This window comes from Acomys minous (genome assembly GCF_964271855.1).
Source record: "Acomys minous genome assembly, chromosome: 9".
NCBI lineage: Eukaryota > Metazoa > Chordata > Mammalia > Rodentia > Muridae > Acomys > Acomys minous.
In genome coordinates this window covers 112667678-112949004 of record NC_140490.1, presented here as the reverse complement: position 1 = coordinate 112949004, position 281327 = coordinate 112667678, and the positions used below count along the sequence as shown (strand labels likewise).

Here is a 281327-nt window from a genome sequence, read left to right as displayed (position 1 = left end):
TGCTTTGGGTGTCATAGATAGTATTTAATCAGATTTAAGTGTACCACCAGACTGGCTCTCATGCCAACTAAGAAGAGATGATCTCTTTGTCTTTCTAAAGATCAGGGTTTTTTTCTTATTAAGTAGTTAGAACATCATTTTTTTATTTTTTATTAATTTGTTCTTGTAACATCTCAATGGTTATCCCATCCCTTGTATCCTCCCATTCTTCCCTCCCTCCCATTTTCCCCTTATTCCCCTCCCCTATGACTGTGACTGAGGGGGATTACCTCCCCCTGCATATGCTCATAGGGTATCAAGTCTCTTCTTGGTAACCTGCTATCCTTCCTCTAGTTAGAACATCATTGAATGGCATATAATTTCAGTTATTCTTGCAGCACATTACCATAAAATGTTTATTTCTTATCAATTGTCATTTTTTTTTGAAAACTTGATTTTTCTAAGAACATCTTCTTGGATCTCTGAAAGGCCCCCAAAATACAGTCCAAGACAAAGGATATCCCTTCTTAATTATCCTAATAATGCCTAAGAAATGTATTACCAAACAATTCAATTTCCTCAGAAAAGTCTCTAATACTATGTTGTAGCTACTTAGTAGGAGAAGCCTGACAGAGGGAAGAAAGATGTGTTATCAGCCCTTCTGATGTAAGGGCAAAATTAACGCCATATCCTATATGTAATGTATATTCTACAATTAATGGCCGTGGTCTGTGAGAAGTTGTCCTCCAGGTGTTTTCACTACTTCCTGAGTTCCGGGAAAGACCACGCACTGCCATAAACTAGACCTGCCACTGGAACAATTAGATGCAATTAACACCCAATGATCTCTGAGATAAAACAACTTCCCTGGAGATTCAGCCTCCTGGATCCAACCTGCCTGAAGGTCCGCATTCCTGAGACTCAGGACCCCTGCTTACGGTTTTTCCCTTATTTCCCTGTGACCCCCACCCTTAATTACAGGTTTTCCTTATAAACTCATTACCCTCGAAGCGCCAGTGTCACTCTCCTATCCTGCTCTGTCAAGAAGGATTGTAAACCCAAGCTCTGCGCCCATAATACAGGACCCTGTGTATATTGCATCGGTATTGAGTCCTGTGGTCTTTTTGGGTGGTCTCATGGTCTGGGTAATCTTGGCAGAACATGAAAAGCTCCCTTGAGTAAGGTGTGTCTGTGTGTGTGTATGCGTGCACACACGTGCATGTGTCTGTATTTGTCAATATTTTTAAAGGATATATTGATTCAATCACTTAGGTTACTATGACATAAAGACACAGGAAGGCATGTAAAAACAAATTATTGGCAAACTGAAAAAAGTGGCTAAAGCCTGGAGCCTTATGTTCTGGCTATTTCTACTTGAGTTTACAAGCCAGCTCAAGAAGTCAGAGCTGGGTTTTGCCTCTGTGGAGGAAGTAGAATGCAAGACCAACCCTTGATGAAAACAGGCTCAGTGTATTTACATCCATTAAAACCATGACAAGCACACTTAGCATAATGTCAGTAAGCTTACTCTTCAACAACTCCAACCGGGAAGTATATTATTCTTAAAAGTTAGGCACAAATAAAAAATGTTATTTATGTATTCTTGCAAGTCTTATTTATTTTCTGGGCTTTGAAAATCCAAAGTATGGCAGCAAAGTTACCTTTTCACAGATATCTTAATTACATTGAAATTTTTAGCCTTAGCAGAGAAGTCTCTGCATTGATAACACCTGAGCACAGCAGGGCAGAAATGCTTGGCTTTGATAGCAGGAGACACTTGTCAACTGTCACTGAAGGCCACTGTGTGTCTTGGGTATTCATATCAAGAACCCCAGGCAGTTTTAAAGGGGGCAAGAACTGCCAAGTTGTGCCTCGACATTTGCTATCTCACAGTTCTGAGTTTCATGTTCTTTCAGTAATTAGCTCATTTAAATATATAAAATGTAAATTAGCACTGTAGTACTCCTAACCGATGAACCAACCTTGTGAATGACTAAGTAAGTGAATGACCCATTGACAGAAAGAGAACAAAATGTCTGACATGTTTTCTTTTTCCTGACAACTCTAGTTAATCTTCCATGGCAATAAGACCTGCTCAGTCAGAAAGACAATTTTTCACTGGCAAAAATAACATTGGCCTAAAATATCACCGGAACATTTTTGAACTGGGGAAAAGATGCCAAGTTGAAGAAACTTATTCAGTCAAATATTTGGTTAGGAGAAATGACAGAACTAGTTGATAATAAAATATCCACATTTTAAAAAACAGAATATATGTTTTGAATGTATAAAAGTATACAGGAGAGACTTGGAAACATCAATTACCTTTAATTATTATAAAACTAACCATTTCTATTAGAGCCAATCAGTCCAGTTAATAAAGGACATGTGCCCTATTGATAAGGCTTAGTGTTTCTTATACTTTGTAGTTAGTATTGAGCTGGGGTTTGAAAACATGAGAAATGTAGAGCACAGACTAGTGTATCTCTGGGGAGGGGTCAACTCATGAGCCTGGGCACTAAACAGTGTTCTCTTGTTGATGGTTTAAACACTTGCACCTGCTGGTTTTCACATAATAAGCATATATAGGGAATTTAATGTTGACTTTAACATAATCTCTGTCCTCCTACAATCTGTATTACAAAGATGGCGATACCCAAGTGATACCACAATTAGGAAACCCAAGTGACTTTACCTTAGCCCCAAGAGTGTAAGGAAAATGTAATGGTCTAAAATAACCATTGAAAACAAAACGTTATTAATAAACCTGCCTAACAAATCAATGCCAATAACCATTTAATTTCAAAGCGTGTTCAATACGGTAAGTATTGTATATTGTTATAACCACGGGTCCGTTTAAGGAAAACGGTCAGCAACCACATCCCCAAGCTGCAGTTTATGAGTGAAGGAAATTCACTTTCTCAGCTCTGGATGCTCTCTGATCCTGCCACGCACTTTAACATATATATCCTGAAATACAAAATGCAACCTTCTCGGTATGTAGAATGCTGCTTATGTGTGTATTTTTAGGGCTCACCACTTGGTGTTGGATAACCAGCATGACAGCCTAAACGTGAGCAGACACGCCAATGTGTTGAGGTGAGCGCAGCCCACCAACCTTCATCCTGCACAAAGCACTCCAGGCAACTCCGGAGTGTGGAGAGCAGAAAAAATACTTTTCTTCATGGAACGGCATATCATAATTTCCAAATGGAGTTACGTCACATAAGGTAATATCTCCCCCAAGAGCCATAGACTACTTAACAAAAATCCCAGTACGAGTTTGGAGAAATCTCCTTTCAAGGTGTTGGTCAGAGGAGTCGCAGAGACTTCCAAAATAACTATTTCCCTTGGTTGCCTCCCAGATATTGAAAAATAAGTCCCTACTGTTGAAGATATCTTTAACTTTGGACATACAACTTGGAAGGTTTGAGCTGGAATTGACCTGAGAGCCTTCTTCCTTAGAGCTTTCCTTGTACTAGAAGGCGACATACAAGCTGCTAAGGGACTAAAGCAATCAATGGTCCCACATAGCTTCGGTGTCTATGCCACAACAATGACATAAATATCAAAATATCCATGAAGGTACAATAGTGGCACTTGTATCTCGGTGCTAACCAACAGTTGTCTTAATTGGATTCATTGCCCATTTCACAGGAGGAAAACATGCCTGCCACTATAGACCACGTCAACCACATGTCATGTTATTAGAGGATACCCACTACTATCACTTTCATGCACAGTGTTATCCGCACCTGCATTTTAAATATTTTACCTTATCACTAAGCATAAGTGTGGATCTCATCCTTCAGCCAAGAAGCTTCTTTTTGCAGCAGAAGCAGACATTTACGGAAAGCTGCAAGTCAGAATGCAAAGAGGAGCTGCCCATCGGGTGTCCAGCCCCAAAAGACACAACACAACTCCTAGACCTGAGGCTTAAAGAGCATCACAGAAGAGGGGCGGAAAGATTGTAACACCCAGAGGACCGGGGAGTCTTCTGTGAGTTTGCGTCCTCAAACAGGACACAGAGGCTCCACCCATGAAATCATAACAACTGCCAAGACAATAGCTGCCAAAGCAAGACCTGAACTGGCCAATAACAGTTGACATCTCAATGCGGACGAGGACATTTCACTGGATCCCACCCCTAGATGGATAGCTATATGCAATTAGACTTTCCTGGAGATGAGCCCCCTGATAGGTTATCCAAAAACCAAGCAAGTGGCCAGAAACATACGCTTCCAGGCTTCACTGTAGAAACTCAAATAGGTTATATTTATATGTTGACTTGTTTTATGTATATGTAGCAATAATAGTTAAAGCAGAGGAGGCCTTGAATTTGGGAGGGATAGAAGGTAGGGGGAAATTATGTAGTTATAGTTTAATTAACTAAAAATGCTACTCTTTTAGAAGTAATTTCCTGGCCTAGTAACATACACCTTTAATCTCAATATTCCAGATGCAGAGGCAGGTAGATCTCTGTGAGTTCTAGAGCAGCTAGATTTACTTGGTGAGACCAAGTAAATATAAATCATGTAAATATTTACATATTTATGAAAATTTAAATAATAAGTAAGAATAAAATATGTGGATATTCAGCTGAATTTGAAAGGTTGCCTAGAAAATCCAAGAAAAACTATGCAGAGGAATACAGAAAATGTGAGTGACACCAAGCCTTAAAGGAGACAATAACAGCAGTAACAGCAGCAGAGTGTCTGGTGACTTCCAATTGAAAGTGGTGTCATCAACAATCACAGAGAGCAAGTATAGAGAAAGAGGAATGGCTTGGTGAAAATAAACCAAACCTTGAAATCACAAAAGAAGACAAAAATTTGTGGCTCCATGGTCGCTAGTTTAGGTCTAATGTTAGGTTTTATGTGACTCTCAGTCTAGCTTGCATTTTCTGAGTCTCTCCCCTCCTTTACTGCCAACCACAGCTGTTTTCTATTAAGGTAATCTGAGCAGATGCCTATCCCTTACAGTCACTAGATCTAACTGCAGCAGATGTTATCAGTCTCCGGTGTGATTATTTAGTGGCATCAGCTCAAACCCAGTGCCTGCTGCCAAGGAGCTGTGCTCTACCTAGACCTTTACAAGTCAGGCTAATGTTTCCAGATGCCAACATCTCTCAAACTGCCCTGGCAAGAACATTTCACAAAGGAAAGAAAAATAATTAAAGAAGTCTTAAATCAATAGAAATTGCAGGAAAGAGGAGGCTGGAGAAATGCTCAAGGGTTAAGAGCACTGTCTGCACTTCCAGAGGTCCAGAGTTTAATTCCCAGCAACCACGTGGTGGCCTACCACCATCCATGCTGGGATCTGATGCCCTCTTCTGGCCTGCAGATGTACATGAAAAGAGAGCACTCTCACACAAAATAAATCAATCTTTTAAAAACTTAAAAAAAAAAAAAAAGAGGAGTTGGGCTTGGTGGCACATGCCTTAAAAATATTTTGCAGCAAAGAAGCACACAACATATCCTAAGTGAAACTGAACATATCTGACTTTGCTAACATAAGAGAAAGGGAAGCCGATTTCATGTTAGTATCCCACTGCATACAGTGAAAGTTAAATGGGTTTAGAAAAGCCATCTGTCCACAACAGGCTCCAGATCACCAATCAAAACTACTGTGCATCTGTGCATCACTTCATAAAACAGTTCTACAAGGGTCTGGCCACCTTACACGGCATTGTTGTTATCCAGGGTGAGTGAACCACGGAGCAGATCTTTCCCCTAAATAATTTAGAGTCTTCACTGGGATTCTCAGTTAAGTAGACAGGCAAGAGAAGAGCGAAACAACTACTACTGCTGAGCTCTCTGTAAGGCATCTTAATATTGATGAAAGAGCTGTTTGAGAAGAGACTAGACAGTAATTCTGTATTGTAAAGTGATTTACGGCCAGGCATGGTGGCGCACAGCTTTAATCCTAACGCTCATGAAGCAGAGGGCTCCAGGCCAGTCTGGTCTACATAGTGAGTTGCATGACACCCAAGGCTATGGAGACAGACTGTGTTTCTAGACAAACAAACAAAATGGTTTGGGGAGTGCTTTGTTTTTATTTGTAAATTCTCACTTAAGAGATTGATGATCACATTTTCAGCCAATCCAATTTGAAAAATAGACAGTCACAGGTTTAAAAAAATGCATATATTACTTCTAAACATCCAGCCCTTTCCTTCTTTAACCCATCAGAGATAGAGAATAGGGTAGTTTTTCTCTTCTATGTTTCTAATTGTTAGTTACATGGACAATATTCATATGTTAATTTCTCATTATCTACAAGGTATGGGTAGGAAGGTACAACAAACCTTGAACTACATTGTACCTTAAAAATCTGTTGTCCAGTTAGGTATTGCACCCTAACAAAATACCCACAGTTCAGTGGCAGAACCACACCCATTCCACTAGACTCACAGTTCTGGTGACTGACTGTTGGGAAGAGATGCCACAAGGACTAAGCTTCCGTAGAGGCAGTACAGATGGCAGGGTATGGCCCAAACCCTTCCCTTTAAACTTTGCTTCTTTTTAGCTTCTGGGGTTAGAAATTCCAGGACGGCATTGCAGCTGTGGAACACCTAACAATTAGACAGTGTTGCTTTCTGTTTTTACACTTAGACATGGCTACTTTGGTTTCCCCACAACATAAGATATCAGATTCAGCTAGGTGGTGGTGGCACCGCCTAGCAATCAGGAGGCAGAGGTAGGAGGTCACTGAGTTCCAGGACAGCCAGGGCTAAGGAGAGAAGAGACAGACAGACAGACAGACACAGACAGACAGACAGAGACAGAGACAGAGAGACATAGAAAGGAAAGAAGGATGGAGGGAAGCATGGAGAAGAAAGAAAAAGAAAGAGGGGGGGAGGGAGGGAGAGAAAGAGAGCAACCAAGTAAATGATATCGGGACCAGCATGTTCAGTGTGGTATCTACCTTCTCCTATGCACAACAAAGAACAAAAAGTAAAGTTTAACCAATTTTTAAGGAATGACACTCGAAAATAGCAAGGTAGGCCTTCTGCCCTAACGTGACACCCAGGTAACCCAGACCGTGCTGCTCTGTGAGAAGTGTGCAACGTCTACCAGCACCCCACGATTCCTTCTCTCCTGCAGCTTCTCACTCTATTCTGCATGCTTCATTGTCACTGTGAGTCCCTGACCTCACTTCCCTAATCTGGCAGCTCATCTCTGCTCTAGCTCATCTTTACTTTCTATACTAAATATACCTCATGGGTGTATTTTGACAGTTGAATGAAGTGAGACAAGAAAATTGCCTGACACAGTACCTAGAACACAGTGAATAGTAAATAGCAACGCTCCCTTCCCTAAGTTAAGGATAATTACAGTTAATAAATGTGTGCACGTGTGTGTGTGTGTGTGTGTGTGTGTGTGTATGTGTGTGTTAGGGGAGGAGATAAAGGAAAAATAAAATTGCTCTCTGTCAACGCCGGTAGCATAACAGAAATAGAATCTTTTATGCTCCATTTCTGAGAAGCATAGAGTAGTGATGGATAGGTTTATTTCAGGACATTGTGAACGAGACAGTCTATAATCATTTCATAGGGGCATGGGAGAAGCTACTTGTGAAAACTCTTGCGTTAGTTAGCTTTTCTATTGCTGTCAAGAAACGCCATGACCACAGCAACTCTTCTGAAGGAAAATACTTAATTGGTGCTGGCTTATATGTTCAAAGGTCTCATGTATTATCATCATGGCAGGAAACATGGCAGTTCACAGGCAGAGACAGTGCTCGAGAAGGAGCTGAGAGCTCTACACCTGCATGCTCAGACATCAGGAAGAAAGAATCAGCCACTGAGCCTGGCTTGAGCTTCTGAAACTTGAGTGCCCACCCACAGTGACACACTTCCTCCAAAAGGCCACACCTGTTAATCCTTTCAAATAATGCAACTCATTATTTGTCCATGGAGGCCATTTTCAACTAAACCACCACATCTCTCAAACACCAACAGTGTAGTGGTCCTGATGCTACGCTTCGTCTTGTGCCTAGCTCTCTTTCCTGCTATGGAAATCTCTCTCAATTGTAGTGGTTAGTCTGTAGACGAGTGTAAACAATTTTATCCTACATTATAACCAACCGAAGGATAGGACATGTTTTAAATTTACATTTTATGCTATAGCAATAGTCAGCTCCCTGTTCATAGTGAATGCTTTATAAATAATGGCATAACAAAAAAACAGCAAATAATGACAATCACAAAGTAATCCAGGTTGTTTGTGGGGGTAGAACTTGTTAGGTGGGATGTTTATACCTCTTGTTAATTGGCACTACAGTGTAAACATTTTAACATATCCTAAAAGCTAGATATATAATAAATGTCTTCCTTAGAGAAAATAAAGAAATAAATCTAGGTATAGTTCAATATAGGTCACTGGAAAACTTATTGGGAATATTATAGTAATCTCTTTCACTATTGGACAAATAACTCTGTGATTCCCGGGGACATAGCACGGTATGCTACTGCTGTGAACCAAGAGGAACTTAGATAGGGTCACTACCCAACAGTTATCTGAAATAAATTACGCTTGCCTTTACTTAAGTAAAACATGCTTGGTTTACCCAGGAACAAGTTGGCAAAGCAAAAAAAGAAAATGCTAAGAGGCTTGAAATAGCAATGTTCCAATTACAGAAATGAGATTATGGATCTAAAATACAATTAGAATTCCTCAGAACCAAAGGATGCTATGGCAATGTTTTCTGTTTGAATCCAAGTGTTCAGAAATGAGGTCAGCGGCATCCACTGGCTTCTCCTCGGAGTCCAAAGGGACCTAGTTTAGCTGAATCTGTCACCACTAGCTTTTGCTGTTGAACGTTATGCTGGCATTTAGCTCTTCCCCGTCCCATTGCTCGCTCACCTCTACATGGAGTATTTAAATGCTGCCTAACAGAAGAATATTCATATCCCTAAAGAAGTGACTTGTCTACTCCTTTGGAATACAACAAATCTTAAACAAAAGAAAGGCCTCTGAAGTGTTTTCTGTACTGAGAGAATTCACACATCCAATATTGTACAGTGCAACTAACTCCACTCTTATTCACATCAGCTGCATTTCTATGGGTACATTAACCAAAGGCCACCCACTACCCTCCTTCCAGATATCAAGAAGAAAAATTATGTGAGTCTGGAAATGATTCCTGAAAAGCACGAGGGAGACCAAAGATATAATAATAATAATAATAATAATAATAATAATAATAATAATAATAATAATAGTTCTATAAGAGAATAGCTGAACTGTCTACTCGGTTGCTGAAATCCTATGTAGTATTTCTTCTTACAATTCAATCATGCCATCAACACACTTGATGACTGAAGGACAATAACAGAATGAGGTAAATAAGGTCTAACAAAGAAAAAAATGCCTGTGAGCTGCCCACAGAAAGGAGGCCAATATATGTAAAGCAATTAGAAAATGCAGAATATTTGTTGTGAGCTCTGAATTTTTTGTCAAATGACGGGTCTTTTGGAGTTCAGAAAAGGGAAAGATTAGTGTAGCATTATACGATTCAGCAAGATTGCAGAGGCAAGAAGTCTGAGTCTTTAACAATGACAACAGTTTGCAAAGAAAAAGAGGTTAAAGAGATGATATAAATTGCCTATGTTAAAATTCTATATTGTAGAACATAAAAGCAAATAATTTTATTATTAATGCTTTGGTTCTGCTATCAAAAATAGAAATAATAATTTTATAAAAATATTATGTGCATTTAAGGTAATATAATGATAATCCTGATGCCTAAGTCTAAAATTTTATCAAGAATACAATTGATAACAAATACTGGCTTTGGAAGTGGGAAACTGAAAACTTTATACACCATTGGTGGAAGTTTAACCTAGTGCAGGTGCACTGGAAATCAATCTAGAATTTTCTCAAGCAATTATAAATAGAGCTGCCATATATCCAAGTGTAACACCCCTGAGCATATACACAAAGGACTCCATATTCTACTACAGAGATACTTTAGTTTAGCTTTACTCACACTAATAGAAAATAGAATCAACCTAGATGTTCATTAATAAATTAATGTATGAGAAAATATGGTATATATACACTGGAATATTATTCAGCTATAAAGGAAAATAAAATAAAATTTGAAAATAAATAGGTACAGCTGGAAAAAAATTACTGAGATCAATGAGACCCAGTGAAACAAACATGGCATGTTCTTTCTCATATGGTACCCCTAGCCTAAAATACTGTTTCTTTAGCCAAGAAACTAGGAAGAGGCCCTCTGTGTGTGTGTGTGTGTGTGTGTGTGTGTGTGTGTGTGTGTGTTACATTAATGAGATGGGAAGGATGGAATATTTAAGGATAGTAGTAGATTATAAGTAGAACAAAAGTAGATATAGTTAGAATCCTGAAGTAGAAAGGGTTTAATCAGGTAAGGAGAAGGGGGTGGGGGGAGGGGCGCGGAATCAGGGTGTGGACGGAAGTGGACCTTAAGGAGTGATATAGGAAAAGCTGTAAACGTCTACAGTCCTGCGATCCAAATTTTTGAAATATAATTGGTTGAGATAGTAGAACATTTCAAAGAATGTCACTTCAAAGCAAAGAAAGGACACTGGAAGTTAACCGATTAGGCAGGGATGGGGTGTGTGTGTGGCGGGAATGGGGTGGGGGCAGGGGGGGTATGGGATTGGGGGGGCCTGTGGGGGCGGGAAGTTGGGGGTGTGGAATGCAGGAGAGCGGGCAGGAATAGGTGAGTTAACCAACAAGGACCTCTCGGAGACATGATGAAAACCCACTAGTGAGTATGGTAATTTCAAAATATAATTTTTAAAGCTAGTTTTAGTAGTGGTACCCTTGCATGAGTGGACAGCACCACTCTCACGAAGAAACAAGCTATTAAACACAACTCACAGTACAAAGCATGGGAAACCCACACTGGTCAGGAGTCCCCAGGGCAACATTGCCCCTGTCTTTGGTCTCTCACCATAACCACACGATAAGATGAGAGCCTTTTGCTGAAGTCAACACACGTTTTGGCCTCGGCTTGGGCTGTGCCGCTGCTGAGGGACATGAGTGGGTTGGTGGCCCTGATATGGCCTCCAGGTGTGCTGATGTCTACCTGTGGCCCGTGCTATCATCCAAGCCATTGCGGGCAAGGAGTGGGGGGCGCTGTGTTCGGGTCCGAGCTGTAGCCAGAAAGCGAGTGGAGGCCGGGGATCCGTGCTTCCACAGACTGTGAAGACTAATGAGGCTTCTATTGTTGTGACATTGAAGACGGCAGGCGCACAGTTGAGAGGGGGTGACATGGAAGGCTCTGTGGCAACCCCTATCCCCCCAAACGCCCCTCCAAAAGTAACAGCCTAGGTAGGAAGTAATCTAAGAGAGCTCTTCTGAAGTGTGACTGGGATGCTACAGTACAACTGACGGCTTCTGGTGGGGGAGCAGGAGGAGGACTAGGTTCTGTTCATGCGGCAGGCCACTGAGGTTGACTGACCATGCTCCCGTGAGTATAGAGATAACAGAAATTGGACGTTTGCCTTATTTTTTTAATTTTTTTCTATTTACTTATTATTATTTATTTTTATTCTCATTTTTATTTTTACTTTTTTGGAGGGAGGTCACAAGAGAATGGAAAGATTGAGAAGTGACAGTGATCGGCGTGCCAAATGTGAAATACACAGAGAACCAATGCAATGTTTTGTTGAAAAAAAAAATCTCAACTTTTTTTTTTTTAAAAAGATAGATTGAACTATGTCTGGACTCTGTTTTTCTTCTTACAGAATCTAATAACACATAGTTGTGGCTATGTAGATCAAGTGGTCTTCGCTGCAGCTACCAAACCCAGCCATAGCTGTCTATAGCAACCATATCGATAATGCAACAAACTCAAATAATACACAGGATGGATTTGACCCACAAACACGCGGGGCTGTGATAGGTTGGCAACTGAAAATATTTCATAAAAAACAATGGATCCTCAACATCACTGAGTGGTTTTCTCTTCAGGTATTTATAGACCAAGGCCTCCTGACTGGCTTCCTCTCCAACCTTGCTTACTAGACTTGGTTGCTTGGCTACACAGCAGAAACTTCTTTAGAAACTTGACTCTCACAAGGAGACACCACGGAGGTAGGAAAACACAGCTGCCTGGGATCCTGTGGCCTGCAGTCGGTGGGAAGGGTTAGTTAGTCTGTGAGGACAATAGGTTGCATTCAGTTCTACTCCTCTGACTTCACCCAGGGGACGCTGTTACCCTACAATGACAAAAACCAAGAATTGCTACATTGTGTTTTTGAGGATGATTTGGTTGATATAAATCAAATGCTTTATAACACACGCACACACACACACACACACACACACACTCAAAGATAAAAGTTTCTTTTCTCGGGGTTTATTTTCTTTTGAAAATCTCCGGCATTGCTGAGAAAACCATTGACCTCCCAGAGGACAGAGAAGGCTTTCCCAGTGTGAGGAGGTAGAATTTTTACCTGAACTAAACTAATGTCTCATTGAATTAAAAAGCCTTAACGGGGTAAAAAGAAAAAAAAATTCCTTGTGGAGAAGAGAAAACATCTTGAAGTTAGAAATGGTTTTTTGTTTGTTTGTTTGTTTGTTTGTTTGTTTAAAATTACACCTGCTGCATATTAGACTGGCTTGCTGTTGACACAGGTTGTCTCTGGTTATTTACTGTATTACTTGAGGGTAGAGCAGCTGTTTGTCAATCAGTACTTAACTGATGAGAACTATTCTGAAAAACAAGAACTAATATTTCGTAGTGTTTCAAAAACAAACAATTGGCAAATACAGAATTTTAATGTTTTAATTTTACCATTTTGATATGCAATTATACTTATTAAATGTTACTTTAGCCTGTTGGGGTGGCCAATACTGGTTAGCAGCTGCAGCAGACTGAGAAGTACCAAGGACAGCAGTGAAGAACGCCTCTGGACCTGTCTGTGAAAGAAACCTTAGAGACCATTATCTAAGACAGAAAGGCCTTCCCTGAATGTGGGTGACACCATATGTGGAGGACCAAATGGAACTGAAAGAAAAAAGAAAAAAATATATCACTACAGAAGACATTCTCCCTCTACTTTCTATCCACCACGAGGTGGACAGCCTCTGCCCACACCGCTGCTGCAATGAAGGCCTGCCTTTCTGTGGGTCCAGAAACATGGAGACAGTGGCCATGGGACTGAATCAACTGAACATAGAGCCTAAATAAACCTTTTCTTCTGTTAAGTTATTTTCCCAAGAAGGAAAGAAAGAAAGAAACAAACAAACAAAGGTATTTTCCCAAGTATTTGACACAGTAGCAAAGTCTGAATGGCATACCTATTTTGTATAAAAATTTTATTCAGTATACTTTTGCCATTTACATTTCTTTTTTATGCTATACAAGGGAATTTATTAAATTAGATTACATAGTAGGGTATAAAGTAGATTACATAGTAGAGTACATCATTCAACAGTGGCCATTTACACACTAGAGAGGCTGAGAACCCAGTATCTCTTTAGTCCAGGAAACTGGAAGCCTCAGCAGTCCTAATCTGGAAAACCCTGGAAGATTCTTGGAGTGTCACTGATCAAGGGTTCTAGCATTTACATTTCTTTAATTGAATATTTACTTTTGCAACCAATATTTGCCATCATTTATTTTTAGTAGAGACATCAGAAGTCCTTAACAGATACACAAGCATTACTCTCTAACCCTATTGCTATAGGCTGTATATAGATGGAAAGTAGTTGATACATCATTAAAACAATACAACAAATGAAAAAGGCAAAAAAAAAATCCCAAGGATAAAGAAGAAAGACACTAATCATGAGCAACTAATATAAAATATGTTTCAAATATTAATTCTATTAAGAATGAAGTTCTTAGAAATGGGCTGGTGAAATGGTTCGTACAACAAAGGCAACATTATGATATGAGGTTGACCCTTGGCACCAACATGGTGGAAGCAAAGAGCAGAACTTTGCAAGTTGTTCCTTTGACCTCTACATGTTCACTAACAAACAGGCATGACCACATGCATATACACCTATACAATAACTAAACAAATAATAAATAGATTTAAATTTATTTTATACAAATGTATATATATTAAATGTATTTATTTATTTAATCACTTTACAATCTGTTCCCATCCCCTTCCCTCCTCTCCTCCCAGTCCCATCCTCATCTTCCATTCCCACCTCTCCTTCTTCTCAGAGAAGGGGAGGAACTAAGGGGTACCAACCCACCCTGACACCTCAAGTTGCAGAAGGACTAAACACATCCTCTCCCACTGAGACTTGACAGGGCATCCCAGCCAGGGGAAAGGGATCCAGATGCAGGGAACAGGGTCAGACACAGCCTACACTCCCACTGTTAGAGGATCCATTTGTTGACCAAGCTACACATCTGCTATATCTGTGTAGAGGAGTCTAGGTCAAGCCCACGCATGCTTTTTGTTTGGTGGTTCAGTCTCTGTGAGCCCCCACAGGCTCGCGTTAGTTTACTCTGTGGTCTTCTTGTGGTGTCCATGAGCCCTTCAGCTCCCTCTATCCTTCCTCCCACTCTTCCACAAAACTCCCTGAGCTCAGCCTATTTTTTGGCTATGGGGCTCTGCATCTGTTTCCATCAGCTGCTGAATAAAGCCTCTCAGAAGACAGTTATCATTAATAGTGACAGGGAATAGATAAAGGTATCAAATATAGATGATAGTTATGCTGACTGGAATGAATTTGACCTAATGGGCCATGTGCAATAAATTGCTTAGTGCACAAATTAAAATCCAACTATTTAATTTGAATATGAATATTCATGCTGATAGAACTTAGGGATTAATACATTATAGTATTGTACAATAACAAGTTAAATCACTTGCTTATACTCTTATGTAACTGATATAATACGTGAACATGCCTGCACATTTATATTGTCTTAATGAATATTGATATCCCAATTATCCCAGGACTCTCATCCTGGTGAGAAATTCATCATTGTTGGTATGACAGAGTCACGATTGTCTTGTTTATCTATTAAAACAATTGAATCATCTACCTAACATAGCTGGGTACTAAGAATTAGAGCAAATAAATATTCCCTTTTCTCATGAAGCTTACTTCCCCGAAGAAACAGAAGATATGTGCTTAAGGATGTATACAGATGGACTATAACTTATTACTCTCAATTTATGAGGTTTTAATCATCCATGTTGGCTCTAAAATCAATTAAATGGTACAGGATTTTATGCTGAATTCCAGGTGGCAAAGTAGTATATGAAAGGCAATAAAAGGTCATAAGTCAAGAGCCCTTGTATAACAGAAACTCTAAAATAAATCTTAGACACACCTGAATCAAAGTACAGATCTTTATTCCCGTTCATTCCCCTTATACTGCCAATGTCACGGTCTATTATTTAAGCAAGGTTTGGTCCCTATTTAGAGCAAGCTCAGTATGGGTGTTTGTTTAAAATGTATGCTGGACATGTCAGAAGTCATCAGGTTTTGTCATGTGCTGGCTTTGTGACAGATCCAGGCCACAGACCCAGAGCTTGGCAAGTACCATATAAATTATAGCAGCGCTGAAGCCATCAGCAGTGGCACTCTATGCAGGCCCATCTTCCAAGCACTTCTGCAAAAATAAAAATGACACAGTTACCTAACACAAGGAAGCAAAATCCGATGCTTCCTAAAATTATGGGGCAAATATTCAACAAAACTCCGAGATTCTTTACAGTATCTCTTCTATTCTTTTCTTTCCTAACAAGCCTAAAACTGTCAGTCACATTATGCAATGCTTTTCTTCTTTCTTTTCACACACACACACACACACACACACACACACACACACACACACACACACAGATCAGTATACGTAAGGGTGAAAGGACAAGCTGCAGCAGTAGTGTTTTTTCCCTTCAGGCTTGGCAGCAAGTGTCTTTCCCAGCTAAATTCTCTGGGCAGCCCTGCAGAGCTTTTCTTGACAGTTCAAAAGGCCCTATTCTAGAGCCATGGAGCCACAACTCAGTTGCTAACAATCTCTCAGACAAAAAAAAAAAAAAAAAAAAAGACATGGCCATAATTTTGCTTGTTATTTTATATTGAGCATTGACTTGGCAAGTTTTCGATGTAGATGCAAATCTGTATTGTTTATATTCCGTTTTTTAAGAAGGAAGGGCAGAGGGAAGGTCATTATTTGAGCAACCAATCTACTTCTATAAACTCACTAATGCATAATAAATGACTGTTCCTTGCTCAATGTTCAGACCCCAGCATGACCCCCACCCCCATGTTTGATAACATAGATAGTAAAGAAGCCTGTGCTGGTTTGAACAGGAATGGCCACCACAGACTCGTGGTTTGAATGCTTGGCCCATCGTAAGTGGCATGATTAGGAGGTGTGGCCTTGTTGGAAGAAGTGTGTCACTGTGGAGGCAGGCTTTGAGGTCTCACATACTCAACATACACTCAACATGCATACATACATACATACATACATACATACATACATATATACATACAACATATGCTCAGCATGGCGCATAGTCTTCTGCTACCTTCTGATCAAGATATAGAACTCTCAGCTCCTTCTCCAGAACTATCTCTGCCTGAATGCTGCCATGTTTCCCACCATGGTGATAATGGACCGAGTCTCTCAAACTGTAAGCCATCCCCAGTTAAATGTTTTCCTTTATAAAAATCGCCATGGTCATGGTGTCTCGTCAAAGCAACGAAACCCTAAGACAATGCCAGTATGGGTATAAATTTAAAACTAAGAAAAAGCTTTTAAATGAGTTTAGCATTCATATTAAAGAATAAGAAATACAACCTGGCTCTTGCGGTCATCTTCCTGCAGCAGCCTCTGGGACTACATTCCATCCTTTTATTCTGAGACCAGTCCAGAAAGAAAACAAACAAACAAACAAACAAACAACAACAACAAACCCAAGAACAGACTCAGGCAAGAGGGCTTGGCAACAACATCATTTATCTGCTAAGCCATTTTGTTAACCTCCAGAGAACTCTACTTCTTGAAGTATTTATTCACAGTATTTATGTAGGGAGCCTATAAAATAATACGTATAATTCTGATATTCCAGCCTTATTCTCCCATTTTTCTCTGTTATTTTCAGGATATTGTTACCTCCCCTTACAGGAACAACCTCGTCTCCCAGATGACCTAACTTCCATCGTTATAAGGTTCTCTCACAAAGAGTGAAGAGATCAAATTATAAGTATGTTCTGAAACATTTTATTGCAAAACAACGGTAGTCTGATTTTACTGACTTTACTGAACACAATAATCATCAAAGAAGAAATACATCGACATAGCTTTCTTTCTCATATAAACATATAAACACAGTACTATGGAGAAAATAAATAATAATAAAGAAAATAACGGTCCTGTACTTCAGACCACGATAAGAAATCTGTGGGTTTTTTTTTTCTAGTGACAACCAGTAAACTGACAAAATGTGTGAAACAGCTCTTTAAAAATATGACAGATACACAACTCAGGGCACCAGTCCCTGAGGAAAGGGTGGGGGGGGGGCAGGGCAGGGAGTTAGGTGACATTCAGTAGGCAAAAGGAATAAAGGCAGAGCAGAGTTGCATTAGTTATTTTTGAAGGAAGAGGAAAAGTAGTGTGTGTCTTTTTCTCATGCACTGTAGAACAGTGGAGAAGAAAGGCATGTATGGAAGAGGTCCTGCAATTTCAGTAGGAAATACCACGAGTCTTTTGTTGAACACTCATGTGTGCATGCCCAAGGAAAGCTCCTTCAAAGGCCAACAGATAAGCATCCTGGGATTATGAACTGAACAACTTCCCAGATTCTCAGAGAGCTGCAAGATGTCTGATGTCCAGGTACCCAGGGTGGGACACCCCACTGAGTACACAGTCATTCAGCAGAACCCCAGGGAAAGCATGACTTAGGAAAATCCCTAAGAGCTGCGGCTTCTCCATCCTCAACAAAGCTTAAAGTCCTCACAATATTCAAGAGAAAATATTTAGATTAAAATGACTTAATCTTTACAACGTCATTAACACCTTTCCAAAGATGCCTGAAAGCAGGAAAATGTGAGTATTTATCAGGAGAATAATCAACCAATATAATCAACATTAGGTGACAAATACAACTAAATTACCAGAAAAGGACTTCTAACAGCTGCACTTGAGACTCTAAAGAGAAATATAAATACAAAGGGAAGAAAACTGAAAGGTATTTCAAAAACAAATAGAACTTCTAGAGGTGAAAAAAAACACAGTTAACTTTTAAAGATGCAGGATCAGGTGGCCAAAATCCTAAGACTCGCTAGGCCAGGAACCCATTCTGCTAAAGGAACAGAATAGCAAAATGACTCCTAATAACACACTGCTATCAGTGCCTTCCTCATCATCATCAGAGGAGCTTCCTCCTGCAGTTTACAGGAATTATACAGAGACATACAGCCAGACAACATACAGAGAATGAGAGGCCCTGGAACACTCATTTCTAAATGGAGTGTCTTCATCAATTTCCTCCCTTCACTACTCAGGGAATCCTGTGGAAGAGGAGAAGGAAAGACTGTAAGAGTCAGAAAGAATGGAGGTAACCAAGGAAACAAAGCTCAAAACATAGCAGGACTGATGCACATATGAACTCACAATGACTGTTGCAGTATGCATAGGGCCTGCGCAGGTCTGGGCCAGATGGACTCCTGGTGCTGGAAAGGGATGTGAACACACGCCCGTATCCTTAATCGAGAAGCTATCTCCAGCTGGTAACCACTGGCAAACAGAAAATTAGTTTTCTGCAATGGAGTCTCACTGAGTATAGGAACCACTCTTAAGGCAGGACCCATGTCAAGTAGTAGATGACCAACAAAAATGAGCTCAAGAGTATTTTGGGATGGAGTTATTGTTGCGTTTGGGGGGATGGTCTTAAAATACTTTATCTAGGCTTTTTTTTTCTTACCCTACAGGTCTCTTGCTTATATGTTATGGTTTTCAATTTTGTGTTTTATGGGATTTCTGTGCATACCAATGTGTGTGTATCTGTGCTTCTTCATTGGCTCTTTGTTTTTCTATTCATTTGCTTTGTCCTATTTTATGTTTTTATTTTATCTTATTTTATTTTTGTTGTGACTATAATATTTTAAATGTTTGTTTTCTAATGAGAGATCAAGAAAAAAATGTGGACTTGGGTGAGGAGGATATGGGAGGACTTGGAAAAGAGGCAACTTAAACAGAATAAATTGTATGAAAATCTATTTTAATAAAAAATAAAAATAATTAAATAAAATATGTAGATAGATTTAATATAAGATTAGACCCTGTAAAAATAAAACAAGAACATCCAAATATAAATAGATTTTATAGAAAAATGATCAGAAGCTCTGTGGCATGCAGATCTGGACGGCCTGAACTCCCTGTATTAAAGCTAGGAAGAGAAATACTTATAAAATAATAATGGCCAAAAAGTTTACATTTGCTGAACAGTGATTTAATTCTATTGACTTCAGAAACAAGTTTTTTTTAATACTGGGAGGATACATCAAATTAGAATTTTATATGTAGCAATAATATTCTTAAGAAAACGAAAGTGAAATGAAATTTTCAGAAAAGCAAAAAGCTGGGTGAGTCAATCCCTGGTTGAGCTGCATGATCAAACACATAAAAGGAAGTCATCTGTCTGAAGTAACTCTACAGAGAAAATGGTCTCTATGTAAAGGAATTAAGTGTTAAAATGAAACTTCCTGGAACCTATGAGGGTGACCCCAGGAAATACTCCTGGCAATAGAAAATATGCACCCTGAACAGGCCATCTTCTGAAACCAGTCAAGGCTTCCAGTGGTTGCTGTTCTGCCTGCAAAATTTGCTGGGTCATCAGTGGGTCAGAACCTGTGGAAGTGGCCAACCACTGGATGGTCCAACTTGAGTGCCAAGCCTTGAGAGGGAGCCCATTTTGACACTACCTAGATGGCCAGGAATTGGAACACAACCGACAAAAAAAGAAGTCAATGAAATTATTCCTAATAATATTCTGTTATACTCATTAGATCAGTGCCTAGGCCAATCATCATCAGAGAGGCATCTTCCAACAACTGATGGGAGCATATGCAGAGACCCACATCAAAACGTTAGGCACGGCTTGGGGAACCTCAAGGAAGAGGGGAGGAAGGATTTCAGGAGCCAGAGGGGTCAAGGACACACGGAGAACACCACCTATGGAATCAACTAAGTAGACCTCATAGGGCCTCACAGAGAATGAAGAGACAATCAAGGAGCTTGTGTGGGCCTCCACTAGGTCCTCTGTATACATGCTATGATTGTTTTGCTGCGGGGGGGGGGGGGGAGGTTTGTGGGACTCCTAACAACAGGAGTGGTGATGTCTCTGACTCTTCTGTCTGCTCTTGGAACCCTTTCCTCCCACTGGGTTGCCTTGTCCAGTCTTGACCGTGTATAGTCTTATTGCATCTTGTTATGCGATGTTTGTGTGACATCACTGGGAGGCCTGCTTTTTTCTGAATGGAAACAGAGAAGTAGTGGATCCACAAGAGAGGAGAGGTGTGTGTGTTGGAGGAGGGATTGCCAGAAGGAGAAAAGAGAAGAGAAACTGCATTTGAGATGCATTGTATGAGAGAGGAATACAATTTTTAAAAAATTATGTGTTAATTTTTAAAGACATTTCTTGCTTAAAATTTAGTTAAAGGTCAAAACATTTACCGTTCTTGTGTTTGCTACAAAATTCTATCTTCAGTGGAAACTGAAGATAGATTTTTTTTTTTGCAGACTCATTAGATTTTCATTTTCTAAAGGAAAAAAAATTGACTTCCTGGATGCCATTAGACATATTTTTTGAATACCCAGAAAAGGAATTAAGACATACAGATTTACAAAAAGCCTCAAGATACGTGATTTAAGCCTGTGTGCTTGCCAATGTACTTGCCTTGCATTCTATGGCTCATAATATACAAATATGGCACCTTGTATGCTCTGCTACCCACAGCACAGTCTTTATCAGTGATTACTTATTGCATGATAAAAGGAGAGGTCTCACTGCGTTGCACAAACCTACCAGAATAATAAATAATTCTATGACATAAAAGGCACACACATTCATACATGTGTGAGTATGTACATGAGGAAAATAAGAGAGATGGGGGGCCTTACTCTGCATCCCCAACTGACCTGGAACTCATGGTAATCTTCCTGTTTCTCAAGTGCTGAGATTATGTGCACCAGCAATCTAACCCAAGTCAAGTTGTATGCACAGTTCTTCAAATGTAATAGACAATTAACTTCGTCAAAATAATAAATAAAACTAGTATAATTTATATTAGTAAATGGCTGTTATTTAAAAAGAGAAAAAAGAAAGAAGTCAGGGATGAAGTGAATAAGTATTTGAAGTATAATTTTAAAGTATTTTAGAGGCCATTTTATATAGAAAAAAATATGTTGTCAATTCCAAAATCAATTTTGTAAATCTCTAAGCAAGAAAATATATTAATTTCAAATAGGGCAACTTTCATTAATATATGTTATATATGTATGAGATTAAATTATAGCCTAGGAATTAAAAATGATGAGACCATTCTTATTTGTATATTAATGATTAATGAAATGTCCCAATTGCTTGCAAAGGTGTCCATGTGTGAAACCTCAACAGATTTTAGACAGTATCAGTCAATTGCAGTGATTTTTATGATAAATAAGAGCATAGTTTTATTCCAGTGGACAAAATATATGGATTCTGATCATACACATTCATTCTCTCTCTCCTCCTCCCTCTCTTTCTCTTCTCCCTCTAAATCCAATTACAAACAATCCTTAAATCTTGTGACAAAAACAGCATAAAGATTTTGAATGTTTAAAGCATGCATCATTCTGAGTCTCCATTGAAATATGATGTGGCAAACATCATCTATCACAAAGGGTAGACTGATAATACACTCCTAACTTCATTTGGGTCACTTTACTTCACAGATGGGCAACATGCCCACATCTTGAAATTAATTGATATTATATGTTTTTAAACATACATAATCAGTATCTAAAAGATACATGTAGCTTATAAAATACATACTTAAGTGAATATCTACAAAATATAATATTCTTACCTATCTATAATGGTAGGATATTTGGATGTTTTAAAATAAGTATATTTACTAAAGCTTTCTCCTCAACATACTTCCCAAAATGCCTCATGATAACAATAATTAAAATTTAAAATAATGATAATCTTCAATAATAGGCTGCAATTATTGTGGTAATAATCTGTGGAAGATAACGTCAAGCAGCTAATAGCAAATGCAAAATTGTAGGAACTGAATAATGGGAGTAATCAAATGAACTATTTCCCTACTAAACGTGCATATTTGATAGAACCTGGTTAATTAATAGTATCAGCTGCAAATCAACTAGGAAATAAACAAACCAGATTACTTTTCAAAATAATTGAGAACACTGGGTCTAGGGACATGGTTCTATTGGCTGTGTATCAGCCAAACATGGGGACCTGAACTGGTATCCCCAATATCCATGTGAAAGAGCAGGCACAGCAGTGTTCATCTATAATTCTAGTTCTAAGGATGCGGAGACAGAGAACATTGCTGCTTGTTGAACAAACAGACTAGTTGAATTAGTGAGCCTTCAGTTCCGTGAGAGATCTAGTCTCAAAAAATAAGGTGGTAACAATTGAGGAAATCACCTAACGCCTACACACACACACACACACACACACACACACACACACACACTCACAAACATATACATACTCACAAACACATACGTACACACATGCACATACACATGTGCGTAATATAGCACACATATGTGTACATACCAACATGAACACACACATGCATACAATTGAGAAAATTATGCTTATACACACCATGGCACTGATATTAGTTATGGAAATATGCAAATAAAATTATAAAATTAAAGGTTCAATTATTATTAGCCATGGTGCTAACTGATGTAATCTGGACCCTTTAGCAAATATTACACATCGTGTCAATGCATGAGCTCCCAGACTTCATCTTGTCTACCTCTGCATCCCCAGACATAGCATGTGGTACAACTACAGGTGTTAAGTATTTGCTGAAGATGTGATTTGGTCTTTGAAACATTTCTAGGAATATCTTTCTCAGTGTGTGGATCTGTAGATGCTCTTTCAATACGAGGCCAGTTTCAAGGGTAAAGGGACTCAAAGTTTACTAAATTGCCAGCTAGGTGCACAGGGGATTACTCTTCTTAGACTTCATTGCGCTGAACATGTTGCCTAAGGGAGCTGGAAACTTAAGACCCAGGTTAGTGTGTCCTGTTGCTGTTCCACTGTGGTAAAGCACAGTTAAATTTTACAGGCTCCAGAGAAAACAAATGAAAGTAGTAATTCAGACTTGAGTCTGAATAGCTCTGTAATGACTACAGTTTGCTCTGCTTTGTGGCAAAGCCAGGGGAGCGCTCATATCCCAAAATTAAAATGCCACAGCCAACAGAGCAATGCAAATAGCAAAGACCTTCATCACATGACAGGCATTTCCAGGGCAGAGGTCAGCAAGGGGCAGAAACTTTCTCCAGTCCATCCTTAGAGTCTCAGGGCTCATCCACTCTGATGTCCATCACACTATTAGAACCAACTGTGACTTGTATATTAAAATGAGTCTTATCAGGCCCTAGACTCAGCCCTCCTACAATTACACTTTTACGAGAAATGTCTTTTCAGTGCTGTCATAACTTTAGCTGTAATTCATACGTACATGAGCAGTGTTAATATTATAGATTTAAAGACAGCATCAAAATTTAAAAAAATTTTTTTGATCCTTGTTGAAATTGTTCTTATAAAATAGAGTTTGTTTTTTTTAGCTTATTCCTTAACCTGACTATCACACAAATAATTGAGACTCTTATAATACAAGGCTTCGAAATACAATTTGTCTGTTCTTAACTCACTATGCTATTTTGTCTTACTCCCAGCAAACATCCCAGCTGTACTTGCACTTTTGTAGTTTTCCTTGGCTCCAGCTCCTTCCTCCTCTTCCTTCGACCTCTCCTGGTGGCCCACTCCTCTGGCTTCTCCCCCTGACTCCTCCTCCTTTGGCTGGCAGGAAGTCCAGCCCTATATTCTCTCCTACTCATTGATTGGTTGTAATCTGTTTTATTGACATATCAGGGGGACAATTGGGGAGCAGAGTTTACACAACATTTATACAGGAAACCAGAATTTAAGCCACACAATACTCTTATGCCTACAGATCCTATACAAAAAGGAAATGACAGATTCCAGTGACCGTAGGAAGGAACAGAATAAGTTACCAGGTAAGCTAAGACACATTCACAGCTGTGGGACAAAGTACAACACAAATCCAGTTTCTCATTTCTCGTCTTGTCTCTTGCTCTAGCTCATAAGTGGTAAAAAGCCCGCTGGAAAGGCCAACATAAAAGTAGTGACTTTTATGAGCTCAGTTCAAGAACTTTGCCCAGCATTTGGAGAAGTTAGTCACTTGTGGAGAATTACAAGTGCTATGTGGGCATCTAATTGGGACTGAATGAATAAATAAATGTTAAGATGTCAAGTAAAGTTCTTTAGATCTTGTGCCACTTTATTCTTGCCTTGAGTACTTTCACCTGAAATATTTTTGTTCGTATATTAGGATTTCCTCTTTATATCAATATTTTATGGCATGTGAAGTGAAATCAGCTTGAATTGACACCCTGATTTTCCTTTTATCGCTGAAAATGATGTGCTTGAACTATATGTTGGATCCTCTTTGGCTCACTATGAAAAAAAAAAAAGAATAATATAAGGAAAACAGCCTTCTGAGAACTAATGGATAAATAAAATCACCAAAGGAAACACTTCCAGAAAGGAGAATTGTGGGTTCCTGTCATCCTGGCAGAACAATAAACAGCCACGTATCACTCTGAGGTCACAGGAAGCAGCCTATGTCATCACATGATGGATTTAATAAACCCCACCTCACCCATGGGCAGAACAGAAACATATGCCAGTGTCTGGGTCAGTGCTGAATTAATCATGTGTGTTCCACTGGGTATTGTAAATTTTTTAAGGTTAGATTCAGAAGTCAATGCTCCTTACTTTTTCACAGCACTAGAATTAAAATCCCCACATTCACCTCAGGCACAAATACAAGAAAAAATGTGTATTGAGGTTTTTTTTTCTGTAGAACTTCTAAATACTATTTTAATTTTCAGCTACTTAAAATGAAGGAGTAACAGGTCAAAATATAGAAAACATCTAGACTTTGTCTGTTATTTAAAAATAAATAATAGTTAATCATAACAGATTGAAATTTGACCTATCTATAGAATTTATAAGTAAGACTGATTAAAATTTATTCCCCCTAAATAATCAGAATGATCTTGCTTCTCATTCTTAGAGCATTAAGAATTGGCCATAAAAGTTGAAAACAAAACATCCCAGAGGTACAGAAATTCTTTGTTGCTCTATTTTTCTTATTATACTGTGCAAAACATATACATCTTTGTCGTGTGTGTGTGTGTGTGTGTGTGTGTGTGTGTGTGAGAGAGAGAGAGAGAGAGAGAGAGAGAGAGAGAGAGAGAGAGAGAGAGAATTTCAATTGTCTCACACTCTATTGAATACTTCTTTAAAGTATGCAAATATATTTTAAAGTATTTTTATGTTTTGGCTCTTGACCAGAAAAGTCAAATGAATAATAATTATATCAGTCTTAATAAATGTACATGATTGTCTTGGTGAAGAAAATAAAACCTTGACTTTTATGTCATATTTGGTACCACTCACCTATAATTACAACATGGGAAGAGGGAGCTTATCAGGAAGATACTGAGTTCAGAGCCATGTAGACAACATAGGGAGTTCAAATCCAACCTAGGCTATTAGTGAGACTGTGTTTGAAAAAGAAAAGCAAAAGTATCTTGGCTTTTTAAAATGGTTTGAAGATTGGGTCAAGCCTATTTATTTTTATGAAATTGCTAATGGAAGGTGAGGGAGGGATTTTCAGGAGAAGAAAGATAGAACAAATCTGCAGAGTTAAAGAGAGAAAATGGAAAAAGAAGGGTTAAGAAAGGCAGAGGAGAGAGTGGAGTAGAGGAAGAGTATGAGAAGGATTAAATAACACTTAAGACATTTTGAAAAAGAAATGGAAAACTATTAGTAGAGGATCTTCATTCACAGAGAGAAAGGGAAAGGGAGAGAGAGAGACAGAGAGACAGAGATGGAGAAGTGGAGTTATCTTATAACGCTACCCCAGGGCATCAATGCCCCTAGGACACAACAGAGGCTAAATATTTTTTTTTTAATGCAGTACCAGAAATGAGTTGCTGATTTTGGAGTTACTGATCATTGAGTTTCCATAGATGTCCCCTCTCAAAATTAAAACGTATTGCCATTGCTGTTGGTTATCTTGCAGACAATGTTGCTGAAGGACCTACATACATTAATCGAAGAACACAGAGGGTTCAAGCTGGTAGGAAGCTGGAAGCTTCATCTGTACTGGGTCTATTTCATGGTGCTGGAAGTTGCTGCACAAACTGCTGGAGGAAGAAAACAATCATCTTATACCCAGATATGAACTCCATTATCCAAAATTAATGACTGGCTTGGCAAGAAATGAACGCTGGTGCAATAATGGTGCCAACGCTATGAGACTAACCAATCACTTTCAGAGATACATCTTTAGTGGTAACAATTAATACTTTTCTGCCCCAACCCCAAGCTAACTCAATGAACAAATTTCTCTAAGAATTATACAGTGTTTTGACAATTTTCTGCCATAGTGTGACTTTCCTCTTCCAGACATCAAGTTACTTGAGAATATAGATTAATAGTTAAATGATTAAAAAAATGATTAGATAGATAGATAGATAAGTGATAGCTGATAAAGATAAATACATGATAGATTTTTATTTATATGATACTGCCTAGTAGGTATCCAAAAGCTAAATTTTAATAAATATTAGTATCAAGTAAAATAAAGTTCTTTAGATCTTGTGCCATTTTATACTTGCTTAGTATATAGCCTTGAGCACTTTCACCTTAACAGAAATGTCCCACATGAAAATGACATATCAGAGACTAAGTTTCCTGAAGGGCAGGAAAGCAGAGAAGAAAAGTGTCATGGCTTACAAAGATCATAACACTATCATGATCTGGCTGGGTCACAACTCTCATCCAAGGCTCCTAACAACAAATGTAATAATACACTACAAAGCATTGACATTGCTAGGGGTTATCCTCCCGAATGTGATGGTAAGACTATATCGCTGAAGAACCTTGGCCCCCAATCCTTCATTTTCTATTCCAACCGTACTTTTTCCCGTACCAAGAGTTTCAACACAAAACCACTACTAGTTGAAGACAAAATGATTCAGTAAAAATCCCTAGGCAGCTAGTTTTATTGCACAGTCCCTTAAATCTACGATTATAATGTAAGTCCGTTCTGCCTTTTTTTTTCAGTTCCTCAGAAATAGCCCTTCCTACTCCCCATCATTGAGATTTATAGGTATCATTTCATTTACCAACTGCCCTTTTCATCTTTTATTAGTGCAGATGTTCAGTCTGGCATCATCCCCAGATGAAATCAATGTGCATAGTATTACAGCTTCTTGATTGCATTCAAAACATTGTTTCTGTCTACAAGTAGGAAGACAGTTGATGGTTCTGATGCACAATTCGGGTGAAGCTGGTTGTGTCATCTGCACTTCATGGTTGCTCCACACTGACTTTTAAAAAATAGGCTTCCTGAAGTTTTAACCTAAAAGGTGATCATTAAGAAAAAGACACTAAAACCATAGTTGCTACCAAATGTTGACCAAGAGAAGTTTGAAAGCCACTGGCAGATGACAAAAAAGTCCACCATGATTCCTGTTGACTTCCTATTCCACTTCTCTCAATAGGAAACAGAAATTTTCTTAGCAACACTTAAAAAATTATCTCCATTACTCTTTTTTTCCTTACATTTTTTTATTAATTTATTCATATTACATCTCGATTGTCAGCCCTTCACCTGTTTCCTCCCATTCTTCCCTCCCTCCCACTTCCCCCCTTCTCCCCTCCCCTATGTCTGTGATTGAGGGAAACATCCTCCTCCTATATATGCTCTTAGAATATCAAGTCTCTTCTTGGTAACTTGCTATCCTTCCTCTGAGTGCCGCCAGGCCTCCCCATCCAGGGGGCATGGTCAGAAAAGGGGCACCAGAGTTCGTGTGAAAGTCAGATCTCACTCTCCACTCAACGGTGGAGAATATCCTGTGTCGACTAGGTCTTGGTAGGGGTTCAAAGTTTACTGCCTACATTCTCCTTGGCTGGTGCCTTAGTTTGAGGAGGACCCCAGGACCCAGATCTGCCTGTCATAAAGTTCTTCTTGTAGGTTTCCAGGACACTGTGGGTCCTACTATTTCCCCATTTTTCCATGCTACTCTTGCCTAAAGTCTCACTAGGGTGTCCTCTCCTCTGACCCACTTTCTTGGTAAGTAAAGTTTTTCATGGGACGTATCCCTTGGACTAGTGTTTTGATATAAGTGAGTATATACCGTTTGTCTCTTTTTGCTTCTGGGTGAACTCACTCATGATAATTTCTAAATCAATCCATTTGTCCACAAATTTTGGGAATTCCTTGTTTTTACTAGCTGAGTAGTATTCCATAGTGTAAATGTACCACAGTTTCTTAGTTCAAATATTAAAAGCGGCAAGAAAAAGGCCTCCATTACTCTTTAAATTTTGTTTTTAAAATATTGAAGATGAGTATTTTCAAAATAGCTATCACATTATTTTTACATAATAAAGTAATGCACTTAAACTTGGTATAATGAATATTATTTGTCTAAACCTTTTTAAAAAGTCCCAGCAGTGTTTTATATGCATTAATTTAGGGCTGGAGAGATACATTGGTAATAAGAGGACTTGCTACGCAAGTTTAAGGACCTGAATTTCTAGTGATAGCACCTACCTAAAAGACCAGGAATGGATGGCTGTGCCTGTGAGCCCAGCATTGCAAGAGGCAAGAGTGACAGATCTCAAGAGTGGGCTGAACAGGCAGCCTTGCTAAAACAGTGATCTTGTTTTCCTTTAGTGAGAAACCTGCCTCAAGGCAATGAGGCAGAGGGCAATCAAGGAAGACACCTGGCATCTTCCTTTGGCCTCCACAGGTAAACTCTCATATGCACGCACCAAACATGCATTTCATACACACATACACACATGCTAGCACACACACACACACACACACCACGGCTAGATCACACACATACACAGAGTTTTAATTTATAATAAAATATATATCATTTTCTTTTTAAATTAATAATTAATTCACTTGCATCCCACTGTAGCCCCCTCCCTCATCTCCTCCTGGTCCCACCCTCCCTCCCTCTTCCCCCATCTCCATCTCCTATTCTTAGAAAAGAAGAGGCCCCCCCACACCAACCCAACCCGGCCCATCAAGTGGCTCATCCTTGCCCACTGTAGCCTGGCAAGATAGCCCTGCCAGGGGGAAGTAATTAAACAGTAGGCAACAAAATCCATGTCTGAGACATCCCCAGCTCACCTTACTAGGAACCCACATGAAGCCTGAGCTGCCCATGGCTACATCTGTGTAGGGATCCTAGGTTCAGTCTATGCATGGTCCTTGGTTTGTGAATCAGTCTCCAGAAGTCCCTCTGGGCCCTGGTTAGTTGGCTCTGTTGGTCCTCTGGTGGAGTTCTTGTCATCACCAGGTCCTTCTATCCTTTTCCCAACTTTTCCACAAGACTCCCTAGGCTTTGCCCAATGTTTGGCTGTGAGTCTCAGCATCTATTTCTAACCACTGCTGGGTGGAGCTTCTCAGAGGAAATCTATGCTAGGCTTCTGTCTGTGAGCATAGCACATAGCACATGCCGGCTAGAATGTGGAGAAAGCGGAACACTCCTCCACTGATGGTGGGAGTGTAAACTTCTACAACAACTTTGAAAATCAATCTGGAGCTTTCTCAGAAAATTGGGAATAGCTCTACCTCAAGACCCAGCTACACCACTCCTGGGCATATACCAAAAAGATGATCCACCATACAACAAGGACATTTGCTCAACTACGTTCATAGCAGCTTTATTCATAATAGCCAGAATATGGAAAAAAACTAGATGTCTGTCAACTGAAAATGGATAAACTGTTGTACATTTACACAATGGAATACTACTCAGCTATTTAAAATTATATACATTTTGACTACACTTTATCTCATATCGTTTCTATATGAATATCTTTTATTTTGACTTTACCATTTATTTGGAATCTATCAATTAAGTCTGTTTCATATGTCTTTGCCATGAAGTGTCTGGGTCCTAAACTTCTACAGCAAAATCACATTTAAAAAAAAAACTTTAAATGTAGTTGATTAGAAAATTCTGGGAGTGATTGACTTTTTAAAATGCATAAAAAATGCATATCAGGCATGTCAACTTACACTTGCCATCCCAAGACTTGAGAAGCAGATGCAGGAGGATGGCTGTGAGTGAGCTTCAGGCTATTGAGGCTACTCTTAAAAGGGGGTCTGAGCCCAGTGGGAAACTTTTCCTCAGTGTAAAAGTAGAGCGTGATCAAGGAAGGAAACCAGTGTCAACATTAGGCCTCCACATGGGCACACAAATGCACATGTGCAACCACACACAAGAACACATATACACACATGCATATGTTGGGGGGGGAAAGACGGAGAAAGAGGACAGGTAAGCACGCACTCACAGAAAATTCCCTTTACATTCTAATCTTGTGTTCACTTTGTTCCTTCTGACCATTTACATGTAGATTAAACTAGTAGAGGATCTAGTAGATGGACTCTTGCAGATTTCACTAATGTATTTTTAAAATGCCTAAATTTATTTAAAGCAGCGTTTGCACCAAATAGTATGTAACATAAGAAGGGAATGAGGCAACTGCTTCGGAAGTGACAGGTGCAAGTGACTAAGACAGAAAAAAGATGACTCATGTGTTCACCATATTGATTTGAATTCCTGGAGGACATAAATCCTAAGTCTGAAGGAGAAATGCAAATTGTTTCTGCAGACGGGCGGCTCCTAATTTTCTAAAGCGACTCAAGAAGTAGATGGAGCACAAAGGAGCTTGCTTTGTCTAAAAAAAAAACAACCTCACCTTCCATTTTGGTAGATTTCCAAGTTCCTGAGGCATCTTGACTCTCCTCTTAGATCAGAGTGTGTATTTAAGGGGCAAGGCAGGATTCAAGTGGAATCAGATGATTCACATTTGAGAATGAGCCTTGTTTTTTGCTAGCTTGTTGACTCTGAAGAAGTCATTGAAATTCCCTAAGCTTGAGTTATCTATCTAAGGCAGAATTTATTTTAAAATGTACAGAGATATCGGTGCCAGACAAGGCCCAACAGTGCTGTGCAGGTTCAGCCCAAAGCAGTTATTTCCTCGGATCCTTAGTCCATGTCTTACTGTGAGCCATCTAGTCATTCCTGAAGGTTCGGCTGATATATAGTACATTATGTTTCTGTATAACAAACCACTAAACATATATGTGAGAATATACTAAAAATCATAGTTTGTGTATTGCCAGAAGGAACTGGCAAGCACTCACATACATACATAAATTTCATCTTGGCCAAAAATAGTGTTTTGTCTTAGCCAAATCACCTTGGCCATCTCACTTAACTTCTCTAAACTTCATTTTTATTTAATTTCTATGAGGTATGGAGAACGATCTCTATTCCAATTATTCCAGTTATAAAGAAATAAAAACAACATCATACTATCTAGTAATAAGCTGTGCATAGGCAGCAGTTAGATATGTTTTATACGTAACAAATTGTTTTTCAGCCACGCTCAAAAAGGGGGAAATTTTTAGATGGAATTCATTAATTTCTTTACATACCCACACAAATTTGCTTCAGATGTGCACTCTACTGTAGGAAACTGAAATACATAGTTTCCTACACCGTTTGTTAATTTTAATAAATGTATGCTCCAGCAAAAGTTGTCAACTTGACTCCTTGTGGTCCACATACAGATGTTGTACACCAGTATAGTTTGAATTTTTAAGACCTTTAATACACTGTTGTTAGTTACATGATTAAATTCTTTTTATTTTATTTTTTTTAAGTTCTGTTAGCATATGCAGTGACGGATTTTATCAGAACATCTTTATATTTATTGTGGTGGTTTGAATGACAATGGCTCCAACAGGCTCCTATGTTTGAATACTTAATACTTTGTCCCCAGTAGGTGAAATTGTTTAGGAAGGCTTGGGAGGTGTGGCCTTGTGGGAGGAGGCATGTCACTGGGGTGGGATTGGAGGCTTCAAAAGCTCAGACCATTTCCAGTTAGCTCCCTTCGCCTCATGTTTGTGGAGCATACGTGAACCATCAGCTACTGCTCCAGCCCCATACCTATGGGCTTGCTACTATGCTCCGCTACCATGATGGTCACAGACTCTAACCCTCTGACACTTTAGTCTCCCACACAAACTATGGCTTTTGTAAGTTCCCTTGCCCGTGGTTATCTCCTCACCGCAACAGACAAGTGGCTATACACGTGTGCACCCTTAGTCTTTGTCCTCGCCCATCCCCTCCCCCTCCACTTCCCCCATCCATGCTCTCCTCACCCTGAATTGTTTCCTTCCTACTCCTAGGTATTCCCTGTTCTGCTTTCTTACATCTGAATTGGCCTGTTGACTCATAGTGTGGAAACCTGTTGCAAAAGACCATAAGCACAGGTAAACCTTCCCTTTGCCAAGTGAATGCTCTATTATCTACGCGGCTTGACTCCAAGGATGCACTCAAGGACTCTTAAAGCTACGGGAACAACCTTCACAACATGAAATTATTTGTATGTACTTTCTTCAAATCCCATTTCAGTTGTTTATCTTTCTTCCAGACCAACCAAGGCTGCTCAGCCTTTGACACTGTAATGTCACATAGTAAACACACAAATGTACTGTGCTGCAGTCAAAGCTATTCTGGGGCACCCACACGGTTATTTGTGTTGGTTGAATTTGCTTTGTTAGGCTACAGAGTCTTCAAGTACATCTCAGCCATTCGGGATGATATGCTTTTCTCAGATCACTCCAGAGCGCGGACCTTTCATCAGCCTTAACAATGGGACTGGTCTCCAGCAGGATACACTTGCTGAGTTCATCTTTTTAAAGTTATATAACATTCCTCATGCCTGTACCATTCATTGGCAAAAAAAGAACCATGCATGGAAGCATTTCCTTTTTTAAAAATTTTAGGTCAATGTATTTCTAAAACCATATTGCTTATTTTTGTTTAGGTCAGAAATTGGTCTCACATTCCCATCCTTCCAAATGTTTTCCCATTGAAATCTTAGTGAAATAAGCTGACAAATAAGTGATGCCTGCTTATGAGGCTTAGTCAGGTAGATTAAGTATTTGTATGTACAATAGTTAAGTATAAATACACACACACAGAGATATATAGATATATATAAATATATATATTTAAAGGACTTTATAATTTTCAGAATTGAAAAAACAATACAAAAAAGTAAGCAGAAAACCCTTATGTGTGGAAGTTCTTTGCTAGGAATCAATTTGATGAAACAGCACCGTCTACAGAGCCATATTGTGCGTCTCATCTCCTCTTGCGCTGTGTAGCTGCTTGATTTTTAATTCCTAAGACACTTCCTCGACGCACCGGGTTTTAGCGTGGCACCCATGAGTTCTCAGCTACTACACCGTGCCCACCTCCCACTGCCGCCATAACAGTCATAAACCCCAATGCTCTGAAACGGTAAAGTGCAACAATCAGCTCTTCTATGCATTGTTCAATTATGGGGTCTGATGACAGCGATAGAAATGTATTTTATCTTTTCATATTTTATCCTGTTAAGCTTTTCCTGTTTGTCTACATGTTCATTTCCCTTTCGTTGTCTTTAATGTTTCACTACATGCTATCCAGACATTCCTAAAATTATTTATAAACAAAAATAAATAAATATCCTGGGTGTTTTAAAACAATCCTATAGTGGTATCCTACATGTAAATTGAAAGAATTACCAATAAACAATGATTATAAACAAAAAAGGGTTAGGCTCCAAATCAGACAATCAAAGTTGAATTTTCCTTGTCAGTATATGACTCTGGTTATACTTGGAAATGCTTTTGTGTTTGTTTTGTGGCTCAAATAATGGGATAATAATAACCTACCATCTTTTAACTATATCTGCAAGGTTGAAATACTTTAAGGAAAGTTATTTGCAATTATTTAATCACTACAAAAATGTTCACAGAAATATAGGGATATAGCTCAGCTGTCAGGGACTTTTATAGCATGCAAGAGACCAAACGCTTGACCTGCAGCAGTGCAAAACATGATCATAGTATAAGTAACTAAATATAAGTAGCAATCACTAAGGCATTATATTTGTTGCCATCTATTATTTGACATCTATAGGACAAAAAGCATAAAATAAAGCAAAGGTCCTAACCAGATCCAGTGCTTACTAATAAAAACATAGGGGAAATTAAGTACTTAAAAACAAAACATAGAAAACTCTTATGTGTCAAAGTTCTTTGAAACTAAGTTCAGAATAAAAAATTTCCTTGCAGTGAAAGCAGTGGATGAGATGATACAATCGTTACTGTTTTAATTATGACATGAATATGCAATCAGTGTCCACATTGTAGAGAGTTTATTCAAACAGAAATGTAGAGATGACAAAAGAGCTGAGCATTTGCCAGCATTCAAATCAGGTAGCTAGGAGGCTAGCATTCCTTCAAGCTCTCAGGCTAGGATGGATGGAAGAAGGCGTAATCATTAAGCTGGTTGGTTAATCAATCACACACACACACACACACACACACACACACACACCAATGTATAAGGGATATTTCTTTTGTTTGTTTGTTTTTGTTTTGTTTTGTTTTGTTTTTCGAGACAGGGTTTCTCTGTGTAGCCTTGACTGTCCTGGACTCACTTTGTAGACCAGGCTGTCCTCGAACTCACAGCGATCCACCTGCCTCTGCCTCCCAAGTGCTGGGATAAAGGCGTGCGTCACCACCGCCCAGCTCAATAAGGGATATTTCTAAGGATTTGTTTCTACTTTCATTTAAGTGTGGATGTATATCTGTGTCTATATATTCTGTGTGTGTGCATGTACTTGTGGCAGCCAGAGGAGGGCATCTGATCCCCTGGAGCTGGATTACAAATGGTTGTGAGTGGCTCAGTGAAGGAGAGATAAACCTGCTTTTTAGGATCCCAAGTGCGGGATCAGAACAGTCTTGTGAGAGAACAGGTGAGGTTAATCCACTAGACGACCAACCACCTCGTGCAGGAGCTTGATTGTTGCCAGCTGAAAAGATCCTATGACCAGACACTAGAAGGAGATATATAAATGAGCCCAGAACTGGAGAAGGAGACCTGTGGAGACTTGGGATAGTTTTGCCTGTTCAGCGGTCCACTTCAAGATGCTCCTAGAGAGAACAACTCAAGGGAAGGCTTCGGGGCTCCGGCTCCTGCTGAGGTTCCGGGTTCTGGTTACTCCAAGTTCCAGCGGGAGAAATCCTGCTGGCAATGCCAGGAGAATCATTCCTCAGAACTGATATCCTTATTTATTCCTCTTTTCCTATTGTTTTGGTTAGTCTGGTTATAAGTGATGTACACTTGGTTAATAAGTTGTAATAAAATATATTCGTTAAGAATAAGAATAAGTTACAGTTTCCTTAAGAAACTGTAGTCTCAGTTTTCTTACTACAGGCTCAGTATGGGTGTTTGCAGCTCTACCCAGTTCCTCTGGACAAGCAGCACATGTCTCAAACCACTGAGCAATCTTTGTGTGTCTCTGTATTTCTTAAGGAAATACGACACAGAAATTAAAAGCACCAGTGACTGAAAAAAAAAAATAGAAGCAAAATCTCTGACTGAAGAAGCGTCTGTGTTTCCTGAGGAAATAATGATGCAGAAATTAAAAGTGCCAGGGACTGAAAAAAATACAAACAAATCAAAGGCAAATTCCGTGATTGGTTAGAAAATGCTGCAATAATGGTTCAAGAATCATTTTCATCCTTATTAACCACTTGAAATTTAGGACGGTACTTGCAGAATTTAAGATGATATTAAATACGGCAACTGTAGGCAAAGTTAGAAAGAAGAATTCCATTGATTCTTATCGCGGTCCTTGCCACTAGTAGGATTACTGTTTATTAGGTGGGAAATTAGTATGAGACATGTGTGAGGATGTAAAATTAAAACTGCCATAACCAAATGCCAAAAAGTGGCAACAGCATTAATCTTCCAAGTCAGGCATTTAGTTATCTGTCTCTACTGAAGACATTTTCCTGAAAATGTAATAATTGAACTGAACTGTGATGAAAGTTGTAAGTTAAATGGTGGAAAAAAATGAAATTAGGAGGAAGAAATCAAGAGGAAGCATAACACAGCGTCACTGGATTGTCTGTAAGTCTAGATGCAGAGGACACGAAGAGGGGAGAGAGAGCGGCAAAGATGAGTTGGGTCAGTTTAGAAGGCCTTGCTTGACTCTATCAAATGCTTTGTTCCCTTGAGCAGACACTTTTGAAGGTTTTAAGGTAAGAAAGACCATGTCTTATCTTACATCTCATAAACACTGGGCTGTGGCAGAAAAATGAGATTTAATGTTGTAATCTGAGCATGAGAATTAGTTGTGTATGACGGCAGCAGGCAAGAGAATACATGGTATGAAGTGAGCCCGTGAAGATAAAGATGATGAGACTGACCAGCCATGTATTTAGGGGGTACAATGTATTTACAATGTGGAGCTATAGGGATGAAATAGGACTGTGATGCCATAAGTGGTCTGTGCGTGTGTTCGTGATATGTGTGTGTGTGTTTGTGTCTGTACATGTGTGTTTTTGTATGTGTGAGTAAATGCATGTTCCTGTGTATGCGCATATGGAAGCCAGAGGAAGTCATAGGAGGAACTGGGATTTCCGGATCTACCCCTCCATACTGCATGCCATCGGGAACAACATTTCTCACTTGACAGGGAGTTGAGAATCCAAACTCAGGTCCTCATGTTTGCTCACTAAGCCTTATTCCCCACGGTGGTGGTGGGCGTGATACCCAGTGTGATAAATGCTACAAGAGACTCCGTTTGGGGCTGTAACGATGAGCTGAGAGATGTTAACTCATGGGTGTTCTTACAATATCCAGACAGAGAGATCAAAACTCTGGTTTGGATAAAGTTCTGGATTTGAGAAATTTCAAGCTTACAGATACAACAGAATTGTTGCGCATTCATACGGAACTTAACCTTGGTAATGCATGGCTGCACTTTGAGAATTTTTACAAAAGTGCTTTAAAAATAATAATAATAAGTTCATTCACTAAGAAGGCAAGAATTACTAACAGTTGAAGTTAGGCTGGATGAATGTGACAAAGTAACAAAAGAGATTGGTAACTCTGGTGGTCTGAATGAAAACTGCCCCCATGGGCTCACGTGTTGAATGATTATTCAACAGGGAAAGGACCTGTTTGAGAAGGATTAGAAAGATTAGGAGGTGTAGCCTTGTTGGAATTGATGGGACCTTCTCAGAGGAAGTGCGCCACTGGAGGTGGGCTCTGAAGTTTCACAGGCCCAGTGTCTCTCTTTTTCTGTGCCTGTTACCTACTGATCAGGATGTAAAGCTCTCAGCAAGTGCCTCAGTGACCACTTGTCTGCTTTCTTCCCTGATGAGCATGAACTGTCACCTTTTAAACTATAGGCAAGGCCCCAATTAAATGCTTAAAAAAAAAACAAACTAAGAAATGCCTTGGTCATAGCAATGTAATAGAGTCGTAGCTAAGATAGTGGCTGAAGTGTCAAAAGTATGTTGAAATATGATCAGTGCACCCTAGCTAGATGTGAATATATTTGAAAACAAAGGAGGAGAGATGGCCATGTGATTGATGACGCCACTAGGTGAGGTATAAAAGCAGCTACAACAGAAGTTTGAGTTGAGTCTTGCATGTGCGCCTTCATAACCGATCAAAGGTAGGACAAGGACCAAGGGCGGCAAGGTGATGGGATGGAAAAGAAACTCATTAACGCTGAGGTCAAGGAGGTGACCTTGCATGTCTGAGGATGGGTTCTCACATCAGTAGTGAAGAGGAAAACGAAGAACAGCAGAAATAAGAAGGTTTTGGATCTTAGCATCAGAGCCCAGCGTCTGTGAGTATTTCACATTTCAGTTGGTATTAACTTCATTTCTCCAGATAACACACACATGCACACACACACACACACACACACACACACACACACACACACTCACACACACACACACACACTGAAACGTGTAGGAGAGAACAGGGGAAAGTATTTTTGACAGTTTTGATCATTAAGAAGCAATACAGTCAGTCACAAGATGCTTTCTAGCAGGCTCTTGGACAGAGCAAGGACGCACAATTAAGATGTTGAATAATTTAGTGACGTAAATTCTCCAGAGCATATCTACTTTTACTGCTGTTGCTATTTCCAGATCCTATTTTCCAGCCGGTGATTTTTTTTTCCACGGGTTGTGTGATATTCATTTGAAACCTGAGTCATTCTCTGAGATTCGGCTCTAAAATGGGAAGTAGGGCTTTTCCCTGCACCCAGCACTCACTTGAAAGAACTAGAGCTGCTGTGTCAGTCGCTCTCAAGAACTCTGGAGGCCAAGGCAAAAATGCATGCTGAAGAATGATGTAATCAGCTTTTAAAAGCACTAGTTACCTGATTTACCCCGTAAGAAATTCAACGCTGGATTCCCAAGTCCCGGAGTAAAACGCTACTTAGAAGTACAAAGTGGCCTTGCTAACTATTTCTAATAAGCACCATGTGATCATAACATGACTCACTGGTAGGATCAAAAATAACATAACTGCAAATTAAATGTGAGGCAAAATATTTACAAATGAAATTCTAATTTGGAAAATTCTGCTAATTGCCTTATAATTTGCTTTTAATGTTGTCTTAATGTATTTGAGTGCCAGCTCCTATTTATCCCTAATCTTGTACCGTCTACTCACTTTACATTTGCCATTGATTTTAAAACGCAGCTCTTACTTGCTCCCTAAGTGTCTGCAACCTCATCTCTAACTTTAGCGGTTTCTTAGACTCATCATTTTCTTTCACTGCCTTTCTCTCGGGATAATCTCCAAAAATGCCTCCCAGTTTTTGTAAATACTCCCTGAATGATATAGCTAGGTTTTACATTACTGAGACAAAAATACCTGACAAAAATAACAAAAAGCCTTAAGGTTGAGAATACAGTCCTTGTGACAGGAACGTCTTGGTGGCAGAAGGATGTGGTGGCTACATACGTGTCCTCTGCAGGAAGCAGCCAGAATGGAACGCTGCTGCTGCTGTTATTTCTATCCTTTTTATTCAAAGAGCAACTTTAGCCTATTTAATGGTGTCCCTTATGTTCTGGGAAGACTGAGCCTCTGAGTTAAGCCATTCTGGAAACAACCTCATAAACGTAGTCAGGGATGTTATTCCATGGTGATTCTAAATACAGTCAATTTTACAATGAAAATTAACCATCTCACTTTCGCATTCTCAGAATTAGGTAAAAATAAAATGTTTGTTCTCATCTCGCCATTGATTTCCGAGCTATGGTAGGCAGACTGGTGGCCTCCTTCTTGCAAGAATCTGTATGACAATCCTAATCTATAAATTTCTAATATTTGGCAAAGGAGAATAAAGTTTGAAAATAGAATTAACCTTCCAACCAGATAATCTGAGCAGAGAGAGAGTGTCCAAGGATTATTAGTTGGGCTCAATATAATCACAAGAGTTCATAAAAGTGGAAGAGATGGGCAAGTGGGGCTTTAGATGTTAAATATTTACAATGTTCTGAGTATGGAGGAAGGACCTTTGAGCTAAATAATACAAGTGCGGTCTAAGACCCAGACAATGCTAGAAAAGATTCTTTTTGGATGCCTTAGAACAAAAACAGCTTTGCAGTATCTTGGTCTTAAATTATCAATGCATACTCAGAGCATTTTAGGTACAGAATGGTAATAAAATGAATCTATACTGGCAGAAGCCAATAAGTTTGTTGAAATATATCATACCAGTAATAGATTACCAGTAGGAATGCTTTGAAATATATATGGTCCACTGACAACTTTCCATTGCAGGATCCACATCCTCAGCATCTGCATGCCCCAGTTCTCTACCCATGTCAGTGAATAGCATTGTCAGCAAAGCCCACAGCGCCCAGTTTTCTGGGCCGTGATTGTGTTTTCATGTTGCCTTGTGGCAACATCATAACTTCAAAGAAGGAAAAGCTCTTCAGAAATGATAGGAGTTTTCTGAAATACTGAATAGAAGAATCAGTTTCCTCCAACTCTGCCCATAACATTGACTGTGCTGTGTCATGTGTGTGCTGCTGTTTCCCCCACCTCATACCTAGGTTTCCTTCTCTTATTGTTTGCCAGATCCCTTAATACCTTACATTAGTGCCCCCGTTTCTGTTTCTAGGATACACGTCAGAGTTGCGATATGCCTGATTTTTGCTGCTGCTTATTAAAACAATTCATGAAGTATCTCTTCTCCGAGTGCATACTCTGAATAATTTTAAGAAGCATGTCTAAATGAACGACATGCTCTTGTACATTTAACCAACAGCCAACAACACTATCTGAATATTTTCATAAAGTCTTCCTAATTAGTAATTCATCTGGTGAAAAGATACCACAAGCTAGAGAAAGAGAAAACTTGATTTATAACATGCTTCTACAATACAGAGTTGAATTTTGAATCACTCAAACAAATATATCTTGCTGTTGTCACATATGGAAGTTTTTTTTTCTAGAAGTAATGGCAAAGACAACAAAGAGACTGGAGCTCTATATGCTGTTACAGGTGTAAACTGTGAGGAAATGGGGACAGAGTTCAGTGTCCTGGAACACTGCTGCCCTGGATACCTTATCATTTATTTCTGAGAAAGTAGAAAGATTTTGTGCTCGGGGATAGTAATTTAGGGCTAAAGGAATAGTGACTTGTTGTGTCACTATTTAAGAAACAGGTATATTGTGAAAGTTTCACATCTTTGTGCAAAGCTGTAGATTTTCCTGTGGTAAAATATTGTAGTATATTCAAGAAGAATCTTTGAGTATGAAACATGTGTAGGGTTTGATGTGTACAGTAGGGACACATGATTCTTTTTTGTTTAAACATTCTTATTTATATAAACATGTTTATTTAAAATAGATGTCTCCGTGTAGGCAAATTTCACAGCAAATATTAACTATGTTGTAATTCTTTACACTCAGCTGGCTGGAGGCCTCAACCACAAATAAGAGTTCAGGGTGTCTTTCTATCCCATGTACACCATTATGAAAAAGAAATCTTACACTATTATTGAGAAAGGCAAATTAAAATTGTAATTGCAATTAATGACAATTACTTATTAATCACCGCCACCAATGATGGAATTTGTTCCTCATATTAATACTGAATTAGAAAAATTTAGGAAAAACCCCTCACAGAAAATTATGATATTTAAAGAATTTTTTCTTTTCTTCTCAGTTGATAGTCTTTGAAAGAATTTAACACATTGGTAAGTCAAAATGAAATAAACTCAGATTAAATTGAAGACAAAACTTAGCCAAAAAAAAAAAAAATCTGACTGTTTTCTCCTTTTATCCTTTTTTCTTCTGGGTATACAAGAAAATTCTCTCAGCTCTTTTAAAAGGAAACTATCTACTACTTCCAAAAATTAGATAAAAGTATTTTAAAAATAAGGTAACTAGCTTTTAATTACATTGAGTTAACAGTGCACTTTATTTTCAGTAGTCTTATCACTGTAGCTAAGGGTGAGAGGGAGTAAATAGAGGAAGGAAGGCAGAAAATATGAAGAAACTCATCTAAATATTATGGCAGAATGCAGGTGGGTTGCAACAGATTAGAAAAGTGTGGTATCTTTGCACATATAGAGATAAACTCATTGTGTCCAGCCAAATGCTTTGACAGGAATATTGATGATCGGTTATCTCAACTAAGCTTTTACATAAAACAACGTCTTTCACATATAAAAAATAAACACAAATAAGCCTCACATTGTCTCTTGCCATATTGAGTCATTAAGTGAAGTATGCTACTTTAAATAGATTTGGGGAAATAAACACTTTATCTCTATAACACAGCATCTTTATAGTTAGTATTCCTAACCTTTTGTATGAAGCCTATGTACATCACGCAATATAATCTATGTTCCATGATCACCCAAAGACTCTTAGTGTAATAAGAGTTGTGTATAAGATTATTTACACCCATTGTAAGAAAATTCAGCTCCACAAATGTTTACTCACATAGCTGAATGGCCACTAAATCTGTGAAATTAGAATAAACTTATTTATTTATTGGTATGTGTGTTGGGGGCATATATGCATGTTATGTTGTACATGTCAGGAACTGAAAACAAGTTTCAGTATCAGTGTTCACCTTCCAACTTGTTTGAGGTGTTGGTTGTGTTTTCTTGCTCACTGCCTTGAGTACGAGCCTACCTGGCAAGCAAGCTTTGGGAGCACTACCTAGCCTGGTTATTAAAGAGGGTTCTGAGAATTAAAACTCCAGTTTTCACGCATCCGTGATGTGAGATTTGCCCACCGAGCTATCTCCCTAGCCTTGAAATGTAAATAACCTTGATCACTGTAATATTAAATTGTGTTTGAAAGGTCACAAACTGGAAGAAGATTTCCAATGCTTAATATATTGCACAGTATGAAACAAATTTGACTGGATTACTTGTTTAACTATAAGCTTGTGGTGATTTGTTCTCTGGCATTTCTGTACATTTTCCATGGTCTCTAAGGCAGAAAATATCTAAAGAAGTGATAAGACAATGAAGAATAACGTTAATCTAAATTCCCTCACTAAGTGATAAATAAGAAAAGTGCTACTTCAGTTAACGTTACCGCAACAAGGTAAGTCTGAAAGGAGCCTCAAATACTATCTTCAAATATTTTATATCTTCCCTGGGCTCTCATCTCCTTCTTGCCTGAACAAGAGTTTGGAATGCTATTTTGGGTTTGTCTGTTGATTGCAATACAAAAGTCAACAATCTGGGAGATGAGCTCCCTGCTGGTTTCCCAAGCAAGCCAACTACAGAATTTCTTTCATTATCTTTTTCAGGTTATAAAACACTTAAGTAAGCTAAAGTATCAATTCTGTGAAGGAAGCATCTTTCTAATCTATCCTGTTCTCGGATACAGCCAGAGCACTGTTTGAAAGGTCATCTGTAAACCAGTGAGCAAAGCATAAACATTCTGCCTCGCTGCCCATTAAAACACTACACATCAGCTAAACCTTGCAGAAAACAGTACCTTGCCCTTTACATCTTTGGTCACCCACGTCCCGATGTAGACACATGCAATTCTATGACAATGAGAGTTGTCACTGATTTAAAATTATATTGACAATACAATGGGCATTTCAGGATAACTAGATGTGATGCGCTCCTGGAACTCCCAGTACTTAGAATTTGGAGGCAAGAGAATTGCATTAGAGGTCAGCCTGGGTTGTGGCAGAATACTATCTCAAAAAAGCACAACTGAAGTTGAGTGTGGTGCACACGGTTTTGTGTTCACACTTAGGAAACAGAGGCAGGTGGATCACTGTGAGTTTGAATCCAGCTTGGTCTACACAATGAATTTTAAGCAATCCAGGGCTACCTAGTGACATCCTTGTCTCAAAAGCAAAACCGAACAAAATACACACATACACAAACAGTCACACACATATGGTGTATGTATATATAACAGTTCCTGGAGTTTTTATAAATCTCCCTTTCAACATGTTTCCAGTATTTGAAATATAATATTTATAGTATTTAAACCAAGTCATATTTAATCATTTCTTTATTCTACCTTTAAGACGTTTTCATTTACAAAAGCAATAGCTTTGAACTTTTCTTTAGCACAGTTTGAATACAAGAGAAACTTTTAAATGTATTTCTTCCATCTTCCCTACACACCAATCCATCCATGCCAGAAAAGTGAAAGAGCCAATTCTTTAGTGCATATAGTTTTTCTAAACAAAATAACTTTGCTCAAAGCATCTGGCTCTTCATAATGTGTTCTGTCTCTGGATAAAGCTATTGGGACTTGAGAAAAATCTCAAACAGAAAAATTTTCCTTTGAAAACATTTGACTAGAAATTAGTATTTTTATAATTGTGTTTAATGCACAAGCTATAGCACTGTACAAAACCAGTAAATTCATATATTAGTATTTATAGCATGATCTGCCACCAAACATAAGAGAGAGGGAGCAGAAGTCAGGGAAGTTGTAATAGTGAATTCTCATCTCCTACTATATGAGTCCCAGGGATGGACTCACATCATCCAGCTTGGCAGAAGGCTCCACTGCCCCCTTCCCACTCCCAACCATCCACTCCTCTTCCCTTTCTCTTCTGAAAATGCCCTGCATCCCATAGATATCAACCGGCCTTGATATATCAAGTTGCAGTAAGACTAGGTACATCTTCTCCCACTGAAGTGAGAAGAGGCATCACAGTAGGAAGAAAGAGATCCAGAAGCAGGCAACAGAGTTAGAGACTGAGTTTGCTCCTGCTGTTAAGAATCCCACATGATGATCAAGCTATACAGCTGTTATATACATGCAGACACCCTAGGTGAGTCCCGTGCATGCTCCCTGGTTTGTGATTCAGTCTCTGTGGACTTCTATTAGGACAGGTTAATTGATTCTGTGAGTTTTATTGTGCTGTCCTTGATCCCTCTGGCTCCCACAGTCCTTTCTCCTCCTCTTCCACAGGATTACCCAAGCTCTGTATACTGTTTGGCTTTGGGTTTAAAAAAAAATGTACTTGACAAAATTGGGGGAAAAAATCTAAAAGAAACAGACAATTTTCTTGATAAATGCCACTTACCAAAGCTAAATCAAGATCAGGTAATCTATGCAAATAGACCTCTAGACTCATAAGGAAAAAGAAGCAGTCATTAAAAGTCCAATCCAAAAAAAAAAAAAAAAAGGCCCCAGGGTCAAGTGGTTTTATCACAGAATTTACCAGACTTTCAAAGAAGAGCTAATACCAACACTCCTCAAAATGTTCCACAAAGTAGAAACAGAAGGAATATTGCCAAACTAATTTTATGAGGCTAAGGTCACTCTGATACCAAAACCACACAAGGACTCAACAAAGAAAGTGAATTTCAGAACAATTTTCCTCATGAATATTGATGCAAAAACATTCAATAAAATACTCACAAACTCAATTGAAGAACATAAAAAAATAATCATCCACCATGATTGAGTAGGCTTCATCTCAGAGATGCAGGAATGGGTTGCTTCAACATACACAAACTAATAAATGTAATTCACCCTATAAACAAACTAAACATATACACACACACAATCATCTCACTAGATACTGGAAAAGCCTTTGACAAAAGTCCAGCACCCCTTCATGATAAAAGAGATCAGGATACAAGGCACATATCTCAACTTAATAAAGGCAATATACAGCAAGCCGATAGACAACACTAAATTAAATGGAGAGAAACGTAAAGCAATCCCATTAAAATAAGGGACAAGACAAGACTATCTACTCTTTCACTTATTTAATACAGCACTGGAAATTTTAGCTAGAGCAATAAGACAACTCAAGGAGATCAGGGAGATAGAAGTTAGAAAGGAGAAGTCAGAACAGCACTATTGGCAGATTCTATAATAGTATACATATGTGACTCCCAGGGAGTCACTTGTACCAGGGAACTCCTATAGCTGATAAACACCTTCAGTAAAGTGGGTGGACACAAAATTAACTCAAAAAAATTGGTGGATCTGGGCCCAGGGGTTCTGCTCAAACTACTGCACCAAACAAGGAGAATACAAGCAGTAAACATCGAACCCTGACTCTGATCTAGCCAAAGGATAGGGCATTCTCCACAAGTGTGTGGAGAACAGAGACTGACTCTGACATGAACTCTGGTTCCCCATATTTGACCACTTCCCTTTGGTGAGGAGGCCTGATGGCACTCAGAGAAAGAATAGGCAAGCTACCAAGATGAGACTTGATAGCCTATGACCATATAGTGGGGGAGGAGGTCCCCCTGAGTCATAGACCTAGGGGAGGGGAATCAGGTGAAAGCAAGAAGGAGGGAGGAATGGGAGGATACAAGTGATGGGATAACAATCGAGATGTAATCTGAATAAATTAACAAACAAAATCAGTAGTGTCCTATATACAAATGATAAACAGTCTAAGAAAGAAATCAGAGAAACAACACACTTCACAATAACCACAAATAAGTCAAAGACCTGTATGACAAGAACTTCAAGTCTCTGAAGAAAGAAAGTGAAGAAGGGATCAGAAGATGGAAAGATGACCCATGAGCATGAGTTGGTAGGATTAACATAGTAAAAATGTCCATCTTACCAAAAGGGATCTACAATCCCCATCAAAATACCAACATAATTCTTTACAGACCTTGAAAGAACAATCTTCAACTTCATATGAGAAAACAAAAGCCCACAATAGCTGAGATCCAGGTGTTGTCAGCTTCTGGGCAGAGGCAGATAAAACCTTCACAACTCCAGTTCAGCGTTTCTCAGAAGCAGCCAGAGCACTCAGAGTGAGGCCCATGCACAAGGCCCTGAGCTCAGATCTCACCAGGGGTATAGAAAAGAGTTTTCAACAGGGTCTTACAGTTAGCTCTTTTTAATCAGATTGTCAGTGTTTATATAATGTATATAGAAGGTAGATACAAGGTATAATAAGGTACTAGGAGGCAACAGATATTATATTATATGAGATTTATTAAGTGAGCATGGGGAGAGAAGGAAAGGGGGAAGGGGTATCCCAGAGAGAGAGAAGAAGAGAGGGAGAGAGAGAAAATAAGAGGATAGAGCAAGTGGAGGGGGGAGAGAGGGATAAGAGAGGGGGAGAGAGGAGAGAGAGAGAGAGAGAGAGAGAGAGAGAGAGAGAGAGAGAGAGGCCATGTGGAGGGTCTGTCCTTCTATATGGCCCTCTGCAGGGCCACGCCCCTGTAGCAGGTAAGCAATGACGTCACAGGTTGGCAGACTGAAGCAGAATCCAGTAGTATCAGACAGCAGGGGAAACTCGGGCTTTCAAAAGCCAGTGATGATACCATTTTTTGCATCCCTTAGGTTAAGCTGCTGAGAGAACAGCTGAAGATCTGGATGGACACCCATGCCTTGTCAGTTCACCTGGCTGGCTCACCTCCTCTTCAGTGGAGGCCAGCAGCCAAGCCCAGGGGGTCCACCAGTGAATTCTTCCAAGAGAAAGGGAGCCCGTCCTTCTCCAGAATAAGTGAGTCATGGTGGCCATGGTGGAGAAATGAGGTGATACAGCAAGTGAATGAGTGAGTGTTCATTTCATAATTCAGGGATATTATAAACCTTGAGCAGTGGGAGGAGTTTTGGGGGTGAGTCGTGTGATGTGCTGAGGCTAGGGATGCCATGGACGCTTCATTCGCATACAGTAGCACAGACCTAACGCAAGAAGGGGAAGACAGGGCTTAACTATCACATGGGTGGTGAAAGAACTCCAGGTATGGATTAAAGATCACTTGCTGAAAGCAAAGGTCCCACTTGCTTAGGGTGGGGTATTTTCTGGAATCCCCCAGGTGCTTCTTAACAGGTTCTATCTGGGAAAAAAAAGGACTGGAACCTGCTGTTTCCCTAAGGACTACATGACATTCCTCGGGTAGAGGATGTGGAGATTCAGGACCCCTGAGATCAGTCAGAGACGAGGGAGCCCTGCAGACAGAGGGAGTCCACCACTTTTATACCCAGCTCAGGAGCTATCCAGTAATGCCAGGCTTTGACCTTAACAGCAGGGTCCCGCAGGACTTCCCCTGTGGGGTGGGAATAGGGATGGGGACAGGAGGGTTCAGATGGAAGGAGGAGGGAGGGGGAAGAGAGTACTGGGAGACACAACTTCAATGTGGGGGGAGAGGGGAGAGGCAGCTCTGGGACAAGCTGGAAGTCTAATTTTTAAATGGACTATTTGGTTTTTTTTTCAATTTAGTTATAGACATTTCATTCATATTTTAAATATTTTTAAATATGATTACAAAAGATCCAAAATTAAATTATTTCATTCTTTACATTGGTGTATTTTAAAATTGATATTTATAATTTTTATTAATCTGTATATATGAATATCTTGGAAAGGTACTTAAAATTTGTGCAGATTTATTCTGCCACAGATCTGAAACCCTGATTTATCCTGTGTAGGGGAACTTCACGTAATAGGATATGATCACTATTCACATTTATTACTCGAGCTGATGGTGTCCAAAACTGAAGTGTATATACAGAAATTGGGTCAGGTAAGTCGTATTTTTAAAGCTGGCTGAATGTTATTTTTAAGCCAGTTATTTTGACATGCTATTTTGTTTTGTTTTTTTCCCTACCGAAGTTATTATTTAATGCTGAGACAATTGCCAAGAAGCTATTTTTGATCTGGGTTGTGATGACTATGTTTTGAGGGCATAGGAAGAGGAAAAAACAATCTTCTCCCCAAATACTTGCATTATCAATAACGATCACTCATGCTCTGATAGTGATGAGACTTTTTTCAGTTAGGCATAGAGCAAGGGACCAGATTAAACACACAGATATCACTAGGGAAATAGAATAGATGTTTACAGATAAATGGGAGGCATTTGGAATGGGAGGATCTAGTGGGAAAGGGAAAGGAAGAAAGGATAGTGGGAGGGACAGATAAAATTAAGAGGCATTTGAAGGGGAGTATGGAGACCTAACACATTAGAAACCACTTAAGACATATACATATATGAAAGAATCTAAATGAAACTGCCAAAGAATGGAGACAGAGACCCATGTAGCCATCCTTTGTTGTGGTGCCCGCGCCACCGTGGTACCTAGTCAAGGGTGAGGGACTGCGTATTTAACACACACACACACACACACACACACACACACACACACACACACACACTAACACAGCGGGCCCTTCATGCTAAGAGAGCAGTGGCAGCAGCGGTGGCAGCAGCCTTTATTCAGTGTTCAAAGAGCCTTCTTATAGGCAGCATAACAGGCATGCCACTCGGAGGTGAAATCCCTCAAGAGGTGATTGCACACAGGAGGAAAAGTCCCGAGGAGGGGAGAGGTGCATTCTCAGAGCAGTAAACATGACTAGCTAGCCAACATAAACACAGACACGACACGGAAGCTGCTAGAAACAGGACACATGAAACAACAAGACAGGCAGGCAGCCCAGTCGGGCCTGCTTCCTACACTTTGTCACCAAAGCTTCCAGTAGTGGTTTTGACTTACATCTAATTGACTTGTTGGTCAGAGAGGCATGGGGGTGGGGGTGGGGGCATCGATGGGAATCCCAAAACAACCCAGGCTGTTGCCAAAACAATAGGCTGCTCTCTGTAAACTGACATCAAGGTTCCATTGCTGAAGACCACACCTACTTAGTTTATTGAACATGGAGATGTCAAACTGGTGCCTACATGGAGACTTCAGCCTATTTTCCAGTGTCTTTATTACAGGAGCGTACTCTGCATGCTACCAAAAGAGAAATATAAACACCAAGACAGCCACAAACCCTTTACAATGGTGTACTACCTGCAAGGTATGCAAGGGCAACGGTGACAAACGCTTGTGAGAGTAACCAACCAATAACTGGTCTGACTTATCTCTCACTGCAAGAGATGGAACCCATAGTTGACACTGCTTAGGTGAACAAGAAAATGAGACCAGATAGACAAGAGGCATGGGGAAAGCTCCAATAATACTGGTTGAGAGAGAGAGAGAGAGAGAGAGAGAGAGAGAGAGAGAGAGAGAGATGACTCCTAGTGACATTCTGCTATATTTATAAGTATATGCCTTGTTAATAATAGCTCAGCCATTATTAGAGAAACTTCCTCCTACAGCAGACGGACACAAATATAGAGACCAACAGCTAGACATTATGCAGAGCGAAAGACCTTGAAATATTCATCCCTAAATGGAAATTCTCTATCAAATTCCTCTCCTTGGAGCTCAGGGAAACTAATGGAAGTGGAGGTTGGAAAAAATGTAAAAACCAGAACGGATACAGACACCAATTAAACAAGGCCCTCTAAATTAACATGATTGAAAAGCATATGAACAGATTTAGAATAAGATCACCACTGAGTATACAACTGAAAACAGAAGCTGTCCCTCACCCAGAACCCACTAGTAGACAATAGTTCCATAGGAAAAGGTAGGGCTTCATTAGCCCATCCTTGATCTATATAACTGACTGATGACAGGCTCAGCCTTCTGAGGACCCAGTGCAATAGAAACTCCTGTGAGACCATGTTTGTAATGGTTGTATCATACGCTAAAATAGAAACTCACAGCCCTTCCTCCTATCTTCCAACTCCTTCATTTTAAAATATGTTTTCATACCTACACATAACATCTTCTCCTCCCAACTCCATATGTTCTTGTTTTAATCCCACAGAGCTGACCCAGGGCTTACTGTATGCTGTGGGGTGTAGGATAATCTATCTGACCATGGATAGTCTCTCAGCAGCAGCAGCACTGAGGAAAACACTTGACACTGTCTTCCTCAACATCCATCAACTGCCAATAGCTCCTCAGCTGGAGGTAAAATTTCATGAATCTCCAACTCCTGTGTGCTGGAAGTTTGCGTGGTTGTATCTTGTACAGCTTTTGTGCATGTATTCATAGCCACTATGGAATCATGTGTGCAATGGCCCTACCATGTAGAGCAAGTACTATTTTGCCACAGTTGTCCACTATATTTTGCTCCTACAATTTTTACACCTCCTCTTCCCCAGCGATCACTGAACCTGAGGGGAAGGAGTGGGATATAAATGTGCTATTTAAAGTGGATTACTCCACGTTCTTGCATTTCATACCCATTGTCCAGTTGTGGGCACCAGTATTGATCCCTATTTGTATCAAGAAGATGCTAGATTTGGTGAAAGGGCAGGACAGACAGGAGAGTTAGGAGAGCGATAGCTAACACAATCGACCTTTGGGAAATCTTACTACTGTAGAACCTTCTTAAAATACATATGCACATACAAAAGGGATCTAAATGGAAATAAAAAGGAGGTGACAAGTGCCTCTTCTAGATATCATAGGCTATCAAATAAAAATCCAAATGCCAGATGTAGGTTTGTCTCTGTTGAGTTGTTTCTCAATGAGGACTCATAGGCTCTCCCCTCTAAACATGCTGCCTTGTGCTTGGTTAGTGCCCAGAACTTTCTAGTAGAAGCCTAATGCCCAATATACCACACTTGAGTCATAGGACATGGGGAAATCAATCTGGGTTTGACCTGGAAACTTTGTCCCTATGGACTAGCTGGAAGATTCTGCTTCCTCTTGCATGGTGTTTTCTGAACTGTAGAGAGAGTGGCCCAAAAGGTCCCATTTAAGGTTTAGCAGCCAACCCATTTTTTTATTCTAAGTACCTTGAGCAACCATGTATCTTTGCATTCATCATCATTACCTGCAAGGAAAAGCTTCTTTTGTTAAGGATTAAAATAGCAATTATCTATAGATACAACCGGGGCACAGTGAGAAAAAAAAATCACATGTTGTCTCTCATAAGTGGATTCCAGCTTTGAATTTTTATATGTGCGTATTTAACTTGGAGCACTTTTAAAACTAGGAAGAGACATTATGATGGATACTTTAAACCACAGGGGATTCCATTGACAATGTGAAACTAGAAAGCTATAATACTACATGTAGAAAGGGGTAAGAGACAGGATAAGAAGATGGAGGAATGGGTGGTCAGGGAAGAAAGATTAACCAAAGTAAAGTACCTATGATAAAACTGTATGGAAACCCACCACTTTGTAAGCCAATTAAAAGCATGAGTTAATTAGATAGATAGATAGATAGATAGATAGATAGATAGATAGATAGATAGATACCTTACATAGCTGGATAATGACACTCCTAAAAGTCACTGTTCATTAAAGTCCCAGGCCTTTCCTTTTGAGTTTTGGCCAAGGAGTCTATAGAGGCTCCTAAAATAATACAAATTATTTTCACTCCTCTTGGGTGTCCACCAGAACTCTGATGAGATCCTGCCCAATGCTTAAGACAACACACATCTTTGTTATATAGTTCAGAGAAACCATGCTGGATCTGAGCTGGAAACTTCCTCACTACTGGCTAGCTTTCATAATGCCGGAAGGTTCTATGCATCTATGTGGTCAAGATAGGGCATCAATGGTCTTACCTAGGGAGAAGCTCTGCTAGCTGTGTAAGCCTGCTAACCAGCATGAACCCATGAGTTCAATAGCGGCAAGACTGCATGGTGGGAACCAACCATTCTCAGCTTGTATTTGAGGCTGGCGCCATAGAGAGAATACATAGCAGTTACTGCAAATGCAGTCAAAATCCCATTGCCTAGGAGGTCATAGGCTACAGGAGATACCTAACTATTGTTTCGCTAAGATGGCATGAGCCAATTGTATTGTAAATATTTGTTGCACTCCCATTGTTCTATTTAGTTTTTCTGAAAAAAAAAAGCATTTTTAAGTGATTATTTCATTATAGACATCTATTTTCTCCTACGGTTCTTTGTTATAGAAAATTGACTTAGTCGTTCTGAAGTGTTCAACTGCTTTTTCATGTAATTTTATTTTATTTTTGCCAGGTTTTTAAACCTCTGAACCCTTAGATTTGTCTCACATATAAAATAGATAACCTAGATTATGTTGTATCTATAAAAATGCACGTACTTATGTTGTATTATAGACACAACACAAAAAATGCCTTCTTGCATTTTCCCTTAAGTCCCACTCATTGTGGGACTGTTGCTTCATAGTATCCTGCATTTTACTTTTCCATTGATGTAGAAATGAAACGTTACATTGCTTCCATCTCTGACACCAAAATACCTATCACATGGAAGCGTGAAACTTGTCCATCATGGTACACCTGTATTTTCTCTTTCGGTTCCCTAACTGGATGTGATTGCCAAGTCCCTGTACGTTTTCTCTCATTGAGTGAAATAAGCTCGAGCTGGAAAACATTTCTATTCATGTTCTCTCCTACATTATGCTCAGAACTGCCATAAAATGCATTAATTAGACAAAATAAATGGAATTGCATTTTCACTTTAGCTGCACTTTTCAGTGAAAATGTGAGACTCTCTTCATTTGCTTAATAACCATTCTTATTTGCCTGTCTGTAAATTTTTTGTGCTGACTAATATCCAATAAAGGTTTCTAAATGTGTAGTTTCATATTTCCTAGAAAGCAGAGTTTTCGACTTTAAAAGTGACTCTGTAGACTTCAGCTAGTGTCCTTTGTTAAACCTGACTCTCCTTTTTAAATCACGCTGCTAGTTGACACTTTTTTTTTTACTTGTTAAAGATTTCCCTTTGATAATGGGTCAAAATTTTGTTGGTTTCAATTTGAATTTGGTTGTGGCCAGAACATCTTTTTTATAAGTTGACCTAGCTTTCCCAATTCTGTACCCTACTAACAGCCCATCTTTACATGGAAATGTGGATCTATTTCTGAGTTTCCAATGGATGGTCTTTGTCTGTTTTTCTATAAATATCACATTGTACCTTTGGATTGCATCCTAGTTTGAAAATTCTCTTCCTTTTCAAAACTGGCATAGCTGCTTATGCTAAGCACAAACTAACCTCAGTGCCATGGCCCTTGGAGGTAAAGTTTTGTTTTTTGTTTTTTTGGTTTTTTGTTTTTTTGGTGTTTTGGTGTTTTTTGTTTTTGGTTTTTTTTTTTTTTGTTTTTTTTTTTTTTTGTTTTTTTTTTTGGTAGAAAATGGATCATTAAGACTCAGGCCTTTAACTACTGGAATTCATACCCTTTAACAAAGGCTACACTTCTGCTACATGAAGACTGAGCAGAAACGACTATCTGTCAGGCAGGAAAGGGGCCTTCACTAGATACAGATTCTCTCCATCTGGATCTTAGACTTCTGAACACACAAGACTGTGCAAAACCATAATCCACTGTTTTGATCCATCCATTGTATTGTATTCCGCCAAAGAAGCCCCAAAGGACTAAGATTTGTTTAAAGGTAAGTATTGTTTTATACAAGTTTTATCATACACTTAACGTATTAAAAACTTCAATTGTAGTTTGTTGGGATCAGGCTATGCCATACTCTTAATTAATAGATATTGTATTAAATAGGGTGTTGTTGTTGTTGTTGTTGTTCAGGCTGTCATTCCCTGGAACAATCCATTTTACAATCACCTTTTAACTAGATTTCTCTAGATGAAAGCAGAAACTACACCACCTTCCAAGTAGCAGTCATCCATCACAAGTTATTCCTGGACATAGAAAGGGAGTCAGTAAGCCTACATGTTTGTTGGGTGGATTGAAACTGTGAGTGTACCTTACACAAAGACATATTAAAATCGCATCACGGAAAAGGCCCAGGAACTTCTCAGACACGGCAGACCAAGGAAAGGATGTAACACCTTCACCTGGACCCCCAAACTCACAAGACACGTAACAGAACGGCCTCATACTAACCTATCATCTGATACCTTGTTTGTGGGGCAAGGACCAAGGACTTGTCACGGGTACCTGGAACATCAGCCTGACTCAAACTCCTACAGCTGACACAACCTGTTCTGCTGCCTGCCAGACCATATGTTCACCCACCTCATTGTGACCCACCATCTCGTACCTTGGATCCATTTCCAGCTCTCAATCCAATTCAGCTTTGCACCTTTCTGCTGAGCTTTTACAGCATCACCCTCAAACCTGAAGGCCCTGGCCTGACTCATTACCTTACACAGTTGTCCATCCTCTCAGCCTCTCAGCCCATTTCTGAACCCTCTCCAACTGTGACTGTGGGTATACTCACTGTGCACTGTGATGTGACAGTTGATATTACTAATTATGATGCAATAAAAGAGCCTTCATTTGCCTTGGCAAAGAAATCGAGGTAGATAGCACAAGTCATTCTCATTGAAAGCACTGAACTGAATGTTTATTGTTCAATAAATCATGGTGGTGTGGAAGGACTCAAATGTGTTTCACTGTGTTCCTGGTGTGATAACTACATGACAGACAGATATGAGTTATGAACTCATTTATGCACCATTATCCATATATTTATTATAAATTATTTCCTCCAAGGTTAGATTTACATTCTGAGCATAAAAGGATTTGCATTTATTGATGTGTTTATAGTGTTGAAATTTTTCCGTAGTGTCTTAGACTATTTCCTAACTCATATTGAGGTTTTACTAGTTCTACCAAGTTTATCTTTAGCTAGGAACTTTGCGACTTGTTTTGTTTGTTTGTTTGCTTGCTTTTTAACCTTTGATAGTATTTTGGGTGATTTTTCTGGGATTTATCAGGGCAAGCAATAAAATAATATTTTTTTGATCTTCTAATTCATATAGCCTTATTTCCTAGCGTCTTCTTTTAAACTGGCTAGGACAGAATGTTAAGAACTGCAGTGCCACACCTGGTGTTGTCAATCAGAGCATGATTGTGTATTTCTGAATATTGTGTCTTTGTTGCCATACCTTGAAGGACCTGTAGAGGTTTTCTCCTATAGCTTCCTACATTTCAAAATAAATCATAATTACATATTAATTTTATCACAGCCTTCTCATATAATAACGTGATTATTGATTTTATATAACAATCCAGAAAATAATTTAGTTTTCTGATACAACACAATAATTATATCCTTGTAATCAACTCCAGTTGACCAAGAAGAAGTATTTTAACATTTTTCTTCTTCCCTTCTTTCATGTTGGATTTAAATGAGCCTATCATTCTTTTACTTATTTTTTTTTCTTTGCTTGTACTTTATTTTGCCATTTCAAATTAAAGTTGCATTAACTTCAGAAAAAATAGTGGGAAACTTCCATTCTCTTTCTGTATTCTGCACCGGTTCCTTGACTGTTTGCAAGAACTTATCGATCAAATGTGCTTGGTCTGTGGCTTCTCTTTGTGCAACTGGAATGCATGCTAATTACCATTTGAACTTCATTAGCATGTTGTGGCCTGTTCTACCTTTCTATTTTGTGTTGCATTAGTTTTTTTTTTTTCTGGTTTTTCTTTTTTTTTAAATTTTGTTAACTTATTCATATTACATCTCAATTGTTAGCCCATCCCTTGTATCTTCCCATTCCTCCCTCCCTCCCGCTTCTCCCCACTCCTCTCACCTATGTCATAGTTTTGATATTTTACGTATCAAATTTCTGACATTTTTGAACACTCCTATTAGGTTTTTAAGATTTTATATCACATAGCTGCTAATAGTGTTCCTTTTTTTTTTTAAACTCTTAAAATCAGGATAGTATCAAAAGTCATTTATTTTTCTTCTAGATTTTATGTATCTCTAAATTGTATGTATTTTTGTGAACAGTTACCTGATAATTGTCTGTTTATTAGTAACTTCTTAGACTAGATTGTTGGGGAATGGTCTGATGTATTCTGATGCTAATTACTGCTTGCTGTCTCTGTGACCCTTTTGCTTAATAAAAAGCCATCCCACCTGGGCAGGGCAAAGAAGACAGGTGGGGCTGGGAAGAAAAAAGAGAGACTGCCAGGAGGACAAAGGAGAGAAACCTGAAGGGAAGAAAGGAAGGCTGCCATGGGTTAGATGGAGGAGAAGCACATGGCCGGCGTGGATGGAGAATCCAGCCCAGATGAAGAACATTAGCAAGTATTTGGGATTATGGATGGGAGGTAGCTTGATAGGAGTTATCAGAAGCAGGAGGCATGGGATTGAGGCAGGGATCTCATGCCTGCCCACCTATGGGAGGTAGTTTAAAAGATTGATATCTGCCCTGCCCCAGGTTAACTAAGGCTATTTTAAAATATAACAAGTGTCTGTGTCTTGATTGATTGCTAGCCAGGCCTACTGATAATACTAATAATACAGATAATTTAAAAACAATACTAGATGCTCTTTGATTCTGTGGCTCTTATTTTGCTATTTTGCTTTATTATTTTCCAGTTGTTTTCTTCCTTGCCTTATTTTGACTGAATTTGCCTTATTCTGTCAGTCATCACCTAGCCCTTTGAAATGAATGCCTACTTTCATGGTTTTCTTTTTAGTCTTTCTTCTATGATTAATGTGTTAAATGGTATAAACATCCCCTCAGAACTTTGTCTTCACACATGTTTTTGAGGTGTAGTGTTTTCATTGCTATGCAATTTTAAATAATTTTTTTAAGTTTTTCATGAGTTTTCCTTTTACGCGAGAGTATTTATTTAGTAATATACTTTCATATGTCCAGCTGTATTGAGCCTTAAGCAATTCTGGTCTGATTTATTTCATTTCACTGTGAGCTTCCTTTTATCATAGAGGTTAGTTTCTGATGTTGTTGGTCCATTTGTTAAAACCAAGCTACTCCCTGCTCTGAGGTACTCCATGATTTCTTAGCCCTATGAGGTTCCATTGGACAGTCTCTGACTTTGTTTTGAGATAGAAGGAAAACCGTGTCCCTGAGTGGAGTTGAAAACTCTTCCATCTGCACAGAGCTAGATAACTTATTCTTAGGAGAAAAAGGGTGCTACCCCATAACTTCATCAGGATGAGTTGCCGTTGAAGGACATGTGAGAGTTTTAAAATGTCAGGGAAACCAAACCCAAGAATGTCCTGATGCAGTAAAACAAGAGGAGTGTGTAACTCCCTCTGTTGGACTCCATAGCACTGGGATAGCAAGGACCCAGTGATCTGATGCTCAGTGTGCATCACAGGCAGGGAAGCCTCAACTGCTCCTGGAGTTTCTTCTCAGTCTTGTCCCCTGCTGCGGAGGCCTGCTCAACTGCCTACCAAGCCATGTAGCCACTTGTCTGGACTGGACAAGACACAATCTGCTCAGAACTGGGTTTGCTTTTTGGTCTCTGTTGTGACTCTCCTAGCATGAGAGTGACAGCACCTTCCCTGAGGATGTTTTTGCGTTCCTATCCATCAATATAGACACCGTTAACATTTCAGTCTGCTTGTGAAACTCCAAAGCATCCTCTTTTGAGGGGGTAGCTGCCGGTGTCAGACAGGGAAGCAAACCACTCTGAATAAAAACCTAGTGTAGATTGACTCCATCAACCAGGATCAGACTTTGGGGAGTCTAATTGCCGGTGTTTTATTCCCAATGTATTTAAGGCCAGAGTAATTTGGGAAAAAACGTTTCCTGGTATAATACTATAGCCAGGGCACAAGAAAGCCTAATTCCATCTCCACTCAACTCAGGGGAGTGTCGTTTGTTTCAAGAAGATGGGTTCTAGAGATGCATTACCAGTACTAGTGTGAGGACCTAGCCTGGTTTCGGTCACATAGATAGCATAGAACTCATGTTGGCTTTTAGCCACCTCTGGTCCTGGTTGCGGGAACGCCTGTGGCTATAAAACTCATTTACATTACTAGCCACCTATAGTCCCTTTACTCCCCTCCCTGACTGTGACTGAGGGGGACCTCCTCCCCCCCTCTTATATGCTCATAGGGTATCAGGTCTCTTCTTGGCAGCCTGCTATCCTTCCTCTGAGTGCCACCAAGCCTCCCCATCCAGGGAACATGTTTGATGGATTCTGTTGTCTGCTCTCTTGAAGGGTATTCAGATACACAACAGCAGCCTACAGTGCCTAGCTCAAGGGAACGCAGCATGTGGTAATTTTCAGCCCTGTGGCAAGGGTAGGGGAGAAATGTCTTTGAATCACAGTGTGTGGGAGTGGCAGGATTCTGCTTTAAGATGAGCTGAATCACACGGTGTGGGCAGCTCTGCCCACACTGCCCACTGGCAGGTTACAAAGCTCTGTGACTAGTCAACCTAAAGTCACAGGTATTTAGAGGCTGAAGACTGGAGCTCCGAAGATAAACAAGAGTCAGCACTTTAGGGACCCAGCTATAGATGCACACATTCCTTATACAACACAGATATGAAATCCAGTTTCATTCAAGACATTTTGGAGATGTCTTTAGCAATTCAATTTGGCCCCTGTTATGTATTTCATATTACATGAAAACAAGTAGGCCAACTCATTAGATAACTGGTTCAATTTTAAAGATTTAAAGATTTCAAATATGGGGCACCAAGTTCGTGTGAGAGTCACACCCCACTCTCCACTCAACTGTGAAGAACTGGGTATTGGTTTGAAGTTTAGTGCACGTATTGTCCTTGGCTGGTGCCATAGGCTGGGCCCAGATCCACCCGTCATAATGTTTTGCCCAACCATAAAGAAGGTGAATCCAGTCTTTCTTCTTGAAGCATTCTATTCACCCTTGATTCCTTTAGAAAAAGGAGGTAAATTCACAGAAAATAGTCTTCAAACCCTTAATTAAGATATTAGGGATAAAATATAGAAGAGGAGTAACTGGACAGGAGAAATAGATGGTGGTCCTTGGTTCGTTTTTGTATTGGCTTTCCTATTTACACTGTGATAACCCATCTTCTCTGGAAGTATGTAGTTAATTATAAATCAAAAAATTTATTTTTAATTCTGAAGCCTGTGTCTGCTACTACCAGTCAACTGCATTAAAAAAAAAAAAGAAACATACTCGATGCATTTATGTTTATAATGAGAAAGAACAAATTCCCACATTTCAAATGTTAAGCTGTACTTGAAAAGATAACCAAAGGCCACCGGAAATTTAGCTTGAAGAGCGATTTTATCAGAGCTCTATATGAGCCACTTGATGCTGCCCTTAATTCAGAGACTCTATACTATTTCACGTAAAGCAGTCTAAAGAAGTTGTTCCCTTTGTCCAGAAATAAGTGAAACATATTTGATTTTTAAAAAAAAAGTTGTAATACTGCCTTGTTTACTCCTTGCAAACATAATATTACTAAATTCAACTGCCAGAACTCACAACAAACCTTTGTTTACTTCCCGTTTTCAAGCTCCTGTATGCTCTCAGCTTCCTTTCTAACTGTTTGCTCTTAGTTCCCTAGGCACCTCCGACAGTCCCCTCTTCCTTGTCAGTGTAGAAGTGACCTAGGTAGCAGTCCCATGTCCCTTCTCTCTCATATCCATGCCCGACCTTATTTGGTGACTGCACCCAACGGGATGACTTTAAAGGTGTTCACTGTGCTAATAATATCAAATTGTATGTTCCAAATATAGAAATCTTAGCTAATGTGCAGGCTCATGTGTGTGTGTGTGTGTGTGTGTGTGTGTGTGTGTGTGTGTGTATAACTCCTGAAGCTACCATCTGGGTATTCAATGGGAGATGTTTGTACATGCTTCAGGAATATAGCAGTCTTATCAATTCTTTAAATACCCAAACAGATTCTGACCATTTCTATTCAAATAGATGGATAGATAGATAGATAGATAGATAGATAGATAGATAGATAGACCCACGTATATATATCATCATATATATATATGATTATTGCTGCTCATGGGACTTAGTCTACCAACAAGAAAAGATATTTGAATGTATACTCATGTTGAAAAGAGGATGAATTTAAAACAATTTATTATCTTTAAAGACATTTGGAAATGTGTTTAAGGATTCATCCTAAAATGTTGCTCCATAGCATACACCAGAAACAAAATCAATTGCAAGGAAAAATTACAACTTGCTAAGCTATAACAACTATTTGTAAAATAAAAATCAATAACAATGATAACATAATAATTACAATCACTTAAGTTCACATTTGTTGAGCAGAGTTGCTGAGCACACTACTGCACTAAATATATCACTTATAGCATCTTATTTAGAGCACATGACAAATTATATGGTATTATTAGTTTCACCAGCATACCAATTTTTATGAAATGTTTTCCCAAAGTCTTTGGCTACTAAATGATAGGGAAAAGAATCTCTAATTTCCTTTGACTCTAAAAACCATTTTCTTTGTCATGGTTAAATCTACAAGACAGAACAAGAAACAACTACTTGATTTTGCAGGAGGAGCCACTAGGGGAGACCAGAAAAGTGATTTTCAGCCCTAGGACCTAACTCTGCCAGTGCTGTAGAGAAATGTTAAAGACGTGTGTGAGATGTTTTAGTAAAAAAATAGTAGCTATAGAATCGGTGGCAAAATTAGTTACATTACACTGGAATTAACGGATGAGAGAGTCCATTCTAATATAGGAGGAAGATCAAGAGATGCAAAGATGGCAGAAAAAGCTCTGCTCACTATAGGCCAGGCATTTCACCAGGTTCTAGAGATAAGGAAAAAGAAATCAAGAATGTGTTCGCACTTGGCTCTAGAGAGTTAAAAAGGCAAATCATCAAATGCCTTGAATGGGTAAGGTTTAAAAAGTTTGTGGCTTTTCCCCCCCCTGAGATTTATAGATGAACTATTTGTAGGGGACAACACAGCTAGATATAAATATTAGAAAAATCAGTCTGAGGGTCTTACAGCTCAGTTAAACAAGTATTTATTAAACATCTTCTGTGACCTGGAAGAATGCCAAGCAGAGGAGATGGGGTGAGCAAAAACATGGGTAGTTAAATCATTTTATCAAGTTTGTTTCCTGACAGCAAAGTAAAGGAAATTTTAAAAAAGATGAGCTGCAACCATAATGGATTTAGAAACAGAGGGCAGAAACATTACAAAACAGAAAGCAACTGGGTTTTAGCAATTTTCTCATAATGTTTATGATATTATTAAAGGTTCCTAAAGATCTTTTTCACATTAAAGCAGCTTGAAAATTGGTTAGAATTCCTCTCTCTCTCTCTCTCTCTCTCTCTCTCTCTCTCTCTCTCTCTCTCTCTCTCTCTCTCTCTCTCTCCCTGTTCAGTCTCTTAAGATTCAGGACTTTGCACAACTTACATTGCCAAGGAGCTTCCAAAACCAGTGGCATCCAGTCAGCTTATCAGACAAGGAAGGCTTCCTACAAGATTATTATAAAACAGCACTTGGGAGGCAGAGGCAGGTGGATCTCTGTGAGTTCGAGGCCAGCCTGGTGTACAAAGTGAGTTCAGGATAGCTAAGGCCGCACAGAGAAACTCTGTCTCAGAAAAAAAAATTATTCCAAAAGAATTCAAACTAAAGCAATAGGGGGAAAGATGGGACTCTTCCAGAGAAGTAAGCCACACAGAGGTCATGGGAAGGGAGGGTGGAAAGCATTAGATAGCTATTTGAGATAGGTCAATGTCTTGGTTAATTTTTCTATTGCTGTGAAGAGACACCATGACCATGGCCACTCTTATGAGGAAAACATTCATTTTAGGGCTGCCTCACAGCTCAGTAGTTTAGGCCATTACCATCATAGTGGGAGGCACAAAGACAGACACAGTACTGGAGAGGTAGCTAAGGGTTTTACATCTGGATCAGCGGGCAGCAGGAAGAAAGGGTGGCACTCAGCCTAGCTTGAGCTTCTGAGACCCCAAGACCCAGCCCTGTGACATGCTTCCTCCAGCAAGGCCACACCTCCAATAGTGCCACTCCCTATGAGCCTATGGGGGCTACTTCCATTCAAACCACCACAGTCAATGGGAGAAACTGTCTGCTTTGGATAATTGGCTCTCTGAAGTTGGTTCCTATATTTCTCACAGAAATGAGAAGATCAGAGCTCTAAATTTCTAAATCACAACATGCAACACTGACTCTCAGACTGTCCAAGAAAAAGAAACTTGAGTTGTCAACATGGAAAGACATTGGAAGAAGATGTTTTTCCTAAAAGGCAGTAAAACTAATGATCTAAGAAAAAGAATGTTAAAGGCCTACAGTCAAAGAAGCCCATGATTTTCTCAAGGCGAGAAGAAAGATACAGCCATCTTCATAACAACTAGCATTTGGGGTCCCAGAGTTCTTTTGTCACATTTGTCATCATGGAACAATGTCACGGTTCATCTGGTCAAGATGAGGGATCTTGTGATGAGTTCAGTGTCCTATGTGTCTCGTGGACAACATGAGAGAGGATGCCTTCTAAGTATGGGTTCTGTGTTCCTTCCTCACCTATACATCAAACTCTGCGTCAGTCCTTAGACGTATATCTGTGTAGTGATTAGGCATCCACTGAGGGGAGCTGTCGTCAGAAGGGTTAGTCCTTCTCCAGCTTCAGGACTTCACCACTTAGTGATATGCATACAGTCATTGGCTCTAAATCATAAGTAAGAAGATGTTAACATAAGGACACATGATTTTGGAAAATTAACAGTACTCTCATAGATGTTCTAACTTAGACGAATACGCGTTTCAAAAGTTGATGGGCACAGACAACGATTTATCAACTCTGTATGATAAATGAATGCTGTTCAAGGTTAAGAAGAGACCACCAAGGACGCTTGTATATGGTGCTGATAGGAGCAAAGCAAAACATTTGATTGGTTAAAGGGAAATAACCCAGGTTTCAGATTGGTCCGGTCTACTTAGAGACTAGTGGTTAGTTTCTAACTACATTTCATCTTCCTGTGATATCACAATGTGCACTGAGTTCAGGTCTGGTTTGCGCATGTAGGAATTCACAACTGTAACAATGTTCTGTTTTCCTGGTTGATGATACCTACATGGATGATACCTACATGGATATCTACATGATAAATCCATGTAGACATATTTTAATCCTAAAAAAAAAAAACACAGCTATATTTTAAGTGTTTAGAGTCACTAGGTGATTTTTTAAGCACATAGCACATAAATGTAAAGAAAATTTACATGCAAAGAGTTAGCTTCTTTATCACAACCATTGAGGAACACCAAGTATTTAGATGAAATTTATCTAAATTTGCAATGCAGAGAATGTAAAAACCTGATGGTCCTTTCTCCTGTCTCTCTGTCAGATATTAAATCATTTCCCATAGAAAAGACCATCTCTAGAATTCAATGCTGAAGTGATCCTGAGGTTGTTCACCGAAGAGAATCATGGGAGTATTGTTTTGTTCTCAGTTTATCTTCCCTACCTCACCTTACAATGATGTGGCTTCATGCAGCATTGTGTCTGATGCTTAATTCAATATTTTCTGTTTCTGTATATCTCCCCTTCTTCTCCCTCATCCAAAAAATAGACTTCCAAAAACTGTAATTGTTGTATTAAATTTTTATATTCTGAGTCTAAACATCATTGATCAATCAATCATTACTGCCTAAGTATACAGCTCTGATATAGCATTTTATCACATACATAAAGGTACTCAAAGTAGAAGAGTTTTTTTTTCAAATTTTAGAAAATGCTAAGAAAGTTATGATAAAGTTAATTTTATGAATTACTAGTAAAATAATTGGTGTTACCGAATCTTTTAAGTATGATCATGAAGTTTTTCATAGTCCTTTAACTGATAGTTCCGTTCTTAGAGTAGATTTCAGAGGTAAGATAGCTATGCTTAAAAAAATATGTAAACATGTTTTTTGAAATGGCAAATGATAAAGTTATAGTTTTTTTATTAACTCCTATTACCATTTTACTATGTATTGATTAAAAAGATTATTTTTTAAAGAGAAACAGTCGGGTTGTGGCTAATAATATAATATATTTACAACTTCAACTCAAAGTGACATTTTAAAAGGTGGCCCACACTCCTTTGTTCTTAACTCCCACTGAAGACAATAAATTAAAGGGAGCTATAGTTGAGATAATATGGTAAGAGAATAATTTTTAGGGATTTTTGTCTGGAGATGCAAGTCAGTGGGAAAATACGCATCTAGTATGCAGAAATCCCTGAGTTTGTTCTTTGGCACCACACATGCACCTAAAAAGATGAAACCCCACCAACACTCATTGCATATGACCCAGCAGTTCTGCTCTTTGACAGTTACCCAAATAAGCACACACACACACACACACACACACACACACACACACACACCTGCACATAAAGGTATATAGACCCTTATTCATCATTGCTAACTCTTGGAATGAACAAATTCCAGGACAAAGCCAATGCCACTCTTCACCAGTCAAAGTAGGAGTTTATGGAAGTTGGCCAACTGATAGCTTTGGACCCCGTCTGTCTTCCAGTGGTTGCTGGGGCCTTCTCTTCTCATTTGGATAGATACATTCAGCAGCTAACAGAATTTCTGCACTCATTTCCTGACTTGTAAAGTGGGAACTATTGTGGGGAGAAAAATAAAGTGGAAGCCATTAGAACTGTTAGTAAAAATAAGTGACCATGTTTCTGGAGGGATTGTACTATTGCACTGATTGGTGTAATCATATATAATGTATCTGTGGTTATATATGTGTATGTATATACATATATATGAAACAATAGTTAAAAATAAATAGATTTAAAAGTGAGCAAGGGAGTGTACATTGGAAAGCTTGGAGGGAGGAAAAGAGGAAAATTATATAATTATAACCTCAAAAATAAAAACATAAGAAATAATGTGAAATAGTCTTACTGTATTTCCATTCAAATAGCCTTCTTACCTATGGAAAAAAATGGGTCTTGGAAAATGACAATGAATTCTTATAAACCTGATCATATAGGTATTTTAATTGAGGCTGCTCTCTCATATTTGCTTTTATTTTTGTTTGAGCAAATTAACATGTCTGGAATTCAGCTACTTTCTGACAAATGTCCACCCCTGTTCCCATTAAAAGCAGCTTGGCTTCACTTGGCAAGACCAGCAATACGTCTTCACATCAGGAGTGTTTCATATTCCAAGACTTTTGGCATAATTTTGTCATAAACTCAATCACCTTTTTCTTCTTCAAGATATCACTCTACTCATAATGTCAACAGCATTATTCTGATTTGCTCTAGTAAGCAGGACGCAGCTACTACCCTGGCATATTTGCTAAGGAATCTTGGAACATCAGCAAATAGGAACATTATCCAACAAAACTGAAGCAAATTCTAGATACTCGGTGTTATGGACTGTGTCAAGATATTCTTTCCAAAGTGAAGTATTTCCTGTTACATCTGTTCCCCAACTCACCCCCCAAAATGGGTTAGGCTCAGCACTAATAAACCTCTCTATAACTGAGAGGCAGCACATAACCGGTGTGGACGTCTTATTCTTCTGCATTTGCTACATGATCCACACACTTGAGAGTTTTATGTGGGACTCAGTGAAACAGAAGACATTGGGACAGGCCCAGGTTATTGTGCAAACTACAGTGACAAATAGGTCACTGTAATAGGACGGACATGATCACACTTGGTGTGTTAGCGACCTTTAGGAATTTTGTTTTTGGAACCTGGCAGTAACCCTGGGTGAATTATCACAAGAACTCTCGGTATTTTGGAGTAAAATATGTGCCATATTATATAGATCAGTACTCGACTTTTATGAAACACATCTTAGCCTCTTTTTGCAGCGTTCAGAAACTAAGTGCTCACCCACATACCACTTTTATGATAGTTAATTTCTAATAACCCAGGAGACGCACTTCAGGGTATGTCTTGAGAGAAATTCCAGAATCATTTCAGTGAAGAGGGAAGACCTAGCCTGGATGTCATAGGGGCATTTGTGTCTTAGCAAAGAGAAAAAAAGATTAATTATCCCCAAACTTAAATCTGCCCCCAGTGAATTATGACACCATCCCATATGCTACTGCTCCAAACTAAATAAAATGTTTTACTGAGACAGAAAGAGGGGGCCAGCAGTCACCTCCCTCTGTTTCCAACTGCTGGTGTAGTCTGGCAAGCTACCTTACATGTCTGTCCCATGCCTTCTCCACCATTTAAAAAAAACTGTATCTTCTCAAAACCATGTGCTGAAATAAACCTTTTCCTCCCTGAGTTAGTTTTCTCTGGCATTTTGCCACAGTAACAAGTGAAATCACTAATATAGCCACCACATCAATATACAACCTTACCTGCATGCATGAACTGCATGTCGGCACACCGAGGTGTTAATTTGGGAATGAACCATGCTTCACTAATGAGTGGAGGTTAGTGTATAAAATTTTGGACCAACAGTCCCTGAAAGCCAAGTATCACATGTAGTAGCACAAATGTCAGTGGACTGCTATAACGCCTTTTCCTCTAGGTGACACTTATGAGCGTTTTCCTACTATAAGTTGGCAAGGTGAGATAAGATTCTGGCACAGTTTATTGATTATTCAGCATCATGTATGTGTTGGCACAGCCTGAGAGTGGACAGATGTGGTACCTAGGCATTTTTTCCTAGGACATCTCTTAAATGAAGTAGTGAGTAAAAATCTTCTCAGTGTAAATACATTGCACAGTGAATATGCTATTTCTTCTCTCTTGGAACGAACTACACCCAGACATGTAATTGCAAGGTGATATGGTATATGGCAAATAACTTCATGAGACAGTAATAAACTTTGAAATAGTATGTTAGGAAAATTGGTGGTGAGAAAATTGGTAGACATCTGTGAGTGTACATTATACATTTTGAACAAGGAAAATGTGGATATTTGTACCCAGTATAAATGTTCACCACAAAGTAACCACAGGAAGAAAATAATTTTATTGTCAGTTCACAGAATGATCCATTAAGTCAGTATCAGTCTTTTCCTCCAGCTACCAGCCATTATTGTTATGGTGATAAAGTATTACATTATAAATCTACAACTTCAACAAGGCAGATTATTACTCACCAAGACTGACATGGTTGCAACCATTGCTGAAGGCTCGATCTTCCAGCGGCAGAGGGCAACACTTAACTGCTGACGCAGCATCATTTCATCAGAGGAGATGGTCAGACAGCTGTTTGGTGTTGATTTGAGTATCCTGGGCAACCCCCATCATCCTTGTTGCAGTATTTTATTTTTACTGAAACATGCAGGCACTTTGGACATGGATTTACCCCTTTTAAATGCAGTGTTCTTACCTAAACTACATCTGGGCACTGACAGAACGCCTATCCATGGATTCGTGTCACAGAACTCACTGTCCAGAAGCAACTGCCATATCATAGTTGTGAATGATATTTTGAATGCTCATTTTTAACATGGTTGGGGTGACAAGAAGTTGCAGGTCTTCCCAGAAGGCTCTATATACGCTGCCACTACACCAAATTTGTTTTATCTCAGGACCTTGACTCATAGATCCAGGAGTCAAGGGGAGAAATGTGGATAGCCACTCACTCCCACTACTAGTGACCCAATAAAAATTTTTATGTTTTCTTATCTCTCCTTACATTCTGCTTGAGGAAACACTAGGCATCTATGGAAGCCCCAGAGTACAAAACTACTGTTTCAGCCCTTTGATTTCTTCATTCTTATTAATGAAAAGGCAAAGACGAGCATTAGTATATTAGCAATGGTGACTTGTTTTGATTATCAAGGGAAGTTATCTGGAACATCTCATATGGCATCTCATTATTGTGTTTGATTACTAACTTTAAGGCCAAATACAATTCCCTCAGTCCTACAGGTCTGCAGACGTTTTAACTCTTTAAGAAATGAAGGTTTGGGGCTGGAGAGATGGCTCAGAGGTTTAGGGCACTGACTGATCCTCCAGAGGTCCTGAGTTCAATTCCCAGCAACCACATGGTGGCTCACAACCATCTATAATGTGATCTGATGCTTTCTTCTGGCCTGCAGGTATACATGCAGCCAGAACACTGTATACATAATAAATAAACAAATCTTTAAAAAAAAAAAAAAAAGAAAAAAGAAATGAAGGTTTGTGTCACCCTACAAGAAATCACAACTTGCAACTTGATGAAGGAATACAGAGTGAGTAATGGGAGAGGGCAGTTATAATGCCCAACACTGACTATATAGCTAGTCAGGACGCTTTCCTCACTTTTATGCATGTTCATACATATGAATATAAAGCATAACTTATTTCTTCTCATTTTACTCCCTCATAATTATTCATGACACATAATGGCTTTTTATCCAGTATTGAAATATTATTAATTTTATATCATAGCCTTTAAGTACTGTTAATTTTAGAGCATGGTATTTGAGTTGTTGAATAGTACAGAGAAAAATAATCAGCACTTAAGGATTTTATCACCTTTTCTGAAGAATGATTTAGTACATTTTTCAGATGAAAGTAGAATATATTAGTCAGTCACATAGGAATTCACAGGGTATCTGTGAGGAATTAGGGCCACAAAACCACCCCCCTGAGACAAAACCCATGTATGCTCTAATTTTTTCTATGTGTTAAATAACCTATAGATTATTTGTATAACTAATATAATGTAAATGATCTATACGTTGCTAGACTATTATTTAGTGAATCATTGCAAAAGAGTTGTTTGCACATTTAGCAATAAAACAATTACTTTCCTAAAAACTTTCCATCTGTAGTTGGTTGAATTTCCAGATGTGGAACAATGGGGAATACAAGGGCCAACGTCAGAATGTTAATCAGAATTACAACTTGTTATTATCCTTATGTGAAGGATAGGTATCACTTTAAGACTTACTTCTGGGTTAAAGGTGGTACGTTGAACATGGCGGGGGAGGGGGCTTGTTGCTGTTGGTTTTGGTTTGCTTTGGTTTCTAAGCATTGAGGAGCAAACCTCAGGCCTTGCCTGTTCTGGATAAGTGCTCTAGAGCACAGCAAGTTCCCACGCCCAAGCAGCAGACGTCTAGCTCCAGAATCCACGTGTCATTTCCCGGGACCAGTATTCTGACTAAACATTATTTCTGGATGTGTCTCTGATGGTATTTATGGAAGGGATTAACATTTACACCAGTAAGCTGAGGGGAGCAGATTGCCCTCCCCAGTGTGGGTGGGCATGATCCAATCTGTTGAGTGACTGGATAGAATAAAACAGTGGAGAAAGGGTAGACTGCCCTCCTGACTGAATGTTTGAGCTGCCACATGAGTCTTCTCGGGCCACAGGATCTGGACTTTATACTACCAGCTCTGAGGCCTTAGGACTACAGTTTCATTCTTCAGCGGTTAGGACTTCAGACTTAGACTAGAACTTAAACTGAGTTCTGCTTTCGGGCCTTCTGACTCACGGAGGAAATATACCACCACCTCCGGCATGTAAATACCAGACTCAGAATTCTGAACCCCCATAGTTTCATGAGCCAATATGCTAAAATAAATGTGTGTGTGTGTGTGTGTGTGTGTGTGTGTGTGTGTGTGTGTGTGTTCTTCTTGTACTGTTTCTCTAGAAATGGCAGCCTATTGCAAGTACCTCTAAATAAGTGAAGAACCTGTTGTACATATAAAGACTGGATATTAAAATCAAATGGGTTATCGTCTGTTCTAGGCTGCTTCTCTGCTGCTGTGATAAAACACTCACCAAAACCAACTTAAGAAGAAAGGATTTCATCTTAATGCTTTCAAATCACAGTCCAAATGGAAGGAAGAAACAGCAAGGACTCTAGACAGGAGCTGATGCAGAGGCCGTGGAGGGGTGCTGCTCACTGGCTTGCTCCCCATGGCTTGCTCAGCCTGCTTTCATATATTGTATACCTAGGGCCACCTTCCCAGGGGTGGTTTCTCCTCCAGTGGTCTGGTCCATCCTACATCAATCCTTTTTTAAATTTGTTCATCTTTTTTTTAATTAATTTATTCAGATTACATCTCAATTGTTGTCTCTTTGCTTGCCTCTTCCTGTTCCTCCTTCCCTCCCTCCCTCTTACACCCCATTCCCTTCCCCTAGGTCTGAGACAGAAGGGAGAATTCTCACCTGCCCCTACATCAATATTTAATCACGATATCATCCTCACAGATATGCCTGCAGCCCACTATGATGGATGCATTTCCTGGATTGAGGTTCCCTCTTTCCGAGTGACTCTAACGTACGTCGCAGGGACAAGAAGCTAAGAGGCATATCAAGACACGAAAATATGGTGGATTACATTGATGGATTTCCGTATATTAAACCATCCCTGCATGCATGACTGGAATGAAGCCTACCTGGTCATGGTGAATGATATCTTTGATGTGTTCTTGTATTCATTTTGCAAGTATTTTATTAAGTATTTTTGCATCCATATTCATAATAGAAATTGGTCTGAAATTCTCTTTCTTTGTTGGGTCTTTGTGAGGTTTAGGTATCAATATGACTATGGCCTCATAGAATGAATTTGGTAATGTTCCATCCATTTCTATCTTTTGGATAGCTTGAAGAGTATCGGTACTCAGAGGAAGGATAGCAGGCTACCAAGAAGAGACTTGATACCCTATGAGCATATACAGGGGGAAGGTCCCCCTCAGGAACAGTCATAGGGGAGGGGTGTAAGGGGAAAATGGGAGGGAGGGAGGAATGGGAGGATACAAGGGATGGGCTAACAATTGAAATGTAATATGAATAAATTAATAAAATATATTTTTTAAAAATTTTAAAAAGACATGAAAATATATAAAATTACCTTCAGCATATATTAGTGAATGAAAGGCTCTTCCTCTCAAAACTGAACTGAATTAACAAAGGATCTTTGTTCAGGCTATGAAATGGTTCTGTGTGGTACCATGAAGGAATATACATAGTTCTACATATTTTCATATGCATGAATATGATGCACATAGACAAATACAGAATGCACAGTACCTAGGGTGAACTCTACTGTGATCCTTGGACTTTGTGTGAAGATGTCACTGTGTGGACCTGGACTCCCCAGCTGAAGCACATTGGACTGTTCAGAGTGCTGGAGACCGCATGTGCATGCAAGTGATGAGCCAGAGGGGCTCTTCACCTTCTGCTATAGAGGAATAAACATTTTATTTTTTAAACAACACTTGCTAGGTTGTCTGGGATTCTGAGTGGAGGCGCCCCTGTACTTTGAAAATGTTGATGTCATGTTCAAATCTCATACTCCATCCTTAATCACTTTGACATGATAATGTAATGACAAAATTAATGTTATCCTACTAATTCTCCCAGTTAGTTTTAGAAAACAATAGAAATAGATATCTCAGCAAGTGTCATTTAAGAATGAATGAGATGGAATTTTATATCGATATTAATCTCACTGAACCCACAATAGAAATATTAATATAAATCTATCATTTAATATATTCAAATTTTAGAACTTTTATTTGGGCAGTGAAAATTGGAAAATTTCAAGTGACATATCTTAACCAACTTTAACTCCTAAGGATTTCAATATTTAAAATGATTCATAAGTGTAAATGTTTTCAAGCAGATTTTAAGTTCTCCAGAGTCTTTCTATGGTAAGTTCAGTAGAAGCTATCCTTCAGTCTGGCTGATGGTTTGTTTGCTTTTATATTTTATTTACAGTGTGCATATGAAAGTCAGTGAACACAGCATCAGAGTCACTTCTACTACTGCCGTGTAGGTCCTGGGGTTTCAACTCAGACTGTCAGTCTTGATGGCGAGGATCCTTACCCTCCGAGGCATCGCATTGGTCCCCACTTGTGATTTATTTTAAGAAGATGAATATCTCAGCAATTCACTTATAATGATTTATTCCCATTTTTTAAGATAAGAACCCTCATTCAGAAGGACAAATAGAATAGACACTGGAAGCAGTTAATGAGAGGGAACAGGATGGGAGCCTACAACAGTTGTCCTCTGACAGACTCCACCCAGAGGGGGATCAAAACGGAAGTTGAGTCTCTCAACCAAACTCTGGGCAGAATGCAGGGAGTCCTATGGATGAACGGGGGGGATAGAAGGACCCAGAGGTGACAGGAGCTCCATAAGAAGACCAACAAAGCCAACAAATCTGGGCAGGGTGGTGGTGGTGGTGGTGGTGGTGGTGGTGGTGGTGGTGGTGGAGGTCGTGGTTAAGACTGATGCACCAAACAAAGACCATGCATGGAGAGGACCTAGATGCCCTCCTCAGATGTAGCTGATAGGCAGCTCATTCTCCATATGGGTTTCCTATTAAGGGGACTAGGGGCTGTCCCTGACATGGACACTGTTGCCTACACTTTGATCACTTCTTCCTGGTGGGGTGCCTTACCATGCCACAAAGGAAAAGGTTGTAAGCAGTCCTGATAAGACTTGATAGGCCTGGGTCAGTTGGTAGGGGGGAAAGGCTCCCCTTCTCTGAGGATGAGGGGAAGGGTGTGCGGGAAGGTGGGGGTAGGAGAATCCAGGGAGTAATCTAAGGAGGGGGCTACCAATGGGATGTAAAGTGAATATATTTTTAAAAATAAATTTAAATTAAAAAAAGAATTTTTGGTGATAATTGCTTCCAATAGAAGTGTATGCTGTCACTTTATTACATAGTGTACTTTTCCACAGTAAATCTTTCCTCCGAACATCATTGTTAATAACATTTTGCATGTAATTTCTACCTGCAAATCCCCCTTTGCTAAACTCAACCTGTCTCTTAGTCATTAGCACTGAACAGCTTTAGACACAGAAAATCACATGCAGATACATTGTTTTAAAAAAAAAAAAAGGTTGGATTTGCCCACATTCTTTTCTGCCTGAAAAAAAAATTTAAATGTCTTTCCTTTTCTCTCCAGCCATTGGATAGTGTTATAGAAATGTGTATGGTAAGTTTATTCATATCGCTGCAGTATGACTGGGGTGCCAGCAATGTACATCATGTGGAGGAAGCAGCGATCCAAAGACAGAAGGCATGTTTTAAACCAGGATTTGCACCAAGAAGTTCAGTAAATATTTAAAATGTAGGAAACTACTGTGAGGACAATTGTGACTAAATGAACATTACACTGCTAATAAAATTAAATCAAAGGTTTCTGCTCCCAGAAATGGGACAAATCAGAAATGCAAAGTGACATTTAGCGTTAAACATAAAATTGCCTATAAGTATTGAGTACCATAGTAATAAGTAATTCTATACTTTTTTTATGAAAGAAATTTAGACAGAGAAAGCAAGAAACCAGAAAGAAATGGAAAATGTTAGCTGGGTTTCTAAGACTTAGGTGAGAACGAGAGCTTAAGTGTTTTAGAAGGACTTCGTTTCCAACTTCCTTGGGATGTATTAGTGTGTGTGGTAGACCCACGAAGCCCAATAGCAAAGCGCGCTGAAACAGCAACACACACAGGAAGGAGGCCAGAGAAGGAGACGAATCATTTAATCAGATCGGATACAAGTTTGTCCCCAGCTCATTTGCCTTTTATTCTTCAATTCAGTTAGTAACATGTCCATTGGCTTTATCACCAAGGTTAGGCATGCACCTTGAGATGGTCACCGAAGGTACACAACACAGGGGTTTATACTTAGGTTATACAGTATATTCAGAATCCCAGGGGAACTAGTAGAGTCTGGACATATTAATTAAGCGAGATGAAAAACTCTTATACAGTTTCAGCTACAGCAGGGCTAAAGAGTAATACACGCTTCATTAGCCACAAAGCTCACACAGAGAAGGAATTGATTGAAGAATATCTCTTTTATGCAAAATAGACATTTTAGGATATAATTTGATAATATTCTACTATATACTGACATCTTCTTTGATCATTTAATAAAAAAATATTCTCATTGCCAGAATTTATATTTTTTAATATTTATAATTGAGGTAACAAGGACAAAATACTTGAACTATGAATACTGCTGATGGATTTCTGTCAGATAGTAACAGCTTTCCAGAACTAAATGAATGCTTGACTAAAAAAAACAGTCAGATTTACATGTAGACACTAAAAGTTTACCACATGGCTGGCAAGCTGATAGATAAGGGGTTTGCAAGAGAGTGAGGCAATCAGTGCTTGTGGGTCCAACACGTAATGTACAAATAAGAGATATGAAAACACACCTATACTACATTGAATCCATGGTCTTCCGTAATTCGCAGCAAAACCGCATGAGGCCTATTCAGCCCCTCGTGGGCATCACTTGAAGCTTCTCGGATATTGATCACATATGTGGCTTCCTGTGCTTGGAGACTGTGAGAGGGCCTGACCCATGCACGCACGTTGGTATTTACAGTTGTTTCATGGACAGTGGTCAGTTGACAAGCAGACTATTTCCCGTGGCGAGCACCATTTCAGTTCCGGCCACTACTCCTTTATAAGCTTTAAATGCCTCCCGGAGATGCGGAATCTCTTCTGGGTACAAACTGGTCACATCGGGGCACGTTCAGTAGCAGAAGTTTCCAGTGTAATCCTTGGCATGGCTAAATCTCACTGTCCCTTTTTCAGCAGTCAAAAATCCATGATAAATTCTGTACAACACTGCAGTCAATAACAGCAGCACCAGACAGCATATTAATTCCTTTACCATAAATCTCTGAGTATTTATAGCATTCTATGAGTGGTGTTATCAAAAGAATCACAGTATCTCTAAATCTCGGATATTTACGTCTGGGTAAATGCATTGTTGTACAAGATCTGTGACATGCAGCTCATGCTCTAGGGCTTGGGAGTGGAGACTAGCACATGTCTGTAGCCAATAACAAAAGTGGCAATGGCCTTCTTATCAAACATAAACATGGGAGTTAGGAATTCATCAACAATCTTAAGGACCAATGCATCAAAAGTATTGCCTGTGCTGCAATTACATTATGGCATTTCTTTCTTCCCTCACATACCCAAACTATCAGACACACGTTCGCTATGGCATTTGGTAGGGATGTGTAAACAGACTATCCTCTCTTCCTACTGCAAAACCTCCCTAGGGACGTTTGCTGGACTGTAGTGATGAATGCTGGTTGCTAGGTAGTAGACACCACCACTGCAATAGGCAACCAAGAACTATGGTGAAATTGCTGCTTCCGTCCTGCTCATCAAAAAAAAAAAAAAAAAAAAAAAAAAGATTCACAGTGCCTATTAGTTTAGGTAGTCTACAGAGCATCATTAATTTTAGATACAGAGCAGAGAGGCTGCTCCAAGTAGCAAAGACGACAGGGGAGAGAGGAGATAGGGAGATCAGTACTAAGGTTAAAGAGCCTATCAGGGCACATCTACCCTCTATGGAGACAGATGGCAAATACGATTAACACAGGAGGCTAAGACAGACAGACAGACAGAAACAACACACAGGATGAAGCACCTGATTAAACACTGCCTGGAAAATCTGGTTAGTCCTTTGATGCAAATTTTAAGGCTAGTAGAAAAATAAAACCTTTAGTGAACATCGGTAACCTTTGATGTTCACACAAAAATAATAAATATAGATAAAGAGGCAAAAAAAATAAAAGGCAAGAGCTTTGGGTAATATTTGGCACTCTACCACTGAAAATAATAACAAATTCTAGGGTTTAGAGGGGGAAATGGCTATAGTACCAAGCAGCAATTCTCGGCTAAACAATGCAAGCCTGGCTAGCAGTTACCTTCTCTCATGTTTTGTGCCTTCCCCAAGTCATTAAGTAAGAGATCTGGCCTCGGCTTGCGTGTAACCAGTAATGACAACCTCTTTGCAGTTATCTGTGTGTACAAACAACCAAAAAACATTCAGAACACCAGTATAGCATTAAAAATAAATAAATCAATTGAGAAATTAAGGTATTTAAAGTAAATAATTCTATCAAAGAAGAGGGGAAAATACTGAGGAGAAAGGTGCCCCTCCCTGCCCCACAATTCGACATGCAGAACAGGCGACCAGTGCTTTCATATTGGCAGGATGGTTTGAAGTTGAGAACAAGAATCCTGAGCCATCCAGACCCAGGACTCTGCAACATTTTATTCCGGTGATACAGACAAGATGGTCCATGCAAATGAGCTGACCAGAGTCAAGTCGTTTGCGATCTAGATACGATCCCAGATATCTTCCGAATGGTTTGGAGTCACGAGAAATGAAGGTCCAGTGAAGTGGTTGGCAGTTATGAGCACACTATTTAAGTATATCTCCCTGAAAATACGGGTTATGCTTTAGTGTACTGGCCAATATCTGATGCTACTGGTCATTGTATTGCAAAAGGAAATTGGGGCAATTCATATTAAGTGGTAGCTCTACTTTAGATCATCTTTAAAGCCAGGATAAGATGTTCTAGCTCTCAAGTAGCACTTCTGACTTCAAATAGTAATGTCATGCAGGATCTATCTGGTATTAATGGAGCCTGGAGAAATTCTATATTTAATTGTTTCCATTACAGGGCAAACAGTACTTGTGTTGATAGAATTTAGCCGATTGATGCAGTTTGATTTTACAAGATAGATGGGATGGGAGATCGAGAACGCCTCAGCGGACACGGAGAGTTGTAGGGGGACGTTACTGGAGAGAGTCTCAGAGCATTGCCTGCCAAGCCCGCTATGTTGTTTAAGCTTCGGGATTTTTCATATCCTTTTATGAAAAAATGCATAGACATAAGTTGAGTTCACCAGAAGAAAATAGACAGAGACAAACAGTACCATGCAGAGTAATCCAAAGTGCTCTTTTTGAGCTATAAGCCATTTGCAAAGGATAACAATTCATACATCTAAAAAGCTATAAATCACTTTGTTTGACATTCTGAAAAGATTAGACCAGCTATCACAAATTATAACTACAGTATTCCAAAATATATTTATGTCAAGATTAGATTTGGTATTTATATACTTTGGGCGTAGACATTATGAGAACTTTTTAAAAATAGGAAAAAAAAACCATAAGTACAGTTAAAGACTCAACACTTTTAAATTTCAGGATGTGTTTCTGAAAATTAAAACTGTATGAGCTATTTTCTTTCTTAATCTTAGTACTAACTAATGAAGCACGCTTAACTTAAAGTGCACACTTGTTTCCAACATATGTATTTTTGAGGTTTACTAGTTTGTAAAGGAGTGATTCATATAATAATGGCATCTGATGCCATTATCAAGGTGATAGAGGATGGAAAGCACATTACCATTCCCTTAGGTAATGAAACAAAATTAAATAAAAAGGAAGCAAATGAAATGTAAACTGAGTCATAATTTCAGTGAAATAAATCTCAGTTTGATGTACGTGGATGACTTCATCTCTTTCCCTCACCTTCCAGGAATTGAGGCAAATTTTATTTTAGTCTAAAATTTTCAACCTGATCTCTTGTTGGTGCTAGCCATGTACTTAGCTAATAAAACAGGGTCTCAGGAGCATTAACTTGGTTGTTCTCCTTAATCAACCACCCAGCACCCCATCCTGCGACCATTGGAAGGAGTCACATGTTGTAGCATTTCCAGTAGGATGTTAGAAACAGCTGCATGAGCTGAGGGTGCTTCTCGCATAAAGTGTGATGTGAAGTGGGAAGCGAGACACATGTATGGAAATGGAGTCCTATCGCACAGCTTTGGGCAGAAACGTTTTGGTAGACTCCACGGAACAGTTACAGGATGGGAAACGAACTTCTTGTAGGGCAACCAAAATTGAGTAAGCGCACACAATTCCGGTGAGCTTCTTGCCTTGTGTCTCCTTTAGACTGTGAAGCAGTCTCCACGGGCTCTAGAGTGCTTGCTGATTGTGAAACGAAGAGAAAAAGAGAGAGTCCTTTGTAACTGCCTCTGCTTCTTTTTATTGGGATGGAGGTAATCTATCTACTTATCTGACATAGGAGAGGCCAAGACAGATATGCATCAAGACAGACTCCATAACAGCTTTGTAACAGGCTAAAACTGGATGAAACAGGACAAAAGAGTTGTGCTCACTCCCTGCCCACAAGTGCACACTACTGACTTCCAGTAGCCTGTCTTCTAATAGTTTTGCAAATAGACATTTCACCATCCACTAACTATAATAATATTTCGGGGGGCTTATTTTATGTAGAACAAGCATTTGCTTGCCTCTTTTCTGTTAGTATCCTTTATTATCAAACATGAGAGAGTGTGTGTTCTCATTCAAGGCTGTTTGATGATGTGCTAGGTCATGGGAGGATGCCTTCTTTTTTATTCTTAATTGCAAATAAATTATCCTAACATAGAAGCCATGTGCATAGTAACTTCATTCTTACTGATCTTCTGTCAAGCGACTGAAAATATAACTGAAAATAATAGAGAAAATGATTTTCCTATACACTTGATGTTGATTATGTGACCTAAAAATATAAACTAGATTGTAAACATCGATGAATGTTAATTGCTGGTGCGAATGCATCAAAAAAAGTAGTTTATACCCCAAACTCCTTATGCAACTCTCAGACAAGTAATGGTCTGCTAGATAATTTTATTTTAGGCACCCAGAGATACTTGAATCTTGATTGCTATTCTAAATGTTTATTATTCTTCTAAATCACAGATTTTAATGTATGTATCTCTTATTTTGTTTACAGATCTTTTTATTTTTAATATCATTAGTTTAATATCATTTGAAAAAGCTCTCTTCGTTTAGCAACAAGGAGTTAATTAGTAAAATTATGAGTTCTTTATATATATTTTAATTTTACCTATTCTAAATATTTTGATACTTTTTTCTTAATCAAGCTTTTCTGGTAATGACTGAAAATATCAATGAAGATTTAACATAAAGGCTAAGTTATTCATGAAAATAAACAACAGTAAGCCTACTTAGAACAAACACCTAAATAAAGAACTTGCATTTTGTTCAGTTAGTGGGAACCTGTGCTTGTTTGGGACAATGCCAACCCTGCCACACATGTAGTATGCAGGATGGCTCTAGTTTGATAATATGCTTCTCAAAAGGAGTCGTAAGGAAACGTTGAAGTTTTAAATGTTGGAAGATTACTCCTCAAGTGAGTTTTTGCATTCTTTTAATACATTATGGAATATTTTGATAATAATTAGTAAAATAAGAAATAGGAATCCAGTAATAATTTAAATTTATAATGAGAGAATTTTTAGTACTTTAAAATAAAAGTAATAGGAATATCAACTTGAAATAACTGGATAGATCCTATAGAAAGTAAGTGTTTGGGTAAGTAAAAGAACTCTATGGCCTATATAAAGGAAAGAGGAAGGGCAATGGGTTGTTTTCTGGTTGGTGTGACAATAGAAGACAAAACCCAAAATGGTTAACTGAATCCAGAGACGATACCCACCAAGAAAGAACATATAGCTACAAAAGAATTAAACAAGAATAAGGAAGAGTTTGTGTGGTATGGAAAGATGAAGCAGAAAAAGCTCATATGAGCTAATTGTTGAAAAAAATCTTCATTAAAATATAATTTTCACTTGTGAAATAAAACTGCCTATATCTTTTCATGCAGAGTAAGTATCTTATTAATTGCCTTGTTCATAAAGCATTGCAATGTTATAGTAAAATTACATATTGACCTACTATTTTATAATGTCCAAAGCTTTTCACAGATATTTTTAACAGTGTAAATTCAAAACAAAAATTATTTGACATGGAAGAAAATTTTTATCAAGATCTTTAAACGCATTACCTTTGTATAAGCACTACATATGATACTTTAGTAGGAGATGCAGAGAAATGAATGTATGTTTAGTCATATGTACAAATAAATGTGTGTACACATATATACATATAGAGACAAAGCTAGTTAAAATATATAAGCACACAGAAAAGTGTTTTGAACACTACTACTACCTAACACTACACTACACTGCTACTTAATATATGCTCATATATTTTGCTCAAATACGGTAAGATTTAAGCCGTCCTCACAAAACATTTAAACTCTCTACCACATGTATAGATTTAGAATCGTAAGCAAGCCCAGAGGGCAGAAATACATTTTAGCTCAAGGAACACATGTAAATGACGGAACGGACTGGAATGGAGAATTACTTGAAATATTTACTCAGCAAAAATAAAAATAAAAACAAAATGAGGATTCCTCTGTCTGCTTTCATGCCTCAAAGACATTGAAACAGAGAAAATAAAATAAAATCTTGAGAAGAAATGAGAGAGAACTGGAGTGTGAGTTATGAGATGAGATGAGATGAGGAAGACATCACAAAACCAACGTTTTAAGTTTAAAACACCAAAGCACCCGAAACAACATTTTATATAACAACTATGGACAGCAGTTATAGAATTCAGTGAAACAAAACATGAACGTTGCTGCTTATAGCTATCCAATTACAGATCTTCACCAATCCTGACACGTTCTTTAACAAAGACACTTGCCCAGCCATTTTTAATTTCTTTGACAAGTATTTGTTATCTCCTACATGTTAGATACTGTTTAGTGTCTACTGAAAATGTTAATGGACTTGAAATATTTCATTGGGCTAAAAGAAAAAAATTGTGTATTTTTAATCACGTATGTGACCTCTCAAGTAATTTTTTAAAATGCACATGGAACAGCCGAGGATCTTGCTCACTGAGGCAGTCAGAGAAGCTGTTGGAATTAACTGGCTGGGCTTTGGGAAAGCAACTTAAAGGTTATTTCATTTGAAAAAGAGAAGTGCCTTATCGTTGCTTAATGGCCAACAACACTTAACAAAGATAGTCAGAGAGCTATGTAGTGGGTATTATTGTGATAAATAAAGATGACTTTTAAAGACTGCTAAAAGCATCATGATAAAATAACTAATGACTGGCTTTATGTTGGCTGACTTGATGTTTACATATTCTATTAAAATTCTGTCCATAGACAGATGGTAATTGAAAATGTAAAAAAAAAAGTATAAAAAATAAAGGATAATGCTTTCTATATATAACAATAAAGTAGGCTATCATGATGGATATTATAAAGTGCTTATAATGAGAGAAGACATGATAGAGAGAATCAAAGAGCATCACCTGCTGTGTTCCCTGGAAAACGACAAATGAGCATTTTGCATCACTCTTATTTAATGGCTAAGTCACCCCATATGATTTGATTAAGTGCATGCCTACCTTTCCTGACGCCTCCATCAGAAGCACACGTGTAATCACCTGTCGTCAACAGGAAACACGTTTCTCCTCTTCTGTTTTTGTCTCTGGTACTAGAGCGTCTGATGGGGAGCCTTTCTGGAGGTGATAATGGCGGCTCACTTCCTGTACTGTCGTCACCTGATAACACTGGTCACAGCACCACGCCCATTGACAGACAGTGATGGATGAGGGAATGAGACAGTACAGAGAGTTTACAACAGAGGCCTGCAGTCCAGCCACTCAGTATACAAAACACCATAATCACATCACAGCGTTCACCACAATAAAGATAAACGTTAATGGAGTAAAATGGAAATGTATTTTAAAAGGGAGAAATGTTCCCTATGAAACTCTTATCATTCACTTTTGGATCTATCTAGTAGATAATTGGCTTTTACACAGGTGATGTGAACTCAAAATAAATGGGACAATGAATTAGCACAAATTTACTGTGTAATTTGTTACATGTTGTTCAGTTACTATGAGTGGAAATTGTTAAAAGTATAGTATCTTTAATGAATATTTCTCAAGTAGTACAGGTATTACTGGTTTCATAATTCTTTTTTGTTATTATCATGTATACAGTGCTCTGCCTGCATGCACACCTGCAGGTCAGAAGAGGACTTCGATCACTTTATAGATGGGTGTGAACCACCATGTGGTCACTGGGTATTGAACTCAGGACACCTAAAAGAGCAGTCAGTGCCCTTAACCGCTGAGCCATCTGAGACCCGCTTTTCCTAGTTTTCTGAAACTCAATTTCTCACCAAAATTCTTAATTAAAATAATCTCAAAGCACAAAAAGTACCACTCCAAGTTGGAAACTCAAACTTGTTCTGAGTAACGCATACAGCAAGATCCTCATGTTTACTGGTCTACTTCTGTGTGGTTGCTAAGGGCTTTCTACACATCTCCATTAGCCTGCACACTAGCTTGGCATTCCAGTGCGGACCAGAGATGACTGTGTTCTCTTTGCCCATGTCTTCCTTCAGGGCTCTCCATAAATACACTAGAGTAATGGAATGGGTATCAACCCTAGCTTAACTCCTCCTTTCAGGCAGATGTTCGTAACAACTGTCAGATACATGCTTGATGGAATTTACAGATGAATCCCTAAAAGCATGTAAGGACTGAGGATGGAAATTTTGAACAGCAGCTCATTTTTAGTTACACTTCGTTGAGTTGTCTGTTAGCTTCACAAATTTTTTTCAGAAGCTAAGAGGGAGGGGGAGCGAATCTTGTTTCTAAATGGGACATGAGATCACCAGCAGTCTTTTTTAACATATGAAATAGATAAATATATCTAATATATGTGTATATATGTACCTTAAATTTCAAAGTAAGCTATTTAAATGAATATTTTGTTAATTCTAAAAGGTTATATCTGATTTGGACATAATAGACAGGCAAGAAGTCCCTCTGCCTTGGGTTAGAATCAACCAGCTTCGGGTTACATCGAGTGCACAGGAAGCAGGAATCCAACAAATGTCAAACAGTAAAACATTCAAAATTCAGCTCTAGAAGGGAGCAGAGACCAAGGCACAAGACAATAAAAAATGATTGTCAGAAGGAAATGTGATTTTGTCAGTGGTAATCCGTTGCAGATTACCTGTGTCCTGAACAATGGCAGGTATGGGTTTTGTTGTTGTTGTTGTTTGGTTTTGGTTTTGGTTTGCATTATATGTAAGTTTGTACAGTGAGATGTGTTAAGTTGCAATACCCTATCTAATTTTCAAACAATGAAAATTTAGTCAGTTCTCTGGAATATTATTAATACTGAGCTTCTTGTTGAAGTATCTGCCTTCCACATCACCTCTTTGGGGTCAGGGGCTTTGATGTGCAGGCATCCGTTCTCCTTAAATAACTGCTTCCTGTGAATTAGGTTGAGATGCAGAGTACCATGTGGCAGAGGTAAAACTGAGACAAACACACCAAGCCAAATGATATGGAGGTGAACATGTTGAGAATGGAGAATGGAGAATGGTCAAGACCAGACCATCACATCATGCAAAGATACAAAGATACATTGGCACAGAAGCAACAAATGGGCAAAAGAGAATATTGGCACCATCAGCAGACGTCACTCCCGCCAATGTTCCTAAACCCCATGGACCTGCTCTGCAGATCTCTATGTGGAAAGGCCACACAGTCTTGTTGCCTACAAAGCTCACACAAACCACGTTTTAAATGAGGAGGTGAAACTGAAAACTCGTGTATATTTACAGAAAACAAGAGCAGCTACCTTCTGCCTATAGGATATACCGATTTATAAAGCATTTAGAGGTATGCATTTGAAATCGTGCCTTACCTGATCTGTTATGTTCCAGAAGCCGGTTTTCTTTGCCCAGACATGTGTCACTCTGGGTACTGTTGCAAGCCATATTTAATTCTGTCTTGCAGAACGTGGGTGAGCTTGCCAGAGGGGTAGGAGGGATGTGCTTCTTCCTTTTTCTCGGAAGTTTCTGCTTCGCCATTGCCAAGGAGTAGTACATCCCGAAATTGTTGACAATGACAGGCACAGGCATAGCTATTGTCAGCACTCCGGCCAGAGCACACAAGGCCCCCACCAGCATGCCTGACCATGTTTGGGGGTACATATCCCCGTACCCTAAGGTAGTCATGGTCACCACAGCCCACCAGAAACCAATGGGGATGTTTTTGAACTGTGTGTGCTCGCTGGCGGAAGGGTCGTTTGGCTGAGCTCCGACTCGCTCGGCATAGTAGATCATCGTGGCAAATATCAAAACTCCCAGAGCCAGGAAAATGATCAGGAGCAAAAATTCATTGGTACTCGCGCGAAGAGTGTGTCCGAGCACCCTCAGACCTACAAAATGGCGAGTGAGCTTAAAGATTCTCAGGATCCTCACAAACCTAACCACCCTGAGGAAGCCGAGCACATCCTTGGCTGCTTTGGAAGACAGCCCGCTGAGTCCCACCTCTAAGTAGAAGGGGAGGATGGCCACAAAGTCAATGATGTTCAAGAGGTTTTTGATGAATTCAAGTTTATTGGGTGAAAAAACAATACGGACTAAAAATTCAAAAGTAAACCACACCACACACACTCCTTCTACATACGTCAAGGCAGGATCCGTTTCAATTTCGTACTGGAGAACAGCGCCTGTGCCGTTGATGACTGGCTCTGTCTTGTTTTTAACAATATTGAAAGCTTCGTGTGTCTCCAGGCAAAAGGTTGTGATGGAGACCAAGATGAAGAATAAAGAAGCAAAAGCAATAAACTGCAGAGAGAAAGAAACAGAAATACAGAGTGACCTGAACCATCACATACTTATAGCTGACGCGGAAAGACACCGATCGCTGTCGACCAAAAGGGACAACAGGATATTGGAGGATTTCACTTCAGATGATTGTCACATATACGGAGAGACGCTCTGGCCAAGCTCGCCAGGCTAAGACCTGCAAGGTTCTCCAAAACACTGGTCTTCGCTCACATATGTACAAAGCTCTGCTTTGCCTTGTGTGAGGGAGGGAGAGACTACAAAGAGACCGTAAAAATTATTGCAGAACAATTTCTTTAATGGGCACAGCCTGAAAAGGAAACAACAAAATGTTGACAGTAGCTCCAATTTTGACAATTGCTTATGACCTGGAAATTTTTTAAACAAAATATATAACTGTACATATAAGGTAGATTACACTGGACTGTTGATTGCTCTTATCAATAACGTGCTCTGGGTTTCATGGGATATGAACATGAACAGAGTACTTGCAGCATTCAGTGGCACCTGAAGGCAGAGACTGCACAGTAAAACAAATCTTAGAGGTAGGGAGGCTACTCAAGGAACAAAAATTAAAGGAGAGAGACTAAGTTAGGGAGAAAATTAAAATATGGTTATCTTCCTATGATGAATAAAAAAGAACTTGAAGAGGTTTGGAGTAATAAGTTATAAAGCTATTTTCTTTTCAAAATTAATGATTCCATTTTTTTTAGTCAATATATATGAAAATTTACATACCTACAAATACAGGTGAATTCTAAGAATTCCTAGTCATTAAGTTCTAGCTAGAACCACACACTATTTTTTTTAATTTTTTATTTTAATTTTATTAATTTATTCAGGTTACAACTCAATTGTTATCCCATCATTTGTATCCTCCTGTTCCTCCCTCCCTCCTGATTTCACCCTAGGTCTGTGACCTAAGGGGACCTCCTCCCCCACTATATGGTCACAGGCTATCAAGTCTCATCTTGGTAGCCTGCTTATTCTTTCTTTGAGTGTCACCAGGCCTCCTCACCAAGGGGAGGTGGTCAAATATGGAACACCAGAGTTCATGTCAGTGTCAGTCCCCGCTCTCCATATAACTGTGCGGAATTTCCTGTCCATTGGGTAGATCACAGTAGGGGTTAGATGTTTACTACTGTATTGTCCTTGGTTAGTGCAATAGTTTGAGCCGACTCCCCTGGGCCCCTGATCTGCCCATCACACACTAATGAATTAGTTTCACATCAACCTGCATAACAACACTAATCCTATCTCCATTTTACAATTCAGGAATGCCAGTCAGGCCTCAGGCGGAGAGCATCCACATTCCTTTGTTCTAAGTCAGTTGATAGGTTCTGACAATAATCTGATGACTTCAGTCACTGCCTCCACCCCCTTAACTTATCAAACTCCAAAACGAAGACAACAGATTGTTGGAACCCCTTCCCTTAGACGGGAGTCACACACTTCTTAATACCACAGGTCTGGATATTCCAAATGCAGGTGTTTGAAGGAAGGGCACTGCTGTCGCTCACGTGAGGCGTTGCAGAGTGGCTGAGGCGCCAGCCTTGCAGAGTGAGCAGGCTGTTCCTTCCATAGATTAACAATGGACTCACAAGGAGAAATCCACTGTAGTCAAGTACGGGTCCCTTACTTGGGACCTCGTTGGAAATAACGAGGCCATTTTCAATATCCAACCTGTGCCCTGGCATGTGCTCCTCAAGCATGGCTGCCACTGAGAAGGTCTGAGCCGTGTCTCAGGGAAACAGGCTCCTCTTTTTGGCTCAATAAGCCTGGGAGGACATCACAAAATGACTAATTAGGACTGCCTTAGAGAACCACCCCAAATTAAGGACTTAGCAAAGTCGTGTCAACACATCCATCGTATAGCGTCATACAAGTGTCACCATGCACACCTCGCAAGCACCCTTTGGCATTATAGTTCAACTGCAAGGTTCTCCAGGAGCATCTGAGACACTGTCTCCATTCTGCTTTTTTCCATTTAATGGACAAATGAACACACAGCTTTGTTCAGTCAGCTGCCAAAACACTTGGTATCACGACGCTTTTACATACACTGGAAGATGGCGCGTTGCAGTTACTTGCGATAGCTAATCGATTCGGAACCGCATCTTTATTTTACCTCTAGATTTGAAAGTCATGTTTGTGTCTGATTAAATTTAAAACCCTTTGTAGTTAGAGCTTTGTGTATAAGGCCCTGCCCTTCTGCCCACCCACACTCCCCATGAGGCTAGTCTGTCTCCAGCATTTCAGATCAGGTGTGGCATGCAAAGCCGATGCGCTAGCAGTTAAGCTATAGTCTGATGTTCTGCTTGTAATGATTTCAGTCAACTCTGAAGTCTAGAATGGCACCGTCACATGAGACATCCTAACAGTTTCATCTTTCAGACAGTCCTAGTGCACCTGCCACATCCAAAGAAAAAAACAGTCTTGTAATACCCATTGTGAAAAAAAAATGGATAGTTTATACTTGGACATTTCTCTATCAGACATCATGCATGCATGCATACAGCATATTAGATGCTTTCCTTTTGCCTGGCCTCAGGTCAAGCTTTTAATTTAATAGCAGTTAATGAAACATAATGCATTGGGGAATTCACAGGGTACTGAGGGTGCAGACATAAACTTCATTAATCACACAAATTACCTCTAATTGTAGTTGTAACAACTGCAGTAAAGTAAAAGTATATGAAATCTTGAAAGGAAAAAAATGCGGGCTGTATTTGGGATGAAGGGTCATGAGACCAAAATGAGGTGTGAGCAGAAGTCATCTGCACAGAAAGGGAAGAGTTTTTAAATCATATATTACGAAGCTTTAAAAGAATCATTCTATGGGTGTTTGTTTTGAGAAAGGCTAGCATACGGCTCGGGCTGGCCTTCAGGTCTCTTTTTGGTTAAGGACAACTGTGAACCCCAGGTTCTCCAGTCTCCATCCCCCAAGTGCTGGGATTACAGGCTTGAACCACCAGGCTTGGTTTTTGCAGTAGTAGAGATCAAACTCCAGGCTTTAGGAATGATAGGGAGGAATTCTACCTACCGAGCTACATCTCCAGCCAGTTGTCTAAATTTTTTTTTCCTTTCTCAAGTGAAGCTGCAGGTTTTCTAGATCTGCCTATAGTGCACAAACTGTGACTTATAAACCCCATCTAACGTGCAAACTCTGCCTTGGTAGAGATTAATCCATTTCTCTGAGGAAACGTAATTAAGCTGAAATATTACCTGAGTTTTAAAATAAGGCTACAAGGTGACTTTAGAGCAGTGGTTCTTAACCACTCCAATGCTGCAACCTGTATTAGTAAAGTCCCTCGTGTTGTGGCGACCCCTAGCCATAAAACTATTTTTGTTGCTGACTCATAACTTTAATTGAGCTATTGTTATGAATTATAATGTAAATATCTGTGTTTTCTTATAGTCTTTGGAGCTCCTGTGAAAATATTGGAAAAACACCCTCAAGAGGGTCATGATTCATAAGTCGATAACCATGGCTTTGGAGTAATTTAATCACTGACAGTGCTGCTTGGATTTGCTGTTCCATATGCTCCACTTGCATGAAGCTACCACAGGAACTTGAGGCAATAGATAACACACACTAAAGTGATTTTAATTTTTATTTAAAGCATATACAGGGTTAATAGTCACCAAATGGGCATGTTTTAATAAACTTCCTAAAATACAATTATTATCTCAAAATGCTTGTCTAGAATCCAGGGTTTCTGCACACTGAAGCAGTTGTATTTGAAAACAATTTAAGTTAACTATCCTATTCTTAGGAGAGGGTGGAGCAAAGGTCCTTTCAACAAAATATCAATGAAGAGTGTTCAAAGGTATGAATTCCTTACTCCCACTAACAAGAGATATCAGCTTTTCTTATGCAGGGAGAGAAAAGATCTATGTTTAACAAGCTTCCTTGATAGCTAATATGCATTTAAAATTGAAAGCCAATTTCCTGTGTTTTCAGAAAATGTGTAAAACAAATTATCTACTGAGTTGGAAGAGTTTTCAAATATAGGCATTTATTCATACTCTGAGATAAAACTTCGTAGAGGCTTCCTAATAAACATTTGCCAGCTCTATTGAAGCATGCCTAGCTGTTTATGTCTACTTTGATGTAATTCTGGTTTCTTCAAAAAAAAAAGTTGTAAATAAGCAAACCTATAAATACAAAAAAAAAGTTTAAGACATAAAGCTTTAGAGACCATTTGCTGCATGTGTCACCCTTATTTTAATACCTGAAGCAAGAGAACTAGAGAGATGGATCAGCAGTTAAGAGAGCTGGGTGCTCTTCTAGAAGACATTGGTTCAATGCCCAGCACCTATGTGTCAGTCCACAATCTCCTCATAAGGAACCTAACAACCTTCTTCAGGCTTCTTTGGGCACCACAGGCAAGACGTACACAGGCATATATGCTCCCAAGACACCCACACACATAAAATAAATATAAACTATCTTTAAATTAAAGAACTATAATCAAAAGTTAAAAGCTGTTTATGCCAAAAAAAGCAGTCAATCTTCATTGAGCATCTGCAGATGCCCAATAAGTAACTGAGAACAAAAAGAAAGTTTGGTGTTTCTGCGTCATAACGCAATGGTCTCCCCGGCAGTCACCTTGGATTCCAGGAACAGCAGAACCTGTCTATAAAAATCTTGTGATCTCACAACGATCCGCCTGCCTCTGCCTCCCGAGTGCTCTACAAAACGAGTCCAGGACAGCCAAGGCTACACAGAGAAACCCTGTCTTGAAAAAAAAAATCTTGTGATAAATGGAAATTACTACCCAGACTCCATCAACTTTCTCTTCTCCTGGTAAGATCCACGTGCCAAATCCTGATGTGATACTGACCATCCAGATGACAGTTTGACCAAGACTGGTTGGATACATGTACTTCTTGACCCCCTCGCCCTTTGGATAACGGACCTTTTGATGCATACATTTAAAGCTCATTAATACCAACACAGGACTTTTCCCTCATCTCCCCTAAATTGCCATCCTGTTTAGAGTACCCATCCTGGTTTTCACAAACTCTCTTTCCATCTGACTTTTATGAGGGTGCTTCCACTAGGATCCTCAGAATTGAGTCTTTGGCGTAGTACCCAACAACTGAACCATAGTATGAGTTTGTATCTTGTACCGTGTTTTTTTTTAATTGTTCTATCATAGCTATGTGTAGCTTTCACTTTAAGGTACTTTATAGATCTGATGGAGGGTGGTATTACGAACATTGTAAAACAATGATTCCTAATGATATTCTGCTACACGCCTAGGTCCAGTGCCCCTTCAAGTCCTCTGTAGGTGCAGAGACCCACAGCCAGTCATTATGCAGAGAGAGAGTCTAAATTGGAGGTCTCCATTGGGTCCCCTTCCTCAGAGATCAGGAAACCCCCAAAGTCATGAGGGAGAAAAGACTGTAGGAGTCAGAGGGGATGAGGGATGGCAGGAGAGCATGGCCCACCAAACCAGCTAAGCAGGGCCCATATAGACTCACAGAGACTGAAGAAGCAAGCATGGAGCCTGCAGGGGTCGGCACCATATCCTCTGCATATATGTTATGGTTGTTAGCTTGATGTTTTTGTGGCACTCCTAACAGTGGGAATAGGTGTTTTTCACCCACTCTTAGGATTCTTTTCCTCCTATTTTATCATCTTGTCCACTTCAATATGAGGGCCATTGCCTTGTCTCATCATACCTTGTTCTGTCCTGTTTGACTTTCATTTCTTGGAGGCTTGCTCTTTTCTGAAGAGAAAAATGGAGAAGGAGTGAGTCTGGGGGAGAGAGGAAGTGGGAGAAGCTAGAGAGAGTGGAGGTAGAGGAAACTGTGGTTGGAATGTATTGGATGAAAGAATCTATGTTCAATTAAAAAATAATAAATAAAGTAATATTTAACACTTAAAGAAAGAGGCATCTATTTCATAAGTAGATAATTGTTATGTTTACATAAAATCAGAAGGATAAACAATTTTTTTAAAGAATGTTTAAAAGTTAAAGACTCCAGGCATCACACAGAAATGTGCCTTATGACATGGCAGGCGCTGGAGATGGTCTTCTGCCTGCTTGAGGGTAGAGAATTTGAGTAGAAATTGAAGTTTAAAAAGAAGAGGGCAAAGTAAATTTTCTAAGGAGGAACAGGAACTGATAATGTGAATCAAGCAAATACCTGCCCAGGCACACCAGCAGAGCTCTAGACAGGCAATGATAGTATCAAAGATTAAGATAACCCTTCCTCCGCTTACCACTAGGCAAAGCCTGTTAGTGCTGATTCAAATCACAAAGGCATCAGGCCATGTGGAGACAAAAGGGGAGGGGGTGGACTCTCGATATAAGACAAGATACCTAGAGAGGTTCAAACACAGGGGAGAGTACTAAGGGTGAAAAGTCATCAGAAGTTTGACATCAGTGAAAATCTTTGGAGACTTTGAATGAATATACTGTCTCCTGTGGGATGAAGAAAAGCTTAGTTTATTAGGAATTTAGTTTACATATCAAACGAATGAGCAATGCTAGGAGCTTTGAAGATTGGAATCACCCAGAGGCAAACACTGAATGCATTAGTAACGACTTGACGTGATTTCTGTGAACTTCGCTCTAAGCTCTTTGGGTACAAAAACCATTTTCTTCGCTGGCTCACCGAATAGAGATGAAATGGTCAAATAGGAAGTTAGAGTGAATATTAACAAAAAAATTAAAAGGAAAGAAACGTGGGAGATAATTTGTTTTTCTCCTTTGCTAAACTGGGTAGTCATTATAAGCTGAATTTATGTCGTATCCATTTTTTAAATCTCTTCCTCCTCCTCCTCCTCCTCCTCCTCCTCCTCCTCCTCCTCCTCCTCCTCCTGAACCATCATTGATTGGTACCTAGGTGGTCAGTAGGGATTAAAATAAGGGTGAAAGACTTAGTGAAAGAATAAATAAATGAGAAAAAAGGTATATATCTTTAGGAAGTAAAATGTTAATTTTTGAGAATTAACAGAAATTAAATAATGGAATAATTGAAGGAAATTGTCAAATTTACAACAGAATCTAATCTAATCAAACAGGTCCATTTTTTTTTCAAATGTTGCCAACAGTAACATCCTCCCACCCTATCAATATAATGTGCCTGGCGTGGGGTGTGAATCAAGAGGCATCATGTTGCCTTTTGCTTTTGCTTTTCCATTATGATGATACTGCAGACTCCCAAGGCATTGAATAAAAATAAAATGAAGCAAGTTAAATAATTAAAGTGTTAGAAAGCTTTGAGACAAGGTGTGCCATGGGGACTAAATTAAGAGAATTGACACATAATTCCAGGAAGTTGTCAGAACGGAAATACTCCTTTTAAAACTTGAATTGAGAGTATACTGGATCAGACATTTCTCCCTGAAGTCTGGTGTCTGTTGTCAGCCATAGAAAGTGCAAAGTACGTCTTGTTGTAAAGCTCCATCAGGAGCAAGACCTCCGAGTCGGGGAATTTCATAAATTTATATCAATACGAATTTCCAAATATCTAAATATGTATAAACACATTTAGAAAGAGATTGTTGAAAAGAGTTTTCTTTATTTTCAGCATTTTTTCCTTTGTAGGCACAAGGTTACCGGGCAGTTCAAAGGCTGATTTCTGCACCACCACCCCACACAGCTGCAAACCTTGTTCTGAGAACCTCCTGTCTCAATGTTGTATGAATTCTGCTCCCCAGTTGTCCCCTGGTGTGCCAAGAATGCAGCTTACAGCCAGTTTCTGAGCAGAGAAAAGAATAAGGCTGAACTTCCTGCCAGCCAGGGGAGGAGAAGGTAAGAACAGGAAGTAGCGGATTCAGCCACAGAAGAGGTCCAGCAGCAACATCAGGAGAAGAGATGGAACAAGAAAGTTACACAGTGCAAATATCTCTGGGATAAATGTTGGAAGGAAACCAGATTAGCTTAGAGGGTTAAGAATAAAATAACAACTGTTCAGTTATGTTGTGAAGCTTATTATTAAACAAATATAAAAGAGTCTCAGTTGTTTGTGTGATATCTGAGTTAAGAAAGAGATTGAGACAAACACAGTTTATATATATATATATATATATATATATATATATATATATATATATATATATATATATATATATACATATATATATATATCACTTTTTCCTGTGAGTATCAAAGTAAATAAAATTGGGGTCACAAATACCAAGTTTTCACATTGATTATGTCTCTTTTCTGTGCTCCTATAACTTATAATCATTGATGTGATTCCTTCACTTTTCCAAAATTTCACTTAGGTAAAACTTGCTCCATGTAAGGGATTTACACATTCTCTCTTGGGCAAAATCATAAAGTAGGTTTCAATTCCTGGTATTGACTCAATAAAAGAACATACTTTTAAATATGTTAATATAGTTTACCAGGGGCTCAATAGCCCCAAAGCAGAATCTACCACTTCATTCTCCAAAAAAATTTCATGATCAAAATAACTTGGCCAATAATACAAAACTTAAAGGCTGGACTTGTTATGGACAAAATAAAGTCACTCAGGCAAGTTAAGGCTTGGAAGATAACACAGGAGAGGATTTTATGTGACTTTAATATATAATGCAAAACTTCCAGTGCTAACTATAAGTGAAATGAATCCATTTTCAGTACATAATCTAAGGGCACTGTGTGTTTCGAATTAGGAATACCACATTTCTATCATGCTCTTGTTGCTTTCTTTCTTAAATAAATGAGATAGAGACAGGAGAACAGGAATAACATCCCGTGCTGAGGGATCAGGCACTCATGGAGCCCAAAGACAATATGTGCACTTTCAGAAACCTGTTGTGCTCACTCTTCCTATTAAATTGCAGGAGGAATGAATGCGTATGCAATAAGATAGCATATCTTACTTTGAAAAATGCACAGGGGCACGAATTCATCTCATGCTCATAACATACCATTAAATTATAACATACGCCAACATGTGTTTAAATAAGTTAAATAGTACCAAGTAGTCATGTTAAAATAAAAATGAATGGCAAATAATATACTGTCTAATTCTATTTCTTTATGTATACCTAAGGGAACAAATGAATACTGTGTTTTAGTAGTAGTTATATATGACTATAAGACAGTAGCATTTAGTCAGGTATTGCTAGTGGTGACTCAACTAAGTGTTAAGTCTTCATACATAAGTTTTAATCATGTGTCACAAGTTAATTTTTAAAATAATATTACAATAAAACAATAACTAAGAATTTTAACATTAGCTTTCAAAAATTTAGATTATTCTCAAAATTATGTTGGTTTTATTAGTCAAAGGTTATATAGCAGAAAATTTTTTTCTTTCCTCCTTCAGCATCTTTAACATAGCAGATGCTCTTGATTATAGGCATATTCTAGTCATAATGACTAGCTTTGCATTAATTAACAGGAGTGTTGTGCTGCTCACAGCCTATCCTCTCGAGGAAGACAAAGCGAATCTCCTTCATTAGTGAGCCTACCCTTACGAGTCATCCAGGCAGCAGTAGCTAGGGCCCACACTGCCTGTTCCCATGGAGAACAGAAAATGGCTTGAGCTGCTGCTCAGGCTGGAAACGTTAAGTTTGCATCATGCACATTTTCCCATTTAGAAACTGAGCCATGGGTGTTCTTGAATTCATATTACTGTATTAGAGAGATTAATTAGAGTAATACGTAGTACTGTATAGATTGAGGAAAGCTGATTGCACATTACGAGACACTCTGTACATGATTATCAAGTCCAGAAATCAGTGGAGATGAATTTCAGTCATCTATTTATAAGCATGGATATGACATGTGACATTTATATACACTCCTTTATATGCATGATACATATTATATATAATTACAGTTTATTTAAAGAAATTATTATATTATAAAGATAAGCTTGGAAATGAATATGACATAATTGAGCATCCATTCCTCAAATAAAATATTATCAAGTACTGACTTGACCATTAACATTCACATCTTTCCTGACAATATATTTTCCTCTTCTTTTTTAATATTTTTATCCAATATGAATATACAACATTACCTTTACATTTTTATTTCAAAGTAATTTTACGGGAATTGTCACTGTTTAATGTCTGTTCACACTTGAGTATAATTTAGTAAGATATAAGCAAGGAAATTTTCTATGATTTATTAGTGTTATTCCAGTAGATTCTAGCATAAAGTCATGTAGCTAGAATTCAGAATCATCAGTTATGACACACAGCACAATTTTAGTTTTGTAAATCTCATGATATGACTTAAATTATTTTCCTATCCACATATTTCATGAAACTAGTTTTTAATTGTTTACCTAGGCTAAGGTAAAATGGCCACTTCTCCCTTATAAGTGTGAGTTAAAGGCTGTATGCTGCAAATTCCCGACATCAGCCAGACTTTCCTTTCTAATTTAAGTGATTTAATTTGTCTTGGGATTGAATGGCCCACGATGTCACAATTTAGGATTTAAATCCAGGCTTATGCATCTCTTTGCGTACTCAGTACAGGTAGGGACCTCCACCCCATACTCATCCATCCCAGTGGGCATCCCTGCTTCTGCCTAGGGTTAGCTGACACTACACTCTCGTTTCATCCTCTGAATGAAGCCAGAAGATACAGGTGAGTTTGCATTATGCCACAAAGGGGGTGATAGGGCAGGCTGTGGAAATTACAACCGGATTACAAGAAGCACATTATTTAAAATCCACAAGGGATCAGTTGGTAGTGCAATGAGACAGCACCATGGGTGGGCCGTACTGCTGCTCTCCCTCGCAGGTTAACTAGAGCAACAGATCGTGAACTGCAGCCTGCAGACAGATAACAATCCTTAGACCTTTTCTGGGGTCCACAAGTAATAGTATTTGAAGTAGGCTAAGAAATTTCATTCAATTTTTCTCTCACTCTCTTAATTGTTTAAAGTGGGAAATTTTTTTTAGAAATTCAGGATATGATATCTCAACAGATTGACTGCAGAATCAGGCAAAAGAATCTTAAAATACTTATCTATCAAGTCAAACAGGAAATATATTTGAAAATGGAGAAAGCAATGCTATTCTTTTCAGTTTATTTTTACTCTTCTAGAATGAATTTTATTTTTAAGATCTTTATTTTTACTGAAAATATGTTTGCTTATATTACTTGTTAGCTTCTAGTTGGGGGAAACCCCTGTCTTCCAGGCCTTTCCTAAATCAGTAAGAAAATTGACTACGCTCTCTCCAAAGCCTCCAGGCCATATGTAACACAGATGTCACCTTTATTAGATTATAAGCAATATGGATCTACTACGCGAAGAACATTTCATAAACATGAATGATTTGGGTTCTCATCTAAAGAATTCTAAGACTCTCAAGAATTTTAAATAAACAACAAATAGTCTAGTCCCACTGCCCAAATACTGGGGTTTCTTGAAGTGAACTGATCTCACTGACTCCTGGGAGTCCAGCAACAATCAATGTACCAATGGTAACTAAAATGCCAACCTCCGCTGATGCTTTGTATGATGCACAATCTGTATTTTCAAATCAATAACAATATTTACTTTTAGCTAAGTCTCTAGCAGTACGAAGACCATCAAACCAGGTTGTCTACACATTTCCATTTGAAATTCTGATAAACATCAAAGTACACTTGCTAATATGTTGTTTAGGTTTAATTTTTCACCATAGGTTCCTCTTGTTTTGAATAATCTGTTTTCTATTAGGCAAAAAAAGGAACTACAGCTCATTTTCTCTCCTCAGTGTCTCCATCGACTGAATCACTGGTTCCTGAAAATCCTAACTCTAAATGTTGTGGCATAGTGATCCCTTTTCTACACTACTGGAGCCAAGAACTTAGCTTTTAATTTGCCTTTAATTGACTTCTCTTCATTATTTTAAGTAATGAAGCAAATGCGATTCTGTCCATCTGTTCAAAATAGTTTAATAGCTCCTAATTACATCCTAACATTCTTAACCCATTACTCAAAACACTTCTTCACATGGACCTTCTTGATGGACCCTTCCCACTGTTAATATCACCATCTCCCTGATGTACCAGTCATGCACATACAGTTCTTTTCATCTGAAATATTGATGTTTGCTTTGTATAGATAACAAAGAACTGCACCGTATTTAAGACTCAACTCAAAAGCCATGCGCTCTTTAAAAAGCTTCCTGTTCAGAGGCATAAAAAAGCTCATTTTTTTTTGTCAGCTCTTCATTCATTTCTCTACTGTAACACTTGTTTCTGTCATATTCTCTTTTCTTCTATAAAGAATATAGATGGGCTTTCAAGGTGATTTTAATTCACCTTTTATGCTGATTGCATTGGGGCTACTAAGTACTGAGAAGTGATGGGAAATAAAGGTCACGGTCGTGTCAGCCATAAAACTACATTTATTCTTGCTTCCTTTTTTGTTCACACCTAGCCACTTTCTCCAGGTAGATTTTTAAGAAACCTCATAAAAACAAAAGAAGCAATGTCATAGAAGAAGCGTAAAAGCTGTGCGCAGAAGAGCAGAGCAAAGCAGAGGAGAAGGGGAGGCTGTCAGTGTTCTGAGCTAGGCAAGGCCAGAGATGTGAAGGGAGGGCATACGCCACTTCCCTAGGGAAGGGGTGACAAAGTTGTATTATGTAGAGTCCAGAAAAAAGATAGGAAGAAGTTCGCTGAACGAGATGACTCACTGGTGGTTTCTATCAAAACTTTTTTTTTTTTGGTAAAGAAAAACAAAATACAGATTTCAAGGGATTAAAGACATACTTGATACTAAGACGTGTTAAGTGGTCAGTGCAAAAATACACACAGATTATGGTGCACACAAATGTACGCAGAGATCATCGCAAGTCATTGCAGCATCATTTTGTTCTTCCTTTAAAAATGAACATGTTTGAGCGGGACCCCTGGGCCCAAATCTGCCTATCATAATGTTCTTCTTGTAGGTTTCTAGGACCCTCTGGATCCTTCTACTTTGCCATTCTCCCATGCTTCTCTCATCTAGAGTCCCAATAGAATGTCCTCCCCCCTGTCTCAGTTTCCTGGTAAGTGAAGGCTTTCGTGGGACATGCCCCTTGGGCTAATATGCAGATATAAGTGACAATACAGGCCATAAAACTAGAAACCCCTACCCAGATCTAGCCAAGGGTCAGAACATTCTCCACAGTAGAGTGGAGAGTGGGATATGACTTTCTCATGTACTCTGGTGCCTCACCTTTGACCATGTCCCCTGGAGGGGGAGACCTGGTGGCACTCAGAGGAAGGACAGCAGGTTACCAAGGAGAGACTTGATACCCTATGAGCATATACAGGGGGAGGTAATCCCCCTCAGGCACAGTCATAGGGGAGGGGAATAAGGGGAAAATGAGAAAGAGGGAAGAATGGGAGGATACAAGGGATGGGATAACCATTGAGATGTAACAAGAATAAATTAATAAAAAAAGGGAAAAAATTTTAAAAAATGCTTTCAGGCTCATAAGAAAAAAAATGAACATGTTAATTCTAGCATAAAAGTGACACAGATGATGTCAGTGTCTGACCACATGCTTTTGGGGTCTAAACTTTAGAGGTTGGTTAGGAAACAATGTAAAGTTTCTGAATGCCATATGCTCCTGAGTACTATGACTAGAACTTTCTAAACACTAGTCTTTTGGATACATCCTCTCACAAAGGCGTAGTGTCTGTGTATTGTGTGTTACTGCTGTTGAGCAATTACTTCAAATATCAAACTGCCCATTGAACTAAGGGCATGAGGAAAGTGAGAAATTCCGGGCAGATGACACTGGTGAGGAGGATGCAAATGTGAAAAGCAAGCTAGCAGAAACTTGAAAGCTGATGGGTGGGCATCTCTGGGACGAGATGGAGACCTATGACAGGGGAGATTCCTGGAAGGATATGGGTTGACTTTAGCTGAGGCTCCTAGCAACAGGGGATATGGAGACTGAAGTAGTCCCTCTCTATAGCCGGGCATGATTTCCAGTGGAGGGAAGGGGGGACACCAAACCACCCACAAAACATTCGAGCAAAAATTTACCCTGCCTACAAGATGGGCAGGGATAAAGATGTAGCAGAGTTCGAAGAAATGGCCAATGACTGGCCCAACTTGAGACCCACCCCATGGGAGAGAGCCAACCCCTGTCACTATTAATGATACTCTGCTATGCTTGCAGACAGGAGCCAAGCTAATTGTCCTATGGGAGGCTCCATGCAGCAGCAGATCAAAACAGATGCTGAGACCCACAGCCAAACAATAGATGGAGATCTGGAAACTTGTGGAAGATTGGGGGAAGGATAGAGGGTCCTGAAGGAGACAAGAACTCCACAAGAACACTAACAGAGTCACCAACCTATGCCCATGGGGGTGTACAGAGACTGAACCTCCAAAGTAAGTGTTTGCCACACACTAGGTCCCCTACGTGTGTGGAGCTGAATGACAGCTTGGCCTTCATGTGGGTCCCTTAGAAACTGGACCCGGAGCTCACTCTGACATGGATGCAGTTGCCTGCTATTGGGTCACTTATCCCTAACTGGGAAGAAAGGAAGAGAAGGTAGGACTGGGAGGAGAGGAGTGAGAGGGCTGCAATATGGATGTAAAGTAAATAAAGAGAAAAAATAAGATGACAGTGGCAGTGCCACCCTGAAGTAATAATAATATTAATATTATTAATAATATTAAAGTAATAATATTAAAAAACCAATGTGCATTTTTAGATTCTAAAAATGATACTAATAACAATACCAATAGGAAAAACTCAATGAATACATCTATCTTAAGAATAAGTTTCTACTTCATTAAATCTTCTGGACAAATTGCATAGCAAATTGCATTAACCCCATTTTACAGAGAACCAGACTGAGGCTCAGAGAGTAGAATAAAAGTACATGCTTTATAACATGTATTTCATCTCTAATTGTGCCTTTTTAATGTAATAATTTTCAGCTCTACTGAACAGAAAGACTTAGACACAAATGCTAGAATATTACTATAAATAGTATTTTATTCACATATGCAAAGACACGGGTATTAAACTTTGTCTATTGACCACAATGTAATAAAACAAGAAGAAAGAAAATCCGAAGCTTTTCATCCTCATTGTCTTCTGGATTCTTCAAAATCCTTATAAAGTAAAGGTATAATAACTAAATGCTTATTTTCTATACATGGAGCACACTAAGAAAATAAGCATGTGGGTGATACAAAATACGTATTTGATACTAAAGATCAACAAATTGTATGTGCTGTGAATGGACCACCAAGAGCTGGATCATTTCTTTCACTTTATATTTACATTCTAACCCCTATGCTTTCTCTGGTGGAAGAAGTGATGTTTTCATAGATTATTCAGCTCAATTCAGAGCTTTCAGAGCAAGGTTTACAGGACTTGCCCTTGATACAGAGATAACAGAAGGAAAACTAGTAAATATTTAATAAGGCTAGAAAATACTACACTTAATATTCTCTTGAGCTTGCATGGAGCTGACTCTGAAGAAAACCAGTGTCTCTTTCCACATGAAGTCTTTCAAAAATAGAATCAGCAGACCGTTCTCTAAAATGACCCACAATGTGAACGGCAACAGTCTTAAAACCAAAGTGTTTCCTTTAAAAAAAATTGGTGTTGAATGCTCTCGGCTAACCAGAGAGCAAACGACTGTGAACTGTATACACTTTAGAGTTTCCTGCACACCCTTTTTAAAACAAACAAGCATTCATTTCTTCCTTTTCAAATTTCAGCTTTTTTTCTCGGGGGCCGGGGCGGGGCGGGGTGGGGCGGGGCGGGGGGGGGGGGCGGGGAGGGGCAGTGCGCAGAGGGTAATAGCCAGAATCTTACATAGGCTCTTTGGTGTATTATTTTGTTGTCATTTTTGTTTTCCTTTGCTTGAATTAAAGGTAAATTTTGGGGATGCCAGCTAAGCAAGTCAGTTATGCAAGATATTTAATTATTTATTACATATATGGCATGCTTTTTATTTTGGGTGTACAAATATAAATAATTTTTAAATGCAGTAAACTTATGAAAAGAGTAGGGTTGGATAAACAACCCTTATCCCCAAAGGTTGGAAAAGGCTACAGCCATTCATGGGATTGTTAAAATGTATTTCACGTGACTACATTTCTTTCTCTGTTCAGAAAACATCTGATTTTCCTTTATGATATTTTGGGGGCAGCGAATTGAGACAGGATTTCACTAAGAAGCCTAGGCCGGACTCACACTTATGATCATCCGTGTGCCCCCCTCCCAAGTCAGGGCATCAAAACATCTGCCACCATGCCAGAATTGTAAATATCACCATAGGTCATGCAAAAGTCTGGGATTCGATAAATATTTATTGTCCAACAAGTAAGTAAAGGTTTTCAGCTGTGAGGTTCTAGGAAGACCAAGATGAATCCCCAAGTGTGAGAAGCAACAGCAGGTAACGTATTCGGAGGGGAGGGAGTAAAGAATCAAATGTCTTTAAATGTGTACCTAAGGTAAGTTCAATGGAGGGGACAAAAAGCTGAAGGGATGATCAGACCAGCCCCGTCTCTGCCCGTGTTCCCACTTGCAGAACTGAAAGTTGGCTTTTGTCCTGATTATCCACTGCTGTGCTTTTGCTAGAGGACGAATAAGGTCAGTCTTTTATGTTCACACTCCCCAAACCAATAAATAGCTAAAGGTTCTGCCATCTTGAAGAGTCTCACTGATTGCTTTCCCACATACTGTATTCTCACACTTTTCCTCACTGATTTTTTTATTTTAATTTAAATTTTATTATTAGTATTTATTTGTTTGTTTGTTTGTTTTTGGCTTTTGTAGTTTGTCTGAATGAAAGTGTGCCCCACAGGCCCATGGGATTTGGCACTATTGGGAGGTGTGGGCCTTGTTGGAATAGGTGTGGCTTTGTTGGAGGAGGTGAGTCAGTATGGGTGGGCTTTGAGGTTTCAAATGCTAAGCCCAGGCTCAGAGCCACTCTCTTCCTGTTGCCTGAGACTTCAAATGTAGAACTCTCAGCCCCATGTCCAGCACCACGTCTGCCTGCGTGCCCACCTGCTTCTTCCCATGGGCTAAGCCTCTAAACTGTAAGCCAGCTCCAATTACGTGCTTCCCTTTCTAAGAGTTGTCATGGTCAAGGCAGCTTTCTTGTTTGTGGGTTTTTGTTGTTATTGTTTTGGTTGTTTTTACTGAAAAAATAGATATTTTTTATATGATGTATTCTGATTATGGTTTCCCATGCCCCAACCTGACCAACCCACCTCCCATCTGAATCAACGCCCTTTCTGTCTTGTGTGCTTCTCATGGTATCTATTTCCCTCTATTTCTTTCTTTTTTTTTTTTTTTTCTTCTGTTTGTTTTCTTAGTCTACCTAGTTCGGTTTCTGTTTTATGTTACTTTTTCTTACTATTATTCCTTAGATGTCTGTTTTTCTTCCTAATGACAGACAGAAAGGGTAGGAATCCAGATGGAAGAGGAGCTGGGAAGGAACTGGAAGGAGCTGACAAAGGGCAAACTGTAAGCAGAGTATATTTCATGAAAAATAAAACTATTTACAGTAGAATAAAAAAGGAAAAGAAACAAACATCTAATAAATAAGATAAACACAAAATACACAAACCAGAAGAGGACTAATCAAACAAACAAACAGAAGAAAAAAAGACAAAGAAAATGCATAAGAAACACATACAGGAGCATGGACACAGATGTTCCTACACATACAGGTGCATGGATACAGATGTTCCTACACATACAGCTGCATGGACACAGATGTTCCTACACATACAGGTGCATGGATACAGATGTTTCTACACATACAGGTGCATGGATACAGATGTTCCTACACATACAGGTGCATGGATACAGATGTTCCTACACATACAGCTGCATGGACACAGATGTTCCTACACATACAGGTGCATGGATACAGATGTTCCTACACATACAGGAGCATGGATACAGATGTTCCTACACATACAGGTGCATGGATACAGATGTTCCTACACATACAGGAGCATGGATACAGATGTTCCTACGAATAGAAGGATCATAAAAATGGTTTGTGGCATATGGGATGTTCTGACATTTTTATATAATATTTTACATACATTTTTATAGTTTGATTTTATATATGTATATGTGTGTGTATTCCCTTTTCCCTTTCCTTTCCTCCATCCAAGCCCTCCATGTGTATTGTGTGAATATTCTAAATATGTACAGCATAACTTTCTCAGTCTATATAACGTTATACATGCAGCTCAGACATCATTCTGTGGAGTTGAGGACTTTTAAGCCACTGCCTCTACCTTCCACATTGACATGCCTGTTGGTAACCTGCTTGTTCCGCTTATGTGTAGGCAGTCTTGTTGACAGAACTTTTATGTGTGTAGCTTCTGACATCCCTAGGAGGTAGAAAACTCCCCCTTCCTTTGTCTTTTACATTCTGTTAGCCCACTTCCACAGTGATCACTCAGTCTTCCGTTTGGAAGTTGTTCTAGTGAACTCACGGATCTTGGAGGCGAACCTACAACCACTTTACTAAGCCAGCATAATTCCTAACTCTAGTACAAAGACAAAATGAAAGAAATTACTTCACAATGCTGCTCTCTGACCTCGCTACATACACTATGGCATGCATGTACACACAAATACACAGGTTATACACACAATAATTAACATTTATAAAGTATATCAAGTTGACCACATGTAAGACATTTTTAAAGCTTTGAAGAGTATAAGAAGAAATAAGACTTAATTTTTTCATTACCAAACATATGTATTTAGAAAAACTAACTTACAAATTCATATTCATAGATAATATAGTTTAATAGGCAAAAGAACACCAAAAGCTAACGTCTTTCTCTCTAAATTTTTTTACTTCTTTTTTTCATTCATTTAAGTTTGTTCATTTTACATCCCAATTGCACCTCTACTGCCTCCCCTCCCCCCAGTCCCATGCATAATCCCCTCCAGTACCAACCCACCCTGACACATCAAGTCTCATCAGGACTAAGTGCCTTCTGAGGGAGGAAACAGAGTACAAGTCAGAGACAGCCTTTGCTCCACTTGTTACGGGACCCACTTGAGGACCAACCAGCCCATCAGCTGCGTATGTGTAGGGGGCCTAGAACCATTCCTTGCTTGGTGGTTCAATCTCTGTGAGCCCCCATTGGGTCAAGGTTAGTTTACTCCTTAGGTCTTCTTGTGGTGTCCTTGACCCCTCCAGATCCCTCAATACTTCCCCTAACTCTTCCACAAGGCTTCCTGAGGATTTCTGCATCTGTTTCTACTATCTGCTGGATGAAGCCTCTCAAATGAGAGTTATCTTAGGTCCCATGCCTGCAAGGATAGCAGAGTATCATTAGCACTGTCAGGGGTTGGGTCTTCTTTCCCGTGAGGTGGGTCTCAAGTTGGGCCAGTCATTGATTGGCCATTACCTCAACCTCGCCTCCATCTTTTACCCCTGTGCATCATGTGGGCGGGGCATCTTTTGGGTTGAGAGTTTTATGGGTGGGTGGTGTTGGTGTGCCCCTCCCTCCACTGGAAGTCCTGTCTGACTAACGGGATGTGGCCACTTCACTTCTTATTTCTGGAATTTCATACTTTTTTTTTTTTGTACTAGCAGTGATGGGAAAGCTGCTATGATGACATGACTCAGCCTGACTAGCTGATAACGTTCATCTAGTGGATTGGCTGCAGTCTGCACATTGAGGTTTCCCCAGACATCTATCTATATGGGTAATTGCAGCTCCCTTGGCATAGGCATCCGAGTGGCTGCTGACCTTGACAGGCAACCTTGGCTTTTTCCTGACCATTCTTTCTAGGTTACCTTTAATAGAAAGGGCCCCTCCTATGGACTAGTGGCTTAAAATCATGCTACATGTTCTGCCTCACTGATTGACTAACATGTTCCTCTACCCAATCATAATTCTTACCCAGTAGGATTGGAAGCCTGTGGCCAAACACCATAGAATCTCACCATAGCCTGGAAGAAAATAGAATCAAAAAAACAAAAAAATCAAAATGGAAAAGTCTATCACTAACAAACAAACAAACAAATGAAAACAATAAAGGAGACTGAGACATTCTTGAATAATTTCAGTAAGATGAAGGAACTTGAATTTATAGGGACAAATGTTACTTAAAATATCATTTGAAGCAAGGAAGTTTCCAAATGGTGACATGAACTTAACAGCAGACCATGAAGAAAAATTACCTCTTTTCCAGGAATGGTGACAGAAGGTAGGGCTGCTTAAAGGTAATCTCAAGAAAAAGTTGTTTTACTTGGGCCAAAAGACAAAGGGAAATAAGCTATAATCTGATATATTAATGTACTTAGGATGCCCTTGTAGAATATCAGTTTAAATAAAACCATAGGAGTTTATGATCTCATGGTTCTGAAGCTGATAGGAGTGATGAGAAGGGAAGCCACTTGCTAACTTGCAGATAGTTTTTTTCTCACTGACTCCTTATTTCAGTAGGTTGGTACTCCATAGTACTCTTTCCCTCGTGTTATGGAGACTAGGCTTATTAGATAGAAAGTCTCTTCCTTGTGACCCCATAAGTCTTAGCTCTGCCCTTAGAGGTCCTTTCTTCAAATACAGTAACTTCAAAATCTTAATTTTGTAGTAAGACATGATTTAAGACTAAGATAGTTATTAGTAATGAAATCAGACTATGGGTACCATGGATCTCAGGGAGAATAAGAGAATTCCATGTCTCTGGCTGTTCTATGAACTGAAAAGTAGCAGAAGGTAAAGAGACGAAAAATAGAATGACAGAGGAGATCTGAAAGAGTGGACAAGGACATAGGGTCAGAAGTGGAGTCCTTAGAAGTGGTGGAGTGTTGGCGTGCAACTTATAACAAATCACCAGCATTGGAGTGGTGAGTAGAATATTAGGAGCTAGGAAACATAATGTAATTAAACATTCAACTTATACATTATGACTTTGCTTCACTTGGAGCCAAATAAAAAGCCTTCTCATTCTCTCAGCCTGTTTTGTTTGACTCTAGAAAGGTGATTACTTCACATACAATAATGACCGTTAGTAGTGAGGGCTACACGCATGTGGTAGTAAGGAGCCAGAGATGATGGTGGGTCAGTGTGAGGCAGTCAAAACAGAAGACAGACAATGCATTGTCATTTGTGGGCTAAGGACAACAGAAATTCCATTCAAGAAACAATCATTTGTGGTATAGCCAATACAGAGTATTTGAGATCTTGAGGATCCTTATTATATCTTGGGCGGGACAGCAATCCAGTGGGCAAGATCTAAAACAAATACTTTCCTAATTTATAGTGGACATGTCTAAGCAGGTAAGAATGAGCAGAGAAAATGAAGTGATGAGGCAAGACTACTCACATACGCTTACACTTCGTCAGCTTGCTAATGAGTTCATTTTCACTTCCAATGACTACGTATTCCCTCATAAATTATTTCAATTGATTTGGATGAATTTCTAAACATTGCAACAAAGCTAGATAATTGAAAAATTCCTCAATATTATAAAAATGATTTTTGGCAATAGGTAGCCAAAATGAAAATATGAAGAATAACTGTCCATCTGGCTTGAAATTTTCGTCTGATTGCAAAAACAAGAGAGAGAAAATTAAAACTAAGAATCAAGGGTGATCCATATGTGCATCATCGCTACTGAGTTCTATTTTGAAACATTTTATTAACACCCCTTTATTGCCATTTCTTTGCTACATTGTTCTGAGGCACTATTGCACCAAGTCTTTTTGCTGCTTGGTTTTCGGCAGTTTGACACAAACCAAAACATACCTACAAAAAGGGAATCTCAATTAAGAAATTCTTTCCATCAGACTGGACTGTAGGCAAGTCTGTGGGAGCACATTCTTGATTTACAATTGATGTGGGAAAGTGTAGTTTCCTATATGGTGGGGCCAGTGCTGGCCAGTAGTCCTGAGTTATATACCAATTAGCTGAGCAAGCCAAGAGGAGCAAATCAATTAGTAGCATTCCTCTATGGCCGTAGCTTCAATTCCTGCCTCCAGGTTCCTACCTTGAGCCCCTGCATTGATTTTCCTCAGTGGGTTGAGACTTGGAGTATTTATGACAAATAAGCCCTTTACACTCCAAGTTGGGTTTGGTCATGATCTTTGTCACAGTAACAGAAACGAAACTGAGACAGCTCTCTGTCAGACTTTAACAGATGTTAACGCCATTATCTCTCACCTCACCTTTGACTTTTCATCTGTCAAGTCTATACCATAAATGTGACTAATTTAATAAAGCATTTCAGTTTACTTAGAATTGTACTTATGACTTTTCTCTTCTGTGGAAAAATGCATGAATACACTGAATTACATTTCTCAGAAAGTGTTTCTAGTAACTGCAGCGGAAGCTCCAATAAATGTTTCCTTAAATCATAAATATTATAGAGCTGATACAGCAATAGTCTTCCCTGTCGCAGACATGAGGATAAGTCATAGAGGTTTTCCTTGACAACGTTTCAGAGACCTCCAACTGTCCAGAATGATCTCCAGACATCCAGAGCAGTTGTCAAGGCTTTGCTGGACACAGTTCCAGAGAGCTCCGACTGTCCAGCACGATCTCTAGACATCCAGAGCAGCTGTTGAGGCTTTGCTGGACAAAGTTCCAAAGATCTCGGGCTGATCACCACTTCCCCTAAATATTATGTATAGTCCAGATGTAATGTTGTTTAGAAATATGCTATTTCTCCTAAAACTGTTTTTTCTCTTTATTTCTGAGCCCTAATGAAAATCATACGGGAAAACTTTTTCCCACAGAGAATATTGAAAGAGGGCATCTGGCCAAAGGCTTGAGACAATGATAGAGTTTTTTGTCCTGACTGTGAGCACCCAAGCAGAAACTGCATGTAAGAAAGTTAAGACCTAGACGTAACAGTACCTGGCTAGATGCTGTTACCTGTAGAAACGTTTCCTTAGAATCTGCTTTGAGAGCAATAGAAGGTGGGCTTGGAACACTATGCTTTACAGGTATTTTACAACAGAGGACCCCTTGACAGTGAGTCTAGGCTCGGATCGCACACCTGTTGGCCTGGGACTGGAAGTAGGTCAAGCTTTTTTCTTTAGAGAACATTTAGCTCAAGCTATGTTGCTATGGCCATCTTTGTAAACACATTGGCTTCATCCCAGGGGAATTTATAATTAAACCTTCCCATGTATCGTTTAAAAGATAACAAGCAGGTTATACTGATCAATGTTTGGAAACTAAATGATGTAATGTGTAACAAGAAAATTTGAACTTCATTTCGACAAAATACTGGGGTTGGCCCAGGGAGACAGTGAGTTGGACAAACAGACATCAAGCGAGAAGTCAGTTGGATAGAAGGCAGGGGCAAGCAAGTAACACTCATGAGAAAGAGGAGGAGAGGGAGATGGGGAACAGCAGGAGGAGAAACAGATAGATAGGGAACAAGCAAGATAGATAGATAGATAGACAGACAGACAGACAGACAGACAGTGAGACAGACAGACAGACAGACAGACAGACAGACAGACAGACAGACAGTAAGCGAGACAGAGATGGGAACAGATAGAGAGCCGAAAAGAAAAGTTCTCCTGGGCTTTAAGATCTTCATCTTGTACCATCTGAGTCTCCAAGTACTTCTTTTTCCTCTGTTCCTCAACCTCTCCTCAACAACTAGCTCCTCTAGCTAGCTGTTCAATCAAAGGGCGGTTTCCCTTAACCAGCTGTTCACTACCTGCTCGATTCTCCCTACCACGAATCCACCTCTCTTCTCTCCTGTTTGCCTTTCCTGGAGCTGGCCTTGCTGAGCAGTGCTTCCAGGCGATTAGAAGTTCTCACTGTAATTAAAAGATAACATAAGCATTGTTGGAAGAACCCTGCTGTTTGGCGTTGCAGTCCTCCCAGTCAGGATAGCCACTCTGAGCTCCACATTAGGTGCAGAACTCCCTTTCCCCAGCAGGGCCTCCGGCTCTCTGCCTGACTCCATCTGGACTGCGTCTTTAGACATAGATGCCTCTAACCGCATTTGATATCTGGCCCTTGACACAGCTCCCTGCTAGCTCTCCCCTCGCTGTGCCTATAGGATAATTATGTACCATGTTCCCCTTTCGTAGGATAGGAGTGTGCTGCCAAGTGCAAAACAAGCATCTTTAAAGGGCCTGATTTCAACAATGGATGAATGCCTGTCCTGGAAGCCCCATACCCTCTCCCCAAGGAGTACATAGCTTTGTTCTGTTGAACTATCTCCTGAAGTGGTTTCTGCAGTGTTCAGTCTCTGCTGTGCTTCCGGCCTTTCAGGCCCTGCGTCTTGTCTTCTGTTCCTTCTGCCTTGGTGGGCTGGTGGCCAACATCCCCCCAGGGAAGAGGAGACCCACAAGTATTTTCCCATTGAGACATTTTTCTTCTGTTACTGCAAATAGTGGTAAGCATTCAATTAAAATAGACGGTCTTAAAAGTGGTTGACAGTAGCACAAAAATATGGATCTGGAGTTGATATCTTGCAAAAAGTTTTGTCATCCTTTAATTTGGAAATTGACCCATCGAACTGATTTCTCCTCATTTTAAAGATTTCTTTAGCATTGAAATGCTTCTGTTTTTAAGGTATTTTTAAGTCAGCATACCAAGTACAGAATTTCTTTATGACATTTCAAGCATAACCTCTTGTTGTCAGCCTCCTTTTCCTCTCTTCTTCCTCATCCCCACATACTGGCATAGGCAAGAACTTTCTGAATAGCCAACAACACAAGAAACAGCCCAAAGAACTGGCAAACAGAATTGTATAAAATGACAGATCATAGGAAACCATCAGCAGAATAAACAGACAGGAGGAAATCCTCACCAGCTCTATTCCAGACAGGGGTCATTATCTAGATATGACGCAGAATTGTAAGAAGCAAGCCCCACAAAGCAAAATGACCAGCCAACAAGTAGATCAATAAAATGAAAAAGTTCACAGAACAACAAACACTAGTAGTTCAACAAATGATTTTAAAGGCTTTCAGTCTTAAAGCCTTATGCTTGGATTTTATGAGCTTAACTCTGTTAAAGCATATTAATTACTAGTTTTAATCTAGACAAAGGGTTTTTATGTATTATGGGCAATTTAGAATGTGAATATGAATATTCTATTTCACATATGTGTACACAGTACAGCAGCAACCCATACGGAATGTTCTAGAAAACACTGACAACACTCAATACATTGTATGTATTTCCACAAGACACAAACCAAACTATACAAAGAGATGCAAATACCACTAGGTTTCTTTGTTATCTGAACTTCTAGTGATCTCCATTCACTAACTTTAATTTTCATAAGGTAACACTGATGCTCCAAAACTCAAAATATGACATGTGGTTATCAGTCTTGGAAGAAATGAATGTTAATCATAAAATAAGACGGAATCACACAGACTCAAAGGATCCACAGTGAAGAGTCAAACAATCCAAAGATCAGTAATTACTATGGTGCATATGCAGTTTTAATGTATCCAGATTTAAGTTGTACCTTGTAACTTAATCAAGTTCTGCCGGCATTTTTCATTGATAATTTTTAATTTTTAAATTTTAATTAAAATAAAATTCCCTTTTCCATACCTCTTCCCTCCAAACCCTCTCGTGTCCCTTCCTTGTTCTTTCTTAAATTCCATGGCCTTTTCTCATTGATTATTATTGCTACGTATACATGAGTAAGCATATGAATACAACCTGCTGGATCTGTTTAGTGAAAGGAAATTTCCAATATTATCTGATTTTGAAGTAACTCTTAAAATTAATGGCATTTTCCTTTTGCATAGGATTAGTTTTGTATAAACATATTACAATTTTTTCACATACCCAGGAGGTTTAACACTCCGCTAAAATTATAATTTTATAATACTCAAAAGATAACACATAATACCAAGCTCCTCTCAAACTTGTTAAATAAATTTACATTCGTGGTTTTAATTGCTACATTCCCAGTTGCACTAATTTTTTTTTTAGGCAGACTTTGAAAACCTTGTACTGAAACATTCTTACTTCTATGATTGTTACCTGAGCCTTTGAGAGTTTGGTACAGACGTCCCATTTAGGGCCGAGGACTCACAGTCACAGTCTGAGCTTTTCAGTCAGTCACTAGTTGTCTGTACTAACTGCTACCCAGCACAAAATTCAAAAATAAATAAGTAAATAAGAAGCTTCTCTGACCCAGGTTGGTTACAGCACTAATCTGTGGCCACATACATAAATATTTAAAAAACAGTTTCCCATAAGCATTTAGAAAAATAATAGTAGTAGATTCTCCACAGATCCTATGACCTCCTCATCCACAGGCTTTTGGCCACATTTACAATATCAGATATAAATTCCCTCTTGTGGAGCAGGCTTCAAAAAGTTCAGATCAATGAGTCTTTGAATAAATAAGGCGTCATCTCCTGCATGCCTCTGGTGTTCCATTCCTGTTGTACAACATCTAGGAAGACCCAGTAGATTATTTAGGCTCACATAGACAGATTATGAGGCAGGAAAGTAAACTTAACTACCCCCATCATTAATAATAATAATAATAATAATAATAATAATAATAATAATAATAATAATAGAGCTGAAGAATGCCCCAGGGGTTAAAGTGGTTGTTGTTAAGGTATAATGAATGGAGTTTGATCCCAGAACTCACATTAAAAGTTGGTCAATGCATTACATGCCTATAACACCTGCATAGGGAGGACAAAACAGGGGAATCCTGGGGGAACTTTTGGCCAGCCAGTGTAGACATCTGATGAGCGCCAGAGTCAGTTAAAGAGCTTGCCTCAAGAACTAAGGTGGAGAGTGATAGAGGAAGACAGCTGACATTGACTCCTGACCTCCACGTGCATACGCCCAGTGTGCACAAGCACACAGCCCTGTCCATCAGTACACATCACACACAGTGACAGAGTTTAATAATGGCGATTGTTATGATAAACGAGAAGAACATGGCTGTCTCTTGGGGAGTAGGGGAGTTGATGTGTGAGTAGAAATGTGGAAACAATGATTAGCTAAGCTATGTGTCAAATAAACCTATATAATTAATGGTGAAATAAGAACACGCTAAGTAGCTAGATTTTTGCCAGTAAAAGACACATTTTGATATTGTATTTCTAGTGATAGATTAGTCACTCTAAACTCTAGGCAAGTTGCTAAGAACTATAGAATTAGACTCCTTGAAGACTTCAGTGTGCTGGGAAGAATGTCCCCATCCTGGTGTACACACTGTTACTTCATCTTGATTGTCAAGATGAGATATTCACCTAAGATTCAAAGCAAATCCTACACATATTCTCTTTTTTGGGTGTATATGGAGTTTGTTACAAGCCGTTTTTAATATACACTTAAACATGGGTGTCAAGAGACACTACATATAAGAAAAGGGTAGATACTGTGGGCTCCACTGGGCACATACTTCTCAATAGAGAGTCACCCCATATATATTCTCAAATGTCAGTACTAAAAAAACAGTGCATAGAATACAAATATATACAAACTATATACTAACTTTACAATGTGGATGTGCCTTAATTGAGTATAAAGAAAATAACTATAAAGTACAAATATAATTAAAACAGTATTATGAGAAATAAATAGAGTACAATTATTTTTTAAAAAGTAACTTTTTTAGATTAAGACACTGAAAGCACTTGGATAATATAATCGGGAGACTTGAATACACCTACACCAACTCAATATACATGCTTGCAGTAAAATTAATAGTTAAAATTCTAAGCTAATGACATGCTTTTTACAATAGCTCTTATTTTGCTCAGAACTTTATTTCACATTTGCATGATTTTCACGTGTTTAATTCACTTTCACGGTATAGAATAAAGCAAACTTTCAAGGCCTGGGCCTGAGTCATGTCTTTAATACTGTCCATTTGTGTAACTCTGGTCAATTTGCTTTGGGTGCTTGTGTCCCAGTTTAAAGGCACAGAAAACAGAGCTCTTTATATAGCTGCTGTTTGACCCTGAAAATGACCTGATGGCTGTAAAGGCATTACATAATGCCAGGCAGGGTATCTTCCAGCATAAAAGATGCCTTGATGGCACTTAAAAAAGAAAAAAAATCAAAATAAAAAACGGACATCATAGCCTTGGGCACTCATTGAAGTGGTGTTGAATAAACAGTTTCATCTCTCCTTCTTAGACTTAGCTGCTTCATGGACAAAGTCTGGCCTAGAAAACATTGTGTTATTTTTGTTGCACTTCTTAAGGCAAACAATCCAGGCAATAATTTACTTTCTTTTGTAATCTTAAATGGCTGCCTACATAATCTGAAATGGTTACGTACAGAGTTTATCCTCATTGAGAACTGTCCCATGAACTGATTGATGCATGATTGTGACCGTTCTCAAAGAACAGCCCAGCAAGAAGCTGTGTTCTCTACTGAAACTGTTTGCAACTCACTTAAACTCCAGTGGATGAGCAGATGCCTTCGAGTATTGTATACAGCACGCCCTTTAACATGAGCAATGACTGAACATCTTGGGAGGCAAAGGTTGGCTAATTGAATAGCAGCTGTGACACGCGAGCTCAGTGTTGGTATAAAACCTTGCTGGTGCGGAACACCTAAGGGAGGTGGCAGCTGTGAAGCTGAATGGAGAATGTATTCTTGGTTTTCCTGCTGCTCTGTCGCTGTCCACTGCAGCCGTTCCTGCCAGCAGTGACCAAACATCATTTGAGTGAAGTAAAGATCTCACAATGTTGACAGTGCTGAGCACTGTGGTAGGATGACTGTGCTAACTTGATTCAGCAACTAAGTTGAGTTAAGGAGGTTTCACAAGACACTAACCTCTACTACTAAATCCAAAATAAGTGGTATAAACCAATATTTCAAGAAGTAGTATGTAATGGTGGAAAGGGATTTTTTTTTCTCTAACTACAAATAAGAGTCAGATAAGAGATATACCTGAGGCCCTTCAGGAGTGCTGATACTTAATTGCAGGTGTTTTAGATACTTAAATTTCTGTGTGTTGCTGAGGTCTTGGGTATAGAGAATGTTGGAGAATTCAAAAGTTCTGAGATATTTAAATAATTAAAAAGGAAAACAGAGAGAAGAAATATGTATATGAAGGGTTGTTTATTATGAGCGTCTGAGGAACGTGTCTGCAGAACTTGAAGGTTTCCGGCCCACTCACCAAGTGCCTGGCAACAACCTTAACTTGAAATTTCCCTTCTTGGGGAATACTCCTCTATTACTGGAGGGAGTACAAACTTGTTCAACCACTTTGAAGATCAATCTGGTGCTTTATCAGAAAATTGGGAATAGGGCTACCTTAGGACTCAGCTATTCCACTCCTTGGAATATACCCAAAACATGCTCCACCATACAACAAGGACATTTGCTCAACTATATTCATAGCAGTTTTATTTGTAATAGTCAGAATCTGGAAACAACCTAGAAGTCCCTCAACCTGAGAATGGATAAAGAAACTGAGGTACATTTACACAATGGAATATTACTCAGCTATATTTTTTGGTGTTTTTTTTTTTTGAGACAGGGTTTCTCTGTGTAGTATTGGCTGTCCTGCACTCACTTTGTAGACCAAGCTGGCCTTGAATTCACAGCAATCCACCTGCCTCTGCCTCCCAAGTGCTGGGATTAAAGGCGTGCACCACATACCCAGCTACTCATCTATTAAAACAAGGAAATCTTGAAATTTGCAGGCAAATGGATGAAACTAGAAATGGTCATTCTGAGTGACATAACCTAAACCCAGAAAGACATGCATGGTCTATACTCATTTACAAGTGGATATTAACCCAACATGGATGTCGTCTGAGAGTGTCTACTCAGCAGGAGATCAGGAGAGATGCTGGGACTCGCTTCTGGACTCCAGGCGAGAATGGTATGGAAGAATGGAGAGATAGAAGGACCCAGAGGGCCCAGGAACCCCACTAGGAGACCATCAAGGCTGGCAGATCTGCACCCAAGGGGGTCTGCACAAACCGCTGTACCAACCGAGGTCAATGTATACCTAGTCTAGTAAACCTAGATCCCATGTTCAGATTACTCAATGGACAGCTAATTCTTCAACGGTTGTGGGGAGAGCGGGGACTGCCTCTGACATGAACTCTTGTGCCCCTGATTTGATCACTTCCCTTTGGCAGGGAGGCCCTGTGGGTACACAAAGGGAAGGGAAGCAGGCTATCTAGATGAGCCCTCATAGGCTGTGGTCATATGGTGGGGGAGGAGGGCCTCTTCTGTCAGCGGTCTAGAGAATGAAAATAAAGTGGAAGAGGGGAGAGGGAATGGGAAGATACAAGTGAGGGGATAACAATCAGGATGTATTCTGAATAAATTATTTTTTAAAAAAAAGAAATTTCCTTTCTCTTCTCAGTTTGAATCAGAACTTCAAAATCATTTCAGTGAAGATATTTGAACTATAGATCGTTGATATGGCCTAGTATTAAAACACAAACCTTTCACAATTGCCAAATAACTATAACGTGGAGACTACTGAGGGGTTTGGGATTTCTTAATGAGAGTTTCTGCTGAAGTAGGAAGAATGGCAACTTGAGCATCTGTCCCCAATGGGGAGCTGCTGCTGTTTCCTTCATTATCCACTCTGGGTGTGTAATGTCTGAAAGGTATGTGTAAACATGTTTAACTGCTGTGTGCTTCTCTAAGCTGCCACTGCACAAATGGCAAACATACCAACACTGACTGAAGTAAGAGTTTCTAATAATACATTTGTTTGTCAAATAAACTCGCAATTGAACTCGCGATTGTCTGAATTAGGCTGAGCATAAATTTTGACCGTTATTGATAAATGCATCCTTTAAAAGTAAAAGAAGAATTCTACATCAGTTTATGAGCCCAGATTTTTGTAATTGTGTGTGCATTCTCGTGTTTCTACTGAGGTGAGAATTGCATTTAGTTAACCTAAATAGCTCAATAGAAAAATGTCTCCACGTGTTTAATGAAAATTTTCTCTCAGTTGCAATGTTATATGAGTTTCAGATAGATACAGATGGCTTTATTTAGGATGTTTTGTGTTGGGGAGGTTCTCTTAAAATATTTTGCACATTTAGGAGGCTGTGAATTATTCATTCAAACTATGTGCAATTAAAAATCTTCTTAGAGAGGAAGACTATCATATTCCAAAAATACAGATAGATTTTTAATGTCTTTACTGAATAAGCCACAGAAGAGATGTAATATTCCACAGAGCATATTAATTTTGTTCTGTCTCAAGTCTGGATAATAATTATGCTTAAAATATTACTATGTCTTGCAATTTATATTCTTAACTCAATGGATCCAAATAAAACTAGATATATTTAACCTCATAAAAATGTTTGCTTTGTAATGAAGTAGTCCTTAAATCTATGTCAATTTAGCATAATGCAGACATTGACCACTAGTTAATCATTCTCTTTGTTAACTATGCATATTGGCTGCCTTTTGAAATGAGAAAGATTGGGTCATAAAAGAGCCAAAGACAAGAATTGGGTTGATTGCTAATTAAGATGCACTTTGGTTTTATGATTGCTTTATGGAACTATTTCATTAAAAAAAATAAGCACATACACATTATACTATAATACTAGTCACAGGGGAGATAGATAGGAAATCAACCAGGCCTGTTTACAGACTCTCAAAAGGTAAAATTCCTAATGGGATTCTTCCAAACTCATCAGTGCTTGTTCCCTGGATGGATGGTACAAAGGAACTGCATAGCCAGGTTTGGAACGTATAAGGAGGGGGAAGAATAATGTGGTATCAGGTTCTCTCCCTGGGATGCTCATCCTGATACTCAAACTCTTATGAAGGTTTCGCTATAGATCACTTCTACTTTTCCTTGTCTTTCTGGATATTCAGCAATAAATCAAGTTACTGCAAAGACAAACAACTTTTCCTCAGCTCACATGTTTTATCCTGACATGGAATTTGATCTGAGTCCCTTGTTGAAATTCGTTGGGTTCTATTTATAATTCAAAATAGGGACACAATCTTAGATATCACTTCCAAATTTAAAGCTGTAAGTCTTGGGGGAAAAAACCGAAGCATTGCTTATCTCTAATCTATTTAATGAACACTTACTGAACACTGAGGGTGCTCGGAACATTACAGGAGCCATTGAAGCTACATGGTCGTATGTAATACATCCTTTGTCCTCACAAAGTCTGTAATGCTAGTTGCAAAGACAGGTGCATCAGGACCACAGTAGGTGGTAAGTGTTGTGCAGATGAACACATTTTCCCTGTGGGGGTGTAGTAAGAGGCAAGTCTAACTCAGATGGAAAGACAAGGACTGCCAGAAAGGATCAAGCCTATTCCCAAGCAAAGAAAGGGGCAACAAGTAGAAAAACAAAACAGAAAGATGTAGTGTTGACTCCAAGGTTCATTTAAAAGATAAAAATGCAAATTAGAAGAAATTATTTATGATTCTGAACATGGATGCATCAATAAGATGAAACAGAAGTTAATGCATTTGTTGCTAAACCCAACCAACTATGCTTGCTCCTCAGAGGCCCTTGGTACAAGCAGAGTACCAGTCTCTGAATGATTTTCTCTGACTTCCACATGCGCATCATTGCATAAACACACATGCACACTTACACTCACGTACTTACACACATAAAACAAATAAACAAATGTAAAATAAGTGAATGAAAGATTTTCAATATTAATAAAAACATCAACAACTCTCAACCTTTTTTCCTAAAGCAAGATGAGAGTCCTCCTGGAAGAGGCTGATAGGATCAAACCTGTACCTGGGAACCCCAGGAAAATGTGAAATGACTGCAAACGTCTCTTCTTGTTTCATCCGTCTTTCTCAACTTATATCTGAGAAGGCCAAGCAGGTGCTTACATTTTGGTCCAACAAAGTGATGCTATGCTTCTGCCCATAGCCAGCTCAGCTCAGAGAAAACACCCCTTTGGCATTTGAACAGTCTCTTTCATTCTATGAGAGAAAAAGAGAATTCTCCCATTGTAACAACCACGTTCAAAAAGCTGCCAGCCTTATGATTGAAAATTAGCCAGAGCTGCTTTAAAAGACAATGACAGTTGTGTGATTTATATTCATCATGGACAATCTCTTGACCTGAACATTGACCCTCCAGACATGTAACCTGAATGCAACCTTAGCTAATCTCCTGTCTTAACTGAGAGGCCTGATACAAACATATTCAGGCTAGTTCTTAATAAGCACATCTGGGAAATCACAGTACAGGATCTTTTCAACATCCTTTCACAGTGGCCTCTTCATAGTGGACTGCAATAAGTGGATTAGTTCCTATCTAGTATTGCCTTAATAATCTTTCCTCTTCGCTTTTAAAAAGGACAAAATCTAGCAGGCTACCAAGAAGTGACTTGATACCCTATGAGCATATAAAGGAGATGGAAGTCCCCCTCAGTCACCGTCATAGGGGAGGAGAGTAAGGGGAAAATGGGAGGGAGGGAGGAATGGGAGGATACAAGGGATGGGATAGCAATTTAGATGTAATATGAATAAATTAATAAACTATATTTTTAAAAAAGAAAGAAAAGGACAAAATCTAACTACAAAAACATTAGCAAATAATCCAGGGCTCAGACTGCTGCTCAAAGGAGGTTTAGCTACCACTTTCTCATCTCATAACCGTCACTTTCTTATTTCTAATATTTATTATCATAAACTTACAAACACACACACATACACACACACACACACACACACACACACACACACACACACACACACACACAAGTTCTCTTACAAAGCCACACATTTAGAGGGCCTGGGATAAAAGAAAACATTTTTCCTCTTACCTACTTAAAACAGAATTGCAAATACTAATAGGCTCAAGCCACATGAAGCGGCCAGCTCCTATAATTCCAGCACTTGAGAGGAAAGGCAGAAAATTGCTGTCATTTCAAGACTAGCCTGGGCTACGTAGTGAACCACAAGTTGTCCTGGGCTACATAAGTGATCATGATTTAAAAAAAAAAAAACAGAAGAAGAATATCAGAGTGTGTAGCCAATGCCAGGGTTATTCTTGAACAGTGGCAGAGCTGGCTTTCAATCAACTATCACTCTGCAGCATAAAAGTAGCATTGCTGTTGTTGATAGTGATTATTATTATTATTATTATTATTATTATTATTATTATTATGATTATTATTATTATTATTATTATTATTATTAGCTACTACCAATATTTTTTGACTAACATCCAAAGTACATAATTCTTAACAAATAATCCTCTTTAATAATCCTGATACCTGTTTCTGCTTTTAGCAAGAAATATGTTGACTTGCTAATTGTTGGTTTTTAATTATTTTTCCAGTTAAATTTAACATATTGCTCTTGCTCATTTTACAAACATCACTTATTTTCTCTTATTAATGTTTGGGTGTGGTTTTTTTGTTTGGTTATTTTTTTGTTGTTTTTTGTTTTTTGGTTTTTTTTGTTTTTTTGTTGTTGTTTGTTTGTTTGTGGTTTTTTTTTTTTTTTTGGCTTTCCGAGACAGGGTTTCTCTGTGTAGCCCTGGCTGTCCTGGACTCACTTTGTAGACCAGGCTGGCCTCGAACTCACAGCGATCCGCCTGCCTCTGCCTCCCGAGTGCTGGGATTAAAGGCGTGCGCCACCACGTCCGGCATTGGGTGTGTTTTTATTCCTGGTTGAAAACAGCTTTAAAATTAATCTTATCAACAAAGATAAATTCACATATTTACAAAATTCTGTTTGGCCAACTTTCACTAACAGCTACATACGGTGAGAACGTGCCTGTTAGGCGGCGCTAGCAGCATTACTATTTTCTGGGAAAGAACCCACCCACTTGAGCTTCATTACGGAAGAACGTGAATGCATGATGGGACCACACTGAAATCAATCCGTGTCGTAAGGATTAACAGCTTCGTGCTTCTACAGGTTGCATGACACATGGTGATTGCGTTGTACACTTAGTCATTCCCGGTGGTGCCGTACCACAGTCTGGGGAGGGCTATTTTCCTTTCTGATGGGACATTCCATGCATCCCACTCAGCATAACTGAGAAACAAGGTAGAGTTTCTGATGCAACTCAGATCTTTGGCACTGCTCATTTGTTCTTTTAGTATTTTGCCCATGGCAACACTGAGGGACAAAAGTTTCATCTCTTCAAAAAGGAATCCAAAATACACCTTAATTTATAACAATGGATCTGTCACCCGTCTTAAAATAATCATGGTAATCATTGGGATCTTAGAAGGGCGGCTCAGGCAATTTAAGACCTACTCAATGGGTAGAGTTCTTTGTTAGAATATCCGAGTAATGATAGGATGAGGCCTTCAAAGTGCGTTACGAAAGATGTGTTTTCAGGGGAAAATGTACTGACTCCCACTTCTCCCACAGTGATGACATAAGGAAGAAGAAGAAGAAGAAGAGCAGAACATTGCGGACGACAGCACACAAGAGGCTCAAAGGAAGGCCGATGCTGGAGAAAGACTGAGGACCACATAGTCAGCTGGGCTCAGAGCGCCGCGGGACAGCCAGCCGTTACCGTCATACGCTCCAGCTCACAAGTCACATTGTCCGGCCACATTGCTTCTGCCCCTTGTTTCCAGGATTTGAGCCTTTATTCTTAAGCTTGTGTTATTATGTAGGTACCCTGAACGACATATAACACTCTCAGCCCCTTCTCATACCTTGTGTATAGTGTTCGTTACAGCGCTTGGTCGACAGACTCACAACACTAAGTGCACCTGCAAGAAGAAAGTATTCTAAACAAAGAGTAGAGAACCAAAGGGGTGTGTGTGTGTGTGCGTGTGCGTGTGTGTGTGTGTGTGTGTGTGTGTGTGTGTGTGTGTGTTGGTTTTTTGAGACAGGGTTTCTCTGTGTAGCCCTGGCTGTCCTGGACTCACTTTGTAGATCAGGCTAGCTTCGAACTCACAGTGATCTGCCTGCCTCTGCCTCCCAAGTGCTGGGATTAAAGGTGTGCGCCACCATGCCCAAAGGTGTGTGTGTGTGTGTGTGTGTGTGTGTGTGTGTGTGTGTGTGTGTGTGTGTGTGTGTAAGGTGGTATTTCCCTGAAGAAAACTAACTCTCAATCTCCCAGCAGCCAATAGCTTCTCATCTCGAGGTGAGACTTTTTTTAGTCTGCTTCTTTGTTGTGTGGTACAAGGAATTACTGGATGGCATTATAACAATTCTTTTGCAGTTACTCTCAACTTGAGGGCTGCAACCCCTTTGTGTCGGGAGGGGGGGGGCATCGAACGACCCTCTCACAGGGGTCATATTTCAGATCACTCTACATATCATATATTTACAATATGATTCATAACAGTAGCAAAATTACCATTATGAAATAGCAATGAAATGAGTTTATGCTTGGGGGTCACCGCAACATGAGGAACTGTATTAAAGGGTTGCAGCATTAGGAAGGTTGGGAACCCCACTACTTTAAAGTGAGATTTTCCTGTAAAAAGGCTTCAGTGTTTTTCCCCTAACTTAACTAATGGTTAGTGAGACAATATTTCCATTATGGCTGGATAATTTTCTATAAACTCTATACACATGGGATTTTAAAGTAAGGATCACATGTGATTTTTAAAGTATATCTCTACTTCAGTTACATAGGTAAGTATTAAAAACACAAACTATTTTAATATTAGAGGCTTAGGTTGGATTAGGATCTCATTTAAAAAAAAAAGAATTGCTCGTTTTTATCCAAACCCAGAATGTCACACCAAGTGGTAGGTAAAGTATATGGTAACATTTTTTATGTTGTGAATGCAAAACCATGGGGGTATGTCGAGTCATACGTACCTCTCCTTCAACAAAAACTGTAAGGCATGAAGTAAAAGTAACCTAGATTCTCTCCAACAAACCACCAACGTGAGGTGCCTGGACAATCTTTTCACTGGCCATGAAGGCTCCCCATCACTGACTGATGAGGGGCACAGAAACATTTTATTTTGGAAGGAAAAATTGCTATTTAAAATAATCTAAAATCTTAAGATTTGAAGAGGACAGCTTTAATTGGAACTGGTATATCTGTGAACTAAAGGAATAGATGGATGGATGAAAAAACTGCAAATAAATAGAATCATTCTGTAACAGGTCTGAGTATTCAAGATGACACACATCTGTACGTTCAGACACTGATAAACCACTGGACCGGCAGAGCTTCCCAGGTTCCAAATCGTAGCGCAGTACAAACCACCTGGATACAACTCGATTTCTTGGTAAAAATAAAACAAAAATTCAGTGACTGGGGATGAAAGCCTTGAAGATTTCTGAGCATCCAAATGGTGAGCTAGTGTCTGTCGTTCTTTGGGCTAAAATCCTAATGTAAACTAAGCAAATGGTCGGAATTCAGGCTAGCTTCTCTGAGCATTTGGAGGACAGAAGGAGACAGTGCGGCCTCCCTCCTTGGTTTACAAACATCCCATCATGCAGTTCTGCACAGGCAGTGCCTCCCTGCTCCTGTCACAACCTAGCCAGCCCCAGAGCATAGGCAGTGAGAATAAAGAGTGGCTGGGGAGGAGCCTGGGTCTGCACCTGCCCTGGTCCTGAAATGAAGCTGTCTTTCATCAAGTTTGACTTTTCAAGCAATGTGTTCATTTTAGCTTCAAGATATATTAACTTTGTTTTTCCAATTAACTTCTTTAGTCTCGAGATGATCTTTGTTGGGAAAAAAACCCTAAACTTTATTTTGCCAAAGTAATAAAAAAAATTTTACATTTAAAATATTTTTCTACCACAAATGTGGAAAAGGTGTGTTAAAAGCTCGCTGAAGTAAAGCAGATGCTACATCACAATAATCCTTGCTTGGGGACATTGTTAGATGAAAAAAATGATTATTGTATGCTTCGTTTGTGTGTGTGTGTGTGTGTGTGTGAGAGAGAGAGAGAGACAGAGAGAGAGAGAGAGAGAGAGAGAGAGAGAGAGAGAGAGAGAGAGAGAGAAAGGAGAGCACATATTAACAATTATTTATAAGCCCCCCCTTACAGTACTGAGTAAGAAAAAAGAATTTTGGGGAGTTAATTCAGGCTGTCTCTTATAAACTAAACAGTCATGAGTGAGGAGAACTCACAGTTCAATCCAACTCTACAGATTTTGCTTCCCAAGAGAAACAGCAACACATTTCCGTATGAGCACAACTTCTCCATCATGTCAATGCTGTCTGGCCTGCTTTCATGATCATTGCATTATCCTTTAATGCCAACCTAGGGCACATATCTGTTCTAAAGCCATCCCTTGCTCCATTGGCAGGTACAGTCCTCTATCACAACTTGAAACAGTGTGCCAATCATTTAGTGTTTTCCCACACAGGCACAGGCACACACACACATATGTGCGCATACACACACACACACACACATGTGTGCATACACACACACACACACACACACACACACACACACACACACACTCCTGTGTGCTCAGTTATATGATAGATCTGTATCAGCATTTAACTCAAGCATGGCTTCTTGAGTTGAGCAATTATTCGTTAATAGTGTAATGCTACGTGTGTTTTAGCAGCCATATGTATTGACAAAGATTGATTAATGTAATTATGTTTCTTTTATCTTCTCAATGCAAATTCCTTCTAAAAGTGGTAATATATGTTAGCATATAGCATATAGCTGTGATTTTCATAACATTGTCTTATTTTCTGAAATGTAAGTTAATATTCCTCTCATAAATCTGTGTGCTGACTGTGTTGTCAGCATTAGTGCTGTTGTATTTCACTCTTTTGTAATTTTCATTTGTGTCTACATGAACATATGTGCAGGTGTGTGTGCCTATGTACACACTTGCAGGAGTCAGAGTGGGACACTAAGTGCCCCGCTTTCTCATTTTTATGTATTCCTTTGACACAAGGTTGAGCCTGGAGCTAGGCTGGTGGCCATCAACTACCAGTGATCTTTCTGCCTCTTCTCCCTCATATACACTATGCTGGAATTGCAGGCAGGCATGCAACCATGCCCAGATTATTACATGGGCACTGAGGATTTGAACTCAGATCCTCATGCTTACACAGCAAGTGTTCTGAACTACAAAAACCACCAAACCCAAGCTGAGTGTGGTGGTGCACTCCTTTAATTCCAGCGCTCGGGAGGCAGAAGCAGGCAGATCGCTGTGAGTTCAAGGCCAGCCTGGTCTACAAAGCAAGTCCAGGACAGCAATGACTACACAGAGAAACTCTGTCTTGAAAAAAAAGAAAGAAAAGAAAAAAGAAAATCCAAAAACTACCAAACCAATCTCCCAGGCTCTCAGATTTTTTTTTCTTTAACAGGTTTTCTCCCAATAATCTCTCATTCCCAGAACTATACTCTTACATATCTTAGAAAAATTTATACAATAGATATACCAATATATTTAGTAGCTACTTTGTCACATTCAGTCTTCATGCTGTTTAGGTTTTCTAATCAATATGTTATTAAATTGGAATCATAATCTCCCCAGCAATGAATTTACTGTTATTTTTCATCATTTACGTTGACCTTAGAGGTCCCTTTGGCAGAGGCTGCCTTCAAAGACACAACAAAGCATTGTAAAGAAACCACCCTCAAAACCTTCGCTCTACAGATTTACAGCTCTTCCTTAAAATAATAATTTGGTTGCTGGGAGATAGTTTGCTAAATATTTTATCTACAAACAGTTCGATTCACATCTTGTAATATTTTTCAGCTCTCCTGGAAAATGTTAGCGATAAAATTTTCTGTCTCAGTTAACACTCATCCTTATGTTATTGTTTGATAATATATGCAGAATACAAGTACATTTTTGAATTCCAGAAAAAAGGAATATAGATGCTTCAGTGGAAACACACATAAACTGAAAGGGATAGTGTTCATCTGCTAAGTTTAGACAACCTTTATCAACAGGTATTATTATCTGGTAAAAGTCTCTTTAAAACACAAAGCCAATTTTATATGAGCATTTCTGTGGGCTTCTAGTATCAGATGTCTTTAAAACAAGTACTTACAAAACCTAAAGAGAAGCTCAGGTCCCTAGCTGTACGCACTCTTGAGCATCCCTTAATTTTGTTTCAGTTTGTATGAGTGTCCTTTGTGCTGGTTTTTGTTTTTGCTTTTGAGCATGAAAAACATGCAGCTACTTAATTCTCAGTATTATCTACAGCACAATGTGAAGAGCAATTAAAGGACCGAAAGTGACGTATAAATATAAAGTACTGCAATCTTGAGAGAGCAGAGTTATTCAAGATTTTCAATCCTGAAGGCTGAAGATGCATTCCGAGATCCTAAAATTGTCTGCAAACACCCAGGATTAAACTATTCTAATATCAAAACTTGCAATTTCATGAACTGCAATAGAACCCCAATGGAGGCGAGACTCTACACCTGATCTTGCAGCTACTCCCACTCCCAGTGTTTTGTGCTGAAAGGTGAGTCTTCCTTATACAAAAACCGCTAGAAAATATAATCAACAGTATATTTGACTAGTGTATTAAGGATTACAGACTGTGTTATATATCAAGCATTATACTATATGGCTGGTTTTTACAAGTTGTTTTTATACAATGATATCATCCTGGTTTTACAACCCTTTACAATCTAGTTACAAAGCACAAATGTAATTAGCTCAGGTGTAGAAACATCCCATCTCAGCTGCATTCAACAGTGTGCTGAAGTCAAGCAACACTTCCTAGAATTTCCATCCAGGCTTTCGGTTCTTGTACTTTAACATGTCATGAGTATGCAGTTTCTCATTGACATAAATATAACTATAAATACAACTAATGTTACCCTCATTAATGAGACCTGAAACCCCTGAAAAGGAAAAACATTGGCCATCCTCAAGGAAAGGCACATCCACCTGTGAGAAAGGATATCACCCATGTATGGGAAGAGAGTATCAGATGAGAGGGTAGATAAAGTTCACCATGGCCTTTGCTGAGGGGTAGGACAAATAAAATGGTTAATATTCCAAATAAAATAAAAACAAACACACTCAGGAGGGCTGGGAACACACCTCAGTCATAGAATGTTTGTCTTTACACATGCTTACCCAACTAGGAGTTCCTGTCTTAACCCAGCAGCCCTGACCTGCCTCCAGGGCAAGCTCCTGCAGCCTAGCACACTGCTCTAAGGAACTGCTCGCTCTCCAGTCTCCTGTTCCCCTTCTCCATGCTGCCACCATTTGCAAAGTCACATATCTCTCATTTCCCCTTCTCCCTCTCTTTGTTCTTCTCAATGAACCATCAATCAGGATGTGCTGACTGCAACCCAGTGCCAGACTGCCTGATAGAAGCACTGGTGCTTTATGTCTGCATCGATCAATAAGTAACTATCACCAAAGTATGTTTGTTGAACAAATCCAGTTTCACATTTTGAAATATTTCAGAACAATTTTATCTGGATAAATCATTAGTGTTTATGGGAAGTATGCAGCTAAAAGAAGACCCAACACTTGGCAATTTTATGCTTAACTGGTTCTATGCACCATGGAGGCACAGAGAAAGAGAGAGAGAGAGACAGAGGAGAGAGAGAGAGAGAGAGAGAGAGAGAGAGAGAGAGAGAGAGAGAGAGAGAGAGGGAGGGAGGGAGGGAGGGAAACATCTTTTCTTTATTCCGATCCTCACTGCGTCCTAGTTTATTAATCATTCTGTCACTGCAATGTCCCTTTCAAACAAAAGCAAAAACAGCCTTCCTTGAGAACAGATAAGATAGTAGATCTGGGTACAAAATGAAATGTCAACTAATTCACATAAGATTAAGAGACTAATCATTGTTTTCTTCTAACATCCAGTGTCCTTCCTGGTCCCTTTAAATATTGTGATGCTCTATGAACCCTTTTCAAAATACATAAATATCTTACATTTTAAGATCTTTAATCTTTATGATTGTTGATTCCTCGATCTATAAAAAAATTTTTTTTCTTTCAGGCATAACTCAAAGGCCAGAATTAAAGCCTATAACAAATTGTTACTGTTAATCTTTTGTTGCACTATTGAAGATAATGGATTGGACAATACACAATGCACTTGCCATGACCAATTATATCAAGGAAGAGCAGTTTTGTGTGGAGATAGCCTCCTCTTATAATAGTGCATGGTCATTGAACTCTCCTTACCTTTACAAGGCATATATGCCATGCAGGCCAGACTTCTCAGATACTTCACAATATTAACACTACCAATTGATAGCACTATTTCACGGACACTAAATAATAATTACTGGACCTGCACTTCTTACTTTCATTTGAAGTCTTTGGTTCCTCGGTTTTTGTTCAGATTACTACAGCAACAGTTTTGGAATGGTCTTCTGAAAAAGCAGTTCCCTTTGACTTAAAAAGAAAATATGAGGGCAAGATAGAGTGCAGATCCATGGTCACCATGGGGAGGAGCAGGGACGTGATGGGTAAGTACCTGAGAGTTCACATCTAATCCAACCATGGCAACCAGAGAGAAGGGGGAAGGGGAGAGGAGATTGGGGGTGAGGAGGAGGAGGAAGGGAAAGGGGGAAGGGAGGGGGAAAGAGAGGACAGAGAGAAAGGGAGGGAGGGAGAAAGGGAGAGAGAGAGAGAGAGAGAGAGAGAGAGAGAGAGAGAGAGAGAGAGAGAGAGAGAGAGGAGAAAGAGGGGGGAGATATTTAATGGGCTTTGAAACCTCAAAGAAGCCTGCCCCCAGTGACACACCTCCTCCAATAGGACCATGTCCAGCCTAAGAGGGCCACATCTCCTAACCCATCCCAAACAGTTCCTATAACTGGGGACCAAGCTGTCAAACATATGAGACTATGGGGGTCATTCTCATTCAAACAACCACAGCAGCCAACAGTTTATTTGTAAAAAAAAAAAAAATTATATATATATCTTAATCAGTGAAGCTCTGCCCTGGAAGAAGAAAAAAGAAAGCTTGTTTTTCATTCTCTTTCTAAAGTATACAAGAGAATTTTGACTCAAGTATTCACTGCAATTCACTGATGACAACATATAAATATCTTCAGGGCAAGTTGGATAAATTCATCACATTAACCTTCAGAGAATGAGACTCTCCCTTAAATGACGATTCTGGTAATGGAACAGAACTCTAAAGAATACACAAAATTGAAAGTATTATAACTAACAAGTTAATAATTATCTATTATTTCCTTTTCCCCATAGCTCCAAATATCATATTTGGGACAAAATATTATATTTGGTAACACATATGAAATAGTATATTTCAGTCCCAATGACATCATTTGCATAAAAGAAACATGTTAATAGCCTTGCTAAAAATTAACTCCATGTGTATACAAGCTTATAATATTCTAGTAAAAGTTATTCTTGTATCTGTTGCTCCATCAGTTCATCAAAAAATTTAATCATAAGTATTGCCATGACATGAAAAAGGTAGTGAAATCTAGTGCGTGAATGTAATTTAATTTTTTCATTTTTTAAACAGCTGGTTAAATATCTCTACATTCTTTTCTCTCATTAAAACCTCTCAAGGAAATTACTAACATGGAAAATGAAATGCTCAATCAACTGAAAATGACCCATTTTAAAGAATCACTTCATAATTCATAGAACTATAATCCCACTGCAGCCTTTGAGATCTGATGAAGGGATACCAATTTACGCATTAATTAAATTCAGCCAAGTCTTCTTTCCGAATATTTTCTTCATCTTGTCAATTATTCAACCAGTATCAACTCTGAATGAAAGGACTAGTTTGATGTAATGAGAGAGCGCAGAGAGAGATAGAGACAGAGACAGAGAACTCAATAAAATATGTTCCTAACCTCACACTCTTGCAAAAAAAATCCATCACTGTAAATAGCTAAGGGCCACACAAATCTGGATTCCCCAGATGCAATCTCTGGTGGAAATCAGACACATTGACCATTACCTGGACACTCATGAGTAGTGGGATATTCAAAATCTTGAAGCTCTCTTCCAGTTTACTAAGGAATCAAAACAGCAACACTTCTGGAGGCACATGCAGAAACATGTTAAAGAGGCAAGAAAGTTGCTCACATTGCTGACACTGAGTGTAGATTTAGAGGTCATGGCCTAAGGCTACACTTAGTAAAACTTATTGTAGTTTTTATGCCCACAGGCAAGTGGGCATAAGATATACAGTAGCTTACACATAAGATATTCAAGATTTTCCCAAAAAATTAATGTCGAATTCTTATTACTTAAAGTTCAAAACATGTAACTGTTGACAAGAAGAAAGAGAAAATGAAGGAGAAAGAGAAAAGAAGAAGAGGAAGGAGCGCTTTGGTCTCATGGTATTGTTTTGCTACAAAGTTCATGACTGTGAAGTTACATGTGATGAGTCATCATCCGTGTGGGTACAGTTTAGCTGCATGCTAAGCATAAAATTACACCATGTACTTTAAGTAATTTTTAGGTATTTACAGTTACTTAAAGAATCACAAAATACCCACAATATATGTTAAAGCCAAACCTCTACCATCACCCCTTCCTCTTCCACCACACCCACCTTTTCCACTGGTTAATTGTATAATTAAGGCACCTTAGAGCATTTCTCTAGCCAGATGGTACATGGTCAGTGAGTTGTCATTTTTCAAGAAGACAGTATGATAGCCTGATTTGTTTGTAGTATTATAAGAGATGCAAAATTATTTGGTTCCTGTATGCTTATAAATGTTAGCATCTTTTCTATTATTATATTCTCCTAGCTTAAAATGCAAACTTCAACATCACAATTTCTTCTCCGTTCCTTCAGAGTTATATCTAACAGTAATTTGTCTTCTTACTGGAAGCTACTGACAAACAAAACCCTTCTCACCCAGGAAATTGTCTGGGTTGTAAAGTCCTTGTTTCTCCTTAACAGGGTTTTAACCTTTCTAAAAAAAAAATTTCAAGGTTGCCAGCGGAAAATCCAAGCAGACATTGAAAAGTTTCCAGGAATTCTTAACTGAATCAGAAGTGATAAGGATTAATTAGCTACATCTGTCCACATGACAGTGCTGGTGTGGGAACAATAACAGAATGGAAGGTCTGTCAACAGAAATTGGCAGTGATGAAGACTTTTCTGCCTCTCTAACTCGAATTCTTGCTGCAAAGACATGACAGAAAAAGGTCTAACCATAATATGGAGAGTATATAACTCACCAGGCTTGGAAACAGACCAGATAAGTCCAGAACAGTATCCAAAATGGTTTTAGTGTTGCAAGAAGTAAAATCAGAAGCCAACACTGAGTGTTCCCCTGATATAAAAGAGAATGAACATCGCATTGTCCATTTCAAGGACAGAATGATATTTTCTTGTTGGTTCTGATTTTTATATAACCATCACGGGGATGGAGAAGTGCAAGGATAGAGGGAATGACTTATGATGATGATTAATATAAAAATTACGCAACTCACATTGCTTGCAATTTGTCATCCTAGTGCTCAGTACTAGCCACTCGCCTATATTCTGTCATTTAGATCAGGATCCATGGTTTGCTTGAGCAGCACCATGCTTATAAAGGCTTGGATTCGGCTTAGCACTCTTCTCTGTCAATCCTTGACATGTTATCAATTTTAACAAGAGCCTACATGTTGACATTTTCTTGAGTCTTCCCTATTCTTGCCAACACTTCCAGATTCTACCATTCCCCTCCATGGCTGTTTCCTGTGTTGTTTTCTTTCAAGCCCAAGAGTGCCTTCCTTCTTATTTCACATTATTGACTTGGGGTTATTATTTTCCTACATCTTACATGCAATGATTTACCCACCTATGCTTAACTATGCTTAAATAAACTCTGGCCTCCCATTAAATTGCATGGGTGGCTCTTTCTTTTTGTTTCTGAAATAGCCACCAAATCTTTGACCGATGGACTCCTATAACAGGTTGATCAATTTGTGTAATTCATGTACTTCAGCCCAGTATTCCAAGTTCCCTTCTGCCTTTTAACCCTGAACCACGTTTTCCATAGGTTATTAATATTATCATCCTTTGGTTTTCTTTTTTAGTATGAAACTAAGATGATATTATGGGTGCCCCTCTAAGGCTTTGAAAGTCATCACTTTGGAAGTAATAGCATCTTTGGGACTTGAGGAAATGGATGCAGGCATCTTGTTCTGTTCTTAAATGTGTTTCCTTAATCTACTAAATAACATTAAGTTGATCAATTTTCTTATCCTGACTCATTTACCATAATTATTATTGTTCATTCCTTTCATGAGAAAGCTAATGTAAACACTTGGCGATTCCACTTTCCAGAGACAGTTATTTCAAATGAGAAGATGGTGGCCCAAAGTGAAAACTCATCTGAGAACTTAATTTAGATTAGATTTGGTAAAATTATTAAGCAATGTACAGATTAGCTTTCACTCTTTCCTCTAACAGAAGCAATCTGCATCTTGATTGGCTTATTGCCACAAACACAATGGACACTCCCATTCCATTTACATATTGCTGGCCAATCAAGTCTATTGAATGCAATTCAAATTAACTCCCATTCACGAATAAAAGCTCAGGTCAATCTCCCACATCTATAGGATATTTAGTTTTCGTAAGAAAAATGAAGAACATAAAGTAGAAGAACATTTTCAAGTTGTAATTCTTGAAATTATTTTGAAATAGCTTTAGAGAAATGATGATATTAAGAAAAAATTGTCTGAGTATACACGGTCCACTCTTTCCCTCCTTCCTTACATTTTCTCATAGCACTGCATTTAACTATTATCTACGGTGGCTACAGTTCTAAGACCTAAAGCAAGTTGTGTGTTGAACAAGAGGAAAACCACACAGTCAATTTGTTACTCAAGGAATAAGCATGAAGAAAAAGACTGTGTTTGTTCACGAGGCTCTAGTGAACGTAAAATGCAACATATGGCAATAACTGAAGAAAAGGCTTGAATAGTAGGCAACAGAGAAATAAGCAATAAAGTGTAAAACACTCATTCATCTGTCCTTAGTCCTTATCTTAGCCTTCCGTTCTCATACAAACTCTTAACAAACGGGTTTACCCAAACTTAATGAGTTGAAAGAGCAAAACTGAAATTTATATTTTAAGGAAATTTTAAATCTGGCTTTAGTCATAATGTTTTGGTGCATAAAAACATTGCTGTTGCTTTTATACCTGAAGAAAAGTTTACTTTAATATTATGGGGAATAATTCATTTCTTGACATTCTTTTTCCCCTTAGGGCTGAGACTTAAAACGGGGAATTTATGATTACTAAGTACACACCCTTTCACCTTAGCCTCCAGCATGAAATATATATATATATATATATATATATATATATATATATATATATATATATATATATATCAGCTTCACTGAAAATTGCCAGATCTTGGAAATAACCAAACTCTTCATGGTGAATAGGTTAACAGACTGGGAACACCCTTCTAAGTCACAGTCACAAACTCCAGCTCTCAAAACACAAAAAGAAGTAGAGAAACTTAAATGCATATTGCCAAGTACTGCATGCCATCTCTCCTCCCAACCACCAGGGGTCACTGCCTCTTTCACTGTCTTCAGAGTCTTGTCTTCCATGATGTCATGGAGTTGTACTTCTCAATTTCCCAATATATAGTAAAACAAATTAACTTCTATTATTTAAAATCACATACAAAAATACAAAAAAAATGCAACCTGCCTTCTTAAGAAGCTAATTCTACTTAATAAAAATATGTAGAAACAATAGTTTGGTTTTGATGGCAAGGACTGAAGACAGGTGAAAAACCTCAATATAATAATAAGCTTTACTGCCTACCAGCTATGTCACCTTTGACCAAACAAATTTTAATTTTGACTTTTTTCACCTAAGTATAAATATTTAAACTTCATATATTTAAATATTTAAAATAGAGGTAATATTTGTAGCTATTTCCTGTATTCGTGTTTTCTGATATGAAGTGCTTAGGAGCCTAATAATCTTTTAATTTCTTCTTGTGGAAATAAGAACAGTACCGAGTTATGAGATAGTTCTGTTTGAGCCATTACTGTGAATTTACTACTTTCTACCTATGAGAATTCTGTAATAAGCAAGCGGGTTGTTTACAGTGATATGAATGTGCTTAATTAAAAAGTCTTGCTCATTTCCAACCTTAAAGAGACAGTCAATTTACAGTATTCAGCATCCAGTGCGAGCCTTTTGTAAGTACAAGCTGATCTTAGCTAGATATGATTAACTTTAAAATATGTTTATATTGTTGATTTGTTTTTTGTTTGGTTGGGTTTTTTTGTTTTTGTTTTTGTTTTTTGTTTTTTTGTTTTTGTCTATGGTTTTGGTTTTGGTTTCTTGTTTGTTGTTTGTTTGTTTGTTTGTTTGTTTTGAGACAGGGTCTCTCTGTGTTAGCCTTGCCTGTTGTGGACTCACTTTGTAGACCAGGCTGGCCTCGAACTCACAGAGATCCACCTGCTTCTGCCTCCTGAGTGCTGGGATTAAAGGCATGCGCCACCACGCTCGGCTATATTATGGAATATTTTATGTGACTAAACATTAGAAGCATTTTCTAGACATTGGCTCCTATTTTTCTTAGTAAGAAATGTAAGCAGCCCTTCAAGTGCCCCTGTGTCCTATTGGGCTCTCGCGTTGCTAAGCAATCTGTTGCTATTTGTAAAATATTTATTTCACATTACTTTGGTTGGCTGATTCAGGTTTCGTTTCCACAGGGAGCTGCAGTGAAGCTTCTCAAACATTCTAAATCTATCCCGAATCCCTTTTCTCTGTAGACTTCTTAGATTTTCATACTCTGGTAGGAGGAATTTTTTTTTTCAGCAACCTACCGGAAGAATTTCAAGGATGAATAAAGTCACGAGCAAAGGGTGGTCTGAAAAAAACATCACACAGGAGACCTGCTGATACACCGAGTAGGACTTTGCCTTGGGAGCTTGGATAGTACGTGCTCCGGTGTCCTGCTGACTCAGGGTTTGACCTTGGTCAAGGACTCCCCTCACTGCACGTGGCAAATGAGCAAAAAGTGTCAATATCTCCTCCATTCCTTAATGGTAGCTCCTATATTAATAACTTCTTTTAATGACAAATCTCACAAGGGGTGCTGCTAAGAAATGCAAAACATCACTATTATTTATGCAAAATAATATAACGAAATGCAAATGAAAGGCTAGAGTGTATTAATTTGGGGAAAAAAAAACACGAATAGGTTTCAGAGCACTGGCAGAATTGCAAGGAGCTATTCGCTCTGACATAAAATAAAATTCGAACTCAGAGATTCAGATGAAAGCAGGAAAATGATTATTGTACATGCCAACCCCCAACTGTACAATGCATTCGGGGGTCTTGGAGTTGAATTGCATTCACACTCAGACGCACTTCCGTTTGCTCACGTTTTTGTGTTGCCCGTGAAAAGCCCAGCTGCTCGCCCAGCTGTGTATCAGTCATTCTTGACCACAGCTTCATTAGTGGGTTTTTCCTACTGCTATTTCCTTCCATGCTAAAACTGATAGAGCCGCATTTCCTCCCTCTGAAGGTCATACAGAAAAGTTTCTGACTCTGCAAACACAAGGAGTCTAAAAGAGATACCATTCAGATAATCTCTTATAAACATATGGTGTTTATCGGAACCCAATCCTGAGTGCTTACAGCTTCGTAGCGTAGCTGCCAAATGATCAATTATCCGAAGATAAAAAGCTCAGCTTTTTTTTTGGGGGGGGGGGGGGAATCCTATATTCCTATTACTCCCATTGCAATTTCAAGTAACTACATACACAATATACTTTAAGGAAGGTTGTCACATTTCTATGACATTTGTCAGGAAGGAAGAGCCACTGTGATCTGTGGGACAATAGAACCAGTGTCGGCTTTCCCTAAGACCAAATCGTGGTTTGACCTTGGGGATAACACACAGTCCTCCTCCTCTTTGGCCTCCATTTACACACAAAGCTGAGGGATATTAAAACTGTGTCACAGAACTGGGTTCTATGACCATATTTTAGGGAAGGTTAAGACGGCAGGAAAGAAAGAAAAGAAACCAGTTGGATGGGGTTTGGGGTTTCTACACATTAGTCTAACTGTAGATAGTCTTATTCCTGGAGTTTAACTAAGGTTCTGTCTAACAGAAATGCTTCCACTTCTAAGTACGTTTGAAATAATAAGCTGATTTCTACAGCTTTTGCACTGGGATTGCAGAGCTAATGAAGAAACAGTTGATGAAATTATATTCAGTCTGTTCCTTAAGCAGAACTACATTGGAGCTTTGCTCCTGCTCAGATTAATCTTGTGTTAACACAGCATTATGCACTTAAATAGGCTTCTGAGTGCCTTCCGAGAAAACAGTCTGCCAGTTCATATGTGCACCAGGAAAATGTGGAAAGATACATACATATATTTTCCTAGTATTATATAATTGGGGTAGATATATACATTTGTGTATTGGTTATCCCTTCATTGTAGGCAAAACAATGCTTTTATAAAACATATAAGCAGATAATTTTAATTGTTGTTAAGCAATCTTTTACCTTTTGTCCCCTCAATCATTTTGCCAGTACCCTTTCATGATTTTCAATTTCTGGTAGTGGTCATGAGTTTAAAGAGTCTTAGTAAAGCATGTATTAAAAAATTCAAAATCTAGAATTATACCATATAATTTGACAACATACAGTTTTCAATACAATTTTGTCTCAGATACAAACACGACAAAGTACATCATAATCATATGCCTTTAATATTTTTATGTTATAAATGGTGATCTCTGTGCAAATATATTCTAATAAAGAAGAAATTAAAATTTTAATTATTCCTTTATCAAGAGATATGTGACACAAATCCCAATAAGACTGAAAAGCAGTAAAGGAGGTTTTTGTTTGGTTGGTTTGGTTTTTGTTTTTTATTGCTGTTTGTTTGTTTGTGTTTTGGTTTTCAAGACAGGGATTTTCTGTGTAGCCTTGGCTGCCCTGGACTCCTTTTGCAGACCAGACTGGCCTTGAACTCACAGCTATTCACCTTTCTCTGTCTCCTTGAATGCTGGGATTAAAGATGTGTGCCACCACGCCCAAGCTCAGCAAGTGAGTTTAAAAAATAAGACATCATGTGTAAAGGCAACAAATTAATTTGAAAAATAAGACCAATTAAACCACTAAAACTTTTTAACTGCCAGAAGAAAACAATGGAAAAATAACCTTGTGAAAATGGCTTAATCCTCTAGTCATAAACTCAAACCTTGGAAAACTGGAGGTCATAAAAAATGAACTATTCTCTTCTGTTTGTATCTTAACAACACAGAAAAAAACAGGCCAACACTCAGAGGTTACTTGCAAAGCATGTCTAGTGAAGGACTGCTGTCCACAATACATAAAGCTCTCAGAACTCAGCATGAAGAGAGTTGACAAATGTTGGAGAAGAGCTCTGAAGATATTAAAGAAAAGAACAGATGCAAAAATAAATAAATAAATAAATAAATATATAAATAAATAAATAAGAGAAAAGTGCAGATGCTAAGCAATACATAAAGATGAGTTCAGTATCATTAGTCAACAGAAATATCAATGAAATCCACCTGAAGCATTGCTATAAAACTAAGAGAAAGGCTATAAATGGAAAACTCTTCAGCAGAGTCACAAAGATACGGTGGTTAGAAATACATGAGGAAAGGTACATGGAATTTTTATCTACCTCAGGGCACATTCAATCCTTGTGTGATTATTCCAGGTTGGGTCATTTGGCTAATATGATCATGTGCATAAAAACATATTCTTATTAAGTGATTTGCAGAAAAAGACTCTCTCACAATTCAAGAATCAAGATAACTGAGGCTGCACGCTGTAGGCTCAATTTTCTTAACAAATGTATTTTATTAGGAACTTATTAGTTGAGAGTACCTCACTTACAACCCGACTAACCTAAACAGTAGGAAAAGATGATTAACGAATACAATAAGGAAGCCGTAAGGACATCAGTTCTGAGGAACGATTCTCCTGGCATAATCAGCAGGATTTCTTCTGCTGGAACCTAGAGCAACCAGAACCCAGAACCTCAGCAGCAGCCAGGAGCCCTGAAGCCTTCCCTCGAGCAGTTCCCTCTAGGAGCGTCTTGAAGTGGAGCGATAAACAGCCAAAACTATCCTAAGTCTCCAAAGGCCCCGCCTCTTGCTTTTGGCTCACATTTATATCTCCTCTCAGCATTTGTTCAAGGATGTTTTTCAGCTGCTTAATAACCAATCTCCCCCACATGGTGGTTTGACTTCTAAGGGGATAAACATCACCTGTTCTCTCACAAGTCTTTTTCTCATGCCCCACTTGTGATCTAAACAAAAAAACATGTTTATCTCTCTTTCAGCACGCTCATCACTCTAGTGTGTAATCTGGGGGGGGGGGGGAATCAACCGTTGAATGTCAGTTATCAAAACTCAACTAAGATTTACTTAACTTGGTTACTAGAGCATCCACACTTCCAATTAAAGCAGTAATAGCTCAGAGTTCGTTGTGTCTGGTCTCTGTCCATCTCTGATTTACAGGTTTTCCAATCCTACATTTAGTCACAAGTGGAAAATGATATGGAAAAATACTAACTGGGTGTCAGGAGATCTAATTTTTTATCCTCTATGACTGTGAAAAAAATCAATTGCTAAATTAAATGGTAAAATGTCTAATTCCATTGGATTACAAATTAAAATGAAAGAAAAGTAGCTCTCTGAGCCATTATATTACAGTATTGAATTTAAAGTGTACCATTAATAAGATGTTGAAAAATTAAAAACCTTTAACTCTTTCAAATTCTCTTCACATATTTTATTTATAACCCATAAAGTTATTATTTTATATCTTTTCAATTGTATTATATGTTGTACTTAAGTAAATATACATTTATCATGTATTGAGCACTATAACATACCTGAAAATATGCGAGTTGGTGGATTAAGAGCATTCTTTGTTTTTATTTATTTTGTCAATATGGTATGACTTGGCATTCTTAATATTTCTGGATAACATTAGTATCAATGTCTTAGAGCAGTGGTTCCCACTTTCCTAGTGCTGCAACCTGGTAAGACATTTCCACATGCTGTGCTGACCCCCCTGACCCCCCCCCCCCGTCATAAAATTATCTACTTGCTACCTCATAGCTGTAATTTTTCTACGGTCATGAGTCTTAATGTAAATATCTGTGTTTTCTGATGGTCCAAGGTGACCTCTATGAAAGGGTTGTTTCATTCCCCAAAGTGTTTGTGACCCAAAATTTGCGAACCACTCCCTTGAATGAATATTTAAACACATTCACACTATATGTTTAAAGGAACAATTGTCTAAACAGGAGCTGGTTGAAAGTTATAATACAGCCATGAATTATAAATATTAAGACTACATGTTTAAGGAAATTGGCCTCTAAGGAGGAGGTAGTTGAAGGCATGACACTGATATATATATATATATATATATATATATATATATATATATATATATATATATATCCCTAATATGCCAATACTCATAGTTTTCAAGCAATAAACTTCAATGCGGACTTGTTATTTTATTTTAGTGCTGAGTTGCTTTTCCTTTTGACATGAGATATGCTCACACACCTATGGGTGTCTTGTGCTGGGTGGAAGCTTCACTTATGATTTTAAAAACTGATAAGACAAATCTTTCTAATTATGGTGTTTTCTGATCCATTCACCTACTTTCAAAAAAAATGAAAACAAAATGTAACACAGTAGAGGAAGGTAACTAACTTAACTCTTTAGTGAGTATTTTAGTTTCATTTTTTTATGGTTACATGGATTAAAATGGTTACATTTTGGTCCTCAACATTTTGAGACCTGCTGTATCATTCTTTAGCAGTTTCCCATCATGGCCTGTTCTGGGGATCTCTGCAGGAAATTTTTAAATGGTTTACCAAGAAATCACGTCTTGTTTCGGAGTTAGCTGTTTGGTCTGTTATACACAATGGAGCAGCTTTGTGCTGAACTTGACAACAGGAAAGAAGGATTTGTTGACTCCATGTAAGAGTATAAGCAACCCCAATTTCTACTCAATAAACTTCTCTGAAAAAAAGAACATGTACTTCTTCGTCCAAAACTTGAAAGGACCAAGAACTGGCGCTCTATACTCACTGTCTCAGGCCAGATCAGGTACAGCCACACTGGTACTACAGTGTTCTTCCTCACTCTCAGCACCACAGGAAAATGATGAAAGTAGCAAGAGGAAAGTGAAACAAAGACTGAATTCATATTCCTCTGTGACCAAATTTAACAAGCCTTGAAATTGCTAGAAAATGAAATCTCATTTAAGAGGAAGGAATGCCTTTACATTACCCAATCATCAAGTTCAAACCACTTATCCTAGCAATGCAAACTGACAGCACAGGCACGTGCACACGTACCATCAAGTAGGAAGCAGTAATGGTGCATCTCAATGGAGAGTCTAACACAGAAAGTCCACAGCCCGAGGGACGTGCAAACAGCAACTTCATTGCGTGCACCGGCCTCATGCTGAGTCCTGTCACAGGGGCAATTTCATCAGTGGAGAGCGCGTGAAGCACACAAGCAACAACGGATCTTAATTCCCAGCAAGTTTCTTCTCTAGGGAAAAAGAAATCAGGTTTTCCCTTAGCAGAAGTGTTTGCTAAGTCTTTTTGTGTTCGCAGGAAAATTAGGAAAAGAGGAAAAAGAGCTGTTTTCCACATGTGAGGACAAAAAGAGAATGATGATGCAATGGGGGTGCATACTTCCACTTTCTTCCTTTCTTTTTCTAAGGAATATTCAATCACTTCAAACAGCTTTTAAAATATAATCATCAGCTATGCCTTAGATGACAAATGGCACCCGCATTGGTTACTTACTACTAACTTTGGAGGCCAGAAGCAAAAGATTAAGAAAGAAAGCACACTCAGGGGTCAAAACGGACTTCTGTAAGGATCCCTAACTATGTAAATATCTGAACATATTTTTCAGGAATACTTTAATGTTGCCTACCAGTGGTCAAAGGCATAAGGATCCTAATTATGTATGTATATATGCACATATCCATTATTTTTGTATTTTAAACTAAAAAAAAAAAAAGTTGTACCTTACTAGAGTTAATTAAAGGCTCAGCAGAGAAAGTACATTTTCACCAACCTGCTTTCAGAAGGTCTAGAAAAGTGACACTGCCCCAGGAATACAGTTTCCTTTACATGTTTATTGTTAATAGATCATTTAAAACAGTAAACAATGCATTCAGTACTATAATCATATAATTTGTTTTATGTTGGAATATGTGGGATGGGAATCTCTGTTTGAACATTTGTATTATTTAAAACAATTGTATGAATGATGCTCAGGGCAAGTCTACCAAGGAGGAGGAATGGCACTTGGCAATTAGCAGGGGTACACACACACAAAAACAGGATGTCACGATGGATACTGGCAACGAGGAGTGCAATTCTCAAGCCCCCCTAAGAGAGCACTGAGTAGCTTATAAAGTCCTCTCCAAAGACCAATCGCAGGCTCTGCAAATGCATATGATTAAAAGGGCAAAAATCCAGCTCACAAGAAAAACAAACAAGCACATAAATATAATTGAAAATATCCCACTATGAGTCAGATTTGGCACTCAGCCTATACGTATTTGCAAATATGTCTCTCAGATTTGTTAGGTTTCTCTCCCTCCTCATTTATCTATTTATTTATTAACAGAGTTTATTTTTAAGGAGATCACAAGGTGGATTCTTATCCATCACCTTGAAACCTGAAGACTAAATCGTGCATAAAATCTCCCCATGTTTAAGACATGGAAGCAAGATCAGTTGTAGCTCATGAAAAAAAAATTTTTTTGATATGCCCTAGGGAATTGATTCTTATGATCACTGCCATGATTGTTGGTGTTATTTCCTTATTTAGTATCAATGAGTCTTCTGGATATTCTGTCCTTAATTGGATTCCTTACTCTCTAGCCCCAGACGGTGCATCAAAGTGTGTAAATACCTTATGGTAAGGTGAGTGACTACGCTTTAGCATTAGTAATTTACAGTCATCTGTCCAACAGAGTTGATACTGCAAATGGATTACAAAACTTCGTGTTCATGGAGAAGCCGACAAGAATACATAAGGAAAAAAAAAAGAATACATACGGAATGGTACATTTGTTCCAAAACCAATAAGGCAGCGAAACAATATTAACTATTGAGCATTTTGCATTTTAGTAGCTGCCCATGAATTTGAAATCTGGCTAGTTCACACAGTGATTGATTCACCACCATAAACTTTTACTTAGAACTCACAGGCCTTGGATCTCCTTTGAAGTAGTTTCAAAATGTCAACTCACCTCTGCAAAATGAGTTAAAGTAGTTCCACATAAGAAAAAATGGGAGAGAAGTTAAGTAGTTAGCCAAATCAAAGAATCAGGACACAAACTCAGAAGTCTGCTTGAGACCCACAAACATGACCAGTGAGCACTTAGTCTCTATAAGCAATAAAAATCATTTTCTCCCATATTAATAATTTTAAGCTATTCTGTTAACAAACACATTTTCAACACCTACCATGTTTCTGACACTAAATCTGAGCACTTGAGACAGGAAAGGATCAAACAGTATGAAACTTTCTGACGAGAAGAAAGTTGTGTTAGTGCTCAAGTCAGAAGCAAAAGATGTTCATCGGTACGGTATACAAGATATCAGTTTTCTGAAGGGAAAAGAGGCAGATACGTAAAATAAGAATGGCTGGATTCACAGGGATGGACAATTTACTGCTTTCAATATCTTCATTGCAGAGATAGCATTTAAGAAATGGATGAAGCCAGAAATGGTCATCCTGAGTGAGTTGACCCAGACCCAGAAAGATACACATGGTATATACTCACTTGTAATTGGACACTAGCCCAAAAGGGATGTCTTCTGAGAGTCTCCACTCAGCGGAGGATTGGGACAGATGCTAGGACTTCCCATTGGGACTCCAGGTGATACAGGTATGAGAGAATGGGGAAATAGAAGGATCCAGAGGGTCCTGGAACCCTACAAGAAGAACATCAAGGCTGGGAGATCTGGACCCAGGAGGAGTCTGCTCAAACTACTGTGCCAACCAAGGACAATGCATGCAATAAACCTAGACTCTCTATTCAGATCTAGCCAATGAACAGTGCATTCTCCACAGTTGTGTGAAAAGAAGGGAAACCTGGTGGCACTTAGAGGAAGGATAAGTAGGCTATGAGGATGAGACCTGATAGGCTGTGATCATACGGTGGGGGATGGGGTCCCTTTCTGTCACAGGCCTAGGGGAGGGGAATAGGGTGAAAGAGGGAGGGGTGGGAGCGGGATATGGGAAGATACAAGTGAGGGGCTAACAGTTTATATGTAATATGAATAAATTATTTACATTACAAAATTTTTAAAGAAGTGGATAAAAGAAGATGAGGGTATAAATGTACAAATCTCAAAGAATTACATTCTAGCAAAGTGCACAAAATACTGGTGCCCAGAGGCTAAAGAATGTTTAATATATATGAGTAATACCAGGAGGGCCAGCATATCAGCAATAACAGGATTCAAGGGCAGGACACATAAAAAGTGATCTCAGAGAGAGATGGGGGTCTGGACACACACACACACACACACACACACACACACACACACACACACACACCAATGGAACAGCTTCAGCTCTCATTAAAAAATAATGGGAAACAAGTGCTAGATTTGTAGCAGCAGGCTGTTTTCATAACACACTAAAGGTGGTGGTAGATGTTATTACTAAAGCAAGTGATGGAGTCAGAAGGCAAATTAGCAGATGGAGTTCAGTTCTGAGCACATTCGCCTCAAAACAACTGTGAAGCAGTTAGCCAGTCTTTCATCCCTTAGACACTAAGACACAACTAGCCTCAGGGCTGGAATGTAGCACAAAGACAGACCTCTTCCTTGGCATGCTCAATGCCCTAGATTCCATCCCCAATGACACGGGGAACTGGCCATTATGGTGCACACCACAAGAGTTCAAGGTCATGCTCCGCTACACAGTGAGTTCTCACAGCTGTCTTGAATACATGACACTCTGTCTCAAGGAGAAAATAAAAGGACTGAAAGGAAATAAGTGAAGGTGCTGAGGTGCATTAGAAGGCTTCCCCCGTACAAATAAAGATAAGATGATTACTGGTCAACATTTGACAATGAGGCAAAAAGAAAGAAAAGCATCATGTTCTAGGTACTGACTAAAGACCTAGAGGAAAAGAAGCCATGAACTCCATTTGAAAGTTTGTTCCTCCCAAAACATGGATGGAGTTGCAGTACAGTTGAGACGGAGGAGGCTTTTGGAGACTAGCAGGAGCTCATTAGAAAACATGTTCACCCTGTGATTGGGCCTATAAGAATATTGGGGAGAAGACATCAAAGACTTTAACTAGACCAGATCCTGAGCTAAGGTGTACAGAGACAGAATTCAGGCTTCTTAGAATGGAGAATTCCTTGGGGGGGGGGGGGGGGGAGAGATGGTTTGATGAGTAGAGGAAGAAATGGCGCTGGGGAAAGAGCTTTGAGAACTAAGCTCCTGAACCAAACATTCGGATGCTGAAGACTAAAGACCAGTCAATAAAACTGGAAGTGGGCAGACAGAAGGAAAAGCAAATACAGGATGGAAAAATATTTCACGCAGAAAGCGACCTCCAGCTGGATCACAGGCCGTCAGTACATGTCTGTGTTCGGAAAGCCTGATGGTGCGGTCTCAGCTTCAGCAAATGGTGGCGAGCAACACATGAAAAGAGCCCCTCAGTGAATCTGGGAGCTGAGAGCCTGAGAGGGGCCAGACAAGCAAGACCGAGAAGACCGGAACTTTCAAAAGGGGAGAGGGGGTGAACAACTGTTTGGGGACACGTTCTCAATAAAAGAAAACAGAAATAAAGAAGTAAAGAGGAGAAAGTACAGTGTGTCACTCCTGTGCTTGTGAGAACTATCTCCGAGGTGAGAAAAGGACAACTCCCAGAAGAGCAGGCAGAATCATTGGAAGGATGCAGTGTCTCTGTGGGACGGAGAGGTATGGCTTCATTCAGAGGAGCTAGGAAGTGACGAGAATATGAGAGATGCCTCAAGGGAGCTGGAAGGAACTATAGCTTCCCTTCAGACTGAAAACAGTGCCTGGATAAAGCAGGAAACGAATGCCAGCAAAACGCCCCCATCACCGATACTAACTGAACATCAAGGGTGTAGCAGACATTGCTGGGGCAATTATTGTTGTTTTTAACATCTCTTTAAGATTTTACATATCCCTAAGTTACTATGAAAAATGTTGATGTCATCAACAGCACACCCATGTATTTCATTTCTTAAATTCTGCATGTCCTATTTAGAGAAACCCACCATTTCTCTAATGGTGTGTGTGTGTGTGTGTGTGTGTGTGTGTGTGTGTGCGCGCGCGCGCAGGGGTGGGCTGGGGAGGGGGGTGGGGTGGGTGTAAGGGTGGGTGGGATGTGGGTGTGGGGGGGTGTTTGTACAAATGAACAATATGTTTTTAGGTGTGGCTCCATTTTCTGTTAGAAAATAGTCATCAGTTTTATGTTTTATTAAGAGCAAACAAAACTAATGGCAGTAGAAAGTCTGCAATCACTACTCTTTATAATAAATTTATAATTCACTATAAAGTCAAATATAATTGAAGTAGTGACAGCAAATATTAGCAACTAAGTTTTATATTCTGTGCATTGATTGAAATATCTAGTTTATTTTGCTACCTTCTGTTGGAAGGAGAAAGAGTTCTCTAAGATTTATCTTTGATTAATGACAAGACCAATCGGTCTCAAACCTTTGCAGCAGTTACAGTTTAAGGAAATCAAGACATATATCTATTGGTTTGAATATAATTTGTAAGTACTTTCAATTACAACTTTTTGGTTTAAAAACTGAAGATAGTACGAGGAATTTGGTGATGACAGCCCCAAAATATATGATATTTTGAGTAATTGGAAAGGGCAAACAGAGAAAACTGGTTCCTGAGTCATCAATCTTACTCTTTCTGAAATATTCAGGAAGAGCTGCACAGCAATTACTTCTACCTGATGTATATTAAAGTGAAGAGCTCTCCAGACTCTCTTACTTCCTGGAAGTAGCAAGTAGAGGCCTGAGTGCAAGCCTACTTCAGCATTCACATCCCAAAAGAGATAAAGTAAATCAAAATTGAGAAACAACAATCCTAAAAATCCTAAAAGTAAAAGTCACCAGAATGGTCCCTGAGCCCCGCCCCTTCAGGAGCCAGGCACATCATTTCAATTGATATTTACAAAGAGGATGGGGTGAATCTATAAATGCTCACTGAGGAAATAGAAGGAACAAAGTTTGACATCCTTTTCTCCTCACTTCTCCAAAGTGACTCTCTTATGATAAATATGTATTAAAAACCAACTACTACCATGGATTTTTTTTGACCGAAAGGTAAATGTTTAAATAAGAAACACATAAGTCACTACTAACGCAACCTTCAGAAAGCTACCTACACTCTCAGACTTTTCATTTACACCACAGCCTTGAACTAAATGTCTGATTTAAGGAGATAGGATGTGTCTTGTCTGGCTGTAGGACAACGTAGTGGCATCCATAAAGCATTTAACTGGGCTCGGAAACACAGAGACCCACACAGCTGCTGTCATGATCACTCCCATCTTTGTTGTGATGATGTATTTGTCAATAGGTTCTGAAATATCCATGTCCTTTGTTTAGCCAGTCTGCATTTCCCGATGCTTAAATTCTTAATACGTTACCTATGGTTAGGACTTTAAGAAAAAATTATAATGAGGGAGAAAGAATGTGGTGATTATGATTTTGCTACCAATTGTAGCTTCAGAAATTATGCTGATCATTGCATATCTGTGTATTTTTCTTTTCCATGGTGAGGGAATTGGAGATTCTTTTAAAGGGGGAAAAAAGGAGAGTTGCTGGATTCCTCCGTTTTATCCCCTACAGTCTCTAGACCAGTTTTTCTGGCAGTGTTGTTGAAACATCCACCTTAGAAGAAATTATTTGAAAACTGCATTCAGAGTTAAGACTGTGTCTGGATGTGACTAAACTTTCAACTGCCACTTTCACTCCCAGAAGAGCTGTTGATTTCATAACCTTGGGAATTACTACTTTCTTCCCCTAACCCCTCAAATGTTCTTATGAATGGATTTTATTTGCTTTTATCCATTCCAACATAACGAGGGAACTGTCTTTTCATGACACAGTTGTGTTTTAAGACTAAGCTGGTTTTGTAGGGGCAGATATTTAAATATTTTAAAAGATTTTCAGGTGAAATTTATACTATTGCATAACAGTTCAGCCTTAATTCTTAGAAATTGCTTTCTTATATGTATATTTTATACAAATTTCCTATTGTTAAATTCTAGGTGAGCTGGGAACTAATTCAGTCACACATTAGAAAAAGTACAAAGTTTATAGTCTAGCCAAACAGAAATAATCATATTTACTCATTAATGTAAGTGTGAAAGGTTATCTTTTATCAAGGCTTCATTTGTTAATATAACTTCATTCATTTATATATTCATTAATATATAACTTCATTCATTATTATAATGAACAAAGTAGTCATTCATTAATGTAAGTGTGGAAGGTTATCTTTTACCAAAGCTTTAATTTCCTTACATAATGAAATATATCTTCCATACATGACTGATGGTCATCTAATAAGAAAACTGGGGAGATTCTAGGGAGACAACATGCCTGGACCTTGAATCTTAATGTCTCTAGAAAGGCAAAGTAGACACTCATTCTCTACATGAGAATCAAGAAACCAGATGACTAGAGTTATTCTTTGGACCATGGTGCTCTAGTAGATAACCTGTTTCTTGGAGGCCATGAGTTGTATTGGGGAGTTTATACTTAATAGTGTCTATAAGCTGTGAAGGACCTATACTAGGACCTACTTCACCACTAGACCTGAAAGGAAGACTGCACAGGGTTACATAGCCCCCAAGCATACATGGAAGCCTAGGGGAAGGTTTCCGTGTTCTTCCTCGGTTCTCAAGTACTCCTCAGGCAGAACAGAAAGAAAAGCTATTGAGCTTCTCTCCTTCTCTGATTTGTCAGCTCTTATGAGATCCTGGAAAGTTGGCATGATACCTACAAACAGACAAGGGGATCTAGCACCATATAGATGAAGATGATAGTTTTTGTTTTAAATAATTCATTCTTTAAAAGTCTGATAAAAGCCATTAAATAAAGCAAGAAGGACATTTAAAGATTTTATACAGATATTTTAACTAGAATTTTTTTTAATACAGTAGAGGAAAATGAAAAATATGGTTAAGACTTTTACAAGTTTGCAAAGATCTATGGACAAGAATATGTCTGAATACAAGAAAGGACAGATAAGAATATAAAAGACTCTAAGAGAAAAGTTTATTCTGAAGAAAAATACAGGAGGTTTGATATGCAAATAATGAGAATTTCAGATGAAGGAAAATGAACAGATGGAAGAGAGTGAATAATCAAGCCAACAATAGACAAAACGTTTTCTGAACTGAAGAAACACTTGAGTTGCAGATTGAACGGGTTCACTCCGTCCTAGAAAAGACTAATGGGAGGGAAAACACATCCTGAAATGTATACTGAGTTTCTAAGATGAGGTAAATTCTTTAAAATGATCAAATTAGCATTAAAAAATCTGAAATAACAGAGTATTTTTAATATTAAAGCCATTGAGGGATGACTGTGATTAAGAACTTATATCCAGGGCTAAAGATGTAGCCATTAAACTACATAGAACCACATAAAATCAGCCTACTGGTACATGCCTGAAATCCCACCATTAGGATGCTAAACTAGAGAATTTCAGACTTCAGGGTCATTCTCCTAGGTATATTGTGAGTTCATTCTTGGCTACATGAAAAAAATTATATATATATATATATATATAAAACATCATATGCATATTAGGGTATGCATATTAGATGGTATAAATAAGCCATATCTAGGTACCACTTATTACATGTGAAAATAAGAGGTAGACACCTCTAGAGGGCTATTATTTAAAAAGCTGCTATGAGCATAGTTGACCAAATGTCCTTGTTGTTTGGTGGAGGCTCTTTCAGGTATATGGCCAGGAGTGGTATAGCTGGGTCTTGAAGTAGCATTATTCCCAATTTTCTGCGAAAGTGCCAGATTGATTTCCAAATTAGTTGTACAAGTTCAGACTCCCACCAGCAATGGAGGAGTGTTCTCCTTTCTCCACATCCTCATTAGCATGTGCTGTCACTTGAGGTTTTTTGTTGTTTGTTTGTTTGTTTGTTTTGCCATTCTGATAGGTGTAAGATGGAATCTCAGGGTCCTTTTGATTTTCATTTCCCTGATGACTAGGGACATTGAACATTTTCTTAAGTGTTTCTCAGCCATTCAATATTTCTCTCTTGAGAATTCTCTCTTTAGCTCTGTACCCCATTTTTTAATTAGATAATTGGATTATTTGGTTTGGTGGTGTTTAGTTTCTTGAGTTCTTTATATATTTTGGATATTAGCCCTTTGTTAGATATAGGGTTGGTGAAAATCTTCTCTCAGTCTGTAGGCTGTTGCTTTGTTCTGTTGACAGTGTCCTTTGCCTTACAGAAGCATTTCAGTTTCATGAGGTCCTGTTAATTCATTGTTGATCTTAGAGCCTGGGCTTTGATGTTCTTTTCAGGAAGTTGTCTCCTGTGCCAATGTGTTCCAGGCTCTTCTCCACTTTTTCTTCTAACAGATTTAGTGTGTCTGGTTTTATGTTAAGATCTTTAATCCACTTGGACTTTAGTTTTCTTCAGGGTGATAAATATGAACTATTTGCATTTTTCTACATGTAGACATCCAGTTAGACCAACACCATTTGTTGAAGATGCTATCTTTTTTCCATTGTATGGTTTTGACACCTTCGTCAAAAATCAAGTGCCCATATGTATGTGGCTTTATTTCTACCATACCTCCTCTTAAGCCCCTTAAATGTACATTTTAATATCATGTGTTTATGCCTCTATATGAGATTTTCCTTGTTTCATATTTTAAAACATTCATAAAATTGACATTAGAACCTAAGTAGTTCCTGGCAACTAATTTTTATCCAATAATATCATGCCTCTTACATATTTTTCTAAATTTCATTTGCCTTTACTTTGCAGAAATGAAGCACTGTATAACCACCCCCTGTACAGTGAGTCCATCTTCCTGTTAGTGTAGTGGCACCAGTTACAAAGACCATTGCTGTGCATTGGATAATCTTGATGTATAAATATGAATGGTAGATGGTAGATAGATTAGATAGATAGATGATAAATACATACACACATACATATATACATATATGTATAGATATATATAGATATAAAACTTGATCAATTCTGTTCCTTTAGAAAGCCAATACATGCTGCATTTTCTTTAGTATATATTTCTTAGTAGAGAACTTTCTCAAGGGATGGCATCATCTATGTATTGCATACTAAGAAATGTGCCTTCTATAAAGCAACTCTAAATATTTCACTCTTTTTTTAATGAGTTAACACTAACGCTCACTACCATCTATAAAGTATGGGTTTCCATGGAAAGTTACCAACATTTGACATTATAATTCATGAAAATTCGCAAAAATCTTTTGAAACATTACAAAATAAGCTCAGTTAAGTCTGAGATTGATAATAATAATAGGATAAATATTTATGGATGGATAAGGGGCCTGGAATGGGAGAATACATGGAGAGAGGAAGGGAAGAGAGGGGTGAAGGAGGAAATATGAGGAAAGACAGCTAAAATTAGGAGGGGTAATATAGAAGCTTTCTAAAATATATACATATATAAAGGTAATCTAAGTAAAATTGCCAAATAATGGCGGCAACAGAGTCCCAAGTAGACATCTCTTGTCCCCAAATGAAGCTTCCAGTACCAGGATTGAGTGTTGGCCAAAGGGGTCCCATGAGAATCTCAAAACTGTCCAGGCTGCTGCCAAGATTTTAGATTGTTCTACACGATCTGATGGCAAGGCCCCATTGCTGAAGACAGCACCCACACAACTTATTGAACATGGAGAGCCTCCGCAGAGCCTCCACTGCTACCCGCTGATGTCTTTGGCACCGGAAGGTGCTCTGCAGGCTACAAAAGGGGAAACGTAAACACCAAGCCAGCCCTAAACCCTTTGATGTACAATGTTGTCTTTCCAGCAATATGTACTAGGGCAACGGTAATACCGAGCTTGTGGAAATAACCAACCAACGTCTGCTCTGACTGAAGGCCGCTCCATGAGAAGGAACCCATACGTTTCACTGATTGTGACTAAAACCCAAAGACTAGATAGCCCAGGGACCTAAGAGAAAACCAAATACTACTGTTCTAAAGAAAGGAAGGAGGAATAAGAGGAGGAAGAGGAAGAGGAAGGGGAGGGAAAAAAGCTGCAAAAAAATTAGTTCAAACGACCTTCTGCTTTACTTGTTCAGCTATAGTTAGAGAAGCTTGGTTTTACAGCAAATGCAGAGATCCACAGCCAGACATTAAGCAGGGAGCTGCAGATCCTGGGACACTCAGCCCTAAATGGGATAGCTCCATCAAATCTCAGAGAACCCTTCAGAAGAAGAGGCTGAAAGAGTGTAAGAGCCAAGGGGATGGAAAACACCAAGAAAACAAGGCCATTTTAACCAACATGATCAAATTTCAAACTCATGTGAACTCACAGATACTGAGAAGACCCGCACGGGTCTGCACCAGCTCCTCTGCGTACGTATTATGGCTTCCAGTTCAGTGTTGTTATGGGATTCCTGAGTCGGTGGATGAATGGGTCTCTGATTCTGATACCTTTTCTTGGGCTCTATTACTTATGTTTGTTTGTCTTCTACATCCCTTAAGTGTTAGTTTTAGCTTTTGTTTTTGTTTTTCAGAAAAAAAATAGTATTTTTGGTTTATTATACTTTTTAAAATAATTATTATAATTTTTCATATTACATCCCCTCACTCTTATCTTACCATTTGCATCATTCCTCCCTCTTCCACCTTATTCCCCTCCCCTAGAACTCTGACAAGGGGGGGCCCACCTCCCCCACCTTCCAACCACAGCCTATCAGGTCTCATCTGTATAGCCTACATCCCCTTCCTTTGTGTGCCTGCAGGGCCTTCCCACCAAGGAGAAGTGACCAAATCATGTAGTTTTTGTCTTATCTTGTCATTTTTTGTTTTCTTACTATGCCTTAGAAGCCTGTTTGTTTTCTGGAGAGAGACAGGAAGTGGGTGACTCTGAATGGGAGGGGCGGTACCAGAGGAACTGGGAAGGAATCGAGGTAGGAGACCCATAGTCAGGATACAATATGGAAGATTTACAAAAACAAAGCCAAAAACCAAAAAACAAAAGTTGCGGGGCAGTGGTAGTGCGTGCCTTTAATCCCAGCACTTGTGAGACAGAGGTAAGCAGTTCTCTGTGAGTTCAAGGACAGACAGCATTAATTCCTGGACAACCGGGGCTATTACACAGAGAAACACTGTCTTGAAACCACCCCATGCTGAAAAAAAAAATCTTATTTTCAATAAAAAGAAAAATAAATGAGCCAAAAAGCAGGTTATTTGCAGATGTGTATGTATTGTGAATATGTATGTGTCCATATATTGCCTTGGCTACTTGTCTATTGCTGTGGTAAAACATCATAAACAAGGTAAGAAACAGAAAGAGGATGTATTTGGGACCTGCAGCTCTAGAGGGAGAGGAGTGCAGTACCATCATGCCAGGGGCATGGCAGAGGGCATGACACTGGAGCAGCAGCTGAGAGCTCACTTTGCAGTTCCTAAACAGTAAGGTGACACTATGAAAATGGTAGGAGTATTTTAAAACCTCAAGTAGTCTTATAATGACAGGCTTTCTTCAACAAAGCCACACCTCCTAATCCTTCCCAAACAACTCTACCAATGGGGACAATGCATCCAAACACATGAGCATGGAGCCATACTCCCCCAAACCACCACATTCCATTTCTTGACTCACATAGGTTTGGGCCATATCATAACGCAAAAATGCAGTTAGCCTAAATTCAAAAATCCACATAGTCTCTCAGTATCAACACATTTTTTTTTAGTTCTTCCTTTTTATTCACTAGGCCTAAAGTTATTTCTCTGTCATTTTTAAATGTATGACAATCTTTTATTTATTTCCCAATTTTTGGAAATAGAATCTTTTCTCAGACAATAAAGTTGGACATGGCAACACAACAGGAGAAAAGGAATCCCAAGGGCAGGCACAAGAGTCACAGACCCACTTATTCTCAGTCAAGAGTCCCATAAAAATACTAACCTAACCGTTATACTATCTATGGAGAGGACCTGGGGCATGCAGACCCGTGTAGGCCCTGTGCTTGTTGCTTCAGTCTCTGTGAGTTCACATGCACCTTGCTTAGTTGGTTCAGACGGCCTTGTTCTCCTGGAGTGGCACATGAGGCTGTGACTGCCTCAGTAGAAACAGTGTTGAAGCATACATTTAGTTCTGTAAGACTTCTAAAAACTGGAATTTTTTTTAAGAATGTGACACAATTTTTTTTCTTGCTGCTTTGGGGAATAGGTCCACATACAGCCACCCTGTTGGTTGTTTTTTTTTGGGGGGGGGAGTGATGGGTTGCTATTGTTACTGCTTTTTTATTTCAAGATACTAATCCATTTTTTATTTCATCTAACTTTTCAAAAAAAATTCTCCTTATTTTCTCCCCTTACTCTTTCCCTTTTTCTCTCATAATTCTATATTTACTTTAAAACACCTCAGCTAGAAACATTCTACAAATGTCCCCATTTATCTACAAGACCAGAAGGCACCCGAAATCACAAGGGTAAGCCTCAATTTCCTTATGAAGTAACACTCCAGGTGTAAGCTGACACAACTGCATGAAACATTAACAAGCCATCCAAATAGGTAAGAGCCTAAAGGAATCTTAGGCAGAACTATTTTAAATAAATAGCAACCACTAAAAAAAAGAAGATTCTCATGAGTACCTAAATCAAAACTGAGAACGTAGAGGAAAGCAAGAAATAAATGACTTCATATGTGTGTGTGTGTGTGTGTGTGTGTGTGTGTGTTTGTGTGTGTGTGTGTTTGATCTTTTCTGAACATTTAACATTGTCTTCAGATTAGTAGAAAATTAGACACCCAAAGAATAGTCTCAAAATGATACAAGGCAGACTCAATATAATTTAAGAACTAGGTAAGCTGTACTCAACTCATAAGTAGCCAAATATACACTGTGGAATTTTTAATCTATGAAGAACATATTTATATTGCCTGAGAAAAAGAGATTTAACAGGAAATTGTTATGTTGAGTAAATTGAACCACTCTTGGAGAGACAAATGTTTTATGTTTTCTCTCATTACCAGTTCCTGTTTTATAATCACAAAGTAAAACCTACACATGCCATGAAAGTAGAAGTGAAAGTGTCTAGGAGAAGGCCCAGGTGTGTGTGTGTGTGTGTGTGTGTGTGTGTGTGTGTGTGTGTGTGTGTGTGTATGTGTGTGTGTATGTGTGTGTATGTGTGTGTGTATGTGTGTGTATGTATGTATGTGTATGTGTGTGTGTGTGTATATGTGTGTATGTGTGTGTATGTGTGTGCGTGTGTGTGCGTGTGTGTGTGTGTGTGTGTGTGTGTGTGTGTGTGTGTGTTGTATATAGATAGGTAAGAGACAACAACAAGTGTCATTCATTCTTCAGCCGTATTCCATCTTGTTTTGTGAGAAGAAGAATGTCACTGGCCAGGCCCTCACTGAGTAGTCTGTGCTGGCTGCTCAGAGCTTTGTCCCCAGCACTGGGACTACAAATCCACGCATCATACCTAGCTTCTCACATGGATCCTGGTGAGTCACACCAATGTCCTCATGCAGGCACAAGTCCCTGAAGCCTGAACTGCCACGCTGTTCTCCATCCATTCGCAAGTGTATGCTTTTATACAGGAAGATGTTTGCTCCACGTGTTGGACACAAGACTGAGAATTCCTCCCAGAATTCTGCTCCACTTCTCCTTTCCCATACAAAACTCTTCAAGGCCCAGTGGCCACACTTTGTCCTGACTAGCTCGGGTCACACTGACACTTCTCTGAGCACGTTGTCCTCTTGTACCAGAATTATATAGATTGTCACCTGGTCACTTCTCGGCTTTTGTGAGTGTTCATCACTTCTAAGCAAATGTGTTTAAAAACCTAGGGAGAATTCTAGCTACCCTCCACAGATACATAATGAATATAAGTATAACATTGTGCATACCCAAAACTATCCCTGCACTCTGCTTTTAAGTGTCCCAGGGAAATTATATATGCTCCTTGCAAGCAGCAGCTACAGTCTACTTTCTTTTGTGCTCACTGCTATGCCTGGCATGGTGACCCACTGTGCCAAAGAACCCAGTGCTTTAGGTACCTAAGAGCAGTAATAGGTTCCTAGGATAAACCCATCAAACTCCATTTGTCTATTAAAAAAAAATACTGTGTGCATTTTGCAGAAGCCAAAGTTAGGATGCTGTAACTTTACAAAGGCATCCAGTGCAGTTCATTACCTCTGTGTCATGGTCCCTGAAAAACAAACTCCAAAGCTGGCTGAGAGAAAACTCCATTTTCTTGTTCAAGGAATGTCTGAGAAACAACCGAAGGAGAGCTGTCACAATCCTGCCTCACAGGCATTAGCAGAAGGAAGCTCCCTCCTAGAGATGTGATTGGAATCCCTTAGTATAAAAATGATCATAGAATGACAAAAAGAACCATTACAGCCAGAAATTAAGGCAGCCTTTTAAAGACCGTCATTTATTCTTTAAGTCACGCACTGTCCTTTGTCATATTCAAATGAAGCAGACATTCTGCAGTACTTAGTAAAGTATGTGTACTGAAGAGAGACAGTCACTGTTAAGATAAAGACAGCAGCATTTTGAATGGCGAAAAAGAGTAATGAGAATAAACAATAAAAAAAAGGACATTTTAGTTTGAAATTCAGATTTTTAGATAACAGAAAAACACTTGAAAGTGGAACAAAAGGGAAATATAAAAACTGTGAGACTCTCAAAAGACCCTGTCCCTAACTGTCCACCCTAGCACTCACAGATCCACTGTCCTTAGAAGACAGTGTGTGCTGACCCACCAGACAAACACATGCAACCAGTGGTTAATACAACTTCCTTTTTACTTTATAGTTAGAATGGGTAGTTTGCCGTAACTGGGTAGCTTTGAAAGAGTGGGGTGCCGCCTATTCTAATAGTTTCCAGGCTAGATTTGAAAAACACTTCCCTTTCCAAATGTTCCTCTCTGTGATCCCATTCACACAGCAACACTTTTTTTTTCTTTTGTTTTGGGCACAGTTACTCCCTGACTCTCATTATCACCAGTAATTACCAGTAATTGGGAATTTTTTTTTTTGCATTGCTGTTAATTTTTTATTTTACGGAAGAGAAAACAAAAAAGGAAGGAAGAACTTCCAGATGTAATTATACATTTGTCTCCGTACACTGAGAAGTTTCTAGGTTCTAAGGCTTTGTGTTTCTTGTGCTTTGTGAGGCTGGAAGGAGGTTTTTCTTTTGAATCCATTTGCCTATTCATTTCAGAGTATACAAAGGGAAAAAATAGAAGCTGCTTCGTCAACAGGCTGGCCCTGTGTTGCTTTTATGATCTGGATGACAACCGCCAAACGACAATGAATATAACAACTTGTCCTCAGAAAAGACCAGAATGGTGACTTCTTACGGCCATTGTTAGGACCATGGGGGACGCCTTGCAGAATGCAAATGATTTCTAAAGTCAGATGCTATTTTCCTACATCCAAACCACTTTGCCACCATTTTTTATCATTATTCCTTAGCAGAGGTGACGCTGCAGTATTTAGGATATTGATTATAAAACAGAAATGACTAAGCCATGGGAGCAAGGTAAATAGAGTGCCTGTCCCTGGAGAGATGAACCTGGAAGGGCATCAAAGCTACAGAACGTACATCAATGCCTTCTACAAGCCCTTTACACAGAGTGATCTGTAAACACTGGAAATGAGAAGACCCCGCCACTTTTGAATGGCAATTGTGAGATGATATGGTAAAATGTTTATAATAGTGCACACTACAGTATAAAGATATTAAGCTTGAGCATCCCAAGGAATGGTACCGCTTTAGTTGTGCAACCCAGAGAGCCTGCATAGTGACTATCATCATCAAAGACAGATGTGTTTGTGAGACGACTACTTCCCTGCACAGCACTCATCACAACAAGAACGTCCATGGTCTCTGTGCCTCAGAGTCAATATTTAGTCTGTTAAAGTTAAAATGGGCCTTTAGAAAGCTTCATGAGACCCCAGGATGTTCAGCGGGCAGAATTTAGACAAGCAAAGCCGGTTTCCAGAGAGCAAGTGACTTCACCAAGACCTTTCACAATTACAGGATGGCTGGTCATTTCCTGAGGAGTACCATACATACAATGTGCCAACTTTCCAAGGCACTGGTAAGGACATCATTTACATGTCACTATGAAATTAAATTTCTAACTTCTGGTGGGAACAGTTGAATAATGAGAATGAAAACAAAAATAAAATGGACCAAGGCCTGTGGCCAGTTAAAATAACTGGTTGGAGAAAGCCTCATAGAAGGGTGCTCCTGAAATGCCTCCTTAATGAAAGAATGTGACAGTGAAAATCAAAAGAAAACAACAACAACAACAACAAAAACCTTTTAAGCAGGAGAACAGGCAAGACCTGATACAGCAAAGAGTGGCTAGGATACACTAAGAAAGCAGGGTAGATTGTGCATTAGACAGTGTGTTCAGAAGGGCAGGCTCCATTCTGTCCCACTGGAAGTTCGGGGAGATTTTAGAAGGAAATCGGGCACTGCAAAGTGGTTCCGTGATTAAATAAAGCACTTGCTGCCCCTGAAGCCAGGTAGCCAGAATTGGGCCTGGAATCAACAGGAAGTAGAAGAAGAATCAGCTCCACAAAGTTGTCCTTTGACATTTATGTGCTCATCATAGCACAGGAACTACATGAACATGCGCGTGCGCACACACACATACACACAGAGAGAGAGAGACAGACAGACAGACAGACAGACAGACAGACAGACAGAGTTTCAGTAGCAGGTCATTTTGACAGAACCTGGTCACTGCTAGAAAAATACATATTCTTCCTCTCCGGTGGACACAGAGTTCAGCTCCGCATGAATAACACTATGTTCTACTGTTTATTGTATTATGTTCTGTTTACAAAGTTAATGTCTCATATGTTCCTCAAAAGAACACTGTTGTGTAATATTATCACAATAATTATCCCCAACAAGTAAACAGGTTCAGGGAACTTGGCAACTTAATAAAAACAAACAAACAGCACACATACAAAAACAAACAAAAAGCCTGGGATGACAGATCATGTTGTTTCTCGGATCCCATGTTTCCTACATGTGAAAGGCTTCCCAGTGTCAGGGAGAATAGACTTTGAGATGGGCCACTCTGCTTCTTGAGAGCTGTCTGTAGCCAAAACTTCTCATTGTGCTCATGGGTGTAAAACTTTCTGAAATTTCTTCTATCGTTGATAATTAAAGCAATGCATAAAAGTTTGTCAAACGTCTTACGCAGCGGCACCTCATGAGGTGTTAGTTCAGAAAAGCAGCTTATCCATAGAAATGAATGAGGACTGTGCCCTGCTTGTCTGTGAGGTACAACCAGAAGACATATCAGGCAAGAGGTGAATCAAAGTGTTACCGTACTCTGCATAAAGCTTTCAGGGATTCCCAGGCCATCTTCTCTGTCTCACTTATAATTAATGGAAGACAGGAGATATAAATGTAATAAATACAGAATGAATAAAACAGAAGGAAAAGTCTCTCAAGAGCTTCAGCTTAATAATTCTAGTCATATGCACTTAAAGGGTATGCAGAACAGCTCACTCCCATTATCCCCAAAACACTCTATCACTTTAATAGCTGCGGAGATGCCATGGTATGGCAGCAGTTGGTTGTCAACACTCACAATTGATTCATGCTACAGCACAGACCATAGTTTCCTGGGTGTACTGGCAACGAGACTTGGCAGACAGCCTCCTGTCTGGCTTCCTACCAGAAGCTGTAACCTCCTCCTTCTGCTATCCCATAACCCAATCCTCTCAATCACGCCAGATTTATAGCTGGGAGTGCATGGAAGACTGTTCTTTATAATTCACTTTTCTTGGTCCTGCCAGTTGTTTATGGAACTGGAATGAATCCATATGATTCTCCCAAGTCCCAAGGACCAATCACTCTTGGGAACATCTGAGGCTGCATGTGTTAAGGCCACAAATGTGCCCAACACCCTTAGAAGGATATCTCGCTCCTGACACAGACGTGCTAAAGTTGATGAAAGACTCTGGCAAAAAGCAGAGACACTTGCAGAATACCCTTTGACATCTAGGTATTAATTAATCTGCCAAGCAAGACAGTGGCTGGTCCACAGATTTGAAGGTGCCGAGGTTCCACATATGTCTGTTCAGAAGACTTCAGGGTTATCTTCACAATTCTAGCAGCTGCTCACATCATATTGTTTCATTTCCTTTGGATCGACAAAATATTTCTCCTTAAACATTAGCTTGGAGCATTAGCCTGAAAAAAAACACTTAATCTAAACATTTTAAGACACTAATGGATGCTACATTCCATCTCCTTCCACATCTCTCTGCATTTATATATTAATACAGACAGTTCCTTCAAAGCTACCCTGTCTACGGTATCTTCTTTCTACATCCTCCAGTCCTCCATCGCCCATCCTAATGACTTCCTGACTGGGCTCTTTAAGGTGTACTTAGTTTCAGTGGCTTTCCTATTAATAATACCTGACTTGTTTCCAAACCTTTTCCTTTTGAGTCTCATGGAAAAAAGCAAACGTGCTGTCTACCAATTTCAGCTGACTTGCTAACAAATTCTCTTCTTCGTTCTTGAATTAGGAAAGACGGGGCTGTGAATGGAATGAAGTACTAAGGCCACAGCCATGGACAGTAGGCAATATCACTGCCCTTGGGAAGGAACAGATGCTAAGCAATTAGTCACACACATAAATGGAAAATATAAGTTGTCATGTGTGATAGGGAAAAAAATATACAGGGGTAGGAGGGAGTCTGCAAAGGCCCCCCCAAGGAACTGATTGCATTTCTCACAGGTCCGTAATCAGTCTTCTTTGTTTAATTATGCCCTTTGATTAGCTATTGAGTTTAGAACGTTGTATTAGTTTGGGTAGTATTCAGCCTGAGATTCAAATTCTCTCTGCAGCTGTGCAGGGTCCGGTTTCTTTTAGAATTCCCTATAGAACAGTGCAATGTTCCCCATGGGCGTATGTCGCAAATTAAAGCGGGTGTTAGTCACTTGTCAGCTCAGCTGTAATGCTAGAGCAAAGTTGTCTGCCCTCATGCTGGTGTTCAGCATGATGGCTGACTGCCTTTACTTCAACCAGCGGTGAGGTCTTTGTGTTAAGTTCACCCAACACTCTCTGAGGACACGGAGAGAAAAAGCTAGAACATGAAGCTCCAGGTTGGCAGCTTCCTGGTCGACCAGGTAGAGAGTCTTCTGAGAATTCACATGTAGGGACCACTGCAGACAAGACCCAGAGTTAACTCACATGACAACCCAACCAAAGTACTTAGAAGGATGGAAGAAGGGTGAGAGAGTCCTCAGCATTTGCCAACACCACCTTGGTTCCCAGATGAACTGAGACATTTCTGCCCTTCTGTAGACCAATGGACAATGAGATTCATGTGTTAGAGTTGATGGAGCAGGAAAATTAGACTTGTATTATATTATTGTATTATATCATTTTATCATATAATCAGACCACATTATATCATAACAGCAGCATCCAAATCTCACAATAACCTTATAGGCAGGTACTCTCATCCCTTTTCATAGATACTCACAGAGAATCATAGAAGCTAAGTCTCAGAGCCACTTAGATGGTAGAAAGAGCCCATTTTATACCGTGGAATAGAATGGAGCTTAAGAATGCTCATGTAATAAAAAGACCACATCTTAGAGGTCAAAAGGCCGACAAGCACTAACTAGTCTCATTTGTTGCTAAGCGGTCTTAGGTACTCATCTACAAATGACCACTCCTGTGTGTAAGATAAGAAAAACAATCTTTATCCCCTCCCTATGGTTTCAGTACCAAGGTGTTGGTATGGTATTGGGTATGTCAAGAAATACCAAAGCTACAAAGTCCCTTTTTAATAAGTAATAAAAATCTAAGAACAAACAGAATTTTCTTAGAGATATTAGGCAAATGAAAACTAATACAATTAAAAGATAACAAAGCAAATCAGAAAAATAAAAGCCTTTTGTGTTGATGCTCATCTATGGACCAGATAGCACTTGTGAAGGTGACATAAGGAAATGATAAACACTAGTCAAAAGCAGAAATCTGGAAAACTACACAGCAGTATTTTATCCATACTTTTATCATACCCCCTTAAAAGTTTATTCTTTGGAATGTATATTTATTTTAAACACAAGATATGCAAATGCAATTCTTTGGCCAATCTTCCTTGGTAATTTGCAAGCATCTTAGTGAGTCTGAACATTTTTAAATTGGGTCTATCAAATTCCAGGTACAAACTCTAACAGATCAAAGGATTATATAACATTAAGTGTAGTCTTTTGAAAAGCCAGTGCAAATTCGGTAAGAAAAAAAAAACTGAAGATTGATATATAAGCTTTGCTCATTGTCAAAAGATGAACGTTGAGAAACCTCCTAATCTTGGGAAAGAGTCGTTAGAGGTTACTTAGTACTAGATTCATGTGTCAGAATAACAGTAGTAGGCTCTCTCTCCAACAGGCTTTATGGCCTATTTAGCTACTGCTTCCTTGGCCTTCAAAATGGTGCCAAGTATGGCTTTTACCTTGTGGACTGAACCTTAAATCCAATTAAAAAGTGTTCGGTTATTTCCAAAACATTTGTGTCACTTTTGCAGTGGGCATTCGATTGCCATAGCTCTTCGTTATAGGCTAGAGCATGCCCAGTAATACCCTATTGCTGATGCACCACACACTTGACTCAAAGAACGTGGAGAAATCAAGCTTATACTGACCTTCAAGCTTTGTCCCTGGTGGCTCGGTTTCATTGTGCTAGAATTGCATTATGAATGCTGTCAGAGGAGAAACGCAATCACCATTCTTACCTTCCTGTGACCTCTGTGAACTATAATGACTGGTCTAGTAGGACATGCCTACCAGTGTTATGTAAGCCTTTGACAAGTTAGATTTTATATCTAGAATTTGATAGATGCAATTTAAAAATATTCATATTACATAATATTTTTTGCAAATTACCAAGAGGATTAACAAAAAGATACACAACTTGTCAACAACCAGAGAATAACAAACTCCATATTGTTCTGTCTCAAATGGGACATCTAATATGACACTCCTTCCCCCAGAGCCCAGGCTTCATCCCAGAAGATGGGAAGAAAAGATTGCAAGAGCCAGGGGTGGAAGAAGCAAACAGTTTTCCAGACATGACAAGGCAGATGCACATATGAACTCATAGTTGCAGCGACAGACTGCGCAAAACCCATGGAAATTAAAGCCAGACGAAATTCTAGCATGGAGAGAGGAGGCATTCGTGAAGCCACACCCTTAATGGAGGAGCTATTGGCAATCAATAGCTTCTGCAGATGTGACCCTTGGTGGGTCTACCATTTTCTAAGAGTTGTCCTCTGATGCAAAATATTTGCCAACACAGATTGGACACAAGGGCTTTATGAAAGGAGATATAAATTAGAGAGGGTAGAGAGATGGAACAGATCTCAGGGGGCTGGGAGAGGTGGCGTGTGCATGGAATTCTCAAAGAATTAGTAAAAATATCATTCCTAAAGGTAAAAGTCTTCCTAATATCATTATCTGATATTACAGTATGACTTTAACATAAAATAAAGCAATTTCATATATATATATATATATATACACACACACACACACATATATACATATTTGTTTTATTTTGGTTGGTTTAAAGCCAATGCTATGTAAACCTAGCTATGGTACTACTTGAAACCAATTCTATTCTTAATCGTATAAAAATAGATATAATGAAATACTTCTCTTCTAATTAAATGTTTTAAGACTACACTTAGAGAGAAGAGCAAAACAAACAGCTTGGCATCCACCCACCACCCTGAGCACCTACCTTTCCCAAAGGCCTCTTTCAGAGATGAACAGGCTGTTTGTAACCCTTGGTGCTGCTAAAGGCTCCTTTTCCTAATCATTCACTCTCATTCTGCCAAGAAACCAGTATAGCAGCTTTTTCTTCCACTTAAGGGAATACCCTAAATGTGTCTGAAAACAAGCTTGGAGACCTTGATTCTAGGCCAATAGAATTTAAGCCAGCACAGTCTGATAGTTGGGCCTCGGGGACTTGCACCAACCTCCTCTGTCCTCTAATCTTCCACATCACAGTGGATCCTCTGGGACCCTAGTAAGCATTGCTCAGAATCACCCAGAAAACAAGAATACCTTCACAATCAGCTAGAATTCAGGAAACTGACTATCAAGAAAACTATTCTGAGCAAGCTCCAAAACTTATTTGTACCAAACTAAAATGAACTATCATTTTCCTAACACAATGGAGTTATTTTTCAGTGAACACTACAATTTCTAATACCTTATATGGCCTCCATTTACCTAATCAAGCAAATACAATTTCAAAAAAGATGAGAGGAAGGTGGTGTGTAATTCCATAAGGTAATTCAAAGCTATCAAATTTAGCTCCATGAAAGTTCATCTTCTGATTCATGGATTGGTCCTAATACACTTAGTAATCACTTGTATCCCAAATCAATTTTTTACATCACATATAACTCCAAGGTAAAAAAGCAACCTGTCTTCCACTGATCAATTTTTATGCTTCAAGAGAGAACAGCGGTGGGATTAGTCCTATATCACAAACCATACCCAGGAAATTTATACACCCCTCAAAATACCCTCTGTGTTTATTGTCTCAGTTAAAAGACTTCGGGTTTATTTCAACATAATCTCCTATTATATGAAGGTTTACTACATAGCATGTACCCAACTGTTTTCTACCTTCACTAAGCCCATAATAAGAAATTTTAATCCCACAAGAGATATGCTATGGCATACTATGTAAATACAAACTGTCATCAGAAGACCCTTTTAAGATGTTTTGTGGGTTATTGGGGATTAACCTTCTAAGGTGATTTAAATATTCAATCACATAATAAGATAATGAGTTTGGCAGTCCCATAATTCAACAGACACAAACCATGACACAGATGAGTCTTTGATTATAAACATGCTTTCTTTTTATTAAAGAAGGGTTAACATGTAGAATTTCTGGGCATTATGAATCATTATCTCCTACCCAAAATATTTTGCTTGCTTGGTAGTGATTACAACCTTCTGTAGAAAAGAAATACATAATCCCCCACTGACATTTTTTTTAAAAAACCTATTCCTACTGAGTAGACCTTACTCAGAATGTGTCAATTATGGGCCGAAATGATTACCAAGATGACACAAAATATCAAAAAGATCCAGCTGATTGGTGGATGTTCTGCCCAATGGGGAGTACCATGCCAAGATGGATGTTTGTTCACAAATCATTCTCTTTTAACAATTGGATGCAAGCATAGGTATCAAATGACTCAAAAGAAAGTGCCATTCTAGGTTGAGTATTTTGGAAAATAAACTCTAAATCTTGAATTTAAGCCAAAATTAGTCGAAGCAATGTTGCCTGGTGCACCAAAATTAAGAACTGTTTGACCAAATTGGTCTTCTTAGTTGATACCTTTCTCTTTAAAAAAAAAAAAATAAAACAAAACAAAAAAAAGTGTGTTCATGCATGCATGTATGCATGACTGTATGTCAGATTTTTTGGAGGAGGAGTTACCGGCAGTTGTGAGCCACCCGATGTGGGTGCTGCAGTCAAGGTCCTCTGACTAAATAATAAACATTTTTTTCTTTCTTATTTATTAGCTACCTGTCAAGACTCTCGTATGTGAACGTTGTATTTGTGTCACGCTCCCTGCCCTCCTCCTTCCGACTCTTCCTGCAAGCTTCCCACTTCCTATCCGCTATGTTTCCTTGTTCATCGGTTATAATCGTTACATATATGTGCATGTGTTTATAAATTTTACTCTATGAGATCATTGTTGTCCGTATGTATTGATGCTGATCTCTTAGGATTGGCCAGCCTGTCAGGAAGGAGACAGATTGCCCTCTCCGCCAACAAGCATCAATTGCCACCAGTTCTTATGCCAGGCATGAGGCCTGTGAGAGTTCTCATACCCATTGTGGCATCCCCCCAATGTGTGTTTTCATGTCTGAGGTCTAGTTTAGGCAACTGTGTTTTGAGATGTCCTGGGTGCATCTTTCTTGCTGGTAATTGCTCTGAATCACTGAGCTTTCTCTTAAGTAATTGATACTTCTCAATGTACACATAATATGAAGTATTCAGGGGTTCCCCCAGAAGATCAGATCAAGCAGGGAAATGGGGTACCAGGTAGGTCTCTTTAATGCAGGGGTTCTTAACCTTCCTAATGCTGTGGCTCCTTAATACAGCTCCTCATGCTGTGACGACCCCCAGGCCATAAAAATATTTTTGTTGCTAACTTCACAACTGCAACTTTGATACTGATATGAATCACACCGTGCATATCTGTTTTCTAATGCTCTTAAATAACCCCTGTGAAAGGGTCATTCAACACCCCTCTCAATAAGGGGTCACAGCCCACAGGTTAAGAACCACTGCTTTAACTGCATTTTGAAATCTTTATGGAATGTGGAATATTTCACTAACTAAGTCTGAGCCATTTTATCTCCACATCAGTTTCAATATAGCTGTTATACACTATTTAGCCAGGACTAGATGTATATTCCTTTATAAGAATTGTGAAGTAAATTTCCTATATCATTTCATCAACAAAATTCCATTTTGGGCTTTCTTTTATCCTTTAATGTTCACCACTGCAAAAAGCTATGCACTCTCTGACTATTGGTCATGACCTTACAACAAAAATCAATATTTCTCCCTCATTCTTCATAAGAATTCTGGGCTTTTCCTTTTCTAGACTCATCCATTTGGAAATCAAATGTTCAGATATAAATTTCTATTTAAGTATTGCCCCCTTGGGTTTATAAAGTACTTTAATATATAAGATATCACTCTGATGCTCATAAAAACTAATGTCACATGATGGCTTGCTAGTGAGCTATAGAGTCAGTAGTAAAAGTTTAGTACCTCTTCTCTCAATATTGATGCCTCACTACTAGATAGAACAGTAAAAATTGTATCTTCATTTTGTTTTGTTTTGTTTTGTGTGACAGGGTCTCACTGTGTAGCCTCAGATGGCCTAGAACTTGCCAAATATCACAGGCTGGTCTCAAACTCATTGAGATCCATCTGCCTCTGCCTCCTGACTTCTGAGATTAAAGACTTGCCTTAGCACTCCAGAGAAGAAATATTTCTTTATAGCCTATCCTAGTGTGAAGCAAACTAGTTTTAATTGACTATGTGTTGTGTTGAGGATGCTAAAACGAATAGTGAGCCAAACCAGTTACCTCACTTACATTGTTTCTTTGTTTAGAAATATGCATTTGGAAGGCTAGGAATGTAACTCAATGGTATAAGTCTTAATTGGTATACACAAGGCTATGGGTCTGATTGGCAGTGCAGCATAAAAGTCCCTGAAATAAGTCAAAATGATAAATAAGAACACAGAAAATTGGCGCACGCCTTTAATCCCAGCACTCAGGGAGGCAGAGGCAGGTGGATCTCTGTGAGTTCAAAGGTTACACAGAGAAATCCCATCTCAAACAAACAAACAAAATATTTAGAAAACTGTTTCTCCTGAACAAGACAATAATTTCTAATACCGGAATAGCTTTGTCTAGCCATGCATTCTCTCAACAAACATTTGTGGAATACCTGACATGTCCTAAGCCCTGAACTAGGTGCTAAGAATAAAACTTGAAAGCAACATTATAACATTCCTAAGTACTTTATGAGCATCATTTATTAGGTTGGTAGAAACAGTTACAATTAATAATAGTATAGATATTAAGAGTATCTTCAGAGTCTTTGAGGTGGACAGAAGGATTTAAAAGTGCCATGTGTAATGTAACAAAATAAGCTGAGTTGGTAGACTGAGGAAGGTGTTTTAAGAGGTGCAGGACATCCCAGGACTGCACAAGAAACAGGAGAAATACCAGGAACCCAACACCATTAAAAAGAGCTGCGAGCAGTGTTCAGAACCCCAAAATGGGATTGAAAACAAAGAATCTCTAAATGTCTTGATAATATAGGGAGTCGCCACATGGTGACAAGCAAGAAAGCTCAGAACAACATTTTGTTGATAAAATAATACTCTCATCATAAGGAAAACTAGAAATTTTTCTTTGGAGATCCATTCAAAGAGGGAATCAAGACAGAAAGACTCAAAATGAATTTTTTTTAACAGTTCTGAGGACATTAATGTTGTTCACAGGACTTTATTATAAACACACTTTTTACTCACATTTCCTTAAAATAATCTAAGCTATTGGGCCAGGCTTACTAGGCCACTGATTGACAGATGTCAGACCGTTCTATTGGACCCAGTTGCTTTGAGCCTTTAGTGGTCTGTTTTTCAGAACTCCGTGAGACTAGCGTCACTGCCACTCTGTCGATGTGTACATTTATAGACACTTTGAGGAAACTTTACCCCTTCTCCAAGGAGACCACCGCTGTTGCTACTGATGAAACTCCCAAATTGCTGCTTGAGTAAGCCTTCCTCCTGTCACCTTTACTGCAGCCTACACTGTGCCACAGCGCCAGCCGCTGCTCCGGAGGCTCCCATCCCTGAAGATGGGCCTCTTCCGGGTCTAGGAGAAAATGCATCTCACCCAGATACACTAAAAAAAAAAAAAAAAAAAAAAAAAAAAACCTACGCATTTGTGAGACTTATAACTGGTCTTTATGCAAAGCTTATAGCTGGTTTCTGTGGGAGGCCTGTAATGGGCAGAGCTGGATGGTAGGCATATACTAAAGCTGTGATTGGTTCAATTACATTGGAGCACCAGTGCAAAGCCGCTGGATTCTGGTGATTTAAACACACTATATGCCGCTGTCTAGGGCTAGTCTGATAGTTTTATTTTTCTCTTGGATACTACTCCCGAAATCATTGCATTAGGTCTCAGGGTCCGTTCCACGAAACGATCTTTTGCCTGCTTGTTCTTTACAGATAAAGTAGTCTCGTCTGGTTGTCTCAGGAGCAAACAACAGCAAAGGAAAATTTGAGGCTTTCAGCCATAGCCATGGTAACAGCAACAACTTCAGGCAAGAAGACTCTGAGGAGCTCCGGAGACAAACTGGGGCAGCTAAAGATTCCGGGAGACTTCAGGAACCAACAGCCTAGTACTCAAAGCTCCTATCTGTAACAGACTCAGCTATGCATCCCAGAGAGGCAGGGCTCCCACACCTGGAGTCATAAAGATAAAAAGTGGAGAGCTAAAGGGTTCCAAGGAGCAAGAAGAAGGAATCTGATGACGTTAAGGACGGAGGTGTACTATGAAGCCAAGCCGTTGTGAAAACGCTGAGACTAAAATAATAATTAAAAAAGATAAGCAGCTATAAAAATAGCATCGAGGACGGGGGGGGGGGGGAGGCTGTAGCTATGAGGACCCCATGCCTCCGTTATTAGACTCAATGGAGAAAGCTGCAAAGGCTTAAAGAGCCAGGGTTTTAATGCCCAGGCTCAGGTTAGGTAACTCTGGCCACCATATGCTGACACACCAAGCCTGGAGCCTTACGCTTTTGTGATGAGCACCAATAACATTCAGTGTCTGAGTTTCAAAGCTTGGAGCCAAAAGCTTTTACTTCGCTGGATTACAGGCGACAGCCTCCGGGCTTGAAAAGCCAGCTGGTGAATTTCTGGACCTCACAGCCATACATGTTAAGGGAACTGCCCTTTTGCCAATCTGTAATTTCTACTCAGCAAGACTGAAAGAGCCCTGGCCAGACTTTTGGGACTGAGCAATTCCTTTGTATTCTTAAACCAGAGGGTAGAAAGCTAACATTTCCCCCTATAATTTCCACAGAATGACCCAGACAGCTTAAGAGGGAAAAAATTGTGTATAATAAACATTTCAACAACATTTTCATAATGTTCACAAAGGAATGCTGTGTTAGGCACGCCCTGCTTTAGGTAATGTACTATGCCTTGCTTTCTTCCTTGTTTGTCTCAGTTAGTGTTTGGGGTTTGGAACTTGTCACAGAGGTTTATGAATGGAGCCTCAACGGTGGAAATTACAGAAAGCAGGTAGTGGCAACCTCCATGTTCTGGCAAAAGGCACACTTTAACAAAGTGCGAATTAGTAGCTACATGACAGTATTAGTTGGAAACGTAGCTCAAATTAAATTCAAACAATATTGAAAATTACAGGATCTATCTCTTGCTTTCAGAAGAAAAGGCCAGTTCTCCAGCTATTGACAAGAGCACAGGAGCTGGCAATTTAAGGAACAGACGTTGCCTAAGGGCTCAGTGGCAGGTGGAGGAATTAATGGTTCCTGGTCTGTTTAATTTTAGTTCTGGTGCCCATTCAGAATTAATAATGGAACATTTCCATTGCAAAACATAAAGAGAAACAGTGCAGGTCTTCATCAGATCACCAAATCCTGTAGGGTGTCTCCCCCAAACTAAAAATCTTTATGGACGAGAAGTATAAAGATGAAACATGCAGAGAAGTAAATGTGGGGCATCACCGTAAAACAGTGGTTTTCAACTCCCCTAGTGCTGCAACTCCAATACAGTTCTTTTTCAGGGTGGTGACTCCCCAACCATAAAATTATTTTTGTTTCTACTTCACAACTGTAATTTTGGAACTGTTGTGAAGGCAAATGTGTTATATGCAAGATATCTGATATGCAACGCCTATGAAAGGGGTCGCAGCCCATATGTTAAGAACCATTGCTCTAAACCAAGCAGGTGGACGAAAAAGACAAATGTAACATCTTTAAAAATGATGCAAATGACTTGCTCTTTGGAAGAAAAAAATGCAATAAGAAAGGTAGTAGAGTCCATCGCAGAAGTTTGTGACTGGAATATTTTCGATCATGAGCCCAATGTAACTTCTCAAATAAGTTATTAATTGTAAAATTGCTCGTGAAATTCCTTTTTGTTTATTCCTTAAATAAAAAAGAATTCTTCCACAGTTACCCCAGGCAGACAACCAAAATATGTAAGCCATATATAAATATATGGCTAGTACTTTATCTAAGCTAACAGTAAAATATTAGTAAATGTCATAACCATAAATATATTTTTACTATGAAATGAAAGTGTCATAGCAAGAAAATATCAGGTGTTAGAGTAGGATGTTCGAGTTACGAACACATTCTTGTGGGAAATTCAGATTACAAAGCTACCTCTGCACTGTTTTCTCCTACTCTTATGTCTAATGAAATCCACTTTCATTACAATATTTAACATAAAAATATACGTTCTAGATTTTTTAAAGGTAGAAATTCATAGAGAAAGCCCTTCCATACAATAATCACAAAATTAAACGAAGAAGAAAAATAAACTGTATTTAATTATCTATGGCCTACAATACAAATCTACCCCTTCTACGAACTCAGTAATAGACATGCTTTCAGTATCAAATTGTATGTATGCATTGCTTAATGTCTATTAACTAATTAATTAATTAATTAATTAAAAGGCTGTAAGCAGAGTTAAAATGTAAAGAAGTAAATTATTGCCAGCCAACATTGTAGTTTTACAACTATGCCCTGGGAGAGCAGACAGTTGCATTGTTGTACTCGAACCCCTCAAAGTCTTCAAACTGCTGTGATCTCCAATGCCTAATTAAAAATAAGACAAGCAAGTATTTGGAGCACTAAAATCACTGTGGTTTAAAAATATAAGCATGCAGTAGAGGAAGGGGTTCAAAGAAAACATTATTTGTCAATAGGAAGAACCCCAGGAATGCTAGCCTTTCCCATTCATGGAAGCAATGTTCAACTTCTTTTGTTAACTAAAAGAAGAAAGAAAATCTTATCTAAAATTATGTCCTCCAATCTTACATAAGTGAAAAATAAAGATGCAAGCCTCAGAAGGATCTAAGCGCCCGAGTATGTCATTAAAAATGAAGCTAAACTTGAAACTCATTAATTGCGCATACGAGGCAAGAGGAAATGCATAAAATCAGATAAACATGAGTGGAGAGCACATTATGACTTATTTATTTCCGTGTTTTCTCAGGGGAAGATGCAATTAGGCACTCACCTGCTAATCAGATGTATGACTTCACGCCTCTCAGCATTTCAGCTGATATTGATTCATAGAGCTAAGGTCAGGTTGTCACAAAATAGGAAAACCTTCATCCACTTCTTTGGGCCAACCAAATTCCAGGACGGAGAAGTGGCTTGGATAGCTATTTCTGACCCAGTTTGCACTGAGTTTACCAAGATGACAACTTGCAGCTCTTGTAAACCACTTGTGCTTGCTACCTCCTGTGATGACGCAGCTCAACGCCCACCAAACTGCTGTCTTAACACCGCGGATCCTGAGGCTCAAGGGCAAATGAATAATCAATACCAATATGCATTTACATCATTTTTGTAGATGGCTACTCAAGCAACTGTGCAACTAGGGAACGGGGAGCAAGGGGGCAAGGCACTGCCAATGCTTCCAAGGACTTGTCTAGCCACAACCAGATCATCCATTATCCTAGAGGATAAAATAAAAAAATAAAAAATAAAAAATAAATGCCGAGTGACTTTCAATAGAAACAAAACAACACATATTGCGCTTGCCCTGCCCGACTCTGCAGACTAAGTATTAAAAATTTGTACATTCAGGACAGTGTATTGTACAGTGCTTGGCATACCAAAATTTCCTATGTGTATAATTTGGAATAGAAGAAAGTGGGAGAGAAATGCAGAAAAAGACTGGAGGGTGTCAGAAAATTATTCTTAAAAATCTATGCCCTGATATGAATATCATGCAGGGAGATGAGGATGAAAATATGCTTATTAGGGATAAAAAGTTTGAATGGCCATACTAATCAGCATATTTATAAATATTCAGAATATTTATAAAATGTGATTATGTTTAGTGTTTCACCGTACTGTAACAACTCAGAAGACATACTCATGGAAGATTAATAATAAAGGAATTTGTTGAGCTAGTTAAATGTATAAAAGTACAGGAAGAAGCAAATGTTATACATGGTTTGTTAAAAATCAGCAGGTCTGTACAACTCTTTGTAATAATCATGATGTGTCAACCGTTATTCCTGAGCTAATCTGCAAGGTACATCTTTGTCTGTTTATTCTTCAGGAACACTTGTTGTGTTTTAAATGTATGAAACTGGTCTAATTGGTTATGAAGTGTCATTACAAAACAGATGCTAAACACCACATAAGATAAATATTTATATATGTGAAATCAACTAATCACAGCAATATGTTTTATATATGATGTGTATGTATATAATTACGTGATGACATACATGTATTCATTTATATTTCAAGTCTCCAACCTTATTTTGGTCATGTTCCTTTAATACTGATAACAGTTAAAATTATGTAGCAGTAGCTCATATACACATTGTCCTTTTCAAGTAGGTCACATGTATCTTTAGGAATCGTCATCGGTTTTGTCTCTAGCCCTGACCTTTACTAGTACAAGATAGACCTAAAATATCTCTATGTAAGAGAAATGAATGGATGAAGGGATTAGTTAAATAAAAAAAAAATTTAAAAGAGTGCTCCTTTTGTGCCAGTAACAGATCTAGGAGATGAAAAGGCTTTAAAGATGAATGAAAATCTAAGTTATGGTTTAATGAGTATGCAGAAATCACTACAGCATAGCACAGAAGGTGATGAAAATAACAACAAACTAATGCATTCTCCCCAGTGTGCATGTTAAAAGCACATGTTAAATTTGGGAAAACACAAATTGTATTGGTCTTGGTATCTTTTTAAACCATACAATGGCAGCAGTATCTTATAAGAGATTTTTCATAATAATAAAAATTATTTGTGTTCTGGAGAAATGAGGCCAGAATCAAGTAAAGTGAAACACGAATACAAGAAAGCAATGATTTAATTCAGCCCACCCTTTAATCCAATAAGCTCACTGACAATGGTGAATGAATCTCCAGTATCTGCCATTCACAGGCAAATCCATCCCATCTGCTGGAGCTCCTTGGTGACTGCCATTTGGATGCACCAATGCACTCATGTGCGAAATGCCCTTCAGGATATTACTGGAATGAGCATATGCTGAGAGACGGCCTATGGCTTGAAGGCAACCAAGGTGCTTAAAATACTATCCACCAAAGTAAACAGTTATGTGAATATTTTCATATGCAGATGGGAAAAGATGATTTTGCTGCCTCAGATAAAGACACAGTGGTTCACTGTATAATGAATGAAAGAGAACTATGTTTTTCTTTTTTCATAATCAAATAAAATATAAAAAAGATAAAATTAAACCATCACATTGAAGTTGGGCAAGGGAAGCCAACAGAAAAGATCCCCAAGAGAAGGCACAAGAATCAGAGACACACTCATTTGCACACTCAGGAGTGGCACAAAAATACTCAACTGAAAGCTATAATATGTCCATAGAGGACCTGGTCCAGATCTGTGTCACCCCTGTGCTGTTGCTTCATTTCCTGTGAGTTCATATGAGCTTTGTTCAGTTGATTCTGAGGGCCTTGAAGAACTGTATTCTAGCATCTCAGTACATGGCCTTCAACATCAATTCAGACAGCAAAGAGTAAATATGAACTTTACTATAATTTCTTCCACAGCGCTCCTTCAAGTATCACATTCCATGTTTAATATGCATCCAAGAATCATTAGAGTACGTTGTTAAACAAGTACTGAAAGCGATGACATTTAATTGTGACTGTGACAGACATAATCATTCCTTAAATCACGTCTTCAGACTTGTCATGTTATATAACAAAGGGAACTTTGAAAATGTAATTAATATTCTCGTGCAGAAATTATCATACAGCCACAGGGGACTCAATTTGACCAATAGCTCAAAGGTTTTGGAGGTAGATTCCTCTGAGACACATAACCTAGTCAAGATGACACTTTGATCACCAACCTGAAAGGCCCTGGGCAAATGATTTAGTTGTGTCACACTCAACTATTGACTTCCTGCTCATAGAACTATAGGACAGTAAGTGGATGTTATTTTTCAATCACTAATATTGCAGTATGTGTAATGGCAGAAACAAAAGACTCTGGAATCTGTCTTCCCAAGTTTTAATCTCAGCCCTACTTCAGAAACATAACCTCAGAAAGAATACTAACACTAAACAAGTTGGCTGACCACTATAGGTGAGAATAGCTTTGGGAAGGCTTTGTTTCTGCTTTAAGCCTCTTTATTTTTATTTTCAAGATTGAATTAAAGCCAATGCCTTCCTTATAGCTCTGTTTGAGGAATGAGTAAGATACCACACATTGTAGACTTGGCAAAGGGCTGCGCATGAGATTGACACTAGATATAAACAAAATACTAGCTATTTCTATTCATTATCAAATGCACCTGTCAACATATTTACCTGGATTCCTGTTTGTATATGCAATATACTTTGAAATTTGCCAAGCATAAATGGGTTTATGAACAGAAAGAAGGTCTGATGAATAAGTGAGCAAGTAATAATAGACAATCCAGTCTGCATAGTAGACCGGGCATATAGACACTCTAGGTAAGATTGCTTAGACTTTTGATATACTTTAAACAAACCAAATTCTTGAATGTCAGGAGACAAATTCTACACTGAAGCAAAATCGTTTTTGTGCTATTAACACATGATTATTAATACTAATTAGCATATTAGTAACATTTTATCAGCAAAACCACAAGCCTTGAGCACCCTCTGTGGTTCTGTCTCAGGCCCCTCCTTCTGTGTAGTGACGCCCGTGTTCCTCTGAGACATTACTTCCTGAACTCACATCCCATTAATTCTCACATTGAAATCCACAGTTTGTAGCCAATGAATTGCCTTTTGAAGTAGCCTTGAGTAGTTAATCATGTAAATAAGAAAACAATTACTTAAAAAACTAAAGATCTTATTAAATGTGCTATGCACCTCTCTGTTGTTTGTAATCAAACGGTTTAATAGTTTTTTTTAAAAATAATTATCTACTTCTGATTGAAGCTTGATTGAAGTTTACTATGGGTTCTTGGTATTATGGATGCTGATATTGTACCATGGTCCTAAACAGTCAAGTTAAGAACATACATAAACATTCTACCACTTAGCAGTTGTATTTTATATAAATGAGTGCTATCGTGTGGATAAAATGGCAAGTTTAAATTAAGATTGACTAAATCCAATGAAAACTTTAAAATTTAGTATATAAAAAATATAGAAAATAGGATTTTGGAAAGAGTTCATATGTCTAACAACTGTGTCCGAACTACAAAATCCATTGTATATGATGTTCATCTTATATATTATAATTTACGATGAATAAGTGAGAATACCGAGACTGTAAAATCAACTATTATGAACCTTCATAAACACTGAAATTAATGTGCATCAGAATTCTACCAACAACCCTAGAATATCACCCAGAAGACCTAAGATTCATGGATGAGCATACCATTTATTTTGAAAAAATGTCAGAAAGGAGGTAGTTGGTAGTGATATGATCCCATGTTTTAAAGTTTAATTTGATGGTAATTATTTCATACTAAAGACTAGAAGAAAAGAAAAAGAACACTTTACTAAGGAAGAAACTACATAATTAGGACAAGTTAAGAATTCTAAATGACATCCACCTAAATTCACTGTGACATATTGTTTCTCTATGGTATGTGCACATGATATATTTGCTAGGCAGTTATAATATTATATAATGGAAAGAATTTACTTGATTTGGAAAACCGATGATGTCATTTTTTCCTTCTAAGTTTATCACGCCATCATTCATCAGCAAAGTCTTTGTCATTGGTCCCCTGTCCACACTGCGGCATTATCCCTCCAGTTCATCTGAAGCCACCAGAACAAGTACAGATCTGTCTCCTTCATCCCTTGAGTCCATCTGAGAACTTTTGGCGGAAGGGTTAGGATGCTTGAAAAGAATGCTCGCATTTTTTGCACACACAAAAAGACTGTGTTTTTTTTTTTCACTTCAGATACACTTAGAGCTAAAATAACATAAAATTTTAGAAAGTAGGTTTTCTGTTTTCTATTGCCAATGCGAAATTTTTTAAGAGAATTCTAAAAGAAAGAAAGAAAATAAGGAAGCAAAGACTAGGTGCTGGGGGATATCATGGAGCAGGGATAGGAAAGAGCCAGTCACACGGTTTTGTTTCCTAAATGATGGTGGCACAGGCTAAACCAATTTCTGCCCCCACATAAAGACTATAGCCTGGGTTGTCTCCATTTATGTTGTGTTCCTTTAGTGTGGGAAGTGAGCTCAACTGCCCTTTAAATTACATCATATGGACAAGAGTAATGAAATCTTTTCCTGATGAGTTGGTTGTTCCTTTCTGGTTGGGGAGGGTCTTTGGAGAGTTTGGAGCTTCTCTAAGTCCCTTAGCAGCTGCCATTTACAGACCATGACCTTAACAACACGTGCTGAGAGTTGCTACAGTACCTAGCTGTGACTACCCAGTAGCGACTTTGTTTTCCTGTTTGTTTAGCCTCCGTTTCACAACAAGAAACATTTTTCTTCCGACTACGAATATCTGACTTCATCCATTCGTGAATTGGATTTGTAATGGCAATTTAAACATTTTTAACCAAAATTTTATGTACAAAGGATATATAAGACACCGTGATTTTAAACCCAAATTTTATAGACAAGGAAAAGGGGATTTTCCAGTAGTAATGCTTCACATTTAAAAATACCTACAAAATCTGATGACCAAATATAGTCCAAATTTCAAAATGTGTCATTTACTTGCTTTAACTAGGTACTTGATAATGATGGAGCCATGTCTGTATGGGAGGTTTGCTAGGTTGTAGAGGCTAAATGGAAATTATTCCTCATCATTTATAATAAGTATGTTTTTACTGGATATACACTGTTTTTATAAAATGAAACATAAAAGAATCTCCTCAAGCCAGTTCTAAAATGTATGCTCAAATCTTTACTTCCATAAAAACCCTTCCTCAATGTTCCTTCCTATTCCTAATGCAAGAATTGCCCCAGTTCCTCAATTTCCACTCAGCAGAGATGACTAATGTATTTTTATTTTCTGCATAAGAATTCATTCACAATAAAATCTCCATGTTAAGTCCCGCTCCACTTTGAGGCACTCTCCCAAAGAGCTGAGCAATATGAAAATAGCCAAGTAAAAGAGAAAAGAAATCAGATATAAAATAAAAGAAGTGGGTTTGTTTCTGCTTGTGGATAAGCTTAAAAATCGATAACATGACTTTATTCATATTTGTATTTTTTTAGTTATTAGTTTATTCATTGATAAGAGTATGAATTTGTTCACCCAATGAGGATTATAAACAGCATATTATACACCCAGAACTTCTATCCAAATATTAGGTAAATCTGTGCTCTGTGAAACAAGACAAAACAGTGCCATGTAGAAAACATGATGTTGGAATTGGAGAAAAATAGGAATCGTTTGTGTTGCCTTAGAAGTGTTTAAATGGGTGCATTCAGGGCCAAAAGAAGTTTTATGCATGATTACACAAAATTCTAATGATATTTCTAGTCTCAGTGTGTCTGCAGAGCTGGAAAAGAAAAGAAATGTGCTTTTTTTCCTCTTTTCATAGAGTGATAAAATGTCAGATTTTCAAGCAATAAGGTTAGAAAAATCTTAAAACACCTACTGGCCTTTTTGGAAGTGTCGATTTACAAATAATTAACTGATGTTAATTTATATATATAGTCATGCTTCCTAAAGCATGTTCTTATGAAAAAATACAGATCATGATGCAGTCTCATTTGTTTTAAATACTCCAATGTAGGCTCCAACTTTTCCAAACCTACATTGTTTGGGCTTCTTTAAAGGCTTATACCTCCCTTCCAACCCACCTACCCTAGACAGGAAGGAGAGAAAGGAAATTTAGGGGCACAGAAGTAGACCTTGTTGAATTCAGTTCCTGGCAGCGAGTCCCCTGGCACGGTCAGCAGGATTTCAGCAGACCAGCATTCCACCAGAGTTGCTGCTGGAGCCCAGAGCCTAGAAGCCTTCACTGGAGCAGCTCTGTCTAGGAGCGTCTCGAAGTGCAGCAATGAACAGCCAAACAATACCAAGACCCAAAAAGCCTGTTTTGGCCTCAGATATATATATATACTCTCAGAGTCTGTACTAGGATGCTTTTCAGCTGGCAAAAACCAAGCCCCACATGAGGTGGTTTGACCTCCAAGTAGATAAACATCACCTGCCCTCTCACAAGGCTGTTCCCCATCTCACACTTGGGATCAAAACAACAACAACAAAAAAAAAACACGCTTATATCCACTACATTCCAAAATTCTGATTCAAACTGAAGTTTCCTTGGCTTGATTAGCCAGGTTATAAATTATTACAATCACTCTCACAGAAAGGAACTGCTTTCAGCAAATGCATTCATAAGCATTATTAGGTAACTTTATGACAAATAAATACAGTGTTTGTTTTCCTGTTGTTCTCTCAACATCATGTCACTCAGGCAACCAAGATAAGATAACATTGATTATTACACCCCACAGTTGAAAACTCTGGTTCCTTTTTAACATCCCCATCCACAGTTATATAGCAAATGGGAGTAAGTTCAGGGCAAAACAGATGGAGAATTGTTGAATTCATTAGGCAACATTCCAGGTGTTTGTTTCTGGCAAAAGTGTAAGGAAAGAATGTTCTTGAATCTCTGGCCATAATGCATGCACAGCTGTGTGCAAGTGATAATGATGGTAGTTACGTTAATGTGTCCCTCTTTACTACTACAGGGTCGGTCTCCATTATTTTAATCACACATTTAAAAATGTCCTACGGGAAGATCCAACGTACAACATTCTTAATATCAATTATTCTATTAAGTTCTTTCTGGAAAACTAAGAGCTAAATAATTATATGCTAATATCCAGATTCATACGCTTATGAAAGTGCTTTTAGTCCAAGAGGAAAGTTACAAGGTGATGTTTAATAACAATGTGATGACAACAGTCCTATAATTGGAGACATTCAAAAAAAGCTTATTGAAAGTCAGACAAAGAAAATCTAAGAACATCTTAGAAGGACTCAGGGACAGAGGACCTCTCTGTATATTCATCACATATTTGATGATTATCACAATGGACATGGTCTTGATCACTTATTCCTTTGTATTGGTGACACATACTACCTTTATAGAACAACAGATTCAGGCTCGGATGTTCTGGTCACCAACACTGCGCTATATGTGTCACCTTGCCTGCTCCTTGAGAATAACACATGCTAACTTAGCATACTCTTTCTCTGACACATTTGCAATCTATTGGGGAAGGACTCTTAATTCTTTTTTATGTGCATCACACTCGCCTTCAAGCCCCTTTCTGTGATGTTAGAGGAAAGGAATCTTTCATGTTTAAACTAATTTTCTATTTAATCACACAATACAAAGTGGCTGACATTACAGAAGACTAGGCTCCATCTATTTCTCTTGCTTTCTTCTGAGCGTTTACTATTATCTCAATTCTTCTGCAGCCTTCAGGAAAACCCAGGACGCTCTCATCCTTTACACTAAAACAGAATTGCTTTACTCTGAAATCTTCCATTGAAGCATCCCATGCTATTTCAACTTCATCCACTCTCTCTTCTCCATCAAATGTGTAATTACAGATAATCTGTCTGGCTTCCTGTTTTTCTCTCCCAACATTGCTTCAACTTTCTGGTATCATTCCCCCCCCCCCAAACTCCATTGTCATGGTCACCAGTGATCCACCCCCTTTTGAATTAATCAGTGTGTTGGGGCATTCTATTTTTCTTTGGTTCTCAAAACACAATCTCACCTAGCTCTCCCCTAACTAATTAAGCATTTTTCTGAACCATCTACCATTGGCTTTTCCTCCATTTATGTCCTATATATACCAATTTCTCAAAGATTCCATCTTCAATTCTTTTATGTACAATACTCTGAACACGCGTTTTGGAGAACTTCATATACTCTACTAGTTTTGGCAATATTATTAAAACCTTTTAGAAGTACATCTGTGGTGTGGTGTGTTCATCTGCCACAGCCTAACTCTACAGCAATTCAAGGAATAAATGGACTAAGTTTGTTTGGGTAAGTTGGGACAGATGAAAAAAAAAAAGACACAATGAAATTCATTAATAAGGAGAACAGTCACTGCATTCACATAAGTCTTAATGATGAAATGTCTCTGCCCAAATCTTTCACAGTGTTGTATGAGAAAAGCTTTATAGGCAATGCAGTCTTAAAGAACATCAGGAAAAGGATGGAAATCAAATGTTAAGACAGCTGAAATTCTATCCTCATCTGTTCACATTCCAATTAACCATTGTTTATTACTTTGAAACAGCACAGATTTCTTCAGCCTGGCTATGTACAAAATAAGTACCATAATCTCCGATTGAGTCTTTATATACAAAACATGAAGCTGGAAAGCAGATGGGGCCACGAGATGGGCAAAACGACGTCACCAGGCAAAGTGGAAGTGGGGAAATAGGTTCATAAAGGGCATGAAAATAAAATGGAGAACCGATAGTGTTTCAATGACAATATGCCCCCATATGCTGGCATGCTTAAATACTAGGTCCCCAGTGGGTGGAATTGTTCAGTAAAGATTAGGAAGAGTTGCTTTGTTGGTGTGTCACTAGGGAGCAGTTTCAAGGTTTCAAAAACCCAAGCCATTTCCAGTTATCTCTCTGCCTCGTAGTTGTGTCTCAAGATGTTAATTCTTATCCTGTGAAACTGTAAGCCCCAGTAAACTTTCTAATAAAAGTTGACTTGGTTATGACAATTTCTCATGGTGAGGGAAAATGACTATGACGAGGTCACAGGAAAAAGAGAGGGAACAAGCAGAGGAGGCAACAGGCAGGGGATAAGGAAAGGGAGCCTGAAACAAGGATCAACAAAAACGTAATATTATGAAAATGCGTACTGAAACCCATTACTTCAAATGGTAGCTTTTAAGTGTTCCTACTAGCAGTACATATTTATTATTATAGTCAACAACAATAAAAAGAAAATATCATTGATTTTATTTCCTAGAGGGAAAGTCTAATTAATCAAGATTATAAGCATTACTGAAAACCCACTAAGGGAATACAGTGCGCCTTGGAATGGGTTGCCATTAATCAGCTGTGCCCATGCTGTGTCCTCATGCTGATTGACTGGCTGCTATCAACATAAACAGTGTCCTGTTAATTCTTTCTTCTTTTCTCATTCTTGTTTTTAGAGGATCACGCATCCAAAACATTTCTTGTCCCTATTAGAAAACTACCTAAATGCTTTGTCATTGTGTCCCTGCTTCTAAGAGAAACAAACTCAACGTGTAAACCAAAGCATTTGTTTGTCACATGACCACAAAGGCACAGCTACTAGCACTTTTGTGTTTGTTACTGGTTTTAAAATATATAGAAATATATAAGGAAGATAGAACAAAAAGTAGACTAGTGAATCTCCTCCTCAACTTAATGCCTTAATTGCTACTCACAAGATTATTTTTAATTCACTGGTATAGAATTTTGTATATAGATGCAAAATAAGTTTAATTTTAGGGACATTGGTATAGAATTCAAATTTAAGATTATTCTTCATACATTATATATATATATATGTATATATATATATATATTTCTCTCTAATATGTGGTATTGTACTCACACAACTCAATTATAATACAAGGTTTACTTCCAATACTTTGAAAGTACTCAATTGCAGGCTGTTTAGGATAAGTAAGTTATGCAGGTTAATTGTTAGTTGATCAATTCATGGTCATATCAATTACTAGTCTATCTATATCACAAAAAATATACATCCTAGGTGTAACAGATAGATATGATTCTATAGAAAGGTAAGGTAAAGTAATTAGATAATGTCTTCCAAAACCTCAGAGACTTACAGAATATGGCATTTAATGATGTTTCTATTATTTCAAAGATACATCTAAAATGAGACAGGTTTACTCCTGGCAACACTCAGCCTACCTAAAAGAAGAGCATCAAAGAACCTCCGTATGGAGAAAGCTTCAAATGTGGCAAATAAGCAACTGGGCAAAATGTCCTCGCTTCTACCATGGACCTAATCTTGCCTAAAAATGGACAAGCTTGGATGCAAGTAGAGTTGAAGGCCAAATTTGGCCAAGACAGGGTAAGCAAGTCTTCAATAGTTCCTGCCTCACAAATATGTCTATCAGATATATTGGGCCAGAAGGCTGAAGATGATGTTCCAACATTATAGAGAATTGTGGGTGACTGTACAAGCAGCAAACCATCTCTGTCATCTTCTCATTTGGGAAGTTGCTAACATGAACTGCCTGTCTACTCAGGTAATTAATTTTATGCTTTCTTAAGTCTCTGATGGGGTTGAAGACCAGATAGTTTAGTTTTATAATTAAGCTTAGTTGTTTAGGGATTAAGATGTTTTTAGGTCTAGATAGATGTTTTAAGTTGATAATGATGATCTATGATAGATATTGATTTACATTCAGAATTTTAGACTCACCAAGATAGGAAAAATGTTTTAAGGTTGCCAAATACAAATAGCCAAAACACTATGAATGTAACATATATATAATTCTGGATTGTTTCATGGTTCTTCTTACTGTAGGTGTATTACTGTATATATGTGTAATAATATAAATGTATATGTAAAAAATATATAATAAAAAATGTGAAAAATGAAATCAATAAATTCACAGGGAAATGGGTAAAACTAAAATAAAATCATCTTATTGAGGTAACATAGACCCACCCAGAGATAGAACATTGCATGTATTTTCTTATTTGTGGATATTAGCTATTAGGTCAGTGATAACCAAGGTACCATCCACAGAGGTTAGTATAAAGTGAGTGATTAGCAGTGGTCAGAATAGAAAGAGGGAAGACCATAATCAGGGTATATTATGTGAGAAGAAAGCTATTTTCAATAAAATGAAAAAATAAAAAATTTGGTTAAGAGAACAGATTCAAGACATCTGCCAGGATTGCTCACCTAAGGAAAGATGAACCAATGAAGGCATTCTAGGATAAAACCCTGGAGACCTTGAGACCTAATAAATCATATTACTTACTGTCTACATCTTTAAGATCAGTGTGAGTGCCTCTGCTCCTTCAGAATTAAAATAACTAGCTCAGTCCACTTCATTCTGCTGCACAATAAAGCATTCTTTTCAAGCATCTAAGCTGGCCCAGATAGAAGAATAAGGCCATGCCTGGGAAAAATAATGAAAAAGAATAAAACATGAGCCAAAATTTTTACCTCATCCTCAACTGCAGCTGTGATTTATAGTTAGAGACAAGACAGTAAAACTTAGGTGGTGTTTTGCTTTGAAAACAACCAGACTACCAGGAGAAAGGAGGCAACATTTTCTTTAAAAGGAAGATCATATTTGAAGCCAAAATATTGTAACACACACAATAATTTTTGTGCAAATTCAGTTCATTTTCTCATTGCCTTTTCATAGCACAAATGTGATTCTCTGGCTCATTCTCCTTTTCTCAAAACACATTTTAAAATGGTGGCTATTATAATTTGGCCTGCATTGAAGGTATGTCTTAACAGAAATGTGTAAAAAAAAAAATTCTCTTTTCAGTTGTAAAATGGAGCAAATTTGACTTTGGATGTAATTCATATTTCACATTAAAATGTTTTGTAAATTCCCAAAGATTTGGTGACAATTATGAGAATTTGATTTCCTCCTAACCCATGTGAAGGAACTTTTTAAAAATACTGCACTGAAGGAAAAACTAAGAGCAACCCATACTTGGGCCAACAATAATGAGACAATGGACTCTTTCTTAAGTAACTGGTAGCTAGTTAGGTCAATGGTAATATCCAAGTCAATTATATATTGCTTATTTTTAAAAAAACTATGCTAACATGTAGAGGTCTCATTGGAACCACAGATGAACCCAGGAATCTGTTGTCTTGACCGCCTGTTGTTTAGATGGGCTCTGGCTGATCTCGACATGGCTACTCACAGAGGGAATCTCATGGGTTTGCATGCTTCAGAAAGGCCTCAGTTATGTACTGACAAGCTAACACGTGCTCCAATTCTGGGTCATTTCTCCTCTGCATGGCTTCCCCAGCGTGCTTTAACAGAGAAAGGCAGCAGACCAGTCTAGACCACCTTCCCTTGGTGGGGAGGCCTGGTGGCACTCAAAGGAAGACTAAGCAGGCTACCAAGATGAGACTTGATAGCCTATGACCATATAGTGGGGGAGGAGGTCGCCCTCGGTCATAGACCTAGGGGAGGGGAATAGGGTGAAAGTGGGAGGGAGGGAGAAATGGGAGTGATGGGATGGCAATTGAATTATAATCTGAATAAATGAATAAAAGTTTTTACAAAGAGAGAGAAAGGCACAGTACATACACATCTATGAAGCCTCTGTTTGTGACACACTGTAGCCACCACTTGGGTAAGCTCAGCCTTACAGAGGTCAAATGACATATCTAGAGCCGTTGATGCCTAAGCTCAAATTCCAGCTTGGGTTCCAGCTGAGTGACAACACGTAAACACACACACACACACACACACACACACACACACACACACACACACACACCCTTGACTGTCCTCTGGGAGAAACCCTCCAGCAGAAAAGGTTGAAAAGGTTTGCTGACGATCACACAAGGCATGGTAGATCTGAGACCTAAAACCAAGAAAATCTGGCGCCAAGGGAGAAAACTAGATAATTATATTTCCAGAGAGTGAAAATCTGTAAGTGTGCATCCCTTCTTAAACTATTTAGACAAGTCTGCCATCCATAACTTGGAAATTAGTTTCAAATAGACAATATTACAATGAAACCTACAGGCTGAGCAGTTTCTTCGATGTCTGGCTTCCGTGGTAACTCCTGCTCAAGCTAATAAGTGCTCTATCTGTGATATGGCAACTCACCTCCTATACTTAGTAAACAAAACTACCAGTCCTCATTTTGAGTCCCAGATATCAGTTAAAGGAGCCAGAGGTCATTTCTGTTCCGAAGCACCAGGTGTCGGGTGTTTGAAGCAGGGCTCCAGGCTCCACTTTCTAGTTGGTTCTCTTGTGTGGAAAAAAAGATTCAGGTTATCGTCTGAAGTCAGTTTGGGCTGGGCTAGGGCCTTTTGCTTCTCTCAGAAGCTGCACAACGGTTATGCAGGCAAAGAATTGTGGCAGGAGGTGCCACGTAAGAAGCAGGCATCCTAAGAAAACCACTACGCAGTGGCCTCATCTGTGACAGCCTAGTAGAGGGAGTCACAACACAACACTGCACGGTAGTCACAGTTGGACGGTCCTCGCTCAAAGGGAAGGAACCCAGGCTTGTCTTCCAGAGAGAAGTGACAAAAGATTAAATCATCACACCCAGTTAAAGTAACACTTTTGTGGGGAGTGGAGGTCAGAATCTCTGCAGCACTGGACCCATTTTTAATTCTTGGGTGAATCTGAGGGTTGCACAAAGCTCTGAGTAACCATATCGGTAGCTTTATGAGTCAGGGTTTTGCAGCCTATAGAGGCAGGGCTGCTATTAAAAGACTACCTCCCTGGAGGCCCAGATTTAAGGTCTAATTCCAAGAGACTGGTCAGACTTTGTATGTAATTGAGGCTTTGGTGCTTTGGTTCCCTCAACTTCCAAGTGAAAGAAAGGTCTAGGCAACTTCCAATGCCTCGACTCCTCTCCGGGACTCACATGCCATTCCTCACAACCTAGTGCCCCTCTCTAGTCTCAGCACAAGCATGTGTGCCAGCTGCTGTGCTCCTGGAGGACAGCCCGGCTTCCTAGATTTGCACCAACGGTGTCTCTTCCTTCAGCTGCAGCAGCTGACTAGACATGTGGGTGTTGAGTTGGTTACTAATCTGGATTTGATGCTAGCAGCCTGCCCTTGTGAAGGCTGAGTCATCTCCAACTCATCACTTGCTGTCTTTCTGGAGAAACAGCTCACCTGTTCTTGATCCTAAGTTTTCCTGAATCTTCACCTGAGCATTAGATTCCAATAGACCAGCCAAAGGGAAAGCTCTGTCAGTAAAGAACTTATAATGCAGGCACTAAGGTCTGAGTGCAGATTCCCCCAGCACTGACTTTTTGTAAAGAACAAGGTATTGTATCAGCTGAGGAGGCAGAGATGGGTAGATTCCCCAGGGCTTGTTGGCTACCCAGTCTGGTCTAATGAGTCAACTCTAGGACAGGAAGTGACCCTCTCAAAACACAAGGATGACAAATTCTGAGGATGACACCTGAGGTGGGATCTCTGTCTCCACACATGTTTATGTGCATATGGACATGTGCATACAGCCCCCCCCCCACACACACACACACAATAAATATCTATGATGTCTAGCCTCAAGGTCCCCACTGTCTTCTGGTCCTTTGCTTCCATGTTTATTTTCCACACCTTTCTTTTTCAGAGCCACTTCTTATAAAAAGCAACCACTTTTTCCACATTGATTTCTTTTGCTTTGTGTTCAAAATAATAGCAAAACCTTTCCCACAAATTCTTCTGCAAGTCGGCTTGAAAACTCCTACTATGTATGATATGTTTGGATGGAAGTTTCAATTAGACATTAAAAACTAAGTGTCAGCAGTATCTTTATGTACATGTAAGCATACTCTTCAACTGATAATAAAAATGACATACAGATGGCAAAGAATTATCACACAGGAGTGATGACTGCCTAAGAAAACGTTGGGACGCACAGTGAAAACCCATTTTTATATGGCTGATATTGTACTAGCAATTATAATGATTTCACTTGTCATTGAAAGCACATAAAAGCAGAATACAATTTTACTGTACAAAGATAAATGCATCAAATATACTGCCTGATACTTCTAATAATTACATTTAAAGTTTTTATCTGCGTTTCAAAATTACTATGTCAAAAGTGTCCACAGGGAATTAAACATTCTGAAGTAGAAGTTGGTAAGAGAAACGGATATTACACAGAAATATCTGTAAAACACGGTGCAGAGGGATTATTACCGTGTGTTAGTGTCGTGAGAGAGAGCAGAGATAATCCATGAACTGGCAGACACTGCCCACCAGATCATTAATGTCTTACCATTGATTACTCAACAGTGGGCTACACTGCTAAATGAGACCTACTAAACTAACAGATATGTTTTTATAACCCACCAGGAATATATTCCACAATTCCCTACCATTTTAACACTTACACACACACACACACACACACACACACACACCACACCACACACACACACACACACACACACACACACACAACTTTATAAATACTTTTTCCTTTCACATGCACTTGGGCCACCAAGATTCCACCTGATATACAATTGTGAATAATCTCTGGAGAATAGTCTCCTCCTTCGGACATAGATATTGTGCCTGTCATCCAGATGGCCCTAAGAGCTCATCACCAACTCAGTTCACTTAACCTTAAACTGCTGTCAATGGAAAAGTTACTTCCATAGAAGGAAGCTACAAACGCTTGCATGAAACAAAAAGGCTTCAGGCTTGCCAGTCCAGGTGCTTTTAATGGAATAAAAAAATGCTGAGCCAGAAAGCTCAAGCCCTGAAACTAATGTTTAAGTTATATATGCAGAAGGAAATTTTGTGCCTGCCCGCTTACCTTCAATCGCAGGCCTCACCTACGTCTGCACTTAGGAAGGCCTCCACACTCTCTCCACAGATATGCCCACCTGAAACCACCTATGGATACAATTTCAGGAACTTGTGCCTTAAAATGTCCCCAGAATGTTTCTATCAACTCTCTAATTCCCAATATGAAATGCCTAAGCCAAATGGTTTCTACCGTTATGGAAAGATTGGGTGACCGGATAGATTTTTGTGCTCGCTAATGATTCCTTACACAGTGGGCATGAACCTAATATGTTAAGCTCACAGTCTCCTTTTCTTTTTTCGGTAGAAAAACAACATGGAACATACAATATCCCGTATAAGCAGCCTGAAATAATGATACCCTAAGAGATTTCCCCAGTCACTGATTCACTTAGTATAGTTAGTATACAGTGTGTTCCTTCCTAGGTCAATATCTACAGTGAGTGAGGGTTTTTTTTCATGTCTATGACTGAAATGGAGACCAAAGATGAAGCAATAAATAAATAAATAAATAAATAAATAAATAAATTAATAAATTAAAAAAACCCTGAATCACTGTCAAGAATAAGAGAAATCAGAGGTAGCTGACAGACAGACAGCTCGTTGTCCACGTGGGAAAAGGGATGGAGGCAGGGAGAGCAGGGCACTGCCTCTGACGTGAACCCTGGTGCCCACGATTTGACCGCTGCCCTTTGGCAGAAAGGCCCTGTGGGAACACGGAGGACGGGGATGCAGGCTATACAGGTGAGACCTGACAGGCTGTGGTCAGAAGGTGAGGAAGGAGGACCCCACCTGTCAGAGGCCTAAGGGAGGGGAACAGGGGAAGGGGGAAGAGGGAGGGAGGAGATGGGAACAGGAAGGTAAGAGGTGATTACAAGTTGGATTTAACATGAATAAATTATAATAAAATAAAATTTAAAAACTGGGAAGAATAGAAGGATGGAAACTAAAATTGGGATATGTTATAAGAGAAGGAATCTGTTTTCAATACAAATGTAAATTTAAAAAATAAAAGAAAACCTTCATGATATTGCTTGTTTTCTGTCATGTTAAATGGTACAACAGACATAAATGGGGTGGGTGGGAAATGGTGTCTAACTATGAAATATGCCAAGAATATAGCAATATTCAGTATATTATAAATATCATCCAAATTTAGTGAATAATGATACCATATTATATCTGTTCCAAGTCTTTTTGCTATTGCTTTAAATTGGTTAATAAACTAAGTGTAACTTCTACAGATAGATCCTACAATAGCATTAACTTTCCCATCTTCATGAATAAGTGGCCATCACCCTTCTGTAGTTGGGGTACTTTATTTCTGTGCTAGGGTTTCTTATATAAAGCTATGTGCAAATAAGAGACAAAAATATATAATGTTTTATATGACAAGGAATTTAAGTATTTTAGTATTTTCCTATTCCCTAAAAAGTATTTTCCCCTGACTCAGTACAATTGTGCTGAGATCTAAGCAAAAGAAATGATAAAATAGTATAAATAGGACAATAAAATGGTCTGAAAGAAAAAAAAGAATAATCTTATTGTTTGTAGATATGAAGTTATGCTTAGAGAGTGTAAAATGGCCCACAAAATTTGAAATCGAGTAAGAAAGCTGTGTGAGTTTATATCACTGTTATGAATATTCAAAAATATTAGCAAATCTATAAAAATTAACTATTTTATTTTCTACATTAATATTTTAAATAAATATCATGAGTTTGTTGGCAACAATATCAAAGAAATCTCGTGCCTAATGATAAACAAAATGCATGCAAGAGACTAATGAAGAAAAAATATAAAACTTTACTCAGATCGTACAAATGACCAAGTAAGTAGAAATGTAAACACTGTTTATGTGAGCGCTGATAACCAATGTGATGATCACTGATATGGGAGAAACTTCTGGGCACTTCACATAGTTCACAACCTAAGCAATAAGAAAGAGCTACAAATGCTATACTCAAAACAATAAACATCTTTAAACACCAGAGTTAAGACTTTGAACTTCATTAAAAAGCAAAATTTAATAAAAAAATATTTTGTAGAATTTTTTGATGAAAAAATATATAGTACAGACTTGAAATCTGAAGGTCTTCAACAAAAGTAGCAGCATGCAAAGATTCTAACATAAGTTATGGAAATATTAAAAGTTTAACAAGAGAATTCAAATTACTCTGATTTCAATGAATAAACATAATTGTCAATTAGTAGAGGAAGACTCTACAATGTCTTAATAACTGAAATACCACAGATCATCTCGTCCTCCTCCATATACTCTCCTCCCACGAAGATATTGTGTACACAAATATGTACAGCTGCTATGTGTCCTTAAAATTGAGGATAAATTTTAATTAGAGAATAAAATAGCCTCCAAAGCTTAAAAACCTGCGGTTTACATTATAGGTACCCTTAACAAATTCTCAGTTTTACCATTTACAGGGTAATCTCTGTGATCTGGCAAAAGTTTAGGACCTTCCTCGGCTGACTCTGCGTCTGCAGCCGCCACTCTTTCAAGTGGGAGCCCCAGGGCTCTTGCTTGGCAGGCTCAAGGCTCTACGAACCATGCCAAGCACTTTAGTGGAAACTTGAGCTCTGGGAAGATGCTTTACCCTGGTTTGTTAAAGCATTAGGAGGTCGCTTGCTACTTGCTGCTTGCTGCAAGGGTCTGAATGACCTGTTCTGGGCTACTTTGTATCATTCCTGCTTTTGTTAAGTCATTTGAATGAAGCTATAACTTGGTGATTGTTGTATCAACATTTCCTTCTGGGAGATTAGAAGATGGATATGTGCTTTCTACTGAATTAAGGAAGTAGGTTTCTTTTCTTTTTTTTTTTTTCTGGAGGCACAAATGTGATATTCACTGACAGTCAGTTCTGGAGCTTTAAAATGTCTCCTCAAGATTTAGCCCAGTTTCTTCAAAGAGCATCCAGATTTCTGAATTTTCTTCCTGCATTAATATTCCCTAGAATGATAACATGTATCTGGGTCAGGTTCTCAGCCTCTGTCTTTCACTCTCCCTCCTTCCATTTTAGACTAACTTTTGATTCAATTTTTTTGTTTGTTTGTTTTTCAAGACAGGGTTTCTCTGTGTCGCCCTGGCTATCCTAGACTCATTTTGTAGACCAGGCTGGCCTCGAACTCACAGCGATCCGCCTGCCTCTGCCTCCCGAATGCTGGGATTAAAGGTGTGCGCCACCCCTGCCCGGCTTTGATTCAAATATTTAATTGTCCAACATAAAGACTTTTAAGTCCGCATTATTTATTTGTCTTATGTCACACTGTAATTACTAATATAGAGGAAGGTAAACCTCTTTTGATGACTAATACACAAAAATGAAAAACAGAGTCCTGGTAGAAACATAAGGTTGCTATCAAATTTTTAATATCTATCAGATAATTAAAATGTCAAGACAAATTTGAAAATATCCACTTTCCAGTGACTGGGCGAGTCTAGCTTGTGCTTCAAGAAACCCATAGCCTCTCTCTTACAGGGTAATGTCTGGAAAATGGGAAGGATTCTCTGTGTATATCTGTATGTGCTGCAAGTATACCATTTATTCTTGTGATTTCTGTGCTCACACTGCTTCTGATGTTAAAAAAAATCCTAAAATGCAGTAGTCAAGAGTCCTTTGCCCTCGGCTTCCACTCAGAAATCGGCACTGCTCATCAGTCATCACTCACAGTATCTCGGTGTTCTGAGCAAATAGGTTGTCTATTTGTCACCTCTCTAAAGCACCTCCAGTGACAGGACAGATGTCAGGATCATGTATATGGCTCTAACTGGGGATAATTCCTGCTTTTACTACAAGTTTCGTCTATGGAACAGAGTCCTTGCCAGGTTTCTAATTAGAGAACAATTGCTAAGTGTAGTATTGTCTTCCCGTGCACAGTCTAGGCCAATTCTCATGTTAGGCATCTGCAACCCTCAGTAGTGATCCACATTTATAAACTAAATGGCCAATATTTATTTCACTTATATTTTGAATAGCATCCCAGAATTTAAACTCTAACTGGGAAGCATTTTAATTACCTGCTTAGAAAAATTACTCGTATAATTATCTGATAATATGAAGAGGGGGATAATAAATCAAACTAAACATACACACATGGTTATTAAATTTAGACATAAAATACTCAACACTTCCTTTCTCAATCACATTTTTTTTCCTCAAGTCACTTTTCCTAAGGTCTGCAATAAAGGATTATTGAGGCAACTTCAGAAAGAATGTCAGTTCTGTTCAGCCAACAGACTCAGTACTTTTAAAACACTGTCCTTTTTAAAACATTATTAGTTTTATAATAGAGTTTTTATCTTCCAAAGTTCACAAAACACTGTGTCCTACTATGTTTGCCCTCTTTCCTCTCTGACCTCCATACTGTTTCTTAGCACAAGCCCTAACATGCTGATATTCTGCATCTACATCCAGGGGCTCCTAGGACTGACTAGCTCCCAAGGGAACTGTTGTATAACCTTTACTCAGAAAACACAAAACAATGACATTTATCACTAAAAATCCCCTTTAGTCCAGAGAACTGGAAATGACCTAGAAATACTGAAAGGATTGTTGACCTTTGCTTAACAGTTTCCTCTACTTTGCACTGTACTCTCCTTACTGCCGATATTAGCACACTTTTCTTTCATAAAAGGCAACATGCTGCTAAGCCTTTAGAGTGTCTGCTCTCTCAGTTAGAAGCATTGTCTTCACCACCTCAAATGTATCCACTCAGCGTCTACCTATGAGGTCCTTGATGTGATCGGTGGGCGGAATTTATCTTTCCTCGTAAGCATCAACGGTTCTTTGAGGTTGCATGATAGTTATCCAGTTATAGAGATATCCCTTTACTAGACTGTGAGCGCTCGTCGAAGAGCATCTAAATACATATCTTCATATGCTAAAATAGCTTTTAAAATAAAGTATGGTGTAACCATAGCCATATTTCATTCAAATATTACTATTTTACCTTTGACAATAACTTTATCATAATGAACTCATCACGCAGCTAACTTAATGTAGCCACTCAAACACACACTTACTCAGTGTGAAACTCTGCATCTCTCTGAACTTCTACACAGTTAGAGTGGCCATTCTGAAGCCATGGAGATTGGATTAGAGTTTTACACTTTCACACTTTTTTACAGGTTTACCTATCAAAAACAAAGAAAAAAAAAACTAGGACAGACTTTAGGAAAGCAATTCGTGTTGGAACCCCCTTCACGCCTCATAGAATTCAGCCCTTGCTCAGCAGCTAACAGCACCCTTTCTTTGTCTCTTTTCTCAATGTTACATTATAGCAACATTCTACCCAGCTATCCCGCTCCCAGGCGCAGAGTCAGAGGACTCCGTGTCCTACCCTACACACCATTTCACATTGCTTCTTTATGTATAAATAGTAAGGAAACAACCAACCTCAACATCAAAATGTGTACGGGTAATGAAATATGGTATACTCACAAAATGAAACTTAGTTCATCCGTAAAGAAATACAAAGTCAGGAAAATGAATGAATTTAGAATGTATAATACTCAGGTGATGCAAACTCAGAAAGAAATGATCCCAGAAGGCCTAGGAATAATCTCTAGCCCAAACCAAACGTGGAGCATTTGGAAGGACACCTCGGACCCCTTCTTGTTGTTGATGCTTAATGATTTGGTACAAATACCTTCCACACGTGTTGACCTAAGAGAAATGATGGTGCAAATATGTAATGGTATGTCTCAAGCAAACAAATTCATGGAATTGGCTTTTATAGAACAAGACTGCTGAGATCTGGGGCTCCTTGACTGTTCTTCCCAACAGGCATCACACCTGCTGTAGCAGCATCCAATTTCACTTTCCTCCCTGCCTGATGCCCTCATGGAAGTTGACCAGATCCCGTCCCATGCTGCCCTTACATCTTGGCATCTAGGACTCCTCATCGCTGGCATTTGTGACATGTGGACACTCAGCTACAACAAATCAGGCCGACTAAATCCCCCAAAGCCATCTGGTGTGCCTGGAGGCCTAGATAGAAGCCATCATGTTCTTTTTTTTATTAAAGAAACCTGACTGGCAAAGGTGTGTTTTGAGCTATGAGAATGCATGAGCCACTCACCCAAACAAGTAAAAGAGGAAAATCACATGAAATCTTCATAATTCTGTTTTCACTGTACGCCATAAATCATTTGACCTTCATGCTATAAAAACTAATGTATAGAGCATCAATAAACCAGAAAATAATCTCCTGATTCTTTCCAACACTGTAACGGTGACATAGGGTCTCATTCACACTGTAAGCATTTAGAAAAGCTGAGATTTGTCTGTTAATGTTTCTGTCTTTAAAGGCACGTTTTCTTTTTTTTTTCTCCTTTATTAATTTATTCTTGTTACATCTCAATGGTTATCCCATCCCTTGTATCCTCCCATTCTTCCCTCCCTCCCATTTTCCCCTTATTCCCCTGTCCTATGACTGTTCCTGAGGGGGATTACCTCCCCCTGTATATGTTCATAGGGTATCCAGTCTCTTCTTGGTAACCTTCTGTCCTTCCTCTGAGTGCCACCAGGTCTCCCCCTCCAGGGGACATGGTCAAAGGTGAGGCACCAGAGTATGTGAGAAAGTAATATCCCACTCTCCACTCTACTGTGGAGAGTGTTCTGTCCATTGTCTAGATCTGGGTAGGGGTTTAAGGTTTACCGCCTGTATTGTCCTTGGCTGGTGCCTTAGTTTGAGCGGGACCCCTGGGCCAAAATCAAGGCAGGTTTTCTTGGTGGGCGTGGTGGCGCACACCTTTAATCCCAGCACTCGGGAGGCAAAGGCAGGCGGATCGATGTGAGTTCAAGGCCAGCCTGATCTACAAAGCGAGTCTAGGACAGCCAAGGCTACACAGAGAAACCCTGTCTTGAAAAAAAAAAAAAAGACAGGTTTTCTTAAGAAGATCTTTCAAGTTTCAACACATGTTATCACTTATATATGTGTCTTTGGCTGCATATGAAAGCTTGGTGCTTACTCAGATCCAGGGTAAATAAGAATTGCTAGATTCACTCCTTTATCCCAATAAAAATCCTCATCTTTACTATGTCTTTGCAAGTTTCTGGTTCAATATTATAACAATACCTATCAGTGCCTCGATGTATTAGCTTTTTGTTTGTCCACTGGGGTAATTCTCTCCTCTGGCATGTAGAAGGAACTCAGTTTGTCCCATGTCCACATTATTTAACAGCTCATTTGGAGCCATTGAAAACACATTTAAAACTAGAAATGATCCAGGCTAAACTACACCAAGTTTTAAGTAACTATAACAGTCAAATAGCAGAAAAACAAATGCAGAACCACTCAGGGGAATGAAGTCAGTCTTAGAATGATTATACTAAGATGGAGTTCCAACCTGGGGAGATAATTTGACTTTCTGTAGGCAATGCCTTATACCTGCTCTTTATGTGTAAGCTTATGGGCTGTATTTCCCATCACTCACATAACATGAGAAAGCCTGTTGCATTTTTTAAATGAAAAAGATGGAGCTAATGACAATCATGGCCCAAGAAGCTGACGAGGGTCAGTCAGGACAGGGGTCAATATGAGGAAAAGGACGAGGAGAGACGGTCAGACATTGAACGAAGAACTTTAGATACATTTTATTATTTTATCTCCATAAATCTTCAAGATGGCTGCCACTTACAGGTGAGGATATGACATCACAAAGAAACAGAACAAAAAAAGGGGGAAATGTGAGAGTGAGGGAATTACAATCTGCCTATAATGTGAAAAAATTATAATGAAAAGAATTTTTAAAGATGGGTGTAAAAAAGGAGAAATGTTATCACAAAGCATGAAGACTAAAAAGAAAATCTTCTAGGACCCCAGGTGAGGAGCGAGGAAGAATTTCAGAGTCAGAGAGACTTTTGGCTGATGTGATTTTTGGGTCCACAAAAGAAGGGCTGTGTGTTTCATCCTCAGAACCTGCTGAGGGTGCAGATGTTGTAGATGCTGCAGCCCAGAGAGCACAGACAGACATCTGGGCAAGCTCAGAGCGATGGATCTCTGAGGACTACACACAGCACAAAGCCAAACGTACAGGATTTAGAGCTGGGGTCAGCAAACTATGCCCTGTGGCCCATCTCTAATCCTGTCCTTTCTTTGATAGGATGCTTAAAAATCAAAACGTTACCCATGATGCACGCTGATAGGAAAGCAATATTCCAGAGCTCATAATCGCACACTGCTCCAACGCTGCTCCGTTTTCTTCTTTTATATTCTGTCCATGACTGGTTTTCCTATTTTTATTGAAAATGAGATTTTTTTCTCACATAATGTATCCTGATTACAGTTCCCTTCTCTCTATTCCTCCCAGATTTGCCCCGTCTCTCCTCCCGTCCAGATCTACCACCTTTCTGTCTCACATTAAAAACCAAACAGGCTTCTAAGGGATAATAACCAAAATGTTTTTTTTAAGATAAAACACAAACTAACACCCTGGGATTGAACAAAACAAACAAACAGAAGAAAAAGAAGCCATAAGACAGACATGGAGACCTGCTTGTTTGCGCTCTCATGATTTCCATAAAAGCACTAAACTCACACAGGCCCTGTACATGCTGCCATCATCTGCGTATGTTCATATGAGCTTTGACCATGTTGATTCAGAGGTCGCTGTTGTCTTGGTGTCTTCCACCCCCTCTGCTTCTAACATTTCTGCCTCCTCTTCCATAGGGTTCCCTAAGCCCTGAGGGGAGGGAATTAGACCCCAGTCTAATTGGGCATGTCTGTATATTGTCTCCCTGGGAGTCTCTGTATTTGCTCTCATCTGCTGCAGGAGGGAACTTCTCTGAAGATAACTGAGCAAGGCACTGACCTTTGAGTATATCACAGTGTTGTTAGGAGTCTTTCTATTGCTACATTTTTGTTATGCCGCTGCTGCTGCTGTTTAAAACAGGAATACTTCAGTTTATCCCAGGTGGCCTACCTAGTCTCAGGTCTTGGTCACCAGTGCAGCATTGGATATGGGTTCCATCTAGTAGAGGCTGTAAAGTCAAATATTGTTTGGTTACTTCCCACAAACATCGTATCACCATTGCCATGAGCTTGCTATAAGTTGCCTTTACTACGTTGAAGTATACCCGTTGTATCCTTAATCTCTCCAGGACTTTTTTAATCACAAAGGGATGTTGGATTTTGTCATAGGCTTTTTATGAATCTAATGAGATGGGTATGTAGTTTCTGTCTTTCAGGTTTTTTTTTAATATGGTGGATTATGTTTGATTTTTGTGCACAGAAACTTCCCTACATCTCTAAGATGAACCTTACTTGATCGTGGTGGCTGATCTTTTTGATGTGGTCTTGGATTTAGCTTGTATTTTATTGAGAACTTTTACATATATGCTTATAAAGAAAATGGATTTGTAAACCTTTTTATTTGCTGGGTCTTTATATTGTGTAAGGATCAGGGTAACTGTGGCCTCATAAAATGAATAAAACAAATTGGGTAATGTTCCTTCTGTTTCTATTTTGTTGAATAATTTGAGTAATATTGGCATTAACTCTTCTTTGAAAGTCTGGCAAAATTCAGCATTAAAACCATCTGGCTCTGGGCTTTGTTTGGTTAGGAGACTTTTATTGAGTACTTCTATTTCATTAAGTGTTATAGGTCTGTTTAAATTGTTTATTCTCATCTTGATTTAACTTTATGCATTAAGTTTTATGTATTGAGAAAAATATATATTTATTTTAGAATTTCCAATTTTATGGATTACAAGTTTTAAAAGTATGTCCTTAAGATTTTCTAGACTTCCTTTATGTCTGTAGTTTTGTGCCCCTTTTCATTTCTAATTTTGTTGATTTTTCTCAAAGAACCAAGTCTATTTCATGTATTGTTCTGTTGTTGTTTCATTTCATTTATTTCAGTCCTCAGTTTTTTTTAACTACCATCCACTCTTTCTGAGTATGATTTCTTCTTTTTGTTCTAGAACGCTCAAGTATGCAGTTAGTTAAAAGTATGAGAGCTTCGCAACTTTTATGTAGGACCTTAGTGCTACGAACTTTCCTCTTAGAATAGCCTTCATTGTGTCCCATAAGTTTAGGTATGTTGCATATTCATTTTCATTGAATTCTAGAAACGCTTTAATTTCTTTCTTAATTTTAGTTTGATCCACTTTTCATTCAGCAGGGAGTTGCTCAGCCATCAGTATGTAAGTTTTCTGTTCTTACTGATATCCAGATAAAGTCCACGGTGGTCAGATAGGATGCAGGTTGTTACTTCAATTTTCTTGTATCTGTTGAAACTTACTTCATGTTAGAATGTGTGGTCAATTTTAGAGAAAGTTCCATGAGGTGCTGAGGAGCTTTGCATTTTGGCAAATTTTTCTGTAAATATCTAATAGGTACATTTGTTTTATAATGTCATTTAGACTAAGCATTTGTCTGCTTAGTTTTTTTTTTTTTTTTTTTTTTTTTTTTGGTCTGGATGACCTGCCTAATACAAGAATGAAATATTGCAGTCTCCTACTATCAATGTGTGATGTCAAAGTAAAGCGTTTGAGCCATTTTAATATCTGACAAAATAGACTTCAAGCCAAAATTAATTAGAAAAGATAGGGAAAGACACTACATACTCATCAAAGGAAAAATTCATCAAGAGCACATCGTAATTCTTAATATCTGTGCACCAAACACAAAGGCATGCAAGCTAATAATAACTTATAAGCAACTCCCAATGTAAATAAGCATCTGTATACCAAGAGAACAAACAGAAACCTACCCAAGCCCCCTTAGAGGAAGTGGGACGTTGTTCTCTTAAGGTTTCTTCAGGCTGATTTAGGGCGAATAATACCCTTGAAGGGGACCAAATAAGACTAGGGAAAATGATTAATCAAGCAAGGATAGCATTTGCGGTCCATTTTCTAAATGTTGAGAAATTCCAGGCTTAATAGGAATCCTATGTGGGACAGTCTGAAATGCTGGACCAATTGGGGTCAGAAGCTTTCTACAATGCTGTTCTGCAAGCTGTCCTGTTCTGATGGGTAACAGCAATTGAAGGAATGACAGAACCAAAGGGAGATTATTGAATCTACTCCTCAACTCAACGCCTTAGTTATTACTTACAAATAAAGTTATTTTTAATTCATTGGTACAGAATTTTGTATATTGATGCAAAATAAGTGTAATTTTGATACAATGGTATGGAATTCAAATCTAAGATTATTATTCACACACATTATATGTAACTTCTACTCTAATATGAGGCATTATACCCATCTAACTTAATTATAATACAAGGTTTGCTTCTAATATCTTGAAAGTGATGCTGTAGCCTATTTAGGATAGTTAAGTAAGACAAGCTAATGGTTAGTTGAACAAACATGGTCATGTCAAATACTAGTCTAACTTTATCACAAGAATATATATCCTAGGTCTAACGGATAGATATGATTCTATAGATATATAAGGTAAAATAGTTAAATAAAGTCTTCAAAAGCCTCAGAGACCTACAGAATGTAGCATTTAAAGATATTTTTATTATTCTAAAGATTCTTTGACACTAAGACAAGTTAACTCCTGGCAACACCCAGCCTACCTCAAAGAAGATGATGAGCATCAAAGAACCTCCTTAAGGAGATGGCTTTAAATGTGGCAAACCATTACTGGGAAAAGTATCCTCATTTCTACCACTGACAGAAGTCTGCCTAAAAACAGGCAAGCTTGGATACAGGCAGAGTTAACGGCCAAAGTCTGCCATGGCAGGGTAAATAAGTCTTCAATAGTTCCTGTCTCCCAAATATGTCTATCAGATATATTGGACTAGAAAGCTGAAGATGATGCTCCAAAGTTATAGAGAGTTTTGGGTGGCTGTTCAGGCAGCAAACTGTCTCTGCCATTTTTTCATTTTGGAAGCTACTAACCTGCACTTCCGGTTCACTAAGGTATTTAAGTTTTATTCCTTCTCAAATCTCTGATGGAGTTGAAAACCAGATACTTTAATCTTACAACTAAACTTAGTTGGTTAGGGGGTTAAGATGTTTTTAGGTCTAATAGATGTTTTATGTTAATAGAGATGAGATACGACAGATATTGATCTTCACTCAGAATTTTTTAGACTCCACAAGATAGGAAAGATGTTTACTTTCAGTTTGCCAAATACAAATAGCTAAATCACTATGAATGTAACATGCATATAATCCCTGGTTGTTTCGTTGTTCTTCCTGCTGTATGTACTTTATTTTATTATGTGTAATAATATAATGTATCTGCTAAAGAAATAAACATAATAAAAATGGGGGGAAAGGAAATAGCATTAAAACTAATCTCCCCACCAGTAAAAAGTAAATAAATAAATAAATAAACATCAGAACTTAATACAGCTCTCAAAGCCTAAAATATTAACAACTTAGAATTTTATGGAGGCAGTTGGCTAAGCCTAGTGCAATCTCACTGGGCACTGAATTCAAATCATGTTATGTGACTATTAGAAAGACCCATGAAATTAATTTGCATACTTAAACAGTGCTTTCTCTGAAGACTAGGTAGAGACAGAGCGACAGAATGTCATAAACACATAGCCTAGCTGTGCGCATCATGAAAAATAAGTTATAGCTAAACGTTCCACTGAGATGACTTGCACGCCCTCATTCATGTCACAGCTAACCATTTCTATATGGTTTCAGACTTCCACATTCACCTAGAATTTTCAATGTCGTTACCCAAGTAAGTTCATCTTGTTAAAATGTTTCTATATAATGTTAGTGACCTGAATGGTGGTCTTGACAACACTAACTGTACATTGTCACTGAGGCCATATGGCCTTAGCTATAGAAAATCCCAAGTGGCCTAGTTGTCCCCTACTTAGCCTGATGGTTACTTGCTTACTGGGAGAGATTCTTCTTCTTCACTCTGGAAGCTTCAGGCTTTTCAGGGGCAACAACGTGTTTAGATAAAACATAATAAAATACCACATTCCCTTTCTTGCCTAAAAGTAAAAGACAATAATGAGCTGATGACAACAAAGAAGTCACATCAGTGGAAAAACTTCTAGGGTTTGGCTGGATTATCTTGCTAAACTGTTGTCCTTAGTCTACTGCTGCGCTTCTCCCTGAGCCGTGCACATCATGACTAAAAATGCAATCATTGTGTCATTTTGAGAGAAAAGATTTTAAAAAAAAAAAAATCACAGAAACCTGGCCTTCAACATGCTTAAATTACTGAACCAGGAACTGTCTACTCCAACATGCCCTGATAAGTTCTAAACATAAATCCCGTACCTTGTCTTTTAACTTCTCTGTGTCTTCCAGCCAAATCTCTCACACATCCGCCCTTAATGTGTTTTCTGGCTCTTATTTCCACAGCCGCATGCATCACTACAGCAGGACTATTGTAGGTTACCAATTACAACATTCAAAACCAACAGGTTTTCGTGTGAGATAAAGCCATACACAGTGCCCATGGGACGGGAAAAGATGAAATAGAGTTGCCATGCCTTTCTGCTCTGCTGGCCCTGCCTATGATGGTCTTATTTGAGAACACCTCTGATTTAGAAGTGTAAGCTGTGTGCTCCAATTATGAAGTGCAATTCAACGATCACTTAAAGGCATCTAAAGTGGAAAATTAAAACATACTGAGCCCTAGGCTCTCACATTTTTCCAGTAAGCATTTTCCCCTAGAATCATTTAAACAGCAGAGTGACTTCATTGATGTCAAGTACAGTTCAGCTGGACCTGACTCAAGTAGGTCACGGATTCAAGCTGCGTTTTGTATTTGACAAATCTTTGTCATTATATTCATGCCGTATTGTTTATACAATTGACATTTGGAGTCTATAGAAGTCAACAGTAGACATTTACAGTCTCCTAATGTTTTGTTATAGGTGCATGAATTTTATCAGTGTTATGTTTTATTAATTTATCTGGGTAGGTATACTACCCAGTGAAGACAAGCTATGAAATAGATCAGGAATAAAAGCAATGTCATGTCTATGCAATTTAAAAAAAAATAGAATTGTTAAGACCAACGGACTCAAACTTCTAACTTTAATTGGATTTGGAGGAAGTTGTCCTCATTTTGCTGGCCACTTTAACAATAATAAAAACCAAACATACATTTGAAAACCTTTTAGCAGATGATTGAAGATAATATTTTTAGATGCTTCAAGAAGAAGAGAGGAAGCAGCCGCATGTCTTAGTAGGAAAAGCAGAGGAGCAGTGACCTCCTGTCTCTGCCCAGGGTGTCGCTTTGCTTCTCCCTCTGGAGAGAGGCTGGAACTTTGAAATCCAAATCCAGGACTTTTCACGGTTATGACATTTCCCACGACATTTACTCAGAAAAGAAAAAATCAATCTGGCTTTCAAAGCACTAGAAACAGGGACTTGTGAGCTGAAGGAAGCATGACAAGTTTCCAACCACCAAAGTTACTTTGATTTTTTTTCTTCTGAAAAGCTTTATTTGAAAATGAACCTAGGTAGTTTTACTTCAAAATCCAAATATATGTATAATATATATAGTATACAGACAGACAGACAGCAGGATTATCTTCTTCTACAGATTTTCACATTTTATTTTAGTCCTTCAAGACTTGAATATAATCAAGTCATAGAGTCAACACCATACGCAAATTGTTTTGTCATTGTCTTAATCAGACTCTGAATATGCAGTGGGAATGACACAGTCCTGTGTAAAAGACTTTCAGACATGGTGAAAATGCAGTCTTGATAGAAGAAGGGAGAAAAACTAAAGATTTTTGCAACACACAAACTAACGGCAAGAAATTAGGTCTGGCAGTAAACTTTGATTTACCATTTAAACAAGTTCCTTCTTGCCAGTGTTTTATTGCTGGGCTAAATACCTCAGAAAGCCAAAGGATTTATTTGGGCTCATGGCTTCTTGAGTTTTTCCGGTGGGATGGTCCCATTGTTTCTGGGGCCTTAGTGAGACATGTCAGCGGGCTACAAAGGCACAAGAGGAGGAAAGACCCTTCAAGGACAAGTTCCTCCAACTAGATTCCACCTCCTGCTTCCGCTCCGGTACAGCAATGCCATCAAATTGTAGGTCAGAGCTCTCAGGGTCCAGTCACTCCCCACTCTTCTCAACACTATATTGGCAGTCAAGAGTTTTTTGAAAGGGACCTTCAGTTCAGGTAAAAGCTAAGACATACATGACTTCTAGCTGTGGGAACAGTGCTTTGACTGCGCTCAGAGCCCTAGTTCAGCCCGGTTAAAGGATTGTGAGGTTATCTAACTACATGACTGAAAATCTGTCAGTGTGCAAGAAATGCTTTCAGAGAAGCTCCTTTCTCTCCATTTCTTGAGTTGGCTGTGTCAGTCTTGGACAACGTCCTTGAGACTCTAAGTTTATAGTCTAACATCTCTTAGGTAGACTAGCTAGTGAGCAGAAAGGACTCGAATATATGAAGAAAGCGCTTATATGTGTTCTATTCAGTGGAAAAACTGCCACACTGTCCAGTGACATTTCAGGAGATACATATCCCTAGTCCAGCCCAGAGGAGTTGTGTGTACTCACAAAGTCTATAGATGTTCAAGTCTTTCGGTCATTCTGTAGCTCAGCTAAATTCAGCCACCAGTATGACTTCGCCATGACTCAATTAAGGGCAGAGAGATTTGGTGTCTTTGAATCCCCAGGACCTAGCTGGTGCTTATCACAGAGTAGGTTCTATGTGAGGAGACGCCAGCTGGAAAGGTTATAAATTAATGCAAGGACCCTAGGACAAGTGTGCTATCCAAACTTACTCTCCTATCTTTAACCCCTATTCAGCAGTATCTCAAAGTGTGACTGTGTTAGTAGAGGGAGCGTTCAGAGAGGTAACAAATTGTATGAAGACTGTAATAGAGTCACCATTTGTTAACACAGAAATAAAACATGTGAGCCCACAGTAAGAGCGTGGTCAACCACTATTAATGGTACTCTGCTACACTTGCTGAGCTGTCCTCTGAGACATTCCACCCAGCAGCGCTTTGAAATAGATGCTGAGACTCACAGGCAAACACTGAGTGATGTGTAGGAAGTCTTGTGGAAAAGTGGGGGGAAGGAGAAAGGACCTGGAGAAAACAGAAGCTCCACAAAAAAAGCCAATTAACCAGGGCCCAGAGGGGCTTGTGGAGACTGAAGCATCACCCAAGGACCATGCATGGACTGGATGTAGGCCCCCTACACAGATGTAGCTGATGGGCAGCTCAGGTTTCATGTGGGTCCTCTAGTAATGGGCACAAGGGTTGTATCTGACATGGACTCTGTTGTGTGCTTTTTTTTTTATCACTTCCCCCTGGTGGAACTGCCCTGACAAGCCACAGGGGAAGAAGACATGCTCAGTCCTGATGTGACTTGATGAGTTGGGGTGAATGGGAAAGGGGCTCCCCTTTTCTGAGTAATAGGGTAGAGGAAACGGGCGAGAGGGAAGGAAGGTAGACTGGGAGGAGAAGAGGGATGGGTCTAAGACCAGAATATAAAGAGAATAAGCAGAGAGAGAGAGAGAGAGAGAGAGAGAGAGAGAGAGAGAAGAGAGAGAGAGGGAGAGATGGGGGGGGGGTCAGGGACAAAAACCTCAGGAGATGCCAACACAACCAAACCCTTTATAAGGATCTTTTAGCGTCCAGAATTGTATGACTTTAAATTTCACCATTCTAACTAACTAGATCATTATATATGGCATCTCAGCAAGATAATAACAGTAAGAAAAAAAATATCAAAACCTCAAAACAGGTATGAATCTTACTAGAAAGTAGGAATGGAACACTTACATTTCTTAACTACAGCTATTCACTTAAACATGAACCAAAGACATTAATACTTTGCCCAAGATTCCACAGCCAACATACACCAACCAAGGCCAAAGTTGGAATGTGTGTCCACCAGAGTATGTATGTAACCACAACTCAAAAACTTTAGTGACTGTCATACAGTGCTGGAATGTGTTCTACTGATTTCACAGATCCAAAATTACAACTATCCTCTAAGATGTGATACAATCTGTAGCGTAATAAGGGTGGTGTTTTATAGAAAAACAACAACAACAACAACAACTCTTTGAAAGTGGATGAAGAGAGAGGACTAGGTGACAGAGGGGTTGGGTACAGGAACGAGGGTGGGGACAATACTGGGGGCAGGTGGGGAGGGGGGAGGTGAGAGGGCCGACGGGAGAAGGGGAGCCAATCGGGGTTGGGGGGCATCTCTGGTACAAGTTGGAGACCTGAAACAGGGTAGGCTCCTGAGAGGATTGGGGGTGACTCTGCTGAGACTCCTAACAGCTGGGGATATGGAGACTTAAGTGGCCACCTCCTGTAGCCAGGCAGGACTTCCAGTGGAAGGAGGGGGACACCAGGGGGACACCCCCCACAAAACCTTTGACCCCAAAATTTGTCCTGTCTATAAGGTGTGCAGGGGCAAAGATGGAGCAAAGATGGAGAGAAGGACCAAACAATGACGGGCCCAACTTGAGACCCACTCCATGGGAGAGAGCCATCTCCTGACACTATTAAAGGTACTCTGCTATGCTTGCAGACAGCGGCCTAGCATAACTGTCTTCTGAGAGGCTCCACCCTCAGCAATAGATCAAAGCTTATGCTGAGACACACAGCCAAACACTAGGCAGAGTTCAGGGAGGCTTGTGGAAGAGTTGAGGGAAGGACAGAGGGACCCAGAGGAGACAAGCACTCCACAGAAGACCAATAGAGTCAACTGACCATGGGGGCTCACAGAGACTGAACCACCAACCAAAGAGAATGCATAGACTGGACCTAAGTCCCCTACACATATGTAGCTTGGTCTTCATGTGGGTCCCCTAGCAAGTGGAGCTGGGAGCTCTCTCTGACATGGACTCTGTTGCCTGCTTTTGGATCACTTTCCCCTAGCTAGGCTGCCTTGTGGGGCCTCAGGGGAAATGGATGTGCTTAGTCCTGGTGCAACTTGATATACTGGGACAGGTTGGGGGGCAGCTCTGGTTGTCAGAGAAGCAGTGGGGAAGAGGAGAAGAGAGTGGGAAAGTGGGGCTGGGAGGAGAGGACGGAGAGGGGTGCTATAAGACGTAAATTTTAAAAACTCTTTTAAAAATTAATTGATGGTTTCTAAATAGAATCCTGCTTTTCTAAATCTAAGTATACTCAATGTTTAATTAAAAACCAAGAGAAACATGCATTTAAGCTCAATGGGCTATAGTAACCACAAGAAATAATTCTAAGTATATATAATAGAACTGTCAGTTATGTTATCGATTTGAAACTCCACATCTTTCCTTGAGATAAAAGGAAACAAAACCAGTCAATCAGAAGATATTCTTAAACAGAAACTATTTTTAAAATAAAAATAAGAGACTAGAGAGATGGTGTGGTAAGTAATCGAGCATACTGTTCTTGCAGAGGACCTACATGGGTTCCAGAAGCCACATTTGGTAGCTCATAACCATCTCTAACTCCAGGAGTTCTGAGAAGCTCGTATGGACTCCTCGGGCATCTGTACCCTTACATACACATACACGTAAACAGATACACATAGTTAAAATTAACTTATAAAAATAAAATAGACTGTTTTATTCCCACTTTATTACTATGATATATAATGTGGTAAATCTATATATAGGTACACATTTAAATTAGATGTTCATGTTGTAAAAGATAATAATAATAGAATTTAGATGTCATAAAGTATTATTCACCGGCCCCATTTCTTCCAAGAATCATAAAAGCATCAATGATAAATATTATCTAGAACATTATGTTGGAAGAACTAAACAAAATTTTTAAAGTTAAAATTATGTTGCAAATATTCTACATGTACTTCTATAGGAATACTTTTAAAAAGAACTGACTTTCCCCCAAAAACTCACATAGAAAACTATTTCAAGTTTTGTCTTAAAAACAGATTTAGAGGACAGAAGAACATGATCTGTCCCACAAAGAATTTAGGCTTCTTTTGAATGAGGAAATGCCCCAATTTCAGGATCTTTTGAAGAATATGGCTTTATCAAGTGTTGAAAATATGAAACTGGATCACCCTAAATTTCTGCTTAGTAGAAACTTTTATTGTCATTTCTCCCATAGCAATGTAAAGGAGGAAGAATGATTGCTGTAATCACATTAGTAAATATTCTATGTCAGAAGATTTTTACAACTAGAGTTCACACACACACACACACACACACACACACACACACACGTCATGCTGCTTAGAAACAGCCCGACTCTTAGAAGTGACTTTCACGCACATAGGAACATGAACCCTCTGGGCTCATACTACACTGCTTGTAACTAGGAAATATGTTTTGTTTTAAATTTTCCTATGAATGCAAAAAAAAAAGCGCCTTTTCCCATCCTTGGTCATCTATGGGCCCTAAATGTGGGGGAAATGCACCAGCATATAAAAATCAATATGCATGCAAGAATGCTGCTATTACAAGTTCTGTCAAGACTGAGTTCTATTGCTATATTCCCAGAAAACGAATATACTACCGATCCAATCAACCAAATTTAACTTATTTCCCTTAGAACATAGTATTCACTGAATTTCTATTTTGTTTTTACTATTTATTGTTTTACTTTTTATGTGTATAAATGTTAGGTCAGTATATATGTATATAACCATGCCTGATGCCCATGGATGTCAGAAGAGGGCATCCAATCCCTTGGACCTGAAGTTACAGACGTTGTGACCCCACCTTACCAATACTGAAAAATGAATTTGAGTCCTCAGCAAGAGCATCGTGTACTCTTTGCTTTATAGCTATTTCTGCAGCCCCAGGGATAAGTTGTTAGAGATTATAGACAAAATTGCATTTTATATATTCTCTTCTCTGCCTCTCCCTCCCTCCTTTCCTCTCTTTCCCTCTTCCGCCTCCTCCCTTACTCCCTCCCCCACCTCTCTCTCCCCAAATCCCAGCTCCCTTACTCTGTCCTTATCCCTGTGTCTCTTCTTGCTCTCAACCCTGTCTTTCTCAAGCCTAGCGACTCTTTCTACTCAACTGAGTTTTGCATTGAGTTTTCTCTCCCAAGACTAAAAACACTTGTTTAAATTTTAACACTTGTTTAAGTTTAAACACTTGTAAAATTTTAAATAGAGAATAAATAATTTTTGGAAGTGCACATAAAATCCAACTCAGCTTCGATCAGGGAATTTCCAGTCTGTTTCTCTATTTATAAGATCTGGGCTATATTGATTGCAAAGCTCACTTCTTTGACAACTTGACAACAATATGAACCTATGTTTCTAAATGGCCAGGATGGTAAGCTTCAAGCTTCAAGCTCTTTGGCATGCTGAGATCATCTGCTCAGGATCCACTCACATTGGTAAGTGACACAAATTTTAATGTGTCTCTGGACTTAATGGATAACTTCAAATATTCTTTTCCTCTTCTGTCTTGCTAGCATACTGTCGGAGGTCAAGCCTCATTGGTCTGAACATCGGACTATCCTTTGATGTGATAGACATTACACGTTAAGTCATATGCAGATTTCAAATCAGACAGCCAAGCCTGCAACAGCCATATGCAAGATGTTTACACTGTGAGGCCTTGGATTTTTTAGAAGAAAATGCAGACTTACTGACATCTGTGTATCCCACTCATCCTCAGAAAACCTTTTTTTTTTCTGTCTTGGCTTCCTTTTCTGAATAGGCATCTCCTCCTTTCACTGCCCTTGCAGCTTCTTTGGGCAGCACCTATCTGGGACACCTTCACAGTCGATGTGTTTTACCAGTTTTCAAAGTCCAAAGCCATGACCTACTTGCATGGATTTCCCAGCCTGAGAGGTACGGTGCACTTTCTTCTTAGAAACTGTCCTCACCAGGAAAACCTTCTTGGCTGACAATCAGACAAGTGCATCTGCACTTCCAGAGCTGACTCCTCAGCAGCCATATAGCCTGTGAGTCAGAGTTTGGTCCCAGGAAGGATGACAGTGTCTCTTTGTCCTAAAGCCTGAGGCCAGCACCGCAGTGTCCCAGAGAAGCCCTACGTGAGAAAATGGTAGGGAGGTGGGCAGCTTTTCTACTACTTAGACTATTTTACTGCCTGTTGATCTGTCCTTCCTTGTATATATAGCTCCCCCTGATCAGGAATTCCCTTGAGAGAAATGGATTTGATTAAGTTTACCCTAGATAAAAATGATAGAGATTAAACAGAGAAGTTGGTAGAGACCTATTAGCTAAACAGGATTCCCACATGAAACGTTGACCAGATGGTAGAAAAGAACATTTCTCAGCCACAGCAAAAGAATTTTAATTTGTGTACATTAATAACTTGTTTTAATAGTAGTCACTTAGAGCTAACGAGTTCTTACCAGCAAAGTGAGCATGAAAGTAAGCATGTTATTGTTGTGTGGTATGAACATTTAAAAACATGAACTAGATTTATAACCCAGGTTTTCGGTATAGTATATACCATCTCTGTCTCCTTTTCATAGCTGCTATATGTCAACAAAAGAAAGCACGGAGGTTGACATTGGAAGTAGCTGATTAAATGGGGAACTGTTCTTAGCGTTGCTTTATGTTTTGCGTGTTTGTTTCAGGTCTTGCCAGTGAGACTTTGTTGCATTAACAGTAAGACAATGAGTATTTGAGATTTCCTTCTGCCTTTTCAGGCCCAAACTAATTATACAAATGTTATGACATTTGGAATTCACTCTTTAAACTCTCACTATGCTGAGATTATCATTGGGGCTTCTCTGTACCAACAAGGAAAATAAACATCAGAATGATTAAGACACTTTCTCAAGAATGCTCATCGATTGCTGGCAGACCTGACGTGGGAGCCAAGGAGTCCCGCTGTGGCAGCCATGTTCATAACAGTTGTTCGCCCACTTCTGCCATTCACAGATGCCTCAGACGCTCACAAGCAGGCAATGATCCAGTAACTTCATCTCTTATGAAACATTGTAACTGTTAAAATTGCAATGTGAACCTATATTCACACACGGGGGTTACTTTGTGTTCTTAAGTAAAATTGAAGTGAACCTGTTCTAGTGTGAATTAATTTTCAGAAAATTCAAATGTGAACTCTCCTTTTAAAAAATAAATCAGTGGAATCAAACAAGGATGCTGGGTGACTGCAGGCAGAGTGTTGTGGGTGACTCCTTGTTTTATGGGCTCTTACATTTTGTGTTGTTCTTTTGCATGTATTCAATATGAAACATAGATACATGTTAATAAAAACAAAGCCATGAATATTAATTATAATCTCAAAAATGAAAGAAACATTTTTGTAACTTCCCATTCATTTCTTTCCTCTATTTTTCTTTTATTGAAAATAGTTATATTTTTCATACAATATATTCTAATTATGGGTTTCCCCTCTCCCCAACTCCTCTAGATGGTAAGGGAGGTGGAGAAGACCTCAAGAAATATTTTTAAAATACAATGAGTAAACAAAACACAAGAGTATATGAATATTAAAAATCTACCATTTTCCAGAGCCATTAATAGACCACATGTTTTCATCTTCATAAATGATTATAACTAAGGCTAAGAGTGATGCTAAGCTGTAGAGCATCTTAAAATGCATGTATTTAAGCCTCAGAACCACAGGAAAAAGAAAACGGGCAACAAGAATAACAGAGAAGAAAACAGAACAAAGTAGCTCAGAAGCTGATGTTTACATGGATCCAAGACTCAGGATCTATACCAGCAAAGTCTTTCTTCCATATGTCTGATACACACATGGTAGTTTAATAGTTGATGCCTTTTGTTTGTGTCTTTTCAAAAGTCCGGCTGAGAATGGCTGGGCTATTAAATTGTATATTCTGCACAATAAATCTTTTGCCATTTTCATTTAACCATCCTTTTCCTTTTCATATGACCTCTACAGTGAGATTTAAATGTGGCTTAATCTATGACAATCTGGAGATTTTTCTGGCCTCTTGCTACACTAAAAATGTTATCCTATCGAGATATGGTGGCACATGCCTTTGATCCCAGCACGTGGAAGGCAGGGACAGGTGGATCTCTGAATTTAAGGCCAGGTTGGTCTAAAGAACAAGTTCCAGGAGAGCTAGGAATACACAGAGAAACCGTGTGTTGGGGGGGGGGGGGAGTTACCCTAAACCTTTACTCATCATTTCAAAGTTTGCTTTAATCTCTATATTTGATCTTCCAGATTTGATTAACATGTTATCGTTATAAATATATGATAGAGACCAATATGAGCTAAACACCCAAGCAATTTAGAATTGCTACCTACAAATCCAGTTCCCTCCACCTCTCATCATCTACCCTTATGTAACTGATAAAATGTAAACTGATATTTTTTAATGAGTAATTTGGAAAAAAAATGAAAGCCATGTCGATGCTGAACAAAGCAATCAGGAAACAGGAAATTGTTTCTACATAAGCCTGGTTATTCAGCAAAGCGGTACACATAGTAGTCTATAAAACACTTTAAGAAGTATTAAACACAGACTTTCCAGGTGAGCTTAGTCCTTTACCAGACACATATGCCAGACTTTTTGTAAAAATAAAAATAAAAATAAAAATAACTGAGTCAAAGAAACTGATCAATGGCATTCAAGAGAAGCTGGAAAGCACTAGTGTCAAAGGACAGGCCAAGTCAATCCCTGTGCTCACCTCCTAAGTACAAAGCTGCAAGTATTCACCATCAATTGTCAACACACCAAAGCAGCGTTACACAACTTTCTCCAAAATATACATAATGAAAATTAAGCAATATCCAGGTGTTTGGAGAATGACAAGCAATACACATCTTTTCTTTTGTTTTTTGTCTTTGAGATTATAATTACATAATTTCTCCCTTCCCTCCCTCCAAATATTCTGATATACTCTTCTTTCCTCTTTTCCCCCCAAATGTATGGCCTCTTTTTCATTATCATTGTGTGTGTGTGTGTGTGTGTGTGTGTGTGTGTGTGTGTGTGTGTTCCTAAATGCAGCCTCCTTGGTCTCCATAATGCTACTCATATGTATGTTTTCAGGGCTGACCATTTATTTGGTACTAGGTAACTAGTTGGTATGTTCTTCCCTGGAGAATACTTCTCTCAGTCCCCATTACAGAAAACCACAGCCAATCAAAATGCATTTTCTTCTTGCCCTGACAACTGTGTTCATTATTTCATACTCAACACTGACTGGCCAGTGGAGAATTAATCAAATGAGAAAAACCAGTTCTTCACGAAATTTAGCTTCAATATCACTTTTGTGGTCAGCGGGGATAGTAAATAATGAACCACTCTGTGAAAGCCAACCAGACATGAGAACATATTGCAAGCTGTTCAGTTTAGCCAAAAATGAATATTCACACTTTGTCTCACAAATTATACTGTCCTTCACCACAAGAGTCTCTCCTGTGGCTCAGAGCATGGCTGGGATTGCTTCTGTGAGTATGTAGATCTGCCTGCAAGAAGGACCCAATTGGTAATATGGTAATTAAGAGAAAGATCTTCCTTTGTGAAGCTCAGGTAAACAACATGTTAGTCATGAAAATTCACCAAAGACAGGTAAGAAAAAGGAAGGAGACGGGGCATGGGGAGTGGTCAAGATCATTTTTCTAATAAGCAATTCAAATATGACACATGACCTTTCTTTCCAGAACCTAGGGATTAATGTAACTATAAGTAAATCAAGAACGCTCAGTCATTCTTTCAAACCTAAAACCAACTGGAACTGACTTTGTCTGAGACCCATGTATTCTTGTCCAGGGGAAAACTCATGATCACACATAAACTAAAGTCTGGATCACGTTAAACACTAAAGGGGTTCATGTTTTTAGTGAAATGAATGGGTCGTTCATTGACCATCACAAAAAGGAAGACTGAGCAGCTCAGTGACCAGCTGAACTAATAACCAGTGAGACTGCACACAGTATTAAAGTTAGTAAGACACCGATGGTGATCCGTATGCGTTAGAAGGGCAGCCTGGGGTACAGAAGTGACTCTCATTTACATTCTGCTAAATCAAAAGAAATATGAAAGTGCTGTTGGAAAACACAGCTACCACACTCCGGGGAAGTGTTTTATTTAGTTCCTATGGAAGTCACATTTTTATCTAGCATAAAATGTTATCTTCCTTGCTTTTAAAACCAAGAAAGAATACCTTTTTAAAAATCTGTCTCAAAGCATGATTTCCATAAGTGTGTCTGATCTCCTGTGAGTGTCAGCTGATCTCCCTACCTGTGAATGACAGTCTGCGTGTTAAGAATAAAACGCAGGGAGAAACCATTCTTCAAATGCTGTTTTCATCATTTGTATCGCAACAAAAGAAAGCCAAGTTTTGGATGAGTGTGATTTTTTAAAAACCACAGCTGCTTTCTTCTCCCACTGTGTGCTTTAGGCAGTCCTGTAAGAGAGCTAAAGCAAGCATGAGCACCTTTATTTTACAGGATGAAGCATGTGCCAAGGAAGGGCTGTGTGACTTGTGCGAGAGGCCAAACAGGAGGCAGCAGAGTTACCCAGGCAGGAACCACACTCTCCAGATGCTCAGAGCTGGTCACAGAGCAACAAGGCAGCCTTAGCCATCAGCACTCATCTAAACTTCCGAACTCAGGCCTCCTCTGAGTGAAGAATCCTGAGATTCCAATGCAAAAAGGTCAGATAGTGCAAGCCACACTGTTGACGGGTGGAAAGCTATAATATATAATGCCCTCAATGAACCAAAGTCATAATTGAATTTCTTAGAAAGGGTGTACTATTACGTATTCTATTAAATGGTTTTCTTCCAGAAGTATTGACATTTCCTGATGTGTATGGATCAATGTGACCTGTGTGATCTGACAAGGCAAACTATTTTTTCAGCATGTGTTTGATGGTGACCTTTGTCAACAGCTGTCATATATGACCATGTCAAGTTTGAGGACCCCATCACCCTATTGTCTCAGACTTTCTGAGATTAGAAGTCTTGTCACAGCATAGTGGCTCCACATCTCATGGGGCCATGGTATCACCTGCTGTTTGGCCTATGGAACATCCTTCTAGGTTCTTTAACTCTTGTGAAGCTTCTGCTGCTCAAGGGTCCAGCACTAAGTGGCTCATTTTCCACCCAGTTGTCAGGTTACTCTTCCATAGTACCCACCCAGTCTCCTCACTACATGTGACTTAGATTTCAACACCAGCAGGAGGCTCTCTGTGTATTCAAAATTCCCTAGCTTTGTCTGTGTCTGACCTCTGGGCTATCTTTGAGGATCTGCCTAATTAATTAACTGCCAGCCACCCTCCATAGTCTCTCTTTGATTAATACAAGCTCCACTGATTAGGAATTTTTTATTTCTTTTTTTTTTTAAGACAGGGTTTCTCTATGTAGCTTTGGCTGTCCTGAAACCCATTCTGTAGACCAGAGCTGGCCTCAGACTCACAGAGATCAACCTGCTTTGCCTCCTGAGAGAGACTGGGAGAGAGAGAGAGAGAGAGAGAATAAAAGTAAATGTTATATCTCCCAATAAGAAGAGTAATCCTGTTCAAGGCTTCAATTCACATAGGTTGCTGATAATTTTTGAATATTGTTTTCTACTCTGTAGCAAAGAAAAGCTAAAGCCAAAACCACATCAATATTTAACTTGTACCTTTATCTCCCAGCTACTGAGCAGGAGCATCAGGCTATTTGTAAGTAGGCTTTCTTCCCTCCTGACAAGCCATCTCATCGTAGACAAACAAGAGTGAAGCCTTCTGAATTTAATGTACTCAAAGCATTTCCTCCTGGGTGCTGGGAACTGGGACCACAGAATGCGCGCTGGGCTTTCTTGCCCCTTGCTTATACCTTAAGGCAAAATTCCTCAGCCGAGAGTCCAACCTTCATTTCTGACAGGCTGCAACTGTGAGGGCACAATTCTACAGCATCTCAAGTCAAGCCACCCTCCTGTGTGCTTGCTGTTTCCTCTCATGCCTCCAAAGCATCAATCTAGAGGTTCCCCCACCCCTGGTGGGAGCTGACTTTGACAGGGTACAATTATTACAGTCACAGATCCAGAGATAGCGGCGGGAAGTGACGCTGGTCATTGCAAACCCTTGAGATGCCAGAACCAACAGACTATTTAATACTCAGGTTCAATATGTTACATGTATACATGACATAATTCTATTATACACAACACTATACGCCAATCACATATTCTCTATCGTCTATCATCTCTTTCAACATTTTCACAAGGTTTTCACAAATTCTACTTTGCAATCTATATCTGTACCCTTGCCAAGCAAAAATTAATCATTTTTATCCTTATACCTTGTTATTTAAATTCTGGTCCATTCTAGCTCTAAAATTTTGACTCTGCTTTTTTCTTAATTCTGCAGACCCATGTCTTTAATGGAATGTCACTAAGCATGAAGGAGTGATGAAGGAATTACATCAAGATCACTGCTTCTGAGGGCTACCTTATAGATACAATTAAAATTATCTTATAGCTTACGCGGGAAATAATGACATCTACAAATTAACCGCTTTGACTTCATATGTGAACCCGTCAACCACAATTTCCACTTCATCATACTCCCTCCTTCTTTTACAAGCAGACGGGGGAAAGATGAGTAGCAAGTATATCAAGTTTCTCCCATGCACACTGCCTGTTTGTCCTATTTCCACAAACCCACTTCTCTTCCCAACAGCGACCCCACGCCTGTCGCTGTCTCCTCCATTAACATACTACATAATCATATACTCTTTTATAAACACAAACATTCGAAAGTAGGACTTAGGGGGATGGAAGTTAAAAGGAATTTTCAAAAAAGAGCTCATCATAAAGAAACGAATTCCATAGGGTGTAAAAGTAGACTTTAATTGAGTACGCAAAATTTCTCATAAAGCCGATATGGCTCTATTCATCATGTTATTTGAATACTTAATTATTCCTAAAGCTCTGAAACTCAGATATGCTGTGAAATATGTCCTTTGCTTTAGTTCCATAATATTATCCTCATATATAAATTTCTTAACCAACCCAATTGTATTAGTACTTTCTTGTCACTAAACATGAGATATGATTTAGAAGGACGACTGCAATCTATTTCAGAGCATTTTCATTTCCCTTGTCTTCTGAGTTTCATGTATTATATTTAGGATAGGCTTTTATCCTTTCCAATAAAAAAAACATTTACGAGAACTTTAATTTCTTTAACATGGATTTTTGACTATGGCTGAGCTTAATACATTTTTCAAAGCAGCTTTATAATTTAAACAGGAATAGAAACAATAGCAAACTTGAATATCCCAGATCATTAATTATACACAATCAGCATTCATGAATACTAATGCAGCTAAAACGTGATGAAGTGAGTGCAGACATGCAGCATCAATTTTCAAATAATACCCACAGACTACACAATAGACACCTCAATAGTAAACAAACGCTAAGATGGGGTGCCATATTCATAAAGCTAGGGTTGGAATGGGGTGAACGAGGCTTGGGTCTTCTGCACAAACACGTACTATCAGTGTCTTGTTCATCTGTGAGGGTCCTGCTCTTCTATATATAGCACCTGCTACTAAAACACATTATTATCCCAAAGGGATAAGGCAGGGGGAAATGGTTAAAACTCCAAGTTAGATAAACAGCATTAGGAGACTAGAGGCTGGTCTCACCAGAATGCAAATCTACAGCTGACATCATTAAAGCTCTTCCCAGTTTGGTTCAAGGACACCTGCTTCATAGAAACTAGCAAGATGGCATGCCTGGTTCCTTTTAGTCCGGTGCGAGGGAACCATTAGTGCTACAAGCTATGGTGGTGGTTGATATTTCAAGCCAGAGCTGAAGTGAGACTTCCAAAAGCTCTTTCCCTCCTGACACTATATAGTTATATAGTTATATATATTCAAAAGTTTGTGAGTTAATTTTTGTGTATATGCACCTTAACTTTTTGAGCAATATTTGTACCATGGGCACCATACTCATTTTCTGACTCTAATACTAGAATTTCCAGGGGAAGGCCACATTGACTTTGTTAACTCTGCATAAGTCAAATCCCTACAACACACTAGAACTTCAGAATGTTTAGTGACAGTTTGCCATTAGGCCCTGTGTGAAACCTTTCTTTCCCCCTTTTAATTTAAATTTATTTAAAAAGTTATTCACAGCAGGGTGGTGGTGGCTCACGCCTTTAATCCTAGCACTAGGGATGCAGAGGCAGATAGATCACTGTGAGTTCAGGGCCGGCCTGGCCTACAAAGTGAGTCTAAGACAGTCAAGGCTAACACACAGAAATCCTGTCTCAAAAAAACAAACAAAGAAAAAAGAGTTATTTGCTTTACATCCCAATCATAACCCCCCTCCCAGCCCCACCCTCCAACCCTTCCTCCATCCTCCTCCCTCATCCTCTCCCCTAGTCCTCCAAGAAGGGGAGTCTTTCTCTCCTACCAACTGACCCCAGCCTACCAAGTCTCATCAGGACTGCCTGCATCCTCTTCCTCTATGGACTGGTAAGGCACCCTGCCAGGGGAAGTGCTCAAAGTGCAGGCAACAGAGTCCAAGGCAGGGACAGTCACTAAAAAGGGGACCCATAGAGAAACTGAGCTGCCTATCGGCTACATCTGAGTAGGGGGTCCAGGTCCTTCCCATGTATGGTACTTGTTTGGTGCATCAGTCTCTGCAGGCCCCCTGGGCCCAGATTTGCTGGCTTTGTTGGTCTTCCTATGGAGTTCCTGTCACCTCTGGGTCCTTCTATCCCCCACACTCATCCATAGGACTCCCTGTGCTCTGCCCAAAGTTCGTCTGTGAGACTCAGCACCTGCTTGGATCCCCTGCTGGGTGGAGTCTGTCAGAGGACAACTGTGGTAGGCTCCCATCCTGTTCCCTCTCCTCTACTGGTGAAGCCTGTCTCATGTAAGGTTTGTGCACAAATAGGTCAGCTCATACCGTTCATAACTCACTGTAAAACTAAGCAGGCTTGGCTCTCGGTATAATTTGAGTAAACTTTCTTCTGTAAGGAGAGTAATCAGGTACAAGCGTAAAAAAATGTGAGTTTGGTGATCTCCACGGATATAGATTCAAGTCTTTCTCCATGGCTTCCAGATATGTGAGAAAGAGTACATTACTTAACTTCAATGGTTCTCAAGTTTCTCATGCCTTAAAATGGGGACATTTGAAGCCATTACGGAGTCACCAGAATGGTCAGCATGGAAAGCGTAGTACTAAATGCATCGCACGCCATGAATCACTTAATCACTACTGCTAGTTTATCTTGGGTTCTGGTGGGTTTTTGTTTTGAGATGAGAAAACTGTCTACTGGGGAGTACTAAACACATGCTGTTTTCCAAGGTCTTTGGTGCCGTCTTCAAAACCTCTAGGGCGAGACGTGTTTCCAAATTTTCAACATTTTAGACTGCAGAAAAGTAACATGGCATGTTTAAGATGTGTTATGTAATGCCTCCAGCAGGGCTGAGGGCAGCACCCCATAATCAAACACATTAATATTTCTCCAGCAATCAAAACAGTCACACTAAATGGGATAAATAAAGAAGACTATAAATAGCCTCACCTCGTTTCAGGACAAGGTTTGCTGCAAATCATGTACCAAAAAAAAAAAATGCTATTTCCAGACCTTTTTGGATATTGGAGTTTTGATTGCATGCTCAACTGTTCTTTAAGCCATAGTGGGTGCTGGGGACAGGAAATGAATGCGGAACCGTGAGCTGAACCACAGAGCGAGGAAAACAATGGCCATGGCATCATTAGCCCAACCTTCCTTCCCTCTGCTTCCTACTTTACCCAGCCCTCATTAATGGAGTGGCTAGCAATCCGTTCACTAACTTGTCACAGTGTTTAGATCTGAGAAGAATGTAGCAATGACGCGTCTCAGGGAACACTTGTATGATGACAGACATTTGGAAACTACGGTATACTAAGTAAAATTTTCTGGCATCATAGCAGAGTTGTAGGGTGCAGATTTATCTGTGCCCCATTAGCACATATGTCTTTAAACAGACTAAACATGCAGAGAGTTCAAAACAAAATTTAGTGAATCTTTCTTATTTTGCTAAATAAATATGCAACTTTACACCCATTCTAGTTTCTAAGAGAGAGAGAGAGGGAGAGATTTATCATAGAAAACAACTATCATAATTTTAAAAAGGTAAGTTTTCATTTCAATGTCTATTCCAAAAATAAGTTAAGAAAAAAAATACTGTTTCTCATTCATGTAATCATCTGTTGTGATCAGGTATTAATTAGAAAATTTATGAACATAATTAAGAATTATAAAGTCCCAGAGATAAAACACATATTATCTTTGCAATGTTCATGAGGTTTTCCTGACCTTTGAAATACCACCAGTGTCCTTTAGGAATCTTAGTACTATGCTTATGACTCTTTTGAAACCCACCTGAATGCTATCTTGTCTTGGTCCCACAAAAATGATTAAGATATTGCCTCTTTAGGATTATGTCTGACATGATAATAATGGAAAATCTCTTTGTCCTAAAACATAAAATCAAAGTGAATAATAGTCTCATTTTAGAATATCTCTTTGATCAATGGAAATTGAAAGCTCATTATTTTGGTAAATTAATAAATAAAAACAAATTTTAAATTATCCAGTAAAATGGAAACTTGTTGGAAGTCAGACACTTAATTGATAAAGCTACTAAAAGGAGCCAGGTATAATTTTCCCCAGACTCTAAACATTCCATTGCTTGATAAAAGATACCGTATTTCTCTCCAAAATGAACAGAAGATAAGGGTTATGGATTATAATGATCATTCTTAATTCTCTCACAGTACCTGACAAGATTATATACAATATATTCATCCAGTCCTATAGGGATGCATTGACTGAAGAGGCATTTATATGTCTCCAGAGAGTACGTAACTGTGGTCACATATCTGACCTTGCAACTCAAAATCAATGTTCAGCGTGGCTGTATCCAGTAATAACTTTTGGGAGACTTTTAGTGTATAAGCAATCTGTAATGGATCTGTGAATGTAAATTCTATATTAAATGCATTGGAGCTTAGAATAGAAAGATAGGTACACCAAATCAAATCAAGAATGGAAGAGGGAAAAATGGAAGGAGCAAAATCTATCTGTGAAATAACGTAAATCAGTGGCTCTCAGCTCACAACCCCTTTTGGGGGTCACATATCAGATAACCTGCATAAGAACTATTTATATTACAAGTCATAACAGTACCAAAATTACTGTGATGAAGTAAAAATAAAATAAGTTTATGGTTAGTAGTCACCACCACATGTGGGACTATATTAAAGGGTCACAGCATTCGGAAGGTTGAGAATCACTGAGTTAAGATCTGTTTATATTGTCTAATAGAAGAAAAAGTGTAATCTGGAGTTTAAAAGGATTTAAGTTGCAACTTTTTAAAGGAATAATAACAGATTGTATACTTATTAAAGTAACCAACAATGGAATTAGACATCTTCAAAGTATGTCAATAATAGTATTGCTACTGATTGTTACTTTACATCATTCCTCAATTTCTATATGCTAAAATTACTTCAGTGTTACAGCTTGATTATTTTTCACAATGTTCATGTTTTGTAAACTTGATCTCTAATGCTGAGGTATTGAGAGATGGAGGCAAAACAGGGGCTGTTTGGGTCATGGGGTAACACTCTGAAGAATGAATTAATGGTCTTTCTCTTACTGATATAGCAATCACAGTAGGAATGATTTTTTATATAAATGATCCTCTTTATCTTTTATTCTCACCCCCCTTTCTTCTCGTTTCTCTTCAGCCATAGGAAAAACACAGCACGAACACTTTACACAAGATGCTGGCACGTTGACCTTCTACTTCCTAACACCAAGAACCATGGGCTAGTAAGTGGTGTTCTTTATAAATTACTCACTTTGGAGTATTCTGTTATAGAGGTCCAAAAGAGCCTTAGGCCAATAAAGCATCTCTCCTACTAAACGGATGCCCTGTCAGTCTTCTTGTGTCACGTAGATCATTCAATCCATTAGAATTCCAGGAGAACCATGTGAGGCCTTCTGTGGAGTTATGTAACACAAAAGTCTGCAAGCTCTGCACCTTGGCACGTTTTCCTTGGGCTTCTTTGAAAACGCCTACCTAGCATCTGGAGCACTTTAAGAAAAACACTAACCTCTTCCCCCAAAACATGTCTGTGCCTCTACACACTGCAACCAAAGTTGTTGACTGGTGGGGAACGCTTAGACACAAGGCACATCTGAGGACACCCCTTTCTTGGGGTCTCTTTCTCCTTACTCCGCTCCTACATAAAAAGAACCTGACTTCCAAGTTCCTGCCCACGTCACCCTCTCAAGGAAACCTCTTGCGATTGTTTTTAGGTCTGGGTTAGATGTTTATTGCGTGGGTCCTTAGTGGACCCTACGCATCTCTCTCTTGGGTTGATTGAAATGTGTGTCAGTCTGTTCACTTGTTGCTGCCACCCAAACTAGACGCCAAACTAGACTTTGCATTTCTTTGGAACTAGCATCAATAGTCTCTATCAACAATAACACTTAGTGGGCATGGAACTCAATAAGTGTCTGGTTCCTGAAAAAGTGAAATCAATTTAGGTGCTTCATTTTTCTCATGGATTCTTTCTCTCAGTGGGGAATGCTAGAGCTTAGACATTAGAGGTCACACTCTGGAGAAATCCACTGCTCCTTTAAAAGCAGAAAAGGGCCAACAGATTCCCTGAAGTATTACACCTTTAGTGCCATGGCTTTCTGTGCTTTCATCTTTTAAAGCTACTATATTAGTGGCTGGAGGGATGGTTCCTTCCAGAGAACTCAGATTCCATTCCCAGTGCCTACGTCACAACTCACAACTGTCTGTAACTGCAGTCTCAGGAAATCTAATGACCTCTTCCAGCCTCTGCAGGCACCAGGTGCACACATAGTGTGCAAACATACATACAGGCAAGACAGCAATATACATAAAAATTTTAAAATAAAGCTAGTATATTATCTGTACTTTATAAAGTTAGAAAATATTCAGAAATGCATAATTAATAGGACCAAAAATGAAGTGATATCATGTGTCTTAGATTCAACTTTATAAATCATAATTCAGAAAACTAATTCTTAGTATCTATTTATCCTATGCTTCTTTAGTGACATGTTCACACAAGAAAAATTAAATTTGGTGTAATTATATATTTGGAAAATTCATTTCTGTGTTTCTATATTGTCCTAAATATTTCCCAGTTGACTAGTTGCCCTCCCTTACCAGGAGAGATTTGCCTCAGGGCACCATGGACATCAAAAGTCATGGATATTCAAGGTTTTTTGCAAGAACATAACTGCATTTGCATGTAGCCTACACACATCCTCCTGCACACTTTAAGTCATGTGTATGTTACTCATAATAACTGTTGTAGTGTATGTGAGGAATGAGTTTCTTTAATATTGTATTGTGAGGGAATAAATGACAGTAAAATACTGTCCTCACATATTCACTTTACAGATGCCATGATTGTTCTAAACATTTGCAATCTCTACTCCACTGAATCCACGTGATGCAAACAGGTGGACTGTTTATAATTTACAGACAGCTATTAATATCTTTCTGTTTGGAATTAAAATTATTATTTCAAGGTTTTTTGCTACTATTGTATATTTTCCAAGGACTACTTAATACAAAATAGTTTTCCTTATATCTGATATATTTTCTTCTAATTAACTCCTAGAAGTGAGATTCTTAAAGATGCCAGATTCGGATGCAATTTCGGCCAACATCACCTCACCACTTGTGTTCACTGAGGAAAGGAGGCCTGGCAGAAGTTCACAGGGGCACATACTATATTCACGTTGGGTTCTTTATTTTCAGTTCCTCATCCCTGACTATATGATGGCTACATAATCAAAACTTTCAGATGCTGTCTTGACTTGCCAAACTCAAAGGCACACAGTGAGCATAATCATCTCATGAAACTGCAACCTTCTTCTTCCAGTCTGGCAGTTGGTAGAAGGAAAGTCACAGGCAACATTTTCTTAATCTTAGACATCTTAACACGTTTAAGAGAATATACAGCTTTAAGGCAAAGGTCTTTAAAAGTCAGGGCTGCGAGATGGTTCAGTCCCTAATGTTGCTCACTGAACATGAGGATCTGAGTATAGACCCTCAGCATCTGTCTAAAACACAGTAAGTAAAGCAGCATGGTGCCAGAAAGAGGGCACAGGATGATCTCTCAGACAACTGGTCAACCAGGCTAGCTGAATTGGTGAGCTACAGGTATATAGTGGGAGACTTCACCTCAAAACATGCGTGATTGAAGGAGACAATCTGTGTCCATCTATAGTCTACAGACAGGTGTGCATACACACATGCACGCATAAACACACACACTAACAAACAAGAACCTAGATAAATAATTGATTTCTGTTTTAAAATATGTCATAAGGACAAGCCAAACGTGGTGGCTCATGCTTGTCACCCCTGCACATAAATGGAGATGCTGAGGCGGAAGGATACATCCCGCATATATAAGGAGACACAATCTTGAAAAGAAACAAAGGTGACAAGGATTGCCCTTGAATCTGGGTGTTCAGAAGAAAAGCGAGCACTGAGCTTTTTCATTTTGACGACTCCTCAACAGCTTTAACACACAATGTGCACTGTGAGTCCACAAGTGGAGGTCGCAAGGCCCCAGACGTGTTGTGTTGTAATGACCAGTCCTGGAAGTGTATGCCTTCAGCTCGATATCATTGTTGCTGAAAATGCCGGGGGGGGGGGGGGGACTTAAAGGTTGATTTACCAAACTAGCCCAATGTGGAGTTTGAAGTGTGCTCTGTGTTACAGGCTTTGTCTTGGTTTTCATTTCCTTCACCATCTTGCTCCTCACTGAACCAAGAGAACTTACACTGAGACCGGCTACCACCGCTACAAAGGACGCTCACTTGCAGACCACACACTAAAAATCAGAGGGAGCAGCTGAGGACCCAAATAACGGTGGAGGTGAGAAGACCCCTTACCCAGAATGCATGAGGAAAAAGAACTGCTTAATTTACATCTAACTGCCACCAGACTATTGACCACCTGAAACTGCCCCAATAATTAATGCAAACGTGGCAAGCTGAAGACTACAAATAAAAGATTGAGAACGTAGTTACCAAAAATGCATGCAATTATGACGTGTCCCAGCCCACGGGACAAATCGAAACATGGCTCCTCACACACTTACACATTTTTTTAAATGTGCATGTACTAAAGAGATAGATTTCTGTGTATCTCATAAGCAAATTCAAATATCTATCACCCTTGTACATAATTATTTAGTAATAATTAAAATCTCTCCTTTATGCAACAACAATATTTTGTAAAACATACTCTGAATAGGCTATTCAAGTACAAATAATAGAAGATGTATTAAGAGTCATGAAATGCAGAAAATGAGACAGGGTTATTTGAAGTTTTTTGATCCAATAATGTTTCCGTGAAAATGTTATTAAATCTTCCTGTCTCTATCCCTAGGACCATAGAAAACCACTCTGGTAAGGACCCAACCATGCCTTGTTTTTGTTCTTATAGTGATGATAATAATTAGCTAAAGGAGTTACCTATCTCTATCTGAGCAGTAACTGCTTCCAAAGTTAGAACATTAGCTACAGCAGACACAGCACAGGACCATGTGTGTAGTTAGCCAGAATTTTATTTGCATGGACTATTCTAAAAGAAAGCAAGTTTTAAAGTGAGAGCAGAAGAAATTTCCTTCTGGATTACATATATATCAGATGTATGAAATAAAGAGACAGAAACTAGGTGGATGGCTTAGTTGGTAAAGTGCTGTGAAAGATGGAAGACAGGAGTTCGGATCCCCTATCCCCACAGAAGGCTGAGGATATGCCTGTAATCCCAAAACTGGTACATTAGAGGCAAGAGGATCACTGTGGCCCACTGGCTAGCCAGCCTTGTTGAATTAGTCAGTTTCAGGTTCAGTTTGAGATTCTGTCTCCAAAAACCAAGATGAGCACTGATTTTCACAATGGCTTCACCAGTTTGCACTCCTACTGTTCTCCTTTCACCACACCCATGTCAGCGTTTTTTGTCGTTTTGGATCTTAGCCATTCAAACCGGAAATAGACCTGCAATAGGATCTAGCTCTCTCACACCTTGGCATATCCCAAGGCACTCTACATCCTACAGCAAAGATGCTTGCTCATCCATGTTCATTGCGAGATAAGAAACACAGTCTAGTGTTCATTGGTTAGATAATGACAATGTGGTACATATTATTAATTATTATTAATATTATTCAACTGTAAATAAAAATGAAACACTTCCTTTCAGATCTGTGGGACCCTGAATGGCACATACCCACTCAAATACGCACAAATATACGCTATTGAAAAATAATAAAAATAAACCTTTTTTAAAAGATCATAGTAAGAGTGCTATAGACATGGTTAATATACTAAAAGTAATAGCTTACTAATATAATCCCATGACAAGATATCGTAGTTAGCAAGGTACCATTCACAGTAATAACTGAGCAGAATTGCTTGAGAATGTTTACTACAAACATGAAGAGCCTCTGTGAAGTTGAGAATGAAATCAATTTTGAAATCTAATACCTTATCTGATAAGAATGCAAAGATGTGGTATTCCTGGCTACAAAAAATATAACTGTTAGATACAAAATCGACAGGGCTGACGAGATAGCTCAGTCAGTAAAGAGCATGAAGATGCATGTTCAATTCCCAGCACATGCGTGAGAAGCTGGGGATACTTCCTCCCATACGCTGTACTTCCAGGAAAGGGGAGGTAGAGACAAAGGGATCCTTGGGGCTTCCTGACCAGCCAGCCTAGCTGGCTTGGTGAGTCCGAGGTCCTGGTGAGACACCCTACCTCAAACAGGGTGGATGGCTCCCCAGGAATGACAAAGTCAACCCTCGGCCTACACATGTGTGTGCATACACATGCGCTCACCTTGCACCTATCCATGATCACTTACAAACACATAAACACATACGCGTGAAAAGCTGAAAGTCTTCTGTATACCTTTACGGCTGCATTGCTTTGGGGAAAAAAATATGACAAGCTCCTAGTAGTCTTTGAGAAGACAGTAATCAATGTGTCCCCTCATCTAATCAATGTCTTTTTGTAAGAATTGTGCCTTTATGACTTACTAGTACTTTTGTTTAAGACTGTAAACTGCAAAAGTCTTTAGTTTTAAAACCACAGGATCATTCCAGCATTCTTCTTTGAGTATTATGTTATCGTTCTTATTTCATGTACCATCTCATATTTCTTTTAAAATATCATTTTTCTTGATTTCTAATATGTATACGACTTTTCTCATTCCCACAGTGAACTATGTTTGTCTTTTTAAGTTCTTTTAAAATTCACAATATTGTCTCATCTCAGTTGGGATATCTGGGCATAATTTGTTTTAAATATAAATTTTCTTTGCTTCATTGATGTGATAAAATTTATTCCAGATTACATGGGCAGGGGGCAGGAATCACCTTTGGATATTCCTAATTTGCTAAATGAATCAAGATGTGTTAATCAGGAATCCTTTTTGCTTGCTCTCCTTGTCTGATGTCATTGCTACTGCAATGTTCATTTCTCCACGTCTTTCCTAAGGACACAGTATCCTTCAGCAAAGGTCTTACTTCATGTACTTAGCAGGACAACCAGTGTCATCTGTCACTGCTAGGCAGATGCATCTCTGCCTAATGAGGACTTGACATTTGCTCCCACTGGCATCGCCTCTCCGGTAAAATTAAAGCACACCAATATGTAAACATCCTTTCAATTTCAGAGCACAATTGCTGCAGAGACTCACAAGCATCTGTCGAGTGATCAAAGTTCATGGTTCTTACAAATGTATTCTCAGCAGGTAGGTGACAAATTAAGGTGTTACTGTTGTCCAAAGAAGAATTTCCAGAAAATGTTTAAATGTTAGCTTAGCAGGAATTAAAATCACACACTATACATAGGCTTTGAAACTTCTCATTTGGATTAAGTGTTAGGGAATAAAGTAGATTAAAAAATTAGTAGGGGAAATGTGAGCTGAAAAAGAAAAGGAATGTTGCCTTTGGGGAAGAATCAGAGAGGAATATAGCCTCATAGGCAAAGAAATCACAAAGTTATTCAGATGGTGATAAACCCTGCTGAGGGCAATAAGCTTTAGTGATCCACTGCACAGTATGGCAGTTGCAATAAATAATTCATATTATATTTCAAAATTGCTAAATGAGTAGCTTTTAAATGCTTTCACTCCAAAAACTAAGTATACGATATGCTGAGTTTGTTAATTAGCCTGATTTAATCATTCCACATAACAAATATATATCAAAGCATTACACTATGTCCCATAAGCATATATAATTGCTATTTTCAAGAGAAACCTACCAGGAAAATTACCACCTACTATTCATAACTATGGGGAACAACAAAAACAAAAAGAGTTCAGAAGCATCCGCTGCACAACTCCATAACCAGAGAGCACAAGAGGTGCATGGGCATATACAATCATGTGGCACAGAGCGGGGTTTTGGCCAAACAAGAGCCATGTCTACTATGGTGTGGCCATCAAATTAGAAAAAGGGCTTTAAAATCCCTGTCAACTACTAATAACATAGCCATCATAATGTGGTAGCATGGTTCAGTTTATGATTGTGGCGACACTGGTGTAAACAGAGCTACTCTGCTTCCAGCCATAGGAAAATCATCCCAACGATGGGTTCACATAGCCTTGATAACCATAACAAACACACGTGCTCCTGGGATGTGCCTGTGCTCTACTAGAGTCTTCATCATTTTTTATAGATTGCACACCTTCTATAGTTAGTATAGAAAGTATAGTTAACTTCAGAACAGCTACACTCCAGGGACCTTGTCTTCAGAGATGACAGTTCCATGTGTGTGGCTGCCTGGGAAGACCTCCCTGGGGAACAAAAGGCAGGGGTGGAGGATGTGTGGGCCTAGGCTCATTAACACTTTTGTGTCTTAGTCACTAACAAAAACATTTACAAAGTAAAGATGCCTAAGAAATGATAAAAATAGAAGCATGCTTATAGAATCAGTTCATTAAAAAAATGAAATGTTATACAGCCCCCAAAGTGCATCCATGTCTTAAGCTGCATGATCACTATAAAGAGTTAAAAGCTTTCCAAAAAAAAAAAAGCATGTATAAAGTAAATAAGTTACAGCGAATTAAGGTACGTCTATTACTGAGGAAAATATTTTTATGAATATAGTACAAGATAAGTACACAGTGTTTATAAACTCTACAGCAGTCTCCAGTCATGTCCCAAGCCTAACGTTAAGCGTCTACTGGTTCATATATGTTAAATAATTAATGCCCTACATAAGAATACCAATTTTTTCCGGTTTTACTGCATTTTCATGAACACTTAACACTTATTTGTGTGTTACAGTTGGAGATGGAATTCAGCATATAATGTTATTCAGACCTGCAACTGAGAAATAAAAGCCTATGTCACATCATCAAGGTGACTGGTAGACCATGCACGTTTGCGGAACTGAACGCTAAAACACTCTCCCAAAGATGAGACCCCCTAACTATGGACTACCTAGTCTATCCTTTCTTGGTTATGTGATACACAGACTCACAACTACAGTCTAATTCAAGTCCCAAGAACCTCACTCCTTACCAAAATCTCATTTCAAATGTTAACTAAAACACAAGGAAAATCAGAAAATTTTTTTCTTTGCTGACCAAAAATATTTAGATGTGGAGCAAATAGGATTTAACTAGTGGAGATGCAGTTTGAATAAAGACTGAAGCAATTCAATATTAGATACGGAAGCGTGGTGTGTGGTGTGTGTGTGTGTGTGTGTGTGTGTGTGTGTGTGTGTGTGTGTGTATGTGTGTGTTGTATATGTGTACTTCCATATGACAGTGTACATGCCTGTAGAAGACACCAGAGGACACTAGATGTCTTGCTTTATCACTCGCCACTTTATTCTCCTGAGACAGGGTCTCTCAATGATCCCAGGGCTAGGTTGATGCCAGCAAGTCCACAGCACTTGAGTTACAGCAGCTACAGGGCCATTTCCATTTCTCCACCTGAGTGATGGAAGCGGACCTGTGGTCTTCATGTCTGTATGACAGAAGCTCTTACCCACTGAGCCGTCCCTTCAGCTTTGAGAGTATCTCTTATGCTTAGCAATTTTCCCCAGTAAAATCTAGAGGAACTTGAGAGTCAGATGCAGCAAACCTAATAAGGAAGCTGCACGTGGAGTGACTGTTCAGGACTGCCCCACTTGCTTTAGGGACTGGCTGGAGCATTTGCCCTAGGAATGTAGGCGTTTAAATAGCCCCTTGAATGAAGAAGGAAACCTGCTCCATCATTAACAGGCTAGAGTGAGACACAAAAGTAGAGCAAGCTCATAGGCTAGCACAGATTTCCTCAGTTTGTCTCCAGATCACTCACTTTCTTAGACTGCTGCAGCAACCTTGTTCATGTACCTGTTTGTGTGCACCCGCCTTAAAGGGATGCTCCAGCATGATGGTATGTTTGCCCACAGCCACTGTGCTACAGTCATCCTCAGCCCCTCCTTTACAGGAAAAGATAGTTGAGGAAGATCATTCACTTAAAATACAGGAAGGTTAACAGAAAAATGATGCTCAGAAAGAGGCTACGGTTCATGCCACAAATGAAAGAAAAGTATTTTTAATTCTCCAAAATTAATATCTTCAGAAGAATCACAAAGACGGTTTTATCATTAGAGTATGACATAAATGTGGAAAAGGGGCAAAGGTAAGTAAGAAAGATGCTCAGTGCAATGGCTCTTCGCATCTGTAACCCCAGTACTAAGGAGAACAAGGCAAGAGGATTGGTGGACGCCCAGAGTAACCTAGACTATGTAATGAGTTCCAGACTAGCCAGGGCTCCAGGGTTAGAGCTCAGTCCTGGTTTTTTTTTTTAAGGAAGGAAAATGAAAATAAAAGAAGAAAGATTTCTTAGGTGCTGTGAATATATTTTTTAAAAAACAGAAAATTGAGACCAAACTAATGTATATGACAAAGATCATAGCATGACCTTATCTGAAAGGAAGCCTACTTGAATGTATTACTAATAAAATTAAAATGGAAATACACTGGAGTGGAGTAGTTTGTGATCTTCACAAGAAGAGAAATGAGACTGGCTCAGAGAGCTTGTGAGCTGAGGGTAGGAAAGACCTTGGAGTGAGGCATCGGTGGCCAGGGGCTGCCAAAACTAGCTGACCAACCATCAGACACCACTGGTGAGTGGACTGAGCTTTTGACCGTCCAGAAGAAGCTAAAATCTGATTCCCAGATTTGAGACACCCCCTTCCCAAACTAAAAGAGGGTACAGTCCTGCTGTTGTAAGCCTTTGGTTCCGTGTGGTTTGTTATGGCAGTCGGGGAAATCAATCCAGTTCCGTGAAGTACTAGGATACAGTGTCTACAAAGAGTGATGCAAGCTTGGACCAATACACAACAGTTTTGAAAAGTGTTTGAGAGGTGAAGAGGAGTTAGGCTTGCAAGATGTGAAAAGATGATTGTATCACTCTTTTAAACCAAGGTGGGGAGATAGGCCATTCCAGTGTATAGGAATAATGGTGCGCCTGTTGGGTGGGGGTGGGGTGACAACACATTTTTTGTATCCAAGGATGGGGGCAGGGGAGAAACCTCCCACTTGAATTAAGCCCTATTTTAATGCTCAGGTTGGAAACAGAATGCCTGGGAGTTTGAGAAGTCATAGGCCCTGAAGAGCTATGAATGTGATCTCAGTTTGTAGCCAAAGAAAAGGAATAAAGTGTCCTAGTCGAGGAAGTAAGTGTGCATAGGCAGTGGGGAGAATTCTGAGGTCACCATCTTCTTCCAGTTTTAACTCTAAGATGCTTGGTTTTGTTTTTATTTTCTTCCTCACTATTCTTCTCCTTTCTGGACCTTTCTGAAAAAAACTTTTTGTTTTAAGCAATGGCCTAAGGAGGTTTGGAACCTTCGAATCAGATCTTATTTGTGGTTTCTAGTTCAAGTCTGTAACTCTGGAAGCCACATGGAGGGCTACATTGGGTAGCCACCTCTATATCATAGAAATGTACATTTTAATATTCTATTCATTGGCTTTAATTCAAAATAGTAAGAGAGAAATTCAGTATTTCCAACCTTGTTTTGCTGTGAATTACACCTACAACAATTGGAAGAGGCACACTTAGTATAATATCTATAAACTGTTTTTTAAGCTTAAGTTGTTAATACAGAAATATAAAAAGAAAAGAATCATAAGAAACAATTCTAAATATTATAGTATTAAGGTCCACTTAAGAATCATTACTGTGAGCCGGGAGGTGGTGGCTCCCAGCACTCGGGAGGCAGAGGTAGGCAGATCACTGGGAATTGGAGGCCAGCCTGGTCTACAAAGTGAGTCTGAGTGCAGCCAATCAGGGACAATATGTGCAGTAAATATCTAACCCTTACTCAGATCTAACCAATGGACAAGACTTTCTCCACAATTGAGTGGAGAGTGGGGACTGACTTTCACACGAACTCGGGTGCCCCATATTTGAATACGTCCCTTGGATGAGGAGGCCCGATGGCAGAGGAAAGATAGCAGGCTACGAAGAAGAGACTTGATACCCTATGAGCATATACAGGAGGAGGAGGTCCCCCTCAGTGACAGATATAGGGGAGGGGAATAGGGTGAAATCAGGAAGAAGGGAGGAATGGGAGGATACAAGGCATAGAATAACAATTGAGCTATAATCTGAATAAATTAATTTTTAAGAAAAAAACCAAAGTGAGTCTAGGACAACCAAGACTACACAGAGAAACCCTGTCTCGAAAAACCAAAAATAAAAAATAAAATAAAGTAAAAAATAATCATTACTGTGAACCAATATCCAAACTATAACCATTCATTTCAGAGTTGGGAGGCAGGCAGGAATGAAGCCACCCTTATTATACAAAAGGAAAGCAGGGGAAAGACTCTTGACAGGAAGATAACAAGTTCAAGGTCAGGCCAGCTGAAGCTTACACAAAGCAACTAGAGGAAGCTAGTGGTGGGAGGGATGCCCCATTACCAAGGAAGACTAGGCTTTCACAACAAATGTTCCAGGCCTTTGGAGCCAAGCTCAGCTCTGCCACAGGCTGGATCTTCCTATTTGTAAGCTAGCTGTATTCAGTTAACCATAGCACTTTGAATGGGCCCTGCCCTCCCCTCCTTTTGAAACTTTGCTTAGGTTTTTCTCAGTAACTGAAAAAGAAAACAGAAAAAGATTGGAGCATAGCCTCTTTATCTTCTGCCACAGTCTCCTCTGGGAAGATACTACTTCCCCAACTGTGTTGTCTCCAGAGCCCTCTAGCTTGTATCTGCTGCAGATGTCACAATGTGGCAAAGCCACCATCCTCCTGCTCCTTTCCAGTACATTACAAGCATGTTATGAGCAGGGAATACATCTTCACTCTGCCACTTAAAAAACACCTGATACATAATAAAAAATGTATCCCACTGTCTAATTAATTTCTATTTAATCATGAATGACCGATAGTCATTTTCCAGAACAAAAGTCACTCAGTATCCAGATGAAAACTCTCGAGAGGAGATAACACTTCTTCAAGAGCATTCCAAATGCCAGGAATTTTCCATAAGATTGACTATTACTACCACATTAGCTTCCAAAGTGACAAAAAGCACTAATAATTATTATTTAGTTTATCTTTATAGCATCTACTCAGTAAGCTATTCTTATTTTTGCTCTAGTCCAGTGAGCCAAGAGACACTCTGAGAAACACCTTCTAAAGATGATACTTGAATCTAAGGTGTTATCCAAATGAAAATTTAGCAGACTGAGGCCAGCTCTAAACATAGTCACCTCAAAACCAACTGAATAACAGTCAGCCAGGGATTCAAGCTAAGGTGTTCTACGTTTACCATATCCACTGACCACTGAGCTGTGCCATCATCCTGCATTTGCTATGCTCCCTGCCCTCCGACAGTCCTACCATTCAGAGTTACTTTATCTATCAAGCATCCATGTTTTTTTTTTTCACTGCTCTACTGACATTTCCGTTGGTTACTTGCTAACGACTGTGTATCTTCCGGGGCCGTTAATTAGGATTCTGTTTACTTGACACAGCATTATAGCTCCCTCCCTACCTCGCGTGTCTACCTTATACTCTTATCCTCCAATAGAGTGCGGAGTCTGCAGTGCACGATACTGTAACTATTAATTCATAGATATTTTTCTTCCTGCAAATATCTTTCCTGAAGCCAAACGCCACAGCTTAATTCGCTGTGCTTTCTTACTGTGCAACGTAGTCCTGGGCAGCAGCTGAAGCTTTACTGATTGTCAGCGGAGAGACACAAAATTGAAAGCATTAAGATCATCGATGCTTGCTTTTCCATCCAGTTCTCACTTAGGTGAGACTACTCCCATGTTTTACATTATACCATCTCAGCAGCCAATAAGCTCACACCAAGGTAGAGAAAACAAACCCAGCGTGGAAGTGGTGTACAAAGGTCTCTGCCCACTCTGCTTAGCTCCAAAACCCAAATGTCAAAGACAAACCGTGTGAGACAGATGAAATCAGAGATTAATTGCATCAGTGCTATCCAAAAAAAATGTAAAGCAACAGATTGAGAAAACAACACTAAATTTAAAAACTAAAAATTATGTGTACATTGTAACTAAAATGTGAGTAGAAGATAAAATAATTTAGTAAACTAATGAAACTCAACTCTGTTTTTACATCAAGACTAATCATTTAATGTCTTTAAAGCCTAATATATTAAATTAAATGTTATTTCACTGATTTGCTTGAATTGTTATCTCTACACTAAATTCCATTATGAGACGAGAGATAAATCATAAGCTCGCAATAGTTATCATTCATAATATAAATACAATAGCTCAACTTGGCTGCCTTTGCTAGTCATATGACAGCACTATGACAGAGTCACTCTGAACTCACACAACTCTAATAGCTATAGGATGAACCCCAAAGGCTACTGTTATTTCAGACTTAATTTTGTAGGCAAAAAAGATTGCAGCTATATTCTGCCCATGTTCAACTTAATCTTCCTGAAAGCGCGGGTGCACTGCAGATATTCTCACAGCTTTCATTGCTGCTTTGTCATTTTTCACTGCAAGATGCCTGAATGATGGACAAGTTAAGGATACGTTAAACCATGGTCACTCCAGTGTTATTTTTCCTTAAATACTAATTTTCCTCATCTTATCCTATATTAATGTAACAACATCAGTAAAAAAAACAAAACAAAGTTTATTCATCCAATGATTACTACTACAGCATCAATATAATTATTATACAATGTTCTCTTTTAGTAAATAGTATTTTATAATTAATCCATAAATTCAAAACTACTACTATAAAAAGGCCAAACCTGAATATCTGTTGTATACTTAAGAACTCAGATAGGAACTTTTATATACTTCCTAACAAATCATTAAAATACTCAATTATTTGAACAAAGGGTTTTTGCTTAAATATAATTCATGTAGCCTTACATTTAAACATATTGCTTATATTGATAATCTTTCAAATGATTTTATTTTATATGTAATGTATTTTACATTTACTGAGTAGTTGAACATGTTTCAGTTGAAATAGAATCACGTCATTGCTACCCTTCCCTGACTCTCTGAATATTTTTTTAACCTAGACAAAATATTGGTATAAAATGAAAGGACATGTGTAGCCAGAGTAGTTGGCTTTTTGTCTCTAAATCTCTTTCTAGAGAAGCAACTTAAAGGAAAAGACTTCCTACTATCGAGACTAAATCACAAGACAGCTATTGAAAAGGATTATTTTGGGCTCTGCATGGTGGCACGTGACTCAAGTCCTGGTGCTTGGAAGGTGGAAACAGGATGATCAGGAATTCAAAGTCATCCATAACTGCATAATGGATTCAAGACCAGCATGAGCTACATGAGACTATGTCTCAAAAAAAAAAAAAAAAAAAGAAATAAAACAAAGAACCTCCCAAATAAAGTGTTCTAGCTTTTGTTTCAGATTTTAAAAGATGTCAACAATACAATGGACTGTGTAAACAGACATAATATAATCTTGTATGCATAAACATAATCTAAACACTTAAGTAGTTGCCTGGAGAGTGGCAGTACTTTTTGGTAGAACAAAATTATAAATCTTCAAATGTAAGACCATGAAGACTGAATTAGATGGCCCTGAGGCATCCTCATGAGATTTTCTGGACACTGGGAACTCTAAAGACTGTCCTGCCCGAGGAATGCCTTTATCACTGTCACATTTCCAGAAAGAAGGCCAGCTAACTACCGTAGCAGTCCTGAAGTGTCTTCATCTCGATGTGATAACTATCATTTTGTGCAGAGTTTTTCTGTTTTGATTTCTATCAAACGCATTCTCTCAGACACTGCCAAAAATTATACCATTGCTTTACAACTCCATTATATGCCTCAACCAACTGGCCATTATAAAAAAAAAAAAAAGGTTCAGGACAAATTGCATTTACTTCACTGATCTCATAATAATGTCCAAGTGTGGCTTTCCACCAGCTCTAAATACATTTTATTTTTCCAATTCACCAGCTATCCCAGTACAAACACATAAAGCTGCTTAATTATGTTTGAAAAAAACTATGCTCTGCAAAATACAGTGTCCATAACCTGTAGGTTTAATCAGGATCCCGTTTTTCTAACTTAAAAACAATAAATCTAATAAGAACAGAACAAGGAAAGCTCTATCGACACCAAGGAGTCAAGCTTTCAGAGTCTGAGGACAAAAGGGAGGTAGGTGCACTGGCAGGTTCATCTTGAGGCTCCAAAGGAAATACTGAGACATAACATGGAGCAGAGGAAGGCAGCGCTGGGAGGATACATCTACATCTAACTCAAGAGTACATCCCTCTGGAAGTGGCAGTTCCCTGATATTTGCTCAGCAAACACAGACAAAGGCAGAGATTGACATTCCTATTGCTAACCAACTTGCTGCATCTCAGTGACTAAACACGTGTGTTCAACGTGGAATATGGGCTAGACTCAGCAACCACGTTGAAATGAAAAGGCCACTGACCCTGAAGAAAGAAGATCTAAGTTCTAGCCCCTCAAGAATCACTAACTTGCCATGGCCAGAGCATGTCAGTGGTCTCCTCAAAGTGAGGCAGTTGGGTCAGATGACAGATTTTCCTTCCAAATCTAATCCTTATGAAGACTAAAAGTCTATTGCATAGCTGTCACAAATCCTATGGAAATAGTTTACATTTGGATTACGTATTTACATATATGTACATACATAATGAAAATAGTTTACATTTAAATATTTGGGATATATATATAATCTGTGTACATCCTAAATGTTTACTATATTCCTGAAACTTAAAACCACATTCTTACAAGTCCTTTCCATCTCCTTTCCATATTAAATTATATAAACATGTCCTTTGACAGTATATTTATCATCTTTTTCTAGATGCAAAAACATATATCCTAAAATAGATTTTTGTTCTCAAAAGAGAAATATGGAGCCCTATATAATAAGCGTACATATCATTTTGAAAGTCTTCACTAATGAACATATTAAATCTTAGCTTTCAAGTGTGCCAGACTATTCTCCACACTAACTCCAGTAGGCTAGGTTATAAAAGAGATGAAAATTGGAGGATTTTTTGACACTGTTTTATAAACATTTAAATGTGTTAGACATATCTCTGAAGCCTCACATGAATAAGACTCTCCCTGCTGTATAAGATATGGGAAGGGGAAAGGATGCGTCTTTGACAAGGCACTTTTCAAATGGAAATAAAATTGAGATTATCTAATCAGTTACCCTTGTGGGTGGATGGATCTACACCTGCACTGAATCTTAGGCCTAGGAAATGACAGAGCAGATCATCTTTACGGCTTTCATGACAGAGCCACAGCAAAATGATTTCCTGAGATCAATATGTGGTTAAGAGAAAGCTGTTTTCAATGGAAACAGGAAGCTTGGAGCTAACCTGTTTCTATGGTAACCAGAGCAGCAGCTACCCAACAGCTGTAAGGGGGGAGAGAGAAAAAGGGCAGAAAGTTACAAATGAAAAAGATCAATTCTGCTTTACCTTATTGGTGTGACAGTTGTTGGGGTACAGTCAGAATGGGTACAGACATGCTGATCCTAGCCAGGATCTTTAGCAAGAGCATCCCCACAAACCATCAGAACCTTAGAGATGAGAAGCTTGGGTACTATCTTAGCCCAATGAGTCATCCCTGGGCTTGTTATTGTTGTTGTTTTTATTGTTGTTATTGTTATTGGAATAAAGCAGAAGAAAATGAACTGAGCTCAACTCACATTGACATCAGAGTTAGCTCACAGTTCTCATAGCTCCGAATACAGATTTTTTTTTCTCCCAATTCTGTTTCCAAACATTCTCTACCTCAGTTTTCTTTTCTCTCTTCAAACACACATTCTCTACACTTTTTGTGAAAATGTTGACTACATAGAATTAAGATTGCCACCTTCATCCTTTAAACAAAAATCAAACCATGTTATTTTATCATAAAGGACTGCCTAAACTGTTCTAAAAGAAAGGCACTTAAAACTTCGAGCACTGAATTACATTTCTGTAATATATTCATGGTTATTGTTTAGAGTATTTGACACTACACACTTCCTTCTGGAGATATGTGTTTATATTTAGTGCCCTTGCTATTCATTTAGGCATGTCTTAAAGGTTGCCATAATAAAGATGATATATGACTCATAAGTTCAAAACATATAAAACTTGAAAAATACATTTACTTTATTTGTGGTAGTAAAAATAAATGGTGGAGATTTAGATATCCAAGCGGGAAAATCTGATATGCACCTCCATATAAACTTGCACATTTTCTTCTTTTTATTTGCTTTGCAAATAACCCTCTTGACAAGGAAGAAATATTTTCTTGTCTCTCATTCAATTTTGTCAACTTACGTCTGGAGATGGGCTGTTAAAATGTACAGGAAAATCATACTTAATCCATCCAACTTCGTTCGTCTTTGGTATGCCTGGTATCCAGCAATGAAATAGCTCTCTTAGGATGCACTCATACATGCTACTAAGAATACAGTGTAACCAATACGTGGCTTTGTTCCTTTACTGATGTGCTGAGACTAGGGTACTCTCTGGTCCTGCTCAATCCTCACAATATAGTAACTTAAATATAATTATATAGTTACTGTTCAGGAAAAGGTCAAAAGATGCTTATTAACTTAACTATGAATTATATAGTTAATGAAAAGGTCAAAAGATGCTTAGCTTGAACATGAAAACAACCGGACATCACAGCAAAATCTTCTCAAGAACATGAACTTGAATTTGCTTTGACCTACAGTTAGCTATGGTTCAAAATTAATAGAGAAAAAAATAAACAGTCACATTCTAATAGTTCACCTGTGTGATATAAGTACAATCTTCATTGTACTGTAAAGAGACCATACATCATTATGAAATAAAAAAACCAAGATTAAAAGAGCCCTCATATTAAAACTTCGAGGCCTAACTGACCTATCCAAGTGTGCCACTTTTATTTAGTCAACTGCCCATTAACTAATTAAGAATTTTGAGAGCAGAAAGAAAGATGGTGAAGCTTTCTTTTAAGGATAATAAAAGTCTTGGTTGTCATATTAAGGAGCATAAATTTTATTCTGACATTCAAGGTACCAATTAATTGTTTGTTTGTTTGTTTGTTTGTTTGTTTGAGACCAGGTTTATCTCTGTAGCCTTGGCTGTCCTGGACTCACTCTGTAGACCAGGCTGGCTTCAAACTCACAGTGACCCGCTGCCTCTGCCTTCCTGAGAGCTGGGAATAAAGGCATGTAGCACCATGCCTGGCTACCAGTTAAGAGTTTTAATAAGGGAAATTGTTGTGACAAAACACACCTAAGATCAGTTGAGGATGGTGAAGACAGGGGCGCAGACTAGAGCCCCACACACATGAGCTCACTGGTAATTTGAATAATAGATAAAAGAGAATGTAAACTTGGACGGGTTCTCTGGAGTAAAGAACACGAAACATTATTGGTATTATAACAACAGATAGGAAATAGGTTTTACAATCAAACACTTGGAGGAAGGTAAGTTTTGATTTGTTTGGTTTTTTGTTTGTTTGTTTTGTTTTGTTTGCTTTTGTGTTGTGTTTTATTTTGTCTTTTGAGAAAAACACTTTAGTGTCTTGAAATGTTTTCCCATCTTATTGGCTTTCCTAGTTCAAATGATATCTTTAGAAAATGTCTTGTAGTTAAATAAAATAACTAACTTAATGAGAGCTTAAGAACTGCATCTTCGGCATGACTTCCCTTTGTGTAGATTTTGATGTAGAGTGTTTAAAGAGTAAATGCAAACTGGAGAAACAAACTTTCTAAAAGAAAATCACACTTGGTAACCATCCTTTGTGAGAGAACTCTATATGTCCATTAGAATAAAATGCTGTTTGAACCTAGCAAGGAAGAGTAAATAATCAATCCCGTAATTAAAGGCATGCAGAGGTCTCCAAAAAGGAGTCACACTCTCAAACGGAAGTGAGGTCATTCACCTAGCTTCACCTACAAAGTGAAAAGGGAGGAATGGAGACCAGCATAGCCCCTCCTCCAGCCCTTTAGAATTGGGATCAAAGTCTCTGACTCTGGAAAAAAAAATCTAGAAGCTCTACCAAGACACTTCCACCTGTGGTGTCCTCTGATGGGCTGAACCTTGGGTGAAAATCCACACCCTGGCCTGTAAATGTCCAGGTGGAAGTAGGGGACATGTAATGCTTTCACAAGTGCATCTCTGCTCTTCACTATTCGCAAATATCTTCAACTCCATCAATAGAACTATCTCTCTTCTCTTTCCCAATCTCTGTTTCCTACAACAGATTTCCATGACAACTTATGTGGGAATTTTTAAACATTTCTTATTAAGGAACATAGCACATAAGTATGGCATATTAACTTATTGACCAAATTGCTGGAATATCAAAATCTCTGAAATACATATTTATATCACAAATTAAAATTCTAGATAAAACAGAACAGGCCAGCCAGCAAGAGGCGAAAGTACAGTGTCATAAAAAGCCAAATACCATTTCCTATCACTGGTGTTTTTAGTGTGACAATGTAGGTCATAAAAGGAAAAATGAAACACACCTATTTTAAAATTGAACAAATCTCCTCGATATTGGAAAATCATAAAGCAAAAAAAAAAAGAAATAGGTGTAAAAAATTGAAAAGGAACTTCAGTTAAAATTATTCACCTACCTATTGCGATAAAGTATGAGATAATATAAAGGTAGGAAGTTTATAAATGCCTAACATTATTAAGAATGAGATACAAGACAATAAGACCATACTGGAAACAAATCACTTGCTAATTGACTTAGGTTCATAGAATCAGAATCACACCATTTATGCACAGTTTTATCCTCCTGCCTCCTTTGTGGTATTCTATGAGAAGAAATATGCTGATGTCATTAGGTCAGGCCATAGTTGGAGCTAAAACATTACTTCACTTATAAGTTAAGCTATGGTTCCTGACTTAGGCCATCCTTAGCGATTTGAAAAGGTACTTTGCTGAACTGAAAGTCTGCTAAGGGAAGCAACATATTGGACGCTGACTGGCCAATAGCAGACAGAAAGGTCCAATGGGGCTCACTTAAGAATGGAAGGTTGCAATATTTCTCTTCCTTTGTTGACTGCTGCCATGTAACAGTTCTGCCAGCTAAAGGCCTAGCACGTATGTGTTTTTAAATGTCATCAACGGCCTTTCCAAGTGAGAATCCTAATTAATGTCTCAGGCAGCACGGGGTCAAAAGCTTGTGTGGAGACTTCACAGCCTAGCCACTTGTAATCAGAGGTTTTTGTGGAAATGGGACCAGGAAGATGTCATGACATGATTAGGAAAATCTTGCTTCAGCTAATAATTTGACACATGACCTTGACTGTGTCTTAAGATCTGAATCTTCATTTTCCTGCTCTCATTTATAGAAGAGAAGGTCTTTGCTAAGTGACTTCTAACACAGATTTCAGGCTGGTGATTGATTGTCACCTGATTTTTGCTTCTCCTCGTTTCTGACCCTGTGCTAATCTCTTGATCCTTTCTTCATCTAAAACAGGTACAAGCCAAGTCCTCCACATAATTACAACAAAATCCAATGAAACTTTTTTTTAAAAAACACAGTCACTGTCAAGTCAATGGACTACCCTTTTTGCTAATAATCAACAGAATCAAATTTCGTAGTAAGGATAAAAGTTGTACACCTTGCTAAACATTACTTACAGAACCGGGCTTACAATAAAATACTTAACAAATTGAGTATATCATGCTTATGTTATTAGAAGGAAAGATAATAATGCAACTGTTTTATTACACAAAGACTGAAAAAACAGTCACATGATGAGCCTAAAAACAAAATCAAATTATCTCTTTAAGCACTTAAGGGAAGAGCAAATGGCACTTGGCTGAAAACCCAAAAACTACAAAGGAATGGTCATGAGCCTGTGACTTTATTAATGAAAAATAGCACTTTTGGTTTTGGATTTTGAGACAGGACTTCTTTGTGTATCCCTAGATGTCCTGAAACTAGTTCTGTAGACCAGGCTGGCCTTGAACTCATGTATCGGCCTGCCTCTGCCTCCCAAGTACAGGGATTGACGATGTACACCACCATGCCCAGCTATCAATAATCATTTTTAAATGCAAACAGTTTTGCAATTATGAAATAATTCTAAAAAGCAAAAATTTAGGATTAACATTAGTAATTCCATGTTTGAATATATGGATGTAGGGCCATGCCAAAATTTATGCATGGGCTCAAAGGTCCAAGAGAACAGCATTACTTTACACTGTCTTTTATGTTCTTCTTCTGGCTGAAAGCCAAACATATGTGGAGATTTCTGAGGTAGTATCAGAAGCATATCTCTCTGGAAGTCAGTGGGCAGATAGAGACATAATAGATAAGAGGCAGGGATTTCTCACAGGCAAAGAAAACTGGCCAAGAGGATAGGGCCAAAGTTCGACAAGGAGGGTTACCATGACCACCCCGTGGAGGTGAGGATCTTCTCTGGGCAGCCGAATAAGCTATACACAGTTACAAAGATTTACCAAATGCAGTGTTCTGTCCCCATATATAATTAAGACCAATTCATATCCTGTGTTACTTTTGGTTATTTCTATTTCTCCTATTTTCTTGAAGCTGGAAACGCCGTCATTGGTAATTTCTCCAGTCCCTTCATGGGATCCTGGGAGGCTAATTTGGGAAAGATGTAGAGTAAATTTAATCACTCATTTAAGTTAGAAACCAAACAGAAACATTGCTGCTAAGATTATAATATAAAAAGTCAGGTAAACCATCCAGCAGAAGACTGGTCAACAAGGCGATTAATTTCACCATCATCCTGTAAGGAGCACAGACATACTGGGAGAGGAAAGGACCCCAGCTTAAGCATCCAGTGTGCAGGCAGGATAATTGGGAACAGTTCCAACAGCATAGCCTTCGCCCTTGGGGGAAAGACAGGCCTGAAGCGCTCTCATGAAATGCCCCCCTCCAGCACACCCTCGCTCCACCCAGTCACATAGACACAGGTTCCATTTCCCCTCTCTCTGTCCTCAGATTCCATCCTTAATGCAGCTACTACCCTGCTGAGTCAGATCTGAGAGCTGGGCCTCACTGAAAAAAAAATGTCACATCAGGATAGGCAACGGGCTCCAAAACACATCCTACCTAAGGAAAAAGTTGGAACCAAAAAAAGTTAAGGCAAAATCTAAAGTGAATATAGCAATGGCGTTAGGATACATCTCAGAACTCTTACACCGGGGGGGAGGGGGGGTCCCATTTGCTGGAGTAAATCTTTTTGAATTGGAGGTCAGGAGAGTGACTGTCAGGGAGGGTAAAAAGATGGGGCAAGGGTCCCTGAGATTTCCTTACCAAGCATCAGTCCCCTAGAAAACCATCTCTACTGAGCTCCCCTCTCTCCCTTTTCATCTCAGAGGTTACTGGAGGAAAGAACCAAAGTTTGAAGCAAAGTTCAAACAGTTGCAGTAACAGGGGACTGTAGATTCAGGTCTTACCCTGGCGGCTCTGGATGAGTAGGGGTCCTCAAAGAGGGCCCACATGCGGGGCTGCAGCCTCCTCCAGCGGCCAGACTTGCCATCAGGTCCTCCCAGCCCTGAAGCATCCTCAATGCCCAGCCTCTTAGCCGCTAGGTCTTCATCATCACCAGGGTCGCCCCCGATGAGGTCGGGTGTCTCGAAGATGTCCAGCGCCTCCTCCGCGTCGCGATGCTGCCTGTAGGTCATCCAGCAACAGGGCTCCACGTCCGTCTCGTCGATACCCCAGAAGGCCAGCTCTTCCTCGAAGAGCGGCCCGCACACGTCGGCGGGGCAGTGCAGCTTGCCGGTGCGGTAGTAGTTGAGCACATAGGCAAAGACCCCGGGGTGGCGATCAAAGAAGAATTCGCGGCCTCCCCCAGGGTGGTCGCTGCCATTGCCACCGTGAGAACTGCAGTTGCCCGCGCCGCCCTCGAAGCAGCCGCTGGGGACGGGGGACAAGGGAGGCGGTCGTGGCGGTGGAGAGAGGGGAGGGGGCAGCGGCTGCAGCTTGTCTCCCGCCCCAGTCAGGCAGTCGCCCTGGGGTTCAGAGGAGGCGAGAAGGGCCAGGCGAGTTCCAGGAAGGGTCTTGAGAGTGCTGCGGTAGGTTTCGTGCCGGGTACCCCCGACATTGAGGATCACCCTCTCGTTGTTCTCGATCTTGCCCATCTCTGTGGCTCAGACATGACTAGGGGAGGTAAACACAGCACCAAGTTAAAGCTCTAGTGGGTCAGATAGTCACCATGACCCACCCACTCCCACCCCCTACCTCAACCCAAGAGTGTCAAGATGCAGAGCTGGCAGTTGGGAAGGACCCTCCCAGGAGGAGCTCCAAGTCCTGTCCCCGCGTCTTACATCTCGCCTGGCCCAGGTTCCCAGTGATAGAAGAACAGTTGAGTCTTCTTGACCTTCCAGGAAACCTTTTCTCTTGCGGCACACAGTCCACCCTTGACTCTGACCTCTCCTTTCTTTTTTTGCCCTCCACCATGTCTCTCCTCTATCCCTGTCAAATCCAACCTGCTTTTAGTCCCGAAGCCCCTTTACTTGCCCCAAATCTCCCACCACTCACTCCCCAGCCTTTTTTTTTCTACCCGCCTTTCCTCCAGGCTCTTCTCCCTAGATGGACCCCCTCCCCCCACTGTCCCATCTCTCAGCCCCTCTTTTTGCTCTCAATGCAATTCCCCTTTCAGGGAGTTATATACTCTATAGCAACTGAGTTGTGTTGAGTGGGGGGGCCTCGGGGGTCCGAGCCGCCTGCATACCCTTGTGGAAGCCTGGACGGCTCTCTGCTCCCTAGCGCTAGGAGAGTGCCCTTTGCTGGCTCTGCTCTCAGCTCACTTCTCTCCCTCACCTACCAGGCAAGAACACTGAACACAGAAGTCAGACCAACAACAACAACAACAAACATCCCCTCCCCTGCCTTTCACCAAGGAGACCGCTAACTAATTTCCTCGACCAATTTCCTTTTCACATTACTGTTATCGTTGTTGCTAATGTTATTATTACTTGGGAACGCGAAGGACTAACTAGGATCCATCTTTGAGGACAAAAGTGAGCAGTCTATCCACCCCTCCCCCTTCCCAAGGAAAACAAACATCTTGAGTCGGGGGTTGCTTTCGAGGAGGGGCGAGGCCCAGGAGAAGCTGCGGGAGGCACACCCCCTGGGTCTCTGAGCAGGAAGACCGGCTGTTTCCAGCCTCTCCCCGGGGCTTCAAATCCACATTCTTACTGCTAGGCGGTGGTGGATGCCCGCCTGTACCGCCCTTCCATTTCTCCCCTCCTCATCCCTGGATACCTTAAGGAGACCCGGAGAAAAGTGGATCTGCTTGGGTCTCCGAGTGGACCAGGCTCTCTCTGCAGCTGGACAGAGTCCCTGCGGCCAGCTGAGCCGCCCTCCTCAAAGGAGAAACTACTTGTTGGCGTTTTCCGGGGGTTCAGGTGGTTGAGCCGCTTCTCTGGGTGCTGAGGTCGGGGAGACAGTCCCCGCCCGCCGCCCGCCCGCCGCGCTCCCCACCTTCACGCTGCTGCGATCTGCGGGCTCTCCCATAGCCACCCTCCGCGCCCAGAGTCACCATCGCGCGGGGCTGGGCGAACCATGGAGCTCAGGGCGGGTCCAGCTGGCGCAGCCTGACCCCGCTGCAGACCTTCAGCCCAGCTGGCTCTGCCTGGAGCGGAGGCTGACCGAAGGACAGGGGGGCTCACCCAGTTGAAAGTGAAGGCTCCCAGCTTAGATCTGGATCCACGGAATTGGTCCTTCCCCCCACCCCCCACCCCCGCCCGAAAGCAGCCTCTGCGAGAGCTGTTCCTTCAGCACCACTCAGTTGAGCACATAGCTACAGAGTGGGTGGGTGGGTCTGGGGGAATCTAGGCTAAGCAGCTCTGTCACAGCCCTCTCAGGAGCTCTCACCTGCACTCTTTACGCACTGCTCTCCACACCCTGTCTCCTCCACTGTCCCACCCCTCCCAACAAGTGAGAGAGGATCTAAAACACCAATTGCATCTTTTCCTTAATGACAGCTGACAGGAGAAGTCTGCTTACAGGTGACAATGGGTGTTGTTCCCTGTGTCATCTGCAAGGCTCCGCTTTCTCTCCTCACTAAAATGTAGGTCCCCAGCCACCACAGCACTGTTATATAAAACAAAACAAGTTTAAAAGTTTATCCCGGGAGCACAATGCTCCCAAAAGTACAGCTTCAGCTTCCTTTATCCGAAATACGCAAGCGACAAAGCAACGCTCTCATCAGCCAAGACCCGTTTAACTCAGTTGTCTATTGTTTATGTTGCTAGTTCTGGAGAGACCAAACATTATAAACTGCAGGGCAAACACAGAAGAAATGGGATGTCCCACAGTTCCAGGGTCCGGGGTCAGAGCTGTCGGCCCTGGGGGTAGAAGGTGATCTGGTCAGCTCCAAGAGCTTGCCATCTCCTCACGTCACTCTCTTCACATGGGCATGTTATCTGTGCATCCACAGTCTCCACTTTCCATCAAGACACAAGCCATGGTACCCAGAGACCCACGATAACATCCTTATTTTAACTTGGTCAACTCTAGAAAGACCCTGTCTCCAAATAAAACCATCCTCCAAATAGTAGACACCGGGACTCCAACAGATTGCCTTGGAGAGAGCACGGTGCAGCTCATACCAAGTCTCCAACACAGCAAAAGAGTATGTTATCTGCCTGCGTGTGTGTGTACACTTCAGGAAGAGACAGCAGGGATAGGCAGAACGGAGGAGGAGCAGGAGCCTTAAAGGGGACTGTTGCGCAATCCCATGAACATTGTTAGGATGGATACCCAACAGGTAAGGGAGGCACCAGGATGTAAGTGGATTGAGGCATCTTTGAAAAGACGAGCATTGCTCCCAATACTACTATTTAGTGGCAACGTTAGCTTCAGTCGTCAACTTGGCATGCCTGAACTGCAGACCTATCTCCATCAGATTGGCCGGTGGGACTGTCTATGGGGTATTATTATTATTATTATTATTATTATTATTATTATTATTATTATTGTTATTATTAATGATTGATGTGAGAATAGTAAACTCCAATTGCTAGAAAAATTATCAAATATATTCAAATTCTACCATCTATTCTCTTCTTGCCCAGCTACTCCCTTCTTTATTTAATGTCATAAGTTCAATATAGAAAAAAAATGACACAAGCTTTAAAATAAATTAACAATAGTAATAATGGTGATCCAAGCATTTGTAGTAATAGATAACATTTACTGAGAGCATAATGAATAGAAAATGCCTTGCATAAACTCAATCTTTTCATTTAAATAAAATGAGTAGTCACATTACATAATAATTATTATGACTGTAGAAAATAACTTATGTCTTATATATTAGTGACAGGGAGCACTAATGAAAGGCTTCAGTTTCATAATATCAGTTGTATTCTGGGGAAATATATGAGAGAATCAGAATGGAAATGAGAGTGGTGAAAAGGGCTTGTTGGGAGGGGAGGAATATGTAACCTCCTGTGCGTTGACCAGGCCTAAGCTTCTGTGAGCTATGAAGAAGTAACCATACAGATAAAGGGGTTACCCTTTGGAAGAGTTTTCTTATGATTCATAGGAGTAAAAATAGAGAATAAGACAGAAAAAAAAACATGAAAAGAAAAATGTGGGACAACAAAGGATGCCAGGGAGGACTGGGGCACAAGCCGTGAATGAGAGGCCTTCTTTGTTTCCTTGTCAACATAAGAGCATCCTAACACAGACATCCAGGGTTCGTTACATAAGATAGCTGAGAACAGGAAACCCCTCCAGCCAACTAACTCTACTGATCTTGCTGTAAAATTCAGATAAAAGTGAAAAGACAGCGAAGCATTAGAAGAGGATGAGCAAAACTGAAGAGAAACACACACACACACACACACACACACACACACACACACACAGTCAGCTCAGTTTCCTTTCTGACTGAAGTGGAGCAAAGGTTTAAAAGACTGTATGACTGTACCGCTCACAGGGAAGCAACAGAAAGGTGGCTCCCTTTGTGTTCTGGGCTTAGCATCAGAAAAGGCCTCATAAAGCGAGCATTACATCATCACCAGAGCTCTGGATGTCCTGCTCTCCTGAAATATGTGCTGAACCTGGTATGCAGGTTCATGCCCCTAATGCCAGCACTCAGGTGGCTGGGGTCAGAGGATGATTTCGTGTTCAAGGCTCCAGTCTGGCTCCACAGTGAGACTTAGAGTGATCTGCACTAGAGAGTGAGATTCTGTTTTTTAAGAAAAGAAAAGAAAAAAAGAAAAAGAAAAAGACTATGACCTGTATAGGAATTTGAGCCTGACAACATGGCTGCTCTGGTAAGGGCTCAGATCCAAAGAGCTTCCTGGTCTGTGAGATCTGTTCGGAATGCACACGCGCCCTTAGTACACAAATCTTTAATCCCTCTGGCTGGACTTCTAACTGAGTGGCAGACCAAGTACAAATCAGAAAAAGATTTGACAGAATGAGTCAGAGATAGGATATGCCCAATTATTATGAGAACAGACAGGAAAGAGAGGCTACTTAAGAGCAGTGTAAGGAGAGAGAGGAGTTGAGTTCAGTGCAAAATAAAGTTGAGTTAAACTGAGTTTCTACAGTTCCTTTAGTTCCATTCAGTTCATGCAATCAGTACAGTGCAGTTCTTAGAGTCCAGAGGCAGTTTTTCCAGTGAGGGAAATTCATTCAGAAGCAGGAAGAAGCCAGATTGAATCAGTCAGCTTGGAGAGGAGTTTGAATCAGAACAGCTGAGTTAAACCAGCCAGACAGAGATCAGAAAGAGCTAGAAACTATGAGCTTATTTAGCATCAAGTCTTGAAGTTTGAAACATTCTAGGCCTAGGTTAGCAGAGAGAAGCTGGAAGCTGAAACTTTCAAGGTCCAGGCATGTACAAGATTAGATTGTAAAGAGGCTAGAAGCTTCTAAGCCTAGGAATATTTAGATAGAAACACTCTGAGATCAGCCCAAGTCATGTCTTCATAAAGCTTTGCTATGGCTCTCTTTTAAAAAAAAAATAACCACAATTTCCTATCAGATATCTCTTGTACAGTGCCCCCAAAGCCCAGTTACTGCAGTTTTCAGTAAATACAAGGAAAGTACAGCTCTCAGAGCCTAGTAATAAATGTGCACTTTAAAAAATAATAATTTTCTTTTTAAAATACAGGAGAAGTCTGCTTACAGGTGACAATGGGTGTTGTTCCCTGTGTTTAAAACAATGTTTTAATTGTCTTTTAATGACCTATTTTGTTGACATAGTCATTTCTACACCATCATAACAGGGACTCTGAGACTAATTTGTAATGTATAGAAACTGGTTTTTGTTTTTGCTTTGCTTTGTTTTTGTTTGTTTTGTTTTGTCCTTTTGCAGTTCAGGAGTCCAAGAAGTCCAGATTGAGGTCTCTAGACCATCAAGTGGACCTTTTTATTGTCTTCTCACACAGAAGAAAAACAAAAGGGAGACAGATCTCACCTCCCATCAGTCACAATGTAACTCCATCCTTATTACCTAAACACATCCACAAAGGCCTTGACTTCCAGCAAATTTTCCATCTACTTTGGGAACACACAATCAGACCATAACATTTATGCAATGCATTTCCATTCCTACCCAAACTAATCATTTATGTTGATTATGATGAGATAGACTTCAATAAGATAAATTCGTGAATTTAGAACTTGGCAGTTTCATTTGTATGTAATACAAGCTACAGTTCTTCTCAGGGACCAGGAGATCTGCATAAATATCCATCACAGCAAAAATACTTAGTGCTGCTTACTTAAAAAATTAATGGGCAAGTATTCTGAAGAAAGGCATTTTAGGTTGAAGGAAGAAAAATGTTTTCCATGTATATAGGGTAGCATTCACTGATAAGCATTTTAAAAGAGTTGGGAGTAGCCTCTTTTGAAAGAATTCTGCATCAGTGTCATCTAGATCAGCCATTCACTTGAAATAGATGAAAGCAGACTGTGGAGAACACTCAGCCCTTAACACGCTTGCCACACAAGCATGAGAACCTGAGTTTGGGTCCCCAGAACCAACATGAAAAGCTGGACATCACTGGACTAACATAAAAAATCTGGCATTACAGGGCATGCCTCAGAATCTCAATGCTAATCAGGCAGAGACAGGACAATTCTTGCAGCTCACTGACCAGCCAGTATAGCCAAGCAGTAAGCACCAGGCTCAGTGAGAGAGCCTACCTCAGAAAATAAGATGAGGAAGTAATTGAAGAAGATACCCGTTATCAGCTTTTGTCACACACACACACACACACACACACACACACACACACACACACACACACAAAATAGATGTAAGCTAGGCAGATTATGATGATTAAAATAGATGATAGAGATGATAGATAGATAGATAGATAGATAGATAGATAGATAGATAGATAGATAATAGATAGATAGACAGATAGATAAGGATGGATGGATAGATGGACAAACTCATATATACACTTTAAAAGTAACTAATGGAACATAACATTAGTCACCTCACTGTTTGAAGTCATACCTTACAAAGAAGACACTATTGAAAATGCTTCCTAAGGTGGTTGGTCGCCCTCTATATAAGGATCAAATTATCAGCAGATATCAATAAACTACATTCTTATTATTTTTGTTTCTAGGTCATGGATGCTAGATAACACATGATTCAAGTATTTTTAGTGTTTTCTTGTGTTCTACTGTTATTTTATATATATGAATATACATGAATTTATATTTCAATTATACATTGTTACTGATTCGCTTTCTATGTTTTCTTCGAAACCTCCCAGCTACAGGAAATTGTTCCAGATTAAAGTCTACTGGAAAAGACCTAGTTAAATCCTTTGAGAAGGTTTTTTTTTCATGCTAAGGTTTATACCATGAGATTCTCCAGTAGCTGGTTTTCTGTAAATTAGTGGTCTCAACACCATACATTCTTATGAAACACTCGCTACAGGAAGTTGGGTCAAACCTAACATTTATGAAAATATAGCAATACATTAATTGAGCATTCTGTCTGTAGCACATATTAGGAAGGAGGGCAACCAGAAAAGAAGTAACTTTTATTAAGAGCAAACCAATTATGCCAAATATTATCATGTATCTTTGAGCAAACAATCTGTTGTACATATGTACTATGTGTGTGTCCACATGCATATATACACTTATAATTTTATTATGAATTATAGTTAAGTCTACCAACTAATCTTTTAAGTAGTCATTTTTCCTATTTGTCAAATGATTGTCAGGGCAATGAAGGGAAAGATATTATTAATAATTATAGGAGTCAAAATTTTCCTAAGTATTTAAATGAAAAATAAAATAGCAAATGTATTTCATTAAACTCAATCATTAACCAATCATTTAGCATGCTTGGGGTGAGAAGCTGAGAAGGAATTTGTCAAAGAACTTGACAAAGTTCACACAATTTTTAAAAACTGCTGTTACTCAAACCCACCACTTTTTATTCTAATGTCCATGTCTGGTCAGAGAATAAATGATAGAGTCACAGTTTGAATGGGTATATAACCATGAGATGTATAAGAATTGGTAGAAGATAAGAGATATTAAAAAAAAAAAAACCTACAAATCCAACTTAATGTGTCCCAGTTGTTTTGTTAATTTAAAAACCAATTATCAAAATAAATCAAAGTTCTGTCACTCCGTTGTGTTTTATAACCAGCATATAAAAATAGTAGTAATCAAAATAGGCAAGTAAAGTGAATTGAAGAAGAAGAAGAAGAAGAAGAAGAAGAAGAAGAAGAAGAAGAAGAAGAAGAAAACGTCTGTTTGTACTAAAAGAGAAGAATAGAATTCATGAATCACAAACACTATTCTGAAAAGACTGGGAGTAATCAGATTGGTTTCCTCTGGAAATAAAAATAAGAGCCACAGAAATGAGGAGAAGAGACTTACAGTAAGATGAGAGCATGTCTAAGCACAGCACACCAGCTCAGCTTCAATATTTGGAAAGACATCTAGACAGGTGGAGATTCAGGCTTCTGAAGAGGCACTTTCTGCAGCTTTCACATGGAATTGAGGGAAGTAAAAATAACAGCAGGGCAAAGAAGCGGTTCTGGAGAGGAACCGTACTAAGAAAACAGTATTGAAATTCTTTTCCTTTCAGCCAGGCCATAGAAATATGCTTCTCAGCTTTATTTTTATTCAATTGTTTATTTTTTTCAAATGCGACTATGGGATACACAGACAATTGTGCAATTTAGGAAAGGGAAGTGAAAAATAATACAGACTCCAATACAAATTTAGTCTGGTAAAATAATTCCTCAAAGAAAATGCTAAGCCATGCAAGGAAATAGACATGGATTGTTTCTAAGAGATACATGAACATGTCAAATTTCTGTCAGACGAAAAAAAAACCCCACCAATTTCAATGTCATATTTAGATGTATAAGCAGAAAGAGGCCTGTATTCTCTAAATGACCTGAACATTTTATTGTGATAATTAAATTTCAACATCTACTTATATTTAAGAATATCTTTAATTGTTGTTACAATTTAAGTGTGGACCCCACGTTCATATCTATAAACTTCTGATGTGATAGTATTAAGAAATGGGCATGTAAGAGACAATTTAACTCATGATGAAAATAGAAGTGAAAACCCTCCTAGGTTGGATTTGTGCCATTGTAAAGGGTTTTGAGGAATGGCTGGCCTCCTACTCCACCTCCTCCAAGGCTTCCTCAAGGCTCAGAGACAAGCTGCACACTCTGTACTCAGCATATGCATATGCACATAGCAGCCTTTATTTCCTCAGGACAGTTAGAAGTCAGACTTGCAATCACTTGATTAATTTCCTGTCTCTTTTGCTAGCCTGTAAGTACTGGAATTAAGTACATTTCAACCATAATGATATACCTAACATCTAAGTTAGTGCCTGGGTTATAAAAAAAAAAACCATGATGCTCACAATAAACATGACATGGATGATGAAATAGGAGGCATGGATTTGTGATGTAATGTGACCACACGTGCCATTATTGTGCATGTATCATTTTCCAGGTTCTGAGATTAGTACTTTGTGTGTCTTCTTCGACTTAACTATCTCAGTAGTTATGGGCCATAATTATTCATATATTATAGTTAAAGATATGTTTATATAAAAATGTTATTTAAGTTGCCTTTAGTCAAAGTCATAGTAATCTGAAGCTGAATGGCTTTTTCTCTGCTTACTTTTGTATAGCCAATGCTGCTGTCCTTGTTTAGTTCATGTCTATGCAGGTACATTGGTGAGACTTTATGGTGTAGCCTCTGACATTACTAGGAATGGCAGTCTCCATTTTTTTCAGTAAATCCCCTGCTGTGACATTAGTCAGATGCATCTAGGAATAAAACTTCTTGCTACACATGAGAAATCTTTGCCTGCTTTCTACCTGAGATAGGTCAGAGTCCAAAAGCCTTCTAAACTGTCACTGGCAGTCCAAGCTGCTATAATTCTCTTAAAATCTTGGTGTATCAAATCATAATCTACTCTATTAAAGAAAAGTCATGGAGACTTCAAGATGGCGGCGAGCAGCATGGACCGTGCTTAGAAGCTCCAGTAAAACAATTCAGGGAATTGCACGGAATTCTTAATCAGGAACACCAAGCTCCTCACCCCACTACAGCAGGAGTACTCCACAGTTGGAAAGGAACAAAATATAGAGAACACTGAACACGGGATACATACAGGGGAATACATACCCCTGAACATGGGAGGAGCACGGATGCTCTCAGACTATAGCGGCGGCAGCAGCAGGTGAGGTTGGCAGCTGGGAACCCTCCTGCAGAGGCTACTGGCGTGGGTGACCAGTGGGAATTGCTGCGGGAGAGGGGACTTGGCGCTTGGTTTGGGCCCTGTGACCCAAGCTCAACTCTGAGCACTGTTTGGCCCCTGAGACTGTAGCTGAGCTTGGTGCGAAGTTCAGCCCATGAGATCCATGAATTCGGCATGTGGTTTGGGCCCAGAGACCCTAGCTCAACTCTGCACAGGGTTTGGGCCCAGAGACCCTGACTGAGCTTGGAGCACAGTCCAGGTCTTAAGACTCTAGCTGAGCTTGGCACATGGTTTGGGCCCGAGACCCTGGTTGGACTCAGCATTAACTGGACTAAGTGCATAGGTTGGGCCCTGAGACCTGTTTGGTCTAAGGGAAATGGAAGAATTTCTTGATCAATTTCACTTGCCAAAATTGAGTGAAGAACAGATAAACAAGCTAAATAGCCCCATTTCCCCTATAGAAACAGAAGCAATCATTGATAGTCTCCCAACCAATAAAAGCCCAGGGACAGATGGTTTTAGTGCAGAATTCTACCAGACCTTCAAGGATGAGCTAATACTGATACTCTTCAAGCTACTCCAAAAGATAAAAATGGATGGAACATTACCAAATTCATTCTATGAGGCCATAGCCACATTGATACTTAAACCTCACAGAGCCCCAACAAAGAAAGAGAATTTCAGACAAATTTCTCTTATGAACATTGATGCAAAAATACTCAATAAAATACTCAACAAAATTAATACAAGAACACATTAAAAATATCATTCACCATGACCAGGGAGGCTTCATTCCAGGCATGCAGGGATGGTTTAATATACAGAAATCCATCAATGTAATCCACCATATAAATAAACTGAAAATAAAAAACCACATGATCATCTCCTTAGATGCAGAGAAAGCATCTGATAAAATCCAACACCCATTCATGTTTAAAGTTTTGGAGAGATCAGGGATGCAAGGCACATACCACAACATAATAAAGGCTATATACAGCAAGCCAATAGCCAAAATCAAAGTAAATGGTGAGATACTCAAGGAAATTCTTCTAAAATTGGGAACTAGGCAAGGCTGCCCACTCTCTCCATATCTCTTCAATATAGTACTCGAAGTTCTAGCCAGAGCAATAAGACAACAAAAAGATATCAAGGGGATCCAAATGGGAAAGGAAGAAGTCAAATTATCCCTATTTGCAGATGATATGATAGTGTACATAAGTGACCCCCAAAATTCCACCAGAGAACTCTTACAGCTGATAAACACCTTCAGCAAATTGGCTGGATACAAAATTAACTCAAAAAAGTCAGTAGCCTTCTTATATACAAATGACAATCGTGCAGAGGAAGAAATTAGGAAAACTACACCTTTCACGTTAGCCACAAGCAATATAAAATATCTAGGGGTTACTCTAACCAAGCAAATGAAGAACTTGTTTGAAAAATTTTCAAAACTCTGAAGAAGGAGATTGAAGATGACATGAGAAGATGGAATGATCTTCCTTGCTATTGGATCAGGAGAATTAACATAGTAAAACTGGCCATCCTACCAAAAGCAATCTACAGATTCAATGCAATCCATAACAAAATACCTACACAATTTTTTAAAGACATTGAAGTTCAATTCTGAACTTCATATGGAAAAACAAAAAACCCAGAATAGCTAAAACAATCTTGTACAATAAAAAATGCTCCAGAGGAATCTCCATACCTGATCTCAAGCTGTACTATAAAGCAACCGTAATTAAAACAGCATGGTACTGGCACAGCAAAAGGCTGGTTGATCAGTGGAATCGAATCGAAGACCCAGATATGAATCCACACACATATGGTCACTTGATTTTTGACAAAGAAGCCAAATCCATTCAATGGAAAAAGGATAGCATCTTCAACAAATGGTGCTGGTCTAACTGGAGGTCTATGTGTAAAAAAAATGCAACTGGACCCATATTTGTCACCTTGCACAAAACTCAAATGCAAGTGGATTAAAGACCTCAACATAAAACCAGAGACACTAAGTCAGTTAGAAGAAAAAGTGGGGAAGAGCCTGGAACACATTGGCACAGGAGACAATTTCCAGAACAGAACACCAACAGCCTAGGCCTTAAGGTCAACAATAAATGGGACCTCATGAGGCTGAGAAGCTTCTGTAAGGTAGGAAACACTGTCAAAAGAACAAAGCGACAGCCTACAGACTGGGAAAAGATCTTCACTAAACCTACATCTGACAAAGATCTAATATCTAAAATATATAAGGAACTCAAGAAATTAAACACCACCAAACCAAATAACCCAATTGAGAAATGGGGCTCAGAACTAAACAGAGAATTCTCAACAGAGGAATATCAAATGGCTGAGAAACACTTAAAGAAATGCTCAACCTCCTTAATCATCAGGGAAATGCAAATCAAAAAAACTCTGAGATTCCATCTTATACTCATCAGAATGGCTAAGATCAAAAACTCAAGTAACACCACATGCTGGCAAGGATGTGGAGAAAGGGGAACACTCCTTCATTGCTGGTGGGAATGCAAACTAGTACAACCAGTTTGGAAATCTATCTGGCACTATCTCAGGAAACTGGGAATAGGGCTTCCAAAAAAGATCCAGCTATTACACTCCTTGTAATATACCTAGAAGATGCTCCAGCACACAAGGACATATGCTCAACAATGTTCATAGCAGCCTTATTCATAATAGCCAGAACATGGAAACAGCCTAGTTTCCCTCAGTAGAAGAATGGATAAAGAAACTGTGGTACATTTACACTATGGGATACTACTCAGCTATTAAAAACAAGGAATTCCCAAAATTTGTGGACAAATGGATTGAACTAGAAATGATCATAATGAGTGAGTTAACTCAGAAACAGAAAGAGTCAAATGGTATATACTCACCTATATCTGGACACTAGCCCAAGGGGCATGTCCCATGAAAGTCTTTACTTACCAGGAAAGTGGGACAGAGGAGAGGACATCCTATTTGGACTCTGGGTGAGAGAACCATGGGAGAATAGGGAAATAGAAGGATCCAGAGGGTCCTAGAAACCTACAAGTAGAACAATATGATGGGCAGATCTGGGCCCAAGGGCGCTACTCAAACTATGGCACCAGCCAAGGACAATACATGCAGTAAACATCGAATACCTACTCAGATCTAGCCAATGAACAAGACATTCTCCACAGTTGAGTGGAGAGTGGGGACTAACTTTCACATGAACTCTGGTGCCCCATATTTGACCATGTCCCCTGGATGGGGAGGCCTGGTGGCACTCAGAGGAAGGATAGCAGGTTACCAAAAAAAGAGTTGATACCCTATGAGCATATACAGGGGGAGGGGAGTAGGGACAAAGCAGGAGGGAGGGAGGAATGGGAGGATACAAGGGATGGGATAACAATTGAGATGTAATAGGAATAAATTAATAAAATATTTTTAAAAGAGAAATAAAAAGATCAATTTCAGTAACATGACTTTAATAGAAGTATTAAAATTTAAAAAAAAGAAAAGTCATATGGATGTATCTTTCCTTTAAAGAGTAGCTACAGCTTGGGACCCCAGTAAGGCTGTTCACCCCACAGGCTCAGGGGTGACTGTGTGTTCCAGGAGAGAAGGTCTATTCAGCAAACCTCTACATTCTTTACACGGCTTCTGTCTGACTGAGAGAGTCTAAGACGCCAGACTAGCTTTTCCTAGCTTCTATTAGAGGCTCTCACAGCCCTACTTAGATTTCATTTCTTTGATTCTCTTTTCCTGGAAGAGACTGAGAAAAGAAACAGCTTTAATTTCCAATTCAGCAAGTTCTGTCTCATACCATTTCTCAAAATTCTGCTAAAACCTTTGTGGTTTCTTCCCTGATGTTTCTTCTCTTCTCTTATTTTATTACAACTACCAAGAGGAAGCCAGCTGTCACTCCCTCCCGCTTCCCCTGCCTGACCTGTGAGTTTATAAGAGTCCCTGCCCATTTCCCTCAGCACTGTGGACTGCAGCACTGTGGCGCTCACACCACTTACTTTATCAATCTGTGATGGCGTTCTCTTCGCTCTCACTCAAGCCCTTTGCAATACTTCCTCGATGCCTTGACAGCTTTCACGCACCATTTCCATTGTGTTCTCTCAGCTTTAGACTACCACTGGACCCCCAAGGCCAACAGCAAAGGTCTTGTTTTATTACAGTAGCTTTATGCTTCCTGATTCAAGTTCTGTTCTGTTTACAGTTGCATAACAAATCACCCCAAAGCCCTGTGGCTTAAGACAAGAAACAGAGTTGTCACTGCTGGCAGCTCTGTGCGTGAGGAGCCCGGGCACAGGACCGCAAAAGAAGCTCATCCCACTTTGGTCATATTTGTGGCCTCCTGTTGCATTAAACCCAGCTTTAAGCTCCAGGCCCAGTGGCATTATTTCTGGTTTTTGAATATGCAGAATGAGTTCTTACATTAGGATTATTGTCTTTTTTTTTTTTTTCTTTCTGGATTCCTACTCTCTCCATTCTTTTCCTGGATCGCCATCCAAGTGTTCTCAGAGTTAATGTCATGTAGTGACTGTCCTGACACATAGTTCATACCTGGCCCAGTCACCCAGAATCTTGGGAGGGATGTCACTCTGTTTAATGAGACAGAGGGTTATGAAGTGAAGTCAAAATGGAGATAAGAACCCTCGTGGGGAGGTAGCATTAAACTATAAATATTCAAAGAGTGACTTCACTCGGGCATATTCTTCCTATTCCTGAATAATGTTGGTCTTGTCAGGAACAGCTGTTCACAACTTAGTCGTATGCTTCTTATGAACAGGGACCACTGCTAAAACTCAACCATCCTCCAATCAGGGGTGTCCATCACCCCTAAACTGTTTCCCCATTATGCTTCATCCCATATCCTGAGAAATAGCAACAATGCAGACTGGGAAAACACTAGCATAAAGCCAATGCTAAGGCACTAATACATATTTTAAAATATCTCTTAGATTCTCACCATCCCTCCCTAGACAACAGAATTCACAATGCCAAGGCAAGTTTAGGAATTTGCATTGGGTTTGGGTAGAAGATTCTATATGAGGGTGAAGTGTGCTACGATGGCATCATAGATGCTAAAAAGTTATTAGAAATCAATAATCGGATCATTTTAGAATGACCTCTTTCTCCAGGAGAAGAAGGAAAGAAAAAAAAAAAGGACTTAGTTGTAATTTTCTCCAAGCCTTAGAGATGTGTGCTCCAAGAGAATATCATTAAACATCAAGGCTCATCACTTCCACTCAGAGTTAGAAAAGGCATTTTAATTTTACATGCACTTTTTTCTTAGTAAGGAAAATGTTTCCATAGAATCTAACTCATGGGAATCATACTAGAATCTATTACACAGTGAAAATGATACAGAAATATCTCTGTGCATTACTGGACTAAAAAAGCAGAGCAAGGCAGCTAACGCACACTACCCATTAGAGAGAAAGAGAGAGAGAGAGAGCCCAGAAGTCCTATTCTCGAGCTGGTGAGATAAGCATCTTCAGTCACATCCTGAGGAGGAAAAATTGCTTTACTGGAGCAAAACTACTTCAAATGAAAGCAAGACAAAGGAAGTCCAGTCATCCAGGGCAAATAAACCTATAGTTTGTTGACTGATACACCGGCTTGTCTATGACAGCTCTGCTGCCATGTTGTGAAAACATGAAAACCCACACAGTCAACAAACCTAGTCACTCTAGATTAATACATGACAAATTAGATTTTCTTTATAGTTAAATAGTTGAGAAATTGTCCAAGTGTTCGTATTTCAGAGATATGTAACAGTGATTCTTTTATTTTCAAATATTCATTGTCCATTATTTTAAGGAATTCTTTCCAGAATATATTTCACATTCTTTCTGTCTAATGGCAAGAAATATAATATAGGTATAAAAAGCATAACTTATTTTCTCCACTGAGATGATAGAAAAGTGTCATACTACTGTTCTATTAGATTATACACATTTGACCACTGATAACAAATCTCCATTGTATATATTAAGCATGTATGATTTACATATATAATCCCATTTGTATGAACATACACACACACACACACATATATATATACATGTGTGTACATCTGCCAAATCTGTTGAAAATAAGCTGTAGATGACGTCAAATATTCATTCATTAATATTTCACTATGCATCTTATGAATGAATGCACTCTCCTGCATAGCCATAGTAAATACCAAAATTAATAACTCAGTAGTTAAAATATTATGTTATTAAATAAAATAAAAAGCTGCACATTAAATCCTGGAGTTTCCCACACATACTTCTGCAACAATGCTTATTTCCAATTGAGTGGCTAACAAATATTAATTATGTCAATTTTGCCTCTGCTATCTTTATATATGAAATTTCTTAACCTCCATTTGTTTCTCATAATATTCGTTTCACAATATAGCTCATGTTATAAATTTTCCCTGTTGTTCCCACACTTTTAAATTCAATCAAATGTTTTTAGATGGAATATTGCTCAAGTGATACAATCTTTCGTGTTACGTCAGCTCTGTAACCATATAAGAGTCGTATCATATGGACTGCTACTGGCAATGCTACGTGTCCACCAAACTACTTTGTGTAAGCTACATTTTAACTATAACTAATAATTTACCCATGGCATCACTTCTCTAACCCTAATATTCTATTTATATTATGAGAATTGTATACAGTGTGTTTTTATCCCACTCCCTTTAGCTCCCTGCTGATCTACCCTCAGCTCCCTACCCCACTTCCCACCATCTCCGTGTCCTCTTTTCTTTTCTTCTTTTAAATTTTTTTGATGACCCACCAAGTCCAACTTGTGCAGCTCATACACACCTGAGCATAAGACTACCTGCTGGAGTATAGTTTAATGGTATTCCTTAAGATCGTGATTATTTCCCCCAGCGCTCTATTTGTTTCAGCATCCACTGATAAGTCAACATGAGCTGACTAAGACAGCTGCTGTTGTAACATGAGACACCCAATAAATGAAAAATAATTAGCAAAACCCACTTTGCATTTCTCTGGTCACTGTCAGTCCCAGCTGGCAGTCTAATACCTTACTACATCAGTTTAACTGGACAGCATGTGCAGATGGTTAAATTATCAATGAAGCAGAAGATCTGTCAAGCTGTAGGAAATATCGAGTCTGAAATACACACGGAGAGAAAGGTTAAAATGAAAAAAAAAACAATATATGAGATATATGGAACAGTGCAGAAGGTCTGATTAATGCTAAGACCCCGAAAGGAAAGGAAAAGAACAATTAGGCAGAAGCATATCTGAAATAGATAGAGGTTGGAAATGTTCCCAACCTGGGTGGGGGGGGGGGGAGAAACATCAAATCACAGATTCAGGAAGTATTCCTGAAGCCAAAGCAGAATTAATAAAAACGGTAACTATACCTAGGCGTGTCTGTGTGAAACTGCTAAAAACAGGCAGATAAAATATTCAAATGTAGCCAAAGCCCACACACTCCTTTCCAGTGAGTCATGGCAAGACCAGCAGCTGGGTTATAAACAGAAACAGTAGATGCTGTGGAAATAGAAATGACATCTTCAAAGTATTAGAAGAAAATAAATGCAAGCCGAAAAGTCTTTATGCAGCTGAAATATCATTCACATATGTGCTTATAGACACACACATACACTCAACCTGAGAAAACCTCAGAACAGAAAACCAGCAGAAGATCCATCCGGAAGAAAAAAGGAAGTTTAAGCATAAGTAAATTGATCCCAGATGAAGAAAGGATAATGAATGAAGCAATGATGAGAGTAAATATAAAAGGCTAACTCCAAAACCTTAAAGTCGGCTTTTTAATGAATATATACTATCTAACATGTATATAGAAATAAAACAAAAATTGTATAAAACAATGAAGAAACACAGGATTTTACATGTACTCGTTTATTATAGTTGCCTGACATGTGGAAAAATTAGTTAATTGTATACCTAAATAAGTAAAATGCGCATTCCAGTGGTTCATTTGTGAAGTAATATTAATACATTTTAACCAAAACAGAAATTAAAAAAAACAAACAACCACTATGGTAAAGGGAAACAATATGAGTATTACAGAAAATTTACCATGATGTCTAAAGCACATTCTTGATTTTATATACTCTTTCTTTATTCATATCTCCCTTGCTCCTTAGTTGTAAACACTTGAAAATATCACTTGACCTCTCTGACTTTTAAGTACTCCATCCATAAAGTGAGGAAAATATGAGCACTATCTCACGGTATTTTATGAGAAGTTGTGCTAATAAACACACACTAAATAAACACTAAAATAGGACAGATGTCTGTACTCTTCTCCTTTACCCAAATTCTCTTGATCCAAATATGAGAGAGAGAGAGAGGGAGGGATGGAGGGAGAGAGAGAGGGAGGGAGGGATAGAGGGAGAGAGAGAGGAGGGGAGGATGGAGGGAGAGAGAGAGGGAGGGAGGGATGGAGGGAGAGAGAGAGGGAGGGAGGATGGAGGCAGAGAGAGAGGGAGGGAGGGATGGAGGGAGAGAGAGAGGGAAAGGGAGATCAAAAAAACTCATGAAGGCTCACGTTCTTTTTTTTTTAATGGGAATAAAATAATTACGTTTTACTGTAGAGATCAACAGGTTGTGGGGAGCCTCAACCCCAAGGGATGCATAGACATCATAGCTCATGAACCTGTGGCTCAGGAAACATTGCAAAGGAGTAGACAGAAGGATTGTTTACTTTTTTTTTTTTTTTAATTTTGAGGCAGGGTTTTTCTGTGTAGCCATGACTTGCTTTGTAGACCAGGCTGACCTTGGTATCAGAGAAATCCTTCTGCCTCTGCCTGAAGGAGAAACAACCCTGTTTTTGTTATGATCCCAAGTGAGAACAGGTGGTGTTAATCCACTAGAAAGCAAACCACCTCCCGCAGGAGCTTGATTGTTGCCAGCTGAAAAGAGCCATGAACAGACTCTGGGAGGAGGTAGAAATGTGAGCCAGAAACAAGAGGCAGGGCTTTTGGGATAGTTTTGGATATTCATTGCTCCACTTGGAGAGGCTCCTAGAGAGAACTGCTGGAGGGAAGGCTTCGGGGCTCCAGGCTCTTGCTGAGGTTCCCGGTTCTGGTTACTCCGGGTTCCAGGAGAAGAAATCCTGCTGAGTCCACCAGGAGAATCGTTCCTCGGACCTGATATCCTTATGGTTTTGTTATTGTATTCTTTAATCCTCTTTTCCTATTGTTTAGGTTAGTCGGGTTATAAGTGACGGTACACTCGGTTAATAAGTTCCAGGTGGGGAGGCATGGGGGCCCTCAGAGGAAGAGACTTGATACCCTACGATCATATAGACGGGGAGGAGGTCCCCCTTAGTCACAGACATAGGGGAGGGGAATAGGGTGAAAGCAGGAGGGAGAAAGGAACGGGAGGATACAAGGGATGGGATAAAAATTGACATGTAATATGAATAAATTTTTTAAAAATTGAGCCTACATCTGCCTCCCAAGTACTGGGATTAAAGGCGTGTGCCACTACCACCCAGTTCGGGCAGAAAAATTATAAGTGGCAGAAAATCAGGAAGTCTCCTGGGAAACAGTCTCTCCTTGAAATGGCTGGAGACTGGAACAGTGGCAGTAACAATTGACATATTAATTTGGAAGGGGGAAAATTATCACCTAGCAAAGAACTACAGGCAACTATTGACTTCTAGGAGAAGGAGAATTAACCTCTCAGAAACGAGCCACCTCGTTTCTGGTTATTGGTTGTTCAATGAAGAGATCTTGAAACCATATACACACACAACAAAAACACTCAGTATATATAAATACAAATATATATGGGGGTGGGGATGGGGGTATGTATGTATATATAATGCATATGTGTATGTATATATCCAGACTATATATAACATATGTATTATGTAGGCACATATAGAAAAATACTCTATTAACTTTAGAAGGGGGGACATAGGAAGAGTTTGAGAGAAGGCAAATGAAAGGGAATGGAGGGAGGAAAAGGAAGTGATGAGGAAAAGTGATGAAATTCTATTTTAATTAAGATATTAATAATAATGTGTCGACATCAGTAAATGGTAAGATATATCAGACCTCAACAAATGTTTGTTTTAATTACATTTCTTTTTAAATCAGAGGTTAAAATGGTACCTATGGAGTACTATATGGACTTTCAATACATGTGTTTATTATATGATATTAAAGCAGTTTATCTTATCAACTACTTCAGATATTTATCATCTGAAGTACAACTTCCAAGGCCCTTTCTAGCTTTTTGAGTTGTGCAATCAGCTGCTGCTACTCATGATCTTCACGTTGTACGGGCATTAGCGCCTATTGATCTGTACCTGCCCCTTCTTCTCCCCATCCGCTGGTGATGACTATTCCACCCTCAGCTTCTGAGAGATCATCATGTTTAGATTCTACATATGACAAAGGTCTCAATGTACCCTCCTCTGTGTACCCGACTTATTTCACTTGACATAATGACTTCCAAATCAACCCATGATGTTTTAAATGGCAGGATTTTGTGATTTCTTTTCAAGGTTCAAACATTTTTGAAAGCATTTATACATCGCTGTTTTCTTTCCTTTTTTCATCAGTTTCTGAACTTCTGGGAGTCAATCCCATGTTCTTTCACATACTAGGCAAGAATTCTGCTACTGAGCTGTAATGCCTAAGCTCATGCGCCTTATGTTTATCATTTCTATTTGTTAGCTGCCATGGAGGATGCTGAGAAACAAATCACAAAAGTGTGCATTTATCTTCAACACGGTGATTTCATTTCTTTTGGCTACATACCCAGCAGTAGCATTGAGACACCAGCTTCCATCGTGGTTATGGTAGTATACATTCCTCGCAACCATATCAAGAAAATATTTGCTTTAAGCTGTGCACAGAAATTGACAGACTACGTAGCTTTATTGCTTAGGTGAATACTGAACTACACGTTTAAAGAATTGTTTCAAGAACTATACATTGGTAGGGTCATTATGAAAACTACCACAGCAACGTCTTTAAACATGTAAACATAGTAGTCGGTCTTGGTGCTGCATGGCTGCTGTCCTAGCACCTAGGAGGATAAGGAACAAATGGCTTGTCGTGTCAGTGAACAAAAGATAAGTACAATGTGTGAGTTGAAGCTGGGGGTGATACAGCATCCAAATCATGTAAAACCTCACAGGCTGTAGTAAAACAACTGTTTCATCCTCTGAAAGGCTTTAATAAAGCACAGGCTGCTCGCTCCGGGCCTGTAGAGACGGCTCAGTGGTCAGCGCCTCTTGCTTTGCAATCATGTGGACAGGAGCCTCAGTGTTTTATGAATGCCTGCCGCTATAGCTCTAAGGGATTTAAAGCTTCCTGTAACCAGGTATATCGGCTGCTTATTGGGTTCCCATATCCACCACCTTTCTTCACCCTGATCCTTTCCAACCCCCAACACCTAGGTAGGCAAGCAGCTGCCTCTTTGGAGGGCCTCAAGTGCCTCTCAGGGCTGTGGCATTTATAAGAGTCCTCAGAAATCCAAACATAAACTATCCTCAGCTGGCAAAATCACACTCTTCCTAGAGCAAGAGACAAATTATAGTTAGCCGCTGAGGACAATCTGAAGCCGACCCATATCCCACACCTGGGATTAAAAACAAACCATATTCACATAACATAACTGGATTTTTAAAGAAACCAAAATTTTCACTACAGTTCTTTTCTGGGCAACATATGCACATAGGGAGAGAGAGACAGACAGACAGACAGAAAGGCAGGCAGACAGGCAGACAGACAGACACAGAGACAGAGACAGAGAGACAGAGACAGAGACAGAGAGACAGAGAGAGGTCATAAGAAAAGAGAACACACCACACATTACTGTATCACATTTAACTGTCATAACATTTCCACTACAATAAGGACAGAAAGTTCCCCTCAGCCACTAACTAATATGATTTCAGTAGAATGTAAAGAGTAAATAGATTCTTGTCCACTGGCAATTTCATCTGTTAAATGTTGGTAGAAGCAATTTGTAAAATTGATACCTGAACTAATCATGACTGTGGTAGGTTGAAAAGGTATGACTGCCATAAAGTCACGTGTGTGAATGCTTGCCCTTAGAATGTGACCGTTGGGAGGCATGGCCTTGTTAGAGGAAGGGGGTATGTGTATTTGAGGTGCTCTATGTTTATGTTACAGCCAGCGTGGCACACAGTCTCCCGCTGTCTGTGGTTCAAAAATGTAAAACCCTCAGCTCCTCCAGCACCATGTCTGCCTGCTGCCCTCCATGTTTCCTGACATAACAACAAAAGCCTAAACCTCTGAAACCGTATTTCAGCCATGCTTAAATGGTCTCATTTATATGAGTCACCATGGACATGTCTCTTCACAGCAATGAAAATCTAACTAAAACAATGACCAAGAAGGAATCGTTGTTTAAAGGAACAGTGACACGAGCAAGGACTTTTTTGAATAAGAAACAAGGCCACTATAGTATTTAAAGTCATAAGACAAGAAAATCCTTGGCACATTCAGGCAGCGTTCTGTCCCTCAAGACAGCTGCTCTTTTGTAGTTTAAGAATATGGTGGTGGAACTTGATGCAGACACTCAGATGCTAAGAGGGAAGATATTAAGCATTTCTTAGAATGTCTTGTGAGTAAACAATGTTATACCGTTCCTTGAGGAAGAACTTGAAGATATAAATCACACAGCTGACACTCCACAAGAAAAGCTTTAGGAGTTACCCAATTCCAAAGGTCACTAGTGATTATAAGATAGCTGTACCTAAAAATGTTTTGGGGACGTCTTGATCATAATGTGTTTAAAATCATTTAAAAAACATTAAAAGCTAATTTGGCAAAAAAAAAAAAAGAGAGAGGCAATTGGAGAAAATATTAATGAATCCTAAAAACAAAATCAATTATTTTGATTTTCATTTATCTTGCCAGATGAATGACAATAGTGAAAGCCAGAAAGTGAGAGTCAAAGCTGGAATAGCTTATATACAGGTGGCTCACAATGGCACCATTTCCTTTTGACCCAGATATTATTCCCAGAATATCAAAAAATAAAATAAAAAAGTCACCCTGCTGAAGGAAACAAAATGGCCGTCACTCCTCAGTAATTCCAGGTGAATGCACGAAGCCCTGGGAGACTGAGAAGAATCCAATGTCCCTCTAATACTCAAAATGTTAAAGAATAAAGTGGAAAATCCCAAAGACTCTCTTGCCCCAGCAGAGCGGGTTAAAAAGTCCAGTTCATGAACTACATGTGATGGAGCTGTTGCTGGAAAATATGACAAGTCACATGATTCTCATTTGCTTTCCTTCTCTGTTTTTATGCTGCAGCCACATAGACATCCTCTCTGCCTGAAAAGCTGATGCGTAGCACAGTAAGTTTTTGTTGATAGACAGCGGTTTTTCTATTTGACATGACTGGGTAGATCTTTCTACATGGGACAGCTGTACCTTCCATGCAGTCCCCTTAACGTGCTGTGTTCTTGTTGTCCTGATGCCACCTCCAACCGTACAACCTTAGCCTGGAAACTTGATCAGCTTCTTGTCTCAGATCCTGTAACACTGCACTCCACAGACAAGCACAAGCATGGCCCAGAATCCTTTGTTAGGATAATGTCCTTTATACAAAGTGCCTGGGGGCAGAGGTTTCATCTTATGACTTGGAAAATTTTGCATAAACATTAGAAACCATTGGAATGCAATCCAAAAGTAAACCCAGTATTTGTTTGTTTCATTTGAACTGACATAGCCAGAGAGTAATTTTGCACACTACTTTTAATCTGCCTGCATTCTTCTCCTGGCTATGTCATGAAGAATTTTCCATTATGATATTATGTTAGTTGCATGGATGGATGGATGCATCTTGGGCACATGTGTGTATAGGTACACACACACACACACACACACACACACACACACACACGACACACACACATTTGTGTGCATTTGTGTATGTTATTTTCCTCAATTGTTCTCTACTTTATCTTTTGAAGCAAGGTCTCTCACTCCCCACAGATTCAGCAAGACTGGCCAGCCAGCAAACCAAAGGGATGTGCCTATCACTGCCTCCCTAGTGCTGAGATTACAGACACACACCGCCATGGCCAGCCTTTACTGGGACCATGGGAGCTGAGCTTAGATCTTTGAGCTTCCATGGTAAGTGCTTTACAAACGGGGCCAACTCCCTAGACCCCGATTTTCTTTTCATTTCAGAATGTTTAAACTATATACCCTTAGAAGTCTCTTTATAAAAGTCAACACATGGTATTGTCTGGTTAGCTAGGGGATTATTCGTTTAATATCTTTTTCCTCACTGTATAACAGCCTCAAATAAGAGAAGCAAGTCTGTCTTGTTCATCTCTCTACTTCAAACCTCCAGGATTGAGAAATCTCAGCCATAAATTCTTTGCTAGTGAGTTTGTGGGTGTAGACAAGGTATTTTATAGAATCTTCTAAGAAAAGATGGAGAAATATGAGCTGGTCATGGTTCAGTTGAGTTGAATAACAGTCTCAGATGAAATGACCATATCCAAGGAATGGAGATTAAAGAGGGTCTGGAGACTGTGCAGATTGTGTGGCATCAAACCACATGATGAAACGGTGATTTATTGTCTTTGTTGTAAATAAAAGTCACCTTTATACTCACTTAGAAAAGATGAGCTTCAAGGCCTCACTCTCAACTATTGGGGTCCATGTTGCCATAGGGAACTCAACAACAACAAAAAACCTTTGGTTTAATTCAGGATTTGATTTTTATCAACATTTATTTATTATTGTTTTGTCCTATTGATTTTTTTCTCTCAGATGTACTGAGTTATCAACAGCATTTCTTGTAAGCTTTCAATTTTAGTATTAGGGGGCTGTGAGGGGACTTAGGATCTGAGGAGCTGAGACTAGCACTTAGCTGAATTCCTAGCCCAAATAAACATGTGTTTAAATGTCATGTCAGTCTGTGACAAATGACTTGTTAGAATATACTATAACTAGCCTTCATAAATGATCAATAAACACATCATATTTATATTTTAATTTAATTTGATGAAGACTGTGTTGTAAAGTAAAATGAATATGTGGACAATAGAGTTAATAATACTTGAATAACTAAATTATTCAATTATTGTTGAATATTGTTATTCCATGTTCCTGTGTACAAAATTTAGGTCAGTTAATAATACAAAATAGCAAATGAAATATAAATTAGTATGTTGAGGAACTTACTAATTAAAACACAAAGCCAAGTGAAACACAACTCACAGATTTTACTTCACCAAAATAAAAAATCTTCCAGATATGGTGGTTCATGCCTACAATGCCAGTCCTCAGATAGCTAATGTAAGAAGATTGCTACAACTTCTAGGTCAGTGAGGGCTACATAGTGAGTTCCAGGTTGGACCAAGCAACAGAATAATACTGAGTTCTGAATGACAATGTTTTAAAACCCAATAGGAAAAAAAGTAAACTATAAGCATGAAATGCAGACAACACACAAAGTAATCAGTGGAGAGATAGATAGATAGACAGATAGATGGATAGATAGATAGATAGATAGATAGATAGATAGATAGATATAGAGATATAATGCTCAACCTGTCACAGAATAAGGAAAAGGCAAATTAAAGTAGGTTATGTTTCATAAGGCTGGCAATAATTAAAAGGAGTGAAACTATCAACTCTTGGCTGTTATACAAAATACCTATTTTCCTACATGTTTAGTAGGCGTTGTAAAATTGGAGAAGCTACTCTGGAAAAACACATTGACAGTCTATCAGAATGTTACATGTCTGATGGCTCAGCAACTCTGCTAAGAAACAATTCTAAGGAAATAGTCACAGATCAGCATCAAGAAATGCATTAAGAGGAGATCCAAGATGGTGGCACCAATCACACACACATTGTGATCAGCATTTTCAATGCTTCTGGAATCTGGATAATCTCTTTTCTTAGATTTTGAAATATCTGAACTATATTTGTATTGAATATATTTGTATGCCTTTAGCTTCTTCTATGTCCATAGTTTGTGAGTTTGAGCACATAACGATGAACTCTAGACTTTATATTTTCTGCTAGTTCCTTATTGTTGTTACTGTCTGAGTGTTATAATCCATCCATGCTTTCTTCGCTTTCTTCTGTTGTTTGCCTGCTGTTCCTTCACTTAATCCACTCTATGGCCGAGAATTGCCATATTTCTTTTACAGCTGGATATGCTCCTCTCAGCAGCACTGTACAGGCCTGCCTGTCAGCCTGCCTGGAGCTAGCTTGCAAACGCTTGCTTCTGTGAGCTTCACCTCAGGTCATCTCACCTGACTGTTCAGAGGCTCTCTGCTTCTCCGGGTCTAGTGCCTTCAGGGGCAGGGGGCAGCTACGTCGGCTTAGAGGCATTGTTCTGCATGCCTTTTCTTCTCTTCTTGGCAGAGTACTTTGTTTGTGGAATCTTTCTCTTATCCCAAAAGAAGAGCGAGTTAGCGATGGGGATGGCAGGCACTGCGGGGGCGGGGCTTGCCAGTGTTTGGTGCAGTTTGTGGCTGTGTTTTCCAAGCTCAGCTGCCTTTGCCTCATGAGACTTTACTTTCCCTTTGGCTTCTGGCCCCAGAGCAGGTGGGGAGGGGGAAAGGGGCGCTCCTCTGTCTCTGTTCCATAGTTTAACTTACTGTCTTCTGTTCACTGAAATCCTCCGCGGCCTTTCCACGCTTCCTACCTTTTCTGGCATTGTGGATCTGGTGGCTTCTTTCAGACTTGTGAAGATGTAGGAGTCTGTTTTGTGCCCCATTAACCATCTCTGTCAATTTGTCACTAATCTTTTTACTTAGTCACCATCAATTATCACTCAGAAAATGTTTTCCTTAGAGAAACATAAAGTGTGACTATTGAATACACTGTTGTGTTAGAAAAGGCAGATGAAGGTTCATGTTTTTAAAGCTAAACAAATATTGTATTGGTGGAAGAAGTCTAAATAGATTGGATGGTTGACATGGGATGTGGGAAGGATAGAGGCTGCTAATGTGGATGCTTCTCTAATTCCTTTGAGAGCATAATTAGAAATGTTTTGGAATTAGGTAATGCTGAGGATTATACAACATAGTAAGTACTAAAAAGCAACTGCCTACTTCACAATGTTAAATTTTCTAGTTTTTGAGTCAAATCTTGATCTTTAAAAATCATTGTGTATATGTATATTATATACTTCTATAAACTAAATTGATTTTTAGTGAGGGACATCCAATAGTTTATTACTTAGCACCTCCAGATCATCAATGATTTATACAGTACAAAAATATAATTAACTACGACTGTGTTCAATGACTAGACTGTTTTCACATATAAATGTGTGTATATATATATATATATATTCTTTATAGATACATAGTTTTACATACATATACAAACATTTTAAAGATTCATACTTTAGATAAAAGTCAACATTTTTAAACATATATTTTTACATAAAAAAACTTTTCATGTATCAAGTCCACATATCATCATTCTTAGAATTCTACACATTTATGTAAGAAATATGCCTAAACTATACTTGCACTTTATAGTTAATCTTAGCACTAATCAATAATAAAATTGTTTTTAAAATTTAGTTCTAAAACACAGAAAGTATGATTGAAAATATATTTTACATAAAAATCAAATTAATGATTAACCTATACATATATATATATATATATATAAAATCCTGTGCACAAATCTTTCCGTATGCATAAAACATTAGTCAACCAATTATAGGTATTCTCTATTTATGCCATATCTTAACTTCCATTATATTACTTAATTCCCTAACAGGTTTAGTGATAATCTGTTTGTACCAGATTATACCTTAATTCCCATTACATTATATAGGTTGATTTTATTATGTTGACATTATATAATATCATATGACATTGATAAATTGATATTATGTAATAAAATTCACATACATGTTAATATTATAACTTAAGGTTATGGGACTTGAATCAGAAATAATATTGAGAATTAGATTAAAAGAGGGGAAATTCTTAGTATTTATTTGTATATTCTTTGTGCTGAAAATTGAGATGGGGGGGGGTCCTGGAGGGGACTGAGGGGAATGGCGGAATGACTCAAGGCTTATCTGTGCTTCCTGTTGCTGAAGCATCTGCACTCAATCTGCTCAGATAACAGTGACTGAAGCCTCCACATGTTTAAGCTACAGTACTTACCAAAGCCATTTGATATTTAATTAATTAAAAGAATTAATCCCAACTTCCCAAGTAGCTAATTTTATTCACCCGGAAAAACTGCTAGTATTGAAATTATTTTTCAATTGTTTGGAAGGCCATAACCTGTCTATCTGATGGCTTAAAATATGAAGACGGGCCAGGTCTGCTCAGAATCTCGGACAGCGGGCGATGTGCTCTGTCACGTGTCCTTGTCCACCTGAGGACTAGGTAGAACGTCATCTTACTCCCCCTCTTAATCACGTAGAAATCATAAGCAGTCTTTAAATCCGGATATAGTCCAACTAGATTTCTAAAATGGATGCATGCATAGAAACTGTGCCACTTGCAAGCTGCAGAGACAATGCTTCTTTGGTCCCTGTGGTGGACTGCTGCTGAGACTCGGTTCCCTGCTGCTCGCTTCTTCAGAGCCCGGATTCCACCTTTGTCACAACAGCCCCCTTCAAACACTGCAGTGGCTGCTTTGAAAGTGCTGGACTCCACACCTGAAAACAATCTAAACCAACCCTGTGCAAACAACTGAGGAGGAAAACACCCAGCCAGGCATTTAGAAACCAACCTCAGTCCAGTGAGAGAACGCAGACTCATTAATCTTCGGGTGCTTGGTAACCAAGAGGAGATTTTTCAATAATTCAACGAAGCATAACATGTTTACTTCCAGGTTAAGAAGACACAAAGCTTTACTTTTGAAAAGGCCAGTAGAAAATTGCAAACTTTCAGCTGAAGCTCCGTTCACAAGGTGCCTTCCTGCTGTAACAGAATCATGTAAGCAAAAATGTTGAAAACGCCAGAGGTCCAAACTCATAACTCTGGGGTTTTGTTTTGTTTTGTTTTGCTTTTTTAGGGTGGGGGTTGGTTTGGTTTTTTTTCTGAAATGATGTTCCATTCATTGCTACTGGGATCTGTGCATTTGCATTACCTAATCTAGGTTACTTCGTGAGTGATGAAATATTGTGTTCTTTGGCTCTTCTGGATCCAGTACAAATAGACTTGAACTAAAACACACACACACACACACACACACACACCAACAACAACAACAACAACAACAACAACAAAAATGAAATTTCATCTTCTGTAAGAGTCTATTTCTATGCAAGAAAAAAATAACCTGGTTAATTTCTCTAGATTTGCTACTTCTCTGTCTTAGCACAAACTGACACTGGCACTCAAGAGCAGCCTCCGTCAAGCACTGCCTTTCCCTTGTAGTAGGAATTTTATTTCTATCCTGCAGAGTTCCAGCAGCTTCGGTGGCTTGAACAGATTCTACCCTGACAAAGACCCACAGTTCAGTTCCCTCGCCAGATGGTAATGATACCGTGTCTTATTTAGAGAGGATGAGGCACAGAGAAACATGTGAAGTCTGCCCCGGACCAGCAATGCTCCTAACAGACAGGCGCGCACGCACACACACACACACACACACACACACACACACATATACTCAAATACACACATTCACACACACACACACACACACATATACACACATATACTCAAATACACACATTCACACACACACACACACATATACACACATATACTCAAATACACACATTCACACACACACACACATTCATGCACACACACACATGCACGCACACATTCATGCATGCATGCACACACACACACACACACACACACACACACACACACACACACACCACTGTACTACCCATCTCCTCCTGCAACCTATGCCTGTCTGCGCCCACACACCTTCTGACACTTTCTACTCCTTCAGAGCACTATTTCTCAGCATCTCTGGCACCAAGACAGGCTCAAGGAAACCTGCTTCTGTTCATCACATTGTAATTTCTTTTTCCGTTCTTTTATATCGCTGCTTCATTGGAATTCCAATGCAGATTATCTCGTCTCTCCTTCAGAATTCTAACCACAGGGGGTTTTGTTTCTTTCTCTCTTTTTCTGCTTTTTGATATGTTTTTTCTTGGTTTTGTTTTGTTTTTTCTCTCTGTCTTTCTCTGTGTCTCTCTGTCTCTGTCTGTCTCTGTCTCCCACCCACAACTCTCTTCTCGAACGTCAAATTCTTATCAACTGCCCTTTCACACATAAAAATAAGAAGTTGATTGGCAGATAGACCTCAGTATTCATTAGTGAGAAGAGGGTAGAAATCTGACTGTCTAGGATCGATCCTATGTCCAAGGGAAGGGAAGAGTCTTAACATAGCATCATGAGTGTTAATGTTTAACACTTTGTTTGCTCTCACTGTTCCTAACTCCTAGATTCACCTCTGTCTTCTGCTACGGCTGTAGGATCTGGTGCAGGAACTCTTGACTCAGTTTCTCCACATTAAGCCTGCTTTTGACTATGGCAGGTGTGAGAAGGGTGGTTTTCCCATTGTGTGGGGAGGCGGAAGGAATCTGGGACGTTTCAGTTGCTTTGTATAAAGTTTCATTCACTCACACTGCCAAACACACACCTCACCCCATGGTCCAGGCATCCTGGAAGCCAGGTTTTTACAGGAGCCCCACTCCTTATACACATTTGGGTTCCTATTTGTTCTAATTATGAAAAAGCTTTCGGTCTCTCAGGCTTTTTGATCTTTCATCCACTGATGCTCTTTATCTTCTCTTTTTTCTCTGTTCCTAGTTTTTACTCTTTGGTGGTACCTCACTGAAGGGAGGGATTCTGTAGAGAGAACTGGTAACCAGTCTTGGAAATTTACACAAAGGAGTTCCACAGCTAACTGTTGGTCTTCCTAACTGATCTTCCTAACCCTGGCCAACATCATGGATGTGCATATTATTTCAGACAATGCATTATGCTATTTAGCAAACACAGCTTTATTAAAAAATTCTTTTGGCTACCTTTACAATATAATTAGAATTTGATTTCTTATCAGCTAGCATCTTAATTGAGTGAGGTCATCATGCACATGACACCAAAGCCTGTCCTGTAAAACAAAACAAGGTGGCAAATATCAGAAACCATTGTAATTTACCTTGAAGCCTGAAGTCCAGCCAGGGTGACCCCACGTCTGTACAACGCTTGCTAACATTTGGGAGAGACCTTTTCTCATACTCTAAGGTTCAATGAATCTATGCCTGGCATTCATTTTGAGTAATGAGCTTTCTATTTCCTCCTTAATTTAAGTGTCGGTTAATAATTAATCTGCCATGTTAGTTAGTGTGTGTGCCAGCCTCTTAACTCTTTTCCATGACTGCTTCCTGTGGTTGGAGTGTAGATGGCGGATAACAATATATTGTGTGGCCAGAAGTATGCGCAGAACACAGGAGAAAGGTCCTGAGTCCCCTGGCAGATGTCCTTTGCTGTAGACACCTCCTCGGCCTCTGTCTGCCCACCACACCATTGCAGTTTTTGTTTGGGTCTTTGGCACATGCATAAAGAATGTTGAGTACATAGATTATATGGAAAACAGGGAACAGAGCCAATACCAATTAAAGGCCTAATCCCCAGACAACTGGCCTCAGGCCCTGTTAATGACCCTCGACACACAGGGACATGAAGATATTGACTGTGGGATTTGTATTTGTGTAACAAAGTGTCTGACCTATAAGTATTCAGTGTATGTTTGTAAAATGGAGGAATAAATGGGAATAACTATTAGCTTGCTTATGGATAAAAAGCAATTAGAGCTAAATCCTCCCAATTAAGATTACTGTGTATCCGTAGCTTCGGAATTAGCCAAGCACAAGAAATGCCCCTGAGACTCCTAATAAGGTAGAACTCGAATATTTTAATTGGAAAATAATACAGAAATCAAAACTTCACAAAATAGAATGCTCACACATATATTCTTCAGGGTGGCTTCTGTGTGTGTGTAAGATAACTTCTCTCAGCATCCTAAGGAGAACCTGTCTCAGGAGATGCAATTGCTAATCTGAGGTGTAAGAATCAGACAGAGATGCTTACAAGATAACAGAGGAGGTGAACAGGGAAATATCATTCTGACTTCCCTAAAAAATGTCACCCTGGTGCGTGCAATAAACACACATCTGTATAACATGTGATCGTAGAGTGATACATAAACATATTCATTTTATAAAAGAGAAGATGGGTAGAAGGAAAATATGAAAAACATAAAAATGTATTATAAGAGAATACAGATATTGGTAATAGGCCACTAAAACCTAATCATAAGATACCTGGAGAAAATATTTGATTAATGGAGCAAGACTGACAATCAGCAGGATAATATGCCAGGCGTGGTGGCGCACGCCTTTAATCCCAGCACTCGGGAGGCAGAGGCAGGCAGATCGCTGTGAGTTCAAGGCCAGCCTGGTCTACAAAGTGAGTATAGGACAGCTAAGGCTACACAGAGAAACCCTGTCTTAAAAAAAACCAAAAACATGATAATATAACAGGTGAGAAACAAAAAGGGAAAAAATGCATCTTGTTGAGTCAAGTGAATTCAACACTTGCCATACATTCTAGTAAAACTTTAAATTTCAAGCTCAAATTTACAATCTCTCCAAACATCAAATGTATGAGAGATGTGGGGAGAGTAGCTGGGCCTGGTGTCACATGCATTTAATTCCAGCATTTGAGAGACCAAAGAACCAAGAATCAAAGCCCACCCTGACACCTGAATATAGCAAGGCCCTACCTCAAACAGAGAAAACCAAAACGTCCTGTTGTGGGAGAATAAGTAAGTTGCAAACCAAATTTCAGAGCTCCCACCGTCAATGCCAGTGTAGAACCATATCCAATTCTTACCCAAAAGTGGAAAAAACAAAAACAAAACAGCAATTAAAGGCTGAGGCACGGCGGTTTCCTACAGCTCTGAGAACTGCGGACCATGCAACCTGCATCATTGCAAGCCCCGCAGACTCATTTCAGTGCTATGTTCCAGCAGGCCTCCCAGAGTCAGGGTATTGGCTGAGGCCAAAACTGGGTTACTAACAGGAAACAGCCCGGATGCCTGGGGGGTGAGGGGCGGGGGCAGCTTCACTCCAGGCCGGCAGAGCCTGGAGGCCTCTCCTACAGGATTGGATGCCACAGACTAGGGACAGGAGGGCAAAGGGAAACAACTGTGACCATCACCTGTGGGGGCCCATCCAGGGCTCAGTGGCTGACTCTCTAGCCTGAATCTGGTCTTTGGAACCTGTGGATGGATGACAATTCCTAACCCACCCTTTTGTTCTGTCTTTTCTATGTTTTGTTTGCTGTTCACACACACATGCACACAGCCTTCAGGAAGATGCTTGCTCCATCCAAGGAGCTTGTGAATGTCCACAGAGTGGCGGTGACAGGCGCCCACGGGGTCGGGGTGCAGATGTAGATCAAAGGACACAAAATATCAGCTAGAAGAAAGAATGAGTTCAAGACGCCTATTTGCAACACGGTGAGTGTATATTATATTGTAATTATTATAATGTAACTGAATATAATATATTCTTGAAAGAGTCTGAATTTGCTCTTGCCACACACATGAAAATATATAGCTATGTGAAATACTGAGTGTTAATTACTTAGATACAGTATCTATCTATACGTGTCTACAAGCAAGTTTCATAGCATTATGTTTCATGCAGTAAAAACATTAATATTTTATTTAATCTTTAATTATGTTTCTGAATGTAAATGACTCAATGTCTTTAAAACAGTAAAGCTATAAACTTATCAGAAGAACTTAAGCCAGGCTACTGAAATGTTCTGAATTTCTGTGAGTTGAAGTTTCCAGACACTCCCACAGTAATTTCACAGTGCCCTAGGAACCTTGTTGTTTCTTTACCAAAGACAAACTGTGATTTGTGAGATGAAAAATATATTCTATGGGAGTATATTCTATTAAAATTACTCAGGGAAGGAGCTACAAAAGAGACGTGTTTCAGTGGATGATCCCAAATATTTCTGTTAAATATTTATCCTCGAGTTAGCTAATGGGTATGCAGATGAAAATGGCAGGCAATTGGAGGTGGCTTTGAGGAATAAAAAAGCAGGCTTGGAGATGAGGAATCCGAGCTTTGGGCCGTCGTGTTACCACTGAAAATGGAAGGGCTGTGAGCTTCTCTAGTGAGGAGTCCTCTGGAATCAGGAGGAGGAACTTCTCGCCTTGGTAAGGACTGTTGTGTTGTGCAAAGTTAGGGAACTAGAAAGAACGTAAGGACTAACGGGCAGACAGACTTGAACTCATTTGTTAGGGAGGTTTATTGAGCGACCACAAACTGCATGTGTTAAACACTGGACACTTAGCTCTGGAGGCTGGAAGTCAGAACGGAAGCCTCTGTGTGACTGGCTCTTCTGAGAGAACTGAGGGAAGGATCAGGCCCAGCCTCTCTCCTTGGCCATCCTTGAAGGCACCGGGGATGGGTGTTCAGCACAAGACACCCCTGAGACCAGAGGGACAAAGGGGAGGGGGAGGAAAGAGGATGAGGGAGAAGGAGAAGGGAACAAGGGAAAAATGGGAAGGGATATTTGTCCAGGAAGACAAAGGACTGCCTCTGCAAATGGCAGTTTATAAAGGTAAAAAGGGAAACCCCCTGTGTTAGAATGAGGTGTTTAATTAGGCATGTTAATTAGGTGAGCCAAGGGGAACTTTTAATTGTTGGACCTCAATATTTTGATAGCTAGGGCCTCAGGAGGAAGTGGGCAAATAAGTGAATAGACTTTGGTGGCTAACTTTAGGAATGTAATCTAAGGGTTTTTAACAAGGAAGAGGAATTAAGGGCCAGGCGTCCCAGAGCCATGTTTACCATGCTCAGGGGATCTACAGCCCCTTCAGTCTGAAGTGTTTTGCCCTCTCTCTGCCTTCACACGATATTCTTTCTGTACATATGTGTGTATAAGTATTAGAATGACTTTATTTCCACTTGTTTATTTACATCAAGGCAACTACAGTCACCTTCTGAGGGCCTGGGATTGAATGTGTCAAAATAGCACTTCCGAAAGTAGCATCATCATGATGTAATGTTTGCGTAACTATTCCTTTCCAAATACCTAATCCACCTCAAGAACTTACTTAGTATTTCATCTCATTCCATTGCTTTAATGTCTAAGGAAAAGCTCTTCTTCAAAACAGAGACCTGAGACTTGTTATTGTGACCAGGCCGAGCATGGTATTCTGCACAACAGCACACTTGACCTCCTTCCAGTGTCTGTGGTAGACAAGCCACCGGAGTAGACACAGAAAGCACTTCTAATGAAGTAGGAGAGCCAGATTTTTAAAGCTTTCCAACCACAAACATCTTGATGGCAAATAAGTGCTGACACTATGATTTGAGGCACTACATCCAAGGACTTAAAAAATTAAAAGCTCCAGAGCCAAAAGTCACTCTTCTTTCTCCTTCCGGTCCCTTTATTCCTTGAAATCAGTGGGGTCTGGGCTGTGCCCCTATCCACTGCCAGGATTGCAAACTGTGGTAGTGCTGGAGTAATGTGGTAGGCACTCCTGTCTCAGACACAAAACTGGATACCAAAATCTCAGTAATCAAGATCAATTTTGTTTTAATAGAATCTTTACCATGAATATTAATGCAGTAAGAGCTAAGAAGGTGATTTGGTAAGTAGGCGCATTTGTAAGCAAGCACAAAGACATGAGTTCGAATCTCCAGACCTATATAAAATGCTGAGAGTGGCCACCCCAGCACTCTAGAAGGACTAGGCAGCAAAGACAGAGGATTGAAGAGGATTGCTAGTTGCCAGCCTAGCTTCAGGTTCAGCTAGAGACCCTGTCTCAAATGAATAACATTAAGAACAGGAATAAAACCTCCAACATCCTTCTCTTGCCTTCATGATGACAAGTGATTAGTGTGATAAATTGCTTTTGTTCATTATTTTAACCCAGCAGCAGAAAGCAAATTAGGACAATACTCTCCACTTTTTACCAAACCTGTGCAGTATCTAAGGCTCATACCTTGGCCACCATTTTTAATCATTGAGTTTCATGTCTATACCATGCTCTTGGATAATTCATAAGAATCTCAATATTTCAAATGCTCCCTGCTCATTGGCGACTGATTCTATATTGCCCACTCCTGATTCCCTACATTTGTATTTCCTGTTTACAAACAAATCCAATGGCCTACTTGATATTGTCATGGAGATACTTGGTAAAAAGTTTTTAATTATGATACAACGAACATTCACACATTTTCATCTAAGCCTGTTTCCTCCCTAGTCTACCCGCCCCCTTCTTAGTAAATAGCTTTGCAACCCACTCAGTTGCTCAGTCAAGTGCCTGTATTGTCCTTGGCTGGTGCCTTAGTTTGAGCGGGACCCCTGAGCCCAAATCTGCCTATCATAATGTTCTACTTGTAGGCTTCTACGACCCTCTGGATCCTTTTACTTTGCCATTCTCCCATGCTTCTCTCATCTAGAAAATTTGCTCAACCATGTTCATAGCAGCCTTATTCATAATAGCCAGAACATGGAAACAGCCTAAGTGTCCATCAGTAGAAGAATGGATAAAGAAACTGTGGTACATATATACTATGGAACACTATTCAGCTATTAAAAACAAGAAATTCCCGAAATTTGTGGATAAATGGATTGAGCTAGAAATGATCATAATGAGTGAGTTAACCCAGAAGCAGAAAGACTCAAATGGTATATACTCACTTATATCTGCATATTAGCCCAAGGGGCATGTCCCACGAAAGCCTTCACTTACCAGGAAACATTTCTTTTTCAGGAGCATCATTGTTTGTTGTTCCCGTGGACACCCCAAGCTTATTTCTACTTCAGGGTTTTGTTTAGCCACAGTTTCTTTGGCCTAGAATGTGCTTTCTCTTCTCATTTGCCTGATTTAGGCTAAGGAGAATTATCTCCTCAGAGAAGGCTTCCTCAGTCAGACTCTGCCCACACTGTTTACTTTGTCTCCTCTTCAGAGGGCTCAACTAAAATTATCGTATTCATTTATTTGTTCACCGGCTCCTTCCACTATCTGAAGCAGGGGGTTGTGTCTGTGGCTCACAGTTATATTTCTTGAACCTGGAACATGGTCTGCCCATAATCCTACTCAAATGTATGCACCAGATGAACAATTACCCAACTGTTTATCAGGTAGATTACCTGATAAAGCCTGACACCTGGAAGTCATATCTGAGACTTGACAGCTGGCTGCAGCTTCTACCCAGACATTTCCTCTGAGAGCCTATGCTCTCCCTGGCAATCTGCCTCCAGGGAACAGGATGTGAGACCACGTCTTTCAGGATCACAAAGTTTTTCTTCTTGTCTCAGGAGAAACTATCAAATTTTTTCTGTCCTGTGACAGATCTATATCCATTAGTTCCTATTCAAAGAGCACAAACACACAGACTCATATGCCTACATACACACACACACACACACACAGTCACATACCCAGTCACACACACACCGTCACATACACACACATGTTCACTCACACATACATGCATTCATACACACAGTCATACACATACACACTGTCACATACACACATACATATACACACTGACACACACACACATTCATACACATACAGTCACATACATATACACACACTGACACATGTACATATATACACATTCACAAACAGTCACATCCACACACACATTCAAACATACACAGTCACATACACATTCACACACACACATTCACACATACACATACACATATACTGACACATGAACACACACACAGTCACATACACATACATACATATACATGCATTCACACACACATACATTCACACATACACATATACTGACATGTGCACATACACACGGTCTCACATATACACACATTCACACACAGGGTCACATGCACACATACATGCTCACACATGTACACATAGTCACATACACACACATGTGCACAAACACACACACACACAAGGAGCGGGATTCAGATTTGCAGTCAGTTGCAGTTCACTGACAGTTAAAATTTAGTTTTTCCTTTGTGTAGTATCTGCTTCTGACTTGGAGGTAATAACATCAACAAACGTTTACCTGACTTCTTCAGTCAGCCCTATAACTCATCTTATCCTTGACTATATCTTAGAGCAAGAAATATAAATTAATGGCTCCATAGTTCATCTTGCCAAGTGAGCAAAGGTCATCAGAATACCTGTTAAGAGTTGGCAAAACTTAACAAAAAAATGTGGATCCTTAATGTAGGTTCATTATAAGTAAACTCACTTATTCTCAGAAGCAGCACAATGTAGAGGTTTACTGCTATGTGTTAAATGTGCAGCGAGCAAGGCTTTTGCTATAGGGCTAGATGCACAGTTTAAAGAATTCTATGTTTGTCATTCCATCAGATCACGTTCTCCCACAAAACTATAATCCTTCCTATTTCCTGTCCGTAAGGAATCAAAGAGATTTTGTGAACTTTGGATCAAATTAACTAAAGTCCATGAATATTTGGAAAAAAATTTTTTTTGTTGGTTGGTTTTTCAAGACAGGGTTTCTCTGTGTAGCCTTGGCTGTCCTGGACTCATTTTGTAGACCAGGCTGGCCTCGAACTCACAGCAATCTGCCTGGTCTGCCTCCTAGGTGTTGGAATTAAAGGTGTGCGCCACCACTGCCCAGCTGAAAATTTAAAAAGTGGTTCTTAATATATTCACTTCATTCATGTTCTTATGATGAGCTTTTTTTTTTCCTACTTAGTATTAATGTAGGAAATAAATTGATAGTTTAGCAGCATTAGCCTATCAGTTTATTTTGCTCACAAAGAAATAAATCAAGAATATGGAAGGACTCCCTGGGTGACTCTTCAGATCTTCATGAGAATACAGTGAGAGGATCTTGTGATCGGGGCTGCAGTTAGCCCAGGCTGTCCCTTCCACGTCACGCATGATCATTGGTAGCTATCAGCTGGGTACCCAGTGCTAACTGTCAAGCAAAGCACTGCCCTGCAATAGCTCCAGTTTAGAGCTTCCAGACTTCTTATGGTAGCGTGGGTACCCCAGAAAATATCAGAAGGCAAACTGCTTTTGCATGGGACACTCACATGAACAGTTTCCCAGTCACTCAGACTTGAGGCGAGGGGGTGTAGACCCCCCCCCTCCAGTGTGAAATCAAGTTTAAGTGTCCAAAGGGTGACCAGTCCAGTTGCAGTGATTTTTGGAAAGCCTAATCCACTACAGGATTTAGGGTCATTTATGGTCTTAATTTGCGTATCAAAGATACTGCCAGCACTGCAGATAGTGTCCTTAGATGCAAATTATTTCTACTTGTATTGCTTCTTTTCGGTTGCTGTGATAAAATGCTCTGAAAAAAGCAACTTAAGGTGGGGGGGGGGGAGGCTTATTTTGGCTCACAGTTCCAGGTTCCAATCCATCATGGTGAGCAAGTGGCCTTGCCTGAAGCAGCTGGCCACATTACATGCACTCACAGTAAGCAAGAGAGCAATGCATGTGCGCGTGCTCGTGCTCAGCTCCTTTTATCCAGTCTTATAAAAGCTTATAAAATCTTTGCCCTGTCACCACCCACAGTGGGCAGGTTTTCACTGAGGACACAGAAAGAATGCAGACAGACTCATGGGCCAGGTGCCACGTGAATAACTCCTAGTCCGGTTCCTGATGAGAGTCTTTGCTCCTGGCTTCACAGCATTTCTTTTTCTCTCAGCATTCTTTCCTCCTACGTCTCCATTACGTTTCCAACATTCAGTGCTTTTCCGTTCTAGCCGTTACACAGTTCAAATCGCCTAGGAAGCACACAGTCAGGTTTTCCACAGCAAGGCTCCTACTACTCTCAGTTCCGATTTCTGCCTTAGTTTCTTGGATGTTGCTGTGATAAAAATGGCCTTGGCACAAGTGATGTTGGGGAGAGATGATGGTTTATGCTGGCACAAAGGTGACAGTCCCTCATGGCAGGGAGTTCACATCTATGGGAACTTGGCACACCTGGTCAGATTATATTCATGGTCAGAAAGGAGCGAGCAAGGTATGAGTGTTAGTGCTCAGCTTTCCTTCTCTGCTCATATACACTCAAGACCCTCTGCCTAGGGAATGGAGCCACTGACAGTGGGCAGGCTTTCCCTTCCATAATCCACACATACACATACTTATACGTCCGTCTCCAAGTGATTTGATTACACATGTGCACACATGGGCAGGCACACACACACACACACACACACACACATACACACACACATACGCACACACACACGCACACGCACACACATACACATACAACCACAAAAAAATGAGAAAACCCTCACACCACTACCACCACCATAATCATTATCATCTTACAACTAATATGAATAAAAACAGCTTCAAACTGATTGATCCCTGTCTTTATTCTACTGCACTTGAACTGAACAACAATTGTTTTGTTTTACTTTTCCTTCATGGGTTCTGCTAAAGGGTAAAAACTAAAAACAGTTCTCATTAGATCCGTGTTAGACTCAGAAGTAAGCAGTCAGAAGTTATCTCT

The 281327-nt window shown here is 39.2% G+C and overlaps 1 protein-coding gene and 1 long non-coding RNA gene across 13 annotated transcripts; one reads left to right on the top strand and one right to left on the bottom strand.

Annotated features, from left to right (window-relative positions):
- Positions 1-18614: 18614 nt before the first annotated feature.
- Positions 18615-26795, top strand: LOC311604536. Its single transcript, XR_014781550.1, has 3 exons — positions 18615-18695; positions 24174-24237; positions 26334-26795. It is a non-coding gene; the product is annotated as an uncharacterized lncRNA (long non-coding RNA).
- A 46803-nt stretch (positions 26796-73598) lies between these two features.
- KCNC2 (potassium voltage-gated channel subfamily C member 2) lies at positions 73599-243117 on the bottom strand. Of its 12 annotated transcripts, none has more exons than XR_014781480.1 (6): positions 242367-242763; positions 240554-241259; positions 83524-84451; positions 81198-81362; positions 76208-76763; positions 73599-75907 (listed from the first exon to the last, which is right to left on the bottom strand). XR_014781480.1 is itself a non-coding variant. In XM_084794290.1 (6 exons), the coding sequence occupies exons 2-5, from the start codon at positions 241238-241240 to the stop codon at positions 75846-75848; spliced, it is 1842 nt and encodes a 613-aa protein (XP_084650416.1). In that variant the 5' UTR covers positions 241241-241259; positions 242367-242763; the 3' UTR covers positions 73599-74716; positions 75814-75845. The 12 variants fall into 12 exon arrangements, 11 of the variants coding, with proteins under 11 accessions (XP_084650416.1, XP_084650407.1, XP_084650410.1 ...); XM_084794290.1 differs by lacking the exon at positions 76208-76763 and having other exon boundaries at positions 73599-74716; positions 75814-75907; XM_084794281.1 differs by lacking the exon at positions 76208-76763 and having other exon boundaries at positions 73599-74716; positions 75814-75907; positions 81198-81311.
- Positions 243118-281327: the final 38210 nt, after the last annotated feature.

Coding starts and splice junctions, on each gene's coding strand:
- KCNC2 (XM_084794284.1), bottom strand. CDS start 241,240: ATGGGCAAGATCGAGAACAACGAGAGGGTGATCCTCAATGTCGGGGGT. Junction 84,452..240,553: donor ACTCATCCAGAGCCGCCAGG/GTAAGACCTGAA, acceptor TTCTCTCTGCAG/TTTATTGCTTTTGCTTCTTT. Junction 81,363..83,523: donor TCTGGAACATAACAGATCAG/GTAAGGCACGAT, acceptor TGCTGTGACCAG/TGTTATCAGGTGACGACAGT.